Genomic DNA, 288,358 nt, shown 5'->3' on the forward strand with positions numbered 1-288,358 from the left:
ATCCTGGAAAGCAAAGCCAAATGGGCCTTAGGAAGCATCACTATGAACAAAGCTAGTGCAGGTGATGGAATTCTGGTTGAGCTATTTCAAATCCTGAAAGATGATGCTGTGAAAGTGCTGCACTCAATATGCCAGCAAATTTGGAAAACTCAGCAGTGGCTACATGACTGGAAAAGGTCAGTTTTCATTCCAATCCTAAAGGAAGGCAATGCCAAAGAATGCTCAAACTACTGCACAATTGCACTCATCTCACACGCTAGCAAAGTAATGCTCAAAATTTTCCAAGCCAGGCTTCAGCAACAAGTGAACCGTGAACTTCCAGATGTTCAAGCTGGGTTTAGAAAAGGCAGAGGTACCAGAGATCAAATTGCCAGCATCCACTGGATCATTCAAAAAGCAAGAGAGTTCCAGAAAAACATCTTTTTCTGCTTTATTGGCTATGCCAAAGCCTTTGACCGTGTGGATCACAACACACTGTGGAAAATTCTGAAAGAGATAGGAATACCAGACCATCTGACCTGCCTCCGGAGAAATCTGTATGCAGGTCAGGAAGCAACAGTTAGAACTGGACATGGACCAACAGACTGGTTCCAAATTGGGAAAGGAGTATGTCAAGGCTGTATATTGTCACCCTGCTTATTTAACTTAAATGCAGAGTACGTCATGAGAAATGCTGGACTGGATGAAGCCCAAGCTGGAAGGAAGATTGCCAGGAGAAATATCAATGACCTCAGATATGCAGATGACACCACCCTTATGGCAGAAATCGAAGAACTAAAGAACCTCTTGATGAAAGTGAAAGAGGAGAGTGAAAAAGTTGGCTTAAAGCTCTACATTCAGAAAACTAAGATCAGGGCATCCGGTCCCACCACTTCATGGCAAATAGATGGGGAAACAATGGAAACAGTGACAGACTTTATTTTTTTGGCTCCAAAATCACTGCAGATGGTGACTGTAGCCATGAAATTAAAAGAGCTTTCTCCTTGGAAGAAAAGTTATGACCAACCTAGACAGCATATTAAAAAGCAGAGTCATTACTTTGCCAACAAAGGTCCGTCTAGTCAAAGCTATGGTTTTTCCAGTATGGATGTGAGAGCTGGACTATAAAGAAAGCAGAGCCCTGAAGAATTGATGCTTTTGAACTGTGGTATTGGGGAAGACTCTTGAGAGTCCCTTGGACTGCAAGTGAGATCCAACCAGTCCATCCTAAAGGAAATCAGTCCTGAATATTCATTGGAAGGTCTGATGCTGAGGCTGAAACTCCAATACTTTGGCCACCTGATGGGAAGGACTGACTCATTGGAAAAGACCCTGAGGCTGTGAAAGATTGAGGGTGGGAGGAGAAGCGGTCGACAGAGGATGAGATGGTTGGATAGCTTTACCAATTCTATGGACATGAGTTTGAGCAAGCTTCAGGAGTTGGTGATGAACAGGGAAGCCTGGTGTGCTGCGGTCCATGTCACAAAGAGTCGGACATGATTGAGTGAGTGAACTGACTGAACTTAAAGTGAATAACATCTATTGTGCACTTTATTTCTGTTATTGTTACATCAGCTCCACCTCAGATCATCAGGCATTATTCGGTCTTGGAGGTTGGGGACCCCTGATTTAAATGAAACCTGACAAAATAGGGAAGGCAAGAAGGTGGAGGGGACCGCACTTTTTAAATACAGGGAGGTAGGGAAGCATGGGGTTAATGTGACTACATCTGTGTATATACAGTGCTGGCATTGGGCTCAGGGCTGAAGGGAGAGAAGCTTGAAATGCACATGGAGTCTGAATTTGTTTGAGCATTTGACTGACAAAGCAAAGGCTCAGGAAGTCTGTTTATATCTGTCCCTTCTACTTTTCTCCCCACTTCCCACCGTTAGTCTATATATATTTTAAATATTTTATTTGTGTTTACCCCTGTAATTTTCTTTTCAAAACAGCCTCCCGTGATTTTGTGGCATTGGCACTCTTGGAGGAAATAAAAATACAGAAGAGTGGTTCTAAATGTGCATACTTCCCAATATTTGCAGCTAGCGTCCTTCAAATGATGGTGACGCCTCTGCCTATCACAGATAGGCTTAGAGAAAAGTCTCACCCGCAAAGCAACTATAGGCTGGGTGGGCCTTCCAGTGCATACGCCACCTCGTGGAGGTTAGGAGCTTCTGTAGGTTAACTTCGACCCATGTCTAGACTTTGGGCCATTCTTAATGCACCTCTATTCCTCCTTCTCCACGACCTGTGCCGTCTATTCTTCTCCCTCCTCTCCTTCTTCCCCTGCTTCTCCCTCTGTGTGTCTCTTTCTCCCCTTCACCCCTTCAAATCCACCCTCTAGAGGTGAAGATGATGCTCCAGGTGGGAAGGGACCGTGAGTGTCCGTCCCACGGGAACTGGACAGCCCCGTGTGGCCCCCAGGCCCTGGGTCTGCGCACACAGGCAGCTCCCGGGGCCTCGCGCTGCCCCCACCCTGTCCACGCTCCGCCTCCTGGACTCGGGGTTGGCCTCTTGGCCTTTGTTCCAAGAGGGCTGTGCGTTCGTCCCCGTGTTTTCAGACTCTCCGCTGTCCACCTACGTGGTGGACATTCAGGAGTAAACTCAGGCGTGGCTGGATGTCTGGGGAGAAACTGATCATCAAGAGGATTCAAAGGAGAGCCCCAGAGCCCATCGGGAGACTGCAGCCACGGCCGGGGGAAGATGGCAGGTGCTGGGGGGGCCCGCCAAGGAGGTTCTTCCACTGAGGCGGGGTGCCTTCTTTCTGCACAACAAGAAGACACAGCCAGCGTCCAGGGAGCTGTTCCAGAGAGGGACGTGCCACAGGAAAGTGGGCGGGCAGCGGGGGCGGGGGAGAGGCTCTGTCACCATCTCAGAAAGACCCAGAAACAGGACTGGGAAGGAGATACACATGTACAACTGTTTTCACTCACTTATTCAAGAAATAATGATGATGAATTAGCGTTGTGGGGCTAAGAGATATCAACGACTATGTATAAAATAAATAAGCAACTAGGATACACTGTATAGCATGGGACCTATAGTCATTAAATTGTTATAACCTATAATGGAGTATAATCTGCACAAATACTGAATCCCTGCGCTGTACCGGCAACATATAATGTTACAAATCAGCTGTACTTTAGTGAAAAAAAAATATGAGAAATGAGTTACACACAATGGATTATCATGTGTCCATAAGGTACAGATCGAATACCTAAGTGAACTGGATTTAATGACACATTAAAGAACTCTTTCTGGAGCAATTATGAATCTGTCTCTCTGGAAGGCTTGGAAAAATGGATCCATTAAACTTGGTTGACATGGGGGCTTATTAAAGGCCAGAGGAGGAAAGAATCAGGGAGGTAATTCTCACTGTGAGGCCCCTGCTCGGGGAAGCTATACCTGCAGAGGTAAATATTTGCTCACTAGTTGTTTCAGCAAATCACCATGCTGACACACCCATCTGCTACCAAGGTCCAGAAGCTGGTACGGTGAGAAGGAGAGAATCAGGCTGGCCTTTGTGTTCTAAAGGAAGGACATGAACGAAGTACAGTGGACCCTGACCTTCCGTTAACACTGCAGAGCAGTGTTCTCCACGATCCACTGAAATCCCATCATCCCTCCGCATCCGCAAATCCATCAGGTGGTGTTTTTCCGTGGACCTTATTCCAGCACAATGCTGTGGAGAAAAGCTTGGGAAGTCGACACTAGTACAATACAGTTCAGGATGGGGGGATGGGGGTGGAGAGAAAAGAAAAGGACTTATATGTTTTTGAAAAATCATTGCCAAAAGATAAGCTTGTTTATGCAACCTCCAGCATGGATGGGAGCAGGGAGGACTCTGTGCCACCAGCTAAAGAAAGAACTTTAGTCAGCAAATAAATACACAGTTCATCCAAGCCAGCGGGTAGGGAAAGGACTGAGTCTGTAAATAGTCCGAGAGCAATAATTTTTGAAGGCAGATTTAGGGCGAGGTGTCTGACTTAATTTCGTTGGTATGGAGTGATGATTTGGAGTCTACATTCACAAAAAAAAAACAGTTCATCTCATGAAGCACCAGACTGCAAACCGAGGTCTCTTCATAGACCGTGATCAATGGATTCAAATGATGATGTCCTATGTCCCGGGGGCCAGATGGCCCTGCTGCTGGCTTCACACCAGCCTCTGGGAAACAGATCCTTGCCATCAGAGAAGCTGGGTAGGCACTGAGGCCAACTGGGGGGAATATGAAATGAGTCAGTCATTCTGTGAGTCCTGGCTGTTACCAGGAAGTGATCTTAAATAAAAGAGAGAGAGAATAAATATGCATATCGAAAGCTGGAACAGAGATCTTGTACTGAAAGGCTGTTTGGAGTAGTTCATTCACTTCAAGGTATGAAAACCCACCTTCTTTCTGGGTGGAGACACTGAAAGCTGGCTGGCTTGGGGCTCTGCATGTGACCAGATGGTGCCCGGGGACCACTTCCAGATGGGGCAAGCTCCAGGGGAGGAAGCCTTTACTTGAATGAAAAGCAGAGACTTTACTGAAAGTTTCTCAGTGACAAGCTTTCCATCATTAGTGGCCAGGAGGCAAGTTCCAAAACCCTCCTTAAGGGAAACTTGAAGAGATCCAAAGACACGGACCTAAAGCCTGGGGAATTCATCACGAGGCAGATGGACACAGCGGCAACCTAGGTGGTTTGGGTGTGGGACTCACATCCAGCCATGGGCAGAGTTTTCTCAGCAGAGGGCGGCACACTGGCTTGGGAGTGGGGTGGGCACCTCTCCTAGGAAGATCCCAGCCAGAGGGGATGGTCTAGGGTGTCTGAATACCCACATGACTATTGATGACATTGGGTGAAGCTCGGGGTAGGACACCATGAGACCTCTGATTAAGACTAAAATGTTGGCTGAATGCTTATGTGTGAATTTTATTTTTAAGTTGTGACTTCCTTCCTGTCTTTTGTGGCCAGTGCCTGAGCCGGAGGAGGGAGAGTTGTTATCACTCTGCAAGAGAAGTTTCCCCAACTTTCTGGGTAGATTCTTGAGGCAATAGACATCTGACCCCTGTCGAGAAGTACTGCAGGTCACCCCAGCCCCCCACCGCCCTGCCCCAGGCACAGGCTCATGGGCCCAGAGATAGAATATTATATGCACATCTCTCTGTCCATTTCTCTTCAGAGACCCCAGAGGAGTGGGAGAAGCTAATTTCTGCAGCAGCATTTGCTCTTCCACAGCTGAAAGAGGAACTAAAATTGAAGGCAGGATAGCGACATTTTGAAAATGCATATGGAATTCACTGAGCGATCATCTCAGCTTAGAAGTCTTTCAAAGCTTCTAAGAAATCACTACTAGGGATATATTGTTTTCAGACCCTTAGGATGATCTGTCTGGTAGCTGGTGTAAAGTTGAAAAATTGTCTGGGTAGCATTATTGACTTTTTGATTAGCTGCTGAAAATATGGTAGATATGAAATTCCAAAAGTTGCACCAAATTCCTCACCAGGAGGAAACCTCTTCTGAGCTGCTTCCCAGTGATGGGTTTTCATAAAATGGTGTTTAAAACCATTTTTCTGTAAATGATATCTATGTAGAAGGGAAGACTAGGCTAAAATAGCATATTTTATCACCTCAGATCATCTCATTTTCTCTCTCATTCCTGGATTCTGAGTTCTGTTTGGCTTAAATGTGTAAAGCTTTCAACCATGAAGATATTTCACAGAACTGGGTCAGGAGGACAATGTGTTGAGATAGAAAGAATTTTTAGCCAGCAGTTTCCCAATAGCACAAGATTTCCTTTTTTTTTTTTTTTTTCCTTCTCATTCTTCTTCAGAGGAGAGCAATGTGTGGGGGGTGAGGACCTGACTACAGGGCTGCCCAGGCAGGAAACACTGTCTCGGATCATGAAATTTTAAAAGGAAGAGATTTTAGAAAATGATATATATTTATGGTTTACTTCTTTCATTTTGTTCGATGCCACAGGCTTCATGCTTTGTAGCTGCTCGAAACATTGCAAATCTCAAAGTGAACCCATGAAATCAACTTTAGCGGTCACTCTTTTCCTAAAATGATGAGGATTTTTTTTTTTTTAAAGGTTAGTGTGTTTTTTCAGTTGGTCAGAAAATATTTATAGACCCGCCCCTGGGTGCAGAGTGATGTAATGGGTCCTGAGGGAAAGCAATTAAAGAGCAGGCTTGGGATCTGACCAGCTGTATTTACAATCTTTTGAAAGAGGAGGTCTCATGTGTCATGTAAGACACTTGCCCCTTGGAGCCCGGCAGATCGTGGTGCAGACAGAAGGAGGGGCAGCCCCGGGGCCCACTGTGGGGGAGATCAGCAGAAACCCCAAATTCAAACTTATACTGAGTTCTGGGAAAAATAATAAAAGCAAGTGACCCAGGCCTCTCTCAACCTCTGAGAGATACTGGCGGGAAGAGGGGACACAAGCGGAAAGACGCCTGTGATGAGTGGGGACAGTCGCAGCCCCTGCCCTGTTTCCAGTCCTGTCTAAACCAGTCATTCAGCTCTTGTCTTCTTCTGCCAAGCCCTCTTCCTGCTCTTTAGATGCTTAGGAGTTATCCCAAGGTATATCTAGAGGCTGCCGGTGTTATGGAAATAATTGGGCTTTGGAGTAAGTCAGACCTGGGTTCAAATTCTCTGACTGTACCATTAATAATGTTAGACTTCATGTTCCTACTCTGAAAAGTGGGTGCACCAATACCTAGTAGTCAGAGTAGTTAGGAAGACTGCGGTGGATGCTGTGTGCAAACACATAGCAAGGCGACTGGCCCAGGACAGAGGCTTGGTGAAGATTACTCGTCCCTCAGCCCCCGGAGGGGTAGCCACTCACTGGGATTCACCCATACTGACATGTGGGTGGAATAGACTGGGCGTGCAACCTGGTTGTGTTGCTGACTAGATGCGAGGTCCCCCGTGTCCCTGTGTCTAAAGAAGTCAGAATGATTCCACTGGTGTTTTGCGGAGAGGAGTGTGACATGCAAGTTATTACCAGCATTGACATATTCCCCGCCAGTCCCAAGGAAGAAAGGAATAAATGGCCGAGAGGAAGAGCGGTTTGGTCATCAGATGGTTAAATGTGGTGAGGTAGTGTTCTATTAGAGGTTTTGAAACATTCAACATATGTTCTGTTTGCTTCAGATAGACCCGAGTAGAAAACATCTGGAGATACATGCACATCTGTGGGGAAACACCTGTGAGTGTGGAGCAGGGTGCTGGCTATTCTTCTATAGTCTCTGAGTTCCATTCCCACCTCCTTGTCCTTCTCTATAGAGGAGCTGGAAGCCTGCAAACCACATTTCCCAGACCCCCAGCCAGCTGGCTTCCCAGTGAGCTCTACCAAGGGGAGACACTGGTGGGAGACTGGAAGGTAAGTGAAAGGAAGAAGCCAATTTAAAAAATTTTTTTTTTTTTTTGCTGAAGTCTTTGGCCATGGCAGCAGTAACAGCAGTGGGTGACGTGGGTTTGTGCTTAGGTAGTTGAATTTCAGCAGTGGAGTCAGGGGTGCTCCTAGACCCCGGCTCTGGCAGCAGCAGGATCAGTGATGGGCAACTGTGGATGAGAATTCAGCTTCCTGGCTTCTTGAGAGATGCTCCAAGAATAATAGCAGTGGAGCAGTGACTATAAGAGCAGGCTCAGCCACATAGCAAGGGCGTGTTCTGGATAAGAACTTTTTTTTTTTCTCAACACTGTTTTTTTTCCCCCCTTGGTCGGCCCTAGGATGGAGCTAGCTTCCTGCTAGCTCCTTACTAATCTCTGAGTGATCTCAGCTTCTCTCTTTTTTTTCTCCAGCCCTTCAAAACATTTATAGCTGATTTCCTATGCTAACATTCTTCTAGAGTAGTTTCTGTTTTGCTAACTGGACACTTCAGTTCAATTCAGTCGTTCAGTCGTGTCCTACTCTTTGCGACCCCATGAATCACAGCACGCCAGGCCTCCCTGTCCATCACCAACTCCCTGGAGTCTACCCAAACCCATGTCCATAGAGTCGGTGATGCCATCCAGCCATCTCGTCCTCTGTCGTCCCCTTCTCCTCCTGCCCCCAATCCTTCCCAGTATTAGGGTCTTTTCCAGTGAGTCAACTCTTCACATTAGGTGGCCAAAGTATTGGAATTTCAGCTTCAGCATCAGTCCTTCCAATGAACACCCAGGACTGATCTCCTTTAGGATGGACTGGTTTGATCTCCTTGCAGTCCAAGGGACTCTCAAGAGTCTTCTCCAACACCACAGTTCAAAAGCATCAATTCTTCGGTGCTCAGCTTTCTTTATAGTCCAACTCTCACATCCATACATGACTACTGGAAAAACCATAGCCTTGACTACAGGAACCTTTGTTGACAAAGTAATGTCTCTGCTTTTTAATATGCTGTCTAGGTTAGTCATAACTTCCCTTCCAAGGAGTAAGCGTCTTTTAATTTCATGGCTGCAGTCACCATCTGCAGTGATTTTGGAGTCCCCAAAAATAGTCTGACACTGTTTCCACTGTTTCCTCATCTATTTCCCATGAAGTGATGGGACCGCGGATGCCATGATCTTAGTTTTCTGAATGTTGAGCTTTAAGCCAACTTTTTCACTCTCCTCCTTCACTTTCATCAAGAGGCTTTTTAGTTCCTCTTCACTTTCTGTCATAAGGGTGGTGTCATCTGCATATCTGAGGTTATTGATATTTCTCCCGGCAATCTTCCTTCCAGCTTGGGCTTCATCCAGTCCAGTGTTTCTCATGATGTACTCTGCATAGAAGTTAAATAAGCAGGGTGACAATATACAGCCTTGACCTACTCCTTTCCCAATTTGGAACCAGTCTGTTGTCCAGTTCTAACTGTTGCTTCCTGACCTGCATACAGGTTTCTCAAGAGACAGGTCAGATGGTCTGGTATTCCCATCTCTTTCAGAATTTTCCACAGTTTATTGTGATCCACACAGTCAAAGACTTTGGCATAGTCAATAAAGCAGAAATAGACATTCTTCTGGAACTCTCTTGCTTTTTCAATGATCCAGCAGATGTTGGCAATTTGATCTCTGATTCCTCTGCTTTTTCTAAACCCAGCTTGAACATCTGGAAGTTCACGGTTCACTTATTGCCGAAGCCTGGCTTGGAGAATTTTGAGCATTACTTTACTAGCGTGTGAGATGAGTGCAATTGTGCGGTAGTTCAAGCATTCTTTAGCATTGCCTTTCTTTGGGATTGGAATGAAAACTGACCTTTTCCAGTCCTGCAGCCACTGCTGAGTTTTCCAAATTTGCTGACATATTGAATGCAGCACTTTCACAGCATCATCTTTCAGGATTTGAAATAGCTCAATTGGAATTTCATCACCTCCTGGACACTGGACACTGACCCACACAAATAAAAAAAAAGTAACTGAAGGCAAATCAAATTAAAATTTCAACATGCTTAATCTCCTACTGCTACATTTTGGAGCTTACAGTGAGGAAGGGATAAGCAAGATTTTATCCCTAAAATTTGGCAATAAAACTCAGTTCCTTGTCATATATCCTGCAGGTTCTACCGAAAAAGAAAGATTAACAAGACAAGTGTTCTAGAACAAGACTTGCCTATGAAAGATGCCTGTCTATAATCTTAGTCTGTCAGGGATCTTCATAATAGTACCCCCTCTCCAGGTATTTTTTACACCTGGCCTTTCAAAGATGCTATTTCACTTAATTACCATAATAACCCTAGAATTAGGTACTGTTCTCATTTCATATATGAGAAAGATAGAATACCTTTAATGGAAGTGGTTTATTGTTTAATGGCTGCTTATGCCTCCCTTTCTAGAACACATACTTTTTGCAACATGACCTAGCCACTCCTCCCATTCAGCGGCACAGTCTGTTTCTTCACTCCTTAGAATTTGAGACGACCTTGTGACTTATTCTGGCCTGTAGTATGTGCCAGAAGAGACCTGCGAGTTCCAGAGCCCAGGCCCAAGAGAGCTGGCAGCTTCTGCTTGCTGTCCCTTGGAACATTGTCCTGTAATGGCCCTGAAGGCAGCAGGCTTTGATCGAACAATGAGAAACCATGCGGAGAAGAAACATCAGAGCATTTAGAGTTATATAAGGAAAATGTTAGAGTTCAAACTGATTGCTTGAGGCCAAAACATCCCTTCCTCAGTCTAATTCTGCTGGTGACCCTGGGAAAGAATTGAGCTCTAACCTGGTTAGCATCATCTGGTAAATAGAGCTGGCCCAGGGCTCAGGCAAGAGGAAACGGGTACCACTGTTGGATACGGGCAGATTCTGACCATGACTCCAGGCCATGGGGACAGCGACAGGGGAGGGCTCTCTCTTTCTCTTTTTTCTAAGAATTAAAGCTTCTTTTTTAAAAAAGTATGTATTTATGGCTGTGCTGGGTCTTTGCTGCTGTGCGGGCTTTTCTCTAGTTTTGGTGAGCGGGAGCTGCTCTCTCGTTCCAGTGCACAAGCTTCTCGTTGTGATGGCTTCTTTTGTTGCAGGGCACGAGCTCTAGCACACACCAGCTTCAGGAGTTGCGGCACTTGGGCTCTAGAGCATAGGCTTAGTAGTTGTGGGTGCTCGGGCTAAGTTACACCGAGGCGTATGGGATCTTAGGGATTGAACTTGGGTCGCCTGCATTGGCAGGCGGATTCTTTACCGCTGAGCTACCTGGCAAGCCCAAGAGAGGGCTCTTTTAAACTCAGAGCCTGTTTGAAGGCCTGGATCTCCTGTCTGAATTCAGACTGGAAACAATAAAACATCACAATAAAAAATGCTGTAATGTCTGCAACTGACATAGGCAGTGTGACCTCTGCCTCTTTTTAACTGAACCCCAGGAGCAGGTGCAATCATGAAGGACGCTCCTCAGGATTGAATACACACTCCAGGGGAGGTATGCAGGGGAATTACTAGGAAGACCCTGCTCTAGGGGCCGCTATGAGCACTTCCCTTGTCCTCATTCTCCATAAACACCAGCGGCTTGTATACTTAACTCAACAGATCTTAGAAGTAATTTTCATTGGTAAAATAAAAGGTGTTTCAAACACATGAGTTGGCTGAACGGACTGTATCAGACATTCTGGCTCTCGCTTACAAAGGTCGTGGTCATTATGATCTAGAGAGCCTAATTAGTAGTGTATGTCCTTCCCAGTGCTGACTCTGGCTTCAGATTTGAAGCTGGACCTGTAGGAACATTCTCGCACAGGACTCCGTCTAGAAGTGTAGCTAAATCTAGTGCTCGAATATTGTCACATCTGCCTTAAGTGAATCTGTTACACAAGGAATTTGTCAGAGCGCCAGGAGGACAGAGAACGGATACCTCACTGAGTTTACAGAACTGGTTATGCAACTCTCTCATGCCTGCTGCCTTTAAATGTTTATTTTATGGAATTCAGTCTGAGACTCGCTTTCCTTGTCAGATATGTGCATGCGTGTGTGTGCGTGTGTGTGTGTGCGTGCGTGTGTGTGTGTGTGTGTGTGTGTGGTGAGCTCAGTTGTGTTTGACTCTTTGAGACCCTATGGACTGTACCACTGAGAAATGAGGATGAAGATGAGACCGTAGCCCTCCCCAACCCCTACTGCAGACACACAGGCCCACATGATGCCCGTGAGTGAAGGTTTACGTCCCTTGGTTTAAGGAGGTTCTCAGACGCTGGAATAAAACCTGAATCCACTGTTAAGCCTCCTGGTTACAGCAGCTGAAGTGGTCTTCATTTCTCTGCCCCCCTTACATTTCTACATATTTCCACCATTAAACCCGTTAGGGTAAGCTGCCTCCGTTCTTTTATTGGAAGGACTTGTAAGATGTATGAGATAGTATTGAGATAGGAGAAAATTAAAGAAGGCAACTCACAGATCCAGGAACCATCTTTTTTTTTTTTTTTAATGTGTGTGTCTGTATCTATGGGGTCATATGTGTCAAGAATCCTTTCCAGCTTTTGAAAAAGATACTTCAGGCAGGCCTAACATCCCTGTAGCCGACAGCTCCCGCTAAAGCTACAATTTCTCCCCCCTGGCCTGAACCAAGTGCTCTTCTTAATTTCAAAGCTTCAGAAAACCTGCCCAACTTCAACTTATTTTGTCACTGAGCCCATTATTTTGTTTGCTTTTAATTATCTTTCAGGACCACCACACTGGGTGATGTACTTCTTTTTTCTGCCCCCGATCTCACATCTTTGTACCACAAATATACCACTGAGCGACACTCTATTTCTGTGTAAGCCAACTTTGGTTTTGGTAAATGAGAAAATGCTTACTTCTTGCTATCTGTGGTGTGAAATTCCTTTGGGGAGCCCCACCAATAAAATAAATAAGACCATCAGGAGTCCTTAGACTTGCTAAAATTCCAGACTCTCTAAAAATAATATTTTCTGTCTAATCTTAACATTAACGAAATGATCAGTTGGGAGCCAAAGTGTGGCTGTGGGATGAGCTATTTTGGACATTAACTGCATGACATTTAGAATAACCAAGTCACCGTGGACATTAATGTGTCAACGAGAAGTGTGTTTCTCTGATGTGCACTTATAAAATGCCTCATAGTGGTGTGTGTGATGTGTAAGCGTGCACCCCAAACAGCAGAGAAAGCCAACAGTATCATGTCACTACCATGAACATTCATCTTGAAAAGCTATCGTCAATTTAACTTGTTATCACTCTTGGCCTTGAACTAAGTTTTGTGGCCACTCTGTGAAAAACCATCGTAAACACAAAATCGGCATGTGTTAAATGATTCCAACAGAGGTGTGACTGTACAGCAAATAACGTTTTCCGAAAAGGCCTTTGCTTTTTGTTAGTGGCAAAAAATGTTTCCTTGGGAGGACAATTGCCTTTTCTTAAAAGGCCAGAGGATGGGGACAGGGGAGCTGACTGAGATTTATGCCAGTGGAATGCAGGAGAGTTGCATTTATAAGGTGTTATGCTCACCTAGCTGGGCATGGCCTTATTCAGGAAAGCCAAGGAGATTATTTTTGGATGCATTAAACTATAAGGGATCAACCATTCATAAAAACTTGGACCAATTATCACTAGGTTTCGTGCAGTAGAATGGTTCCTGGATGTTTAACCAGAATGCTTAAGGAACCAGGCAAGGGGCTTCTCAGCTCGTTCCTCCATGGACCCTGCTAGCCCTTGAAAACAATTCTCTGTCAGCTCCACAGTCTTTGAGTTGGAACCATTAAGCCTGAATTTAACAATTTAACGATTTTTTGATTCAATGACTGTCCACCCCTCATCTATCCACATAGTCAATGATTTCAACCTTTGCTATATTCCTACTGAGTGCCACCAACTGAATTTTATAGATGAGCAAATTGAAGCTTGGGCTTCCCAGGTGGCGCTAGTGGTTAAGAATCTGCCTGCCAACGCGGGTTCAATCTCTTGGGTTGGGGAGGTCTCCTGGAGGAGGAAATGGCAGCCCACTCCAGTATTTTTGCCTGGAAAATTGCATAGACAGAGGAGCCTGATGGGCTCTGGCCTATGGGGTCGCAGAGTCAGATACAACTGAGAGACTGAGCACAGATTGAAGCTCGGATAATCCATAATTTCCCCAAAGCCAAAAGCTGCTAAGAAGCAGAGGTGGGATCTGGGAGCATTTTTAAAGTTCCTTAGTGGGGAACACATGTAAATCCATGGCTGATTCATGTCAATGTATGGCAAAAACCACTACAATATTGTAAAGTAATTAGCCTACAACTAATAAAAATAAATGAAAAAATAAATAAATAAAGTTCCTTAGACTTTAAGCCCCATGCTTTTTATTCATTTAATTTCAACATCTAGCAAAAATTTAAAAACTTGTGATAATTCACCTTTAGTTATGGATCACTTTACTCTTAAATGGACTTTTCCAGCTATTCTACCCAACTGGATAAGGGTATCTTTAGTGTTACCTTCATAAGTGTCTTTGGTTTTTATCTTCTCTAGGTCAGTATATAATCAGCTCAGGAGGAGAAAAATAGGTTTGAGATTGTAGATTGGGAGCATCGGTTCAGAGTGGGCCAAGCCTTAACTGCAGCATCTTTAAGTTTCTAATGATATCGCAGGGTAGGAAAAACTTTTTCTCTACCCTCCTACATTTGGTATCTGGTGGCCCTGCAAATTATATTAGCAAAAGACAGATTAACGAGAGAAAAAAACAGATTCAATTGATTAATTTTTCTCATATTGATTCGTGATTCTCTAAACAGCCTCTCACTGCTTGATCGTCTTGGCATTCTAAGAAATCAGCCTTTTAACCCTGGATACATTGATCAGACTCGATGGCCATGCTACAGAGGTAGGAATGAGCCTCTCAGGAGGATGTATAGGCCCAATTCACACGTAAGAAACCTCCATGATCCACTGCTGAAATGCAACCTCTACCAGAGTGTAACAGGACACTGGGTACATCAGTAATAACACTCTTTCAAGAGCGAATAGAGGAAGTAAGAAAAAAGCCCATGGAACACCGCCCAGACCAGCAGGGAAATTCCATGTCATCGGGGTGTGCCCACACAGGTGGCAGCCCTGCTCTGCGGTGACCCCCATCGTTCCGCAGCGTCCCCGCTCTTCTGTGTCCCTCGGTGCCTCTGAGGCACTGTCAGAAGGATGACCCATCGAGGCAGGCTCCGGGCTGGCCGAAGGTGCCGATGCAAAAGTCAACAGCAGCCCTGTCATTATGTCATAACCTAAAGGTCAGCAGCTGGGTCCCCTGGCATTTGGGGTCTGCAGGGGCAAATAGGCTCTGTCACTACCCCCGCCCACAGGGCCCAGACCACATCCATCCCACTGGCTTCCATGGGGCCTGGGACCAGGCTCGGTCCTGGTGGCCACTGGGGGCAGTGTTTGAGGATGCAGAAGCCCCTTGGACGGGTGCGGCAGCGGCCAGGCCTTCCGTATGCTCCGCTAAATGCTTTCTTCCGTCCTCTAGAACGAGCTCACTTAGCCTGCCTGCCTTCCAGACTTGAGCAGTGTGCAGAGCAACCACCGTCCCCTGAGAGGTGATGGAGAAGACAGGACCGCAGTAGGTGCTTTGACTTTGAGCAGACCCCCTGGGTGTGTGCTGCAGTGGGAGTCGGGGGGCCGGCCTCAGATCCGGGAGCCCCACCTCTGCTCCTGTCTCTTTTGGGGAAGCTGTGTCTTGGGCAGCCTCCTTCCTTTGGGACCAGGTCTGTCCTCTGATCCTCCCCGTCGTCTTCCCAGCTTTGCACCGTTTTGCTTTCTTCTACCGGAGAAGCCTGAGTGGGAGCAGAGACACCACACAGATGTCCATGGCCTCCTCCCTAGTGTCACAAAGCTACGTGCTCCAAGCTGGTGGTTTTGAGGAATGATGAAAAACATGTGGTTTTACCCCAACTTCCAAGAATTAGAGGCAGATTCTAGGAGAGTGGGGACTGTCTGGTCTTAAAAATAGTAAGGAGTACAACACATCTGGTGATGAGACACTGCTGCCCATTAAAAGGACAAAATAGGAGCTGGTCTGTGGGGCAGGATGTGTACCTTACAGGCAGGTCCTAACCAGGCCCAGCCCTGGGGAGGCTGCCTGCCCAAGAGGTGGGGGAGCAGGGGTTGTTAAAAATTCCCCCTTCCACTTCTAAAGTCCATAAAGAGCAGTGAGCATCCCGGCTGTGACTCACTCCGCCTGTCATCGACCCCCGCTTTTGCCAGAGAGAAACTTCTAGAACTCAAGCCTGCCCAGGCATTTCACTCGCCATGTTTAAATCCAGCTCGTTGGTTCCCAGACTACACAGGTTCCCCTCAAGATCAGGCTCCAGCTTATCTTTACACCAAATTACTCACAGGTCCTCAGACAGTCCGTGTTCTCACTTGCTGTTGGGTTCTGTTCTCTCTGTTGTTTCCAGTTCTCTTCCTCTGCTTGACTAACTCCTACCTCAACATTCAGGCACTGGGATATTTCCCGGGTGGCGATCCAGTGCTGCCCACCCATCTGAGTTAGGGCTTGGCTTGACCAAACACGTCTGTGACCTGGCCTTGAGCCTACACTTTGAATTGTCTTTTTCCTTCTCTGTGTTTTCCATCACGTTATCAGATGTTCAAGGGCAGGAACCACAACTCTTTGTTCTCCAGGGTACAAATGTTTCAGCAAATATGCTTTAAGCTCCTATTATGCTAAGCTCTTTAGATACAATGGCAAAAAAAAAAAAAAAAAAACAAATATAAAGCCATGACTGCGGCCTGTAGTAGTTTGCTAAGGTTGCAGAGAAAAGCACCCCAGATTGGGTGGCTTAAATGATGGAAGTTTATTGTCTCACAGCTATTGGCAACAGGGCTTTGGGGAAGAATCCATTCCGTGGCTTTTCCCCTGGCTTCTGGTGGTTTGCTGGCCATCTTCAGTGTTCCTTGGTTTGTGGAAACATCTCCTCAATCTCTTCCTTCATCTTCACATGGCCTTCTCCCTGATCTTGTGTGTCTGTCTTCAAATTCCCCCTTTTTTTAAACTTCCTTTTAAGTTTTTTTATTGAAGTATAGTTGATTTACAATGTTGTGTCAGTTTCTGTAATACAGCAAAGTGAATCAGTTATAGATATATAAATATATATCTGCACTGTTTTTAGATTCTATTCCCATATAGGTCATTACGGAGTATTGGGTAGAGGTCCGGATGCTATACAGTAGGTCTTTGTTAGTTATCACATTTTATATACAGTAGTGTGTATATGTCAGTCCCAATCTTCCAGTTTATCCCTTTCCCCTTTCCCCCCAGTAAACACAGCTGTGTTTTCTACATCTGTAACTCTATTTTGTAGATAAGTTCATTTGTACCCTGTTTTTTTAGATTCCATATATAAGCAATATCATAGATACTTGTCTTTCTCTATAAGATTTACATCACTCTCAATATGACAATCTCTAGGGCCATCCATGTTGCTGCAAATGGCATTATTCCATTCTTTGTGGCTGAGTAATAGTCCATTGTGTGTGTGTGTGTGTGTGTGTGTGTGTGTGTGTGTGTGTGTGTACCACATCCTCTTTATCCCTTCCTCTGTTGATGGACATTTAGGGTACTTCTATGTGCTGGCCTTTGGAAACAGTGCTGCAATGAATATTGGATTGCATGTATCTTTTCTAATTATGGTTTTCTCCATATATATATGCCCAGGTGTGGGATTGCTGGATCATATGGTAGTGTGATATTCAATATAAGTGTTACATTCAGTTTGCAGATGAGAAGTTTGAGGCTCAGAGATATTAAATAACTAACAAGTGTCACATAATCTCTAAAGGGTAGAGACAGAATTTGAAGCCAGATCTGCTCAAGTTAGGCTCATTCTCCCACCATAACTGTCGGTATCCCCACGTCACAGGTCATGATCAACTATCACTGCAAACAGATATAAACAGGTCAGGGAGGCATCAGAGATTTCATAACCACCCCCCACCACCACCACCATTTCGTAGTTCTTGAAAGGAATCCAGAAATCTGGCCTAGTATGAATCACTCACGTTCACTTTGTGAGAACAGTGTCCCTAAAATGCTAAGAACATAAACATGACAATAGAATATGGTGAAGCTTATGACAGAGAATCGGCTACCATGTTGAATAAAGGAGGCCTTTGGGCATATTTCTCTGTGTGGGGAGACACTGATGGAGTTCTGTGGAGACGGCTCCTCTCAGCGTGTGGAGTTACACAGTGTGATTTCCTTGGAGAGGGCCAGGCTGTGTTTTTCTGCAGGTTTTGCAGTCATTCCTGTCTTTTCATCTCAAGGACAAAGCACCGTCATTAGTTAACTACCGGAGCTATTGACTCCCTTTTCTTCAGTAAACAGTGCCGGCAGGTTCTTTCTGCTGCCTCCTCGCAGCCATAGTAACCGTTGTTGGGTAATCCATGGTTGCCAGACTCCTCAACTGAAGTGAGAGTTAAAAAAAAAAACACCTAATGTCATATCCAGGACAAACAAGAAAAGTCCTTTCAACCCACACCAGACTCTTTTATAGCTACGGTATTTACCGTGTAGAATGTGTATGCTCTCATCTGCCCCTTTCTACTGCTTGGGAAAGTATAATTCACATGCAGGGATCTATCTGTCTCTGTTTAGAGAATAGATAAACAGGGATCAGAGATATGGCCCTAAAGATGCTTGTTGGGCCAGAATCCGTAGGCAAAAGAATCCAATTAAGCCTCACAGCTGCCTTAAAGGTAGGTACTCATGTTCCCATTTTACAGGTGAGAAAGCTGAGCCCCGGGTCAGTCAGGGTGGTGCTGGGATTTGAACCCGCCGTGAGTGACCCTTATTGGCCTGCCTTCAGTTTAGCTTACACGTTGTCCGTGATGTGTGTTCATCTCATTGCCAGCTAGCTTTCTAGCTCTGGAACCTCTTCTCCTTCACATAGAACATCCAGATTTTGAGGAAAAGGGTAAAACCAAGGCAGACTTTCTCCTGCTGGGAGAAAGGGGGGTTTCCCTGCAGATGAGGGAAGTAAGCAGCCACGTTGCTGCATCAGCTGCAGGTCCCTGCCAGGGCGACAGCCGCTCTGGCCCCTTCCTGGATCCCGTGGAGAGCGGCCAGCGCTGGGGACCCGCCGTGACCCGACATACGTCACTGACCGACCCTGTAACAGTGAACAGCTGGAATCCAGTCACACGCAAACATTCAAAATCCGCTGCTGTAGCGTGACACTCTGTCAGGACGCTTTATAAATGAAGAGACAGTGTGGAAACCAAAGGAAGTCAGTCTTCTTATCAAGTTATATTTATTTACTTGATGGGCTCTGGTCCCCAAAGTGGGTTCTCCCAGGGGCCCTTCCTGTGGCAGTGTGTTATTCCCCTGCAATGAATTCATATTATTATTAGGAATATTATTGTATTTTATATAATAATATACCTGTGTATTATATTGTATATATTAACATACTAGGAATGATATTTTAATTGAACTATTTGGACCTTATTGAACCCTCAGAGGTAGATTAACATTCTTAAGCATGTAAAGAGGTCTTATAAATCCACACAGAAATAAAGAAGAACAACCCCACACAAAAAAGAAATAAGCCATTCACAAAAAAGGAAATATAAACTGCTCCAGACTATAAGAAGATAGACAGTCTTGTTCATAATAAAAACAATTTAAAATAAATGAGATGCTATAGTTACCTACCAAATTGTCAAACCAACAACAGATTTAAAACTCAGTGCTGTCCACAGGGAACTCTGCTCAATGTCATGTGGCAGCCTGGATGGGAGGGGTTTGGGGGAGAATGGATACATGTATATGTATGGCTGAGTCCCTTCATTATTCACCTGAAACTATCACAACATTGTTAATTGACTATACCCCAACACAAAATAAAAAGTTAAAAAAAAGAAAGGGCTGTTCAGAGTATGAAAAAAAATAGAGTTTATATACTCTGTAGTGAGAGTATACATTTGGTTCAGTTATTACAAAAGAGCATTTTAGAAAAAAAATGTAATCTTTAAAGAGGCAGATACTATACAGCTATACATGTACATACAGACACACATGCAGAAACACAAATGTACACACACACACACACACACATTGCATATCTTTTGACTCAGTAACAAAACTTTCAGGAATGTGACCTAAGAAGGCCAATAAACTCGAAAAATGCGAGAGGTAGCTGTGCGGCACTGGAATGGCGAGTGGCCAAGGAGATACCCCACATCCAAGGTCAGTTGCTGTGGCCGTAAGGAGATACCTTACACCCAACATAAGGGGCAGTGGCTGCGCTTTGCTGGAGCAGCCGTGATGAGATACCCCACGTCCAAGTTAAGAGAAACCCCAATAAGATGGTAGGTGCTGAGAGAGGACATCAGAGGGCAGACAGACTGAAGCCACAATCACAGAAAACTAACCAATCTAATCACATGGACCACAGACTTGTCTAACTCAATGAAACTATGAGCCGTGCCGTGTAGGGCCACCCAAGATGGACAGGTCATGGTGGAGAGTTCTGACAAGATGTGGTCCACTGGAGAAGGGAATGGCAAACCACTTCAGAATTCTTGCCTCGAGAACTCCATGAACAGTATGAAAAGGCAAAAAAAAAAATAGGACACTAAAGATGAACTCTCCAGGTGGGGAGGTGCCCAATATGCTACTGGAGAAGAGAGGAAAAATAACTCCAGGGAGAAGTGACGGAGCCAAAGCAAAAACAACACCCAGTTGTGGGTGATGGAAGTAAGGTCCGATGCTGTAAAGAGCAATAATGCACAGGAACCTGGAATGTTAGGTCCATGAATCAAGGCAAATTGGAAGTGGTCAAACAGGAGATGGCAAGAGTGAACATCAACATTTTAGGAATCAGTGAACTAAAATTAAAATGGATGGGAATGGGTGAGTTTAACTCAGATGACCATTATATCTACTACTGTGGGCAAGAATCCCTTAGAAGAAATGGAATAGCCATCATAGTCAGCAAAAGAGTCTGAAATACAATACTTGGATGCAATCTCAAAAATGACAGAATGATCTCTGTTCGTTTCCAAGGCAAACCATTCAGTATCACAGTAATCCAAGTCTATGCCCCGACCAGTAATGCTGAAGAAGCTGAAGTTGAATGGTTCTATGAAGACCTACAAGACCTTTTAGAACTAACACCCAAGAAAGATGTCTTTTTCATTATAGGGGACTGGAATGCAAAAGTAGGAAGTAGAAACCTGGAGGAACAGGCAAATTTGGGCTTGAGTACAGAATGAAGCAGGGCAAAGGCTAACAGAGTTTTGCCAAGAGAACACATTGGTCATAGCAAACACCCTCTTCCAGCAACACAAGAGGAGACTCTACACATGGACATCACCAGATGGTCTTAATTGATTATATTCTTTGCAGCCAAAGATGGAGAAGCTCTATACAGTCAGCAAAAACAAGACTGGGATCTGACTGGGACTCAGATCATGAACTCCTTATTGCAAAATTCAGACTTGAAGAAAGTAGGGAAAACCACGAGACCGTTCAGGTATGACCTAAATCAAATCCCTTACGATTACACAGTGGAAGTGAGAAATAGACTTAAGGGACTAGATCTGATAGACAGAGTGCCTGATGAACTATGGACAGAGGTTTGTGACACTGTACAGGAGACAAGGATCAAGACCATCCCCAAGCAAAAGAAATGCAAAAAAACAAAATGGCTGTCTGAGGAGGCCTTGCAAATAGCTGTGAAAAAAAAGAAGCAAAAAGCGAAACAGAAAAGGAAAGATATACCCATTTGAATGCAGAATTCCAAAGAATAGCAAGGAGAGATAAGAAAGCCTTCCTCAGCGATCAATGCAAAGAAATAGAAGAAAACAATAGAATGGGAAAGACTAGAGATCTCTTCAAGAAAATTAGAGATACCAAGGGAAATTCATGCAAAGATGGGCTCAATAAAGGATAGAAATGGTATGGACCTAACAGAAGCAGAAGATATTAATAAGAGGTGGCAAGAATACACAGAAGAACTGTACAAAAAAGATCTTCATGACCCAGATAATCACGACAGTGTGATCACTCAACCTAGAGCCAGACATCCTGGAATGTGAAGTCAAGTGGGCCTTAGGAAGCATCACTATGAACAAAGCTAGTAGAAGTGATGGAATTCCAGCTGAGCTATTTCAAATCCTAAGATGATACTGTGAAAGTGCACTCAATATGCCAGCAAATTTGGAAAACTCAGCAGTGGCCACAGGACTGGAAAAGGTCAGTTTTCATTCCAATCCCAAAGGAAGGCAGTGCCAAAGAATGCTCAAACTACTGCACAATTGCACTCATCTCACACGCTAGTAAAGTAATGCTCAAAATTCTCCAAGCCAGGCTTCAGCAATATGTGAACCATGAATTTCCAGATGTTCAAGCTGGTTTTAGAAAAGGCAGAGGAACCAGAGATAAAATTGCCAGCATCCGTTGGATCATTCAAAAAGCAAGAGAGTTCCAGAAAAACATCTATTTCTGCTTTATTGACTATGCCAAAGCCTTTGACTGTGTGGATCACAATACACTGTGGAAAATTCTGAAAGAGATGGAAATACCAGATCACCTGACCTGCCTCTTGAGAAATCTGCATGCAGGTCAGGAAGCAACAGTTGGAACTGGACATGGAACAACAGACTGGTTCCAAATAGGAAAAGGAGTATGTCAAGGCTGTATATTGTCACCCTGCTTATTTAACTTATATGCAGAGTACATCATGAGAAATGCTGGACTGGATGAAGCACAAGCTGGAATCAAGATGACTGGGAGAAATATCAATGACCTCAGATATGCAGATGACAGCACCCTTATGGCAGAAAGTGAAGAAGAACTAAAGAGCCTCTTGATGAAGGTGAAAGAGGAGAGAGAAAAAAAATGGCTTAAAACTCAACATTCAGAAAACTAAGACCATGGCATCCGGTCCCATCACTTCCTGGCAAATAGATGTGGAAACAGTGGAAACAGTGACAGACTATTTTTTTGGGCTCCAAAATCACTGCAGATGGTGATTGCAGCCATGAAATTAAAAGACACTCCTTGGAAGGAAAGTTATGACCAGCCTAGATAGCATATTAAAAAGCAGAGACATTACTTTGCCAACAAAGGTCAGTCTAGTCAAAGCTATGGTTTTTCCAGTGGTCATGTATGGATGTGAGAGTTGGACTATAAAGAAAGCAGAACACCGAAGGATTGATGCTTTTGAACTGTGGAGTTGGAGAAGACTCTTGAGAGTCCCTGGGACTGCAAGGAGATCCAACCAGTCCATCCTAAAGGGGATCAGTCCCGGGTGCTCATTGGAAGGACTGATGTTGAAGCTGAAACTCCAATACTCTGGCCACCTGATGCGAAGAGCTGACTCATTTGAAAAGACCCTGATGCTGGTAAAGATTGAAGGCAGGAGGAGAAGGGGATGACAGAGGATGAGATGGTTGGATGGCATCACCGTTCAATGGACATGAGCCTGAGTAAATTCCAGGAGTTGGTGATGGACAGGGAGGCCTGGCGTGCTGCAGTCCATGGGGTTGCAAAGGGTCAGATATGACTGAGCAACTGAACTGAAACTCTAAAAGATCATGTTTTAGAAATCAGGAAAATGCAAATAAAATACGATGGGATCCATTTTTATCAGAGGCACCAATCCAAAGTCTGGCCATACAAAGCATGGATGAGGTGATGGCGACACAGCACACACCCTCATTTGTTCACTGGTGGAGCCGGATTGTGCAGCCGCATTGGTCCATTTTAACAGTAGATCTTAAAATTTAAAAATGTGCTTTCTCTGTGATTGCCAAGTCTACTTCCTTGAGTCTCACCAGAGAAACATTTGCACATGTATGCAAGGAAGAGATCAAATTCAGCATTGTTTGTCTTAGCAAGAAACTAAAAAGAGCCCAAATACGCAGCAGTAGGAAACTAACTCAATAAACAGTCATTTGTCCTTATTATGGAATCGACCCAGCAGTTACAGAGAGAGTTCCAGAGCTTCATGTGGGAACATGGAAATATCTCCAGGATTTGCTGTCGAGTGAATATATACAGCATGTGAGCATCTGTGTGCCACTCCTAGCCTTGCAAATAGAAACCATACACCACTATATACTTTATTTAGATACACGAAAATATATGTAAACACACTGAAAAAAAGGAGGCTAGGCATTAACCAGTTACAGTAGTTAGTGACTAGAACATCACTGTCTAGTGACTAGTTGGTCACTAGAATGACTAGTTGGTCATTCACGGGGACTTGAGTCATAGCTGTACTGTTTAAAGTTTTTACCAAGCACATGTGTTGGCTGATTGCATATGTAGTTTAAAAATATTTGAAAGAATGATCGCAAAGCCTTGGCTACACTAATATTTATGGAGGCATTACTTGAAGTAGCGAAAATTTGGAAATAACCTAAATGTCCAACAGCAAGAAATATTTCATGGGATATCTCATGACGGATTACAACACAACCATCCAAATAATATTTACAAATCTAGTAAATAACAGAGGGGGAATGTTCACAGTGATTGTCAAGGGGAAAAGGCAGATTAGCCAACAGTGTGTACATTATTAAATACCTGTTAACTGATGAGTCCAAAGCAGGCATGTCAGATCACAAAATGTGAGAGTGCTAGCCAAAAAGCTTTTTAAAGCTTCACTAAGACCAAAGTCAACAATACCAGTGGTTGAAATGATGATCCCCAGTAAGATGATGGAGTAACGGAGGTCTAGAGAAATAGAAGAGGAAGAAAGTGTGACCAGGCTTCCAAGTGGAGGGTGTGAGTGAAGTGCTAATGGTGTCACTGAGGATGGGTTCATCACAAGCGCTTTGTTCCGGACCCTTCTGGAGTCCAGGATCATGCTGGGGTCAGCCCAGCTGTACCCAGATCTGCCGCTTTGCCGGCTGTGATCAGTCTAGGGGTGGTCTGGTCGCCTTCCTCTTCCTCCTGGAAGATCTTTTCAGAGTAGAGTGTGACCCTCCCCTTCCCACTTTGCTGGATGCATGCAGGCTCAGTCACTCAATCGTGTCCAACTCTTTGTAACCCCATAAACTGTAGCCCGCCAGGCTCCCCTGTTCATGGGATTTCCCAGGCAAGAATACTGGAGTGGGTTGCCATCTCCTCCTCCAGGAGTTCTTTCTGACCCAGGGATGGAGCCCAGGTCTCCTGCATTGGCAGGAGGATTCTTTATTACTAGCGCCACCTGGGAAGCCCTCCCATGCCTCCTAGGTGTGACTCCAGGGCACATAGAGCCCCAGGCCAACTTCGGAGGGCAAAGCTAGGTGGTTGACACCTACAAGTCCCTTTCCAGTGGCTCCTCGAGAAACGGCTCATCTTCATTCAATCATGAAAACTGTCACACAATATGGCGAGGGCCCCCTTTGAAAGTCAAAAATGAATGTTAGAAAATCACATAGCAGAATTAGTCAGAGAGAAATGGTTCAGTGGAAAAGATTTTACATTATGGAAAAGGAACAGAAAGAAGAGAAAACAGAGAAAAGAGGTGGATGGGAAAGAAGAAAGAGAGAGAGAGACTATAAATCCAGAGGAGAAAAAGGCCAGAGAGGTCTCCAAATTCACAAATGACGATGCTCTTCAGGTTTGACTGTGCCCCTCCCCCGCTGCCCCGCCCGAGCAGCACTGGAACGTGAGTGAGCTGGTGTCTTCCGAGCTGGTGAAGGGTGGGAAGAGCTCATCTTAGCAAGATGAGCTAAGGGGACAGAGAAAGAGTCAATTTGAAAACTCAGGTGGAAAGTAATCTGGGTCCTAAGTGCCAGCAGGTGTGGTTAAAACAATTAAGCAACCAAACCAACAAACAAATCGGCATCTCAGCATGAGTCTGGGGCTAGAGTAGTGGAAGAATAATAATAAACGGGGGAAGAGGGAGGCAGAACAAGGAAGAAGCATTTATGATGCAGGAGGTGAACTTCAGGTGCTGGGAATGATTCTAGAAACCGTGAGCTTGTGAGTTCGTTTCTTTTTAAAATTTATTTATTTTCTGAGTTTGGAGGATAATTGCTTGACAATGCTGTGTGGGTTTCTGTTGTACAATGGGCCTCAGCTCTAAGTATACATGTTTCCACTCCCTCCTGAACCTCCTTCAACTCGTTTTCTTTCAACGCTCATTTTTCCTCTGCTGTTTTAAAATCTCTTTCCCCCTTCCTGCTTTTATACCTGCATGAAGTAGTTATCCTCCGTGAAGGGGACAAAGGGTTTCGAGTCCCTTCTTGGTTTCATAGCAGATGGCGCCTTGCATGGGAAGGAAGCTCCCAAAAGAGGCAGGTGGGCTGGGAGAGAAGCTGTTTGCCCATAGTCTGCAGACTTGGAGAACTGCAGCCCAGACAGGTGGGAGTGGTGAGACCTGCATGTCAGCTTCAGAGATCAGAATAAAAATTTGCTTTGTTTCTGTGGTCAAGCTTGCAAACATTTAAAACTTATCTGGGTGATTTGTCAATGGATTTAAACAGTTTACGTCCTAACTCTAAGTAAGAAATAGGTCTGTGCCTTTGAGCAATACTGACACCCAGTGTTGAAATTTTTAGAACTGAAAGGGAGGAGGAAGAAGAAATGCTAAATATAACTGCTCTCATTCACTGAAGTTCACTGCACCAACTGAGGTTCAGCAAGGCGAAGTGTTGATGGACTGGTCCTGTCTTCTTGTTCTGCACTACTCAAAAGCCAATGTGTGTGTCAAGGGTAAATTTTGGGAATTGAGTGTCCTTTTTTTTTTTTTTTTTTTGTAGAAAAGAGTCAGAGGCCAACAAGTATTCAATAAGTAGGATACTAATTTTTTTGGTTTTCAAAATTAGTATTTAACTTATTGAAGACTATAAAAATGTAAACATAAGCTATTTCTTCCTTAAGTGTTTATTTTTTTTTCCTTAAGTGTTTAATGTCAACTTCCAAACCCCATTATTTTATTTATTAGTAAAAGTACATTCTCAACAATCATATAGTCAACTGAAAGAACAATGCACCACGTAAGACCTGTGAGTTTCAGGTTTTTTCAGGGACCTTACTGAGGGTTAAGCCCAGGAAACAGCCTCTCAGTAGCTCAGAGGAACTGATCTAAAGGCGTAGGGGAAAAAAATAAATAAATAAATTGAAAGTGACTTTGTTCAGCTCACAGGGAGATAATCTGAACTTGCCCACCTGTGAATGGCGGCAGAAAAGAAGAAATTAACATATCCCCTCCACAAGGCTGGTCAGTCCAGGAGATATTTGCAAGATTAATGACCTTTGTTACTTTACCTCCTCTCCTCCTGTCCCCTCTGTTCTAAAAAAGAATGTGTCATCCAGTTATTTTATATTGAAAGATGGTTATTCTGAAACATTAGTCTGCCATCTTCTCAGTCAGCTAGCTTTCTGAATAAAGTCATATTTCTTGCCTCAAAAAAAAAAAAAAAAAAGGCATAGGGGAGGAGCCAATGTATATATGAATTTTTTTGGCTAGGAAAATACATGTAGTCAAATGTATATCTTTTTAAAAAAGAATCTATTTATTTGGCTGCGCTGGGTCCTAGTTGCAGCCACACAGGACTTTCCATCTTCTGCGGCATGCCAATTCTTAGTTGCAGCATGTGGGATCTAGTTTCCTGACCAGGGATCGAAACCAGGCCCCCTGAGTTGAGAGCACAGTCTTAGCCACTGGACCATCAGGGAAATCCCCAGACATACATCTTGGTAAAAGGTGACTACTTATCTCAAAGAGCAGACATCTCAGATTAATGATCTTTGTGCTTTTCTGTGTTTGGGAAGATACAAGAACCTGGAATCATTGGAATTCTTCTGGAGAGATGCATCTTAATTATCTGTGGACTCCTTTATCCAAAGCACAGAATGCCTCATTCTGTTTTTCTCCATTCTGAATTCCCACGAGGGTGCACAGTCAGTGGGCCACTGCATGGGTCATGACTTAACCTTTTATACACCTGGATGATGAGTGACACTGTCCTTTTGTTGTTGTTCACAATATCTACTATTTGGGAAAATCTGTCAATAAGCATATACATATATATGAAATGAAATGAAGTAATTTAAATACTTAAAAAGAAATGTGAATATTAAAGAAGTGGGACAATGTACTTATATTTAAGGAAGCTAATTATATTTTTCACACCTGTGAGTGTGCGCACTCAGTTGCTCAATTGCGTCTGACTCTTTGCAACCCCCTGTGAGGCTCCTTATCCATCGGATCCCCTCAAACACTGTCATTTCATGTACAATTTATTATATTCGGATACCTTTTTGAGCACATCTAATGGAAAACGCTTTCCAGATATTTTATAATAACTTTTAAACATCAGATAAAACAAAAATATGCATAGAACAGTTTCTTAAAAGTTACCTAAATGACTCAAGATTGGTTTCAAACTGAAAATAATTATCTTGTTCCTTTCTAGTTAAAAGCGTTAAGTGTTGAACAGTTGGTAAGTCATCTTTTATTGTGGTGTCCTTAGATTTGTCAATAATGCTTCTGCTGACGTTGTCACCCTTCACAAGATCCCATTTGTTGTGAATTAGTGCTCAGAGGTGCTTCCCAATTAATTTTCATGTTGTCACAAGTTGGCACTTGCCATGGGCATTTGCCATCTATCTCTACAAAGATTAAATCTTGTGCTGCTGCGGTGCTGACCTTCAACGCCACCTAAAGCAGTTCAGGGAGGAGGGCAGAAATGTGCCACTCTGTGCTCAGGGAGAAACCAGCAGGACAGGTCTCCAGACGGTCAGATAGTCTCAGGAGCTGGTTTTATGAACCCAATTCTTGTATCCCCTCCTATCCAGAAAAGCACTAAAATCCTTCTATTAGTCCCTGTTTCTCACAACTAGCAGAAGCTTCACAAGACTAATAAGAAACCTTTTGGAAAATATGTGCCTGATTGCACGTATTCCCCCTTTACCAAAAATCACATATATGCTGTCCTCCCGCTAACCCCCTGCATCTTTGGAACAGTTTCTCAGAGGTATCTGAGTAGCTGTTTCCCTGCTTGCAGTCTTCATTTTGCCCCAAATAAAACAACTCACAACTCTCAACTTTGTGTATTTTTTTTCTTAAGCCGACAATATCATGGCCCACGTGGCAAATGCTGACATTTACTCATCTACTGGGGTCCATGGAGAGGCTTCTCCAGGCTGGAAGTGACTGCCCAGCCCTGCCTGACCTTCCGAAGTTGAGGGCGATGTGACCATCCCCAGGAGCCCCCCGGCAGCCCTGTAATAGGCTGCGGTGCTCTCACTGGCTGGAATCTGGCCCTGGTTACGGGCCTGAGTGTGGACTGAAAGCAAAACCTTAAAATGAAAAATATCACAGGTCACGCTCTCAAGAAAAGGAGATCATAATTTCTGTCATTTGGAAGAGAGCTACCAGCCTTTCAAAAGTAGTAGTCAGATTCCACTCTAGCGCAGTCACAAAACCACTCACCCTATACTCAGATGGGCACAGAAAAGGTGCTTGTCTCTGGCCCGTCTGATTTTCTTTAGGAGCCCACCCCTACAGGGCAATAGGAAAAACCAATGACAGTCTGCTTAAAATGAACTTACTCTGGTGACCTTAGTCTGTCTGCAATAATACAAATGCATGGACTTCTCCAGGCGAGAGTACTGGAGTGGGTGTGCTGTGCTGTGCTGAGCCACTCAGTCATGTCTGACTCTCTGCGACCCCATGGACTGTAGCCCACCAGGCTCCTCTGTCCATGGGGACTCTCCAGGCAAGAATACTGGAGTGGGTAGCCCTTCCCTTCTCCAGGGCATCTTCCCCACCCAGGGACTGAAGCCAGTTCTCCCATTTCTCCTGCATTGCGAGTGGATTCTTTACTATCTGAGGCACCAGGGAAGCCCATAAACTGTCCCAGTTTCAGATAAATGCTTTTAACAGAAACGCTCAGGCTCTCAGTTTCCACTGTCTTCCCTGGTTCTTCTTCAAGATGATTCCTGTATCCTGGATGGAGTGGCCATGATAACTCATCCTCCATAGGGGACACTTTAAAAACACACACACACATAACTGGTACAACAAGCTGAACATATAAAATAGCGCAACACTTTCCATAGCACTACCCACTACTCAGGGAACCATTGTTAGCAGCCTCTTTCCAAACATGTTCACTGCAGATGTGCAAACAGAAAGAAACCTGAGACTTGCAGGTGATACTTTTGCAATTAATAAATAGAATCACAATGTGCACCTTATTCTATATTATTTATTCGGGACATGTTTGAGATAGAAAAGAAGCATTAGAAGCCTGTGTGCTCAGTCATGTCCGTCTCGTTGCCATCACATGGACTATAGCATGCCAGACTCCTCTGTCCATGGGATGTCCCTAGCTAGAATACTGGAGTGGGTTGCCGTTTCCTTCTATAGGGGATCTTCCTGACCCAGGGATGGAAACTGTGTCTCCTGCATCTCCTGCATTGCAAGTGTATGCTTTACCACTGAGGAACGCCATTAACAGGTATTCTGGGATGACAAGCATGAAGGGGTGAAGATATATCCCTGGTAATGGAGGAGAGGCATGGCTCTTGTGACCTCATGGCAGAAAGGATGATTGCATCCATTTCGTGTCCTTTATTTGCATGCCAGTTTATGCAACAGAGTGACTGGGTGAGGCTCCCTCCTGCCCTGGCCCCTGTGGTGGGCTCCTGGCCTCATTTGCTCCTTTGGGGTGTTATGCTGCAGCCCACACTGGAGTCTGAAAACCTGGTCATTTTCTCTGATGTTGATGTCTGGAACCCCCAAGGCTTTTCTGAAGTGACCTGAGATCTCTGTTGATGAGTGGCATTCTTAGCATGGGCGTGTTCCCTTCTGGTGGCACCTAGGACAGTTGGGCTACATCAAGCCACAGGCAGGCCCAGGGTATCCAGAAGCCCTGCCTTGGGTTCTTCTGTCACCCACTTGCCATTACCTTGCACCGTTTTGGATGTGGCGTTGAGCCGAAGGCTGGTGTTCCCCAACGACCTAGAGCTTCCCCTTCCTCTGCCCATGTTGCCGCCAAAATCTTGGCTTTCTCTGCCCACACACCAAAGCTGAGTTGAAAAGTACGGAGACAGAGGTTGGAGAAAACAGACAGGTGGCTTTAATCCTCAGCCGGTAGAGGGTAGAACACAGTAGGCTCCTGCCTCAAAACTGTGCGCCCCTTCCACGAGGAACTGGGGGGATTAGATAGATGAGGGCTTGCAGTCAGGGGTAGGTGATGAGCAACGAAGTTGTAAGTATCTTGTATTCTTCTTCCTCTCCCGTTGTTTCAAAAACAGCATTGGTTGGCATCAGGTAGCCTGGTAGTTGGGGCCACTGTCTTTTGTGTATTGTACCCTGACCTTCTTTCTGTAATGCAAACAGAAAAACTACAAGGAGTGGTCTGCAAAGAGGGTGCTATAAAGCTGAGCACCAGGTACAGGATGTAATTAACATAGAGGTAAAGGAGAGTAGGGCTTCCCTGATTACTCAGCAGGTAAAGAACCTGTCTGCTGGAGACACAGGTTTGATCCCTAGGTCAGGAGGATTCCCTGGAGGAAGAAAGGCAACCCACTCCAGTATTCCTGCCTGGGAAACCCCATGGACAGAGAAGCCCGGGGGGGCCATAGTCCCTGGGGTTGAAAAGAGTCAGGCATGACTGAGCACCGGCACAGAATGTAGCTCGTGGAGTTAGGGGCAGAAATGCAAACTTAGTTACAGACAACAGATTAGGAACCGTTGAAGTAAAAACTAGGAGTGATCAGGCCTGCTCACTCTTCTTTATCCTCTTTGTTTTCAGGAAAGAAAAGAAAAACTCATTCCTCCTTTTTCCTTTTCACAGCAACACCCAGAGATGTGCATTTCCAACCCTGAGGTTCCAGCTTCCCTTCAGTGATCTCGGCGTTTCTACAGCTCCCCTCTTCCTAAGAGCTGGTCCTGAGAGAAAAGGTAAACCAAAGCCCCAGAGTTTGTCCTCCTTTACCGCCTTCCCTTCCTCCTGCAGCCCCTCAGTTCTAGAAAGGACAGGCATTGGGCTTCCAATTTCCTCCATGTCACAGCATCCTTCTGCCCACGGATTACAGCCCAACCAGCTTAGCTGTCACTGAAGGACGGGGGTGGGATGCGGGTTCTCTATCTGTGTGGAGAATGATCTGGGTCATCTAATTTGGTTTTTGACCTACTAAATATAATTAAGAAAAGTCTCTCTCTCCCAGTAGAAATCGGTTTTCAAGCTGACTACGTTACTGCCGACACAAAGATGGTCAGTGTGGAGCAAAGCTGTCTTATAGCAGACGTCTGCCTTTCTCCCCAGGCACTCAGCTCAGACTGTCAAAGGGCGCAAGCCTTGAGCAGTCACTGTGCAGGAATGGTAGCACCAGGGGATACCCCGACCCAGCACATTCTTGGGCTGTTTTATGGGCGACTTACCGCCTCTGGGGTCAGGACCGGAAAGAAGGAAAGAAAAGTGAGAAAGAGGGCTCCCGCCACCCACATCACTGCTGCTGTTTTGATGAAACAAGAGCCTCAAACAGTTGCTGGAAAGTACCTTGAATGATTCCTTCATAGAAATAAGAGCAGACAGGAGAAACTGCACAGTCAGTTCTGAGCACCATGCAGACCTCCTCCACTAACTTTTCTGCTTCTCCTCCCTTCAGCTTGCTCCTCCCAGCAGCTGAGTTTCAGATCCTATTTCTCTTGGATTTGACTCCTTCTCCCAGTGTTTGTGAAAATCAAGTCCTGTTCCCAGAGGCTCTGGAAAATGCTCCTGGCAACTCAAGGAGGACTCCGCAGGAGGAGGGCCCAGACAGAGCATGGGATAAGCACAGGATTTGGGAGAAGGTAGACCCACAGCTGGGTCTCAGGTCAGTGGATGTCTGACCTACAACCACTTACTAAATCTGAGACTCAGTTTCCCTATCTGTAAAGTGTGGTTCATACTATCTACTTAATGGGCTGCTGTGGGAATTAAAATATGCTCCTGGGTGTGAAATCAACTCTCTGTTGGAGAGACATATTGCTTGGACAGTCTCAGCCTTCCTCAAACCATACAGTTGCCTGCAGGTGTCACAGTTCTTGGGCTGATTTTTTTTTTTCCTGGCCACTTCCTGTAGAGTTTCAGAAATAGACTTTAAATTTATTCTTGGGAAGAATTGCTTTTACACCTAATTTCATGTGTAAGAGTTGATTAACATGTTCAAGTGCAAAGAGCTCAGGACCATGAGTTCAAAAGCCAGCTAAAAGCCCCAACCGATATTCTGACTTTGAGAAAAAGCACCGAACTTTCTGGAGGTGGGTTTCTTTATGGGTAAGTGGAGGCTTAGGACCAGGTGGCTGCTGAGGTCTCTTCATCTGTGACATGCTCCGATTTCGTCTAATGTTCAAGAATGCAGCTGGCAGTTGTTTTTCCCTCCAGAATGTTCTCTGGCCAGCAGTTTGGTCACTGACTCCTCAGTCTTGCTCTTTACTCACTCAGATTCCCAGTCTCCAGCCCTCAGCTCCCAGGTCCCAGAGTCCCCTCCATAGGCTGTATCCTCCAAGTTTGCTTTTCAGTTCAGGCTTGTAAGGGAGGCTATACTCATGAAAGCAGGCAGATTCAGCTGAAAGAGGAGCCTTGGGGCTCCCCATTATTCTGAGGCTCTTCCTCTCCTTTTCTTTTGTATAGAAAACACTTTCACACTTTTCCTGCCTGATGCTCCAATGACATTTGACAGCTGTCCTAAACAGAAGCCCCTTGGATCTTCCAAGACACCCATACAAGACATTCTTTCAGGGCTTCCCTGGTTGCTCAGTGGTAAAGAATCTGCCTGCCAATGCAGGAGACATGGGTTCAATCCCTGCTCTGGGAGGATCCCACGTGTTGCAGAGCAACTAAGCCCATGCGCCAGAACTATTGAGCCTGTGCTCTAGAGCCCGGGAGATGCAACTACTGCAGCCTGTGAGCCCTAGAGCCCATGCTCCACAAGATAAACCGCCTCAGTGAGAAGCCCATGCATCACAACTAGAGAGAGGTCCTCACTTGCCAAAACTAGAGAAAAGCCAGTGCAGCAAAGAAGACCCACCACAGCCAAAGATAAATAAATAAATAAAATTATTTTTATAAAAGACATTATTTTAAACAGTAGCCAGATCCACAGTGCATTAAAGATTCATACTTTTTTTTTGGAACTTTTTATTTTGTATTGGGCTATTAGTTCAGTTCATTTCAGTTGCTCAGTCATGTCCGATTCTTTGCAGCCCCATGGACTGTAGCACACCAGGCTTCCCTGTCCATCACCAACTCCTGGATTTTACCCAAACTCATGTCCATTGAGTCGGTGATGCCATCCAACCATATCATCCTCCGTCATCCCCTTCTCCTGCCTTCAATCTTTCCCAGCATCAGGGTCTTTTCAAATGAGTCAGCTCTTCACATCAGGTAGCCAAAGTATTGGAGTTTCAGCTTCAACATCAGTCCTTCCAATGAACACTCAGGACTGATCTCCTTTAGGATGGACTGGTTGGATCTCCTTGCTGTCCAAGGGATTCTCAAGAGTCTTCCAACACCATAGTTAAAAACCATCAATTCTTTGGTGCTCAGCTTTCTTCACAGTCCAACTCTCACATCCATACATGACTATAGGAAAAAACATAGCCTTGACTAGATGAACCTTTGTTGGCAAAGTAATGTCTTTGCTTTTTAATATGCTGTCTAGGTTGGTCATAACTTTCCTTCCAAAGAGTAAGTGTCTTTTAACTTCATGGCTGCAATCACCATCTGCAGTGACTTTTGAGCCCCAAAATATAAAGTCTGCCACTGTTTCCACTGTTTCCCCATCTATTTGACATGAAGTGATGGGACCAGATGCCATGATCTTAGTTTTCTGAATGTTGAGTTTTAAGCCAACTTTTTCACTCTCCTCTTCACCTTCATCAAGAGGCTCTTTAGGTCTTTACTTTCTGCCATAAGGGTGGTGTCATCTGCATATCTCAGGTTATTGATATTTCTCCCAGCCATCTTGATTCCACCTTGTGCTTCTTCCAGCCCAGTGTTTCTCATGATGTACTCTGCATATAAGTTAAATAAGCAGGGTGACAATATACAGCCTTGACGTACTCCTTTTCCTATTTGGAACCAGTCTGTTGTTCCATGTCCAGTTCTAACTGTTGCTTCCTGACCTGCATGCGGATTTCTCAAGAGGTAGGTCAGGTAGTCTGATATTCCCATCTCTTTCAGAATTTTCCACAGTTTATTGTGATCCACACAGTCAAAGGCTTTGGCGTAGTCAATAAAGCAGAAGTAGATGTTTTTCTGGAACTCTCTTGCTTTTTTGATGATTCAGTGGATGCTGGCAATTTGATGTCTGGTACCTCTGCCTTTTCTAAATCCAGCTTGAACATCTGGAAATTCATGGTTCACATATTGCTGAAGCCTGGCTTGGAAAATTTTGAGCATTACTTTGCTAGCATGTGAGATGAGTGCAATTGTGTGGTAGTTTGATCATTCTTTGGCACTGACTTCCTTTGGGATTGGAATGAAAACTGACCTTTTCCAGTCCTGTGGCCATTGCTGAGTTTTCCAAATTTGCTGGCATATTGAGTGCAGCACTTTCACAGCATCATCTTTCAGAATTTGAAATAGCTCAACTGGAATTCCATCACCTCCACTAGTTTTGTTCATAGTGATGCTTCGGAAGGCCCATTTGACTTCACATTCCAGTATGTCTGGCTCTAGGTGAGTGATCACACCATTGTGATTATCTGGGTCATATTCAATAATGGGGTATAGTCGAGTAAAAATGTTGTGATAGTTTCAGGTCAACAGCAAAGAGACTCAGCCATACATATACAGGAATCCATTCTCCCCCACACTCCCCTCCCATCCAGGCTGCCACATAACTCGGAGTGGAGTTCCATATGCTATGCAAAGTGATGATGATAATAGCCAGATCCAGAATTGGGGGGGGGGGGGGGAAAGATTCATATCATGATGTCCCAACTAGTATCTCTTTGTCAACATGTCTCTGTCTTAGAAAAGCCTCCACATGGCACTGTCTCCAACAGACTACCGAGTGGCTTGAGAACTCCAGCTCTGGCTTCAAAGCTAAGAGGAATGAGAACCTACTCTATGGCACCGGGAACACCACTCAGCACTCTGTGGTGACCTAGATGGGAAGGAAATCCAAAAAAGAGGGGATGTATGTGAACAGCAGACTCACTTTGCTGTAAAGTAGAACTAACACACCATTGTAAAGCAATTAAACAACAACAACACCACAAACTAAGAGGAGATGAAATCACAGGCCAACCAAGATTCTTTAGGTTGCCTGCTTGTAAAATGACAAATGCAGTCATGAGAATAACTGTGATATCTCCAGTATTTCCAGTCATTATAGAAAAAATGAGGTAATCTAAGCCATGCTATTCACAGTGAGTTCTAAGGTGCAGCAGCATTGCCAGCTGTCATCTGGGAGGTTATTGGAAATACAGAATCCCAGGCCCCACCCCAGAAATATTGAATCCAAGTCTGCATTTTAAGAGGATCTACAGATTTCCAAAACGTGTAAGTGTTTGAAAAGCCCTGATGGAAACTACCTTCAGGGCTTCCCAGGTGGCTCAGTGATAAAGAATCCACCTGCCAATGCAGGAGATGAGGGTTCGGTCCCTGGGTCAGGAAGATTCCCTGGAGGAGGAAATAGCAACCCACTCTAGTATTCTTGCCTGGAGAATCCCATAGACAGAGGAGCCTGGCAGGCTACCGCCCAAGGGGTCTCAAAAGAGTCCGATACAACTGAGCAACTTGAGCACACGCTAACTACTTTGAGGGACTTCCCTGGTGGTCCACTGGTTAAGAATCCACGTTCCAATGCAGAGGATGCAGATTCAATCCCTCATCAGGGAACTAAGATCTTACATGCCATGGGGCAACTAAGCCTGAACACCAAAATGAAGATCCTGTGTGCCACAACTAAGACCCAGTGTAGCCAAAAATAAATGAACAAATAACTTTTTAAAAATATAAATAAACTGCCTTGAAAATTTAGAGGAACTCTGTGTGGAAAGGTCAAGGATTCACATTGCTAGCTCTTCAAGTAAGCAATATCTTCTTCTAGGAAAATATTGTTACTTGTGCTTTAGACTCAAATATGACAGAGACAAATATAGGAAGACCTTCCCCTCTTTCTCCTTCCTTTCATTGGTAACATGTAAAGCTGCAGAAATTGAAAAACTTAGTACAGGTGAGGAGAGAAACAGGAGGTTCCCTTGGGTGGAAGAAAGAGCTCCCAGGCTTGGGAAGGGATAAGGGAGGGGGAAAGATGAAAACTTCTGGCTGAGAAGTTTCTGAGATTAGTGACATTTAATGAAATTTTTCAAGTGGTTGATGACTTTGCTCTCACTGCTTTTGGAGTTAGATTTATATTTCTTTTGGATGTAGTACAGCAGGAAGATGGGTCATAAAGTGATAGAAAGAGTCCCAGAATTTTCCAGGATTCACATGTAATCTCTCCATAATTCTACTTCTTAGGCCACCAATTTGCAAGGAATAGTGCTGGGAAAATATGAAAATGCAACGTTCAAATGTTAAAGTTCACACATATGTTGGATGTCATAACTTCAATGATCTCACACTATAGATAAACATCCTTTTGTCCAGGGACTCCAAGGTCATGCTCAAATTCACAAAGAAGAGACAGGCTCCGATGCTGGGTTATACCCTTGACATTCATCACAAATAAAGTAACACTGCCACAACAAAACCTGAGGTCCCCAGTTCTTCTAAAAACTTGAAAGCATAGATATATCTGGTCTTGTGCACAGCTTGGGCGGAAACATGAAGCTCTCTGGAAATTACCATCTCCCATGAAACTCCCAGTTGACACCCCATCTTTGCAGATACGCGAAGTGGTTGTGAAGAGTGAAGTGAAGATGCCAGCGAAGTGAAGATCCCCCTCCCCGCAAGGGGGCTGAGCGCCCAGGAGCTCCATCTCCACCAGAATCATCATTGTTCTCTGCGCTGGGCTCTGAGCCCTCCAGGGGCTGCTCCAAAAGCACCGAGGGCGTGGTGGCCAATGCTCCCAGCAACACCTCCTTTCTCTACAGCGCTCCGTTTTCCTGGGCTCCCGGAAGCAAGCTACTTCCTCCCAATCTCCTTAGCAACTGTTCTGGAAGGTTTGAAAGGGTCACACTCAGATGCGCTGCTTCAGTGACTAGAGAACAGCCACCTGGCCCAAATGATTTTCTACTTCATTCCAGAGCCAACTCAGGCAAAACCTACTTTTCCTCCCAGAAACGATAAGTGGAACACCTGGAGGAGTTGGAGGAGGGGCCGGAGGCTGGGGGATGTGGAGGCCAGGGAGCGTGGTTGCTAGGACTAGTGTTGGGGTGGGGGCCGACGGAGCACCGGCCAGGGTCAGGGAGTGGGGAGTGGGGTCTTCAGAGTGACAGTCACTGAGCGGTAGCCCTGCCTGAGACTAAAGTGATAAGTATGGATTTTATTTACTTATTCTTTTGATGGCCATAGTGTATGGTATCTTCCCAGACAGGGCTTATCAAGGAGGAAAAGAAAATGGGCTTCCTGGAGTGACACTCCATGGAGATGTCATTTCTCTCTCTCTTTTTCTTTCTTTTTTTATTTTTTAAATTATGAAAGTATGATAACACATTTACAGGAGACTTGGAAAATACAGAACAAAGTTACATCTAGTTCTACTGCATATTGCAATTATTTTTTTAAGTAGATAAATATAATTTTTAGTTGGGGTTCAACTATCAAACTCTCAAAAATTAATAGAATGAATATACAGAAAAGTAGAAAGATATAGTAGACCTGAAAAACACCATGAACCAATTCAAAATAATCAAGATTTATATAATTTTCACACAACAGTAGGATACAGATTCTATTCAAGCTCCCATAGTATAAAGCAGGAGATACTGGCACATATCATGGACATACAAGGTGCAAAAATTTCATGGTCTAAAGGTATTAAAATCATATAGAGTCTGTTCTCTTATCACTGTGGAATTATGTTAGAAGTCAGTATCAAAAGATACTGAAAGGAACTCGTGTATTTTCAAGTTCAATGTGACATCTCCCAAGCGAGATCTTTGACTTTTAGACATTCAAAGCCTCAATGAAGTTAGAAGACCGAAAAGACACAGGTTGATTGCAGTGAAGAAAGCATTTAAGTGAGGAATTAATATCAAAAATACTTTAAAAATGAAGTGGTAAGGATGGATTTTAATTGGTAACCTACCTCTATCCTAGGGAAAAGAGACCAGTATGAACTGAACTCAACTTTGATTTTACAGAAGTAACTGAGTGTTTTCAAGGGAGAATGAAGGACTATGCAGGGCAGTGGACAGGGCTCAGTAGAGTCAGAGAAGTGAAAAATCACAAAAAATGAGAAGACGGGATTTGCCCCATATGGTACTAAATGCCGGGTTCTAGCCTCGGCAGGATCCAGGGGGTACCCTCAGGATGAACGGCGTCAGTGAGAGAAGACACATGAGACCAGCCTTGATAGGGCCAAGTCTGCGAGGGGGAGAGAGAGAGAGAGAAAGAGAGAGAGAGAAAGAAAGAAAGAGAGAGAGAGAGAGAGTGTGTGACCAGACGGGGGGTGCAGCAGGGTCTGGCAGGGTCTGGCAATGTTTTATTTTTTACCATAGATTTTATACCCTAAGTTAGTACATTTCTAAGGGGAAGATAGTTTAACATTACATCAGCTTGTCCTTCACGAAACCAGGGTGTTTTCTGCATACTTCGTTGTTTATGAGGATCTTGTACATTATTTTCTGGTCTTGGGGCCTATTAACATTTTATGCAGGTCAGGTGAATGTAAACCTATTTTCCGTTTCTATGGTGACCTTAACTGAAAGGTAGCAGTCTCATAGGGCAACAGTACAGAGTAGAAGTATAACCTTGTTAACACAAAAATTAATCCTTCTGCAGAAGCTGTCAGTTGCATTTATCTAAGAAGTTTACCCCACACAGACTCTGCGGCTTCAGTGAGGCAGCTTCTGCCTAGCACTCCTGGCTGACAATTAACAACCATCTCATTATTACTACACTAGGGCTAAGCTTTTATTTTTCTAGATCTTTAACTATATTAACAATGGTTTCCATAACACAACCTTAGCACATTAAGAGTAAAAACACAGCAAGCAAATGTTAACCCAATAACCACTTTTAGAATAATTTTTCTTGTGTTTTCTAATAGGACTTCCTCACCCCCCAAAAAGGCTCTATGTCTATTTAGGCCTTTATATGATCAGGTTCTTTACGCTATTTTATGATTAGGGTATTATGAACAGTCAAGCATATTAATACCAAGGGCATAAATGCATTTGCCAAACAAACTAAAATACCAGCAAAGTAGTTTAAATTAAAACACTCCTTTCATTTTGGATAATCTCATAAGATACCACCAGCCGGGAAACTTACTGATTAAAGTTCTAAATTGATTCTTATTTGGAAAGAGATCGGGGAAGGCCTTCTGCCTGTGTCACAGAAATTAGGGAGTAGTCTATTGAGGCAGGCATCAGAAAGACAGATATCTTTACGGTGAGCGCTGGGGCAGCTTTTCAGAATCCCTGAAAACCTGACCCGCCTTGCCTGTCAGGTTTTCTCCCTCGTGACCTTGTCATGGGTGGGATCTCGTGTGCCAGCTCCAGCAACTAAGGAAAGGAATATTTCCTGTCACATCAGTAAACAAGGACATCACAGTCATCAGTGATGGCAGCCCTTCAACGTGAGTGTGTGAACCCTGAGGACACTCAGGAAGGAAAAGAATGCCTGCCATTTTAGCAGCCATCAGACTGCAGCCACTCCCTATCGTGAGCCCTGAGGACAGTCAGGAAGTGAAAACACAGGATACTGGCCCAAGATAGCTGAGGTGCATATCAGCTATCTGATATGAGCCCAGACTCTTGCATCTTCCCATACATAGAAAAATACTAAATTCCTTAACTTGGGATATCTGGTTTTCTTTAATTAGTAATAATCTTTTGACATTCAGACTGCCTGCCCTTCGTTTCAAAACTTCTATAAAACCTGGCTCCCCAACTCGCCTCCTCCAAGCAGTTCTTTCAGGGCTGCTTGAGATGCTGTCTCCTGGGCCTGAAGTCCTAAAGATTTCTGCTGAATAAACAGAACTCTCGACTTCCAGGCTGCATGGTTTTGTTTGTTTGTTTGTTTGTTTGTTTCAGTTAACAAAACTCATCTGGGTTTGTCAACTGGCGTTTAACGAAGTTAGCCTCCAGGGTCCTGCAGAGGCGGGGAGCCAGGGACCCCGTTTTGGGTTGTTGGCTCGAACAGCCAATTCTTTTGCTAGCCTTGAGTTTTCTCAAGCTGGCATTTTAAGGGCGGGAGGGTTTAGGGTCACCTAGGGATGCAGCCCTGAGCTGTGAAAAACTAGGTTAGTATTTTGTTCAAGTCTTTATAAGACAAAGTTGAGGCTTCATTGAGAAGAGGCCTCAGAGGAGCCTGATTAGAGATTGGAGCAGGAGTGACTTTTATGTTAATTTAATTTTTATTGGACTATAGTTACTTTACAATGTTGTGTTACAGGAGACATTCTTCATCACTGACCTTGGGGGGGTCCCCATCACATTGACAATCTTCAACAGGGGCTTTTCAAGCTGTGGTTCCCTCTGATTCTGAATAGAGCAGCCCCGCTGAGCACAGACAGCTGATATTCTGTGCTGGGCACCCTGACCACGTGACTCCTCCTTCCTGGGGGAGCGTCTGGGAGAGCTGTGGCTGCTTTCCAGCCCACCCCAGAAGCTCAGAGCAGGGAGATGCCAGCCAACTCAGAGGAGCCATGGAAACAGACTGCTTTGGCACTGGAGCCTGATCTGGATTTTGATTCTGCCACTCGTGTGCCTAAGCTTCCATGTCCTCACCTATAAACCGAGGGAAGAGCCTGTCTCCTTGGGCTACTGGACTAGATGGACTCATTCTGTAAAGTGTGTAATGTATAATACTGCTGCTGCTGCTAAGTCGCTTCAGTTGTGTCCGACTCTGTGTGACCCCGTAGACGGCAGCCCACCAGGCTCCTCTGTCCCTGGGATTCTCCAGGCAAGAACACTGGAGTGGGTTGCCATTTCCTTCTCCAATGCATGAAAGTGAGAAGTGAAAGTGAAGTCGCTCAGTCATGTCTGACTCTTAGCGACCCCATGGGCTGCAGCCTACCAGGCTCCTCCGTCCATGGGATTTTCCAGGCAAGAGTACTGGAGTGGGGTGCCATTGCCTTCTCCAAATGTATAATCAGCATTTATTGAATTCAATAAATACTCATTCCTTTCCTCCTCTTACAGAAGTTCAGAAAGTGCCTGATTTAATAAACAGGCTAAAGACCAAAATTCCCCTTGTAAGTTAGTTGTTTGTAATTTAGAAACAAAATACATTATATTTAGATTCGTGGGACACAAACATTCATCGATGCTAAATATAGATGGTATGCTGCATGCTTACAACAAAACATGCAGAAGCCAAATACATTTTTTTTTTTTTTTTTGCCAGCCAGTCAGATGTGCAAGATGTTCACAAGGACATGAAGATTCTTCCAGAGAGCTCACAACCCAGGCACCTATAATTCTTGTCACTTCACCTGGAACTTTCTCTAAAAGTTAAGAGAACAAATTTTAGTGTCTGCAGACTTGTGTTCATGTCCGGACTCCTTCATTAGTACTTGTGATGTTCCTAAGCCTTAGTTTCCTCATCTGGGAAATGGGCTAATAACAAGGGTTGCTTATGAGGACCAAATGAGAAGATTTCAGGGAAAGCGCTTGGTGGAGCGTCTGGTGGAGTTACAAGCCTAAGCAACCCCTCAGGATGTTCATTTCTGCGCTGGAAGACCTCGTGCACATTCAGTGTTCAGGGAAGGTCTGTCTGGGGAATTGAACTAAAGCACCAGGGACAGGAGGAGACTCACCCTGCCCTTACTACCGCCATGCTTTACGACAGCCGTGCTTTACGGCAGCCACTAAGCCGTGGAGCTGGAGGAACAGCGTGCTCTGAAAGGTAATCGTCTAGCAGGCATGCGTGCAGATTCTTATGGAAACCTGCATGGGAAGCCATGTAAGCAACAAGGGCTCCTTCCCGCTCTGACACATCCCAGAAGTCAAAGCTTTGGTCTGGGCTTGATTGAGAACTGGATGGCACCCAGAAGTAGAGATTCACAACGAAATATTTATTTCATTCACTGAAAGACTTGTTGGACGAGGGGTGAGATTCTAGATTTGCCCGTTGTTGATGCCCCTGTGAGGCATCCAGAAAGCAATATGCATTGTCCTGCAACCCCGGTGGGTGTTAGAAATGTGATGATGGTGGCAACATCCCCAGAGCCCTTAGCTGCCTCCTTCGTTCATTCATCAAACAGTGCTCCCACTGTGTGCTTAGCACAGTTCTTGGTACTGCGGGGACAACAGCTCTATGATGTTACACCTCTCTCTTGGGAGATGCCACATTGAACTTGGGAGTTTGGTACCCAACGGGGTCATGGAAACAGTCCCCTATGAACACTAAGGGACAATTATATCAGACTGAAGACTGGTATTTAATCTGCCAGAGCGAGGGCAGGTGGCCATCAGCAGAAATATTGATCAGGCAAATGAATGGACATTTAGAGACCCAGGTGTGGAAAATGGGGATTCCCTGATGTGCACTTTAGTTCACAAAGATGGTTCTGAGCTTCTTAGCAGCCAACTCAAAGAGGAAAGTGCAATGAATATACAGTATATATTACTGTAACTCAAGGTGTATATAGCATAAAGACATAAATGTTTCTTTAGAAAATCACGGCGGCTCTATGATGACAAGATACAGAGTAAGTATCAATTTAACTTGAATGCTACACTAACCGTTTTGTAAATATTCACCAAATGTTGTGCTCAGTCGCTAGGTCGTGTCTGACTCTGAGACCCCCATTTCCTCCTCCAGGGAATCTTCAAGACCCAGGGATCGAACCCACATCTCCTGCACTGGCAGGCAAATTCTTTACTGCTGAACTATCTGGGAAACCCCACTAAATGTTACCCTGTTTTAATTATAAGATGAAGGATAAGATGCCTAATCTATCTTCTTAAAATATCTATATACCAGATAAGGCTGTGTTAAGAAATAAATTGCCTTTAATTTCCATTTCTTTATTGGTTATGGGTTTCAGTTGTGTCTTGTTATTTATTCCATTTGGGTCAGTTCTGCACCTAGTTAAATACAATTGGATCCACATATTAATATCCTGTCCTTCTTTTGGAACCTCAGCTCCACTTACAGAAGAATCAAGGAACTGTAGCTCTTTAGAGATGCCCTGGCTATTTCATCTAAGTAGTTCTGCCTGCTAATCTTTAAACCATCACCCTATTCATTTTCTTCATAGCAATTATATAAAACAAATCACATAGAGTATCTTCACTCCCTGTCAAAATTTTCACTCACCTTTCCCAATTTTTGTAGACATTCAGGATTTAGGTAGAATTTACTAGTAATATACATTTTTCATTGTGTAACTTTTCTTTTAAATGTAATGGAGCATTTCACATCCCCCCTTATTGCTTCATCTTAAATAAAGTGACATCTCTATAGAACTAGTATTTGTAAAGAGATAGGGTCAGGTGATTGCCTGCGGTCATGTTCACTTGTGTGGAATCTCATTCTCAGACCAATAGCCAGAGGATAGGTGGACAATACGAGTTCCTGTTTTCAGTTTCTGGCAGAATTTCACCCATAGAAGCTCTGTTTTACCAGACTGCCAACTTCTCCTACCTTAACTACTTGGTTCTCTGATGTGTTATTCTGTGTCCAAGAAATGCATGGAAAACTTAGGTTTCTGATATATTGTTATACAGTGTATTTCCTACTCTTCTGTTACTTGGAGCACTTTACTTGTGGGGCCTGTTCTTCCTGAAATGTGATGAGCTACTTCCAGTCCCTTCTAATTTCTGCACAGGATTTTTAAAATTAATATTAATTTTTATTGTAGTATAGTTAGTTGCTTTACAATGTTGTGTTAGCTTCTGCTGTCCAGTAGAGTGAATCAGCTATACATTTACATACATCCCCTCGTTTTTGGATTTCCTTCCTATTTAGGTCACCACAGAGCTGAGTAGAGTTCCCTGTGCTATGTAGTAGGTTCATATTGGTTATATTTCATACATAGTAGTGTGTATATGTCAATCCCAGCCTCCCAGTTTATCCCACCCCTATTTCCCCCTTGGTATCCATGCGTTCGTTCTCTATGTTTGTGTCTCTGTTTCTGCTTTGCAAATAATATCATCTATACCATTTATCAAGATTACATATATATGCATTAATGTATGATATTTTATTTTCTCTGACAAGCTTTTTGTTTTTTAAAGTTCTTCCTATCTCTCAATGAATATAGATTAAAAGGGGACTGGGATGGGAGTGGAATCACAAAGAACTCCTGTGTAATTCTCTGGTCGTTGCAGTGTTCAGATCCTGGGTCCCAGAAGGAGAGAGCAGACTGCAGGGATATATTAATACAACATATCTTCCAACGTCTTTTATGTGCTGTCAGTTTCCTGAACTGAATCCTGGACGTGCTTGAGGTGAAGACTGTTGTAGGTAGGTGTTCCCTCCACCCAGTTCTGCCTGCCATGCCATTCATGGAGTTTGTCTACACTTTTCATTAAATGATCTGTCAATCCTAGTTTTGGTGGTGGTATGAATTTTGTTTTTCCCTGGGAAATTGAGAAAAGCTACATTTAAGGGTTGCCAAACAGGTCTCATTTAAAAGCAACATTATATTAATATTATAACATTATTTTATGTGAGACACTGACATGATTTTCCTCAAAGCAGCAGAAATAATTATTAAATATATACTTTTTCTCAATCAGCTATATGTTAGGAACTGGCATGAAAGGAAATTAGAAGAAATATATGAATATATTCATATTTTGTTGAGACTATTTAAAACCTCTCTTCTTGGGCTTCCCTGGTGGTCCAATGGCTAAGGCTCCGAGCTCCCAATACAGGGGGCCTGGGTTCAACCCCTGGTCAGGGAGCTAGAGCCCATATGCCATAACTGAAGATCCTGCATGCCTCACCTAAGACTTGACACAGCCAAATAAATAAATAAATATTAAAAAAAAAAAAAACCTCTCTTCTCATAGCTACAGTAGACTGTCTCATTTTCCTCTATGCTTTCTTTTTCCTGATTAAGGGAGAACCAACAGCAAATGCCTATTTCTCTTTAAATGAATCTCCCCCCTTTTCTTTTCTATTTTCAACTATTTCTGAACATATATGGGCTGGAGAAACATAATTTTAAAAGCCTTGAATGAGTTAATGAAAAGGCTACTCTGCTTTCCTAGGGGTTTTGGTGATTATTATGGAGAAAACAGAACCACAGGAGTTATAAAATCTGTATTTATCACTGAGCCATAGAGAACTTTAAATATACATTTGAAAATGTTTTATCATATAAAATACATGTTTAACATATTACATATAATATAGAATACATTTAACAGGTGTTTTATATATGACTGAAGTTACAAATTATGTATTTATCACTCAACAGCAGAAAGAGACTTTAATATATACAATATATGGGTTTCCCAGGTGGCTCTGTGGTAAAGAACCTGCCTGCCAATGCAGGAGACACGGGTTAGGTCCCTGGGAAGATCCCCTGGAGTAGGAAATGGCAGCCCACTCCAGTATTCCTGCCTGGAGAATCTCACGGACAGAGGAACCTGACAGGCTACAGTCCAAGGGGTCTCAAAAGAGACATGACTTAGGGAGTAAACTGTGATTATATATAAAACACAATAAATATACATTATACACAAAATAAATATATAAGTGCATTTTACATTATACTTACATAATACATATTAAATATATATATTTAGAATATATTTTAAATATATGTTTTAAATTATCTTTGTTGAGATAAACACATGTTTTATAACTCCCCTGTCTCTTTTAAATGTATATGTGTATCTCCATTGTATTTAATTTTAAGACAATAATCTAGGGACCAAAATGGAAAAAGTTCAGCTCGTGGTCGCCTTACAGACTGTAGACTGGCACAAAATCTGTATGGGATCCAATGCGCTTGTTGAGCAAATCCTTGCAATAAGCCATTGACATTGTCAGGCTAAGGCCGTTTGAATGGAAAGCCAGCTCAGAGCCAAGGGCTTAAGGCTTTATTTTGAAAATAGAGCTCCACCTAGTGGCCATTCGAAGGCTGACCGCTAGGATCCTAGGAACCTGCCAGTTCAGGAAGCCTCTCTGAATTTGTTTTCTTTCTGCTGTTACGTTCTACGCCTGTACTTGCGCTGGATTTTAGCTTCCCTTCGCCCTCTGGTGGGAAACCCTTCCGTGTTGTTCTTACGTCTGTAGGACAAAGACAGACCCTTCCCAGAGTGTCAGCAGATAGAAGAGCAGTTGGAGGCTGGTGGTGGGAAGAATACGGGGCAGAGACCCCCAGGTCTCTTGCTGGCTGTTCCATTGACTGTACACTTGTTTTCCCCACCGGGGCTCAGAGCCCTTATCTATGTAACCAGAGGCCTGAAGGCCGAGTCTGTCGAGGGCAACATCTGCTTCTGAGATTCTGTGGGTCCAGAAGGGGTTTGGGAAGAAGAGGGACTTCAGGCCTTGGCATCTGCCGTTTCTCGGGGGGAGGAGTCTTATTCCACAAACTGAGCTTGCTGTGAGGTGGAGTCGTGGGGCTGGCCTGGGACCATGAGAAAACGTCCAAACACAAGCCTCCTTGGATAGTTCCAGTCACTCTAGGGAGGGGCGCCCATGTCCTCTTCACAGGGCATGGGCAGCAGATTTTGCTGCTGGAAGACTTTTTGGAAGAGGTATCCAAGGGGGAAGAAACCCAGGATTTTAAATGGGCAAATATTTAAAATCTGTCAAATTAACAGTTAAAAAAATATGCTCAGCTAAGGGCGTAGCAGGTTGGGCAGATGGATCGGAATATAAACAGGTTGACCTTGTTCGGGGCAACCTGGTAACATCAAGAGCTCTGAAAATGATCATTACTCTTTTCTTGGAAATTTCAATTATAGAGGCAGAAATATAGGCAAAGATTACAATACAAAGTTGTTCATGCAACCTTCCATCACATTAGAGAAAACTGGATGCAATCTAAACATTTAGCTTCAGGGAAGAGGTTTAATATGGAGGCATTCAAATGTTATTTCTGTAATTTTCCATGGAGCCTTTCTTCAAGGGGAATGTACAGTCTAAGGTACAAATGGATGGACCCAAGTGGGGGAGGGGGTTCTGTTTCAGCACCCCACTGGACTGAGGACCTGGTTGGTCCCCACCCTCCTCTGTGACACCTCCTGAGGCATTTGCCCAGCACACACAGGACTCCAGGGCACAGATCAGAGCCACAGCTTGGTCAAGCTCAGGATACTGATGATGACCCTTCTCTCTGACTGGTAGAATTCTCCATGATTCTTTCCTTGATACTTTTACATTTCTGTACTTGCCAAATCTCTCATCTCTCATCGTGACTTTTTTTTTTTTTTTTTACTGCCACTAAATATTTATCTTAAGAAACTGAAAGTAATATTAGTTTATAATTTTAGAATTGGATGTATAATTGTCACACGTGTCTACACCCAACTTGTGTCAGCCTGGCCAGCATATTCTTTTATTCCTGGCAAATCTTCAGGCTTATATGAGAAACCTGAATCCACAAAAAAAGCAATATTAAGAAAATAAAAACCACTCATAGTCCCACCACCTGGAGAAAACTATTTTTAGCATTTTAGTGTATTTTTCTTTACAGCTTTTTTTCTATGTGATATATATGTATGTATGCATAATGTAGGGCTTCCCAGGAGGCTCAGTGATAAAGAATCTGCCTGCTAATGCAGAAGATGTGGGTTTGATCCCTGGGTCAGGAAGATCCTCTGGAGAAGGAAATGGCAATGCACTCCAGTATTCTTGCCTGGGAAATCCCATGGACAGAGGAGCCTGGTGGGCTACAGGACAAAACTTAGTGACTAAACAACAATAAGACACAAATATGTATTATTAAATATAGTATATAAAATAAACTTATTCTGTATCTTACACATGACATTTTATTATAAAGTTTTACATCCTATTCATTTATATAAACTGCCGGGGTCCAGCCTCGGCAGGATCCAGGGGGTACCCTCGGGATGAACGGTGTTGGTGAGAGAAGACACATGAGACCAGCCTTGATAGGGCCAAGTCTGGGAGGGGGAGAGAGAGAAAGAGAGAGAGAGAGAGAGAAAGAGAAAGAAAGAGAGACAGAGAGAGAGAGAGAGTGTGACCAGACAGGGGGTGCAGCAGGGTCTGGCAGGGTCTGGCAATGCTTTATTTTTTACCGTAGCTTTTATACCCTAAGTTAGTACATTTCTAAGGGGAAGATAGTTTAACATTACATCAGCTTGTCCTTCACGAAACCAGGGTGTTTTCTACATATTTCTTTGTTTATAAGGATCTTGTACATTATCTTCTGGCCTTGGGGCCTATTAACATTTTATGCAGGTCAGATAAATGTAAACCTATTTTCCGTTTCTATGGTGACCTTAACTGAAAGGTAGCAGTCTCATAGGGCAACAGTACAGAGTAGAAGTATAACCTTGTTAACACAAAAATTAATCCTTCTGCAGAAGTTGTCAGTTGCATTTATCTAAGAAGTTTACCCCACACAGACTCTGCAACTTTGGTGAGGCAGCTTCTGCCTAGCACTCCTGGCTAATAATTAACAACCGTTTCATTGTTACCACACTAGGGCTAAGCTCTTATTTTTCTAGATCTATAACTATATTAACAATGGCTTCTATAACACAACTTTAGCACATTAAGAGCAAAAACACAGCAAGCAGATGTTAACCCAATGACCACCTTTAGAATAATTTTCCTTATATTTTCTAATAGGGCTTCCTCACTCCCCGAAGGGCTCTATTAGGGCCTTTATATGATCAGGTTCTTTATGTTATTTTATGATTAGGATATTATAAGCAATCATGCATATTAGTACCAAGGGCATAAATGCATTTGCCAAACAAACTAAAATACCAGCAAAGGAGTTTAAATTAAAACACTCCTTTCACCCTGGATAATCTCACAAAACATCACCACCCGGGAAACTTACTGATTAAAGTTCTAAACTGATTCTTATTTGGAAAGAGATCGAGGAAGGCCTTCTGCCTATGTCACAGAAATTAGGGAGTAGTCTATTGAAGCAAGCATGAGAAAGACAGATACCATCTCTAAGGTGAGCGCCAGGGCCAGCTTTTCAGAATCCCTGAAAACCTGATCCACCTTGCCCGTCAGCCTTTCTCCTCGTGACCTTGTCATGGGTGGGATCTCGTGTGCCGGCTCCTAGCAATAAACATTATATTGTATATTCCCAAAACATTAAGTTTTGAAAAATAATAGTTAATGGTTTCTCATATTCAATTCTATTGATAAAATGTAATTTTCTAACCAATATTTTTGCTGTAATAGACCACACTGATGTGAACATATCTAAACATAAATCTTTTCTGTTTCTAATTATTTCCTTAGATTGAATTCCTAGAGAGAAGACAGTTGGGCCAAAGATTATGAATGTTTTTCAGGTTCAAGAGGTCTATGGTTAAATGTCCCTCCTATCAGTGACCATAATACAACACTTTAAAAAGTCCTCCCAAAAGTAGTGACCAAGCGACCTTTACTTTGGCATTCATTGATTCGATATTAGACATATATGTAAAATGTGCCCTCTTCATTAGGAAATGTCTGTTTATTTAGACAATAATTATAAACCTACTAAATGAATTTAATTTAAATGCTTTTTTGTTTCAAATGGAGTTATAATCTGTCAAATGTTAAGGAGTCTCTGCTTTTATCCTTGTCTAGTCCTCCACGACCCTATAGACTGGGGCCCACCAGGGTCCCCTGTCCAGGAGTTCTCCAGGCAAGAATACTGGAGTAAGTTGCTATTCCATTCTCCAGAGTCCATTAATATTGAATAGTGAGTTAAAGAAAGTAACTGGTTTTCTGTTACTAGCTGCAGTCAAGCCAAGACTGACAGCATTCAATTTGGGGCAGAGAATTAAGATGAAAGTGAGCAAACAGCCAGCCCCACCAAACTTACTGAGTGTAAGCAAGAAGGCAGTCTTGCTCATGGGGATTTACAGGCTCGGTGCTGAGGCAGCAGGTTGGTTTTCCGGCGGAGCCCGTGGGAGAATCTGGAAACAGTGACAGAGTGATGAGACTCTCAGAGAGCGGGTGGGAGAGGCCTGCGTGGATGGTCCACGCTGGACCCGGTGGCATCTTGCCCCTCCCGGGGTGCACTGAGGTGATCACTGCCACACACCCCCACCCCGCAGCCCCTCCCAAGGATAGTCCGGGGCTTCGCCTAAGCCGGCTTCAGGCCAGCTTTCCTCCTGCACCAACAACGATAGCCTCCTCGATTGAGTCCTGGAATCTCCAATTCCGGGAAGGGCAAATCAGATACTCCCTGCCCCTGCTCTATGCAGGACAGGGCCAGTGCTTAAGGTTTATATCAAAGTGCTTGATCCAGATGAAAGGAATGGGGTGTTAGTGCCCCAACCCCAAGGAACTGGACTCAAGAAGGCTGTTTGTGCCCTGGGTGGATGAGAAGTGACTCCAGCAACCTTCCTGCTTGACCCCTGAACCTCTGGATCTGAGCTTCTAGGAGCCTCGGTGACTGGCAGCCTGAAAATGCTGCTTTGCTCTGAAGTAGACGGTGTTTAATTCAGGGGGAGCGTGCGCCCCCACGGCCTCTCCCATGCCTGTGACAGACATTACCAATCAATCCCGGCACGCTGCGATCGACCGGCCATCTTGGTCACAGCTGCGCTCCGTCTTCTCGGAGAATCCGCCATGTTTGTCTTCACGACTGAGCGGGCCTCGGTTTCTGAAGACCGCACAGTGTAAAATGGCTCCTTTGGACTCCGCTCTCTCTGAGTATTCAGCACTTGGATCGTATGCATTCCACAGAGCTACTTCAGCTTCTGAAAGTCAAAGGTTAATACACGGGGAAGGTGAAAGTCAAATTTAAAATCGCAGGTGAAATGCGGGGCTGGGCAATAGGAAGTTAGAATTGGGCTTCTGGAGCAGCCTGGGTTTCCATAGAAACAAGATACTGCTGAATCAAACTCAGGAAGAAAATTACCCACACTGTTTTTTAAGCCTGGAATGAAGCCCGAAAAGGGTATTTACTGATGGTTCAGGCAGAGTGAGAATTTTGACGGTAAAGCCCTCCACAAAAGACCCAGCCAACGTGAATGGCAGCGGCTCCCCATAAAAATCATGAGGGAGACCCTGCAGCAGCCTCATGTGCACTAGGGGTGGGGGCAGGTGCAGGACCAGCTCTGAGAATGAAAGGTGTTGTAAATCACTAAGGAAACGTATCACTCTTAAGATGGGCCTCACTGGTGCCTCAGGCGGTAAAGAATGTGCCTGCGATGCGGGACACCTGGGTTCCATCCCTGGGTTGGGAAGATCCCCTGGAGGAGGGCGTGGCAACCCACTCCAGTATTCTTGCCTGGAGAATCCCATGGACAGAGGACCTGGCGGACTACAGTCCATAGGGTCGCAAAAGAGTTGGACATGACTGAGCAACTAAGCATAGAACAGCATCACCCGTAAGAAACCATTAGTCAGCACAGGCTAGTGATTTGGGGGTCTTTGGGGTTTTGTGAAAATCAATATCACACTTTGCAGGCCCAGGGCCCCCAGTTTTTGCAGACACAGCTAAGAAAGTGGAAACGGTGATGTGGCTTGGCGGCGGCACCGCCTGGCGCCCCGTGGGAGCCATGACCATGGCGCGGCAGCCTCGGCAGCTTGAGCCTGGTTTCCCAAAGCCTGGCAGTGGTGGGGGCGCGTGTACTCACACCTTCCCTCCGGGAGCGCGTGTCAACCTGTGGGCCTGTGGTGGCTGCCGTCCAGCTGGAGTAGCAGAAGCTGAAAGGAAGTGCAGCCTTGAGCCGGGTGGGAGTTGTCTGGAACACCCACCTTTTTTCTCCTGGGCAGGAAGGACTGGGCTCCCGGCTGTGTGCTGGTGAGTGCTAAGTCGTGTCTGACTCTTTGCAACCCCGTGGACTGTAGCCCACCGGGCTCCTCTGTCCATGGGATTTCCCGGGCCAAGGATACTGGAGTGGGTTGCCATTTCCTCCTCCGGGGGATCTTCCCAACCCAGGGATCGAATCTGAGTCTCCCGCGTCTTTTGCGTTGGCAGGAGGATTTTTTACCACTAGCGCTACCGACCTGTTCTGCCTATCACAGGGCATCCCGGCCTGTCAGGAGCAGTCCCCACAGCTGACCTTGACGTTCATAGTCTTGCCTCATCATTTGAAGGTTCTTGGTTTCAACTATTTGGAAGTGCTCATGAAGGTTCATGACATATGGCTGTTTGCTCTTGGGCTTCTGAGCTCCTGAGCCAAAGCCAGCGCCTGGCTAGTGAGAGAGCCTCACCAGCCTCCAGTTGCCAAACCAAAGCAGGGCTCCTTTGTTGATCTCATTTGATGATCCTCAGATACTTTGACAGAGGGTGACATGGTTGGATGCCATCACAGACTCAGTGGGCATGAGTTTAAGCAAACTCCAGGACATGGTGAAGGACAGGGAAACATGGTGTGCTGCAGTCCATGGGGTCACAAAGAGTTGGACACAACTCAACAGCTGAATAGCAACAAGATATTTCCTCACAATAACCCTTTGAAATTGGCATTATTATTCCAGGGTTTCTAGTAAGAGAACTTATTATATACCATAGTGATGTTTCCAAATTCAAGGATTATTTACATACTCCCCACAAAAAATGTAGATGTTTTATATTCTTAGCAGATCCAGGCTCCTTTGGAGGCTTGAGGCTTTAAAAAAACAAAACACTTTGGCCACTAGAGGGAGACAGCTCTTTGAAGAACTGAGGCCATTTTCCCCATTTGTGGGTATAAACAGATGAAATCCTGTTTGTGTTTTAAAGTGGTATCCAGGGCAGACCTCACAGGTGGACAGAGAAGGGGACAAGTCCGGCGCTCAGCCTCGGTGCAGACCTCACCCAACAGCCCTCCCCATCACCCACAGCTCCCTTTTCCACAGTCTTCGTTGCCTCTCAAAGCAAAGGTCCATTTTACTTAGCCCTTGGCAGCTTATCCTTAAACAAACAAACAAAACTTCTCGGTCTTTCTGCCTTAGGGTAAACTTTGTGGAGATAAAGCTCGATAAGTTGTTAGAACTGATTCTGTGTAAAAACATAGAATCCCAGAGATTTCAAGTGCTGTCACGTAGGGCCTAAAACAAGCCCCTGCTCATTCAGACAAGCCCCACTGCGACCATGTGTTCAACAATATTATTCTGAAATGGGAACCGGGCATGTTTTCTCTGTTAGAGAGTGCTGGGTTTCCTGACATAAGATTTGCTCCCGACATCTCCTAGTTTATTTATTTATTTTTCATCTCCTAGTTTAAAAAGTGCAACTTCTGTAGTAAAGAGGTTGCTTTCTATGAGGTAAAATGTCTTGTATGGAGATCATGCGAGACCAGATCTGCAGGCAGGGCCCAGGAGGAAAGAAGCCGGGTGACTTTAGCTCAGCACCCTCTGTAGTGAATCTCAGAGACGCGAGGGTTTATTGGATAATAACTCATGCCCGCCTCACCTTCTGTTATACTCATGCAGAGATTTTGACTCAAATCTGGAAGAACTGGCCCTCAAACCACAGTTACTAATAGGGATTTGTCATATTGCTTATGTGTTTTCTGGGCTTCCCTGGTGGCTCAGCTGAGAAAGAATCTGCCTGCAATGCAGGAGACCTGGGTTCAATCCCTGGGTTGGGAACATCCCCTGGAGAGGGTAATGGCTACCCACTCCAGCATTCTAGCCTGGAGAATTCCATGGACTGTATAGTCCATGAGGTTGCAAAGAGTTGGACATGACTGAGCGACTTTCACTTTGTGTGTTTTGAAGAGGTGAAAGGGTCTCCACTATGAGATCACTTGGCATTTTAGTTGTTTTCACCAGGCAAATCAGTCTTGGTTCATCATCTTCCTAGAAATGACATCCCTATCAGGCTCTTTAAAGGTTTTGTTGACTGTGCTTCTTCCTTCTTTTAAGTAAAATACATTTACTTTATTGGTAAATGGTGTGTTCTTGATCAAGAGGCTACTTCAATTAACTGATAAGGTTGAATGAACTCTGTAGATTGTGTTGGCTATACTTCTATAACCAGATTTAAAATTAAACTTCAGTTACAGGCTGCATATATTGACTTGAAATACACATTCTCTGTGATATGTACATTTAGTTCTTTTATAGCATGAGGTCAGAGTGCTGCACATATTTTGCATAATAACAGCATTTGGTGTTCAAAATTAGTCACTGTTTTCAAGAAGATAAATTGTCTCTGTAATGAATTCTTATTTGCAGATTGCTTCAATCCTTGCATCTCTTCATTGAACAGACTCCCAATAACTGGACGTTTGAGGTCAGCCTCTTGCAGTCAGGGAAGAGCTTGGGTCAAACCAAGACCAAACTTCCCTGCCTGGATAAGCAAAGGTCTAGTAAATATCTTCCGTGGTGAATCGGGCCACTTCTGGTTCCACCTGACCCAGTTAAGGCAGATGCATCATTAACATTAGTTAAAATTTTTCAAGAAGGGAGACTGGAGATTTCTTTCTGGAATCCAGTAGCGAGGTTCTGGTTTGAAAACAGATACTAGGACTTTCCTGGTGGTCCTGTGCCTTCCAATGCAGGGGGTGTGGGTTCAACCCCAGGGAGCTAGGATCCTACCTGCCTTGTGGCTGGAAAAACCCAAAACATAAAAAACAGAAACTGTATTGTAACAAAATCAATAAAAGACTTAAAAAATGCTCCACATTAAAAAAAAAAAAAGTCTTAAAAAAGAAAGAGGTACTTTTTGTGACTTGGCAACTAGTAGTCTTACTGATGGCTGTTGGTGTAAAGATCCACCTCACTCCCACCCCTTTATGAAGCTGGGGGTTCATTGAAAGGATTCTGTGGACTAGAAATGGAGCTGGCAAGGACCCAAAGCTGAAGTGGGACTGGCTCCACCCCTTCTGTTCTGTCTTTCTAACAATACTGCACATAGACTCGGCCACACCATGCTGTATAGACAAAGGGCAGAGTATATATCTTCACCTGATACAGTTAGAGTTTTCTCCCAAAGCTTATGTCATTATCCACAATTCTGGAATTCAAAAAGCTCTGAAAGCATGAAGATTTTGATAACTTGAGGAAAATCCTAATCTTATCTGAACTCACTGGATGGCATACACTCATCTTGATCTCACTTCAGTTCAGTTCAGTTGCTCAGTCGTGTCTGACTCTTTGTGACCCCATGAACCACAGCACGCCAGGCCTCCCTGTCCATCACCAACTCCCAGAGTCCACCCAAACCCATGTCCATCGAATCAGTGATGCCATCCAATCTTCTCATCCTCTGTCATCCCCTTTTCCTCTTGCCCTCAATCTTTCCCAGCATCAGAGTCTTTTCCAATGAGTCAGCTCTTCGCATCAGGTGGCCAAAGTATTGGAGTCTCAGCTTCAAAATCAGTCCTTCCGATGAACACCCAGGACTGATCTCCTTAGGATGGACTGGTTGGATCTCCTTGCAGTCCAAGGGACTCTCAAGAGTCTTCTCCAACACCACAGTTCAAAAGCATCAATTCTTCGGTGCTCAGCTTTCTTTATAGTCCAACTCTCACATCCATACATGACTACTGGAAAAACCATAGCCCTGACTAGATGGACCTTTGTTGGCAAAGTAATGACTCTGCTTTTTAATGTGCTGTCTAGGTTGGTCATAACTTTTCTTCCAAGGAGTAAGCGTCTTTTAATTCCATTGCTGCAGTCACCATCTGTAGTGATTTTGGAGCCCAGAAAAATAAAGTCAGCCACTGTTTCCACTGTTTCCCCATCTATTTGCCATAAAGTGATGGGACCGGATGCCATGATCTTAGTTTTCTAAATGTTGAACTTTAAGCCAACTTTTTCACTCTCCTCTTTCACTTCCATCAAGAGGCTCTTTAGTGCTTCTTCACTTTCTGCCATAAGGGTGGTGTCATCTGCATATCTGAGGTTATTGATATTTCTCCCGGCAATCTTGATTCCAGCTTGTGCTTCCTCCAGCCCAGCGTTTCTCATGATGTACTCTGCATATAGGTTAAATAGTCAGGGTGACAATATACAGCCTTGACATATTCCTTTTCCTATTTGGAACCAGTCTGTTGTTCCAGTGGGAGGCTTTTGTGGTCTTTCCTTTAATCCCACTTAGTGTGAACGCACATTCATTTTTCTGTAGATACATTGACAGATTTGATGATGGGGTGACGCCTCGGATGCTGCTGGAGTCTATATGACATATCCTACATGCACCATGTTACCTTTTCAAACCAGAAAAATGCTCAACTCCCAAATATAGCTGGCCTCAAGGGTTTCAAAGCACCTGTGGACCATTACAAGCAGGCAAGAAATCTATTACAGGCAAATAAACCATGAAAGGGGGTGGGTTGTGTAGAGAGGTGGAATAAATGAAGTTGAAATTTTGAAAAGCATTATTATGGGAGATGATACCTACTCTGGACTCATTATTTTATGAGTGATCTTTGTGATCTTTCACTCCTTTCCCTATTTGACATGCAGCTTTCTCTTCTCCAAAATGAACAGATTACCACTAGATTATTGCCGGGAGCCGCACACGAGATTCCACCCATGTCAAGGTCATGAGGAGAAGACCGGACAGGCAAGGCAGATCAGGACTTCAGGGATTTCGAAAAGCTGCCCCAGCACTCAATTAAAGATGATCTCTGTCTTTCTGATGCTTGCTGTATTAGACTACTCCCTAATTTCTGTGACACAGGCAGAAGGCCTTCCCTGATCTCTCTCCAAACAGAATCAACTTAGAACTTTAATCAATATGTCCCCCTATGTGGTATATGTGGTATCCTATAAGGTATGTGGTATCCTATAAGATTATCCAGGATGAAAGGAGTGTTTCAATTTAGACCCCTTTGCTGGCATTCTAGCCTGCTTGGCAAATGTGTACTGATGCACATGACTGCTCACAACACCTTAATCATAAACAGCATAAAGAACCTGATCACACAAAAGGCCCTAATAGGCACAGAGCCCTTCGGGGGTGAGGAAGCCCTATTAGAGAACACAAAAATTTATTCTAAAAGTGGTTGTAGTTAAAGATTTAGAAAAATAAGAGTTTAGAATTGTGAATTTTAACCAGGAATGCTAAACAGGGGCTGCCTCACCAGAGCTGCAGAGTCTTTGTGTGGTAAACCTTTTGGATAAATTTAACTGATAACTTCTGCAAAAGGACTGACCTTGTGTTCATTAAAGAATAGATTACAGAAAACAGCTTTGCATTCACCTAGGTCATAAAATGTCAATAGGCCCCAAGGCCAGAAGATAATGTACAACGCTCTCACAAAGAAGTATGCAGAAAACACCCTGGTTTCGTGTAGGACAAGCTGATGTAATATTAAACTATCTTCCCCTTAAAAATATACTAACTTAGAATATAAAAGCTATGGTAAAAAATAAAACATTGCCAGACTCTGCTGCACCCCCCGTCTGGTCACTCTCTCTCTCTCTCTCTCTCTTTCTCTCTCTCTCCCTCGCAGACTTGGCCCTATCAAGGCTGGTCTCACGTGTCTTCTCTCACCGACGCCATTCATCCTGAGGGTACCCCCTGGATCCTGCCGAGGCTGGACCCCGGAAGATTATGTCTGCAGTCTCTTTCATATTCACAACTCTATAATTCTGTGATTGTAGTTGCTTTTTTCAAAGTAGTTCTTCCCATCTGGCAGCAAACAAGATGTGACAATTCTCTCTCTCTCTCTTTTTTTTTGTAGCAATTCCTTATCAAGGTTTACATGCTACTGCATTTTCCCTTCATATTTCACGTATTTAATGTAAACTCCTTCAACTAACCATTTTTTCAGTTTTCTTGAAAAGAAAAACATTGAGGAGTTTCTATTGGTTTAACGTGAGTTTTTACATTCAGCTTTTATGTAATTATTAAATAATCCATTTTACTTTCCTCAGCCTACATGATGATTTCTGTTTATCCAGCAAAGACAGAAAGAGAGAACCTTAGGTCATTTGTACAAGAGTGTTTGGGCCAGGGCTCAGAATTGCGTACTCTTGACAGCCATGCTGAGATCACTTCCCTAGTTCTATTCTGAAGATAAAGTTCCTTTGTTACCTTGGATCGTGGTTTGAATTAGGTTAACTTCCCTCTTTTTTTCTGATTTATATGATGAGGTGATTGCTTAAAGATGGCAATTCTCCTATGGTGCTGATCTTGACAAATGGTGCTACTCCGTCATCAGAGGCAGAACCTTGGGAACTATCCAAGAACCCTCTCTCTTACCACCCACATGTTCAATTCATCACCAGGGCTGCTGATGATTTTTAAGTTATAATATGTTTCTGGCCTGCACAAAATCCAAGGGCATAATATAAATAGCAGCCTTGTCCCAACCCTAGTGGTTGTGAAATTGTAGCATTTTGTCCTACAAGGACCCTTGGCATTTGTATTTTGTTTCTTAAATGAATAGAACCTTCCAAACTTGAGACCCCAAGGCAGCTCTCCCTGGTTTCATTCTCTTCTGTCCTTTCCAGAGGAAACCTCAGCCCTGATTTTGATGTTTATAATTTTCATGGTGTTGGTACTATTATACAGATGTTTTTATGTTAATATTTTAGATCGTGTGTATCCATCTCCAACTGATTTTTCTAACTCACTGTTATTCATGAGATCTTCAAGAACTGGACATCTACATCTCATTCTACATCTACATCTTTTGGGGCTTCTGTGGTAGCTCAGGCAGCAAAGAATCTGCCTGACAATGCAGGAGACCAGGGTTTGATCACTGAGTCAGGAAGATCCCCTAGAGAAGGGAATGGCAACCCACCCCAGTATTCTTGCCTGGAAAATTCCATGGACAGAGGAGCCTGGTGGGCTATAGTCCTTGAGTCAGACATGACTGAGCAACTAACACTTTCAGTTCTTTTGGACAGCTATAGAGTGTTCTGTTCTTTGAATACTGATATTCATACTTATTTTGAATACTTATTCATACTCTTGTTAATGGATTTTTAGATTATTTCTACTTTTTTTTTTGCCATTACAGACACTGTAACAATAAATACCCATGTATCTATCTCATTGTACAAGCTTATCCATGACACCTTCTCTTGTGCACAGTGGAGTTAGCTCAGCATTCATGATTTCCTTTGACAAACTTTTTTTTAATGGTCACAGTGTTATAGGCTTTCTGTCATCATTGGAACCACTAAAGCATATTTTGATACACAAAAAAAATCTTCTGCCTATTTCAGTAAGAAGATTTAGAAACTTTACCATGAGAAGATGCAGAATAACTCTAGATGGTTCATCATCAGAGTCACAGTAGGTATGGTCCTCCCATGGTGTCCTCAGGGATTGTTTCTAGGACTCTCCTGCATCCCCGGGCCAAAATCCATGGATGCTCAAGTCCTTTATATAAAATGCATAGTGAATACATGCTTTCGCTTCAGTTGTGTCCAACTCTCTGTGACCCCGTGGCCTGTGGCCCAGCAGGCTCCTCTGCCCATTGGGCTCTTTAGGCAAGAGTCCTGGAATGGGTTGCCATGCCCTCCTCCAGGGGATCTTCCCAATCCAGGAATCAAACCTGTGTCTCTCTTATGTCTCCTGCCTTGGGCCCCATCCTTTTGTTTTATGAACACTTCCTCACTTTCTGGTTCTTCTACTAATTTTCACATCCATCAGTGGATATTGCCTGTGACAGTGACTTCTGCAGTGTTCTAACAGCGATTTTCTGTTTCCCCCTCTCAGTTTAATCAAGACAAGCTGAAGATATTTAGGGACTTTGATTTTTCTTCCTAATTTCACAAACTGAATGTGTTCCCCTAAAATACAAAGCTATAAAAGAGACCTGGGCTGGAATTGCAGTTCTGACTCTTTGGGTAATTTGACCTTAGGCATCTCTGAACCTCGATTTCCTTTGCATTGTAGGGATATAAATACCTGCCTTACAAATGATCAGATCTAAGTGAAATAGTGCATGTAAAGTTTTTTTATTTTCCTTTGGCTGCACTGGGTCTTCATTGTGGGGGAGGCGGGGGTGGGTGGGCTTTCTCTAGTTGAGGCGCCTGGGGGCTTCTCTCTAGTTGCAGTTCTCAGGCTTCTCTTGTTGTAAAGCACAGGTTTGCCCCGAGGCATTTGGGATTTTAGCTCCCCAACCAGGCATCGAACCCACGTCCCCTGCATTGGCATCTTGGCATGTGGATTCTCAATCCCTGTGCCACCAGGGAAGTCCCGCATGTAAAGTTCTTAATATCAAGAAAGGTGGATGTTATTACTCTTGCTTCCATCAGCACTGATGTCACCTCCTCATGGCTTCTGGATCCTGCTTTCTAACACGAAGATCTGAAGGTGACGTGACCTTCTTCATGCCTGTCTGTTGCTGCCTGTCATTGTCAGCAGTGGTTCCCAAGCCTGGCTTTTGATCAAAATGACATGAGGGGCCACTCCTTTGAGGTCAGCCCACCCTCGTATTCCACGGGTGTACTATCTGCTGCCAATTTAATGAAATTCTGCTTGCTTGAGCTGTAACTGAAAGAAAAAAAAATACAGGAGGCATCTTTAAAGATATATAATAAGCCAGTCTTAATCTTACCGACTAGAACTGTGGTGGGATGGGTTCAGTCCTCGTCTATGCTCTGGAACAGTGAGGCCAGGATCCACCACAGGAAACAGGATTCTGCAGCCCCCTCTGAGGCTGATCATATCAAGAGAGAACCCCTGCTCCCCGCCATGAAATGGCCAAGCAGGACCAAAGCATGAGATTAGCAGTCAGGCCAGCAGTTCTTAGACATTCCACCTAGCATCTGGGTGATCTTGCTCAGTTAGCTCCCTTTTATATACAGGTTCTTGTGCACCTGTGTGCTCACTCAGTCGTGTCCAACTCTTGTGATTCCATGGACTGTAGCCTGCCAGGCTCCTCTGTCCATGGGATTCTCCCGGCAGGAATACTGGAGTGGATTGCCATTTCCTCCTCCAGGTGATCTTCCTAACACAGGGGATCTTCCCAGATGCAGGCATCTGCTGCATGGGCAGGTGGATTCTTTACCCTGAGCCACCTGGGGAGCCCGAGTACATTCTTGAAGACCATTTAACTTAAAGCGTGCACAGATAAAACTGCTTTCCTAGTAGGAAGGCATTGAATGATTGTTGTATGAACTTTTTTCAATGCTCTTTTACTCCTTTTTAAAAAATCTTTAATTCTAATACATTGCAGAGTGTTCTTTCTTTTGTTCTGATTCAGTACAGATGTATATTGTGAAAAGATGATCACGATAAGGTTAGTTGACACCTCCGTTGCATCACAGGCAGAGAACCGAGGTTGGCTGACAGCCATTCTAGAATTGATTAAGGTCAAACTGCCTTCAGTCCCTGGGAAGGTTTGACCAGAACCTTACAAGCTTCACCAGGACCTGAGCAACGTTATAATGATAATAATAGCATTCATCAAGGGCATGCTATGGGCCACGCACATTTTGTAAGCCTTTGTATTGAATTTCCTGCCAAATGAAAGACCCACAGATGCCTGGTATCTGGACTTAGTGCTTTGTCTCCTGACCCACCTGCGCTTGCTGCCCTGTATTGACCTCCTGGGCAGCCTCCCAGCCCTCCTCGGCCTGGTCCTTCTTGGCACGAAGCCTCATGGTTATCCCTAGCTGTGCTTGTCCATCTCGAAATCTCACCCACCAAGGCTGTCTCATTGCTGCCCTCCTAGGGCAGTGCTGTCTCAGACCAATGTTCCAGTAATGACCCCTGATGATCTTGTCCAACTCTGGAACTTTCTGGTTCTGTGACTCTGCTGAGAGGTGCCTCCTCCTACAGTTGTGTCTGGACACAAACAACTTGAAATATAAAGTAAGTTCTGTGTATAGATGGATACTAAAACAATCAATGGTTGACACATAGACAAATACAAATTTGTTTTTAGATGTTCTGGAGATGGGAGTGCTGCTGAAAAGTTCACAGGTATGTCCACCCAAGTTTACTGTCTCCTGTTGACACCCTGAATTAAGAGGTTCATGTTACTAAATTCTGAGGAAGTCAGGGCAGAGATGAGGGATAACAGCAAATTAAGAGATCACCCTTTCCCTTGACTCCTCGCTTTGGTTAGCTCAACTGCAAAGTTAGAGTTGACTTCTGTCATCTAAAATTCTACCTCTCCGTGGGTGCTTGTATTTCTGGAATATTCGCCCCAAAATAATGTGGTTTGCCGACTAAAACAGATGGACAGTGTGAGAGTTGTGAGTTAAGTTTTATTTGGGGCAAATTGAGGACAGCAGCTCAGGAGACAGCAGCTCAGATACCTCCAAGAGGCTGCTCCAAAGAGGTACTGGGGAAGGACAGTGTGTGTGTGATTTTGGTAAAGGCGTAATGTTGGGAGCCGCCGGGACGAGAAAGGAACCTGCAAGGCAGCTCTTCCCCTCGAGGTTGTCCCGGGGGCCTGGTATGTCCCTTTCTTCCTTCTGTCTTACTGTTGTTGGGCTTTCTATTAATTTTTGGAAATGATAATTTATAGTAATAAGGCCTCGCTGGAAAAGTCCAAGCCTTTTTTGGAAATGCTTAAGATTGCTCTGGCTCAGGACATGACCATAAACATCAAGTCATAAAAGAAAAGGCCACAGGTATAGTTTGGCTGCTTGCTTAAAAGATTATAATGTTCTAGAATAGAAAAGAGTAGAGGTGTTTAGATTTAGAAGTAGATATACTGCTTTAGTTTACTTTCTCCTTGGTTGAAAGGGTTTTCACTATTGCTATTTTCTTGCTGCTACGTGTTCATTGTTTCCCTTTCTTTAAACAACATGGGATATTACGGGTATTTTTGTAAAGTTAGAAAATAGGGTATATAAGATTTTAATAGAAGATTTATATTAACCAGCTTTACTCCCATTATTTTATTATTAATAGAGTTGTTTTGCTGCTTTAGAGGTGTTTTTGCTGTTTAATAGTTAATCGTTGTAAATTGGGATTTTGTGATTTCAGGTAAAGAAAAATATCAGGTTTTTCTCATGGTACTATTTTCAGAAATGTCAAACATGTTACTGTAACCCTTCCCATGTATTGTTTTATTGTCCAAAGAATTTACACTATGCCTGAGATTTATGAAACATTGTTTTTGTTAGAGTGAGAATGTTAGGCCATCGAGGCAAGAAGATTACGTACGGGATATTTAAGTATAAACCCTGTAATCAGAAACGTTCTAGATGAATGCTTAGGGAAAAAACATGGGGAAAAAAATATTGATGGAAGCATAAACCAATATCTGATGTAATATGTGGTGACTTAAGAAGGAGGTAACATTCATTCTATAAAAACTGAGCTATCCTAAAAATAAAAAAGGAAGCTACCTCTTCTACTCAACGTCTGTGTGTGTGTGTCTGTCTGTCTTCTCTCGCCGATGCCATTCATCCTGAGGGTTCCCCTGGATCCTGCTGGGGCTGGACCCCGGCAGCGTAACATGTGCAATCAAGCATATATATATATATACTTTTTTTTTTTTTTTTGGTAGAAAGTTTCTGCTGGTCTCCTGAAGCTTCTGCTAGTCACAAGAGTCAGTCACCATGCAAATCCCAGGGTACACTTTCCTGTCCATCCAGGTGGAAGCCAAGGTCATAAATTAGTACCACAAACCCACAGAGTCCCATTTGGTGCAACCCAGTGACTCTCTGGTCATCTGCCGAGTCAGTTCCATACTGATCACTGTCTCTAAGGGTAATAATATGTAGGCACTGCTCATAAGGCACCCAGCCTAGTTTCCCAATGTTACTAGGCTGATTATCCTTCAGTTTGGGTCAGTTGCTCAGTCATGTTCGACTCTTTGCGACCCCATGAATCACAGCACGCCAGGCCTCCCTGTCTATCACAAACTCCCGGAGTGTACTCAAACTCATGCCCATCGAGTCGGTGATGCCATCCAGCCATCTCATCCTCTGTCGTCCCTTCTCCTCCTGCCCCCAATCCCTCCCAGCATCAGGGTCTTTTCAGTTGAGTCAGTTCTTCACATCAGGTGACCAAAGTATTGGAGTTTCAGCTTCAGCATCAGTCCTTCCAATGAATATTCAGGACTGATTTCCTTTAGGATGGATTGGTTGGATCTCCTTGCAGTCCAAGGGACTCTTAAGAGTCTTCTCCAACACCATAGTTCAAAAGCATCAATTTTTCGTCGCTCAGCTTTCTTCACTGTCCAACTCTCACATCCATACATGACCACTGGAAAAACCATAGCCTTGACTAGATGGACCTTTGCTGACAAAGTAGCATCTCTACTTTTTTTTTTTTTAATGTCTGCTTTTTAATATGCTATCTAGGTTGGTCATAACTTTCCTTCCAAAGAGTAAGCGTCTTTTAATTTCATGGCTGTAGTCACCATTTGTAGTGATTTTGGAGCCCCCCAAAATAAAGTCTGACACTGTTTCCACTGTCTCCCCATCTATTTCCCATGAGGTGATGGGACCAGATGCCTTGATCTTAGTTTTATGAATGTTAAGCTTTAAGCCAACTTTTTCACTCTCCTCTTTCACTTTCATCAAGAGGCTTTTTAGTTCCTCTTCACTCTCTGCCATAAAGGTGGTAACATCTGCATATCTGAGGTTATTGATATTTCTCCCGGCAATCTTGATTCCAGTTGTGCTTCCTCCAGCCCAGTGTTTCTCATGATGTACTCTGCATAGAAGTTAAATAAGCAGGGTGACATAAATAAGCCATGATGTACTCCTTTTCCTATTTGGAATCAGTTTATTGTTCCATGTCCAGTTCTAACTGTTGCTTTCTGACCTGCTTACAGGTTTCTCAAGAGGCAGGTCAGGTGGTCTGGTATTCCCATCTCCTTCAGAATTTTCCACAGTGTGATTTAATTGTTCCCAAAATTGAGGAGCTTTTAAACTTAAATGACCAAAGCCTGTTGTTAACTGTCTAAGCCCATCTCATAATGTGGGGCCGGTGAAGGGGGGGTTTCCTTTTAATAGACGAGAGGTCATAGGTTTTGATTGAGACTTGGCTCATTGTTTTGATTGAGCCTTATGAGCTGAAAAGAAACTTAATGACAAGGGTCAGAGAAGGTATTATCAGTTGGCCAGGTGAGAGGATCCCATCTATTAGGTTCATGCAAAAGTAACTGCAGTTTTGCATTGTTGAACTTTGCCATTTGATCTTGGAATCATACATTCTTAAATAAATAGAGGGTGTGAGCTACTGCAAGGGGCCTCAGGGAAGTGTGTGATACCCCTATGCCCTCCCAGGCAGTAGAGAGTCCTGGGTGGGCAGCAGGTGTCATCTGGCCCTAAGGGGCAGGTAAGCCCTGGACCAGGAGTGCCTCTGGAGTTCTTCAGTTCAGTTTAGTCACTCAGTCATGTCCGACTCTTTGCGAACCCATGAATCGCAGCATGCCAGGCCTCCCTGTCCACCAACTCCTGGAGTCCACCCAAACTCATGTCCATTGAGTCGGTAATGCCATCCAACCATCTCATCCTCTGTCATCCCCTTCTCCTCCTGCCCTCAATATTTCCCAGCATCAATGAGTCAGCTCTACGCATGAGGTGGCCAAAGTATACTGGAGTTTCAGCTTCAACATCTGTCCTTCCAATCAAACCCAGGACTGATCTCCGTTAGGATGGACTGGTTGGATCTCCTTGCAGTACAAGGGACTCGCAAGAGTCTTCTACAACATCACAGTTCAAAAGCATCAATTCTTTGGTGTTCAGCTTTCTTTATAGTCCAATTCTCGAATCCATACATGACTACTGGAAAAACCATAGCCTTGACTAAACTGACCTTTGTTGACAAAGTAATATCTCTGCTTTTTAATATGCTATCTAGGTTGGTCATAACTTTCCTTCCAAGTAGTAAGCATCTTTTAATTTCATGGCTGCAGTCACCATTTGCAGTGATTTTGGAGCCCAAAAAAATAAAGTCTAACACTGTTCCGCTGTTTCCCCATCTATTTGCCATGAAGTGATGGGACCGGATGCCATGATCTTAGTTTTCTGAATGTTGAGCTTTAAGCCAACTTCTTCACTCTCCTCTTTCACTTTCCTCAAGACGCTCCTTAGTTCTTCACTTTCTGCCATAAAGGTGGTGTCATCTGCATATCTGAGGTTATTGATATTTCTCCCAGCAATCTTAATTCCAGATTGTGCTTCTTCCAGCCCAGCATTTCACATGATGTACTCTGCATATAGGTTAAATAAGCAGGGTGACAATATACAGCCTTGACGTACTCCTTTTCCAATTTGGAAGCAGTCTGTTGTTCCATGTCCAGTTCTAACTGTTGCTTCCTGACCTGCATGCAGATTTCTCAAGAGGTAGGTCATGTGATCTGGTATTTCCATCTCTTTCAGAATTTTCCACAGTTTATTGTTAACCACACAGTCAAAGGCTTTGGCATAGTCAATAAAGCAGAAGTAGATGTTTTTCTGGAACTCTCTTGCTTTTTGGATGATCTAGCAGATGTTGGCAATTTGATCTCTCGTTTCTCTGCCTTTTCTAAAACTAGCTTGAACATCTGGAAGTTCACGGTTCATGTATTGCGGAAGCCTGGCTTGGAGAATTTTGAGCATTACTTTACTAGCGTATGAGATGAGTGCAATTATGCGGTAGTTTGAGCATTCTTTGACATTGCCTTTCTTTGGGATTGGAATGAAAACTGACCTTTTCTAGTCCTGTGGCCACTGCTGAGTATTCCAAATTTGCTGGCATATTGAGTGCAGCACTTTCACAGCATCATCTTTCAGGATTTGAAATAGCTCAACTGGAATTCCATCAACTCCACTAGCTTTGTTTGTAGTGATGCTTCCTAAGGCCCACTTGACTTCACATTCCATGATGTCTAGCTCTAGGTGAGTGATCACACCATGGTGATTATCTGGGTCATGCACATCTTTTTTGTACAGTTCTTCTGTGTATCTTTTTCTTCTGGAGTTCTCCTGTCTCTATTCCCACCTCACTGCTCCAGGGTTCACTTGCAGCAGGAATGAGAGGTCTCTGTGGTTGGGAAGATCACGTGATGAAAAGACAGGGCAGGGCCCCAGGCTTAGCTGCCTTGAGGATTCAGGTGCCCAGGAGCCTGAGGGTTGCACCTCCAGTGTAGGGATGGAGCCGGCCGGGGCCAGGGCGGTGGGGTTCCAGGCCGGCTCTGCCTCCAGTGCTCTTGGCCCCAGATCACCGGGAATGGAGGGACCTGGTCCTAGTGAGTGCCCTCCATGCTCTGTCCCCAGAGACCTGGGGCCTGTGGCCAATAGCAAAGTCAGTGGGCAGGGCTCTGGTCCCTCTCCCCATATTAGAAAAACAAAACAAGAACTCAGGATCCTCAGCCCCTGCGGGAGATCCTAGAGCCAAAGGAGACTTCCCCAAATTTGTCTGCACTCCCGAGGAGGTGGATGGGCTCGAGGGGCTGCTGGTGGTACCAAGCCTCGGGGTCCTCGTAGAGTTCAGGTAAAGGAGGGAAGTCCACTCTGGGTCTCTTCACTGGTCGCCATAACTGTCGACTAAAAATGATGCACACTGTGAGCGTTGCGAGTTGAGTTTTATTTGGGGTAAAATGAGGACTGCAGCTTGGACACAGCACCTCTGATAGCTCTTGGAAACTGCTCCAAAGAGGTCGGGGGGACGGGCAGTGTATATGTGATTCTGGCGAAGGGGGAGTACATGCCATCAAGCACTTTTTTTTTTTTTTGGTAGAGTTTCTTCTGTTCTCGTGGAGCTTCTGCTAGTCACGAGATACAGTAACTAGCAGAAGTATTTTAGTGCTTTTCTGAATATGAGGAAACAACTGGATATGAGGGGAAACCAGCTCCTGAAAATATCTGACCACCATCCGAAGACCTTCCCTGCCAGTTTCCTGGAGTACAGAGTACCTCATTCCTGAGGCACTCATTCCTCATCTCCACCCTAGACTCCTTGGGAGGGGGGAGGTCAGAGGTCAGCGCCACAGCATCGCGTGATTTCGCCATTGTAGAGGTACAATAGATGGCAAGCACCCACGGCAAGTGCCCCTTTGTGCCGGGGTCCAGCCTCGGCAGGATCTAGGGGGTACCGTCAGGATGAACGGCGTCGGCGAGAGAGAGAGACGGGAGACCAGCCTTGATGGGGCCAAGTCTGTGAGGGAAAGAGAGAGAGAGAGAGAGAGTGACCAGACGGCGGTGTGCAGCAGGGTCTGGCAGGGTCTGGCAATGCTTTATTTTTTACCGTAGCTTTTATACCCTGTTAGTACATTTCTAAGGGGAAGATAGTTTAACATTACATCAGCTTGTCCTTCACGAAACCAGGGTGTTTTCTGCATACTTCGTTGTTTATGAGGGTCTTGTACAGTATCTTCTGGCCTTGGGGCCTATTAACATTTTATGCAAGTCAGGTGAATGTAAACCTATTTTCCATTTCTATGGTGACCTTAACTGAAAGGTGGCAGTCTCATAGGGCAACAGTACAGAGTAGAAGTATAACCTTGTTAACACAAAAATTAATCCTTCTGCAGAAGTTGTCAGTTGCGTTTATCTAAGAAGTTTACCCCACACAGACTCTGCCGCTTCAGTGAGGCAGCCTCTGCCTAGCACTCCTGGTTGACAGTTAACAACCATTTCATTATTACTACACTAGGGCTAAGCTCTTAGTTTTCTAGATCTTTAACTGTATTACCAATGGTTTCCATAACACAACCTTAACACATTAAGAGTGAAAACACAGCAAGCAAACGTTAACCCAATAACCACTTTTAGAATAATTTTTCTTGTGTTTTCTAATAGGACTCCTTCACCCCCCAAAAAGGCTCTATGTCTATTAGGGTCTTTATATGATCAGGTTCTTTATGCTATTTTATGATTAGGGTATTATGAGCAATCATGCATATTAGTACCAAGGGCATAAATGCATTTGCCAAACAAACTAAAACTAAAATACCAGCGAAGGAGTTTAAATTAAAACACTCCTTTCATCTTGGATAATCTCATAAGATACCACAAGCCGGGAAACTTAGTGATTAAAGTTCTAAATTGATTCTGATTTGGAAAGAGATCGGGGAAGGCCTTCTGCCTGTGTCACAGAAATTAGGGAGTAGTCTATTGAAGCAAGCATCAGAAATACAGATATCATCTTTGAGGTTAGCGCCAGGGCAGCTTTTCAGAATCCCTGAAAACCGGATCCGCCTTGCCTGTCAGGTTTTCTCCTGGTGACCTTGTCTTGGGTGGGATCTTACTTGTTGGCTCCGGGCACCTTTGTGGTTTAAGAGTTGCACTCTCTCTCTCCCCTGGTGTTCATCCCAGGTGGTTTGGGAACCTGACTTCTCTGAAGGAGTCCATCTCCAGACTTGCTAGTAAAGGGTGAGCCTAGACGTTTTTAAAAGGGGGTGCTGTACCTTTAAATTCTGAAAGTGAACTTGGCTCAGGAAGGCCAGTAGTCAAGGTCCAGCCCCTAGAAGAGAGAATAGCTGCAGTCTCTGCATATCCTTGGCTGGGGCAGGCTCCTGGTGGCATGGCAGGGAAGCTGGGGATCCTCCTGCTGGCCCTCGTGCTCAGCCTGGCGCAGCCAGCCTCGGCCCGCCGGAAACTCCTGTTGTTTCTGCTGGACGGCTTCCGAGCAGACTACATCAGCAATGAGGCCCTGGAGTCCTTGCCTGGGTTCACAGAGATTGTGAGCAGAGGGGTCAAAGTGGATTACTTGACCCCGGACTTTCCCAGTCTCTCCTATCCCAATTACTACAGCCTCATGACCGGTGAGTACCCTGTCCTCCTCTGGGTGGGGAGGCTGGGCTGGAGTCTGTCAGGAACAGTGAGCTCCTGGCATTCGAATCATGTTTAAGGTTTCAGTCTGCCTTCGTCTTTGGGGAGCCCAGGGGTAGGCAAGAAGAGCGTGTTCTCGGCTGAGATTCCTTTTTTTTTTTTTTTTTGGTGCATGAGTGTGTTATTTTCCTAAAGTTATTCCCTAGGACCTGTTTTGGCTTTGCAGTGTGGAGAACAGAGGACTCTATGATTAGATGATGGTTAAAGTGGTTATTTGTTTTGCAAATTAAAAATTCTAGCCAACTCCATATTTTCTAAGTTGAAATTTAAAAAGCCAACAGGTCTTCGTTTGTATCAAATTCCTTCTGTCCCTTTTGCTCCGCAGTCATCTGTCATCCTGGAACTGTTTTGGCTTGTTGGGCTATGAAAGTTACACGTGGGATTCCTGGATGGCTCGGAGGGAGTATTCAGGTCATATCCTAAACTATTACTTAGCAACACTACTTGCTCCTTCTTTTGCCTTTTCGGGCCAGGTAAAATGACATGGAGAAGAAAAAACTAATGCATAGTTCAGATTCCTGTTTTTAACTTCTAGCATCTGTTAAGAAAACAAAGCCCAAAACCCCAGCTCACTCAGACTGTGCCGATGTTTGGGAAAGCTGACTTTTGCCTCAAGATAAACTTTGCCTAGGATTGCAGGCACACCAAATGTGATTCCATGAACTCGGTCCTCTATCTGTGTCACAGAATGTACATCCCGATGGCACAATGGGATTCCTAGCTTCCAGTGTGTTTACCAGTTAACCACTGTAAGGGCCAGCAAGAGGCACTCAGAAGGAATTTAGCAAACTGTCCAGGGACGCTGGTAAGAATGCACTGTTATTGATGATGCTTATGTAGGACTTAGCTCTGTGCTCTGTGCTCTGAGCGCAGGGGAAAACTCCATGAATTATGTTAACAGGAAGGGAATGAGAATTCTTGTGTTTCATTATGGATCTTCACAGAACAGCAAAGCCCCAGGATTCTGGAAAGATAAATTGCTATGTCTGTCTTCATACATGGAGACTGAACGCATGTGTATATCAAAATGCTATAAAATGAAGGAGGGGAGAGAGTTTGGGAATTAGAAGTAAGGGCATGGAGAGGAAAGAAAATCCAGACTGCACACAGCAAGGAAATTATTTGTCCATTTTGAAACATCTCCCTCCGACAGACAAATGATCAGCATCTCTAAGATCTTCTTGTCCTCACTTGGCACGGCTCTCCCCTTGCAGGGAAGGAAGCTGTTTGCTGGCTGCTGGGCCACACATAGATGCTATTGTGTGTTGCAGGCCAGCTTCCACTGTGTCCGTCCGGGGGTTTTCACACACGCAGACCACCCCCCACAGCAGCTGTCTTTCAGAGCCTTGCCGGGAGACTCAATCCACGTGCGCTTTTCTCAGTGTCAGTAAAAGATGAAGAAAATCCAGTCTGAGCAAGCCAGACTCCAGTGAGCAAAAAGGGACCATTACAGTCTCCAAGAGAAGCCAAGCCAGTGACACGACCCTTTGTTCATCAGACGCCCCTGTTCCTGATGTCCCTGCGAGGACGAATTGGCACAAAGCCTCCATCACGCAGACACTTTCTTGTCAGGCTGTGGGTATCGTCTCGTCTCTGGTCTAGCCATGACAGAAAAGAGCCATGGCTCTTTTCTTGGGGGGACAGTGCAGATCCCAGGAATGTGTGACAGAGATCTTCACTTTCAAACGTGCAGGCTTCAGTAGCGGCAGCACTAGGGCTCGGTTGTTGCCGCTCCCAGGCTCCAGAGCACAGGCTCAGCGGTTGTGACGCACACGCATGGGTTCAGATGCCCCGCGGCATGTGGGATCTTCCCGGACCGGGGCTTAAACCCGTGTCTCCTGCATTGGCAGGCAGGTTCTTTACCACTGAGCCACCAGGGAAGCCCCTCCCCTTTTTTTACTTCTCTGGAAGCAATATTATGTATAGGATGTGTCCCGCAAGACATGTTCATGTGCAGATGTCTTTGGGTGTGGCTTGCCTTATACACAGTGAGCAGACATAAGGCTTGGAGCAGGACTGTGGGCTGGGTGATGCCCGGCCGTGAGGCTGCTGTCATGTCCGCTGCCCTGGACCTGACTCAGGGTGAAATCTAGACTATTTCCCCCAATGTCCATGCTTATTTTTCCACCTGATACTGAAAAATTCCTCTTTATATATATATATATATATATATATATATATACACACACACACATACATATACATATATATATAAGGAAGGATATATCTGTTGGGCATTGCACTTAGGGTTTGAGCATTTGAGCATTTTATGAACCAACAAAAGAATCATGCTAGATCTCTTTGGTATCAAAATACACACTGCCTTAAGGTTCCTCGGAATCCCTAAGATGGACTATAATCTCACTTCCTTACGTGAATTATTGCCCGTACCACATAAAGCCCTTGGCGTTCTCTTTGTGTAATGAGGAATGATGGATTACCGGAAAGAACTTGGTCTTGAAGCTGGGAGAAGGTGGTGGGAGTCCTCGCAGGGTCGGGAAGACTTCAGGCGCAAGTCATCACTGTGCCCTGAACCTCAGTTTCCCTAGTTTCTGGGTCCTCATCAGGCCAGAATCTCAGCTGCTGCCAGAAGCAGGCATGAAATGAGAACAAGTCAGGATGGCACTTCTTGGGCGGTCTGTGTGTGTTGCGCGTGCTGTGTGCTCAGTCGTGTCTGCCTATTTGCTACAGAGGACCGTAGCCCTCCAGGCTCCTCTGTCCATGGGATTCTCCAGGCGAGAATATTGGAGTGGGTTGCCATTTTCTCCCCCAGGAGATTGTCCCAATCCAGGGATCGAACCTGAGTCTCTTGCATCTCCTGCATTTGCAGGAGGACTCTTTACCACTAGTGCCACTGGGGAAGCCCAAAATGTATTTGCAGCAGGACAAATATGGCTTCCCCGGTGGCTCAGCAGTGGAATTTGCCGGCCGGTGCAGGAGATGGAAGAGACTCAGGTTCGATCCCTGGGTTGGGAAGATACCCTGGGGGAGGAAATGGCAACCCACTCTAGTATTATTGCTTGGAGAATCCCATGGACACAGGAGCCTGGTGGACTACAGTGGGGTCACATAGGGTCACAAGGAGTTGGACACGACTGAGTGACTGAACTACCAAATAAAGTGCTGGGAGACTGGGTGCTTCCCTCCAGACACCGGGCATTAGTGTCAGGGCTGAGATCCGAGGGCAGGCTCCAGCGGTCCACATGTCACACAGGGACCAGCATGGCGCTGACTCCAGTCCTGGCATGTCCAGAAGGTGGTGCGTATGACCTGGAATCCACAGACAGAGGTCTCCTTATGCCCAGTCCAGAAGGCAGCCGGAGCCTGGACAAAGGCACTTGATTAATCATCTACTGGAATCAAGGCAAAACCAAGAAAGTTAACTACTTAAAATTAATATCTGTGCTGCTACACTTCTGACCACCCTCCTAGAAATGCCACCTGAAGCGAATTCTTCCTAGATAGCAAGGCCCCACATTCTGGAGTGAGGGATTATGGGATAAGGTAAGATTTCCCTTGCTTTCAAGAAAATAGCTGATTTAAATTAAAACCAGCTGTCACTTGGGCCAAAGGAAATCAATGTAGATAGTACTTGAGAAATCACATTTTGAAAAAAGCCCACATCCTCAACCTTCTGCAGAATTCAAGGTTTCACCTGGGGGCCTCTCTGTGAGCCTCTAGCACAAGCAGCGTGGACTTGGCCTCCTGGCTCCCTGACCTCCCCTCCCCTGGATCTATTTTACAGACGCTAGTGTATATATAGGGCTTTCCAGGAGGCACATTGGTAAAGAATCCATCTGTCAATGCAGGAGACGCAGGAGATGCACAATCAATCTCTGTGTTGGGAAGATCCCCTAGAGAAGGAAGTGGCAACCCACTCCAGTATTCTTGCCTGGAGAATCCCATGGACAGTGGAGCCCGGTTAGGTACAGTCCATGGGGTCACAAGGAGTCGGACTTGACTGAGGTCTCATGCAAGCGTGTATATGTCAATGCTAGTCTCCCAATTTGTCCCATCCTCCTCTTCCCCGTCTGTGTCAACATGTCCCTTCTCTGTATCTGTGCTTCTATTCCTGCCCTGCAAATAGGTAAATCTGTACCATTTTTCTGGCTTCCATACATATTTGTGTGTGTGTTAATATAGGATATTTGTTTTTCTCTTTCTGACTTACTTCACTTTGCGTGACAGACTCTAGGTCCATTCCCATCACTACAATCTCGTTCATTTTTGTGACTGAGTAATATTGCATTGTATATATGTACTTTATCTTCTCTATCCATTCCTCTATTGATGGATGTTGATGCTTTCATGTCCCGGTTACAACACTAGTTACAATAGTAACTAGGGCTGCAATGATGTACCTTGAGCATCTATTCTTTACGATGGACTGTAAGTGAAAAGTCGAATTTGAGGCATGCCCTTGAGGCAGAACTTGCTGACTGAGTATGAGTGACTATGGAAGAGCTAAGAGGAAGGGAACCTGAGTCAATTCCAAGGCAACAAGAAATTCAGAAGTCTGGGGCTCCTATGAGCAGAGATGGGAAAGCTTGGATAGCTGTTTGTTTGATGAAGTCAATTTTCATCAGACTAGTTTTCAGGTTGGATTAGGATATTCACCTGGACCTGGCCCTTGAGGGGATCAAAGACAGTACAGTGAAGGAGAGTTCCAGAAACATGTAGAAAAATGATGGGGGTCCAAGACAGAAATTGCTCCTGTGGGTCCCAGTGGACCCCAGTACGTGGACTTGTCTTTCCACTTGCCCCACCGCTGGTAGAGGATATTTCTCGCTGACACACAGTTAAATCTGTCTTCTCAACTGCATGAACTTTTGTCTGAATTTTGTCCCTTACTTCCCAGAGACACCTAATGACATCCTTTCACGTTTCCACTTAAAACTACAGCGTGCGTAGTGGATGCTGAGGAGTGGGTGTGGGAGGTGTCCGGGTGGCTGAATGGGTTAGGAACCCTCAGAGGCTCAAGGCTGCAGGAAAAAAGCATCTTCCAAGAATTTACGAAAGTAACCTCTCTCAGCGCGTCATTATTTCAGCTCCCACCACCAGACCTGTCTACACTGAAGTGCCACTTTTCAAAAAGCCTGTTTCTCTTGGCGTCCACGGTGACTCCAGGGCGCTCTTGTTACAGGGGTTCGTCTAGCTTCAAGAAACACATTCCCGGCAGGAGGGGCTGGCGAGGGTGGCGGGCAGAGCTTAAAGGCGCGCTGAAAGTCTTTGATTCTGATCACAGCAAGCCCTCCTTCAGGAGGTTCCCCACACACAGCCAGGCAGTCCCCACCCCAGGCGGGTCTCCCGTCTCACTCCCGTCTCCCCGCTGCTGACCGAGGGGATGCAGGCCTGCTGCCTCGGCTGCCCCATCACAACTGCTTTGCCACAGATGGGTTAGAGAGTACCTCAAATGGATTCGGAGGGAGCCTGAGTCAGCAGGTCAACGTTTATTTCAGAGACACTTTCAACAACACCTACTCAGGTTTCAGAGTCCCCATCCATGAGTAAGGCCATTGTGTCCATGGTCTCCCAGGAGGGGACCCTGGGGCAGGTCTGGGGCTCCTTGGGGTCCCGTGTTGGATCTGGTTGCTTGATCGTGACCTCCTCCTGTCTTTGACCCTTTCCTACGAGGAGAAGGGGCTTGAGAGCCGGGTCACATGCACCTGGACGAGGGCCGCCCAGGCTGAAATCGCAGACAGGCTTGTGTGAAGGGTATTGCCCATCCTTCGTGCCCTGAGGAAGTGACTTCCCCTGGGCACCTGCCTGGAAAAGTGGGTGCTCCTGCGGTGCCAGGACCGTGGCAGCAGGACAAGTGGGACCTGCAGCAGAGCTTCCCAGCTGAAAGGACGGCCTCCCTCAGATGCACGGGGCTGGAAGCTGAGCCGTCCTTTCTGGTCCTTCCTGCCTGTTTATCCATGCTTGCCACTTGACCAGCGCCCTTCAGCACTCCACTCTGTCCTGGTGGGGCTTCCCTGCTGGACAGCTTTGGCTTTCCCTCGGCCTCAGGAACATCTGCCAAGATGTGTAAGGTGAAGTAGAGATGGGATTCGAAGAAGCCTTCTGTGTAGATTTCATCAAGATCTGGTCAAGGGGGAGGTGGAAGCCTCTAGAAGGTTGTGTGTGGTGGGGGTGGGGGTGGGGATGGGGATGTTTGGGGCTCAGCTCAGCCACCCTCCCCACTTCCCCGGGTCTGGATGATCCTCAGAGAATGGCTGCTCTTCTTCATGAGCCTGGAATAACCTCCCGAGTTCTGATGGAACAGATAAGAAGCAAAATCGTGTTCCAGAGAGTTCACTCTCAGACTGTGTCAACAGCTGCTGGAAGCTAAAACAATCCAATGAAAACAAAAATGCCTTTTTTAATTTATCCGATTCTCAACCACCTGTTGGACTTTTGAACCCAGCAGCCAGCTATGTGGTGAATCATGCCTGAGGAGATTCCATCAGTGGACACAGACTGGCTCCTACCCTTCAAATGCGGGGATCATTGGGGTTTGGTCAGCCAATTGTGACACCCCTGTGGGAATGGAAACTCTGGAGAGTGACCTCTTTACTTCCCCATTTGGGTTGGAGGCCTCTCCCAGAACGTCCTGTCCTTCCCTTGGCTGATACCACTTCTTACTTCTGGAAGGCTCTCCTCCCATCCTCCCTGCAGCCCCAGCCTCAATCCCAGCCCAGCTGCAGCTGCCTTCCAACCCATCTTTCTCTTTCAGGCCAAAGTAAGAGGCCCCCCACCCCCCATACGGCCTTGACCCAAAGATGGTCACTTTTCAGAGCTGGGTAGTGCTTTGAGATCCCATTTTCATTCATTTGCTGACTCCTATATTGCTTACTGTCTGAACCACTGAATCTGGCAATTATTACAGCAACATGTAACTTTGACATAAATTCATAATGTACATTTGTGTATGATCACTCCTTATGCAGGGCTATGCAAACGTTTTCTAGGTGAGACTGCTCTTCTGAAGGGACATGTCCTCTGTCTTGGATGAGCTTGTAATGAAGCTGAACAGCTCAGAGTGTGTGAAGTCACAGGCCAGGACAGAACAGGGACAGAGGGTGCAGGGACCACTTCTGAGGAGGTTTGCTGAGGTGATGGTATTTGAGTAAAGCCTGAAGGGTGTGGGAAAGTGAAAGTGTTAGTCGTTCAGTCACGTCCAACTCTTTGCGACTCCATGGACTGTAGCCCACCAGGCTCTTCTGTTCATGGGTAATCTCCAGGCAAGAATACTGGAATGGGTTGCCATTTCCTTTTCCAGGGGACCTTCCCAACCCAGGGATCAAACCCAGGTCTCCCACGTTGCAGGCAGACTCTTTATCACCTGAGCCACCAGGATTTGAGGGAGGAATTGAAACCTGGAGAAAAGGCTGGGTGGGGAGGCGGGAATGATGGAGCGTTTGGAGAGCAGAGCTGGGCTTTGAGACAATTACTCTGACATTTCTGAGCTGTGTGGATTTGGGCAAGGCCATCCAAGTCCAAGGGGAGAGTTAAGGAGCCTCAGAGTCAAGTCTCCAGAGTGAACCTGGGGTCGGGGGTCTGATAGGGAACTGGCAAGACTAGTTGGGTGTGGAGGATCAGAGAAACAATTTCAGGATCAGATAAGAATTTGACCAGAATTAGGGGAAGATGAATAAGTCCATCTGTATGTAAAGTGGATCCAAGTTCACAGACTTGAGTGTATTGGTTCAGTCAGTTCAGTTGTTCAGTCATGTCCGACTCTGCGACCCCATGGACTGCAGCTCGGCAGGCCTCCCTGCCCATCCATCACCAACTCCTGGAGTTTACTCAAACTCATGTCCATTGAGTATATTAGAAATTGTTCATTTCTTGATCTTCTTTTAAAAAAAAAACATCTAAATGGGTAAACTTGAAAACATTCTAAGTCAACTAAGCCATACACAAAAATAGATAGATTGTTTAATTCCACTTAACCTGCGGTACCCAGAATCGTCAAATTCACAGAGATAGTGAGTGGAAGGTGGTTATCAGGGGCTGGGGGAATAAGGAGTTAATGCTGAATGAGACAGAGTTTCAGTTTGGGATAATAAAAAGTTCTAGAGATGGGTGGTGCTGATGGTTGCACACACAAAGTGAATGTTCTTCCTACCATTTAACTGTATACTTAAAAGTGGTTCAAGTGGTAAGTTTTATATTACAGATATTTTACTGCAATAAAAAATAAGTAAATCTCAATCTGACTCTGACCTCCATCACACTGGGCTCAGTGGAGATTCAGTTTCAGTCTTTACTGGGTGGGTGGTGATGTGACCTCTTTTCCTCCTCTATGATTTTGCAAAGGTCCTGGACCACATACCCAGTCCTAAGGCATTGGGACTTCAGCCCTGAGTCATTAGTCTTCTGAGAGTTTTATACTTTTAGTTCTTACATCTAGGTTCACGATACATGTGGAGCTAATTTTTGTGTATGGTGTGAGATAACTGTTCTGGCACCATTTGTTGATATAATAATTTCTTTCCTGCTGAATTTTCTTGACATTTTTGTAGAAAATCAACTGACCATGAATGTTAGAGTTTATTCCTGGGCTCTCAGTTTAACTCTCTCTGTTTGTCCTAATACTAGGACCATGCGGTCATGATCACTGTAGCTTTGTAGTAAGTTGTGAAATTGGGATGTGTATGTTTTTCCACTTTGTACTTCTTGAAGATTGTTTTGGCTATCTTGAGTCACTTATATTTCCAAATGAGTTTTAGTATGAACTTTTCAATTTCTGGGGGAAAAAAAACTCGAGCTAGGATTTTCTTAGGTGTTGTATTGAATCTATACAACAATTTAGGACGTATTACCAATGTAACAATATTAAATTTTTTGATCCACAAACATGGGACATCCTTTCAGGTTCCAAAGTGTTCCCACAATGCTTTATAATTTTCAGCACACAAGTCTTTCCCTTCTTTTAAAAAAAACTTCTAGGCATTTTATTTTTTATTTTATTATGAATGGAATTATTTTCTTAATTTCACTTTTGTAGTATATGAAAACTCAGTGGCTTTCTGGGTGTTGATCTTGCATCTCGCTACCTTGCTGAATTTGTTTATTAGCTCTAATTGAATTTTGTGGATTCCTCGGGATTTTCTGCATCGCAAGGATCTTCAAGATCCTATTTGCTGCAAATAAAAACAGTTACTTCTTCCTTTCTAATCTTGATATCTTCAAATGATCTTTATAATCCCCTTGGAAGCTATGTAAAGGGCAAATTCGCAGATGAGAGAGCTCAAATCTCGGGAGGGTAAGCAGTTAGTCCGAGGTTACCTAGCCAGGAAATGGGTAAATCAGGACCAGAGCAGAGGACTTCTGCACCCCCCATCCATTCCTCAGCATCTTGGCCACGCTGCCTCTGGTCGCTGGACTCAGAATCTGTGATACAATGGAGGCCTATGTCTCAGCAGCACGCCTGTTGTCCTCCTTTGTTACAAGCAGCCAGATTCAGTCAAGAGGGAACAGAATGTACATTTCCCGAGTGCCTACCAGATTTCTACATCTGTGTATCTACAGTACATAGTGCGAGGTGCTTTCAAATCGGATTTCAGTCCATCCTCAGAAAACCCTGTAAGGCAGGCCTGGTTACCCTGGTTTTATATCTGAGGAAACTGAGGCTGGGAGATATGAAATCGCTCATTCAAGCTCACAGAGCCCCAGGCTGGCAGAACCTGTGAGAACAGCATCCTGTGTTCCTGTTGGGACCTCCTGCTTTCAAGGAAGTGGCTCTGAGCGCAACGCTGTCCTGTGGCCGTCCAAGTGTCTGCCCCTCAGCTGGAGACCTCGTAGTTGCATTCATTATGCACACGACACACGCCTGCACACACACATGCCACAGTGCGTGTGTCCCTGCCCATCCAGGCTTCTTCCAGACCAAGAACCTCAGGGACAACTCTGCTTTTAAACCCTCCTTTATGTGTCTCAATGGACAATATGAACAATAAGCGCTTCTGGGGTTGAGTATAAAAGAGAGGATTCAACCTCAGACACTTAGCTACTTATCTCAGTCGGCCACGGCTGAACAGTTGTATGGCATGGTTTAAACAGGCCTCTTTTGACAAGCCACATCTGGGACACTGACACAGGCCATCGCAGTGACCCCGGACCAGGTGTTCGTTCGTTCACTTGGTTCTGGGGCCTGGGAGGGCCTGGCGGTCCCAGTGAGGGCAGGACCTTAGCTCAAGTGTCTCATGTACCCTGACACTTGGTAGGAACTCAGTAAGCATCCCTTTGTGTGTGTTAGAGTTACTTAGGACTTCCCCAGTGGCTCAAATGGTAAAGAATCTGCCTGCAATGCAGGAGACCTGGGTTCAATCCCTGGGTTGGGAAGGTCCCCTGGAGAAGGAAATGGCAACCCACTCCAGTATTCTGGCCTGGAGAATCCCGTGGACAGAGGAGCCTGGCGGGCTACAGTCCACAGAGTCGCAAAGAGTCAGATACAATTGAGCAACGAGCACTTTCACTAAAGTTACTTGGAAACTGCTTTATCCTAAATACTCAGCCCATTTCCTTTTAAATTCTCTTTCCCATCACACCCCCTACTTCTTACAGAAAGGCAGACCTTGAGGCTAGGCCACCATGGGGGAGCTTTGTAGTTCCACAGTGGATGAAAAATCCGAATGGATGCTGCAAACACTGCCTAAAAGCAGCCCGACAGCCCCCTTCTCCCCAGCCCCAGTCCACACCAGTTCAGGATAGGTTTCCGAAATGCAAAGTAGAAGTGTGTATAATTAAGTATTTTGCACACTCTGTCAAATGTTTTAAGAAGTGAGTAGATAGCCAATTGGAAACTCCTTATGGCTTACCTTTCCACTAAATTCCAAACCGGGGAGGACTTCAGCGTTGTGGTGGCTTAAAACAACTTCAGTCTTCTTCCCAAGAGATTTTAGGTTTGGGAGTTTAAGTCATTTATAACCAGGAGTATGGAAAAGTTTTCAGAAATAGCAGTTCCCTCGGGAGAATGGTGTGAGGTAGAAGGTATCCTTTTTACCCAGCTTCCACCTCAGGTGGTTTCGTGGTCAGCAGAATATGAATTTCTTAGTAACGTGAAATAAAAAGGCAGTGCTTCTATCAAAACAAGATTACCTTGTGTTTGACTTTACCCTGTTTTCTAGTCTTTCTGGTGAACCGCCTGTCCCCTCGCACGAGCCCCCTTTCTCTCCGCGTTTGGGTGCCCACCCTGGTGCTGACCAGCTCCTCACCCTGGGCGTGGCCCGCTCGCTTTTTCTCTGTCTTTTGATGATGTCTTGGCAAGAAGGGTGATTAGAAGCAAGAGGTATTAGTTCTAGTCTGGCTACGGTGGCTTCTAAATCCTGTGGCTTCAAAGTCTTTCTGGGTTCAAGTTTCTTTCCTGAAAAAAAAAATGAGGGGGTCAAGGGCTCCAAATAGCAGTGTTGGTCACTCAGTCGTGTCTGACTCTCTGCGACCCCGTGGACTGTAGCCCGCCAGACTCCTCTGTCCATGGGATTCTCCCAGCAAGAATACTGGCATGGGTTGCCATGCCCTTCTCCAGGGGATCTTCCTGACCCAGGGATTGAACCCAGGTCTCCTCCACTACAGGTGGATTCTTTACCATCTGAGCTATGGGGAAGCCCCCTCTTAGCTTGAGGGACCCAAGGAGTGGGTTTAAATGCTGTGACGAGGTCCTCTGTCATATGTATTGTCATGATTGCTTCTCTTTTTTTTTAACCCAAGTTCTTCTTTACAACATTTTTATTTATTGTTTGTTTGGCTCAGTGTTGTATTGAGCAGCACGTGGGATCACAGTTCCCTGACTAGAGATCAAACCCGTGCCCCCTGCACTGGGAGGGCGGAGAGTTAACCACTGGGCTGCCAGGGGCGTCTCCTGTTGTGACCAGTTCTGTTGCCCCTGGAACTTTCCGACCTTGATGCACGTCAAAGGGAAGAGAGTGTTGTTATTGCCCCGGGCGCCCTCTGGACAGCTGTGGCTACTGAACCCAAAGGGCACTGTAGCTGTAGTTAGCATTTGAAGCCGGACAGCCATACACTCACTTTTCAAAGGATGAATGTTGTTCTTACACTCATGCCTTGCCCTGTTAAGATGCATAGTTGTGATTTTTTTTTAAGGACTACCAGAGACCCTGTAAAAATGGTATCATCTTCTTTTTATAATAATTTTATTTATTTATTTATATTTGGCTGTGCTGGGTCTTCGTTGCTTTTCTCTAGTTGCAGCGAGCAGGGGCTAATCTCTAGTTGCATTGTGGGGCTGAGTGCAGCGGCTTCCTTGCTGTGACGCTCGGGCTCTAGGGTGTGTGAGCTTCACCAGTTGCAGCACGCGGGCTCAGGAGTGGCGGCTCCAGGCTGCAGGGCACAGGGTCAGTAGTTGTGGCCCAACGGGCTTAGTTGCTCCAACTGGTGAGATCAACCCCGGTCAGGGATCAAACCCGAGTCTCCTGCATTGGCAGGCAGATTCTTTACCACTGAGCTGCCACCAGGGAAGCCCCCAGAGTATGATTTTAAAAAGAGGAAAGTCACCTGGTTTGAGGTAGGATTGGGGAGCGGGGTGCGCGGGGAGGGGTTAGAATCCTAGGCCAGAAAGTTTTACTTAAAATCACATCCTTCACTATCAATTTCCCAGAGGAAAAAAGTTTAATAATTCTTTGGGGGGAAAAAAACTAATGGACTCCATGCCCCCCTGTTTCACTGGAGAAATCCCCGCATAGAACTGTGGCAAGGAAAGAAGGGCAGCCAGGGAGGAATTTCCCTGCAATTCCTCTGGAATTCCAGGGAGCAATTCAAGGTGTAGCCTTGAGGAACTATTTATGATTAATATATCGACTTCAGTCCACTCTTCCAGCGTGGGGCCTGCTGGCTAGCCAGGCACGCGGAGCTGCTGGGTGCTCAGCCTCTGAAACAGCCTAACAGGCCAGACCTTCTAATAGCAACATCCAGTGCCATCTTTCAGCTTCTCTCTGCGGAATTTATCTTTTGACCATCCCTGCTTTTGACAGACTCTTCATTGGTTCCCAAATTTCCTCCCTCCTCTCAATCCACCTTTATACTAACTTCTGCTGACTTCTCTTCTGCTAACCCCTTCACACGGAGGCTCCGTGTGGCCCTTGTTCTCCGGTCTTTGCTTATTCTCTCTCCCCATTTCGGTGGTCTCATCCCTCATGAGGTCTCACCCCTCATGCACACTTACTGTTGATTCCCATTTGTCACTACCTCTGCCCCAGATCACCACTACTTTGTCTACTTCATGTCTTTTTAGTTTTGCCTTTTATGGATATTTCACATAAATGGAGTCATTCAATACATGATCCCTTGAGTCTTGCTTCTTTTACTGAGCATACTATTTTTGAACAACAGACTGGTTCCAAATCAGGAAAGGAGTACATCAAGGCTGTACATTGTTACCCTGCTTATTTAACTTATATGCAGAGTACATCATGTGAAATGCCAGGCTGGATGAAGCACAAGCTAGAATCAAGATTGCTGGGAGAAATATCAATAACTTCAGATATGCAGATGACACCCTTATGGCAGAAAGTGAAGAGGAACTAAAGAGCCTCTTGATGAAAGTGAAAGAGGAGAGTGAAAAAGTTGACTTAAAATTCAACATTCAAAACACTAAGATCATGACATCTCATCCCATCACTTCATGGCAAATAGATGGGAAAACAATGGAAACAGTGAAAGACTTTATTTTCTTGGGCTCCAAAATCACTGCAGATGGTGATTGCTGCCATGAAATTAAAAGACACTTACTCCTTGGAAGAAAAGCTATGACCAACCTAGACAGCATATTAAAAAGCAGAGAGATTACTTTGCCAACAAAGGTCCATCTAGTCAAAGTTATGGTTTTTCATCCAGTAGTCATGTACGGATGTGAGAGTTGGACTATAAAGAAAGCTGAGTGCCGAAGAATTGATGCTTTTCAACTGTGCAGTTGGAGAAGACTCTTGAGAGTCCCTTGGACTGCAAGGAGATCAAACCAGTCCATCCTAAAGGAAATCAGTCCTGAATATTCATTGGAAGGTCTGATGCTGAAGCTGAAACTGCAATACTTTGGCCACCTGATGGGAAGAGTTGACAAGAGTTGACTCATTGGAAAAGACCCTGATGCTGGGAAAGCTTGAAGACGGGAGGAGGAGGGGACGATAGAGGGTGAGATGGTTGGATGGCATCACCAATGCAATGGACATGAGTTTGAGTAAGTTCCAGGAGTTGGTGATGGACAGGGAAGCCTGGTGCGCTACAGTCCATGGGGTTGCAAAGAATCGGACACAACTGAGCGACTGAATTGGACTGAACTGTTTGTGAAGTTCAGTCACCGGGTGGCAGGTGTCCATAGTTTGCTCCTTTTAATTGCCAAGAAATGTTCCATCATGTGGCTATCCCCCAGGTTTCTATAAGCTACAGAAATGTGGAAATAGTATTATGAGTATCTGTGTGCTGTGCCTCTCTCACTGTTAACATTTGGCACGTCTGCTTTTATGCTCACTTGAGAAATACAGAGTTCTGTCTTATTTTGGTTTTTGTGCCTGCTGAACCAGCTGCAAGTCAACTTCTGGGACTTCCCTGGTGGCGCAGTGTTTAAGACTCTGTGCTTCCCCTGCAGGGGGCGCAGATTTAATACTTGGTCGGGGAACTAAGATGTCACGTGCTGCATCAGTTCAGTCGCTCAGTCGTGTCTGAGTCTTTGCGACCCCGTGAATTGCAGCAGGCCAGGCCTCTCTGTCCATCACAAACTCCCGGAGTTTACTCAAACTCATGCCCATTGAGTCAGTGATGACATCCAGCCATCTGATCCTCTGCCATCCCCTTCTCCTCCTGCCCCCAATCCCTCCAAGCATCAGGGTCTTTTCCAATGAGTCAGCTCTTCGCATGAGGTGGCCAAAGTATTGGAGTTTCAGCTTCAGCATCAGTCCTTCCAATGAACACCCAGGACTTATGTCCTTCAGGATGGACTGGTTGGATCTCCTTGCAGTCCAAGGAACTCTCAAGAGTCTTCTCCAACACCACAGTTCAAAAGCATCAATTTTTCGGTGCTCAGCTTTCTTCACAGTCCAACTCTCACATCCATACAGGACCACTGGAAAAACCATAGCCTTGACCAGATGGACCTTTGTTGGCAAAGTAATGTCTCTGCTTTTTAATATGCTATCTAGGTTAGTCATAACTTTCCTTCCAAGGAATAAGCGTCTTTTAATTTCATGGCAGCAATCACCATCAGCAGTGATTTTGGAGCCCAAAAAAATAAAGTCTGACACTGTTTCCACTGTCCCCCCATCTACTTCCCATGAAGTGATGGGACCAGAGGCCATGATCTTAGTTTTCTGAGTGTTGAGCTTTAACCCAACTTTTTCACTCTCCTCTTTCACTTTCCTCAAGAGGCTTTTTAGTTCCTCTTCACTTTCTGCCATAAGGGTGGTGTAATCTGCATATCTGAGGTTATTGATATTTCTCCCAGCAATCTTAATTCCAGATTGTGCTTCTTCCAGCCCAGCATTTCTCATGATGTACTCTGCATATAGGTTAAATAAGCAGGGTGACAATATACAGCCTTGACGTACCCCTTTTTCTATTTGGAACCAGTCTGTTGTTCCATGTTGAGTTCTAACTGTTGATTCCTGACCTGCATATAGGTTTCTCAAGAGGCAGGTCAGGTGGTCTTGTATTCCCATCTCTTTCAGATTTTCCACAGTTTATTGTGATCCACACAAAGGCTTTGGCATAGTCAATAAGGCAGAAATAGATGTTTTTCTGTAACTCTCTTGCTTTTTCGATGATCCAGCGGATATTGGCAATTTGATGTCTGGTTCCTCTGCCTTTTCTAAAGCCAGCTTGAACATCTGGAAGTTCACAGTTCACATATTGCTGAAGCCTGGCTTGGAGAATTTTGAGCATTACTTTACTAGCGTGTGAGATGAGTGCAATTGTGCGGTAGTTTGAGCATTCTTTGGGATTGCCTTTCTTAGGGATTGGAATGAAAACGGACCTTTTCCAGTCCTGTGGCCATTGCTGAGTTTTCCAAATTTGCTGGCATATTGAGTGCAGCACTTTCACAGCATCATCTTTCAGGATTTGAAATAGCTCAACTGGAATTCCATCATATCCACTAGCTTTGTTCGTAGTGATGCTTTCTAAGGCCCACTTGACTTCACATCCAGGATGTCTGGCTCTAGGTGAGTGATCACACCATTGTGATTATCTGGGTCATAAAGATCTTTTTTGTACAGTTTTTCTGTGTATTCTTGCCACCTCTTATTAATATCTTCTGCTTCTGTTAGGTCCATACCATTTCTGTCCTTTATTGAGCCCATTTTTGCATGAAATATTCCCTTGGAATCTCTAATTTTCTTGAAGATATCTATAGTCTTTCCCATTCTGTTGTTTTCCTCTATTTCTTTGCATTTATCGCTGACGAAGGCTTTCTTATCTCTCCTGGCTATTCTTTGGAGCTCTGCATTCAAATGGGTACATCTTTCCTTTTCTCCTTTGCTTTTTGCTTCTCTTCTTTTCACAGCTATTTGTAAGCCCTCCTCAGACAACTATTTTGCCTTTTTGCATTTCTTTTCCATGGGGATGGTCTTGATCCCTGTCCCCTGTACAATGTCAGGAACCTCCGTCCATAGTTCATCAGGCTCTCTGTCTATCAGATCTAGTCCCTTAAATCTATTTCTCACTTCCACTGTATAGCCATAAGGGATTTGATCATGGTGCAGTCAAAAAAAGAATGTCAATTGTTAACATCATGACACTTTATCTGCCCCCACCTGCCGCCCCCCAAATAATGCAGCGTGTCCAGGATATACTTCCATATGACCACAATTATTTTCAGATTTTTCTCCATTGCCAAAAAAATATCCCTTATAACCTTTTCTGAAAGGAAAAATCATGTAAAGTAATTAGCCTCCAACTAATAAAAATAAATGGGGGAAAAAAAAAAAGAAAGGAAAATCTAACCACGGTTCAAGCGGTCCACTCAGCTGCCATGCTTGTTTGCTCTCCGTCAAGAGTGACGTCCTTGCCTTTCTGTTTCCTTTGGACTCCCACCATGTTGACATTCTTGAGAAGCCCGGGGCTGTATTTTAGATTTGTCTGACTTTTCTTCATGGTTAGATGCATTAAAAAAACTTTTTTTTTTGGCAAGAATTCTACATTTTTAAGAATCCAAACTAGGACAAGGGGTCATGGAAGTTAGGACAGCGTGACGCGTGTACAAAGGTCTAAGATGTTGGGACTTTTCTAGAAGAGGGTCCTTGCAGCTCTCCCTCCACTCACCCCACAGATGCTGACACACCACATGGTTCTCTGTGGCCCTGGTTGGGTGGTTCTCACAGGCTTTTTTTACCTTGAAGTTCACAGGGAGTTTTGTCTGTAGATGTTGTCCATGGGATGTTGGTACTGCTATTTTTGTCTTTGCGGGGAAGGGGATTTGGTGACATTCAAAATCTGTACAAATCAAGAAGATACTTTTGAAAATGAAAAAAGTTGCTGAGAATCAGAAACAACAGCTGTGAATCAGAACTGTTCTGCAAAAATGCTGCCCGTGACCCAGAAATCCTAGTCCTAGGTAGAGATGAGACTCTGAAGATGTGGATTTTCATCATTCTTACTATGGTTTATCTGAGTATAAATTTGGGGATTACAATTGAACCTTCTTTGGGACTTCCCTGGTGGTCCAGGAGTTAAGACTTTGCCTTCCAATGCAGGGGGTAGGAGTTTGATCCCTAGTCGGGAAGCTAAGATTCCCACATGCCTCGAGGCCAAAAAAACCATAAAACATAAAACAACAGGAACAATATTGTAACAAATTCAATAATGATTTTAAAAACAGTCCACATCAAAAAAAGTCTTAACAAATTTTAATGTACTTTTTAGTATGTTGGGTCCCTTGTTTAAGGATTCCTGTATTTCATCAGTTTGGGAAAGTGTCAGCCGTTATCCCTTGTGATGTTGCCAGTCCTCTGGTCCCCCTGTTCCTCCTTCTGGAAATCTGATCCGATGTAACGCAGAACTTCCCATTCTATCCTCATCTCTTACCTTTGTCTTAGTTTCCCACGGCTGCTGTAACAAATTGCCGCAAACCAGGTAGTCTAAAACAACAGAAGTATTTTCTTTTACAGTTCGAGGATCCAAAACTCTGAGATCAAGTTGTTGGCAGGCTTGGTTCCTTCTAGAGGCTCAGAGGGAGAGCGTTCCATGCCTCTCTCCCAGCTTCCGGCGCTTCCGAAACTCCTCGGTGTCCTTGGCTTGTGGATTCATCACTCTGATCTCTGCCTCCATCGTCATATCATCTTCTTTTGTGCAACTGTGTGTCCTCTTCTTATAAGGACACTTGGATAATCTAGGATGATCTCATCTCAAGATCCTTAATTTCACCTGTGGAGAACCTTTGATCTCTGCCTCCAGTGTCACATCATCTTCTCCTTTTGTGCAACTGTGTGTCCTCTTCTTATAAGGACACTTGGATAATCTAGGATGATCTCATCTCAAGATCCCTAATTTCACCTGTGGAGAACCTTTTTCTAAGTACAATCACATCCACAAGCTTTGGGGGGATGTACCTTTTAAGGAGCCACCATTCAGCCCACCACAGTCTTTCTTTCATATTTTGACCTCTTTCTCTTTAATCTCTTTCCTCTGGGTCATTCAGTGATATCTTCAGTTTCCCTATCTTTTCAGCTGTGTTTATTCTGCGATTTATCTTGCCACCAAATTTTTATTTAAATGATTTTATTTTTAACGTCCAAAGTTCTGTTTGATTCTTTCTTAATCCTGCCAGGTTATTTTTGATAGTCTTTTGTTCCTTGATAATGTTGATTCTCTTTTATTTCTTCAAACATGTCATAAAGCTTATTTCATATTCTAAATATGATAATCCCAAAACTCTAAAGCCCTTGATGCTAAATTTGTGGTTTATTGTCTCTGCTGATGTTCACAATGACTGATTAGTTAAGGTAAAACCAACTGCTGCACACTTAACCTCCAAAATCTCAGTGGTTTAACACTCTGGGTCTTTCTCTATTACTTCTGTCATGTCAAGTTGGCGGATTGACCTGGGGCTATGTCCTGTGTGGTCATTCAAGGACACTGACTGACAAAGGGGCTCTGCCATGTTCAGCACGTGGCTTCCAGGATCGCCCTGAGCGCCAGCATCCTGCTTGTGGACAGGAGAGTCCCTAGAGGACCCCAAGCGTGGTCTTTATGGGCCAGGCCTGGAAATGCCATCTACCTCTTCTGCTTTCCTTCCTTTATCCAAACCACGGGTCATGGCTCCACCTGGATGCAAGGGTGGCTGGAAAATAGAATTGCTGGCTGGTCTGTTGCAACAATTATTCACTATGGAAGGAAAGCAAAGGCCATTGCTAAGAACTACCTGCCTGAGACATACGATGTTTCTCTGTGTCTCATGTCTTTCTTTCTTTCTTTTAGCTCATATTTGATTGAACTTAGTCTGTGGCAAATCTGAGAGCTTAAATTGGAACTTAAGAGAAGATATTCATTTGCTTTGCTAAGAAAGAAGGGACACTACTGACCTGGAGCACTTGTGAGCTTGGCAATATTTTACACTCACGTGCATATGTGTGTGTGTTAACCCAAGATCTAGTTACATTGTATACTGTAGTTTTATTGTAGAGGGAGAGTCTTTCAGAGCATACACATCAGTGTTCCTCGCTTACCTGTCAATGGCAAGTATCTGAGCTCTAATATTCAAGTTTATTTTGTTGGCTGTGCAATCTAAAATGAGAAGCTATTCACTTATTCCTATATACGATATATGCCTGATAGAATCTCATATTCTCGTTAGGTCCGTTGGTCTGACACTGGTTTACAACTCAAGTCCGGACCAGGGATCCCTCCTACAGGTTTTCGTTTGCTGCAGCGACTAAGGGATCTGCCCTGGGTGTGTGGTCGCCTGGCCCCCCTGGCCTCTCTCTGTACCTCGCCCTGAATCCTCAGCATGTTTAGTATCTTCACAAGCAGCTCTGGGGGTGCTGGGATGCCTTTACATATGAAAAATATCAGAACAAAATACCAGGCTGGCAAAGGTGCGCGGTGCCCAGCGAGACCCTGGGTGAGGCTGCGAGTGGTGATGATTGTGACGGCCAGTAGAGGGCAGTGTCGGGCCAGGCATTTCCCAGGCGCAGGGGGAATGTCATAAACGCCTGAGGTTAGTTTCCGAATTGGGAATTCACTGGTTACAAACCTTCCTGAGTAACGGTAATGGGTGGTAGTGCCTTTTTCTACGCCTCACCCCGCCCCCCCCCCACCCCAAGGAGATTTGAGAGTCTCCTTCAAGGGCTTGTGTGTGACTGTGAGACAATAAATAGGCCACCCAGCCTTACCCCTCCTGGAGCCATTGACCACTGCATGCTATTTGATAAGGTTGCCCTTTATTTATTTATTATTATTATTTTGGCCACATAGCATGTGGTATATCAGTCTCCCGATGAGGGATCCGACAAGGATCAAGCCTGCTCCCCCTGCATTGAAAGCTCAGAGTCTTAAGCACTGGACCACCAGGGAAGCCCAGTAGGGTTGCCCTTTAAAAGAGGATTTAGGTGGTGGTTTGCATTTTCCCCAATGCCTACTGTGTGCCAGACGTCATGCTAAAGTGTTGCCTACCCCAAATTATTTAACTCTGGACAAACATATGGGGCTTCCCAGGTGGCGTTAGTGGTAAAGAATCTATCAATGCAGGAGACCCAAGAGACTAGGGTTTGATCCTTGGGTTGGCAGTATCCCCTGGAGCAGGAAATGGCAGCCGACTCCAGTATTCTTGCCTGGGAAAATACCATGCGCAAAGGAGCATAATGGGCCACAGTCCATGGGTTCGCAAAGAATCGGACACGACTGAGCGACTAAGCACCGTGTACACACAAAGGTATGACTGTTTTTCAGAGGAGAAAGCTGAGGCTCTCTACAGTTAAACGACTTGTGTGAGATCCCAGTGTGGGGGCCAACTTTGATCTGTTGGGCTCCAAAGTGCTCTCCGCTCGGCCACATGCTTCTCATCGGTCCTCAGTTCCTGCCAGTTTTCATCCTTCCGGATGCTTCTATTTTTAACTCAAAAAGCTCCTCTATTCCAATGACGTCTTCTGTTTGGACTGGGAAGCTCTCAGTACATCAGAAAGATACTTCTTACACCTAGCCACGTGATGATGGTCCTCATTTGAGTTACTCTTTCATCCCCAGGGCCAGTTATCTTTCAACACATTTTATATATGCTAAGAGCACCTAAGGAGAATTATGTACACAGATCATTAGGCCAGGTGCAGTGTCAGCTCCAAACACTGTCTGTTTATATGCGGATCGCTCATTGATCTGGGCAGATAAGCTGTGGCTACAGCCATGACCTAAAGTGATTTTTTAATCCTATGATTTGGGAGACTGGTCTCACTATTCTATGGCCACACCTGACCCAAGGCAGTGAACTTGGATGGGCTAGCATCATACTTCACACATGGGTTCTTGTTTATTGTAGATTGGTTGGTTCACACTGGTGGTGGTTTAGTCACAGTTCTGACTCTTGTGACCCCATGGAGGGTAACCCGCCAGACTCCTCTGGTCTATGGGATTTCCCAGGCAAGAATACTGGAGCAGGTTGCTGTTTCCTTCTCCAGGGTATCTTCCCAACTCAGGGATGGAACCCGTGTCTCCTACATCGCAGGCAGTCTCCTGCACTGCAGGAGGATTCTTTACTGACTAAGCCACCAGGGGCTGGATTGAACCATTAACATTGTGATCACCTCACATGCCCGAATAGCTGAATCTGATCATCTTTAATCAATTGCTGTCATTAATGGTTGATCCAATAATGTTTTGGTACCTGTTGTTGGAGATCACCCATCAGCCATTCTAGGTTGTGCACCAGTTGAAAAAATGGATTGTCGAACATGGCTTGGATCCAGGACCAAGTGTGCCCTCCCCCTTTTTAAACAGAATTGAACTCCCCTCCTTACCCCCAGCCCTGCCCCAGTCACAGGTGGGGGCAGCTGGAGAACTAGAGCAACCCCCTGCCCTGGTGGGAGGAAGACTCCTGTCCTGGGTGAATTTATGGGGAGGGAACACAGAAGGGGCCTCCCACCACCAGCAGGCAGACAGGATGGGAGGTGGCTGCAGCCTGCTACTATGCCAGTAGCAGGAGGACTGTGGCTGACCTGACGTCACTGCGGGAGGGGAGGGTGGCTGAGTGGGGAGGAGTTGGATGCTTTATCTTTAGGGAGAGGGAGAAGAAGCTTCTAGACTGAGGTGTTGGTGGGTTCTCTCTTGTGTATGATGTATTCCCTGGCAGCTCAGACTGTAAAGAATTTGCTTGCAGTGTGGGAGACCTGGGTTCGATCCCTGGGTTGGGAAGATCCCCTGGAGAAGGGAATGATAACCCCTCCAGCTGCCTGGAGAATTTCATGGACAGAGGAGCTGGGCGAGCTTCAGTCCATGGGTTTGCAGACACGACTGAGTGACTAAAACACACTCTTGTGTATGGAAGATTAAGGGCCAGGAATAAGGACATTCCCCCTCCAAACATCTACCATCTTTAAAATATTTTTTTCTTTGAGACTCAATTTTATGTATTATTTTTATTTTTCAACTTTTTGGCTGCATGGCCTGTGGGATCTTAGTTCCCCAACCAGGGATTGAACCCGTGTCCCTTGCATAGGGAATGCAGAGTCTTAACCACTGGACCATCAGGGAAGTCCCACACCTACCATCTTTGGAAGTCCCTAGAAATGCTCATGCAGGAGACCTGAGTTTGATCCCTGGGTTGGGAAGATTCCCTGGAGGAGGGTGTGGCAACTCACTCCAGTATTCTTGCCTGGAGAATGCCGTGGATAGAGGAGCCAGGTGGGCTAGAGTCCATGGGGTCGCAAATAGTCGGACATGACTGAGCGACTAAGCACAGCATAGCACAGAAATGCTCAATAAAATGGGAGTGTGTTTCAGAAGGGATTCCATCTTAAATGCAGTAATTAATTCAAGCTCTTTTCCAGCTTTGTGCTGAGATGAGGATAGATTAAATTGCCTGGAAATATCCTTGAGCTTTGGTAAAAATTAGATTTCCTCAAATAAAGAGTGTTTAAAAGTCCCAAGCTTACGTTTTTGTCCTTATTCTGGAAAATAACTTTTGTTTCTGTACCTGTCTTCTAGTTGCTAAATAATTACACCAAGCTAGCATGTTCCAGAAAAATAATACATTCTTTTGAGTCCAGTGACCTCAAAACTCTGAGCATGAATACCTCCAATCAAAAAATCTCTCCCCTCTTAACATTCTGGGGTTATTTTTGTTGCAGTCCCTACACTTCACACTATAATCAAAGCCTGTTATCTCGGACTTGCAATATTTGTGACTCAGACTTAATCAGGACTGTGTCTAGCACATACATCAGTCGTTGCATTTAAAGATGTGCAAATTGTGAACTTTTCTTTCAGCTTGATCTTGCATATTTCTCTTGAAACCGCTTCTTTAACACACCAAATTCTGTCTTTGATCAAGTTAAGAAAATAAGATGTATTTCCTAGCAAAGGTGACCCAAAAGCCAATTGCAGTTTGTAAGTTAGGTCAGTTCTTCGAGCAGTGCACTCTTCATTCTTTCATATCTCTTGGGTATCGAGTAGTTCCTTGAACATTCACTAGTCTAAACAGGGTCTCAACTCATCTGTAGACCCTCCAAATGGAAAAGTGCAGAGAGGAGTCTAGCGGTGGAAAAGTCTGGCTTATATAATGTTCTCAGGCTGCCGGGCTCTGAATCCAGCATGCAGTTACTTCTTGGCATCGTGTCAATTTGAGGTGATGTCTGTGCATACGTTCAGTCTCTAAAATGCACCCATTAACTGGAGACCCCTACACTGCAGACCTTTGGGAGCCTCTCGTTCCGCAGCTGGACGCCTTCCAGAGGGAGAGGGAGGGTAGGAGTCCCTATCCGCTTTGTTAGCACCCTTTGTCTGGCAGACTCCCCTCCTTCAGAGATATTTCTGGTACAGTTTGTGCATGATAATCAATTGCCAGCGGCAGGCGGGTCTGGCTTTTCTGAAGATCCGAGCTCCTCCCTGTGATCACCTCGGGGTGAGCCTTAGAGGCAGTCCCTGATCTGGGGCAGTTTCTACCCAAATGACCAAACCCTGGTGGGCTGGGGAGCCACCCGGTGGCCGGAGGGGAGAGGCTGCTGGGGAGGGTGTGGGCATTGAGTCCCCAAGACCTGGCTTTGAACTGGGGCTCTGCCCTCGTACCAGCTCCCTGGCACTAGCCTTGCCCCTCAGCCGTGCTGAGCGTTACTCTCCCACCTGCAGCACGGGCACAGTATTCTCTGCCTCTCAGAGTTGTGTTGGAGACTTAACGAGACGGAAGCACCTAGTTCCAGGTACAGGGAAGGTGGGGGAGACCTGGGAACTAACTAGTCCTCTTACTAAGCTAATCAGCAGACACCCGTCAAGTTGACTCAGACCTTTGGCCTTCAGGTCATGACTCCTCCTGAGTCTAACTCCAGCCCAGGTAAAGTGCTTCCTGAGTGGGCTGCTCCCCAGAGCCTGACCCCTGACCCCTTACGGTCCCCGGAAGTCAAGCGGTCCTTGAGGGCAGATGCTCTATGATGGCATGAAAGCTGGTCCAGCAGCGGCAGCAGCTCCATCTCTGTGGGTGCATTAGGGCTGTGGAGGGTACCCAGTGCCAGGTGAACTAGTGACCCCTGGTGAGCTGGTGTTAGAGGGTCATCGTGGTCAAGAGTGAGGACTCTGGGTCCAGGCTCCCTCGGTTGAATCCTGGCTCCACTTCACCTGCCGGTGTGAGAATTCAATCCAGGTACCTCTCCGGGCCTCACTTACTTCACCTGTAAAGTGGGCCTACCACGAGTACTTGCCCGTGAGGGTGATCGTGAAGATTAAACACGCTGGTTTCCTAAAGCTGCTTTAAGTTCCACAAGTTGGGTGACTTGGGACACCACAAATGCACTGTCTTGCTGTTCTGGGGGTCAGAGGTCAGAAACCAAGGAGTTGGTAGGGCCCCGGTCCCTCTGAAGGCACCAGGGGAGGGTCCTTCCTTGCCACTCCCCGCTTCTGGGGTCCCTGGTGCTCCTTGGCTTGTCGATGACCATCTTCTCCCTGTGGCTTTACAGCATCTTTCCTCTGTGCATGTGGGTCCCAGTGCCTAAATGCCCCCTTTATAAGGACATCGGATTAGGGGCCCCCTGTGACCTTATTTGAATTTGATTTCCTCCGTAAAGATCCACTTTCCAAATAAGGTCACCTTTTGAGGTACTGGGTGTTGAGGACTTCAGTATATTTTTTGGGGGAGGGTACCATTCAACCTGAGGAGGGCATGGCAACCCACTCCAGTATTCTGGAGAATCCTCATGAACAGGGGAGCCGGGTTGGCTACAGTCCATAGGGTCGCAAAGAGTTGGTCATGACTGAGCGACCAAGCACTGCACAGTGCCACTCAACCTGTAACAGACGGACTCAGAACAAACCTTGGAACACAGTAAGCATTGCATATGTTTTTAAACTATTTTTGTCTTTAATACTCACCACAGTCCAGCCAGGGAAGTATTATTATCCCCATTTTATAGATGGAAAAGTGAGGCTCTGAGAATTTACAGATTAGCCTCAATTTCCACAGCTAGAAACACCCCAACTCTGACCTGTCTGACCACGGGCTCATGCTCTCTGCACTGTCCCCGTCAACCTCTCAGGGATGGACAGCTTGCCCGCAGCTGGTGCCGGGTGTCCATTATGCATGGTTGTGACCCAGACTCCCAGCAGGTGTGGCCACAGAGGCCTGCCTGCCTGCAGCTCTGGGCCCAGAAGTCACCTGAGTACTGCCTCTGGGTGAAAATGTGTACGCTCTAAAAGAGTCATTTCCTAAGTCCACATTAATATTTTATAACCTGTATTTATATCTCCATGTTTTGACTAAACTGATGTGCCTAAAGTATGACTTCACTTTTCAACCAGCTGTTTTGATATCTAGGAGACGTGGCCATATTCAGCTAACGGAAACACATGGATGTCAGAAAAACAATGAATGGCTTTAGAAATTAAAGATTAGTATAACTTTGTAAAGGTGATTGTACACCCCAAGAATTCAGAAAGCTTTTGTATAATAGAGAAATTCCTCATTGGTTGTGGAACCTGAGTGTTTAGTGATTGAATTCACTATGTCGCTGTTTCTCGGCATGTGTGTTTAGAGACATAAATAAATGGTCTAAAAAAGGCCAAGAGGTCTCATCTTGAAATCAGCATAGTTTTATGCTCCAGATTGCAAATATAACCACTAAAACTATTGCAACCATGAAAAGTGAAGTGCCCAGAAATGATCATGAAAGAGAGATGACCCAGTTCAAGTCGCTCGTATCTCTTTGCCCGCCGCCCCCCTGTCCCCCACCGCCATCCACATATGATTTATTAGCACTGGGCCAGTGAGCAAAAATTCAACCCCTTTGCAGCTAATACATATAAAATGTGGAGAGTCATTCCTTACTTCTGAATCCATAGGTGGTGAGTTAGGCCAGGGGTTTCCCTGGTGGCTCAGATGGTAAAGAACCTGAGATGCAGGTTCAGCCCTTAGGTGGGGAAGATTACCTGGAGGAGGGCATGGCAGCTCACTCTGGTGCTCTTACCTGGAGAGTCCCATGGACAGAGGAGCCTGGCAGGCTACAGTCCATGGGGTTGCAGAGTCAGGCACGACTGAAGCGACTGAGCAACACGCACGCACAAGTTCGAACAGGAGACCAGCTGGGGTGTCTTCCGTTCCTGAGATGTGTGTAGGGTCAGATGCACTCACAAGGCGTGTGCCGGGACCTTAGGCTCCGGTGGTCCCCATATCCAGTTAAGGACTCACTCCTCCACCTAAGAAGTCAACACGATTGATTTTCTTGAGAAGCCCACGCCTTAGCATTCTCTTTGGCGGTTGTGCTGGGAATTCTCCATCGGTCTCTGCCCTCCTCCCCCTTCTCTGGCCTGCCTGGAGCCCCGGAGGATCTCACGGAGAGCCTCGGCTGGACAGCACTGGGGGGACAGTGGAGGCCTGCATTGATCTCCCCCAGGCTCCCTGCTGGCCACACCAGCTCCCCCTGCCCTTCAAGCCTGGGGGCAGGTGCACGATGGTGAAAATGGAAAAAGCCCGGGTTGCTTCACCATCTCTTATTGGCCCCCCAGGGCCCTGGCCACCCCTTTACAAACAACCCCTTTGATAAGCAACCATGTGTCATGCCAGGACATTGGCTGAGTGAAGCTCTGACCGTTTTGAATTGTACTAGCCCAGCATGTCAGTAAGGAGATCTTGCCTTCCCAGGAAAGGGAGCCCTGAGTGAGGGTGGAAAGTTCTACATTTCACCTGAACAAAACGTTCTCCCCCTCATCTCATCATTGTATATACATGCTATCACCTCAGTTGAATACCTCCTGATTTTACTTCTTCTCCTTCACTGTGACTGTGAAATAGGGGCAAATAAAGGATGCTTTCTCTAGACCTGCCAGATAGAATACAGGATACTTGGTTAAATTAGAAGTTTAGGTAAACAACAAATAATTTTTTAGCAGAAGTATGTTCCATGGAATATTGGGGACATATTTATAGTAAAAAATTATTTATCTGAAACTCAAATTTAACTGGGAATCTTAGAACTTTTCTTTTTTTTAACTAAAATAAATATAACAACTCCAACTAGAGTGGCCTTCTGAAGTGGGTAGTTCCTGTTCAAAGAAACATTTTTTTTGTTTTTTGTTTTTCCTTTTTGTCCTTCCTTATTTTCTTCCTTCTTTCCCCTTACTCCCATTTTTTAAAGCATTCTATAAGCTAATAAATTAAAAGATGCTTGCTTTTTGGAAGAAAAGCTACGACAACATATGCAACATATGCAACCTAGGTAGCATATTAAGAAGCAGAGGCATTACTTTACCAACAAAGGTCCATCTAGTCCAAGCTTTGGTTTTTCCAGTAGTCACGTATGGATGTGAGAGTTGGACTATAAAGAAAGCTGAGCACTAAAGAATTGATGCCTTTGAACTGTGGTGTTGGAGAATACTCTTGAGAGTCCCTTGGACTGCAAGGACATCTAACCAGTCCATCCTAAAGGAAATCAGTCCTTTTCCAATGAGTATTTGAAGGTCTGATGCTGAAGCTGAAACTTCAATACTTTAGCCACCTGATGCGAAGAACCGACTCATTGGAAAAGACCCTGATTCTGGGAAGGATTGAAGGCAGGAGAAGGGGATGACAGAAGATAAGATGGTTGGATGGCATCACCAATGTGATGGACATGAGTTTGAGCAAGCTCTAGGAGTTTGTGATGGACAGGGAAGCCTGGCGTGCTGTAGTCCATGGGGTCGCAAAGAGTCGGACATGACTGAGCAACTGAGCTGAACTGAACTGAACTGATGAGCTAATGAGGGCTTCCCAAGATGCACTAGTGGTAAAGAATCCAACTGCCAATGCAGGAGGCATAAGAGACTTGGGTTCAACCCCTGGGTTGGGAAGATCCCCTGGAGCAGGTAATGGCAACCCACTCCAGTATTCTTGCCTGGAGAATCCCATGGACAGGGTGCCTGGCGGGCCACAGTCCATGGGGTCGAAAAGAGTCGGACAGGACTGAGCAACTTAGTGCGCATGCATGAGCTAATGATCTCTGCAAACTTAGGAGTGAAGCAGGAGCTTTGGAGGGCTGAACTGTTTTTGAGAGAACTTTGAAGTTCAGGGAGAAATTTGGGAGGTAGGTGATATGTAGCAGAGATGAATCAGTAAGGTGTGCACGGTCAGAGTTTTTTGAGTGAGGGGCCAAGGAGGAAACCTTGGTGGGGGAAGCTGGAAGGACTTTTAAGAACCTGGATGTCTAACCCTCAATCTGCAGTTCTTTGCACTGCTCTGTCTCCCTGTTCGTACCCCACTGAGTCCCCAGTTAAGTTTACCAGACTCGTGTATGTTTCATGTGAGCAGGTTTTTTGTGCCAGGCAGGAAAGCAGTGAGCGTCACTTCTGGGGTGCCATATGTTATGACAGCAGGAGTCTAGAAGGACAGATAGCTGCGATGTAGTGAGTGTCACGGGGAAGTGCAAGAATTTAGTGGAAACGGGGTTGGGACAAATCAGGTGGAGAGCTCAGAAGAAAGGAGGCTCCAACTGATCTCCAGATTTCATTTGTCAGCATGACTCTCTACCCTCTTATTAATAATGTAACTTAATGTTCAGAGGTTTTACTATGTGCTCTGTGTTCATCTATGTGGTGGTGGTTTAGTTGCTAAGACATGTCCGACTCTTTGCAACCCCATGGACTATAGCCCGCCAGGCTTCTCTGTCCATGACATTTTCCAGGCAACAATACTGGAGTGGGTTGCCATTACCTTCTCCAATTTATGTATGTATTCATAGGCATATGTATGTACAGAGCTTCATTTGGAGGAGGCGGGGGAGGAGGGGAGGAGGTTGATCTTCCTTAATACTGTACCTGAAATCCACCTGAGATTTGTGGTCTGTGATGGTGTCAGGAAAGTTTCTACTGATGTTTTGAGCAAAGGGTCTGAGTAATCAAACTACAGTGAGGCTCTGTTTAGAAAGCCCAGAGCAGGGAAAAATCAAGAAGAGTTGCAGATGCATAAAAATAGAGACAGGTCAGGCAGAAATATGGAAAGGAGAGCTTGTGGGCTGCAGAAGCCGGTACACTGTGCTCTGTTCTGTTCTTTTCTGCTTTTGCCCAAGCAATAAAAACAAAAGCGCGAGAGAAGGCCAGGGTGGGTAAGGAAACCAGCTTGAGGAAGGGCAGACTCAGAGTCACAGACACAGACTGCCAGCCTTCATATATTCATGCAAAGGAAAATCAGCTCAGCTGGGAGAGAAGATTTGAGCAGACGAGGAGATGGAGAGCAAACGTCTCCTGCTGGCTTCCGTGAAAGGCAGTGCTTCCCAGAACAAAGGGATGCCCCTGGGGACCAGCCCGGCATCTGTGATTAAGCCTTTGAAGAATACACCCTCTCACTTCAACTCAAGGCCCAGTACATTAAAAGAATAAAACCCACTTTCTGAACAGGGTTCCGAGATGACCTTCTTGTTGAAAGGTCTCCCTCTTCACTTTGAAACCCTTTAATCATAGAAGGGAAACCACTGGTTCCAGGATCTTCTTGGGCACCATCCTCTCCCAGGAAGTGGTCAGGACCCTCCCTGCTGGTGCTCATGTCGTTCATCCCCTGGAGAGGGGTTGGGTCTCGGGACAGTGGGGATGGATGATTTACCTGCTTAGGCCTGAGCTCCCCTTAGAAGGGATGTGCCACTTTGGGCCAGCCTGGACCAGCCTCGGTACCGGTGGGGACCAAAGCTGTCTCTGGAGGTCTTGTCTCAAAGACGCTTCCCTGGAGAGAGCCATAATTAAGGTCTCTGAGGCTCACCGGAGTCTAGAGGCTCCATGACCAATTGGTATGGAAAGAAGATACAAAAACTAATGCTAGGTCCTCCTATCATTGAGAACAGAAGACCCTTTAGAGAAAAAGTGAAGAGACCCAGATGACCACAGGAAAAAAGACTTCATCATCTGAAATGTAAAAATATGGTAGAGCTATGCATTAGCTGCACACAAAGATCCTAGCTCTGCTCAGTGAGGCCTTATGAGTATTTAAAAAACACAAGTGGGAGAAGTAGAGAATTTAGTTTAGCAGAAATTCTCGGGGAGAATATTCTCTGCCTCCCTCTCTCACACATACATGCACACACCCCCTCCCTCATAATCCAGTCATGTTACAGCTCTATAATCTAGGGGGCGCCATCACTTTTCACCCATGAGGGAAAGAGCAAAAGATAGTGAGAAAGCCTGTAAATTTTGGGTCTAGAGTGTTGAAAGCGAGTGTTGAAAAGAAGAGGGAAATTTCATCAAATGATATTGTAGAGTTTCTCAGACATACAAGGATGGAAGTTTTAAATACTTTAAAAAAGTTTTTTTTTGTTTGTTTGCTTCATGCTTCTCTGAATACAGCACATTTTCAAAACTGAATCATATGAGGCCCCTTGCTTAGATCTGGGTTTCATGCATTTCTTCTAGAGTAATCGAAACAGTTCCAATTAAAAGTAGAAATTGCTGAACGCACACACACACACACACACACACCTTCTCCCTACTATTCGAACTTTTTGGCCAGCGCTATAATAACAAGGGCTTCCCTGGTGGCTCAGTGGTAAAGAATCTGATAGCCAGTGCAGGAGACGTGGGTTCAAGCCCTGGGTCGGGAAGATCCCCTGGAGGGGGAAATGGCAACCCACTCCAGAATTCTTGCCTCGAGATTCCCATGGGAAGAGGAGCCTGGAGGGCTATAGTCCATGGAGTAGCAAAGAGTCTTAACACGACTTAGTGACTAACAACAACATGCATAACAAGGTACTTGAGTATGGGGACCACATTTATTCAAATGTGAATCTTTACATCCAGGGGAGCATTTAATAAATGTTAGTTGGAGGAATAAATGAAACTAGGAAGTTCTGTAGTCATTGGATAATTTGCTCAAAGTTTTTATTTGTTTATTAATTCTGTCGATTCACACATGAAAGCTTTGGTCAGGGTCAAAAAACTAACTCCACAGCTTTGAGCAAAAATAATTTTGTTTGGCTCTCTGGGCTTTAAATTGAAAGCATCAGTTGTGGAATGCCTGAGTTTCTATGATGAAATAAAAGGTTTTTACTTTGGGATATTTGGAGTCTGCAAATTTTCAAAATTATATTTTACGGTTTCTCCTTTTTTGATTAAAAGTAAAGTGTGGGTGTTGAGGGGTAGGCGCTGGCAGGAAGAAAGAACAACAGCAGACAAACAAGGAAACAAAAAAGCCACTTTGACGAAGCATCGTCAGTGAACTCGATGAAGCATGTGTCATCCCGGAGCCAAATGATGCTCACTAAAATCACAGCGATTTCTGATGCACTTGCCAATGTTTGTGTTATTTTTACTTTAAAGATGTAACAGATTGCTCCAAAATAAATAATTTAAGCCTCATGTTTCAAATGAGTCCAAGTGCTGCGTCTTTCACTTCTGCACCCAACAGAAGCTCCCCTCGTGTCTACACCACACTCCACTGGGAGGGCTGTTTTCTTGCTTTGTTTTTCAAAGCGGAGTCTGTTTTTCACCATTCTGTTCCAAACATCAGGGGTTCTATCATCATTTGGCACTTGAAGCGATAACTCCTCTTTATCTGGGAAAAATGGGAACAAACTCCGTGGCGTCTAGATTCGTGATCTGGTGGGAGGAGGACTTGGAAAGGCTGCAGAGAGAGCTCTGGGCTGAGAACATAACCCAAGCCCATGGGAATCTGCAGTGTTCACACCTTTTCTTTTCTGGACGTCCAGCCACGAACAATGGGTCAGGTTTTACACATGATGGTCTCAGTTTAACTTAAAATAGCTTCAGACTTGGCCAGTTACTTTCACTTGAAATGGCCTCATCATCAATCAATATTGAACTTCTTACTGGGTTGTTTGTCTTTATGGTACAATCTAAGAGAAAAGAAACATCTATGACTTTTTTAAAAAAATCAAAAAATAAGAATGTATGCTGTTCTCTGCTCCCTAAATAAGCACAAACAGCTTATAAATTCAGAAAATAAAGATGACATGTAAAAATACCAGAACAATAAACTGACAGCCATGTGTCTTCGTTAATGCAGGTCGCCACTGTGAGGTCCATCACATGACCGAGAACTACATGTGGGACTCCAACACCAACAAGTCATTTAACATAGGTATCAACAGAGACAGCCGGTTGCCTCTCTGGTGGAATGGATCAGAACCTCTGTGGGTCACTCTGACCAAGGCCAAAAGGAAGGTCTACATGTACTATTGGCCAGGTGAGTAAACTGGCCTCCAGTCCACTCCAACCTTCCAAATCTCAAAGTACAGTGGCATCTCTGGGGACAAGCATGCATGTGGAGGTGTTTGAAGACCAAGCCAGGGTTTGAAAAACTGGGGTCTTTGTTCAAAAAATATCTTATGGATGTATTTTTTTATATTTTGCTATACATAGATATATTTGAAGACCAAGCCAGGGTTTGGAAAAGTGGGGTCTTTGTTCAAAAAATGGCTTATGGAAATTTTCCTCTATATTTTGTTGCCCTGTGGCATGTGGGATCTTAGTTCCCAGACCAGGGATCAAACCTATGTCACCAGCATTGGCAGGCAGATTCTTAACCACTAGGGAAATCTCCTTTATATTTTGGTTTGAACGCTAGCATCAGACCAGACACTATGCCATCTCTTACCATCCTTGGTTCAGCAATATTTATGCATTTTCATGGGCAGAATTTTGGATACCCAGGAGAGATAAGTAATAGGGTGCTTATTTGCTTTACAAAAGAATTTGGAGTACAATTTCTATAGATTTTGAGATCCCCTACAATACTGGAAAGAGGGTTCAAAGCTCTTACAACTTTTTGGTTGTGCATTAAATGAAGCCTCTGTATTAATAGTCTGCCTGCACATCATAGGTCAGTGAGAAACTGAAGGACTTAACTTACTCCAGTGAGGGAGGTAAGCAGTCATGTAGACTGTCCTGGAGGCTGCAAGCAGCCTTAGCATCTCTCATCTTTTTGTTTTATTCTATATTTTGGCTGCACCGTACAGCTTGTGGGATCTTAGTTTCCTCAACCAGGGATTAAACCTGTGCCCCCTGCAGTGGAAGCACAGAGTCTGAACCACTGGACCACCAGGCAAGTCCGGGAGGCTCTCATTTTATCAGCCAAAACTCTGTCATTAAGGCTGACAGGATTCCATGACAGCAAAATAATCAACTCACCTCTGTCTTCCCATTAATGGGAGGTGTTGCTAAGCAAGTGCACAATGTGACTTTTCCACACACATGGCTGCAGACACTTTTTTCTTGTGGTGTAATCCTAGATGATTGTCCTTGTGGAAGGAGAGATGGGGGAGGCCTAGAAGAAGTGAAGGGATACAGGCAGAGAAGCTGCTGGAGGGATTTCGCAGGGCTGGGCTGGTGGCAGAGCAGCCTGATGAAATGGTGAGAGCGTGGTGGGTTCTGGGGGCTGGGGGAGCCTGGAGAGAAGGGTGAGTAAGCCCGGGCTGAGTCACAGGTGGCCCACGTGGAGGACGTGGGCCTTGAGCAGGAGTTTGGAGGATGCTGGTTGGAGGCGGTCACGTGCAGAGTGGTTCAGGGCATTCAAGGCCATGCCAGCTCCCAGGGGAGGAGTGTGGAACACAGACAGATGGAGAACGGGCAACCTGCTATGCTGTGGCGAATGCCCTAAAGCCTCCAGTGAGCAGTGACTAGCACCCACAGGTGAGCCGGGGATGACCGGGGTGGCTTTCACATCACATCAGCTACTTCACCTCCGAGCAGCGAAACAGACAGACTGGTCCTGCTGCCAGTTGCCGAGCTGGGGGAGCATTAGAGTTGCTTCAGGAGACACCTGGGGTTTGGTCCCTAACGGCTACCTTGGCTGACGTGAGAAGAAGCTTTCAAGCAAGGGTAGGATTTAGAAGATGCCATCACCTTAAATGGGGGCTCCATTTTTCAAGGAGGTGGACGTAAGATTAAGAAAACAAGTGGGTGCCTCAGCCAAGCTAATCAGACTCCGAGAGGAGGCAAGCTTAGGTTCAGCACAACGTGATGAGGTCCGGAGCCAAACGTTGCCGCATTTTGAGGTCATTCTCAGTAGTCGGCATTGAAAAGCCCAAGGATTGTGGTGTGTAGGCCCAGCAGAGGCACAGATGGATCGCACTGTCTTAGGGGCCACCTCAGAACAGACCATCAAGACAAATATTGCCCTTCCACGGTATCCGGTTAATTTAACCTTCTGTGTCTGGAACTTGGGTTCTTCCTGCCTTGAAGAGGACCTTCCCCGGAATCTCCTCCCCTCACCCCACATGCTTCATCTGCCTATGTTCCCCCTCTCCCATGACTTTTTGGGTGGCTTTGGGTGCTGATGTTCGCGGAAAGGCAGAGGAAGACCCTAAAGGAGACAGTTGCTGTATTTCAGACTCCTCTCTGCCCTATTCCAGAGCATCACTCTTGATCTCACCTTGGGGCATCTGGCTCCGTAACCATGATCAACGATTTGAATTTATATATCGCCGAGTAGCTACAGAGTCTCAACGCTAGTTTGCATGTAAAGTATCTTGCTGCACCTCCAAAACGGTTCCTGAAGGGCAAGAAAAAGCCCGTCACTTTCTCTGAGTCCCAACTAATGTGACATGACAAATAAACCTTGAGGTCAGTGTGAGGTGTTACCTGTCAGGAGGGCAGAAGCTAAGACAGATAACCTCCTAGAATTTCCTCGGTGACCCAAACGAAGATTAGCTGTCTGGCTGTGTGGAAGTCTTGAGAGAAATTGGATGAAAAGTCTCTGGCTTCTTAGACACTGTCCAGTCCTTGTAAACTGGATCCACAAACTTAGATTCCTTGAGAGCCCGCTGGCTCTGAAGGCCCTGCCGCCCAGCCCATGGCCGGCGCACTCCGGCCCCTCCGCTCCTACTGGCTGACCGCCGAGGCATCAACAGCCACAGCTGTCCTTTTCCTTCCCTCCCCTGTCCCCTCCAGACACAGCGCCTGGCCCGGGGCGTTCCTTGGCCTCTGCAAGATTAAGCAGAGTGCAGTGGCTTTTCTTCCGAACGTGACTTGGTTTTCTTTTCCTTCTCAAATCCTCCTCTCCCCTCTCCACTCCCCACTGGACATTGTACAGACCTCTTGACGAGGCCTGGGAAATCTTCGTTGCTCCAGTGAGCTGTGTTATGACACTCCAAGTCTCGCCATGAAGTCAATATTTAGAAGTGCAATTTAGAAATGGCAGGAGTTCAAGTCTTCCTGTCAGGTAGATAAAGCGGCAGACTGAAAAATTGATCACTGCTGAAGAGTCCAAAGGACCCCACCTCAAGTCTTGAGAAATTTAATATTGTAAACAGACCCTTTATTTCCCCACCCAGTGGTGCCATGGTGTTGCGCAGTGGGGAGATGGTCCCCTCAGGAAATGATCCCAGGCCCTAAATCAAATACTTGGAGGGAAGACTCCCCCAATCAGCCAGGGTCTAGGAGTGCTCTGTGAAGGATGAGTTGAGGGTGTGTCGTCCCTTAATTTTATTCCCCTATTCCATCCATTGCTTTGAAGTCCAGGGGGTTTTACTGAGGAGGAAAAAGAAGAGGCTCCAATATTACTTCAGATGGAGACCAAACCAAGGAGAAGGATGCCTGGGGGGGAGGAGGTGACATGGGGGAATATAGGAGGGCAAGTAAAACATTGCATGGAAATAGAATTTGGGCTCTGTGAACAATTGATGTTACTTTACACAGTGGCAGAAGTTTTTAGGTTTATTCTCATGGCTCTGATGAAACCCCCCCAAAGGAACAAAAACAGTAGCCTTTTAGGAGTCTGTGGTTAAAACTCTTGGAGCAAGCGTCTGAAGACTCTAAGGTTACATCTTCAGTCATGATTTTGCAGCACTAACTCCATAAGTCCAAGCAGTTAGGAAGACTTGGGGGCAACCGATCATGTGGCTGGGGATGGTGTTGGGTGGGGATATGGCCTCTGTCCTGTCCTATGCAGGTGTTGAGACAAACAAGACACCTTATGTGGGGAAAGACACATTTCCAACTGGCTTCTCCTCCCCTGCCTCGCAGAGGTGGGCTGGGTGGGGAGTTAACAGGAGGGTATGTGACCCAGGTCCAGTCCAGTTTGTGTGTGCTCAGCTGCCCAGGTGTGTCTGACTGTGACCCCATGGACTGTAGCCCACCAGGCTCCTCTGTCCATGAGGATTCTCCAGGCAAGAATACTGGGGTGGGTTGCCATGCCATCCTCCAGGGGATCTTCCCAACCCAAGGATCAAACCCAGGGATCAAACCCAGGCCTTCCTCATTGCAGACAGATTCTTTACTGTCTGAGACACCAAGGAAGCTTCCCAGTCCAGTTTGGGTTGTTAAAATCAAGTTGATTTAGTCTGGATAAGTGAGGAGACACTTCCTGGCTACTGATCAGGACTTTTGGATTGTTCACAGCATCTTGCCCTGACCCACCATGCTAGGTCCCTGACAGCTTTCCCTTGGCCAAACTTAGATGAATGAACTTAGGCTTGGGGCAGTCTGGGAGCCCAGCATCAATCATCCAAATGTGTAAGTTCTTGGATTCTATCTATATGTGACTCCAAACATCCGGACCAGAGACTGGAATTTTTTGTCAAACATTTAACATTCAAACACAGGGACGCAGATTTTCACTAAATTTTCCAGTAACACTGTCAGTTTGGCATTGACCTTTGAGATGGATGCAATTTTAGGACCCAAAGAGGCTTTAGTCAATATGTAATTTTCGGGTTCCTACACTTGTAAATCAAGATCTCTTTAGGAAACTGATCAAAACTATGTTTTGTCTTGTTTCATTTTTTTGGTAGAAAAACAAACACATACATACTACACTCACAATTCAGTGCTCATATAATGCAAGAGACTACAGTGATGAGAAATACCAGATGGTCTTTGACATGACAACATATATACATCTATACTATCTAGTAGATTTTTTTTTTTTTCAATGTGAGAGAAACATGTCTTAAAAACTCATCAAAGTATCAATAAAACCCCCCAAATCCTCTGGTTCATGTTGTCTGCCAAGAGTAGGCTTGGGCCAGAATTCCCTAAGAGTCTCTGGATGGCATCACTGACTCAACGGACACGAGTTGGAGCAAACTCAGAGAGACAGTGAAGGACAGGGAAGCCTCGCGTACTGCAGTCCATGGGGTCACAAAGAGTCGGACACGGCTTGGTGACTGAACAACAACTCTGGTTAAATGCACCTTGGGTTCTTTCCTTTGTTGGTACCTGGGGGTAAGGTCTGCATTGCTGCTGCTGTGGTCTGTCTGCATCAGCAAGGAAAAGATGACACATTCGCATTTCAAGTCAGAGGTTGTCTCAGAGAAGTGATCTATCTTTGAAAGCCTCCTTTCGAAGGCTCAGCCAGTTCCGCGCAGAGAGACGGGAGGGTGGTGTCGCTCTGGAGCGCTGCCTGCCACGGACTGCTCCCCCAGCTCTCCCGAGTCTCCAGAGCTGTTCAGCCACAGCCAGGCTCCTCTCATAGGACGGTGCCTCGGCCAAGAGAGCCCATAGTTTCTCAGCAACGTCCATTATAGTCACTGGAAAGCCTTGAAGAGAAACCCAGGCACACACTCCCCTTCTTCACAAATCATGGCAAATCTGCTTCTTCATAAAACGTCTTACAAGGGTGTGACTCAGGGCCCGTAATAAGCTCTCAGGAGACGGCCGTGAGCAAAACCAGATACAGGCTCTCCCCGCCTCTGCCCCCTCCCCCAGGGAACTTACCATCCATCCAGTCCAGGAGACAGATGATAATCTAATACTTGCCCAGATAAATGAAAAGTCCACTTGTTTAAAGTATAATGATGAAAAGTCGATTGCCTTATGACCTCATCTAATAGGGGATCTGGTTTCACCCTAGAGGGCGATGTACGTTAACACCTGAGGGCATGGTGGGAGGGCAGTGGTGGAAGGAGCATCCGGACTAAGCGGACAACACGTGTTAAGGGATGAGAGGAGCTTGGAAGTTGGCTCCACTTGCTGCAGAGACGAGAGGAAAGAAAAGGTTCCAGGAGAGAGTGGCCATCCCCAGGCTCCCTGTTGAGGGGTATTGTGGGGGTGGCCAATACTGCACCTGGATTTATTATCCACAGCATCACTGGCCAGCTCCAAACTCTCTAGCTGTTTAATTTCTTTAACATTTTTCAATGTAGTGTCAAGAAGGGTCCATGATAATAACCCCAGAGTATCCTTTAATTTCCCTCTATTGCGGGAGAGTCTGGGCTTGTATAGTGACAATGATCATTGTACCTAATCTCATACTGGTTTTTGAAGGAAACAAAATGTACAAAGAATAAAATTTGTCATGATTTTTTCCCACACTTTTCAATTAAACTGGAAAAAAAAAGAAAAAACACCTTTTTTATTCTGATTAGTGAATCCACTGACTCCCTCTAGGAGTTGGTATACTCTGATGACAAACAGGCACATCTCAGGTCTCCAGGCAGACTAGGAGTCCGCAGTCAGCCCCCACCGTGGACGATGCTGTGATTACAGCAGACGCGGTACTGGATGCGAATGTGGGATAGGTTTCTAGGAGCATCTGAGGCATAAGAAAGGAACATGTGCTAAGGTTCAAAGAGGAGCAGGCCTGGGCATATTGTGTTCATGGAACTACAGAGAGTAGGACAAGGTTGCAGCTGAGAGACTAAGGCAGGAGCCAAGAGCTCAGAAACTGGCCAGATCTTAAGATGCAGGGACTTAGGTTTTAGTAGGCAAAGGAACTTGAGTTCAAGGAACAAGGAGTATTAGTCAGGTTAGTATCCATTGTAGAAACAGATAAGCCCCAGAGTCTCAGAGGTTTAGCCCAATGGAAGTTTATTTGTTTATTTATTTTTGCCAATGCAGGAGATGCAAGAGATGCAGGTTTGATCCCTAGGTCAGGAGGAGCCCCTGGAGAAAGAAATAGCAACCCACTCCAGAACTCTTGCCTGGGAAAATCCCATGGACAGAGGAGCCTGGCAGGCTACAGTCCATGGGGTCACAAAGCGTTGGACACAGTTGAAAGACTGATCACACAAAGTCTGAAATGGGCAATTGTGACCAGCAGCTGACACCCTAGATAAGGATATAGACGCTGCTGGAGGATGAAACGTGTCCCTGCAGGTTCCTTCCTTTACCATCTGCGCCACCAGAGAAGCCTTCTCGGATCCAAATACCAAAAAACCACTATTCAGGGAAGGGGCTCTGGTAGGGACAGCAGTCAAGACGCCTTCCCCCTCTGCCCCCGGGGGAGCATGACGTCATTGTGATCATGCAGTCATTTGCAAGATTTCGATGACCTTGAATCATGTGCCTGAGACCCAAAGATGCTGCTCGTGGCTGCTAGGAGGGGCCACCGGGGAGTCCCTCACGCCTCACCTGGGTCTGCTGGGGGAAACCTGGTCTCTGGGAGATCACACCTGGGGAGGAGTGTGATCCCTGACCCGAGACAGAGACTTTCCCATCGGACTCCCAGAGGCAGAGACCGCAACCCACTGTGGGCCTCACAATGCCTTGCTGAAGTTTCCCCACCGCCTTCCAAAAGCAGCTGCCCAGCCAGGGTTAGGCACATGCCGCCCCCGCCCTTGGGTTCCTATCAGTCACCTCTTATGCCCAGTGAGTCATTCTCAGGGGAGTTTCCACAATCCTCTCTATTGGATGGGTGCCTCTCGTTTCAGCTCTCTGCCCCTGATGGCGGGCCAGCCCTTGTGGCCCCCTGTGCTCGAGCCAGCCCCCCACCCCTCAAGACCCCCAGATCAGAAGAGTCCTCCCAGCCCCGTGGGCCAGGCCGACCCGGGAAAGAGTCTCTGAGATCAAAGGCCGAGCTTCCCCCAAGGACTTGTCCCCACAAGCTCCCATGCCTCCCATGTGTCTCCCTGGAAAAGGTTACATGTGTCTAAGAGAGCTAATTGGCTTAGCTGTTTTAATAAGCTCTCCTGAGACACATATTCAGCAGCCGTACACCTGCCTCCTATCACATAAAATGCAGCTCGCAGGGGTTATTGTTACAAAATGCATCAAAGTTGGCAAGCCGAGCAGCACTTGGAAGGCGAGACCTGTGTTCTAGGAAGTTTGGAGAGGCGTGATTTTCATGGGCTCAGCTTGGTGGTCCTTGGAGGGAGCCGCCAGGAAGCAAAGATTATTCAGGAAAACAGCAGAAAAGTATCAGAGCCAGGAAGCTGATTAGTAGATGGCAAGGAGACCTTGGGGCGGTCACCTCTTCCACCTGAGGCTGTTGCTTTCTCAGCTGTAAAATCAAAAAGGTTGATGTGAGGCTGCTGTGAAGGGATGTTCCTTGTGTTCGAATGCCGTGTCCTTGGGGGCATGGCTGACACTGTTGCCATCTCAGATTCCCATGTTTATTTTGACAGTATTTTGGTCCATGATAGTCAAGTGTTGCTAGGATATATTAAAATAATTTTCTAGTGGATGGAAGTTAAGTGTTTTGAAGAAGAAAGCCTTAAATTTCTTTTTCTTGTTTGCATAAAGGTGCATGGGATTAGTGGTTCTCTTGGGTTGTCTTTTAAGTTCCGTCTAACTCTTTGTTCTCAGCTCAGGATATTTTTATTGGGTTGCTGAGGTGGGAAAACAGACATTTGACAGAGATAAGATGTAAGATGAGGACCTAAACAATGAGCCCTAATTAAGGGCAGTTCCCTTCCAAGTTCCCTGGGAACCACGAGGAAACAAGATGCAGCAAAGTCAAGGCCTGCCCTTGACGGGCTGGTGAAGCCAGACGCTTCCTGCCAAGTTGCCGGCTGGTCTTTGAAACTTCTAGAGCCAGGCCACTGCCCTTATTTCCCCACAGACTCCTGTGCAGAGATTCAGGAATCCCTGCTTTCCTCAGGCATGGCTAGGGTGACCTGAAGGCCCTCAGTTGGCCAGACTCACGCTCCTGGGGAGGCCATGAAAATGTTCTGGAAGCAGCCACAGGGCACCCAGGCCCACAGACTGAGCCCATGGTGGATCCAGAGAGGGGCCCACAGACTCCTGACCAGAGAAACAGCTCATGGGATCCATGCAACACAGCCCCTCTGATGCGCTGATTTCCATCAGAGAAAGACTAAGGAAATAAAACCAAGCCCCCACTCAAATTCTCCCAGGAATAATGAGCCTTGCTCTCTCTAAAACTACCACTCACTTTTCCATGTTTCATTGCACCGTGACTGTCTTTGCTGGTTGGCTGTTGCCTTTGCCAGTCATTCATTCATTCTGGGTTTTCAATATTAGAGGTCTGGTGGCTGGTGTTGCCTTTTAGTTTCCACCTGGGAGAGACTGTTCAGGGCAGAATATGCAGAAGGATGGCACTGGCCCCCGTTTCTGTGTACTCAGGGACTGGGCTCTCCCTTCCCGGATCCAGATGGAGGTGTATAGGTTCTATCCAAATTAACCGTTCCTGTAGGACTTGCATTCAGGGCATCTCTGCTGAGTTGAGACACAATCCTCTCACTCCATCATCTGGCTTTCTGCTTATCTGCAGGGACAGTGAGCAATAATGCTCGGTCTTCTCTGCGGTGAAGGTTTTCCCTCTCTCTGCTCAGCGTCTAGAGCTTCAGCGGGGGGACAAGCCTGAGAATAAATGACAGCCATCCATCACATCTTACCTCCAGCTCCCCAAGGCACTGTATACCCTGCTGCTTTCTGAAGTTCCCTTAGAGTAGCAATACTACTGCCTGGTTTCCTGGTTCAAGGGTCTTCAAACTGTAAGGATTTCCAAGAGCACTATTAAAGGAATCTCCCTGAAGATCACCACCTTTCATATATAGTGCAAAGTTTGTTCTGATTAAAAATATGTCCTTTTCCCACTTTATACAAGAAAGGAGTACCCCTTGGTGATCAAGAACCTTACTAAGGTGCTTTGCCCTAGTATTTAAAAGCCTCCAGGGCCAAACAAAGGAACTGTTCAAAATATTGGAGTAGGTGTATAGAAAAGAATGCTTACAGTGACAAAATAACAAAACTTAAAAAAAAAAAAACCAAGCAATTTCCAATGCTCTCTTTTAAATTATTTAAGAAAAACTTAATTGAATTGTCAGCTGAAGCAGTATTTAAAAATTTATGATGATAGATCACTATGTGAATGTTAGCATTCAAAGAAGCAGTTCAAAGAATTAAATGACAAACTACTTCTATTTCCATCTACTTATTTATGTAAACTACTTTCTTAGCACTTAGATTTAACAAATAGGAATAGAGTCAATTCTAAACTTGGTCTCATTCTACAGATCAATCATATTCATCCATGGATATATACAAACTTATTTTTAAAAGATCCTATTCCTTTCCAATAAAATTGTTAACTTTTTTTTTAAAAGAAAACATGATTTTAAACATTCATATCTTATTCATTTTTAAATGTCAAGAGTTATCGGTAGACTTGAAAACACCTTAAAAACAAGTCCTTGGCCACCTTCAAATTATTCTTGGTGACCTTAACATCGCTCTAACTTTTTATTTTTAAAAATCATTTATTGAAATTTGGGATTCCACTTGGTACAATGACAAGCAAAGATACTTTGAAACAATTCTTCTCTCCAGCAACAATTGAAAATGCTGCTGGACTGTGTGTGTTGCGGGGGAGGTGATGCATCAGACACAGACCAAGATCTAGAGAACCAGGTGTATCTGACAATTGGCACCATATTTCCCCTCCCTTCAAACACTGACCTTAAAAGCAGCCCCTGAGAAACTAAGACACTAAACTGAGGTTTTGACAGGATCTTGGGATGGGGGAAATGACAAAGATTGGCATTCACAGGTCACCATGGAGAAGATATAGAAAACATCCTAGACTTTCAGTTGTGACAATAACAGACAATATCCCTGGAGTAAGAATGAGCTTTTGAAAATCGATGCTTTTGAACTATGGTGTTGGAGAAGACTCTTGAGAGTCCCTTGGACTGCAAGGAGATCCAACCAGTCCATCCTGAAGGACATAAGTCCTGGGTGTTCATTGGAAGGACTGATGCTAAAGCTGAAAGTCCAATACTTTGGCCACCTCATGTGTTGACTCATTGGAAAAGACCCTGATGCTGGGAGGGATTGGGGGCAGGAGGAGAAGGGGACGACAGAGGATGAGATGGCTGGATGGCATCACCGACTCGATGGGCATGAGTTTGAGTAAACTCCGGGAGCTGGTGATGGACAGGGAGGCCTGGCATGCTGTGATTCATGAGGTTGCAAAGAGTCAGATATGACTGAGTGACTGAACTGAACTAAACTGAATGAGCTAGAAGCAGACAAGGGGTGATGACCTCTGGATGGCTGAAGCCTTCATAAATCCCAAGCCAAGCTTCAAATCATCCTCGGTTCAGTTCAGTCACTCAGTCGTGTCCAACTGTTTGTGACCCTATGGACTGCACAATGCCAGACCACCAGCTCCCGGAGTTTACTCAAACTCATGTCCATTTAGTCAGTGATGCCATCCAAACATCTCATCCCTTCTCCTCCTGCCTTCAATCTTTCCCAGCATCAGGGTCTTTTCAAATGAGTCAGTTCTTCACATCACGTGGCCAAAGTATTGTAGTTTCAGCTTCAGCATCAGTCCCTCCAATGAACACCAGGACTGATTTCCTTTAGGATTGACTGGTTGGATCTCCTTGCAGTCCAAGGGACTCTCAAGAGTCTTCTCCAACACCACAGTTCAAAAGCATAAATTCTTCAGTGCTCAGCTTTCTTTATAGTCCAACTCATATCCATACATGACTACTGGAAAATCAAATCATCTTAATCTCTGACTAAATTGACTCTGGGTTGGGACCTCCCCTGTGGTCCAGTAGTATAGACTCAGTGCTCCCAATGCAAGCATCCTGGATTCAGTCCCTGGTCAGGGAACTATACATCCCACATGCCACAGATGAAAGATCCCATGTGCTGCAAGTAAGACCCGGTGCAGACAAGTAAATAAATAGTTTAAAATGTAAATTCACTCTGGGTTAAGATGGTCTGCCTGTAGCCTATATACCCATGATAAGCAAAAGCATATGCTCTCCAGAATAAGTTAATAACATACAGAGTGTCAAATGATAGCTACACTTTTCCATATACAATAGAGAGCATTCAGCTATTTAGAAAAACAGAATACGGGAAAACAAGGCCTGACTGAAAACTCGGGGGAAATAAACAGACCAGTTTTGACTGAAAAATCAAGAGAAACACAGTGGACAAAAGACTCAAACTCACTGATCCAGATACCAGATGACTTAAATTGAGGTATGATAAAAGAACTAAGTGACAAAATGGAGACTTGTACTAGTAAACCTGAACCTTTAAAAAAAAAATGAATTCTAGAGCTGAAGACAGCTCTCCAGCTTAAATAGGCAAAAGAATGAAAAAAGGCAAGAAAGAATGTTCAAGATATATGGGACATCATGAAAAAGCCACATGAGGAAGGTTTGGAGAGAGAGGATGAGACACAAGTGATATTTGAGAGATGATGTTTGAGAACTTTCCAAAACGGACAAGAAATATCGAGTCACAGACTCAGGAAGTGCTGTGAAACCCGGGAGTGAACACCATGGCTATGAGAACTGCTGACTCCTCAGACAATGAGGAAATCTTCTAAGCAGCAGCAGAAAATTGTGCAGAGGGGCAGTGATAGGACTGACAGCTGACTTTCCAACAGAAACGTTGGAATTCAGAAAGACTACAATGATATTCCCAAAGTGACGGAAGGAAAATATTTCTCTGTATTCAGTGAAAAATATCCCTCAGAAATGGAGCCAAAATAATGATTTTTTTTCTAGAGGCAGAAAACTGAGAGAATTTATTGCCAGCAGGTTTAGAGTAGAAGAAATGCGAAACTCTTTAGGCAGAAGGAAAATGGTCACAAATGGAAGCACAGAGATGGAGGAAGGAATGAAGAGCCACAGAGAGAGTAAATGTGTAGAAAAGGTAAATTAATAAATAATAATATTTAGTAATAATAATTTTTAGATAAAAAAATCCATAAGGAATTAAAATACATAACAAGAGAAGCATAGAAGGTGGGAGAAATGTAAAATTCAGAGTTGAAGTGTTCAAATGTCTTTGCATTGCCTGGAACGTTATGGGAGTACAAATTTATATTTCAATAAACCAATTTCAATTTTAACAAATCATCTTTAGGGCACTATGCCAGAAAGAGGTTAATTAAAATACACAAATACAAGGTAATAGAGGACAGAAAATTGAACAATAATAATCATACATACATAATCTGAAAGGAATTAAGAAAGGAGACAAAAGCTATCAAATGCATCATGAATTCAAGACATGTATTTGGGTGGCTGACTTAAACACAAAAATTTTCTTAAGTCCATTACATGTAAAAGGTTTTTTTAAAATTTTTTTTACTAATATTTCATTAAATACTCCAGTTAATCTGAAGGAGTCTATTTATATAAAGTTCAAAAGCAGGTAAAGCTAATCTAGTGTTAGAATAGTGTTTACACTTGGAAGGGCAGTGACTGAAAGGGGGCGTGAGAAGGTACTCGTATGTGAAGGTCATGTTCTGTTTCCTGGGCTGGGTGCTGGCCGCGCAGCTGCATTTACTTTGCCAGAATTTGTTCAACAGTACATTTATCATTTGTTCACTTTGTATGTGTTTTTTGTTAAGCTTTAATAGAAATTTACATGAAAAACAACTATTATCAGACTGGATTAAAAATAAAAGCTAATATATGCTGCTTATAAAAGATGTACATTGGGACTTCCCTGGTGGTTCAGCAGTTAAGACTCCGAGCTTCCACTGCAGGGGGCAGAGGTTCCATTGCTGGTCAGAGAACTAAGATCCCACATGCTGTGCAGTATGGTCAAAAGGTAAAACAAAAAAAAACAACTTAACATTAAATGTAAGTATGCAGAAATGTTGAAAGTGATCGCATTTTTAAAAGACATAGCACACAAACACTCACCAAAGGAGAGCTGGTGCAGCTATATCATTAACTAGTGCAGACCCTAAGCTTAGACTATTTTTAAAGAACAGTTCACGGTGATATAAAAGTTCAATCTACCAAGAAGTTGTAATAATTCTAAATTTTAATGCTCCTAGTTACACAATCTCAAAATAAATAAAGCAAACATTGATGAAACTAAAAGGAGAAATGAGTATTCACAATGATGATAGATTTTTAAGACATCTTTCTCAGTCATCGATAAAAACAGAAAACAAAAAGGTTAGAAGGATACAGAAAATTTATGCAACATAATTAACATATTTACTAATTGATATTACTAGAACTCTGTACCCAGCTACTGCTAAATACCCATCATTCCCAAGTGCACATGGAACATTTGTCAAAAATGACCATATGTTAGCCATAGGGCATTTCTCAACAAATTGGAACTGTATGAAATTATACAGAATGTGTTCTCTGACTACAGTACAATTATGGTCAATAATAGAAAAATTTAAATCCACATATTTGTAAAATAACCATAGACTTCTAAATAACTCATAGTTCAAAGAAGAAATAAGTATGGAAATTTGGAAAATATCTTAGACTGAGGAATAATGAAAATATTACATATAATACAGTAGAATGAAACTAATGTCATTTTTAAATGGAAATTAATATTTACACATCCAAGTGATGACAAGGGTGGAGACACACAGGCTTATATAGTGCTGGGAGGAACAGATTAATGTAATTGCTTTGAAAAACTCTTTGGAATTATCTAATAATAAAGGTGAACATATGCACACCCCAAATTTAGCAAATCTATTCCTATGCAGATTACAACAGAAATGCACACCTACGTGCATCCAAGAATGTGTATGAGAATGTTTATATCATCATTATTCATAATTTTTAAAAAGTGGATATTCATACCAGAACTTTTGTGTCCTAATGGGTCTATTAGAAAGAAGTTGGAACTTACAACTAAAAAATATGTCTTTTGTTTCTTATAACAAAAATAACAGGTATTTATTTTAGGAAAGTTTGTTCAATTCAATAAACAATAATAGGAATTTAAAAGTCAACTATGATCCTTCTGTATCAGTTAGAAACTACTTACCACAAATTTTAGAAAACCTAGCCAACAGTGTACAATGGCTAAACACATAAGAATTTCTTTGTATCACGTAAGAAGTATGTACTTTATGTAGTTCAGCAGCTTAACATGTCATTTGAAAAGCCTAGGCTCTTTTATCCTTCTGCTCCATATTGGTATATTAACATTTTATCTCCGTGTTTGTTGACTCATGGTTTCAAAATGGCTGCCGCCAGTCCAGGGAGCATATCCTTACAAGCTACATTCCCAATTGCAAAAGAGGAAAAGATAATGCTGGCACCTCGTGTTTATTTTTCATGTGGAAGCAGAGCTTCCAGCAGATATCAATGCCCTGGTGGGTCACGTGACTATTCCTAGTCATAAGGTAGCCTGGGCACTTGAGAAAGTTTTCCTCTCTTTATACTAAGGGATGCAAACGAAGTTCAGAATTACTTCAGTTTAGCCAAGAATAAGTCTACCAAATCAGCCACTGAAATTTTACCCTTTCTTATATTTTGTTATATTTGCTTCCACTCTTTCTTAGACATAATCATCTTTTAAATATTTACAAAAATGATCTCATTCCTTTACCAACTAGTCACTAGCCTTTTTTTTCACATAAAATAGTATGCCAGTGAATACAAATGACATAATTTTAATTCCTGTATGGCATTTCGTTATTTGGATGTGCCATAATTTAAACATACCTCTATTACCAAATGTTTAAATTGCTTCTTAATTTTATATTCTAAATAATATTGTATTAAAGATGCCTGTATATGCAACTTTATTTTCTTAGAATATGTTTTCTGAAGTGGCTTGCAAGGCAAAGCATGTATACAATCAAAAATGGCATAAGCATTACCTAACATTGCCACTATGAAAGAGAGCGACCCAGAAATTCACTCCTAGGTGTATGCCTCATGTTGATGTTTTTCAAACACCGATCTTGATTCACAAGGACAGTGATATCACATATGGATCACAAACCAGTGTTTTAAAAAACCTACATAAAACAGAATAGAACAAAAATATTAGCAGGCACTGTGTATAGTTTGATGCAACATCTGTTTCTTCTGTGAGTGTGTGTGTTCTGTGTCAAGAAGCAAAATGAGTATTTTGCCACGGGTGACAAAAAGTTTTTTTAAAATGTTCCGTAGAGGAATGTTCGTGCTTGCCTTCTGATTCCAGCGCTCATATTTTATTTCTGCTTCTTGTTAATTGCCTTGATAAGAAGTTCTGTAACAGTAACAAATTACAGCAGTGACGGCAATGTTCCTATTTGCTTCTGCCCTAAATGAAAATGTGTCCCATGAAGTTTTGAAATGTAGAATTTTCACCATTGTTCATAACTAGCCTGTCAGTGAAGTTTTCATTTCCTCTTTACATCAAGTTTCATAGAGGTTTTCTTTTTTATTCGTAATGAGTTGGATTTATTTTTAGTTAACTGTTATGATTAATTTCTAGTTTTATTACCTGTGGTCAGAGATAATATGCATTGTGCTATAAAGTTTCTACTTTTGGGAAGTTATTGAGATTTTCTCTGTGGATGAGAATATGGTCAGTTTTTCCAAGTGTTGTATTTTTATAAAAATTCCATTCTTATAAGAATTCTATAATAATAAGATTCTATAGTAACATTCTACAATAATAAGATACATTTTCAATGTCTATTGACTACAACTTGGGCTTCCCAAGTAGCTCAGGTGGTAAAGAATTCACCTGCAATGCAGGAGACACTGGTTCGATCCTTGGGTTGGGAAGATCCCCTGGAGGAGGGCACGGAAACCCACTCCAGTATTCTTGCTTGGAGAATCCCATGGACAGAGGAGCCTAGCAGGCTACAGTCCATGGGGTCACAAAGAGTCGGACGTGACTGAAGTGACTGAGCTTGCACACACATTGAATACAACTTATTGATACTAACATTCAAAGCCTCTGTATCTTTATGTAGCTATCTTATATATTTTTTTATTCTTTATATCTTGAGCTGTCATTAAAGTCTCCCACCAAGACTGTAATTTTGCACTTTATATTTCCAAGCCTTCTGTGTGTTGTGTTGTGTATATTTATGGTACATAAATGCTAATTCACATTCTAAATGCTTAATGTGGATTTGTAGCTGTTTCAGGCTTATGAGATCATAATAAACTTTAATACTATTGATAGACCTGATTTTCTGGTTTACTTTTGGTGGGTTTCTTTGGTCTATTCTTTTATATCTAACATTTCTGTGTCCTTTTACTTAAACTATAAATTTAAAAAATAGTTTATGGTTACTTCATGTTGATATTCTTGCAAGAATAGAGTGTAACCCATTCACATTTATTTTGAAACAAGTATATTTGATTTTCTCTTTGATTATGCTTTCAGTATTAGTGCTTCTTGGATATTTCCTTTTTAAAAAAACTTTCTACGTACTTTGATTTTTATGCCTCTTTTTTTTCCTTTAGTGATTTGGAAGTTATGCATACAGCTTTTTTCTGTATATTCCAATCTTTTAAAATCAGTGTCTAGAATAAACGCTATATATTAATGATTCCTTCCTGCTAACAAAAATAAAAATGCTTTTCCTTTCATTTTTGTTGAAATAACTTGGAACTTTGGATCCAAGTTATTATATTAAACATTTTTTAAATATGCATCTTATTTTTTCAAAAAAATATTTTCACATGACTACGTTAATAACTTATTATTAACACTTAACTATTTTTTAAGATTTCATCTTTTGCTGCTGCTTTGTTTCAAAACCCTATCTTGTTCATTCTTAGATTCTTTTATTTTGACTTATTTCTCAATAAGCTTGAGTAAATCTAAATAGTATGGGAATATCTCTGTCCTTAGTTTCCATAATTTCTGTCCATGCATGTCTGAATTCATCAGGTACTATTGGAGTCAAGTAACCCTAGATTCTAATGCTAGCTCCTCCTCACATTTGCCCTGTGGCAGTGGGAAAATCTCACCACTTTTCTGACTCACTTCCTCCTGATAAAATGGAGGCATGATCAAGTATTATATAGGATTCATAAGGATTGTACCAAGTTTACATGGGACTCATTTTCTCTGGGCTACAAGAAAGCTCACCGTCTGGCCTCCAGACTCCTCCCGGCCTGGGAATGTTACGTACCTGCTGGTCTCCACACACCTTATTGCTTCTCCCTTTGAACTCTTGCTTCCACTGCTCTCATCGCTTCGGGCATCTTTTTCTTTCCACCTCCAGCCCCCAACACATTGGCCAGACACAGTCTATACGCCTGAGTCCATTTGGGGATTCAAGGAAAGCTTCCAGGAGGAAACAATATCTGAATTGAATGTGCCTGTGTCTGACTCCCTTACCACCCAGTAAACAGGCGCCTCACTTTAGACTTCAAGTCTGACACTGTTTTCACGAGGTCCCCTCCCACTAGGCTAGATTCTAGAACAAAACAGCATGCAGATGCTATGTCTGAACATAGTGACCTAGTTGGTGCCCAAGAAATAGACTCAACTATTTTAAACTGAGGCTGGTTCATTCCTCTCCTGCTCTATTTTCTGATAATAAGGTTTGGTGTCTCTTTCTCAGGGCAACCATTTCAACTTGTTCAAGGTTTGGGATGAAAAAACTGAGGCCACAGCAGCTCCTAACATCTAAATGCTTTTCATTCTTTTGCTTCATTTTGGAAGAGGCAAGAGTTTGGCTTAGAATCCTTGCTTGAACTCAGTGATTTTTGTGCATTTACATCAGTGCAGTACTTCTGAGTCCAGTCAGATTATTATTCCCAGGCTGGTCAGATACTAGTTTATACCTGATTCTGGGCTTCCCTTGTGGCTCAGCTGGTAAAGAATCTGCCTACAGTGCGGGAGACCTGGGTTCAATCCCTTAGTTGGGAAGATCCCCTGGAGAAGGGAAAGGCTGCCCACTCCAGTATTCTGGCTTGGAGAATTCTGGACTGGATAGTCCATGGGGTTGCAAAGAGTCAGACACGACTGAGCAACTTTCACTTTCACTTTCTCTACTTGATTCTAGAACAGGCAAAGATATACTAGAAGAATTAGTAGTTGTAAAAATTCTATAGAAAAAAAGTTTTAATTGAGACATTTTGTGTTCTAATTAATTTTTGTCATTGTTTCAAACTGAGAAAGATAACCATTAGCCAATTTTGCTAGTTCTTGTCATAAGACACCATGTTGTATTGTTATTCATCATTCAATCACTCAGTTGTATTCAACTCTTTATGATCCCATGGACTGCAACACGCCAGGCTTCCCTGTCCTTCTATCTCCGAGTTTGCTCAAAGTCCATTGACTCAATGTCCATTGAGTCTGTGATGCCATCTGACCATCTCACCCTCAGTCACCCCCTTCTCCTCCTACCCAAGTGTTCTATAGAAGTGACATTTAAAGCCCACTTAAACAAAATTAGAGCTAAATTCAATACCTATCACTAATACATTTTTATTTAATAAAAAGGAACAAAAATTTTCATTTCAACTAATGTTATTTGCTTCCTAAAATTGCCCCACGACCCTATCTTGATTACTGAAGAAAGTAACCATTAACCATCTTTCTCCTCCTTAGGCTGTGAGGTTGAGATTCTTGGTGTCAGACCAACTTACTGCCTCGAGTATAAATCTGTCCCAACGGATGCCAATTTTGTCAATGCAGTCAACGGTGCTCTTGACGTCTTCAAGTGAGTGTCCCAAATTCTTAGCCGTGCCAGTGTTCTTCCTTGTTTCCAGGACCAATAAAGAATGCTCAAGTGGATTAAGAACCCTTTGGGATAGGTGGCCCAATGTTTCAGAGAGGTGGTGAGCCTTTCCCGTGGTGATTGCTACCAGCTAGTGTGAGAAATTTTAGGTAGGGGTGGTCTTTGGAAACACTGAATTGACAGCAAGGAAGTCTCCAGGTATTTGGGACGTTCTTTGTGTTGATGGATAGTAGAGAAGCAATGTGAATGTCAGTGTTTCTCTAATCATGATATAGTGAATGCTTGGCTCTCAGAAGACATCGACAAGTTTTTGGCAAAAAAAAAAAAGGGAAAATCTGTGGTGGAAAAACGTTTGGAGAAACTGCCTACTCTGCCATCTTCTTTGGAAACATACAAAGCCTATTGGCATATTAGTACATAAAAGCTTTTTTCTTCTTCCCCATGCAACTTATCATCACACCCAGTTTGAAAAACAGAAGTCAGTAGAGCTCTCCTGAATAGCAGATTAGAGTCGGGGAAACTGACTTAACTTCTAAGTCTTGAATTTTTTTAATAGTCAACAACTTCAACTATCCCTTTAAACTGCCTCCATTTCTCTCTGCCTAATTCCTTCTTTACAATCCACTTCAGTAAGGAAAATGGATGTGACATCCTGCACTTTTTTACATTGCAAAGAGATCTGGACAGAATCCTAAGGTGATAGGAGATCTGGGTGTCCCTGAAAGCCCAGGGCCGGGGGCCCCTCATAGCTCTCAGGTAACTGGGCTCATGGCCACATGTCCTTCTGGCATGGTTCCTGGGCTGGAGGCTATAAAGGGCCAGAAACAGATCTGTAGGCGTTCCTATCTGCCGCTCCTCGCCCGGCCCCTCTGTTACAAATGAGCTGACCTGTGATGGAGACCAGACCCATGTGGAAAACAGCTGGCCACCAAGAATTTGTCAGCTAAGCTCCAAACAGGCAAGCGCGCTCAGCCCTTGAAGACTCCGGTCCCTCATGAATCAACGTGCTCCCACATAGACGTCTTTCACAAAAGGCATGCGTATAAATCCCCAAATCGCAAGCATCGTAGCTCCAGTGTTCCTGGCATCTGGGGTTGACAACTTCCTGACAGAAAGCCATCAGGTAAACCTGTGAGACTTGTTAGCTTTCCGACCACACGGAGATTTATGAATATGCCAAACAGCCTTAAAGAAGCCAGGCCAGTGGCTGCTGAATTAAGGTGCAGTGTCTAAAACCTAGTGACCTGAAAGCATTTCATTGAACTTCAGTGCAACCAGTCAACATTGTGAAATTCTCCCCACGTCCAAGCCCCACCCTGGAGGTGTGCATGGTAGACATAGGAGGCACTGTGAGGACCAGCATGTCTGGGATGCTCCAGGCTCAAGTACATAAGGCAGCTAAACGCGGAGGCACGTCTGAGGGCATGATTTTGTGGAAAGTTCCTTTATGTTCAAACATGGTGGAGGAAATGCCATCAGCCCATCAGTGTAATGAACATGGGCCTCAAAAACGTTTACGGAGAGATATGAAAATGCCATTCCCGAGTAAGAATTTTTCCCACTGCCTACATTACGGGGACCCTCCGTGATGTTTTGTTCTCTGCTGTCTGTAAAGGCAGGGGGATTTGTTATTAGTCATCCACATGTTAGCGAGTATGAATGATGATAATTTTATTTGTGAGAAACAATCAAATAATAACTTAACACAGTTCCCACCATGGAGGAAGGACCGATGCTGAAGCTGAAACTCCAATATTTTGGCCACGGGATGTGAAGAGCCAACTCATTGGAAAAGACCCTGATGCTAAGAAAATTGAGGGCAGGAGGGGAAGGGGGCGAGAGAGGATGGGAAGGTTAGAGGGCATCACCAACTCAATGGACAGGAGTTTGAGCAAACTTTAGGAAATAGTGTAGGACAGGGAAGCCTGGTGTGCTGCTGTCCGTGGGGTCACAGAGTTGGACCTGACTTAGCAACTGAACAACAACATCGTGGAGGAGAGAGGACATGGTATTTGTTAAAGAGGGACCAGTCTGTTTTGTTCTAAAAAGAGAAAATCATGCTTGACTGGCAATTTCCCTTACCTTGAAACCCGTGTATCCTCCGAACCATGAATGAAGCACACCTCTGGGTATGAGAACATCACAGTTTCGTTAAAGGGTGTGCCCTCTTGGTGATTATGACCGTGGAGAAGGAAGACGCTGGGCTGAACCTGCTCTGGACTCCATCCCTGTGCAGTGAACGGCGTCAGTGTGGACATTCGAAAGCCTGGGCTGTGGAGCAACGTGTCCTGACCTTGCACGTGGAAGGTTCACAGTCTCCAGTCCTAACCACGACTCCCCCTGGAGAAGAGATAGGCTCCCCTCTTCAGTATTCTTGGGATTCCCTCGTGGCTCAGACTCAGAGTCCACCTGCAGTGCGGGAGACCTAGGTTCAATCCCTGGGTTGGGAAGGTCCCCTGGAGGAGGGTGTGGCATCCCATTCAGTACTCTTGCCTAGGGAATCCCCATGGACAGAGGAGCCTGGTGGGCTACAGTCCATGCAGTCACAGAAAATCAGACACGACTGAGCGACTGAGCAGCCATGACTCAGGTCTGTGCGGCCCTGAGTAACTCCTCGCATCCTTTCTGGCCTGTTTCCTCACCTGCAAAGTCTGCCAAAGCCATTCTCTGGGGACACTCTTCACCACAGACCCAGAGTCTGGTGGCACATCCAACAGAGCTCATGCCGGGAAATGAGAGCGACTGCTGTCTTCGCCACACCTCACACCCGGCTTTCTTGGGAGTGGTGGGACCCGATAGCCGAATGAGAACCATTTCCACAGGTCAGTTGGGCTAAGCAGAATGTTCCCCTATTGGTGCGGGCTGCTGAGTCCTTTCAGGGTGTTGGGTCAAGCTGTCGAGTCAGCCCCACCGGGGTCTCGGTGCTGGCTCCACTTCTCATGAGCTGAGTGATGTGGACAACCATCTTGAACTCTCTATTTTCGGTATTCGTACCTGATAGGGTTGCTGTAAGGATGAATTCCGATAATGCATAAAAAGCCCTCAACTTAGTGCCTGACTTAAGCACTTGGAGCTTTCCCCCATGCCTCAGCCATAAAAAAAAATCCACCTGCAATGCGGGAGATGCAGGAGGCACAGGTTCGATCCCTGGGTTGGGAAGATCCACTGGAGGAGGACATGGCAACCCACTCCAGTTTTCTTGCCTGGAGAATCCCACGGACAGAGGAGCCTGGCGGCCTACAGTCCGTGAGGTCACAAAGAGTCAGACACAACTGAATTGATCTAGCATGCACGCACACACTGAGCACTTACTATTATTATACTGCCTACCAACAGTTACAGAGCTCCTACCAGATCCTAGACTGAGCTGAGATATGATGGCGCGTGAATGCACCCCAGGGCGAAACAACCCTGTGATTTAGAGGGGAGAAGGATACATAAATGGGCGATTAGAGTACAGTGAAGAATCACAATCTGGAGATGAACCAGGAATGCAGCAGGAGCACCTGGGGGGGCCGCCCAGCTGAGCCTGGGCGTGCGGACGTGCTCCTGGAGGGGGCAGCATCTCCCTGAGACCTGAAGGACAGGCGGGGGTGTTCGTTTCTGCAACCACGCTCTTGAACTACTCTGGGGTTCTTTTTCCTCTGCTGTAGATCGCAAGGCCCAAGGCGCTGCCGGCGTTAAGGACACACGTTCTCTCATTCTAAGGGTCGGGGAGACCAGACCCAGAGAGACCTTGCCGCCTCCCTTGTGTGTTTAAATAAGAGTTTTTCGAGATAAATGAGGCAGTCTGCCAAGAGTATTTGTTATTAATCCTTGTAAAGTCCAAGCAAAGGCGTTAGCCTTCATTCCTTTTCCATTGCTTCCTCTTTCATCAGTTGCTCTTACCACTACACTCATCATCACCAGCATCCTCACCAGTGTAGTTCTGTTGCCCTGCTTTGGGGGAGTTTGGGTGGGGCGCAGTCACGGTGGGAAGCCCCCAACTGTGCAGGGCAGGGAGGGCACATGGCCCCGTGTTTTCTCTCCTCCCAGACTCCCTCAGCCTCCTGCTCCAGTTCATCTCTCCAGTTCCCACTCGGTCTCAACCCTGTGTGGAGGCTTAAATAGCTGGGTTTGTACCACCAGTACTCTGGCCCCGAGCGGGCATTTAGCCAGAACCGAGTCTTCCTGGGAGGCAGCAAGTGTGGTCAGTGCTAGAATTCACTCTGTGTCCACCCTGGAGCTGAGTCGTCCTGGGTGCCCGGGGAACAAGCGTGCTGGGGGGTGTCTGCAGATGTCAAGCCTTGAACACAAATCTGTCTGCCTCCCACAAGGTGGCCTGGTAAAGTTTGCTCTTACTCTTGCTGGTCAGCTACACCTACAGCTCAGGGTTTCCTTTAGAGGCTTCCCCGAAGGCCAGCAGTAATGGGACAGCCATTACTTGGGTGATCATCGCTCCGCTTTTCTCTGATCTTCCGATGGCACCCAGCAGGGAGGAGGCCTTTCAGAACTGTCCCCTGCCTGTGGCCACCTCATCCGACTCCTGGGTCCTGATGAGCTGAGAGGGGAGGTGACACAGAAGCACATCCTGTGGCTTTCGTCACCATGGCGCTCGGGACTGGCAGGCCTAGATGCACTCGTCCTGTCTCTCCCTCGGAGAACCCGCTTGCTTGTTTTAGGGTGTCAGCTGTGCTCGGCCTACAGGCCCGCCCCCACCGGGGCTGCAGGTCGGGAGGAGAGAAGGCTGGGGGGGCTTCTCTCAGCCGCACCTCTCTCGCTGCCCCCCAGGAGTGGCCAGGCAGACCTGGCGGCCATCTACTACGAGCGCATCGACGTGGAAGGCCACCATCATGGGCCCTGGTCACCACAGAGGAAAGACGCCGTGAAGGCCGTGGACACCGTGATGGCGGACATGACCAAGTGGATCCAGGTGACCGGAAACCCGGCCCCCTGGGCTAGCCTCCCCTCTGTCCGTCTCCTCTGTCCCCTGGGCTGGCCCAGCCCTCCACATCGCCTTTCTTGCTCTGAGAGCTGACTGGGCCAGCTTGAGGGTCTGCAGGTACGGGGGTGGGGGTAGGGGTAGCTTCTCTTTTCTTCATACAGTGAATCACTCAGTCGTGTCCGACTCTTTGCGACCCCATGGACTATTCCGTCCCTGGAACTCTCCAGGCCAGAATACTGGAATGGGTTGCCGTTCCCTTCTCCAGGGGATCTTCCCAACCCAGGGATGGAACCCAGGTCTCCTGCATTGTAGGCAGATTCTTCACCAGCTGAGCCCCTAGGGAAGCCCTTTCTTCATACAGCATCTCCCCAAACACCGCAAGATCCCCTGTGAGCAGCCGGGCCAGTGGTGCTGAAGTGACCTGATCTGCACGGCCTCCGGGCTCAGCGGGCCGATGCTTTACCCCAAGGCTAAAGTATGGTCACCAGGTCGCCGGGAACATCAAAACCAGGCCTGGGTTCTGTCCCCGATCCTGCCACACCCTTCGTGAATGACTTTAATCACAGGATTATTTCTTAATTTTATTTTTTTATGGCAGTATAGTTGATTTGCAATGTGCTAATTTCAGGCGTATGGCAAAGCGATTCAGTTACACACACACACATATATGTATATGGTTCTTTTTCATTATAGGCTATTACAGGTATTGAATAGAGTCCCTTGTACTTTTACAGTATTCCCAGGTGGCCCAGTGGTAAAGAATACATCTGCCAAACAGGAGCCTCAGGAGACGTGGGTTAGACCCCTGAGTCAGAAAGACCTCCTGGAGGAGGGCATGGCAACCCACTCCAGTATTCTTGCCTGGAGAATCCCATGGACAGAGGAGCCTGGTGGGCTACAGTCCATGGGTTTGCAAAGAGCTGGACATGACTTAGTGACTAAACCACCACCACCACCTTATTGTTTATTTTTTATACAGTAGTGTATATGTTAATCCCTATCTCCTAATTTATCCTTCTCCTTCCACTTTCTCCTTTGGTAGCCGTAAGTTTGATTTCTATGCCCATGAGTCTAATTCTGTTTTGTAAATAATTTCATTTGCAGCATTTTTTTTTTTTTAGATTCCACATAAAAATGGTATCATATGATATTTGACTTTCTCTGTCTGACTTAAAGTATTAATTTTTTAAACTTTCCTGGGCTTGATTTTTCAAACGTGTGTAAAACAGGCAAGTGAGAGTCATCATATTTCCCACACGAGTTTTTTGCAAGCCCCAAAGAGGATGAAAACCGAATGGCTACCTTAAAAACCTGGAGCCTGTATGAATCACGTTCAGCATGGGCTCCCAGGCTCCCCTCCCCAAAGTGCTTCTGCTACGATTTTGAGCCGTGTCAAGGCAGACAAGTAGATGATTAAATTCAGAACTGAGGACGAACTCTTGCTCCTATATATAGCAGTCAGGTACACACCGCTATGTTTAAAACGGATAACCAACAAAAACCTACTGTGTGGCGCAGGAAGTCTGCTCTGTTATGTGGCAGCCTGGATGGGAGGGGAGTTTGGGGAAGAATGGATACATGTATAAATGTACGGCTGAGTCCCTTCATTGTTCACCCGAAACTATCACAACATTGTTAATTGGCTCTACCCCAATACAAAATGTTTTTGGTGTGAAAAAAAAAATTAAAAATTAAAAAAAAGAGAAAGTATCTCTTTGCAAAACAGCTGGTGTTAAGAGGGTCCTTCTGTGGACACCGTCCTGACCACCTCTCCTGCCCCCCACCCCAAGGAACGGGAGCTGCAGGACGACCTTAACGTCATCATCTTCTCAGATCACGGGATGACTGATATTTCATGGATAGACAAAGTGATTGAGCTGGATAACTACATCAACCTCCGTGATCTGCAGCAGGCGAAGGGGCGAGGGCCAATTATGAGCCTGTGGCCAGCCCCTGGGAAGCATTCGGAGGTACGAAGGGTGGGTCAGGTACGAAGGCCAGGTCGCGGGGGCGGGGGTGTCTGTGCTGGGTCTTTGTCGTTTCAAGGCGGAAACGCAGGGCGACCTCGGGGGGGGGGGGGGGGGTCAGGACTCTGGAGACAGATGACCCACCCGGCCCCTCCCTTGCTGGGTGACCTCTGTCCGGCGGTTCATCCTCCCGTGTCTTCTCTTGTCTGAGATGAGCTCGGAACGTTAGTGGCTCTGAAGCGAGACTAAGGATGTGCAGTGCTCAGCTTGCCAAGGGCTCAGCCCCAAACAGGGCTGCTTTCTTCTTGGCCGACATGCAGCACATGACAGGCACGGCTGGGCACAGTGGATGCCCGCCCAGGGTGCTCTTCTCTGGAAGAAAGCGGCCAGTCCGGCCTGTTCTCATCAGGGCCCCAGGAGGAGAAGGTGACCAGTGATCCCGGGGCGAGGCTGCAGGTGCTATAGGTCAGCCAGGGATGGGGATCCAACCCTCAGCCACTGAGCGGCTCCCTGACCAGCCCTGCTGCTGCGTTTCCTGCCTGGGAGCTGGCGGCATCGTCGCCGCCCTCCTGGGTGGCTCTGAAGCACGGAGAAGCTTGCTGGGCCCATGGCAGGGGCCGTGGACAGTCACCAAGGACAGTGATCACCCCTGGAGAGCGCCGTTCCCAAGAGGATGTGGCAGTCCTTGCCCCCCGGGAACTGGGCACTTGGGATGGTGAGACCCCCACTCACCCCTCCCTCCAAACAATACTTCCGTCTGAGTGGCTGGCATACCACGCTGAGAAGCTAAAGGAGCAAGTGGCACCTCTGGCTGACCGCTTGGCCCCATGTGGCTTGATCGTCTCCCAGTGCAGGCCCTGGGGTTTCCGCCCGCTCCCAGAGAGAACTGCCATCTTTCTCCAGGGGTCCCACCCACAGGGAGCCAGGAATGGGCCTCAGCTGGGCCTGGTGCCTCCACCCGTCCTCACCCCAGTGACGTGGTTGGTGTTGATGGAGCGCTGGTGCAGGCTGCGGAGGAGGGGTGTCCTCCTTTTTGGCCCAGAGAGACACCCTCCTCTCAACCCTGCCTGCTCCCTCCCACTTAAGAGTCTGAGATCTGTCTGTGTGGGGTTGAGGAACACGGTGCCCACATAGCCATTCCCCCTAGCCTCATCCCTTCCCCACACAGACGCCCCCTTTTTCTCAAGCTCCGTGGTCAGCAAGTTCAGGTGCTCAACATGTGTACTCAGCGTTCCCATGAACTCCGTAAGTGTGAAACTGGGAAGAATACTTTCCACGCTGGCAGCTCCCGCAGTCAATGGCTTCCTGCAAAGGAGTTCTGTTTCGCAGGCATGGCACCCCATCCATGTCTTCAACTTGGCACCTGGGCCCCAGGATGCCAGAGCATCAGCGGCTCACTAGCTGGGGAGTTTCTTGCTTCCAATGTGGTGTGTAATGTGGTCAGGCAGGTGCAAGCTGCCTAAAGCAGTTGGTGGATTATTCAGGAGCAGGGACTGTGTTTGGTTGACAGCTCGTCACATGATGGACGCAAGAGTTTGTGAGACCCACTGCGTGCCATCAGAGTTTCCACTTAACTAAAATCTTTCTGGGGATGCACCCTCCTTTCCTTAAGAATTGCAGGTTTTCTAATATAGGAAATTATAACTCCCAGGGCCATTAGAAACTCTCTACCAAGCAGCCTAAAGACTCATTATTTTCCAGAGTTGAGTGGATAAACTCAATTTTCTATTCAGGTCTACCCAGGAATGAATGTCTGATTTGGCTAAGTATCAGCCAGTTGATTTTAATTTTAGCCATACAGATTTAAGCTGCTGTTAAATACTGAAAATACATACAGGGTTTATGCCTTCATCAGATCAGCAGTGTAATTAATGGCAAACAGTTACTAGTATTTTTCTTTTTTGGCCATGTGGCATGTGGGATCCTAGTTCCCCGATCAGGGTTCGAACTCTAGCGCCCCCAACTTTGGAAGCATGGAGCCCTAACTACTGGACTGCCAGGGACGTCCCTACTAGTTCTTTTAGAATCAGGTGTAGGTAGGACATGCTCTAGGTCTAGTCAAAGAATAAATGCATTTCTTTGGTCTTGGGGGTATTTAACGCCAGGCAGACCAATTTCTCATTCGTATTTTCATTTTTCTATAGTATTTTTGACATAAGTTTTTATAAGAGGATCCTCTCCACCAGGTCCAATATATGGTCACGTGTACGTAAGAAAGAGAATGCAAACCTGGTCCTTCTTGGTTCTCTTTACAGATATATAACAAACTGAGGCGAGTGGAGCACATGACTGTCTACGAGAAGGAAGACATTCCGAGCAGGTTCCATTACAAGAAAGGGAAGTTTGTCTCCCCTCTGACCCTAGTGGCTGACGAAGGATGGTTCATAACTGAGGTAAACAAAAAACACACGGCAAGACATCCATGATACAAATTCTATCAAACAGCCAAATGTAAATAATTACTCACCTTTTCCACTTGAAAAATGTTTGTTCTTACCCCGAGTCTCTCATTGGCTGCGTTATTTCCTTCTTGAGACAATTGAAAGGCTTGGTCAGATGACTGCAGATGCAAACGGGAGGCTCCAACCCAGAGCCAAGGTTTAGACTTCGTGGCTCCAGACTTGTATTTTAACAAATGGGCCTTAACTCAATTACCAAGGCTTACAATGTAACCTATTCAGTGGAAAGTGGAACAATTACTGTGAACCAAAGCAATTGCTTTAGGGCATCGAACAGCCAGGGGAGGCTCCGCTTTGCTTTCACCTTAAACAGCAGTGATTGGCAAACAAAAGTCCGCCTGCAGACCCAGGTCTCAGGTTTGCCAATTTGATTTTACAGAGCTTCTCTTGCCTTTTGAGGCCAAACCCTGATTGCCTAATGCCCTAAAGACCTCAGCAGCTTTCTCCTTGTTTGCCCGGACACCGTGCTCACCCGGCTCTTGCATCAGCTTTGATACCTGGCCAGCTGGGAAAGCCCACCTCCCCACCCCCTTCCAGGGGAATCTGCGGTCCTGTGGATAGTCAGTTTCCAGACAGAGCCTGAGTCCTTGTTGGTATGAACTTGAAGCTGGGCTGCAAACTGATCAGACTGGAGAGTAAAAGAGAGTGGCAGATGTTGGCACATGAGGGTCGTTGTGGAGTTGAATTTGAGGTTGCGCATCCGTAGATGCAAACAATCGCAAATCAGAAATATTCAGGGGGGAAAAAAGAGTCCCAAAAGTTCCAAAAAGCAAAGCTTGAATTTGCTGAGTGTCGGCAACTATTTACATCACATTTCCATTATATTTATAGCTATTTATATCACATTGCATTGACTGCGGTATCATAAGTAATCTAGAGAGGATTTAAGAGACACAGGAGAATGTGTGTCCTTATATGCAAATGCTATGCCATTTTGTATAAGAGACTTCAGTGTCCATGGATTTTGGTACCCAATGGGGTCATGGAAACAGTCCCCTATGAACACTAAGGGACAATTATATCAGACCGAAGACTGGTATTTAATCTGCCAGAGCGAGGGCAGGTGGCCACCAGCAGAAATATTGATCAGGTAAATGAATGGACATTTAGGGACCCAGGTGTGGAAAATGGGGATTCCCTGATGTGAACTTTAGTTCGCAAAGATGGTTCTGAGCTTCCTAGCAGCCAACTCAAAGAGGAAAGTGCAATGAATATACAGTATATATTACTGTAACTCAAGGTGTATATAGCATAAAAACATAAATGTTTCTTTAGAAAATCACGGCGGTCCCTGGTCCCCTTAAGAGAAATTTAGATATCTTTTAGTCAGTCTTTTGTTGTACCTTAGTCTCCTAGACTGACTATCTTAATCATTTTACTATCTTCGAATTTACAGATTTTTATTTTCAAGATTCACATATGAAAATTATAATCTCTGATCCTTAGATTTAATAATCTAAGGATTTTAATTTCTAGTTAAAATGTATAATTTTATAATTCATAAATTATAATTTTAAAAGTTATAATTTCTAATTTTAATGGATAATTTCTGATACTTAGATTTAATATTGGGGTTTTACTCTATCTTCTGAAAAATCCTAAAAGGAGCACCCATTCTTTCCCTGCTTAGATTTTTTTTTTCTTTTACGTCTCCCTGCTGTTTATTAAACTTACTTGACTACAGAGAATTGAAAACGTCGCTCTAGGCCCCTGTTGCTGCTCTGTGCCAAGACTATTAGTCTCCCCCATTCTTACTTGCAAAATTTCTCCCCACGTGGTGACAGAACCTGTGTTTGTTCTGTAACCTCCATACCAGTGCCCAGTGAGGGATCTCAGTTTGCATCTGCAGCGGGACAGTTTCTCAGCTTTAAAAGCAGCTGCTCTGAGTCTAGGTTTGGCTAGCAGAGGAGCCTTTTTTTTTCTTTCTGGCTTAAATATGAAAACAGCTGAGTCAGGACAAATTGCTGCTGGTTGGGGCCAATAAAACAGAATCCCATCTTTCCTTCCTTTTTCCCTACAACCGCTGTCTCATAAACATGCAAGATTTGGTTTCCTTGGCAAAAATGCCCTTCCCATATAAACACCAACTTAAGTTCTGCAGGCTCTTAGGCAGCTGCTCCAACAGGAAGATGCCATGGAGCACTTTCTGTTTTTTATTTTTTTAAATGGTTGCTTGGAGAGCTGTCACTGAAAAAGATAAAGGCAGGGAAACAGATTGACTTTGTCACCTGGAATGGCACCATTATCCAGCATGACTGCTGACGTCATAAAAGCAAGGCCCACTGCCCAGTGGCTCCCACAGATTGTTTTTCGTCGTGAGAATTAATATACAGACTGGATTTCCAACTAGTGTCAGTACCTTCTCTGGCCTCCTCTCCTACAGGGGCAGGAAGCTGAGTGTGTTCATTTTCCCAGAAGACTAACCATGAAGCAGCAGGAAAAAAACAAAAACAAAAAACCCAGGTCACCTGCCTAGGTTAAGCCCCAGCCTGTCACACCTGCCAAGCTCCTTTCTTCAAGCATGGAAACAGGGCTTCCGAATTGGTGCCTCCACCCCTCTGTCCCCCTAAGACCTGGTCACCATCCTCTGTAAACCTCTTTGCATGTCCTTGTCAGGGGATAAAGGTCACTGAGGGCATGGTCCCTCAGTCGTGTCCGACCCTTTTAGACCCTTTGGACTGTACCCCACCAAGGTCCTCTGTCTATGGGGTTTTCCAGGCAGAAATACCGGAGTGAGCTGCCAGTTCCCTCCTCCAGGGGATCTTCCCAACCCTGGGATCGAACCCACATCTCCTGCGTCTCCTGCATTGCAGGCAGATTCTTCACCCTCTGAGCCACCGGGGTTGTCACAATGTCTAGGGTGGTCCAAAGATCCTCAGGAGGCAGGCCCAGTGATGCTTCCTCAGGTGGAAGCTCCTTGAGGGCAGGTCTGTGGCATCTTGACCAGAGTGTTCCTCTGTGGAACCTGGTACATGGCAGAGACTCAGTACATGTTTGTGGAATATGAAATTAAGAAATGAATTCATAAATAGAGACAGCTGGTTCTTGATTACTTGTTGTTATTGTTCAGTTGCTCGGTCCTGTCCGACTATTTGCAACCCCATGGACTGCAGCACGCCGGGTTTCTCTGTCCCTCATTACCTCCCAGAGTTTGCTCAGACTCACGTCCATTGAGTCAATCATGCCATCCAACCATCTCATCCTGTGTCACCCCCTTATCCTCCTGCCCTCAATCTTTCCCAGCATCAAGATCTTTTTGACAGACTGTTTACTTTATAGGCTAATAAATCAGTGACTAAGTACCCAGAAAGGAAAGCTAATTCAGGCCTCTCACCTGGACTAATTGTTAGTAGCCCTAGAAGAGATTTCAACAGAGAAAAGGTGTTGAGACCACCAGTGGCCATTGTCCTGGCCCAGCTAGCCCCCAGCTGGAGTCCAGGGGCGGGCGGACACCTCAGCTGTCCCCGGTCCCCACTCAGCTTCAGGGGCTGATTCCCACGGCCTCTCCTGGACAGTGTCCCCTCCTGACACCGCGCTCAGAAAGGCCGCCAAATGTGGCCAGAAGCTGGTGAAAGATCATGAGACTTTCACACAATGGAGCTTCATTGTGGATCCTCCGGACTCCCATCTGTGTGGAGAGAAATGCAGCAAATGCAGGCTTCAGATTCCAAAAAATGGCCCGTATTGGTCTCCTGAGGAAAGATTCATTTCAAAAACCAGCAAAGGATATGAAATGCCAGGCTCAATTCTCAGGCCTGGGATTGAGTGGCAGTTAGGCCCGGGCCCAAAATACTTGGGGAAATCAAGACAAGCTGGAGAGCATGGCTCCTGAGTTTTAGTGGCAGCCGGAGCGGTTTCCTGCGGGCCCAGGGTGCCGGAGGTCCAGGATGCCTGTGTCGGGGGCTGGAAGCCTCTTGCCTTCTGGCGGAGACCAGGGTCATCACTGTAAGCCATCGGAGGGCACGCGATGCCCTCCTCACCCTCGGCGCACTTCAGCAAACACGATCTTGAGAGAAAAAAGAAGAAAAAGCAAGCTCATCCCCTGGGCACCCTGCTCCAGCTCTTCTCTCTTCTCTGAGGAATTCTGCTGCCTCTGGACCCTGCTGCTCCTGCTGTCTGGCATTTCACAATTTCCAGAATGAAGTCGCATGTGGCAGTAGGCTTGGCAGGGTAAGACCAGGGTCTGGGGCCTAAGACATTAAATTCTGTTCTAGAAAGAGGTGGCCTTCTAAGACAGAGAAACAGTTGGGGGGACTTGTCTTCGCAGCAGTGTGTGGCAAACACACATCTGAGGATCTACGACCACCGCTGCCGGGGGCCCCACAGGAAGCCTCTCGGGAGGAGGGTTTAAAATGGTGATGAGACACGGCGCTTTGTCACCTAGCTCGACCTTAACCCTGGCAGCAAAACCCCGGAGCCAGCCAAACCATGCTCCCTTCCACAAAAGTCCTGACTGAGGCCTCTTCCGAGACATCACCGGGTGCCTTTTCCAGCCTGAGATGCTGTGAGCTTATTGCATTGAGGAGGGCAGGGGAAGCTCCTGTTACAACCCTGACCTGGGGGAATAAGTTCAATTTCATTTGTGTTAGGCCCGTCACACACCTCAGACAGGGGTTCACATTTTACTTACTGATTTTAATTGGACCTGATTTCACCTTTGTTCCCCAGCACCCTAGACAAGGGGTGAGAGGCCTCATCCAGAGAGAAGGAGGGGACACCCAGGTCCCTGACCCCACTTCTCAGCAGGAATTACCCTGTCAGGTGCTGATGTGAGGGATGGCGGTCAAGATGTGTAACCGTCAGTGAACCTGGTGCTGGCCAACGATCCTGGGAAAAGCCAGTCGGCTGCTTTGGAAAGCAGCCCGTGTGAGCGACTCCGAGACTGACTCTGCACCCACGGCAGCTGAAACACAGACTCAGCGTGGCAACCAGCGTAAGATGAAGCATTCCCAGGAAAGGACAGATAATCGTTGAACACAGCCCAGGACAAACGCCAGGTGAAAGACTCCCAGTGGTTATCAACCGGATGATGCATCCCAGCCACCCAGGGGATGACTATTAAATAGCCAGAGTCGCCGCTTTAACCCACCTGCAAATCCAAACACCCAAAGTGAGACTCGAGATAAGCTCAGGGTGCTGTGTGCACAGCCAGGCTTGGGATCCAGCAGTGTAGACAGTGTGTTTCCAGGGAAAGACAGGAGAGAAGGTCACTCGGGCAGAGCAGGGCCACGCAGACAAGGCCCCCACCAGCGTCTGTGGTCAGGGGACAGAACCCCCGGAGGATGGATTTCCACCTCCTCGGCCGTCAGAGGAGAAGTCGTTTTGGGGTGTGAGGCGAGAGCTGGTGTCCAGATGTTTTCCCAGACCTGGTGACCCTCCCGCCTCCTCAGGAATAATTTTCTCTGTGGCTTAGCTACTATTTTCTGATCTGCACCCAGGGGAAATTGAAAGGAGCCGATGAGAACAGCACGTGCTAATATAGTCTCCAAATGCAACAATGCGAAGTGAGTAAATGCCGGACAGTTCACCAAAGCAAGTGACTGCAAGTCAGACAGACAGCAGTGACTGCAGACTGTCCAGGCCGCCCTCTGCTTCTCCCCGGCCTTCCATCACTCCTGTCACCCCGACCCTCCTTCCCAGCACCACCCCCATTTCTGACTGTGCCCCCACCCTACCCCCGACAGCTCAGCTCAGCTCTAGAAAGGAATCCAAAAATGCTGAGTCAAAGAGATGGGTCCCGGCAAGTGCTGAACAAACTTCATTAACTGGTTTGCTGATCTGGGGGGTAAAGAGTGAAGGCTACTTTTTGCTGTTGTTAATGCCAAGGATGAATGAGATAAAGGTCTAGTCTAGAAACCAAAACATGCATCTCACAGGTAATCGCCTGGCTTCCCCAGTTTAGCAAGCTTCTGGCAGGCGTTTGGTGGGGCTAGTAACGGAGTGAGGCTTCAAAAATACAAGGCAGGCACCAAATACTAGAACATACATCTATAAACACAGTAACAGCCGTTCCTCACAGTGTTCCTCCTGGGGAACTCTTTCTGGGTCCTTCCTGTTAGAAACGATGAGCTGTTTAGGGGCTCATAAGTGGGGGGCGGGTCCTGGCACTGCTATCCACCCCTGTACAGAGGAGGGGTCCCGGAAGGTGCTGGACAAATGACACTCAGCACAGATTTTATTTGAATTGCCAAGAAAGTGTTCATGACAGAGGCACCAACTTGTCCCGGCTTGCCCAGGTCAGTCCTATTTTTGGGGGTTTTTTTTGTCTTTTTTTTTTTTTTTTTTCATCCCTGGAACTCCTCAGTCCTAGGCAAACCAGGGCGGTTGGTCAGCCCCTCTGACTGGCACAACCTCGTAGAGAAACCGCCTCACTCCTTCCAGCGTCCTCACGGTGCTTCCTTCTCAAGCGCTTCCCACATCCAGTCACTATGCAAGGTCCCCTGGCCTTGCAGGGACTCCTCTGTGTCCGCACTGCCCCAACTCACATATACACACGCACACACGCACGCACGCACGCACGCACGCACGCTTTCATCTGGAGGGCCTGGGCACCTCCCCAGGATGTCGCTAGGTGGCGCTGTGTGGAGGTCCCTGGACCCGGAAGGTTCAGGAAGGATGGAGGCTCCTCAACCAGTAACCTGAGGACCCCCCAGCTTGCGGACGTGGTAGGTGTGGAGCGCCTCACCAGCAGGGCTGCACGTGTGAGGTATGCATTACACGGCTGCACGGGCCCGCACTGGTGTGATAATGTGGGGGGGGGGGGGGGGGGGGGAACGGGACACACAGGACCAAGGGAATCAGTGAAAGCCACCAGGAAGGATAAGGGGAAAATTCATTAACTCGCCTTCTTGAGGTTCATTAAGTCATGTAATTAGATTATATCATGTAATCCACTCAGTCTGATTATGTCACGTAATCCGTTCAGTCACTTAGCCTCTCACATAACTAGCCAGGTTATTACTTTTTAAAATGAGTAAACATAGTTGTTTCAAAAAAAAAAATGCAAGAATAGTTGTTTCACCAGAGCAAATTGTCATGTTAGTAAAAATACCAGTGGCTTTACCTGCAATCATACAGATCTCCCGTCATCTTCAGGGCTGAGATGCCTCATTGCTGTATGTTTGCATGTGGAAGTTAGACTGGAATTTTCAAATTAGGCAGTCTTTGTCTCCCTTCCACCTGTCCCTCCCCCATGGGACATGTGTGTCCCATGGGGTTCATGATTAGTGACACCGCTAGTGACATGTCCTACCTAGTTCTTCGGGAATCACTGCCTTGTAGACTGGGGTGGGGAGGGGAGCAGTACGTGAAATTAGCAAACGAAGCTAAGCTGGCATGTGTTGTGAGCATGACCACAAAGAACAAAAGAGGGTATAAGCCAGAAATGCAATAAGTTAATAAATATATTCCCATGGAAAAATACAAGCTACAGCTGGAGAAGGAGGGATGAAAATTGAGGAAACAGAGAGTCAATGAAACAGTGCGATTTGGAAAGCAGTAATGCCAGGGAGCGATTTATGGGGTGAGACAGGATGAGCATGCAATGTGATATGACAGCTAAATAAGCAAAGGAGGGTTCAACCCTTCTGCACAAGCCCCGAGCACCTCACCCTGCAGCCGGTGGCATCTGGCGACCGCCCCTGGCTGTTTATCAAGCACCTACTGTGTGTCGGGCTTAGCACACAATCAGGTTATCCCTCAGAGTCTCTGAGGCAGGTGTTGCAACATCCAGCAAGGAAGCTGAAGCTTGGACAAGTTATGCAGCTTGCCCAGGATCACAGAGTTGGAAATCAACAAACTGGAATTGAACCCACATCCTATTCAAAATCTCATCTCCATACTGGCTGCCACTCTGAATGAAGAGGCACGGGACAGGCTACAGGAGCCCTGCAGTGACCTCTGGCTGTGGGGTCCTGGAAAGTATACCAAGACCAGGAGACTGATGCCCTGGCTTCCAAGCCCAGCCCTGCCTCCCAAGAGTTGTGTGACTTTAAGAGTGTCACTTAACCTCTCTGTGCCAAAATGGGGAAAAAAAAAAAAACCATCCGCAGCAGGTATTGACGCCAGTGGATGTCGGGGGAGGCTCTTGGTAAACCGTACGGCACACAAAACGGCATACATGTGCTGTTACAGGTCTTGCAAAAGTGTTAGTCCCTCTGTCGTGTCCGTCTCTGCGACCCCACGGACTGTAGCCTGCCAGGCTCCTCTGTCCATGGGATTCTCCAGGCAAGAATACTGGAGTGGGTTGCCATTCCCTTCTCCAGGGGATCTTCCCGACCCAGGAATCAAACCCTGGTCTCCTGCATTGAAGGCAGATTCTTTATCGTCTGAGCTACCAGGGAAGCTGACCTGTAAATCCCTGGTCCTTGAACTGTGCTGCTTCCACGCATTCATCATGACCAGTCAGTTCTACCTCCTGCATTTGGAAAACTTGTCATATTAAACCCTGCTGAGCCAGAAGATGACGGACTATCAGGAATGAAGTCTCAGTCCGCCTCGAAGAGCCCGGTTTGTGTCCAGCTGGCTAGTCTCCTCGGGATTTGCAAAACCTCCTGTGAGCTTTGATGTCTCTCAAGTAAGCTACTATAGTCTAGGAAAATTTAGTTCTGAAGGAAAGAAGGGCAGCAACAGGTCTGGAAGCCATCCCGAATGAAGAATGGTCAAAGGACATGAAGATCCACAAGGCGTGGAGGAGAGGAACATGGGGCCATCTTCAAAGGCTAACTCAATGGAGAGGAGGAGGACTTCTGTGCTTGGAGTCACTCCTCGGGTGGAGCTGGACAAAGAGGACAGGGGTGGTCCTCCAGGGAGGGGCCCCTGGGGTAGTGCAGGCCTGCTGCCTCTGGGCTTCAGAGGCTGCGCTAGAAAAACGAAGCGATTCCATTAGCCGCTGTGTTTGCCAGCGACATTTCTCCCACAGCAATCGGGTGTCCTACCATTTCAATTCAATTCTGACACCATCCCAGGTTAGAGCAGACCCATACTTTAAAGGCTCCGTGCCACAAGATGGCCCACACATCTGAATGCTTGTCCCAAGTCCCAGGTCCCCCGGCTGCCCACACTTGTGTCTGACTTGGCCATAAATCTGAGGGTTCTCACCACCCGCCTTCGGCTTTGATAATTCACTGAGATGAATCGCAGAACTCAGAAAGGCGCCACACTTACGATTGCAATCTTCTTATAAAGGATGCTACGCAGGGGCAGACAAATGGAAGAGATGCACAGGGCACAGTGTGGTGGCGAGGGGTGCAGAGAACCCAGGTCGGGTGCACCAGCCTCCCATCACTGTTCATTAATCCAGATGCCCCCCGGACCCTGCTGTTCCTGGGGGTTTACGTGGGGTCTCACTGGGTTGACCCAGGTAACAAAATCATTACCCACATGGTTGAACTCAGTCTTAGAGATCAGAGGATGAGGGCTGGAAGTTCTAATTCTCTCCTTGTGCGTTTGCTTCTTCTGGTGACCAGTCCCCCATCCTGAAGCTATCTAGCCCCTCAGCCCAAAGATCATCCCATCCCATTAGCATAAACTCAGGTATGGGAACTAAGGACTCATCACGAATAACAAAACACCCCCAATACTCAGGAAATCCCAAGGATTTAGGTGCTCTGGGCCAGGGAACCTGGGACAAAGGCCAACTCTATTTTTTATTATACCACAGGTACACTTTCACATCCCTTCTGTCTCTGACACGCTATGTTTAGTGGCTCTGAAACTGATTATGAGGCACAGTTCAGCCCAGTGTAAGGAGAGACCTTCAGAACTAAGGCTCTTTGGCAATTTAACGGGCCACCTCCAAAGGTCCGAGCTACCTGGAGTGGGAAGTGATCCGGCTAAGGTCGGACGACGCTGGCTGAGACCCCTGAGCAGGAAAGCCCTGTGCTGGGTGGGTGGTAGTTTGAACCTGATGCTTGCTCACCCCCTGGCCTGGTCACAGGGTGATGTCAATGCTTTGTTGATTTCAGAATCGACAGTCGCTTCCATTCTGGATGAACAGCACCGTCACCCGCAAGGCAGAAGGCTGGCAATGGGGCTGGCATGGATATGACAACGAGCTCAGAACCATGAGGGGCATCTTCCTGGCCTTCGGACCCGGTAGGCAAGATCTTAGTCATTCCTTCCCCTAGGCATCAGGGGCTGACGGTGCTCGGAAAGGCTGGATCGATTTCTTTACGGATCCTCTTTATGAGCAAAGCTGAGCAAAGCCAGCCGGTCTCCACGAAATGTCTTTGGCTGGCTTGCTTTCAAATGCTTCTTGGGTTTGGCAAACGTGGCCAAATACTTCTCCCTGTAAGTTTTAAATCTCAAGCACAGTGAGGAAAATGTATTCCACATGTTTGTGATTCATTTTTTACTTAATTCATCAAAACATCCCTTCACAGTCATCTGATGTCCAGGGAAGCTTATCAGGCACCAGGTTGCTGACAGCCACAAGTCCCAAAGTCGACGTGCTCGCTTCACAGGGTCTGACATTTCCACACTTCCTCCCTGCCTAGAGCGGCCACCCCCATGCGGGTCATCCAGTCCAGGGCCCACCAGAAGCTAGGATGTGCTCATGGCAGGCTAGGAAACGGTTTTGTGACTGACTCTGAGGATGAGCCAGAATGACTTCTGCAGTGTCTAGGATGAGAGCGAATTGACTTTGCCCTTTTGGACCTGATGTCTTCCTGGGTTTGAAAGAGAGGTGGGGCGGAGGGGGGCCCATTTGGTCATCTGCTTTAATTAATACAGCACTTAAAATTCACATTTTGGAAAAGTTTATCAAACGCTCTAACAATCATGCTACTACCTGTACACTCCCTTTAAAACAAGAGTGAAAAGCAGTCAGCCACCATCAAGAGTCAGCTGACCAGATCACGAGCTCTTCGTCTTCCTTCCTGCTGTCCACACTCCTTATTAAACATAATAAGCTTACCCTGATATCCACAGTCCAAGTTCCTTTTTCTGGATGTTTTGATCAAAATGTTTCAGCCCACAAAAGCCCATGCTTTCCTATCAGGTGATAGGTTAGAGGTCACACCTGGGAGCCCTGCCCTTCTCAACATACTGGACAGAGATGCTTGTGAGCCCTCCTTCATTCCATCCACCTCGGGTCACTCTCTCAACCACAAGAAAAACCTGCTGAGAGCTACAAGGCGTCAACTTCTGCCCCCGCCATAGGTGCCTCTGGGAGCCTGAGCCCAGGGAACACACGCGGGCCCACGTCATTGTCCACACATCATCCAAGTCCCCATGTCCTTAAGTAAGCAACAGAACCAGTAGCCACAAGCATTTCTAGGGCACAGCTGGGTTCACGACATTGGCCTCAGAGGATACTCCCGCATGATACTGTCAACCAGTAACAGCTACCTGTTAGCCAAGCCCCAGCTTAGATCTGCGGAGCTCAGAAGCCAACTCAGTTCAGGATTGGAGCCTTGAGGATGCTGTGAGGTCAACCGCTAGATCAGGGTGGAGACTTCCCAGGCCATGGCCTTTACACAGAGGAACATGAGACAGGGGTGCTTTCATTCAAAGGCATCACCTCCTCACTCCCCAAAAGAGAGGAATCAGATCATGAATGCAAAACAGTTGTCAGCTGGAGTGTTTATGAGTAAGCATCTTGGGCAGATTTTAAAACAGAAACGAATCTAGCCTCAAACCAAAATTTTAAACCAAGCACCCAGAGCTGCAACAGCTGAAATTCAGTGGGGAGCTTTTTGTCCATTAACAAAGGCCTCCATCATACGCTCCTTTAAAACTAAAAGCCCAAGTCTTTTATAGACAGAAAGATGACCCCAGATGAAAATGGACTGGGCTAATTGCAAAACTGTTTCCAGGCAGATACAGCCTCCCACAAACCATCATGTTTCTGGCTTCGCTTCTCATGCAAGATTGAACAGCTCTACACACTGACTGTTTATGCAGAAGAAAATTTAAGAGCGAGGTCTTTAATAACAATCTAGCTGCACTTTGAGATAAACGTACTGCCCTCCTGATTAATTGGAGGTGATTCTCACTTATACAGGATGCTGAGCATTGCTACGGCTGCCCAGATACAGCTTTAGAAGTCAGGAAGTCTGGTCCAGCTAAGTGAAAGGGAAATCATTCTGGAAGACAGGCTCTCTCTGGTTAATCCCAGTTCCTATTTGGAACAATCTAACCTTGCCCTAAGTCTGTAAGTCTTCCTTCTGTTTTGTAAGGAAGTTCATTTATAGAGTTTCCTTTTAGATTCCACCTATAAGGGATATCATACATTATTTCTAGGTGGCCTAGGGGCTCAGATGGTAAAGAATCTGCCTGCAATGCAGAAGATGCGAGTTTGATTCCTGGGTCGGGAAGATTCCTTGGAGGAGGGCATGACCCACGCCAGTATTCTTGCTTGGAGAATCCCATGGACAGAGGAGCGTGGAGGGCTACAGTCCATGAGGTCGCAAAGAACTGGACACAGTGGAGTGACTAAGCACATATGATATTTCTCCTTTTCTGCCTGACTTACTTCACTCAGTATGACAATCCCTAAGTCCATCCACTAACTTTTTTTTTTTGGTCAGAAGAGCTTGACCTCAATTTTTCTTGCCAAATGTTAAAGAAAGAGATGTCTGAAAGGCTGGGGATGGCTGGCATGGATTTGCTATTGACCTCCTCCTGCACTCGTGACAAGACCCGGCCACCGCGTCATGTGTGTGGCAGGATGACCTCACATCCACAGCAAGTCAGGGAGATAGGTCTTCCATGTCACGGGACCACCTCGCCACTGACTCCTCAGCTGCGGTTGATTCTTCTCTGGGGAGGCGTAACCACCATCCGCAGCTAATTGTAGTGTTTTCCTTCATATGAGAAGGGCTGGCACTCCAGGCGCTACATTCTCCTTCCCGGGGTGACTCTGGATTTGTTTGAAATTAGTGTTTACCCTGAGGCAGTGCAGATCCTTACCCTCCCTACCCTAAAAGTAAGTGGACATTTCACATAAGCTATGGGGTAAGTATTTTCAATGCGAAATTTCCCCTGCTGGGCACTTATTCTATTAATGTCAACAGCTCCCATCTATTGAGCACAGACATGAGCCTGCAACTAGGATTTAGGCAGTATCTCTGTGCCCATCCCCTGAGGTTATCCAGCTGGTAAGTAGCTGCAGGCTGCTCTGTAAAGCCTGTGAACCTCTTTATATGGAATTCTACTTTTATACCTCAAAATGAGCAAAACCTATTACTTGAGATGTTGCTCTGGATCTAAGCAGAGTTCTCTCTGTTGCTCCTGTATTTGTAATTACAGGGTTAACGTAAGAGCGGCATTTGGTGTGGACACTTCTGGGTCACATCGCTGTCGCTATTAATGTTTGCTTTTTATATCAAGGATATGTGATCGTTTCAGCAAAGCAATTATAAAGGTTATTTTCTAAGTCAGAAAGTTGTCCTCACAGCCCCCAAACTACCTTTTAAAAAAGTTATGGAGGGACTGAAAGAGCACATGCCTGGGCCTTTATTGATGGATAAAGTAAAAGTTAGTCACTCAGTCAAGTCCAACTCTTTGTGACCCCATGGACTGTAGCCCACCAGGTTCCTCTGTCCATGGAATTCTCCAGGCAAGAATACTGGAGTGGGTTGCCATTTCCTTCTCCACGGGATCTTCTGGACCCAGGGATCGAACCCAGTTCTCGCACATTGCAGGCAGACTCTTTACCAACTGAGCCACCAGGGAAGCCACTATTGATGGATAAAAGTCCCTCCTAAACTCAACTTCAATAGTTTTGGGTATTTTGTTGGAAGCACTGGCTTGGAACCTAAATGTGAAGTGGCTTATGAATATCACTAAAGTCTCTTATTCACTCTTTGTTGTTGTTCGGTCACTTAGTCTTGTCCGACTCTGCAACCCCATGGACTGTAGCTCACCCGGCTTCCCTGTCCTTCACTGTCTCCCAAAGTTTGCTCAAACTCATGTCCACTGAGTCAATGATGTTCATTCAGCACCTTTTCTGCCTCCTGTGGAGAAAGAGACGGTCCCTTCAGCGCCCTTACTTGCTATGCTGTGAGCAGCCAGCCCTGCCCCTGGTGGCCTGTGTCCACGTAGAGTCTAGAGCAGTGTCTGGGTGGAAGCACTCTCCTTCATGAGATGGCTTCCAGCCTTCACTCGGGTCCCCAACTCCAATACCAGCTTCTTTATCTTCCCCACAGCTAAGTTACTTTATCTGCTAGGGAAAAGCTCCCAAGGAATGTTCAACTGATCTTCCAGACATACTTAGAAGACCATCTCTGTGGCTTGTGCACTAGCCACACTGCCAGTTCCATCCAGTCCTGGGACCTCCACGTGGCAGAAAAATGGGAAATATTCTTGAGCTGGGGGCACCCAGACTAACCACTCCCTGCTAGATAGGTGCCTGGTAGAGACCTCTGCAACCAAATTGGGTTTGAGGAGCTGAGCAAGATGAGGCTTGCAGAAATGAGCAGCTTCAAGTGGCCTTTGGGTCCTCAGGGAAAGCTCTATTGTTACAATGGAAGCACACTTATGCACAAATCAGTTTGCTGTCTGATTTGTCTTTCAAAGAAACATGGCGCTAAGTGGTAAAGATCCCACCTGCAGATGCAGGAGGCATAAGAGATGCAGGTTCAATCCCTGAGTTAGGAAGATTCCCCTGGAGAAGAAAATGGCAACTCACTCCAGTATTCTTGCCTGGAGAATCCCATGGACAGAGGAGTCTGGCTACAGTCCATGCAGTCTCAAAGAGCGGGACACACTAAAGCGACTTAGTGCACATTCACATCTCTGTAAACCATAAAAAGCGACTTCCTTTCACAACCTAGAACTTCCAGATCTCCTTCCAGGTTTATAGTCCCTTGGCCAGGCTCCATGGACAAGGGGGATCTACCAGTCCTAGAGCTGCTGAAATGCCAAATGTAACCCCTCCACTGCGTGACCCACCCCTCTCTGCCCTGCCCAGCCCAGGAGTGGCCTTGACCACTTGCTTCCTTGCCTTTTTCTTGCAGATTTCAAGTCTGACTTCAGAGCCGCTCCCATCAGAGTCGTGGATATCTACAACCTCATGTGCAGAGTGACAGGCATCACCCCTCTGCCCAACAACGGGTCCTGGTCCCGGGTGATGTGCATGCTGAAGGACCCGGCCAGCTCGGCCCTGGGTGCCCAGCCCAGCGCCTCTGCACTGGTCACCGTCCTGGTGGTACTGCTGGTGATGCTGGCCTAGCTGCGTGTGCCATGTCCCCAACACTCAGCACAGTGGGTGAATTAACCACCTCCTTGATTCATGCAAGGCCATACAACTATTAATCTATTCTTGAATGATTCCATACACAAAAGTCCCTACTTCTTTAGAATTGTTTTTGTTTTTCCTAGAGGTAAGAAAAGTTCTAGCTTTTCATTTGTTCAACTATAGGTTATTTTCTTTCTTTTTTCTTTTTTTTTTTGTACTCAGATGAATTGTCTGAACAGGGCCTCCCGCTGTAGTGACCCCAGGTGGGTGTTCTATGGAGTCCTGGCCCCTCTGTTTTGCACAAAGTAGGCCCTGGTCTGAGGTCCGTCTACACCTGGGAGCCATCCTGCACAGCTCCTTCCATCGGGCAAAAAGGAGGCTCATGTGAAAGCAGTAGCTGCTGTCTATTTCTGACCCAGCTCGTGGGGTTTCTTCACCTTATACAAAGTCTCAGAAATGGGCTTGGCTCGCCCATCAGTCAAACTCACTAAGAACTGCAGAATTCAGAGAACAAAATGAAAGATATGGGTTCCTTCCCAAAGTCTGGGTGCACAATATTTTCTCCCTGTGTTGAGGAGCAGAAGAATTTACCATAGATACGGGCTCCTACGAGCCTTCTCCTAGCGTATTCACGGTGTGAACACACACACGGCAGGAGCTGCATTGCCTGTCTGCCCATCTGCCTGTGGGAAGGCTGACTTAGAGGATCCTATATAGAATGTGAGTGCATGCTCAGTCACTTCAATCATGTCTGACTGTGCAACCCCATGGACTGGGGCCCCCAGGCTCCTCTGTCCATGGGATTCTCCAGGCAAGAATACTAGAATGGGTTGCCATTTCCTACTCTAGGGAATCTTCCCAACCCAGGGATGAAACCCAGGTCTCCTACACCTTCTGCACTGGCACGTGGGTTTGTTACCACTAGTGCCACGGTAAACTCCAGCAACGCTTGACATATCATCTATCATCACGGTTGGGGAAAGGGATGTCTGGCTGATGACAGTGTAGACATACTTGCAGAAATCTCACTCCATTGCTTGAAATGGTGATGTACTGAGCGTAAGTCTGATGCACCCTTGTCCCTGAGAGCAAGGTTTCTTTAACAGCCACAGCAAAGTGGACCCTTGAGTGACCCAGAATCCAAGAAAAATGGTGGAGCACAGGGAACAGAGTTAGCGTGATGCAGCTGAATCCCAGTCACTAACCACTCAGCCATTTGATGAGGTAACAGTTTGGGCAAAGTGACACCTCAGAGACCTTGGTTTTTAAGAAACCCCAAAGAAGAGGCTCTGAGCCTTGGCTGAAATGTTTTTAGTCTTGTAAGTCTGCTATAGGAGACCTTGTTGCAAAACAAGGGATACCTGCACTTCTGTATGATCAGAGTCATAGACATGTATCACTGCCTTAAAAACGAGTTTGTGCTAAATGAATCCCACCTGCAGATGAGACGTTTCATCAAGAAAAGACAACAGATCAGGTCTCGGCAGGACAATAAAGCCCCTTGTGTGCTGTTTACCTTGAAAAATGAAAATCTACGCTCACCCTGATTCAAGAAGTCTGGGAGCCATCTCTAGACCTTGAATCATGAGAGCAAAGGATCACTGCTTAAAAATAGCACATTTATCTTCACAAAAGATTTCTAAGGTTTTATGTAATGTGTTTTTAAAGCGCTAGCAAACCATCAAGTCAATAGGAAAGGCAAATCAGCCTTTGTTATCTGTCTGAAAGCCCATTAGTGCTTTGGGAACATTGTGGTGGTTATTGAAACAACATCTATTGTTTGAAGTTATCTTTCTCTGTAAAGGACTGTGTTCTAATGAATTTGGTGGAGCTCACTGTGCTCCCATGTGAAGAAAGGAGACCTAAAAGAAACCCACTGATTCAATTAAAAGTGGATTATCCAAGTCTAGAGGGGTACGAACAGATACACGGTCTTGAGTTTGTCCTTCCCACTCTGGTCTACCAATTTGTCCCGTCACTCATTCTTAAAATCTTCAAGTTACATAATCAAATTTCAGACATCTGCCTGGCAAGGTGTAGTTACTCTGTAAGTCGTTTTGAAGCTCCAGTACTTTGCACACCTGATACGAAGAGCCGACTCTTTAGAAAAGACCCTGATGCTGGGAAAGATTGAAGGAAGGAGAAGAAGGGGATGACAGACAATGAGATGGCTTGATGGCATCACTGACTCAATGGACATTAAGTTTGAGCAAACTCTGGGAGATGGTGAAGGACTGGGAAGCCTAGCATGCTGCAGTCCATGGGGTTGAGAAGAGTCGGACACAACTGAGCAACTGAACAGCAACAAAAATGAGAATAAAACACGTTTGGAATCATAAATATTGGTGAATAATAAGAAAATTCAGACACTGAGTGGAAGCAAAACCGTAAACCTAAAGCAACACATATGTTTTAGTGGCTCAACTGTTTAGCTAGAATTTTTTTCTTCTGATTTTTGTTCTAAGCTATGTTCTTTTCCCAAGGAAAATTCTACTTTCTCTAAATGCATTTTGTTCCATCAGAGTAACATTTGCTAGGACCATACACACAACTTTCCTCCTATTTTACCACTTCATTGCTAATTCCGGGAGGAAGGTCATTGGAGTGACCTGCAAATACCAAAGACAGATGAAAGAAGTGATCTTTAAGTTGAAGATAAGATAAGAGGCTACTGTCCCTTCCTGTATGCAGAATCACCAGAACCCAACTCAACTACGTTCTGAAGCCTTCAGCATCAATTAGAGCAGACCCAGGGAGTTCTTTCTCACCTCCAAGAGGCCTGACTTACAAAGTCCCAACTCTTTTTACTTTTAAAGGGCTCTTCAAAATCCACAGCAGATCTGAACTGTCATAGACAGCAGTTTGCAAACCTTCTGGGATTGCCAGCATCATTGGCCCTCTTCCGGAGATGCAGGTTCTGAGGACCTGGCATGGGGCCTTCGACAACACTTTTAAGTCACATGGATCTAAGGTCCAGGTTTGCCCTAACGAGTGGTGGGTTCTGATTTGACCTTGGTACACCTGAGTCTCCCACAGCAATTTCATGATCTGCCGGTCTTCAGCCGCCATCAGCCTGGCATTGGCTACTAATCCCAGCTGGGTCAGCTTCCCGCCCTTCTAAAACCAAAACAGACCTATAAGTCCCGGTGATGAAATGGCTTTTCAATATCCAATCCCCATGAGTTTAAGATCCTCAACGGTGCTATCAGACAAACTTGCTGTTCAAGACACACAGCTCTTTTATGAATTTTCTATGAAAGTGTTTTACATGTCTGTAAATTTCAAGAGATTTCCAAATATGATTATGTGTTTAATCTTTGTAAGCAATTGGTGATAGACCAAAGTCAGCTCTTGTAAGCTACTTGTGAGGAGGAAGAAAGATGGTAGGCTTGACAGCCTAGTTATAAACCACAGGAAACTTGGTCTCAGGTCTGTGTGATGGAAGATATGCTTATGTGTTGCTTTGAAATCATAAAATTGCACCTAGTATTGTGTCTCACGTGTTTTGTAAATGTCCCATAAATGTGTTGAATCAAAAAAAGAATAAATAAAACTGAGGAGACTTGCTTACACAGCATATAGTCTTTCTCTTTGTCTGTACTTATTCGAACAAATCTTTCCTTTTTGGATTGCAATCTTTTCTTATCACCCAAGTGACAATATAATTATACTTCATTTCATGGACTAAGCATATTCCATCCCAAGCTTATAAACTTGACAGATTAGTAGAAGGAAGGAAGGAGATTAGATTTTGAATATACTAAGCATATTTACTTTTTAAAAAATGTGACAGTTTTATCAAGATTCAGTTCACATGCCTTATAACCCTTCCTTTTAAAGTATCAATTTAATGACATTAGTATGGTCACAGAGCTGTGCAACTATTCCACAATCAACTCTAGAACATTTTATCACCCCCAAAAGAAACTCCATATCCATGAGCGTGTTAGCACTCACCGCCCCCCTTCCCCCCAACCCACCCCCAGGCAACCTCTAAACTATATCTCTACAGATTTGCCTCTTGGGGATATTTCAAGAAAATGGAATAGCCACGAACTCTGTGGCTGTCTGAGTCCAGGCTCTAGCCAATGTTACCGCTCAAATACACTCAGTCTCTCTCAGAGCATCTCTTTTTTTTTTAATGTCAATCATTTTTAAAGTCATTATTGGTTTGTTACAATATTGCTTCTGCTTTATGTTTTGGTATTTTTGGCCATGAGGCACTGAGATCTTAACTCCCTGACCAGGGATTGAACCCACACTCCCTGCACTGGAAGATGAAGTCTTAACAGTGAACCACCAGGGAAGTCCCTCCCAGAGCATCCTTACGGCATCACCCCAGAAACCAGTAACAGCCCACGTGCCCCTTCTCACCAGCAGCCCAGCCAGGACGTCTGCGTATCGCTGTGCGTCAGCTTCCTGACAGGTGTTCTTGAGATGCCGGAGGCTGGCTCTGGCTCGTTCTCCTCTCTTCCACTTGAGGGTCCTGCTCAAATGCTGACCATGCCGCTCCCCTGCCCGAACCCATCACTGACTGCCCCACCACCCCACTACCGTCTTAATCTTAACTCCTGCAGCAGGCTTCCTGGGGCTTGCACCTGTGTGTCCTTTAACCTGATCTCGGGTCACTCTCCCCTTCACTCCATAAGCTCTTTTTGCCTTAGGGTATTTCCATCCTGTCACTTTCTCCTCCTTGATTAGTACCCCATCCTCACCTACTTAGCGCCCCTTCCCTGAGAACTCAGGCCAATGTTTCCTTACACTCCTCTGAACCAGATCAGGCCCCGCTGGCTGACACTCTTTACACCAGCCACATGCAACCCCACGCATCACAATACCAGTAGCTGGAAGAAGCAAGTAACAGTCCTCTCCTGGAGCCTTTAGAGGAAGCATGGCTTCTCAATTTCAGACTTCTCACTTCCAGATCCGTGAGAGGATACATTTCTGTGCTTTTAAGCCACACAGTTTCTAGTCATCTGTTTCAGCAACCACAGGATATTAATACACCTTTCAAACTGCTTTCGAAGTAGTCCATCTAGCTCATCAAAGATTTCTTGAGCTCCTCCTTCACACCAGGTACTGGACTACATTTTGGGGATGCATAGAGGAAAAACTATCTTTCCTGTTCTCACAGAATTTACAAGGTAGTCATTTCATTTCTTCCAATTTTTAAAAAATAATTTTATTTTTTATTGAAGTACAGCTGATTTACAATGTTCTGTTAGTTTCTGGTTAGATTTATATTCTTTTCCATTATGGTTTATTATAAGATATTGAATATAGTTCCCTGTGTCATTTCTTCCATTTTTGAGAGGAGTCAAATTCTCGTTTCTATAGAATGAAATGTTCTGGTTGCTATGGGCGATGCAAGGAGAGAATTTCACAGCAAACAGGAGTAACACAATGAAGAAGGAATCAGCTAACCACCCTTGTCTCTCACTCCTATGGAATTAAACTCCAAATTCTGCCTCCCATCCATTTCTATGGTTTAACATCCCTCTACATCTTGGATATTTCATGTCAAATTTCTCAGCTGAGGCCCCGGAAGAACCATTGTCAACTCTCTTACCTTGGTCCCATGTCCAGGACGCTCCTTCCCACTCTCTGTCTAGCAAACTTTCATTTATCCTTCAGAGCCTTCTCTGTAAGGCTTTGGGGCTCTCACATTTTTTTCTTTTTTCATTTACTGCAGAGCAAATCACATTGCCTTGTAATAATCTGTTGTCAAGTGTTCTCCAACGAGGCTGTTAGCTAAGCAGAATGCTAGGATTGTATCTTCTCATTTTTTAAGTCACCAGACCACATCTGTAGCATCAGCAAAGTCTGCCCATACAACAGTTGATAACTGCCTGGTGAAATGAATGAATTATTGAAGGAAGGAGGGAAAGAAGGAAGGAAGGAATGGAAAAGCTTAGGACACTCTGGTCATAAAATGACCTAAATTTGGACAGAGCTTCTCACAGTAGTGATAAGTTGTAAAAGCCAGAGGCAGGAAATCTTTTGTAGAAAGTAGCATGATTTGACAAATGACTAATGTGTGACATGGAATCCAGGGGGCAGGGGTTTCTTTTTCAACATTTCAGCAGGCCCCCTCTTTAGCCATGAACACTAGGAAGTGCAGCAGATGGGAATAAGGAAGAAAAGATAAATGAGTCCTGTCTTCACCATGCTTAATTCGACTTTTCAACAAGATGCTAACACAAGCCTGCATTGTCATTTCCCTATGGCTGGAAAGAGACAGCGGAAGGTGGTTCAGAGCCCTGGATGCTCAAGTCCTAACATGTGGAGGAAGAGGAGGCGTTCCAGACACCTGCTCCCTTCCTCCCACACCTTCTGAGTCCCACCTACCTCTGCAGCTGGGAAATGAGGAGTGGGTGGTGGGAGGAGGTGAAGACCCCTGTTTTCTTCACACATCAACTACCAGATGCCTCGGTTTTCCTCCTGCCAGATGAAGACCATTTCATTTGTCATTTACTTTACAGAAGTGCCCTGAAGATTAACGAGATGTTTCTAAATACCCTGAAAGCCCCCGGGACTGTGGTTGTGTAAGCATCAGGTGGTGTACATGGCTCGCTCTGTTGGCACACACGAAAATGGAGGGAAGAAAGTTCAAAACGAGAGTTGGAGCCTTAAGAACACACCCCAGGGGTGTTTCTCGGTTGGCGTGGGTGTTATACAGGTCTCTGGATGCAGCTGGCTGGGAGCAAGGCGATGATGACGTGTAGGGCGGAAACTGACCAGCAGCCTTCCCAGAAGGCTCCGCGCGCCCGGGACGACTTGTGCGATGTGAGTTGTCGCGGGAAGTTGAACGAATCCCTGAACGAGTAGCGACCTGGAAGTTCGTAGAGAAACGCCATCCTAAGTTGTTTTAAGGTCTTTGGTTTTCAAACTTCAGGGCGAATTAAAATCACTTGGTGATTTTAATAAGAGACGGATTTCCAGGCTTTACCTCTAGAAACCATCATGGTTTCCAGTTTGGTTTGGAGTTCATATTGGTTTGGAGTTCTGCCCAGGAATCTGAATTTAAGTAAGCTGATTCTTCTGCATCCCAACTTTTGAGAATCAAGGATCTAAATTTTACAGCCAGCTGGTGAACTAAGGCATGATTCTCTGAAGGCAGGAATAGACTGGGCCTCACTGAATTCTAACCCTTGTTCTAAATTATTTCAAAAAAATATTTATTTATTTGGCAGGCAGGATTTTCATTGTGGGGGCTAGTTCCTTGACCAGGGATTGAACTGGGTCTTAGCTACTAGATTACCAGGGAAGTCCCTAAATTCTGCTTCAGAATGGATCATGGAGGGGACAGGGGAGGCAGAATTTTCTGGGGGAGGGAGACTCCACACCATTACTAAGTACAGTCATTCATGTACCCAGAGCAGTAAATAAATGACTGAGGTTATATAGTTATTTGGAGCAGATAAATACTGTGTATTCAGGCTGTGTGATTGGATAGCCATTGGCCACATGTGGCTACTGAAAACTTAAAATGTGAAATTGAATTTAAGTCCAAATCAAGATTTAATATAAGTATGAAAAAAAAAACAGATTTCACAGATTTAATGCAAAAAAAGAGAAAAAATTTAATTAGCATTTTTTCATTGATATATGTGGAAATAGTAATGTTTTAGAAATGCATTGTGAACTAAAATATGTTAAAATGAATTTCATTTGTTTCCTTTTTCTTTTGTTAATGAGGTACCAGAAATTTTAAATTTCTTCTGTGACTCACATTATATTTTTCTTGGATAGTATTATTCTAGATCCGTATACTGTCTGGGTCTTAATTTATAGAAGTCCATGCTCTTGCCATATGCTTCTTCTGGATAATACTGGTGTGTCAAGAGCCTATTCTTCATTGTGATCTTAGCAAGGTGATTAAATTGTAAATGGCTCCTCAAGAGAGAAGAGAGAAGAAAAAAGCCTGACCCAGCTCATTGCTTAGTCCAAAAATGGCTGCCAGGCATGAATACCCCTGCAATATATAGTCAAGGGCATAAATGAATCACTGAAAAGACAATAAAAATGGCAGTGATGTCAAACCTGTTGACCACTCGTGTGCTATAGAGTAACTCTATCATCTAGGGTCCTGTTCCTACCTACCCTCGTGGGGAAGGGAAGAACAGGAGGGATGCAGTGATGGGTTGAAGGAGGTGGTACCCAGTTCTAGTGAGGGCAAGAGCAAATGAAGGCCATCTCACTTTCTCCCAGAGTGCACTTTGTTGTACCTGAAACAAGGCTATCCGGTCCTATCTGCAGTGACTTGAAAATACCGTTTTGAAGATTATTTCTTTAATTTATGTCATTACATTCTTATTCCGGTCCTCTTATCACTGGCCCAGATGCCAGTGAAAATATGATGAAAGCACGAACATAATTCTTTTTAAATGACAGAACAGGCAGGGAGAAATTCGTAGGTTATTTGGGAGCATGACAAATTTTACACCTAGAGGAAAGTGCAAGAAAAAGAGATTCTCACCTTGTTAACAAAACTGGAACTGAAAATAAAGATTTGATGTGTTCTGACTTCCTGGCTGCTCTGGGTGCTATGGCGCCTTAAAATTCTAAAAAGATTCTGACACTCTCACTGGCCTCCTCCTTTCTGGTGCGCTTGTTTGAGCTCCTCTTCCATCCTAGAGGTCTGGATGCTTGACAAGCTCTCTGCCTCAATCCCAAGATGCTGGGAAGAATCCATCCTGGTGGCTTGAATCATGGCGATTTCACCAGGTGACCGACATCGTAGCTTCTTTATGCACAGGCAAGAGCTGTGACTGGTGACCAGAGAAACCCCCCCAAACAACAACAACAAAAAACCCAAACTCAACTTTTCCAAAGGCAAAATTCATAGCATCTTGTCAGGCCTTTGCTTCAGGTGTGAACTCATTTACTCAGTGGAAGGAACTGAACCAGACTAGAAATTAGGTTAAATCATAAAGAGGGAAATGGGGCTTCCCTGGTAGCTCAGCTGATAAAGAATCTGCCTGCAATGCAGGAGAACCCAGTTTGATTCCTGGGTCGGGAAGTTCCCCTGAAGAAGGGATAGGCTACCCACTCCAGTATTCTTGGGTTTCCCTGCTGGCTCAGACAATAAAAGAATCCACCTGCAATGCAGGAAACCTGGCCTTGATGGCTGGGCTGGGAAGATCCCCTGGTGGAGGGCCTGACAGTCCACTCCAGTATTCTTGCCTGGAGAAGCCCATGGACAGAGGAGCCTGGTGGGCTACACTCTGTGAGCTTGCAGAGTCAGACACGACCTAGCGACTAAGCACTGAAGAGGGGATTGGCACTTCCCTTTGTTCTAATCAGCTGTGTCTTGAGACAGCATTCAACAGGACCGGGGCATCTTCGTCTGCTTGCACGAGTTACACTAAACTGATTTGTGTATCAGTCCAGTTGCGGCAGCAATCAATGTGCAAGGGATGTCACACACGTGCTTCGCCGTCACATTCTCTGCGTGGCAGAGTGATTCCTCAGACATACAGCTCGCAGAGGTCAAAGAGTCTCTCGATTCCACCTTTTTTGTTTTTACTTATGGTGGATTTTCTGACAGGAAATGGGAATTTGGTTGATAATTACCAGGCGTAGAGATAAGGTTTCCTCATTAAAGTCTCATAAAACCATGAAAATAAATCATTGCCAGTGGAGAGAGAAAGAAAATCTTCTGTTTAGACTTTTCCAGGACCGTTTAGGCCAATTCTTTTTCCCCTTCCAGCCCGGTGACTTTATATCCAGCTAGCGTAGGGCCTGATAATCAGAGGAAAGAATGTAGAGGCCTCTCAGACCTTTTCTGATTTCAAGTTAATGGCTTGGTATGTCAAGGACAGGCCGAGCCTGGCAGAATAAATTATGAAAGTGCAGCTGAAGAAACACAGTGGAGGAAACCCACATCATACACATCTGCAGATACGATACAGACATAAATAAATCCTACCATTTCAGGGAAATCGAAGGGGTCCGTTTGGCCTGCCCTGGAGATCAAAGCTGGTAGGAGTCATGGAGTGGCTGACAGTCCCAAAGGCGACTCCCCTAGAAATGGGATCAGCCCGCCCTTTCCTGGTTCCCCCTCTATCAAAGCCAGGTCTTAGGGACCCTGATGCAACTCAGTTTCCCAGCAACTCCTCCTCTTCAGGAATTCCCCAACTCAGCCACAAACCCAGGAGCGTTCCAACTTTTCTGCCATAATTTTCTCTGGCCCCAAGTTCCAGCTTTGGGGGCATTTTGCTTTCAGCAGAGTCGATGTGATCAGCTGATCAGAACAAAGGTGTTACCGGGGCACTAGATGGTAATAATGGCTTTCAGGTTTCCTGACCAATACCTGACCTTGGTTCCCAGTGCAGCTGTGCCTGCAGCCTGCTCCCTCACTGGATCACCTTACGGGAGTCGGGAGAGACCCACCCTAAAGTCTGCTGGTAATTTCAGACTAAAGAAATCCAGGTTATTCATAAACCAGGTCATTCAAATGAAGATATCAGGGGCAGGTGACCGATGTGACATTGGGGTGATGAAACTGCCAAACTCAGACAAGCCAGCCCCCTGCCGGGTGGACCAGAGACAATACCTCAAACCAAACTCAGAGCTCCTTTCACTCTTTCCTGAGAGACTGAAACACGTCTTGGGCAGTGACTGCAAAGTACCCCAATATAAGAAGGTTTTAGCCCTATAAGCCTATTTCCTCCCCTTCAGTGGCAAGTACAGCATAGTCCTGAAGCTCCGGCTGAAAGCCTCCATCTGCCTCCAAATGTCTTCGTCTGCTTGAGTTGACATAACAAAATACCAAGCCGGGTGGCTTAAACTACAGACATTTGTTTGCTCACAGTGCTAGAGGCCAGAAGTCCCATTCCCCCAGTTCCATTTCTGGTGGGGTCTCTCTTCCTGACTTGCAGATGACCACCTTCCTACTGTGACCTCAAGTGGCCTTTCCTCGGCGTGTCTGTACGGGGACAGAGAGAAAGCAAGCTCTCTGATGTCTCTTATTACAAGAACACTAATCCTATTTGATCAAAGCCTCACTCTTATGACCTCCTTTGACCTTAATTCCTTCCTGCACCTCCAATCCAGCCACACTAGGGGGTTGGGGCTTTAACATATAAACCGGGGGAGGCACAAACATTCAGTCTGCAACAGCTATGTCACTTGGTCAAAGTCACTGAACAATCTGAAATCTCCATCCTTAAATATCTCTTGAGAAAATGGATAGAACAGCCCTTGGAGGGCAGAATGCCCTGTGCAAGTTGACCATACTATGATGATCAGGGTGATGGTGATGATGGCCCATCAACTGGGCTTCTGCTTGTCCACCTGAGTGTGTTTACTGGGCAAAGGCTTTTGTCTGCTGCTCATCATCTGAGCCCCAGAACGACCTCCCCCCGAGACTCAAACTACCCAGCCCAGCTGAGCCCACCATTTTCCTCCACACGCTCTCCCTTCCTTCCCGGCTCCCTTCCTCCCATGCTCTGGGGCTGTAGCCAGAGGGTGGGTCAGTGGAGCCACCTGCTGTCCCGAATTTGAAGCCAGAAAGTTACTTTCCACATAATTATGTAAAGTCTCCAGTTACTCAGATAACTTTATTCAGTTCCCTCCCAGTCTTATTTGATAAAGAGAGGTGCTTATTTTCCTGTCTTTTCCAAGGGTTTTATTAATGGCAAGCAGGACATTCAAGTTTTTCACTGAAGAACTCTGAAAATATCAGCAAAGTGTAATGAAAAGGGCCTTGGGAGTTCTGTCTCCACCATCTGAATATGTCCTGTTACACTTTATCTCTAACTGAAAACATCCAGGCAAAAGTTTATTCCTAGGGACTTCCCTGGTGGTCCAGTGGTTAAGAATCCGTCTTGCAATGCAGGGGAGGAAGGTTTGACCCCTGGGGAACGCAGATCCCACAGGCCATGGAGCAACTAAGCCTGAGCGCCACAACTAGAGCGTCTGGGCGCTGCAAGAGAAGATCCCACATGCCACAAGACCCGAGGCAACCAGAAAAAAAAAGTTTATTCCTAAATCCAGGTGTCAAGGACCCAGAGTTCTCTCATTTACTTGAATGTTCATGAAAGCAACAGCATGACTATTTGATAGGTTTTGCGACTATACCTTTGGGGTTTCTATTATATGCCAGGTATTAAATAGATTCCCTTGCTTTGTGAAGGGTCATTTGTGACACTGCAGAGGGACAATCCCTGTTTGTCACAGGGGCTTAGTGACCCTAATGACACACCCTTGCTGAATGCTGGGCCCATTTTAGGAACGTTTGTTGAATGACTACATGAAATGTGATTCTCCTCCTGCATTCCTGCACCTGCTCACACTAGCTGTGATGTCATGACTGGTAAAACTGGGAAGAGCTTTAAAGAAGAATTCAAGCAGAAAAGAACCGCTGACTGTTCTCAGGAAGTGTCCGGCGTCCCAGCCCTCTCTTGTCACTTCTCTTGACACACTTCTCTTGTCAGTGTGGATTGTGTCCCGTGTTCATCAGTGGGGCTGCAGTTTTGGGGCACACACAGCCCCTGAATAGGTTTGCCTCTGTTTAGACAGCCGCAATGCTGAACAGACAGCGAGGCCAGTCAGACCTTCAAGGCTGCATCTACACAAAGCATCCACTTGGTTACATAAACAGTGCAATCTAGTCCTGAGAACAAGATTTTTTTTTTTTTAATTTAAAAGTCAGGAAGGCATGGACCATGAGAGTACCTCTGCAGTGGAGAGAGCTGACAAACACTGCCTTAGTGAGGTGACCGAGGTCAAGAGCAACAGTCATACATTATGTTGGTCTGTACCCCTAATATGCATATGATGAAAACTGTACTTTACATCTGTGACCTTCCTTTCAAAAACCCATGACAATGCCAGTCTAGTCTTGAGAAAAACATCAGACAAATCCTGGTAACGGGAGATCCCATAATAAACCTGACCAGTGCTCCTTCAAACTGTCAAGGTCCTCAAAATCACGCAGCCGGTGACTGTCCCAGCCATGAGGAGTCTAAGAGGACATGACGTTACTCTGTCATGGGGTGTCCTGGATGGGATCCTAGAACAGAAGAAGGACATTAGGTAAAAACTAAGGAAATCTGAATAAACTATGGACTTTGATAATGATGTATTGACACTGGCTCATTAATTGTGACAATGGTTCATTACTGTACTCATGTAGGATGTTAATGATAAGGGAAATTGTATGAAGGGCAGAGGGTAGTGCATTCCTATATACTCTCTATTTTAACTCTCTGTACTGTCTGCTTAATTTTCCTGTAAATCTAAGACGGTTCTAGAAATAAAGTGTATTAATAGTAATGCTGTGCTGTGCTTAGTTGCTCAGTCGTGTCCCACTCTTTGCAGCCCCATGGACTGCCTCCCGCCAGGCTCCTCTGTCCATGGGATTCTCCAGACAAGAATACTGGAGTGGGTTGCCATGTCCTCCTCCAGGGGATCGTCCCAATCCAGGAATCAAACCGGGGCCTCCTGCATTGCAGGCGGATTCTTTACCAGCTGAGCTACCAGGGAAGCCCCTAGTACCACTGGGGGTTTTGGTGCTTTATTAATTAATGTGCCTTATTAATTAATAAAGCCTTTTGTGCTTTATTAATAGTAATAACAATAGTGGTGGTTTAGTTGCTAAGTTGTGTCCGACTACTGTGACCCCCTGGACTATAACCTGCCATGCTCCTCTGTCCACGGGATTTTCCAGGCAAGAAGACTGTAATGGGTTGCCATCTTTCTTTCTCCGGGGATCTTCCTGACCCAGGGGTTGAACTTGGGTCTCATGCACTGCAGGCAGATTCTTCACTGACTGAGCTACCAGGGAAGCCCAATAACAGTAGTAATAAAGTACAGAAGACAGTGATACTAGCTTGCCCAGGCAGAGAGGTGCACCAAGGATAAATGAAACATTTGTTTATTTATTGGACCTTGGTGGGCCTTGAGGGGATTGTGTTAATGGAAATAAGTCAGACAAAGATAAATACTGAATGATCTCAAATTCATAGATGCAGAGAAGAGATTGGTGGTTGCTAGAGGCAGGGAGTGGGGGATGGGTGAAGGTGATCAAAAGGTTCGAACTTCAAGTTATAAGACAAATTAGTCCTGAGCATGTAAAGTAAAGCATGGTTAAAAAAATAAAAAGATTAAATAAAACACCACCGCACCCTTGAACATGAAAGTCTATTCAGGAGTGAACACTTAATAATCCTACTAAGCTTAATGTTTTCCATGTAGCTACTTCTTACTGTAGAAAACAGTGCTTTAAAATAATCATTGAAAAAAAAGTCAGGCACAGAGATTACATATGGTGTGATTCCATTCATATGAAATATTGAAAATAGGTAAATCCATAGAGACAGAAAGCAGATTAATAGTTACCAGAGGCTGAACAGAAAAAGGAACAGGGAGGGGCTGCCAGTAGGTCTGGGGGCTCCTTTGGGGCTGAGGAAAATGGTTTGGAATTCGATAGAGGTGATGGTCTCTCAATATTGTGAATTAACCAAATGCCACTGAGTAACTCCTTGAAAATGGTTAAGCCAATTTTACACCAATCAAAAACAATTATGATAATAAAATAATATAATTTGAAAATAAATAATTTTAAAGAAAATCTAATAATGATAATCAAACTATTAGTAATAAAAATAGTAAGAACATAAATGCTGTGCTTTTGGCTTATCTGCTATTTTTTTTGCCTTCATCAGAATTCCTAATGTTAATTTTGCATTACTATAAAACTCTAAATGACCAAATAAAATAAAATTCCTTTCCATTTGGAAAAAGAAAATCAGGAAGCAATTATGCACCAGAAAGGGAGGATGGCGAGGGTGCCACATTTTGGCTGGTAGACGCGGCCTGTTGATGTGGTGGATGGAGGCCCACCCAGGCTCTGCCTTTCAGGGAATAACTTGAATTTTGTGGCTCTTGCTGTCTCTCTAAATTGAGAGAGACAGGGTGAACATGACAAGATCCTCTCAGGAAGAAAAACCCAGGAAAGCTTTAGAACATCAGTTTGTGTGGGAGTTAGTAACAGTGATGGGGAGAAGGAAAGGGGCCTTGCACCAGCCATCAGGTGACTCAGGCACAGGCGACAGCCTGAACTGACCGGGTGTCCTGGCCTCGTGCAAACCCAGCCAGGTCGCAGGTCATACACTGTGCGTGGTGTCACCCACGACAGGGCCTCTGTCTCACCTCTTCTTGCAAGCCTTCGGCCTTGCATCAGGGTCCTGGGATCTGGCAGTCTTCAGAAGGATGAGCTGGGAGTGGCTGAATCTTGTGCCTGGTTTGGGGGCTATCCTTCCCTTTCCAGGGGCCTCCTAGGTGGCTCGGGGGTAGAGAATCTTCCTGCAGTGTGGGATACCCGGGTTCAACCGCTGGGTCGGGAGGATTCCCTGGAGAAGGAAATGGCAACCCACTCCAGCGTGGGAAATCCCATGGACAGGGAAGCCTGGCGTGCTGCATTCCATGGGGTTGCAAAGAGTCATACACAACTGAGCGACTCAACAACAACAGCAACTTTCCAGCAGCCTCTCCAGCAGCCAGAGGTTGGGGCGTGCGCTCTGCTGCCGGGGTGTAACCAGGGCGCCTGGCCCGTCCCCGTGTTGAGCACAACCAAGGAAGCCCTCTATGAGTAAAAGGCTTAGGGCGGGACGAGGGTGCTCAAGTAACTGCTATTTCCCCTCTCTCTGCCCCGAAATGCCTTTTTCTGGCAATGCCGAGTAAGGATGGATTCACGCCACTGGGAAGGTGACCTACCGCCGCCTGGGAGGCCCAAGGCAGGAACACGGGTGAACATTCCGAGGTGTCTTTCCTGACTCTGGCACCCAGGACCACGCATAGGTGAGGTGCTCACCACCAGCAGATCCTTGCTCCCTCCTAGATTCATTTCCATCCACAAGAGTTACTAAGCCGGCCATCGTTCCAGTCTCAAGCAAGACAAAACCTCCCCATGAATGGGCTGTAATTACCTAACTCAGAGCTCCACTCCGTCTAAGTGCTGGAATTGGAACCGGGAGGAAAAAGCCATTATTTTCAGATTCAGGTCAAGAAGGTGAAGTTTAAAATCTTTATTGTCTTCAACAACCGTGAAAGTTAAAAAAAAAAAAAAAAAAAAAAAAGTGGGACATCTATTTGAGACACAGAGCAAGAGGAGTTTCTAATTCACCCAAAATGTGCCCTCAGGAGGTTCCCCAAACAGGCACAGTGAAAAGCTGCTAGATATTGTTTTAGGCTGAAGACGTCAATAAGTTATAGTCAGAGGTAACTGAAGAAAATTTCAATCCTTTAGAGTAACCATGATAAAAAAAAAGTCTCAAACACTTAGCACATCTTTCTTCTAATGCAAGACAGCATAATAACTGCGAGGCATTTTTAGATGTGGTCATTCAGACACGTGTTCATCCATTTATTGAACAGACATGTGTCAAAGGTTTAGGATGGGCAAATTAAGGAGGCAGTGGGACACAGGGATAGGGTGTCCACACTGCCTAGAGCAACTCCATCACGGAAAACAGGAAGTGGATAATTAGCAGACAGGAAATACTCTACTATGATATATATCCAGGATGCTGTGAGAGGGAGAAGGCTCAAGTCCTTAGTTTCAGATCTGGAAATGTTCCCAGGAGAAGAGACCTCCAGAAGAGCCTAGAAAGACCTAACCAGGCACAAGGAAGTAAGCTGAGGTAGCATCCAGGATCTGGGAGTCAACAACAGAGGGGCCAAATGATGGCCCCAGAGTCATTCTGGGAAACCCAGGGAGTTCTGTGGGCTTGCCCTGCAGAGTCGAGTCTTCAACGTCCCAAGAGCAGTGTGGTTCTCAGATAGTAGAGTAAGACCTGGGTTCAAATCCCACCCCTGCTACTTATTAGTAGTTCTGAGAAGCCTTCCCCTACCCTTGATCCCTGACCCTTCATTACCCACATCTTGGTGTGACCACCCAAGAGTGTTCCCACCTTTTAACTCAGAATCAAGAGGTCTAGTAACGAACTGAGCCTAAAAATCTCAAAGTAAAAGTGAAAGTGTTAGTCATGTGGGAATCTTTGCGATCCCATAGACTGTAGCCCACCAGTCTCCTCTGTCCATGGGATTCTTCAGGCAAGAATACTGGAGTGGAGTGCCGTTCCCTTCTTCCAGGGATCTTCCCTACCCAGAGACTGAACCCAGGTCTCCCACACTGCAGGCAGATTCTTTACCAGCCACCAGGGGCAAACTTACTTCTTACTGATATTACATGCCCAGCAAGAGTCAACAAGGTGTTCTCCTCCACATGGACACTTGGGGTCCCAGGCTGATGGAGGTGCCACCGTATCGTAGCAGCACCTTCTCAACACGTGGCCTCTGGAGACACCGTGAAACCTGAAGAGAGACTAGACAGCCAGGTAGGGGCTGTCGTGGCCAAGCCTAGAAGTGACAAACCTTATTTCTACCCATATCTCTTTAGGCAGGTCCCAGCCACCTGGGCCCAGTCTAATAGCAAGAGAGGCAGAGAAACGCAGGGGAGCACATAGGTTTTCAGTGAAAGTGAAACGTTTCTGCCATAGCTGGACTGTCATGGGAAAGATGAGTCAATCAAGTAAATAAGGGCAAGACTTGCTGCAAAGCATTTTGATTTCCTGGGTCAAGTGTTAGCACATTACCCTAGAGGCACCAGAGAGGCAGAGGGGAAGGGCAATGTTCAAAGCATTGCTTTAGAAAATTAAAATTAATCCCAGGATGAAGGATGGGTTAGAAGAAGGCCCTGGAGTGGGGGAGAGCAGTTTAGAGGATGTTGTCATCGTCTTGGTATCTGGTAAGAGAGATGTCTTAGGGCGATAGAAGGAGAGAGGAAAGTGGAGTGAACAGTGCATTTTCTGTAGAAGATTGATTACACGGACTGTCGAGATTGGAAATCCAGATTTTGGAGTCAAGAGGTGATATTTGAAACCAGGAGGGCCTGCAAGGGAGGGAGGAGATGGGTCCACCCAGAGCTCGGTTGTCCATTGGCGAGCAGAGGCTGATGGAGAGCGAAGAGACAGTCCTCTCAAGGACAGCAAGTGTTGAGAAGGTGAGATCTGGACTTGAGCTTTCTACCTTTTTGGAAATTTCTCATTCGATCTTCGGATGAACAATTAAGGGACCAGGAACGAAAGCCAAGATTTTTATTTCTGGGGAAGTGTGGGGGCTTTGTGTATTTTCCAGTTTATCTAAAATGAAGGTATTGTTACCTTTTGTACTAAGATTATAAAGTAAGGTTTTTAGTTTATAAAGAAGAAAAGAAAATTGTCCAATTAAAAGTAGATTTCCAGGGGACTACCCTAGCAGCCCACTGGATAAGACTCCAGGCTTCTACTGCAGGGGGTGAAGGTTCAATCCCTGCTCGGGAACTAAGATCCTGTATGCCACACGGGGCGGCCATGAATAAATAAACTGCAGCTGAGTCCAGTTTTTTTTTTTTTAAGTAAATTTGCATTTCCATTACCTGTAAAACTAATAATTCTTCCCTAAGAATCATTTGCATTTTAGTCCTGGGACCACCACTACCCCATCCTGACACACGTTTCCTGAGACCTCAACATCCACAGGAATTGGCCGGGAAGGTTTTGTCTGGGTGAACATATCACAACATACACATGCAGACACACACACACACACACACACACACACAGCTCTATTATGCGCAACTAAGTGGTTCTCTCTTTCCCTCTTTATCAAGTCATCCTCTAATCCATTAGTTGGTGAATTCGACTTCTTGTTTGGAATACAAATATCACCTTTACTGGATGGGAAAAGAAAATTCCCTCCTGGTCTTTCCATCCCCTCCCCTTAGGCCACCATCTCCATGGTTTAATCTCAGAAAGTGCCTCTTTAAATGCCAAGTATGGCAAAATGTGAGCTGTTGGGCACAAGACAAGTGAAACCCATCCAGAATATTAGATGAATAAGCAAAATTCTCCTACCGTTACTAAGGAAAAACAGAAAGCTCAACGTGTGTGCTGCATGGGTGGAGTTAAGAGCCTTATCTTCACATATGAAGGCTGAAAGTGAAAGTGGCTCAATCATGTTGACTCTTTGCAACCCCATGGACTATACAGTCCATGGAATTCTCCAGGTCAGAATACTGGAGTGGGTAGCCAATCCCTTCTCCAGGGGATCTTCCCAACCCAGGGATCAAACCCAGGTCTCCTGCATTGCAGGTGGATTCTTTACTGTCTGAGCGACCAGGGAAGCCTATGATGGGAAAGCGAAGCCCAAAGTTTCGGTGACAGGTCAGGGCTCAGCACAAGCAAACCTGACCTCGTGAGACTTGGATCTACCAAAGCTCCTGACACTTGCTGGTAAACATGCTCTTTTATGCAGTGAGGACTGAGACCCACTCAGGTGACCTCAGCCTCAGACATCTGGGCTGGGCATGCATGGGAGCCCAGAGAAACCAGGGGACCTGCCCTGAACAGCCAGGCTCCATCCAGCCCTGGCAGGGAAGCCAGAAAGCAGGCCGAGTTCTAGAGGTGCTGTCATCAGTCCCCTTGGTGTGACCTTCCTGTTGCTTCTCACACTATGACTCCATCATTCCAGGAACCCAGCCTTTCCAAGGCCAGGGCTGGAGAGCCAACTCTTCCTCCTGCCTCTCTGCCCATCCAAGGCTTCTGGCATCTAAGACTCTGCTCACTGACTTTCTCTTTCCTCTAAGCTCCCCAGAAGGGTCTACAGGCATGGCAGGCACCAAAGGCATCATATATATAAATATATAATATATAAATACATATAATATACAAATATATAAAATATACAATAGATAATATATAAAGCACATTGGATAAATTAAAAATAGACCTACCATATGATTCAGCAATTTCAATTCTGGGTATATAGCCAAAGGAAAGGAAATCATTATCTCAAAGAAGTATTTGTTCTTCTGTGTTCCCAGTGGCATTATTCATCCTGGGCAAAACACCGAAACAACCTATGTGTATGTCCACAGGTGAATGAATAAAGAAAATGTGAGATACATGGGTAATAGATATATATATAATTGAATACTATTCTGCCTTAAAAAATGAAGGAAATCCTATCATTTGCAATAATATGGATGAACCTCGAGGGTATTATGATAAGTGAAATAAGTCAGACAGAGAAAGACAAATACCACATGGTATCACTTAAATGTGGAATCTTAAAAAAAAGTTAAACTCATAGAAACAGAAAATAGAAAAGTGGTTTCCAGTGGCTGGCGGGGGGATGAGGGAAATAGGGAACAGACTTTCAGTCATAAGATGAATAAGTTCTGAGAGCATAATGTATAATACAGTGACTCTAGTGGATAATACTGTGTTTTATAATTGAAATTTGCTATGAGAATAGAACTTAAACACACAGATAAATTTAAATATGGGGATGATCGGCGCATTAATTGACTCATTGGAGAGAATCCTTTCACAACTGTATAAACATGACAAATCATCATGTTGTCCATCTTATCTTACAATTTTATTTGCCAATTATACCTCAAAAAAACTAAAAAAAAAAAAATCAGATCCTTACATATCCCTCTGTTTGAGGACATTATTTGGGATCTTTGGAAGTTGGCCACTGATTTCTCTTATCCCACAGTCATCAACTCTACATGCAGGTGATCAGAAGAGGAACAACTCATCTATTTCAAATTCTTTCCAAGATGTACCAGCCACTGACACCATTCACAGATTTCCCTCCCCACCACCAGGGGGAAATATGACAGACTGGAAAATTTTACTGTAATATAAAATAACAGTAATGATATGAATCCATGAAGTAAGCAATGCCACTGAGGAATTTAGAAATAGTTTTCTGTTCTACTCATCTTTACTGGGCTTTGGTTTCCTTTGAATTCCTCCAAAAGAGACACTGGATGTTTTCAGTTTCAATGGTATATATCCAGTAAACTTTCATTCAGTAAAATAAACTCACTTTGAAACCATCTCTAATCCTATTAAAATCAACATGGGGCAATATCAGAAGGCAGGGACAAGGGGTGTGATCTAATGAGGGGACACAAAATCAATTGTATGATGCCTTGATTGGAGAAAAATTGGGAACCAAAGCCCGGCAGGCAGGTGCTCTTTAAGTATATTCATGTGCATGACTTGGGCAATGAGTGGATACATATCCAGAACTTGGAAAAAGAGGTAAAGCCCAAACCAGAGACTGACAAGATTCCTGGGGTACAACCCATGCAGAGAAGCAGGGAACGGATGGACACAGACGGAGTCAGAAGGGGTGGCCAGGCTGCTGTCTGCAGGCACTAGTAATGGGTTCCTCCCTCGCCCAGAGGCATCCTCCCCTGAAACAATTCACTCCCCTTGTCTCTGAATCCCTTGCTCACCAAGCAACCTACTGATTGCTCATTTAAATTCTCCAGCAAAATTCCAACTAAAGAGGAGGTAAGGACTTGAGCATTCTGATGCCTGGAAAGGGATGAATATTTGGGAAGAACTGAAAAAACACTGATTGTGAAGCAACATCACAATCGGTACCAGAAATCACCATCTCCCCACGCTTGATTCTTTTCCTACTTCGTCCAGAAGTCTGCCTGATTTCAAAACCAGCCGTGAGCTCTGCTCAGCAATTGGTAAGAAGCTGAAGAACAACAAATCTGACTCTAAGCTCCAAAGTGTCCTTCTTTGAATACTTTGCGCATCTGATTTCCCCCATCACCACAATCTCTCTTAAGACAACTTAAAAGCATGGTTTCCGTTCACTTTTCAAGAATTATGTAAAATAAACATTTCAGCAGACAGGACCGTGCATTAGCTCTGGCTACCCCGCTTCTTGATAGAATTACCTCATTACTTTTCACGGTCTGGCTTTCTGACCATGGCATCCTCTGTGGTGCCTCCTAAGAAAAACCGCTGGTACAGGGTGGATCCCAGTCCATACATGGGAATGTCACATGGACTGCAGCCCTGCAGTGAGGGGACAATATTAATTACCTTGCTCCCAGTGTGGAAAATGACTAAAATGACCCATGCAATGAGGATGTCAAACTGTCTTTTTTAATCTGACACCTGCGTTGGAAACGCTAGGAATCTATGCCACTTACAATTAAATACCTGAGACTACCAAGCACAGGTTCAGACAAGGCTAATTTAGTAATTATTGTCAAGACTCACTGAGGAACCATCAGCATTTGGGAGAGAACTAAAGTTTAAAATACGAAGAGAGCCCTGCAGAGGGACTTCACACATGGTTTCCTCATTTAGAAACCCAACTGAAAGTCAAGAACATTTACTTTATTTAGACTGAAAATCACAAAGATTCAAAGACAGGTGGGATTAGGAAGAATCTGTGGTCTTGAGTGATTTCCAAAGAAGAGCTCTTTCTAGGAAAGACAAGGGTGGGGGGTGGAATCTAAATTCTGAACCTCCCTTTTCTCCAAGGTTTTGGCAAAGAACAAAGCGTTCACCTCTGACTAATGCTTTTGCGGTGAAGTTTTGTGACATTTTTTTGTTTTTGCCCCATGCTGAATAAAACTGAGATGGGAAGTAGTAAAAGATAAAAGTGCCAGACGGATTCAAACTCTCAAGAAGTCTCAAGTGTAGCTCAGGTCATCCTTTAAAAAAACCTAAACAACACAGAAACACAGAGAAGCCCTTTTTATATCTTACAAATGATACAAGATATTTCTCCTCAACCCCTTTCTCAGTCAGATGAAGCCTCTCTGAGGCTTCCAGAGAGATTGTCCATGTCTATCTGAAATATCAGTATTCAGAACTGAAAGGTCACGCTGACTGCCCCCGCCAAAAGGTCCCAGATAAGTACCAGGGACAGACATCCACCAATCAGTAGCCCGTTGCCAGGCAGACTGATGGACGCGAAGGTGCCAAGACTCCGGCCAATCAAGAAAAACCGACACGGGACAAAAGGCCAATCAGCACCCTAGAGCCTGACTCCAAGCATACTCGAAAAGGTCCCGCCGCTTCCGTATCCGCCAGGGTATATAGGTGCCGCCCCCCTTCCTGCAGGTTGCAGACTCCCTTTGTCTCTTCACTCACCCACCCCGGGAGTTCTGCCCGAGAGCGACCGCCCAATAAAGGCCTTCATCAACGGTCCTTAGAGGTGGCTCTTTCTTCCCGCGGCGTTTTCTAACAAGAACATGAAGAAATAAAGCATTTCTGATCCCAGTATGACTAATATAAAGCCAAGCCGAGGGAGTGAGAAGGAAGATTAATCTAAGAACATTACATGCGGCACAATGACAAACTAAAACCTGGCCAAGATCAATGTTTGGAAAACAGCAAGTTCAGGCCCATTACGAGGGTGGGTGTGGTGTTGGAAAAGTTAGCGGAGGGGGGATTAGAACATGAAACCATTTGGCATCTGTTAGTTAATGGCGGCGCCAGTGGTAAAGAACCCGCCTGCCAATGCAGGAGACTAAGAGACGCAGGTTCGATCCCTGAGTTGGGAAGATCCCCTGGAGGAGGGCATGGCTACCCACTCCAGTATTCTTGCCTGGAGAATCCCATGGACAGAGGAGCCTGGTGGACTACAGTCCATGTGGTCACAAAGAGTCAGACATGACTGAAGCGACTAAGCGCTCACGTACACAGCCAATGACAGAGAAAGGCCCAGAAAACCCCACAAATAGGCTGAGGGAGTGACAGATGTGAGACACCAGCCTTGCTCTGAGAGTTTTACACCCTGAATCCCAGCCAAGGGGAAAGGAAGTGGCCCCACATGCTCTCTGGAGCATCCTTCTCCTTCCCAGGAGACCCTGACTCAGGACACAAGGACGCACGGAGGAGGCAGTGCTGGCGGCCAGGCTACCTACTCCCCAAGGAAAACCATTAAAATGGAGCTGCTGCTTGTTTTTGGCATTCTCGTGACCACTTTAAAGACACAGTCGCTCTACTTCAATCCTCCAATTCCCCAGCTCAAATATCATAAATGCAGAGCAGGTCGGGGCGGAACTGGAAAGCAGGCAGAGCTGGTTCTCAGGGGGGCCACGGCCGTCTGTCACTGAGCTGTTCTCACGAGGTTTCTTTCCTCTCTCCCTCCAAATGTGCTGGGGTCTGCATGTGATGGGCAACGGTGGCAGCTGGTCCTACCGTGGCTGCGTGTGGAAGACGCCCCCTGAGCCTGCTCTGGCTTGCGGTGTTCAGGTGGCTCTTGGGCAGCCCAGGGTCCCTCTCTGCTAGTAAGGATGGAGGACTCACTGGAGGAAGAGTGATGTCGGGGGCAGGGGGGGAGGTCAGTCATCAGGGAAGGGAGCCCACGTCTCCAACTTGAACCTGGAATTTGGAGGGAGAGCCTCGGACAGGACAGAGAAAGGGACCCTGGTTTTCGGAGGCCACAATCTTGATGGGCAAGTACGTTTTCTGAAGCAAAACTAAGAGCTGGGACTCAAGAACCCAGAAGGGGTGACCTGGTTTGTGCCAGGTCTTTGGAGGTTGAAAAGGAATTAGCTCAGTCTTTCAAAGTGGGGCTGTTCCAGTGCTCACGTGTACTGTGTCCTCTTTTCCATCTGCTCCGCCTTCTGGAACCCTGTCTGCAGGGCCCCAGCCCACTGTATCTGTACTGAAGGGAACATGGAGAAGGCCATGGCATTCAGGCTCAAGCAAGCACTTTCCAAGTAGGGACACCCCTGAGGTCAGCAGAGCCCAGCGAACCCCAGCAGAAGTGAAACCTTAGTGAAGAAGGGAGCCCAGGAAGCCCTCTCGAGCTACAGAGTCTCCTTCTGGGTCCAAGCCTTGATTCTGGATGTTTGATTGAGCTCTGGATTTACTGAATTTTCTCGCTTGTTATACTAAAAAATTATTGATCTTGCATTCTAGGCTCTTCCCCCGCTACCTCCTAGCAAAACTCACTCCTAAGGGGGAAAAAAAAATCAGATCTATTTGTTTAGCCAACGTACTTAAGGCTTTCTGTGTGCTGGGCCCCAGGGAATGTTCCGGAAGCTACTACAGGGTACTTCACACCAGGCCCTCAGGGAGCCTAGACTCCCACCGGTGAGGGCGACCTCCGCCGGCCGGCTCCCTTCTAAGCCTTATCTCTGAGTGAGTGGGAATGTTTAATTTTCCCCTCCCTTCCAGGAATATTCAGTGTTGCCAGCAATTCAGAGACGGGTTTCTGGATCTTTGCAAGGTCAGTTTCGGGTACAGATCCTAGCTGACCATCTTCTTTTTCGAGGCTCTACACCACTGAGCAAATGATACTCAGCACACGACCAAGTGACTTGATCTGCTCAGCTGTGAGTAATGAACAGGCAGAGACTTGCTGCACCCAACTGCTGGCTATTAATTGCATTAAGTTAAACCTCCTAACAACTGTTTTCACAATATCTTATTCATGAACACATTTAAAATGACACACACACACAGCGCACACCAGATTCTGGATAATAAATGATATTAAATTTCAGTGACTGGCCTTACCTTCGGTAAGATAAGGATGCTAATAAAGCCTTCTTCTGAAAGGAGTGGAGTTAAAAAGTCATTATTTCTCCCTGTGAAAGGCAACACCCAGACAGGAAAAAATAAGTGAAAAGACAGAACTTGAAAACAGAGAAAACACAAAGTTATTGTCCCTCTAGATACACATCAAATAAAACAGGTGAACTCATCCTCTCTGGAGGAAATTCTGCACTTCCAAGCCTTCAGTTAAAGCCTTCTCTGTCTTGACCAAAGTGCCTCCCCTGCCCCCTAATCCCTCCCCAGCACCATTTCAGCCTCGGGTTCAATGCCCAGACTGCACATACTTCAGTGCTTACAAAACTCTGCAAAATCAAAAAAAAAGAAAAAACTATATATATATATATATATATATATATATAACCACTGTAAAAATACAAAACCTATATAATTAATTCAAGTTCAATAGCTATCTGTTGTGTCCTTGTACTAATATACAACAAAGTAGCACAGACTGGGCATTTATCACGGAAATTTGTTTTCTCATATTTCTGGAAGCTAGAAGTCCCAGGTCGGGGCATCCACAGGGTTGGTTTCTCCTGAGGCCTCTCTCCTGGGCTTGCAGTTGGCCACCTCCTCCTTGTGTTTTCACATGCGCTTCCCTGCCCATGTGTCTGTGTCGTAACCTCCTCTTACAAGGACACCAGTCATACTGGATTAAGGCCTACCCCATGGCCTCATGTTATCTTAATTACCTCTTTAAAGGTCCCATCTCCAAACACAGTCACAGTCTGAGATACTGGGGGTTAGAACTTCAACAGAGGAATTTTGGGGAGACACGGTTCAGCCCATAATATTTATAAAACATATTATGTCCATCTGATTATTAGACTCAGAATTCACAAATATTTTCTTTACTTGAGACAGTTTGTAGATTTTAAAGGTTCTCACTTTATACAAATTCCTAAGTGCTCCTGATGATTGCTTTTAAAAGTATACCCCACTGTAAACTAGATGAATCGCTTGGAGTCAAGTATTCATGGGAGTGATTCATATTTCTGGCCCACACTTCCCTTCCAAACGCCTCACTTGTATCATCTAACTGACTGCTTGACACTCAGATGTCTAACTGAAATGTCAACTTCGATAGGTACAGACCCTCAAAACTATTCCACCCACAACTTTCTCCATGGTCCTCATGGAAGCGACATCAAATGCTCAAGTTAAAAACCAGAGTTCAATCCTGCCTCCTGAGTTTTCTCTCAACCCAAGTCCCATATAAAAAAATTCTACTGGCTCCAACTTCAAAATACATTCGTATCTGAACACTCCTCACCTCCTCCCCTGCAGTGGTTCAAGTCCCCTTTTCCTCCCGCCTGGTTACTATGCTGGTCTCCTAGCAATCTTTTTGATGCATTTCCTGTTCCCCTGTAATCTCTTCTCAACACAGCAGCCAGAGCAGTCTTTGTAAACCTAAGCTGGACCGTGTCCAACCCTGTCATGCTTTTCCATTTCACTCAGAGGAAAAGTCATGGCCCCCCAAACAACCTACGAAGCCCATAACATTCTGGATCCCCAATCCCTCTCGGAATTCATCTCTTCCCTTTGCTGGGGGGCCTCCTTGCTGTTTTTCCAACATGCTGGGGTGCTCCTCCTTACCGATTCCCTCTGCTGGAAACAGTCTTCCCCTGGATAGAGCAAGGCTAACGCGTTGACTTCCTTCAAGCCTTAGCTCCGTTCTAACCTTCTCTAAAGGCTTATCCCAGCCACCATGTTGGAAACTGTAACCTGTGCCCATCTCCTTAGGATTCCAAATCTCCCTTACCCCGGGCTGTTCTTCCTTCCTTCCATGGCATCCTCTACCACATCATCCATTTCTGATGTTTATTGCCGGTGCTGCCCCCACCTGCTGACAACCTGCTCGAGATTAGCTCAGTTTTAGTTCACAAACGCATCCTCTCCACCTAGACTGATGGTAGCTTCTCAGCTGGTGCTCAAAAAATATTCTTCGAATGACTGACTTCACTTATAATCTCTAGTTGCATCCATGTTGCTGCAAATGGCATTATTTTGTTCTTTTTTTAATAGCTGATTAGTAATCCACGGTACATAAGTGCCACCTCTATCCATTCCTCTGCCAATGGACATTTAGGTTGTTTCTGTATCTTAACTATTGTGAAGAGTGCAGCTATGATAAGCCATAATGGAAATGAACATTAAAAAAAGAATGTATATATGTATGTATATATATAGATAATATCAGTAAATTAAAAAATTTGTTGAATGAGTGAGTAGATAAGTCAATTTGGGTACAAAATTCTTTCCAATATTTTTCCATCATATATCAACAAGTGATATTGAATGTAGGATATGGAATAATTTTAAAACATTTGTACGAGAGTGTTGCTTCTAAAACCAAGAAGGCTTATTAGTCTCTTTGGATACTCTGCTCTGTGGTTCCTCTGTTTTTTTCTTAATGAAACTTTTATAATTCCTAATGAACAAGGGTATCATCTTCTGATTTCTGAGATATTTACTTTCTTCCTCTTATTTCTCCACCAAAATAACTCCAGGGTTCATGTCTCTTCCTCAGGACAAGGAATTATCTGGACAATTTCTAAAAGAAAAGAAACAACTTTCCACAAAAATGTCCTTCTGGAGCCCAACAGCCTGAATTTATACCCTGGCTTCCCTTTTTCTCATCTGTACAATGTAAAATTACATGATCATTTGAGGATTAAAGGCATTAATGAATACAAATTCTCCAAAACAGTCCCTGGTATATAAGAAGAAGTAAGTATAATATTGAGTTTCCTCTCAATAGTATTGTATGATGAAGAAATTTGTTTGTCAGATACACACTTTATTAGTTTAACTAAGTTTTAAATTGTATTGATCAACAGAAACAAAAATGGAGCAAAACAAAAATAAAACTTCTATCTGCATCACACAACACATCCAGACAGGTTTTCACCAAATGTAGAGTCATCTGACTTCAAAATAGATGGTACGGTCTAAATTCACTTTGGGAAAGTGCCAAAGCAAACTTCAAAATGATAGACAGTCTTTGTCCAGAACAGCAGAAACTTGAGTACAACAAAAGTCTCATAGGACTGAAAATTAGAAGAGACATCTATGAATATTAAGATGCCATTGACAAAAATCAGGGACATTTTGAATGTAAGCCCTAACCTGAAAATCACAAGGGCAAATACTTGCCTTCAAGATACTTTTCACGTGAATAAAACTGTGCAGGCTGACCCAGGTGAGAGAGAGGAGTTGTTTACTACATGTAACAGTTAATGCTTCTCCAAAGAACTCTAGGGAGATTGTGGGGCAGGTCAAAATAAATCAGTCCCTTTAGGAAAAAAGTTAAATTATTCACTCACTCAGCATTAAGTCTGAGGAAGACTTGAAGCAACTTGGTGAAGCAGAGGCTTTGAGGATATAAGGTCAACTCACAAGTAGGGAAGAGATTTATAACAGAATTTTAAAATTATAAGTAACTTTTGAAAAGACCATTTTGTAGTTGGGTGAAATTAATAAATTGAGAGGTTAAGTCCATAGCAAAAAGAGGAAGAAAAAAAAAGATCTTCTCCCTGGAGACACCCTATAATGTAAGGATAATAAAAGATTAAAAATATATTAACCTCCATGTCAAAGAGATTGGAGAGGGCCCATCCGCAGATGAGGGATTTCCACAAAACTCTGAAGGGAAGAAGGCCTGGGGAGCGTGATGGATGGACTACGCAAGGAGGAGGAAGAAAGCAGTGAGTACTCACCGGGGGAATCGGAATCAAAGGGAGGGAGAGAGGGCGCGCCCCTGGGATTCCTCCAGGGCGTAGGAATTGCAGACTTCGGAATGGCAAAAGGGAGGTGAAACTTGAGGCTGCAAGCATGTGGCTTCTTTAAAAGTCGGTAAATTAAGCAATCAATGTCCCGGACTATTCCGCAGATTGCTATGACCTAAGCATTCCAAAGCTGAAGAATCAGAGTTTCTTTTTTGGAAAATGAAATAACTACCTTCCCCTTGAAAGACCTCCACATTCTGGCTTTTGATGGACTCCTATGGTAACAACTGCCTTACTGCCTGAGACCTAAAAAAAATAACAACAAAACAAGAAGCTTATTCCAATACATAATGTTCTCAACCTTCTTTTCGACTCTTACTCTTAAATATGAATGGATAACTTGAGATCAATATAAAGTATAAAAAAGAGACTTCATGATAAACAGATTGAAAGTGTGATCCCAGAAGGAAGGAACGATGTGGAAATAGGGAAAGAACTAAATGAACACACAATTTTGGCATTCCCCCGAAGACTGAAGAATTATATTTAATCTATAAAATTAAACCAGTATGTTTTGATAAAGGAATGGATATGAAACAAGTTGAAAATTCTTACAAATTAAAAATATGAGGACTTCCTTGGTGGTCCAGCAGTTAAGACTTCGCTTTCCAATGCAGGGGTGCAGGTTTCATCCCTGGCCAGGGAGCAAAGAACCCACATGCCTCATGGCCAAAACCCCCAAACATCACAGAAGCAATATTGTAACAAATTCAAGAAAGACTTTAAAAATGGCCCATATAAAAAATCTTTTTTAAAAAATGAGAGAGATGAAATAAATCAACAGGGTAATTGGAGGAAGGAGTCAAGGAAATCTCTTTAAAAAAAAAAAAAAAACAACTGGGAGAGACATACCTAAAAGAAACTATTAAAAAACTAAGAGAACTATATATGACATCTTCCATCTTTTAGAAATATATATGACGTCCTTCCAAATGAGGGTTTGGGGAAGTGAGACTAGAGAAAATAGAGGAGTGAAAATTAGTGAAGATACAACACAGAAGAATTTCTGAGTTGAAAAATAAAAGTCTTTACATTTTAAGAGACCACTTGAATATGTGAACAAATGAATGCATGAAAAAAGGCTTCTATCCAAGCATATCATAATGAAATTTCATAATACTATAGATAATAAGAAGAATCTCATAACGTCTTGGGAGAGAAAACAAGTAACATACAAAATATGAGAAAATAGAAGCAACACTAAAGCCTAGAAAAAAGCAGAGGGCAAAGTATATTTAACCATGACAATTATTGATCAGTTTTAAGGGTGGATTATAGACATTTCCAGATGGGACAATCTGCAATTACTTGAAGATATGCTTAAATTAAGCAAAGAACAGAAACATAAAAGGTGCGAGGAAACAGGGGTACAGGCAAAGTACAGGTAAATCAAGGGAATTTCCATGGAGCAAATCTGCAGAGAAATTAACCAAGCTGTTAAAGAATCCACCTGCAATGAAGGAGACCTGGGTTCAATCCCTGGGTTGGGAAGATCCCCTGGAGAAGAGAACGGCTATCTCCAGTATTCAGGCCTGGAGAATTCCATAGACTGTACAGTCTAAGGGGTCGCAAAGAGTCGGACACGACTGAGCAACTTTCACTTTCAGATGAGGAGAACCAGGGCTGTGAATGGCGGGTTTCCTGGAAAACATTGGGCACAAGAGAAATACCTACTGTTACAGACCATTTGAAAAGTCTGAGGACATAATAAAAGCCATGCAAAAAAAGTAATAACAACTTAAAACTCCCAGATAGACAAAAGCTGCTACTGCTGCTGCTTAAGTCGCATCAGTTGTGTCCGACTCTGTGCAACCCCATAGACGGCAACCTACCAGGCTCCTCCATCCATGGGATTTTCCAGGCAAGAATACTGGGGTGGGGTGCCATCGCCTTCTCCGATAGACAAAAGGGTGTTTACAAAAAGAAATCCCATGTAATTCTGTGACTTTTTAAAAATTGTGGTAAAATGCACATAATTCACCTTTTTAACCATCACACAGTGGTGTTCGGTACACTGACAGTGTTTTGCAACCATCATGTCTATCTAGTTCTAGGACTTTGATATCACTCCGGAAGGAGACTCCATGCCCACTAACTAAGCAGTCATGCCCCCATCCACCTCATTCCCACCTTTTCCCAGCTGCAGTAACTGCTTTTCTGCTTTCTGTCTCTACGGCCCTGCCTATTCTGGATATTTCACATAAATGGAATCATATAATATGTGGGTTTTTGTGTCTGGCTTCTTTCACTTGGCATAATGCTTTCAAGATCCATCCAGTTTGCAGCATATATTGGTACTTCATTCTTTTTGTGGCTGAATAACTTTCCTTGTATGAACACATTGTATCCACTCACCAGTTGATGGACAGGACACATTTGGAGCCTATCTCAAGCTTCAGTGGAGCATCAAAAATGCAGGACCTTAAGATTTATAATTTAAGCTAGTTTCCAACAAATACCTCTTCTCCTTCTGGGGGTAACAGCTCCTAGCTTGCCATTAGACCCTGGGTGGGGGACTGGGCAGAGGGTCAGAGGGACAGATTGGCAAATCACCACAGTCCACCAAGTGACCAGACACCTCATACTTGCCATTCATGAACTGGTGCTATCTAGACCACTTGACCATAAAATTGGACATTTCAAGAAGTGCTCAACCATTACAGAAAGATGATATACACAGGTTGATGCCTAACTGTTCCTGAAGGCACAGATTAAGCCCAGGAGCCAGTCAGTTGTACCCCAGCATGCTGGGACCGGCCACACTGGTGACCTCAGCCAATGCTCGTGGCCTTGTGGCAAATTCCCAATGACCAACTGATGAAAAGAGATGGCAAGTCAAGCCAGATTTAGATGGTCTTCTACCAGATGCTTGCACCAGCCCAAAGTGGGCTGACAGTCATTGTAGCCCCACTGGGGGCAGTCAAGGACAGGAAATCCTCCCAGGGCAGCACTGTGGCTGTAAGATGAGATGGCCTGGAGGAAGACCCTGGATCGATCCACGGCATGGCTAATGGCTGGCCATATGGTGAGAGAAAGCGGCGTGCTTAAAAGAAACCCCAGCCATATAGATATATAGCATCGTATGTAAATTATATATATAATTATATAAAATTAGATTAATGCTATGTAGCATTAATCTAACTTTATTAAAAGATTTTATATAGAAAATATATACTGTTATAAATATGTTAAATATGCAAGCCATATTAATATATTATGCATTTATTAAAAGATGTATACATATACACACGTGCATCAGTGCTCAGCCACTTCAGTCATGTCCAACTCTTTGCAATCTCATGGACTCTGTAGCCTGCCAGGCTCCTCTGTCCATGGGTTTCTCCAGGCAAGAATACTGGAGCGGGTTGTTGTGCCCTCTTCCAGGGGATCTTCCCAACCCAGGCATCGAACCCTTGTCTTGTATGTCTCCTGCATTGGCAGGCGGAACCTTTTACCACTAGCACCAGCTGGGAAGTCCTGTATATGCATGTATCCATATATATGTACAAATAGTAATATTAAAACTGTATATACCATAATGTTAACATTATAGGTGGCTTTTATTTTTTCCATTTATTTGCTTAGACTTTTTTTTTCTTTTTTTACTGATTATTCATTATTTTTATAAACAGAAAAAAAGTTAAATACTATTTTAAAAAGAAACTTCCTGATGGCTTGGCTTCATAGAAACACCACGCTCTGTGGAATTTCTCTTGCTCTGAAGTATGTCTTCTGCAAACAGCACTGTGGTTAGACTGTGGACACATTCTGCTGTGACCCTTTGCGAGCCTGGTTTGGCATGCTACACTCCAAAAACACTGGAATCACGAATTGTATAAGTAACTCAGTCTTATAAATGAAAGGCAAAATGATACTTTCCGTTGATCTAAAAGTACAGAAGGCAGCTTGACATCCCTGAGATGAAGCTTTAGGGTGAGGCTGGCTGGGGTTTGAGTCCTGACTCTGTTGTTTGTTACTATGGACAACAGACTGGACCTCTGAGTCCAAATCTCCCCTTCTTGAAAAGGAGAGGATGACAGCTACTTAAGCTACCCTGGTAGTGTGATCAAAATAATTGAGTTACGTAAGCCATCTAACTTCCAAGGCTAAGCTCTGCATACATCTGATGCAGGCACAGGAGGTAAGGGAGAGTGGATGATGGCTGTGGGTGGCTGAACATTTCCAAGCTCTTAAACGCTGCTTGCTTTCATCAGCAAGAAACGGAGTCAAAGTCTCAGTTTCCCTCCTGCCCAACAGACTCTTCCCTGGTGGTTCAGATGGTAAACAATCTGCCTCCAATGCAGGAGACCTGGGTTCAGTTCCTGGATCAGGAAGATCCCCTGGAGAAAGGAATGGCTACCTAATCCAGTATTCTTGCCTGGAGGATCCAGGGACAGAGGAGCCTGGTGGGCTACAGTCCATGGGGTCACAAAAAGTTGGACAGGACTGAGTGACTAACACTTTTAACAGACTCTGATGGACTAAATCATAGAGCACAGAGTGGAGAGCTGAAGAAGACTTTTCACTTCTCCCTCGGAAACCAATTCCCAAACACAGGAGCACATGAGTCTCCATGAACACTCCTCAGTTAGATGGGAAACCATTGTCTAGGAAAACAGTGTTTACAGATTTTTAAGCTTATGAAGCAAGTCTGCTCTGGTGAAAGCATCACAGGGCACTGTCTGTTCTCTAGTTTGGGAAACTCCTTAATTTGAGAAAGATAAACTCCATTCATCCCAGGTGGATAAAGCTTGAGAGCAATAAAAGAGACAGAGCTGCAGTTAGAAAAGCTTTTGATCAACTTCCATGGCCACAAGAGGGCTTCCCTTGTAGCTCAGCTGGTAAAGAATCTGCCTGCAATGCAGGAGACCCTGGTTTGATTCCTGGGTCGGGAAGATCCCCTGGAGAAGGGACAGGCTACCCACTCCAGTATCCTTGGGCTTCCCTGCTGGCTCAGATGGTAAAGAATCCGTCTGCAATGCAGGAGACCTGGGTTCGACCCCTGGGTTGGGAAGGTCCCCTGGAGAAGGGAACGGCTACCCACTCCAGTGTTCTGGCCTGGAGAATCCCAAGGACAGAGGAGTACGGTGGGCTACAGTTCATGGGGTCACAAAGAACGAGACGCGGCTGAGAGACTAAGCACCGCACAGCACATGGCCACAGCAAAGCCCTAGAGTTTGTCTCTGTTCTGTTCAGGATCTTCACCCATGTCAGGAGGAGGAATCCGGAGCTGCAGGGGCACCGGCAGTGAGCGCTGAGCCCCGACTGTGGGCCCCCTAAAGGCAGAAAGAGCACTTCTGCCAAGTCTGCGGGTTCAGTGACATCACGCCGTCGTGCTGAGAGCCTGCAATCAGCGGAGCTGGGAGCACTGAGCGCCCGCGGGCCCCTGCACACGTGCTTTAGAGTCACACGGGTCTGGGTGTGCAGGCTGGGTTCATCCCGCGGGCCCCTGCACACGTCCTGCACACGTGATTTAGAGTCACACAGGTCTGGGTGTGCAGGCTGGGTTCATCCCGCGGGCCCCTGCACACGTCCTGCACACCTGCTTTAGAGTCACACAGGTCTGGATGTGCAGGCTGGGTTCACATGTTTGGACCATGGGTCAGGACCACGTGGTCCCCTGAATCCTAGACCCCTCATCTATGAAATCAGAGTGCTGAATGCATTCTTGAAAGTCATTGTCTCTAATCTAACAGAAGGGCTGGCATAATACTAGAGAAATGGGGGAGGTTCAATTATTACCAAGTTCACTTTCCTTAAGGCAGCTGGAGACTTCCTGGAATTTCCTAGGGAGCTGACAGTTCTCCCTATAATTCTAAGGCAACAAGGGAGAAAGCAAAGAGGATGGACTCAACCGCAGCTCTGAGCAAGGAGAACTGCAGGAGGGACAACCCAGTGACCCACAGTCCTGCGATGCTGTTCACAGCCCTCTGCATCGCCATGTCCAAGTCCCACGGCAGAGGCTGCCACCTCTGAGGTGTCTCCCGACAATCCCAAGTCCTTTTGCCCTCAGCGCCAGCTGTGGTTACTGAAATGTGGGGCAAGTTATTCCATCAAATGAAGCTGCTGCTGGTGGTTTGGTTGCTAAATCATATCTGACTCTTGTGACCCCGTGGACTGCAGCCCACCAGACTCTTCTCTGTCCATGGGATTTCCCGGGGAAGAACAGTAGAGTGGGTTGCCTTTTCCTCCACCAGGGGATCTTCCTGACACAAGGATCGATCCTGTGTCTCCTGCACGCAGGTAGATTCTTTACTGACTGAGCCATTACGTGAGGTTACTTAGTCAACTTTCAAACCCTCTGAATCCTTTAGAAAAGAATGAAAAAGATGTGTGTGTTTGCGTACGTGTGTGTGTGTGTAAGCAAGGGTGAGGGGGAGGGAAGAAGTAGGGGGAGGAGGAGGTGAAGGAGGGGGAAAAAAGATGAAGAAAGAAAAAGAGAAGGCACAGTTCTTTCCCTGATGTCATCTATTATGTCTGGGAATGACGGTCGTGCAGAAACATCTGGGACTCATCACCTGCCTTCTGCTCCACCAGAGAAGAGATGATTTCTGGATATTAATCTAACATGGGGGCACTCCATAAGCCTACCAAAGGGAACAGCAGGCTTTTCTAATTTATTGTGCCAGATGAGAGAATTTAGAGATTTGAGGGAAAGTTTTCATTGCAATGTCAAGGTGGGAGTCCTCAGGACTCCCCCCACCCCCCACAACCATCCAGATAAGTACAAGCCCCATCTGTTCCACGGAAGACTCAGACTGAGGAAAACCAGCTCACATTCTTGGTTTAGTGCACATACTCGAAAGAAAAAAATAAAAAGTTCAAGGACTTTGAGACTTTAGTCCTCTAGGGGAAGAACAGAGTTGCATTTTAGACACAGTCAAGCTGTTTACAACTGCAGTTCTCTTCAGTAGATACTGATGATTACTGTACTAATAGCTTGAAAAAAGAGTTACCTATAGGCAAGACTGACATTCAATTCACCCCTGGCAGAACCAAGTTGGTCAAGTAGGAAAATCACAGTCCAGAACTGACAGTGAATTTGTTATCACAGCTGACCATTTAGAGCTCACTTCAATGTCAGCAGATCTCGGGACGATTCTGAAATGATTTCTGGGTTGCTCAAATTTCTTTTATAAGGAAGGAAGCTCCAAGTTAAGAGTGTGTGTAGGAGTGTGGTCCCTACAATGTATAAACAGATGATTAATAACCAGGAAAGAAAGCGGCATACTTTCCAGAAACAATAGTATTTGTTCCTTAGATAAATGGAAAAGATGGTTTTAAGTCAAAGGACAGCTGAAAGAAGTGGTCTTTTATTTTTGATGGCTTTAAAAAAATGAAATATTTATAGAATTTTTAAAAAGGGATCATTTGCTTATTGTTAATTGGACTGTTATTTTAAATTAGGGGGGGAAAAGGTCTCCAGCTTTTACATGTTAAAAATTGTAATTGTTTATTAGGGGCTCAGGACTAAAACCTCTCATTTTATTGATGCTGATGACATATACTCAGCTATTAACCTCTGTCAGTGAAAGCAGAGCATGTCTTCTAAGTTCTAGCATTCAATGAGAATCTAAACATTTCCCCCTCAATATTCTTTTATTACAGACAATTTCTGGTTCAGTGAAAGTGCAGTGCATTATAAGACAACATTCGAAACACTAGGGAGAAATATTTTTTCAACTATTTATCACCCTACAGGGTTTTCATTTTCTGCTGACTGTTATAACTGGAGAATAGAGGGCCTCGTTGAGGATGGGGGTGGGAAGCTATTTATGAATAGTTTGTGATTTGGAGCAGCTGCTCTTCACTATATATCATCCTTTTTTGATAAGCATGTTTTCACCAAAAGCTACCACTAATAAGCGGGTGCATACGAAACAAACCGCTGCAGAGCTGTTACCTTGAAAGAAAGATGTCAAATAAAAAGCTCCTCCAGGTTGAAGTATCCTTGGGTTTCTTCATTATAGGAGAACAATAAATCTGAAAACAAGTTGCATCTTGGGAATCTAATGTTCCCGATAGAGAATACTGTCAAGGAGTTTCCATGCAGCTTTCACTCTGGACTCAAATGAAAAACATAAGAGGTTGCATCCTCAAGGGAATTAGAGATGCTTTCACTCAAGCTGTACACACAGGGTGAGCCTATCTGGGTTACACTGTAAATGTTTTGCTGCCAAGCTGGAGACTTAATCATACTTATACTGTGCTTCCAACTTGAGACAACAAAGTGGGAACAACTCTGAACTGGAATACCGTTGCTGGCCATCCATGTGAAAAAGATACATAAGCAAAAAAGTTCCTTTCTCTCAACATATTTATGACAAGACATGACTGATTCATTTTCCCACGGTGTACTTCTAAAGGTGAAAAAGTCAAAAAATCTGTTATCCTAATACTATTTTGTTAAAGCTTCATTAGGAGATGTGTGATATTAATATCTTTCCTGCTAAAGTTTCAGTCAACAGACTGAATGATTCTGCAGATTAGACACCATAATCTAACCCTTGAATACAACTGACAAAGGAATGGATACAGTTATAAACATACCAAAGTAAAACTGACCTTTAAATACTTAAAAAATAAATCTTATCATAACTTCTGGAAGGAGGGTAAATGGACACAACAAATTGGGAAAGGTAATGTGACAATATATTTTAAAAGTCTTAAACATGCATGCAGATTTTGACCCAGGAATTCTAATTTCAGAAAACATTCAGATTTCTTTAAGGATGTTCACCGCAGCCTAAAAATTCCAGCATCAGGAAAACGTTCAAAGAAAAGTTCAACAATGAGAAACAGAAGGAAAATGATTCAAGGAAAGACCTGTTGTGCAACCATTTAGAGGAACATGGCAGAAGAATATTTAAGAATGTTTCAAGTCATGAGAAGTGTTCATGAAAACTATGGGGGGAAAGCAGTTTGCAAAACAGTTTGGACTAGGTAGCCCCAATTTTGTTTAAAAATATGTAAAAACATTAACAAGAAATACATACTGTATAATACTTGTGATCATCTTGGGAGATATGACAATGTGTAATTATTGTTTGCTTCTTTTCTGCTTTCTTGTAATTTTCAGATTTCCTGTAACAAACATATATTTGTTTTTAACAAACAAAAAAATTAATATCAGCAAGGCATAACACATGGACCAGACATTCTAAATGTTTATCTGGTCCCCACCTATGAATGGCTTTCCCAGTCCTCACACTCCTTGTATGATACTGCACTGCTATTGTTTGTATGCGTGAATACATATGTGTGTGTTGGAATCTCTCCAGCCATGTGCAGTGCAGTGGTCACGTGGTGCAAGGGTTCAGGGGAGATTCGTATTGTAAGCCTAATTCTAATTTTACTCAAGTTGTTGTTCAACCACATAAATATGTGCTATCTCAAATATATTGCAAGTATCAGTTTCTGTTTTAAAAGTTCCTGATAATCATGCCTCACTAGGAACGTTGATAAGAATGCCACCCCCCGCCCCCGCATAGATATCAGAATCAGAGCCACATGGTTTTTCTTAGAGGCTTCTTGGAAGAACGGACCTTTATTTCACAGTCTCTTCATCTAGTTAGCCGCACTTTAAAAGCAGAATGAAATGAGTTCCAGGTGGCTATCACGGATCTGAGTCTTTGTCGCAGGTCATCTTACGCTCGGTGCCCACATTCCGTCGGCCACTCTCACGCATGCCTTCCTTGGTTCTCGCGTGTGTTCATTCATTCCTTCATAAACATTGAGGTCTGTGTCTGCACAGGAAAAACATCGATGCCTTAAGGCACAGCCCTTCCCCTCCAGAAGTTCCTTACAGACTGACAGGACAGAAAGACACATAAACAGACTCTCGTGAGATGAAGTGGAAGGTTGTGCCCCCTAGGATCCTCCTCTTGTAGGTTCTTTTATAACATGAACCCCTTTGTAAAAGAGAACTTTTCTAGATAGTTGTTGGCTTTCCTCTGGTATCTGAGAGACAAGGCTGTAGGAAAGAACTGATGAGCAGAGACCAGGATGAGGCCCAAGAGAGATTCACCTGCTCCTCAGGTCCACCCAGGGGCAGCCTTGGGTACGGCACTCTCTTCTAAAGAGCATCCTTAAAAGGGTGAATGTGACATTGAATCCGGAAGCAATGGCTCCAGGGGTCTGTGGTGGTGAGAGGATGTGCCAACAGCTGGCACATTATTCACTTCTAGTAGAAACCTTAACATCTCCAGATTGTCTTAAGGATGAGGCTTTCCGTTTAAACAGGATTCTTGTAATGGTAGGAAGGAATGTTTTAAAGGATTTCCTGTCCTTGGAAAATGTTAGTGGCTGTAAAAAACATCTCCATAGAATGTGCTTCAGCTTGGCAAGTGACATACCCTTGTGTTTGGCTTTTTAGAACTATGTCGGATTCTGTTTTGCTTATACATTCATTTGTATTATTTTGTGGTTATGAACAGGGAGCGGGAACGGCAGAGGGCAGAGTGGGGGTAAGGGAATGACAGATCCAGACAACTCTATGAAGAGAGATAGGCAGCAAGGATATATAGTACAGCACGGGGAACTATAGCCATTATCGGCTAATAACCTACGATGGAGTATAATCTGCAAAACTGTGTGCTGTGTCTGTGTGCGCTCAGTTATGTCCGACTCCGTGCGTCCCCATGGACTGGAGCCCGCCAGGCTCCTCTGTCCATGGGATTCTCCAGGCAAGAGTTATTGGAGTGGGTTGCCATTTCCTACTCCAGGGGATCTTCCCGACTCAGGGATTGAAACTGCATCTCTTGAATCTCCTGCATTGGCAGGCAGATTCTTCACCACTAGTGCCTCCTGGGGGAAGTCCATTATGTAATATACATAAACCTTAAACTTACATAGTGCCATATGTCAATTATAACTCAATAAAACTGGAACAATTTAGACCTCATTTACTTTTCTAGTTTTGCAAAAATCTAGTCTACGCCTACAGGGCCCTAAATTTTTAAACTGCATCTGCTTAATGGACTACCTTTTGGGGGTGATACCTTTTAATGTCTATGATTGAGATATATTTATTAGAAATTATGATAAGAATTGATTAAGTACAACATGAATTGATAAATACTAGATTCCAGATGCGGTAGGAAGTATCTGAAGATCCTTACTTAGATTCTTAAAAAAAAAAAATCATTCTCTTTTTTTATATTTATTCTTTTGGCCAAGCCACATAGCATGTGGGATCTTAGTTCCCTGACCAGGGATTGAACCCACGCCCCCTGCATCAGAAGCTCAGAGTGTTAACCACTGGACTGATAGGGAAGTCCTCTCAACTGGATTCTGAGGGCAAACGAGTTAGCTGTGATAAATCATTTGGGAAGAATGTTCAATTACTAAAGTAACGACTAAGGAAAACGAATCAAGCACCAGCTTATCCGGGCTCTGAATGATTCATCGTCCCCCTGACGTGATGGCTTTTACTCTGCCCCTAAAAGAAGAGTAATCCTTACCTTTAATCCTGGTTTTTTCCCCCCTCTTAATCCTACCTCATCCGAGGAAATTCTGGATTGCCTTTTATTGAGACCAGGAGGCTGTTTATACTCTGGAAAGCAGGAAACACATAGATCTGCAACTTGAAAAATTAAGAAGGCTTCTTATACTCAAGAGAAATCTCCAAGGTCCAGCGTGTAGTCCCCATCAGAGGTGAAGTGGCCAGAAGTGCTGTGAGGAAAGGAAGGACTTGGCCGCCCAGGGAGGATTAAAACACAAGATGCACCTCACTCACAATTTATCACCCTTCTTCGGCTTATTGTATTCTTAAATGTTTTATATTTTCATAAACAGTATTCTGACTTTAAAATGATTTTGGAAATAGGTAGAGAAATTGGAATAGGTGAAAAACTAAAATTAAGATGTGGATTTCATAGAGGCATGACTTTTAAGAAGAGTGGAATTAGAAGACTATTCGAGTTACCTAAAACATCGCCCAGAGGGAACTAGACTGTGTCATCATTGCTTCATTCGGACCTGAAACCACACCTCAGGGGAGGAACCGCATCACCATTTCCGAACCCTGGGGCCACAGAGAATAACACTGTTCCAGCTTACCTACCGAACAGGCCAACTGCCAACACCACAGCTGATCTAGAGCTTGAAGGGAGGGGATCTGGTACACAGTCAACCCAGAGCAAAGTTTAAAACTTTTTTTTTAAGCTAATTTGAATATTTGGGAGTAATAGCTTCAATTGCTTCAATTTTGCTACTACCTGGTTAGGCTTTTAAAATAGTCACTGCTGCAAAATGAGCAGTCACAGCTGGGGACAACGTCATGGGCAGATGTGACAGCAATGATCAAGAAGCAAAAATCAAGGACTTGTTTTAAAAGTGTGAGATGGGGGAGGGGAGAGGGATGAGCATGTTAAAAGTGAGTTTTCGTCAAAATCTCACAGATGTTAAAAAAAAAAAAAGAGGTTGGAGGTTGGGAAAAGAAATGACAAGAAATAGAAAAACATGTGGTTAAAATAGAAAAAAAAAAAAAACCTGAAATCGAGAAAGTAAACTTTTCATTATACTTTTATGGAACATTTGCATAATCAGCTGTCTTTACATTTAAGATACGGTTAAAAAGAAACATACTGTGTCCATGGTCATCAACACCCCCACCACTTTGGGGAGACCCTCTCCACACCCACAGTCTCTTATCCCCCCCACAAAAGGACTCCCCATATTCAGTGGGTGAGGTCTGTTCCTGTCACATGTTAGACAGCGGCTCATACAGTGGCTCCCGAGTAACAGCCCAGGAGTGAAGGATGGGGATGACCTTGCAAGAAGGGACTAAAGCCTCCCATTCTGCCTTTAATAAGCCCCTAAGGTTGTTGAAATCCTGCTAGAAGCCACCTCACTGAGCCCATTTCTTGTACAGCCCAGCTTACCTGAACTTTCCAAGCTCATAAGGACCACTGAGAAATAGTCAAGAGAGGAGGTTCACCCCCCACCCCACTGGTGACCCCTCGCCCCACCCTAGGAAATCCAGTACAGTATAAAAGTGGAATACATTGTTTAGCCAATGTCATGGTTTCAGGTGGGAGTCCGAAGTCCTGGCTTTAAAATGAAAATCGGGAACACAGAGTTGGAAACAGCACATTTATTGCAGGAGTGGGCAAGAGGCCATTCTTTTGTCAGGACACAGAAGTGGGAAGGGATATTCAGGGAGGCCTTGTGATGGAGAAGGCATTTGATCTGGACCTTGAAATATGGTTACAATTCAGATTTGCAGAGACTGGAGTGGGGAGAGAAAAGTAAGGTCTTATCAAACATATGGATATTGCTCTTAAGTCAACATACCACTTTCTTTCCAAGTACTAACAGTGTAACATAAGGGAAGGAGCACATTAAATAATATTAAATCGTGCCCTTTTACCCTGTGAACCTTAAAATTCTTTAGAGCAATCCCATTAGGAACTAACAAGCCCAAGGTTTACAATCTTCACAGTTCTTCCATATTAAGGAAGAATAAGTTGAAGATGTTCCACTTTTTTCACTTCCATGTTTATCCATATTTATCTAATCAGTTTTATAAAATGCAAAGGATGAGCTACTACACGTGTACACTGTAATTGATTAAGTAAATGGATGATGGATGGCGGATGGTGGGAGCTGGGATTCTTCTCACGGCTGGGGTGGGAGGTTACAGATAAGCAGAGGGAGGAGGCAGAAGGATCTGTATAGCAATGGATCAGAGTTGGATACATCAGTATGAATTCACATTTAGCTTATGAGAGATACCGATGTTCCACACAGAGATATTTATTGACATGTATGTACACAGGTTAGTACACACACAGGTATCTCCTTGCTCTATCAGCTGAAGAAACTCAAGAATTATGGCTCTCCAGTACTGGTGAGTGGGCATAACTATCTCCTAGATCTTGGTTTCTACTGTCATCTTTCAATATAAGAAACTAGGTGCTCCGTAGAGAAGTGACCGATTCAGAGATTGGAGTGGGATATACAAAATGAGCCTAGAACATCCTATAATGCCAGGAAATTAGGACATGCTCACAAAGAAACAAACAAATCACCACGATGATGGGGGTAGGTCAAAGGGATATGGGAGCCCACCAGAGGAGCAAACGAGAGCAGAAGCTGGAAAAACTGAGGCATAACATACATAAAGTAGTAAAGGATACAACCCAACACATAAAACAAGTGCGTATACCCTGTGAGCAGATACTGATGTGACTCAACTATGTAAAAATAAATGGGGAGGAAGAGAGAAATCTCCCTTGCAGAATTTCAAATAATCTATTTAAATTCTCCACCCTTCAAGAGATGAAGGGTAAATCCTGACTCCAGTGTGAGCTGAGTTTAGTGACTTTCTTCCAAAAAGGACAGCTGGAACTGAGGAAAAAAGCGTGAGCTGGCAGTGAAGAGACCTCACGTTACCTTAAGCCAGGCGATTGCGTTTCCATCAACAGTGATGAGTCATATTGTTCATATGCATTCTTGATATATAATGCCAATGATACTTGACCTCTGTGACCCCCTCATAACCTATATGCCCAGCCTAATTATCAGAAAAGCATGAAACACCCAGATTGAGGGCTATTATACAAAATTCCTGAGCAATACTCCTCAAAACCACCAAGTCATCAAAAACAAAGTCTAAGAAACTCAGACCACAGGAGACTAAGGCCACATAATAATGTGGTGTCCCAGACTGCCTCCTGGAACAGAAAAATGACAGCTGAGACAAACTAAGGAAAGCTGAATAAAGTATTGCTTTAGTTCATAATGTGTCAATATTGGTTCATTAATTATGACCAATGTACCATACTAAAGCAAGGTGTTAATAATAGGGGAAACTATTCCCACCTATTATGTTAATAATAGGTGATGGGGTGGCTACACAGGCATTCTCCGTACAGCAGTCACAGTAATTCTGTAATTCTAAAACTGTAGTAAAATGTTTGTCTAAAAATGCAGTGGGGGGACCACCCTGGTGGCCCAGCGGTTAGGACTCCGTGCTTCCTCTGCAGGGGGCACGGGCTCAATCCCTGGTGGAAGGTAAGATCCCACAAGTCATGCAGGGCAGCCAAAAAAAGTCTAAAAATGCAGTGGAAGTGCTTTTTCTCAATAAGCCATCTACACAATATTCTGACTGCTGAAATCTTAAGGGCAGTCTCTCAAAGCACTGGTAGTTCTATCAATTGGCTAGAGCAAAAGTGAGCTGTAAAAGATGAGCTCTATTGTGCCCGTTTGCCTGACTTCTTATAGGGCCAGATGGAGCCCCTGGTCCATCTCATTGGATCCCTTTTACAGACAGGAAACACGGAAGGGATACAGCTGTGGAAATGGCATCGCCTATTTCCAAGGGTATCTCTCCCTGAGAATCCTGAAACGTTCCCAGCCTGAATATTGATCTCTTGACAATTGACACAGATGTCCCATAACTGCCATCAAACACATATGAAGGGAAGGAATGGAAAGAACAAACTTTGTCTTTTCCAATCCATTTAAGATTTGCTAGTCTGTCACATGTCCTGTCAACAATGGCAAGCAGCAAGAAGCTGCAACATGTGGGGAGACCCATTGCTACATTTGCAATCAGATGGGATGGATGGCAATAGGGGAAATCTCATAATTGCAGGAGAAACTCAAGAAAGAGATTTTAAATGCTAGAACCATTGAGCTGTTGTTGACATTGAACGAGGTGCATTTCCGGGGGATTTTTTCTCTACAATATAGGATACAGTAAGGAACAGAAGATGCTGGCTTGAAGCATGGACACAAGAGGGTTCCAAACCAATTTCCCAAGATAACAAATTTTCAATACATCATTAAAACAGAGATACACTCTTGTTTTGCTGTCATTTACAGACTATTAAAAAATACAGAGATCTTTGGTCTAATGCAATATCTATGTAATCATCTATCTATCATCATCCATCTATATATATGAAAGTTTCTAGTGATTTCTCAGGCCTTTGATAGTTGGTGATAAATTCATATCCCAGTGCTGGAGAACAAGACTGTCAGTGCAAAGGTGAGTAGAAATGAGATTAAGCAAAGATAATGGGCTTTGTTTGTTTTTTTTTTTTGATAGTGGGCTTTGGATACAAGGAGTGTAAGACTATAAATGTGAAATTTAAAGTGCTAGGAATAAAAAAAAAAAAGTGCTAGTAATCAATTGTAGTTATATACAAAATTACTATGTATATAACTTATGTATCACTACACATAATACAATATAAATATATACAATGTATATGTATCTCAATTATATACAAGTATAAAGTAATATACATTATATTAATTTTATATTTTATATTGTATTATAATGTCATTAACATAATTCTGTTGTTGTTCAGTCACTACGTCGTGTTTGATTCTGTGACCCCATGAACTGCAGCATACCAGGCTTCCCTGTATTATTACTAATATAGTGTTATATCCTATTCTGTATTATTATATACATTATTACAGATATACACTTGAGATTAGGAAAGAGTCCAAGCATTAATAGACTAGAAAGCGTAACAAAAATATTCTTATTCTCTTATATAGAGAAAAGAGTAATAAAACGAAATAAACCCCAGGTTAACAGAAAAGAAAAATGATGCCTGGAACTTCACAGCAAGGAAGAGAAACAAGGGGCCGTGAGGGAAGCTGGCCTGGAGGCAAGTGTTGGATGGACTTTGGGGGCTGCCTAAGTAACCCACGGACACCATCAGTCAGACACACCCAGGCTGACACGTTCATTCCGTGTGAGCCACAGACAGAAGTCCTAGATCTGACTCAGGAAGACAGAATCCGGTCTTCACTGAACATCAGTCATTCAATCTTGCCCTTTGAATTCCAAGCTAACGTCTCTGGTCTTATTTCTCTTTTAACACATTGCATCTTTCTTCCTCCTTTTACCATCATACTTCTTACGCACTGCTTTTGAGAAGATTCACCCCAACCCTCACCCAGGCGATCATGCATGCAAGTGATTTGTTTTTTCTTGCAATTCCTGCACAGTGTGTTACGCTGTGTGAACATTCATCACACACACTTACCCCATGGGTTAGATGACTAGCTATTTGCTTTACAGGAAGAGTCTGGAGCCGTGGAGCTCCAAGAGGGGGAATGTCACTAAATCCAGGTATTCCCACAGTAGGGGTAAGGTTTCACAGTTAAATAAATTATGAAAGTCAGGTGAATAACTTCTTTTTATTATTCAGCAGCTCTTGATTTCACAGCTGCAAGAGCGGAGATGACAAATATCGAGGACTCTGGATTTTCCTTTCGGAGGGAAAAACACACCACTCTAAACACTTAAAAATAAGTTAAAACCATACCATTTCCTTTCGAAAGAAAAGATTTTTATGAACTGCGACCGTTCTCTCAGAGGAGTCAGAATCCTGCCTTCCACCTTTTTGGTGAGTCACTACATTTCCTCCTGTGTCCAGTTCACTGGAAGGTTCTGAAAGCAACAAATTACCTTTCCTCCAGCACAGAGGTTTTTGCTCCTAGCATAAAATTCACAATGTACTTCTGGTATTCTTGTTTCCCCTATTACATGCTTGAAAAATGAAGCGTCTGTATAGACAAACTTATACAACTAAAAATAAGGCTTGTCCTTCAAAGGAGTCCCCTTAGGTTTTCCACACTTACCCAAATGGTTCTGTCATCGTTCAGAACACTTTTGGGAAGTCTGCTTTGGGTATCGCCTTCACAAGAAAATTAGGCTAGACTTTACAGCTCCACATTGTTTTTGACTAATAATGTTGTTTCCCAGCTCCATCATTTGCTTGACATCAGGTCACTTTTGGTTTGAAAAAAGGAGTTCCGTCCTCCCAGGACAAAGTTTTGTCACCACTGAGGAGTCAGAGGAATGGATAATAGATTCTGAAGGCAGTTAAATACGGAGGCATTCAAAACCGGTACAAAAAGGCCTCCCTGGAGTATGTGGATAGCTTCCGAGTGTGTGCTGGATAGGGGAACCACACTCATTCGGGGGTAGAAGCTATGATACGAGTGATAACAAAACAAACTGACCACATTACTTTATAATTTCATTTAGAAAACTTAATTATATGCCTCTGTAAGCCTCACTCGGTTTTAAATTTGAATAGGGATCTTTTAAAACATTCCTGGAAAAAATGTTGATCAGGAATTTCCATTTTCAGTTGTTTTAGTTCAAAAGCTCTAATAACCAAGATTGTGCAATAAAATTTTGTTATGATGTAATATTAATCAAGGAGAGAAATAAACTGGTCTCACGTAAGGTATTTTTCTCTCAAGTACCAAAAAAAAAAAAAAAATCCACTTAGACATATAACCAAATGTTATTTAATATCTTAAAAAGTAACACAATCCAAAATGGATATTTCACACAACACTACATAAACAACATGAACACAATATTACCATATGGAGGGACTTTCAAATATAGACTTACAAAAATCCCTGTGCTTTTTTTTCTTTTAAGTTATTATACTAAGCATGACAAGTAATCATCATTTACAATATGGTACACTGACACGATAAAAACCATGTTACAAATGTGCTGTTATAAATCAGTAACATTAGGGAAGACATTTCATGAACTGTAATTATTTCATATGAAATACTATACAATATAAACAGAACATCCATCTTGGATGACCTTTACAGCAACCAGAGACCAAGTAATTTAAAATTTTTTTTTCAGTGCAAACACATTTTATTCAAGGCAGTCTTGGCTGCAAAATTTCCTTTCTAACATACAGTAAATCCCACTTGCACTTCTTAATTCATTTATCCTAATGCAATAGTCACATTCAGTCACTCGGAGAAAGATACCTGCAGAATTGTGATCCCTTTAAACTGAACGTTGAAATTTAATTCTTCTCTAGACAGTTGTATCTATGTCAACTACTCTGAGGACCTTAATTTGTAGCTGTCAATACTTACATGAAGCTGACCCTAGGTCAGCTCTATGCCTAACCCGTCACACACTGCTTTGCCCTTCCGATGTGGAAACATTGGAGGTTATCGGGATCTAAGTGGGGACGAGGCAGGGAGGGCAGACCGGGAGGAAAGGCAGGTGAGGAGCTGTGTGTGTATACGCCAGGATGGATTCTGTATAACTGCAGAGGATTCGTGCTGGAGACCTCAGATCTCGGGTTTGGTACCTCTTTTGGGAGGCAGGGCGCAAGTGAACAGGTATGTCAAAACCAGGCTCTGGGCAAGGAGGGAGGCAGCTCTACGTGGACCAAACAAGCTTCTAGCCTTACCCTGGCTTCCAGGGTCCTGGCCACCTCACTTGGGAAACCATCCCTTTCCTCACTGGCAGGGCGTGTGTGTGCGTATGTTCACGTTTGAGGACAGCAAGGAGCAAAGAAAGCCCTGTAACTGGTAACATACAATCATCAGAAGAAGGTTTAGTCCCCCTCGAGCCTTGTAGAATTCTGAACCTTGCAAACCAGCCACTGTAAGTCCTAGAACAATTGTAAAAACATAGTCTAGTGTGAGAGGAGCTATGGCTGGGATGGTACTGTAAAAGACGCAGAGATGAACTCCATCGGGGAGACACCAGTGTCTATTTCCAACACCCCAGGAAACAGTAATGAGTTTTCTCATAGATCTAATTTATGAAACCTCTCCCGAATAAAAGAAATCTATGGGGAAAGATTGGATGTATCCGGAATACTGTAAAACCTTCTGGGAGAGTTGACAGAGTGATGGCTGATTCCTTTATCTTACTTGGCAAAGATCAGACTGATGATAATCTCTTTCCTGTCCGTATTTTACTAACCCAGAGCAAAGCAATGCATGGCTTTTGCCTCCATTTTTCCTCAAGCCCTCAGTGTGTGCAGAAATCTGAGGATGGTGGGGTGATAAGAGACCTGGGGTAGGTGGAGAGTTGGAGGTGGGGAAGGAAAGGATCACTTCCGCGGGGACCACTGTCGCCCAACAGCGCACTGCGAGCTGGTTCTGTGACTGGCCTGTGATAAACGGAGAAGGTCCTCGACCAGGATCTTTTATCTCCTAATTTGAGATTTAAAAAAAAAAAAACCCCACTTGGAACTAGATCAGCTTCCCTGGCAACTCCGGATTCTTCGGATTAGGGCTCAGTATACTGAATTTCAGTTGTGCTGAGAAGCACTGTGGAGAGGACTTGATAAAAATTTTTTTTTTTTAGTGAAAGTTTCTGTATCAGCACCTTCCACTGCCAGGGGCAGTCATGTTCCTGAAAGATGGTATTTGAGCATAGGATTTAGAGAAGCCCAATAGGAAACTGTAAACAATCGTGTATAATCCAGATCTACTTCAGACCCCAAGGGCATCTGGGCGGCTTTTTTTGTTTTTTGTCAAATTCCCAACACCCTGAACTTTTTGAATGAAAATGGACAAAGGTGTCAAGTTGTATTTGTTTTCTTTGACTTTATTAGCACACATCAGAAAAATAGCATTGTATTTTGTGATTTCTCATGATGGTCTATCAAACAGATAGAAAATAGATCACTGATAGCTGCCACTGTGTTTCTGGGTAATCTTATGTCACTCCTGTTTGTTCAAGTACGGGTTTTACAGATAGGACCTGCTTTGTGAACTGTGAATCCGAATGCTTTGGAAGCACTTTGAGATCCCAAAATGAATGTGCGAAGTGCTCACGGGTTGTTGGTTTTTAATCAAGCTCCAAACACTGCCCATGTTATAAATTGTGAGGCTTTTCAAATCAAGATCACTACTGTATGGTGAGCAATACGCCTATCATTTAAGTTAAAAACTTTATTTTCAAGTACACTTTGTGGTGATAAGTGGTTTGTCCTGGGTAGAATTTTACAAAGCTGTGCCAACCTAAAAAACAAACATGCTTTCATTGCTGCTGAACAGGTTTCTTTTCTTTTTTTCCTCCCCATAGTGACTGCAATATAATTTAAACTTACATTTTAGAAATGCTGGTTGGATTGTGAAAAAGGGAGACTGAGGAACAGCTGGTGTTCAGATTGCTGTGATTCCAGATTAACTTTCACTGGATGCTTCCTGAACTTGAACTTCACAACATCAGAGAAGCAGTCATTTATTACTTTCACCAGCGAGTCCTCTTTCAGCTTTTCCCGTTTTCTCTATTTGATGGCACCCCCCCCTTTCATATGCTTATGAAGGTCCCCTGAGATGTGCAAAATATATAAAATGAAATACAAATTATGGAACGGAAGTTGTGGATACAAAGCACAGCTCTTTTAATTCCAATGAAGTCTGGGCTCGATACGGTAGCATGCAAGTGAAGGCAGAGAGGCCCAAAGTGCTTCAAAGTCGACAGTCCAAATTTCTGGTGTGTCTTATGACGGAAAACCTAGAATTCAAATCAGATTTTCATAGGAGTAAATAGCTTGCTAAATTATGTTTACCAACTGGCTCTTGGCCAGAGAGAGCTCTTAGCAGGAATGAGGTGGGGGCAGGGGCGGGGGAGACAAGAAATTTAAGCTTTTCATTCATAACAAAATCAAGTGCTTTCTGTGGGAAAGAAGAGAGACGGGTTTACAGCTGAGAGTGAGATAATGCCATCAAAGAAAAACCATGGCAATGAGACAGTCACGAGTCCACACAGGCAACCACTGACACACACAGAGAATGCCATGGCCTAATGGTTAAGAACGTTGTCAACTTTGCTTTTCCAAACAATACACTTGAACGCACTGCGGCCGCTTCATCAAATTTATGGAGGTAGTTATATGTAAAAATAAAAATTACCATAAAGTAATATGCTGTATCATAATAATACATAAGTGTGCAAAATGCCGACAGATGGGTTGACCCTTTAAAGTTGAACACTCACTACACAGAGATTCAACCAGATTCAGTTTTGTAAACCTTTCAGTTGATAAACTCTAAGTGAAGTCTAGGTAAGCAGCCGTGGCCACAAAGCGATGGTTTCACCGGAGGAAAAGGATGCTGGCAAAGCTTGGAGCGGGTTACTGAGAACATCACCACAGACCATTTGGGGTCATACTCGTAAGGTGCTTCCAGCCCCCTCTTCTCCCCCATTCATTCAGGCATCCCAATTCGATTCAGATGGGCATGTATCTGCATGGAACGTCTGCTCACACCATATCCTCCTTGAAGTCCATCATTTCTATGCTAATGGCTGCTGGTCTAAGGGAGTTTTTTTTTTTTTCTTCCCTAAATCATGTACCCCATAGCATCGGGCAAAGAGTGTACACATTTTATTCAAATGTCTTCTGTAAACCTATTTCTTGTGAAATATTGATAAATTCATATTTTAAAGCTTCTCTTTAAAGGTAATGCTTTCTTTCCTGTTCACACAGTATTTGATTATTCTAATGGCTACTTTAGGAGGATCAACTAGAGGCTGATGTATTGTTTCAATGGTTCTATTATTTATGAACTGATTGTATGATTCACGCTGGAGGGTAGGTTTAGGGGTGAGAAAAAGAGAATTTAGACAGAAGAATTTAGTAACTGTGTGGTATACAACTCCCCAAGGACACAGACTCTGTATAGTCTATTGGATACGTCATCATTCCTCTGGACAAATTTAAGCAGTGAGACAAGAGTGCATTTCTGAGCAATCAAGGCATGCCTTGGAGGAAATAAAGCAGGAGATTGAAAGCCAACAACAGAAGCATTTTAAAGGTGTGGGAGTCTGCCAAGAAACGTGCTCACGTTTCACTATAAGCACAAAGAAAGGAAACTATACTAAACTTGACGAGTCCAGTTTGACCCAACGAAACTTCCAGCTATCTGAAAAAGCATGAGAGAGTCTCTAAATGTTTCAAGAAACAGCCCAACTGTGTCTATTTAAAGACTCTACTCTTTAAACAGATGGCTAGTGACTCAACCTAATACTGAAGCAGGAGTGTTTCGCCAATTTATGCCAATTCCTGAAATCCGAGGTGAAAATATTTTAGATTTATTTTGCGGTATTTATTTTATGGTATATGGCTCCAAACATCACATGCCACTCAGCTAAATAAAACTTTTGGTCAGACCATTTACTGGTATCAAATGAAATCCTTTTGTGAATAAATTTCCATTATCTACAGATTTATTCCATGGTTCTCCTAAAATGAGACATGGGAACTTTTGAGACATCCTTCCCTAGAGAACTGAATTTTGATTATTTGTAATCCCTTTGTTGCTGAGAACCTTCTCTGTAGTCATCATGACATTGTAAACCAAAGCAAAATGTAATTAACAAACCATCCTGAAATAAGTTGGGCTAAAAACTATACTATACATCCACCTAAAAATGCCTCCTGAAATTGGTTACAAAGTATCTGTAAACATTACTCTGGCATAGTTCATGTATGCATAATTGTTATTCTGATAAATTTAGGGGGCGTACAGTTAGGGTTCCACCACACTTGCAGAATGATCACATTCTGTTGTTAATTACATGGGCACATGTATATTTCTAATGAAAAAGTATTTTAAAGTTTTCTCTATAGATATCCTCCCAGGAATAAAAGGCCTGAAGTTCAACTCTCCCTAAATTTGCTCTTTCCTATAACCACTAAAAATTATCTCCCACAGCCTAATTTAGGCATTCTATTTAAAACTACATAAAATAGATTTATGTCCTTCCATTAGAAAGAATAACGTCCCCAGGCCATAGTCTTCATTTGTATCACAAAGAACATTTTGCTTTTAAACAAACTAATTACCATTTATCTCTGATAGTAAGATAGCATCACCCTTAAGTCTCACAAGGAAGAAATGCTCTTCCTTCACTATCTGATGAACACCTTTTTAGAAGTCCGCATTACCTCTCCCATTGCTCAGCGCTGTGCCCCAGCCAGGCTGGGGAACCCTTCCTTTGTCCATTTCAGATTCAAAGGCCTATATTCCTGTTTGTGATGATGGAAGGTTAAACATATCAGACAAGCATCTGTGACACTTAAAAAACAAAATCCCGAAAACAAACACTCCCAGTATTTGGATCACGACCCCTTCTGACACACTTCCGTGGGCTCCTATACAAAATCGTGTCAAAAAAACTCACAGTGCAAAATGACCGGGGCCTCAATGATTCACACACAAAGGGCTGGGGTCCCTTTTAGTCATTTTGGCATCAATTTCCCTCAAGGTAGACCCTTGCATTTGACATTTTGTGGTGGCTTAGTTATCTTTTTTTTTTTTCTTTTGGAAGTGTCAAGGATCAGTTCTGTGGCACCATCTGGTCACAGACTGGGAGCAACACGCATCTGTGGCATTTTAGAATGGACTTGGCAACTGCAAGACATCGAAAATGCATATTACATTTACAGTGTCTAGACTTCCATATGTGTGCTCAGTTACAATTAGTGAAGCAAAAGTGTACATATCACCCTACTGCTATTCTTGTTGCTACAGAGCCATAAATGTGAAAAGCAATACTCTGAAATAAAGATTTTTCGGTTGTTGTTTTTTGCCCTAGCCTACTTAGCAGCACAGTTTAAGTCAACACAAAAACTGCCGTTGAGATGCTTGTCTTTCCAAAGATGTAAACACCAGCCACAGTGTCGTAAACTTGGCTGTATCGAATGAGACGGGAGATCGGAGGCAGGATGACTATCACACGCTAGTAACAGAAGCTTGCAAGCAGTTGGAAGGTTTCTGTAATTTCTCAGCTTCGTTGGTGGGGGGGTCCGTACTTGCTCGGAAACTGAAGGCCGGGCCAGCTCCACCGTGGGCCGGGCTCCAGGTAGGGTTCTGACGACGGTTACTTTCAACAATGCTTGATGTGTTGGAAGCCAGGCTCTCCCGAGTGCTACAAGAGTAAAAAGGTTTTGTTTGGTTTGGTTTTTAACATAAATAATTATATATTGAGCCCTAGAGGAAGAGCAAATGATGGAGTTAATGGATTTCCTCTGGCGGTTTATCATGTCATGTATATAGCATCTCATACTGATTATTCACATATGCTCCAGCAACTTGGACTCCAGAAGCTTTTCACAAGACATGTTATCATCAGCAGCACGCTGAGTAAAAGGTTTTCATACAGCTAAATATATGTCTTCCCTAGACTTTCATATTCAAGGAAACGCCTTCAAAATCTGATGTGATAGATGGCTCTCATGTTCCTTTTTTAAAAAGGCTAGTCTTCGTAAATTATACATAGGTAATGATTTCATTTCAGGCCCAAAATTCATGGAGAGAATTGCTCCTGAATCAACTGCACACTTTTATCCTAATGATTCTGTTTTCATTCCGCTTAGTAGATTTTTGACTCTGGAGGTGAACTTCAAGCAGGACACTAGCCAATTTGCAGCAGTGATGGGAATAACATTCTTTTTAAAGACGTCATACCTCTGTTTCAAATACATAATGACGTCATACTCTGTTTCAAATACATAACACTTTATGTATATTCTATTTCCAGATAAGGAATCTAAGGTTTTCTCTATTTACATTTATTTCCTCCCTTCTTCCACTTTGGTAGAAATATTTAATTTTTTAAAGGAATCTTTAGAGGTGATTTAAAAGCTCCTAGTATTTCGACTTCTCTTTTTTCTAATTTAGAAATACTTAAATCTATTTTATTGTCTCAAGAGGTGTATAACATTTAACATGTCAAATGTGTAGGACGATGACAGAAATAAGATGACTTGGCCTGACTGATGGGAAATGAGTGAGTTTTTGTGTTCTAGGTCCTCAAAACAGTGATAAAAAACTTACCAGCTCACAAAGAGGTAGAAGAAACCATAATGATGCTCAAAACATCCACCCTATTGGATAGATTCAAGGTTTATAAAATATTCTTACATGTTGGTCCCCATCACTGATTTAAAGTCAAACTACCCAGTGGACATCCTCACCACCTGGCTTTCATCCTCATCCAAAACTCATAGCGAGTCTGTCTGAGCATTATACCTTGGTAGCCATGTCTGACAGGGCATTTCACCCTGACCCTTTGTGGCCTTAAGCTTGCTTCTCAACAAAAAGCCAAGAGTTAGTTGTTTAAAAGGGAGCCTGTTCACCGACTACCAAAAAAGACAACGGATGCTTCCTGACTGCAGAGGGTACCTCCAGAGGGTTCATATCTTCATAGAAGTAAATCAAGTTCTTTCATGATGCTTATGGTCAATCTGGGCATATCTAAGGAATACTCCAAAATATCATCACTAAAGTGATGGAAAACTCTAGACTTACCTACTTACCTGCCTTACACCTCCTCTAAGAAAAATCCATCAGTGTTTTTCCAGGACTACAACTGAGAGTCAGGTGGAGGAAGGAAAAAGGACAATAAACATGCAGAACCCCAGAGAGGTCGTGACACGTTCCTTTGGTTTCATTCATAATCACAGTAGTAACTTTTTAGGGCATTTGATTTCCTCATCTTTAAAGCAGGGCGAGTTATGTGCTGTACATACTCAGTGAGTGACTCAGAAGAAGAAATAAGCAACCAGGAAAGATCTGTACACGCAAAAGCTAGACAAATGCGGGGAGTTATCTCTGTTGTACGTCTGGCATCTCGTGAAAAAAATCAGTCTCCGTGGGGAGGCTTGGGAATCTATGTATTACTAGTGACTTTTTGTTCCCCCATGGGAAACTGCATTTTGAGGTCCAAGGAATCCACTTTTAAACCAGTTTTTGAGGTGGGAAGTTAACTTATCAAGTCCCTACTGCATGTCAGGTACCATCAACACACATCATTGCAACAGATGGCCTAAGGTAGGAGCTACACATGCTCTAAGATTCCTCGGGCTACCTTTGACCATGGCCAACATGTTAATAGTGATAAACACAACGGGGCATTCCAGTGTCTCCAAAGGATATATCTCATTACTACTGTGACACTGCATACACTGTTTGACAGTCAAATGGAAGGCTGTGGATATGATGATGAAACAACTCACGGAGATGGAGGGTGAGCAGTAACAATAGTCCTCACATTTAAAATGTCACATTTTTTTTAAAGAGAGCTAATGGAGTGCAACCTTAAAAATAAAATCTCAGAATTTTATAGGCAGAAGAACTGAACCAAGAGGCCCTGCTGTTCCATGTCCTGCATGCGCCCCCCCTGGGCCCGCACTTGGAAAGCACAGGACACATCAGACACGTGCTGGGCGGCCTGGAGCCCTCTGATTCTCACATTGTGTTTATCAACAGGTTTTCAGCCTCAACTCTGGAACAGCAGGCTTTGCACGACAGGATTCTTCATTTGCAGTATTCAATCTCACGGCATAGTTTAAATGTCTACCTTGTATCCTTTGCTCAACGCACTTTGAAGTGAAAGTGTTAGTCGCTCAGTCTTGTCCGACTCTTCGCGACCCCATGGACTGTAGCCCGGCAGGATCCCCTGTCCGTGAGATTTTCCAGGCGAGAATACTGGAGTGGGTTGCCATTCCCTTCTCCAGGGGATCTTCCTGACTAAAGGGGACTAGAGCACTTTGGAAATGTGGCTGAACACGACTTCTGAGTCAGCACTGAAGACGCGACAGTGTGGAGACCACCTTTTTTTTGCAGGGGGGCGTGGGCTGGTGGCGCAGGTTGAACCTCTGTAGCTCACTGAGCTCGTTCACTGAAAGATCGGAATAAATGGCCCCCTGGGGATTCCTGTATCTGTAACAGTGGAGCCTTGTCAGCATGACAGTGCCATTTGGCTAAAAGACTCCTTACACTGGAGTGTAAAACTCCCTGTAACTCAAATATTCTCCTTCACAGACAATCCTCACGCATCGGAAAGGTACCTGAGTAAATTTATCGAAGTAGAGGGGAAATATAATTTAAAAGTAAATATCGAAAATAAGTTTGTCACTCAGGTTCTAACCAAAGGATATGAAAAACAAAAGGGGTGTGATCAGGAATTGTTCTGTAGATTCTCTAACTGCATGACATTTATGGGTGATCTCCATATTCCCATAAAGAAAATCCTACCTAGTAACAGAAGGCAGAGAGCTCCTGACTGAAGACTGTCTCCTTAGGACAACCTATCAGGACAGCACATTTGACCCTGAGTACACTATTAAAGCAATGCAAATAAGCTTTGTTCAAGACATGATCCCGTTCATCAACTCCATAATCTGTACTCCTAATTTAGAGATAATAAAATATATTCTGTGGAGAGACTGGTTTAACAATTACATGAACATTTCTGTTAACCTGCCTCCATACAAAAAAAAACTCAATATTATGCAGTGGTCAGGTTTTGAGTCAGAACCCACTAAACTCTCAATGTCCCCCTTGCAACTATCTCTGGAGCACTGTGGTTTTCCCTCCGTGGAGGTCTAGCGGCCAAGAGTGCCCCGTGAAGAGCTGGAAACTGGTGTGGAGATGCATCGAGCAGGGAGAGCCCATAGAATAAGAAAGAGCAGGGCAGGAGGTCCAGGCCAATAACCCACACCTTCCATAAGCAATGGTAGTGAATGTCTACCACCAACGGCAGACTTTTAGTTATGCTTATCCACTATCCCCTACTAGGAAATCAAGAGGAAAAATGAAAGTAGAAGAGGGAAGCAGAGAGAAAGAATATATAAAACAATTGGTATATAAATTTTTCATTTGGGATAACAAAACATTTAGCAAAAATTATTTCTTAGCAAAGTTATTTAACAGGCCAGTAGTCTGCAGACTGAGTGTCATGGCTCCCTCAGGTTTTAAGGTCCCCGAGGGTGGGCAGAGGAGACATGGAGCTCCTGGCTTCCACGTTAACCAGGGTACCATCTCTGTGGTTTGTTTAGATATAAGACTTCCACACGTGTTAACTTGGAAAAGAAATGTTACTTGACAATAATAATAATGGTAATAAAGAACTAGCCCTTTAAGAAATAACCAAGGTCTAATACGGGGACAAACAGGTGAATGATTCCCAGTTCTGGTTTTGGGATGCTCTGTCTCCAAATTATCCAGAGACAGAGTCAAAGGATTACAATGCAACTAATTTTAATTCTTAATAGTTAAAATAAATATAAATATAAGAAATACATATTTGTATCTTGGACTTGTTCAAATACAAAATACTATGAAAAGTTGGGAATCACAACTAATGGGAGAGGTCAATCTCTCAACAGTATTTCTGCATCTCAGAGTCACCAATCTGGAGTAGAATTCAGGAGAGTCAGGTCCCAAGTCGCTCGTGGGAGAGAAGGAAGAATTAAGGAGAAAAAAAGGAAAGTGGCATAGACTCCCTTTTGCTTCCTAACCCCCTGAACCACTTCAGTGCCCTGGCTGTGGCCACTGGGCACTGCATACTCGGCTGTTAACCCTCTGCTGAATTACCAGCACCCACCAAAAAGAAGGCAGGACGATCGGCGTGCCTGAACAGTGCCCATTCTGCAGGAGGAGAAGAGAAAGTGCTGGCATGCACTTCAATCTAACAGAGCACAGGCCCCCAGTCTTCCTGGGACAGGACCAGTTCGACGTGCCTGCAGACTTTTGAGTGGTGAGAGGAAGGCGTATGAGAGCAAGAGGTGCAGGCTGCACAGAAAGTCAGGGTTGAGATGATGACAAGCTTCTAGATCCGCTGCAGAGGTTGCGAGATGAGCTATTATATTCTCACTAGGTGGATTCCCTATCTCTGAGTCAATCAAGTTATTCCCAACCCCTACTTCCCACCCTCACACTGACTACTTATTTTACTCAAAAAGCGACTATTTTTTGAAGGACTTAAAGGAAAAAAAAAAAAAAAACCCAACAACCCTTCCTTTTTCAGCGTGGTGGCAATATCAACATCGAAATACTTGGGAAATGTTGGTCTTAGATTGGACGGGAAGGAACCAACCCACCAGTCCAGATTGGTGATCTCTACAGCTGCAGAAACATTTGTTTCAATTCCTGAAAAAGAAGTCAGAAACAGGCTGTTAACAATACAACTCACACAACTCTTGACCCTCTTTCACAGAACTGAGACTGAAATTAGAAACTCTTCGAGTTAATCTGCATAAAGCCCCAGGCCCCGGTGGATGGATGTGTGTGCACACAGCCGCCTCTCCCTACCGTGGGGAGTTGAATCCACTATCCACCGTGATGCTGCTGCTGTCCATGCTGTCCAGACGTGCCGAGTGGGTGGCCCTCTGGTTGCTGCTGCTGTCGGCTTCCTTTGGGGCGAGCAGGGTGAGGTTCTTCTCAAATTTCCTCTGCAAGTCTCTCTCCTTCTCCCTCTCCAGGAGCCACTGCATGGTCCCTACATCGTCTCTGTTTTTCTCCTCCTCCGCGTTCTTGTTGGCCCCTTCCTCAGACTCGTCGTCATCAGACACGTTGTAATAGTCGAAAGAGGCCTCCTGGTTCCCCACTGACTCCGGCTGACGCTGGGAAGCCGGCAGGGCGGGGGCGGCCGAGGTCCCCAGGGACGGCTCCGGTTTCTCGCATCGGCCTGGCAGTGTGTCGGCAGGGGTCTTCGGGTGCGATTTGAGGAGGGACAGGGTTGATTTGTGATAGCTGTTTACAGACAAGGTGCTGTGAAGAGGTTTGAACAGTGTGTCTTTGCTGAATATCTCTTTCCTCTTGTCCAGGGTGCTGGGCTCGGCGCCATGATGCTGGATGAGGCGTCCGTTGGCAAGGCCTTCGACTACGGCGCCTGGAGCGACTGGGCCCCCGCCCGGCCCCTTCGGCGACTCCTCCTTGTGCCCCGCAGGCTCCCTGGAGGAATGAGGGGCCTGCCTGTCCGACAGCGGCAGCTTTTTCACCCCTTCCGCCAGGGTCAGAGTGTCATGGTCCTCTTTGTTCTTTCCCAGAGGTGACGGTGCCGTGAGCACCGTCTCGCTGGAGGTGTTGCACTGGAAATAGTCATCTGCAGCCGTCTTTGTTGGACAAGAGTTGAGTTCACCGAAGGATGGCAAACTCTCGGGCGCTTTGCCTGGCTCCAAGAGGCTACAAGCGCTGGGCGGTTCCTTGCTGCCACTGACTATTTCTGGAATACACACCTCTTTATAGCTTGCGGAGGAAACGTGAGCCCTTTGATGACCGACAGTCTGTGCAGGCCTTAAAGTACTGTCGTCAATGTAGGATTGGCTGGGGGTCTGGTCATCTTGGCTACAGCCTTCGGCCAGGTCTTCAGGCGTCCCCAGAGAAGAAGCACCCAGAGGGCCTTTGGAGTTATCCATCGATCTGGACCTCTCCTTGGCCTTGTTGGATCTCTCGTTCCTGGACCTTCGGTCCTGGGTATGGCTGTGGCTTCGGTGCACTTTTGAGTGGGAGCTTCCCCTGGAAGGTTCAGGAAAAGGCATCTCAGTCCTCCTTTTGGCCAATTCCCCAGACACGTCCCATTCTGGGGTCATGGGGAAATGAGACTCGATCACGTTCGGGTTGCTATGCATGATGAAGTTATCCCCTTTGTGTTCAATGATGAAGCAGCCCTCCCGGGGGGCCCTGGTAAGAGGGTCACAAAAATCATACTCCCTGTCGCCCGGGATATCCAGATGGGAACCATCGGATGGGTCTCCCTTGGACACTCGCGTCTTGCTGTGCGACCGAGACTTTCCGTGGGACTTGCGGTGAGTCCGGCTCTTTTTACTTCTTCCGCTGTGATGGGCGGAGGACCCGGCTTTACTCCGGTGCGCCTTCTCTTCTTCAAGTTTCTTCATCAGCGCAGTGTGCCGCATGACGTTTTCCACGGTCAAGTCCGGGTTAATACGCCTGATGATCTCCATCTCCACCTCCCGAGGGATGGTGGTCGGCGTGTCCTCGTCTCGCAGGGGCCACTCTTCGGGAGGGAACTGGGCGGAGAAGTTGGCTAGCTGCTTGGTCTTGTCCTTCTTAAAGCTGAGCCGGAATAACTTGAGCCCGAATTTCTTGGACTGCTTTTCGCCGTCCTTCGGTTTGGACAGGGTTTCCGTTTTGTAGGAGAAGTTGACAGTACTTTTGCTCTTTTCAGTGGCTGGCACCTGGCAGAAGGAAGGAGGGCAGTAAGGGTCTTTGCAGTCCTTGGCAGGCTTCCTCTGCAGGGTGGCCGCGTGCATGCCATGCACGTCTTCCCTGCAGCAGTGGCAGGAGTCGCAGTGGTTCCTGGGCAACGTTCTTTCCCTGACGCAGCCTGAGGCAGAGGGCGTGAGGGTCCCCGGCTGGGGAGAGGTACACTGAGACCGATCAGGTATCCTCTCGTCCAGATGGTACCATTTACTGTTAGTTCTTATGAGGGAAGGAGTTATGAAATAAGTCTGTGGGGTGACGATGAAGTAGCCGTCAGGAGTCGGGTAGATCTTCCTCTCCCGGACCAGCGTGTTCAGCGTGTGCCGGAGAATTTCTTGGCTTGGGGTGGGAACACCTGAAACCAAAGCACACACTCATGAGAACGGAAGGAGCGGGGTGCAGTTGATTCTGGACTGTTTTGACTCTGCTTATGGACTGAATGGTGCCCCCCTCCCAAACCGATCCCCATGTTCAAGCCCTAATCCCCAGGGCGATGCTACTAAGAGGTGGGAGTTTGGGGTAGGTGATTAGGTTCAGATGAGGTCATGAACTTGCAGCCTCCATGATGTGCCTTTATGAGGACAGGAAGAAACTAGAGCTCTCTCCCCGTGATGTGAGGGTATGGCTGTCTGCAAATCAGGAAGGAGGCTCTCACCAGACACCAAATCTGCAGGTGCCTTTATCTTGGATTTTCCAGTCCCAGAATTGTGAGACATAAATATCTGTTGTTTCAGCTGCCCAGTCCATGGTATTTTGTTACATCAGTCCACATGGACAAAGACAGAATCCTGTTAATTTTGCCCAGCTTCTACGTATCATCATACAGCAACTAAACAGGATTCAAAGGTATTCATCAAGTTTAACATGAACCCTGGTTTTCTCTGATAATTCTTATGGAATTGTACTACCAACAGAACAAGAAAAGACAAAAGCTGGGAAGAGAGAGAAATGGATGCTAGATGGAGTTAGGTGGCTACTGTTGTTATAAACCTTTACTGAACTGAATTGTTCAAGACAGAATTTTTTTTTTTGGCTGCCCTGCATGGCATGAGGGATTTTAGTTCGCCTACCGGGGATCAAACCCAAGACCCCCTGCAATGGACATGCAGAGTCCTAACCACTGGACTGCCAGGGATGCCCTAAAGACAGAATATCCTTAAGTGAAGAAAAAAACATTTTCAGTATATTGTAAGTTTACAGAAAAGACTTTGAATAAAAGCAGCTAGGAAATCAGGGTTAAGAGCGCTATCTTGGTATTGAAAAGAAATCTAAAATATGTAGAGGCTACCACATACACTTGAAGCTGCCCCATACTCTCATTCCAAGATTAAGCTTATTTAATAAACTTAATTTTATAAATAATATAAAAGGGCAACTAGACTTGACCATTGTTTAGGATGTACTCTCCAATTTTGAAATCATCATCTTCAAATTTGAATGTGATTACAGCACTGGTGATATTTAGGTAAGACCTTCTTCCTTCTTGTCATAAGCCAGCAAAAGGAAGGTGGCAACAAAATGAATTTTTCAAATTCATAGCCAGAGAGCTCTCATAAACACACCAGTGAAAGCTTAGAGGCTCTTACATCCATCTGACCACTGAGTCTCAACTGCTGTATTCGTTAGAATAGATTTTCCAGAAGAAAATCACAGATACTCTTTTGAACAGTGATTGTTTTCAGAGTTTTGTGTGCACATTTAAGTGCCGACTACCTTAAGAGACAATTAAGAACATACGTTTTTAAGAGAGTATAAATTCTCCAGGCTATAGCATGTTTACTTAATTTCTTTAATGTTCTCCCTTCCTCAGTGCCAGACAAATCAAGGGTGATCATATTTCTAAGACTGACCTGAATGATATCATTTGGAAATAGGTCAGGTGGAATCATCCTGACAATATTCAACTGTGTCTGACCCACAAAAATGGCAATTTCAGGGGAGACTGAAAGCTCGCGCTCTTGGGTCAGACTGCAAGGATCCAAACTCCAGCTTCGCCACTGGTAGCTGATGTTACTGGCTGAATTAAGTGTGAGTCCTCCTGCCCCCCATATTCATATGTAAGTCCTAATCCCCAGTAGCCTAGAATGTTACCTTATTTGGACATGGGGTCTTTAGAGATAACCAAGTTAAAATGAGGTCGTTAGAGTGAGCCCCGACACACTATGTCTGGTGTCCTTCTACAAAGGGGAAATGTGGACACAGAGATATCACAGTGAGAAGAGGAACTGGTAGAAGGCAGATAACTACTAGCCCCAGTTTGAGGCTGGGACAGATTCTTCTCTCACAGCCCTCAGAAGACACCAACCAACCCTGCCGATATGTTGATCTTGGAATTGTAGCATCCAGAATTGTAAGACAACAGATGTCTGTACTTTGTTAAGACTGCTTTAGAGAACTACTACAGCTGAGGCAGCTTGCTTAACCACTCTGAGCCTTGACTTACTGTCATCAAAATGTGGACAATAATAGTCTGTGCGTGCCTAGTTGCTCAGTCACGTCCAACTCTTTGCAACCTCATGCACGACAGCCCACCAGGCTCCTCTGTCCATGGGATTCTCCAGGCAAGAATACTGGAGTGGGTAGCCTTTCCCTTCTCCAGGGATCTTCCTGACCCAGGAATAGAACCCAGGTCTCCCGCACTGCAGGCAGATTCTTCACTGTCTGAGGCACCAGGCAAGCAGGACAGCAATAGTACCTATCTTCAGAGGGATGCAGAGTTTAAATGAGTTTAATGTGTGTAGAATAGTGCCTGACACAGGGAGTGCTCACAAATATTAGCTATCAGTAGTCTCAACTTTGGGTCAGGACCCATGGAAACTCGGATTACCACCAAAGAACACTGTGTAACCGCCAAGAATAACTGGGTAAGCTGAGAAGTTTAGGCTCCCCCAGTCCTTCCAAAACTATGAAAGTAAAATACAAAAACACTAGAAATGGCCTGCAGTTCTCAAGAGGAGACAGTCCATGTACGATGGAACCTACATACTCAGAGACGTAACAGTTCCAAGTTCCATCTCTGGGTCAGGAAGGCCCCCTGGAGAAGGGAATGGCTACCCATTCCAGTATTCTTGCCTGGAGAATCTCATGGACAGAGGAGCCTGGCGGGCTACAGTTCATGGGGTGGCAGAGAGTTGGAGATGACTGAAGCGACTTAGTACACACACATGCTTCAGAAGGCATCCTTCATGACCAAGGCAGAAGAGGTTAACACTACTTCTGAATGATGTATTGTTTAACATAATCATTTAATTTTTGAGCAACATGGTTTCCTTTTTGTTTAAGGCTCTCCTCTTGAGAAATGTATGCTGATTTTTATGCAAATGTATGTTGGTTATTAAGGCTGATATAATATCAAAAAATTTTTAAAACACTGTATGATAGTTTCTGTTCAAAATAAGAATGAGTTTCAACTGAATTGGGTTGTAACCCAAGCCATATATTTGCAATTCGTGAGAGCCAACACACAACAGAAAATGCTTGCACAGAAGAGGAACAACTTGGCTTATATGCCCTGTGAGTAGCCCTACAAACTATTCTAGTTCTGCTGAATAACTTCAGGGGGTATCAGCCACATAGAATACAACTTTCAGGATAAGACATTATTCACATTAGAGTCTCACAAATGACGACCACTAAAGCTGTGAACCACAGCACCCAGATGACAAACTCATATTTGAAACTGACTCTGTCCTACATGGTAGCGTACTTTTGACCAACATTGTTAACAGAAGTTTTTAAAAAAACGGTAAGCCTCATTTAGAAGAATTCATGATTGACAAGTTTATTATGCTATTACAATAAAGGAAAGCTGAAGGGTCATTCATAAAAACAGCTATTATAACAAAAATAGCTATAGCTATTATAGCTATAAGACAAAAATTTCATTGTATTATAGAATCTGCTGATTGGAGGCCTTCCAAGTGCTGATCTTAGAAAACTCAGGAAACTACACGGAATCATGACTACAATGTAATCATGTCTACTCACCAGGAAGAACACGCTTTCTGATTGTTCACAAATGAAGTAATAAGAAAGAGTTTCCAGAGATAATTTACAGCTAAAGTTTTGATGTGGATTTTCAAGTACATCAATCAAATAATGTTCAACTGGAAAAACCCAAGTAGAAACATTCCCTGTCCAATCTGTTTTTTACACCTTTGACTGGGAGTTTTGAAAGCTTTAGCTGAAAGTCACTGATATCTATGATTTTTATGTTACTCTTAAGCCCAAGTATAATGACAGATATTTCCAATTATCTATGAAGTTCAGGGTTCCACTAGAAATCTGTAGGCTCACTTGTAAAGGGATGGCTGTGATGGAGACTGTCAAGGTTTGCATATTCCATCACGTCCAGATTCCAGTCCCAAAGTTCATCATGAGTTCAGATTCTGTTGGTGTAAAGGGCAAAGGTAAGCTCTATATTAAAATAGGGCTGGAATCTGACCTTTCTCCTTGTCCATATCTTTCCATCTCCCAAAGCAAAAATAGCTACTTAAATATACTGCATGCCAATGGGAGGTTATTTAGACATATATTGCTTTAATCTTGCAAATCTGACAACTGTTGGAACAGAGCACACATGTTCATGTTCTGTACAGTTAGAATTTTAGACTGAAAACTTAATGGGTTTCTTGGGATGATTTCTTTGTGTTCGTGAAGGGCACTGGCTGAGGGAGAATTCAGTAGGAAGCGATTTAAGGGGATGAATTGGAGACAGAATACAGTATAGATAACGTCAACAGTCTCCAGCAAACTCCAAAGTCAACTTCAAGTCCATAAGCTGTCTTAATACGTCTAATTTTACTCCCCTGAAGGTCACTTTCCTCCCAGGAAGATCCATGTGTAACAGCTTAACATGTGCTGGTCCAATTTAACTGATCATTCTGGAGGGATGAAGACCTATTTACTTATTCTTAATTCAAGTTTGGCTGATTTACAATGTTGCATTAATTCCTGCTCTATGGCAAAGTGATTTAGTTAAATATATATATATGTATATATAGTTTATATATACATATATATATATATATATATATATAGTTGTTTATATTCTCTTTTATATTCACTCCCATTATGATTTATCATAGGAGACCAAATAGTTTCTGGTGCTATATAGTATGACTTTGTTGTTTACCCATTCTACATATAATAGTATGCAGACCTATTTAGAAAGCTGAAAAGCAATAATTATTCTTTTCAGATCTTTTTAAAACTATCCATATTTCTGTAATGCGAATTGGTATATAAAAGTTGTTTTCAAGAATTCAAGCAATACAGAAGCATGATAAAACGGCTTAAGTATCAGCCTATAGATATTTTCACTAGAAGACTTCTTACTAAAAACTATTTAGAATGTGAATGTCCAAAACAGGAATAGAAGTCAAAATCTAGACTACTTTTTCTACTTATAACATATGCATTAAAAAGAAAAGTTTGAATATTTTAATAATATTCAGTTAGACTTCAAAACTTTACATTCTCAAATAGTAAACTATGAAAAAGTAAATAGTCTTAGCTTTAAAAAACAAAAATATAAATATGATAGTTAAATCCCTCCAAAGTTGTAGAACTGTCATTGAAATGCATTTTTCAAATAGAATTTGAAGAGTATTAAGCTTTCTAAATTGTTCGTTCTGAAGTAGCTTAAATGACACCAAAAGAAAAGCAGAAAATCAAAGGAAGAAAAAAAGAAGGGAGATAAGAAAGGAAGAAAAGAAGGAAAGCAGACAGGAAACAAAACTTGCCCTGAATCAAGATGCTCACATACTTTAGGAAGGTCGAGCTGTAAAGGTTAAATGGAACTATGGTAGTTTTCACAGAATTCTTTGCAGATTCTGATTTTGTTTCTTGCCCTCGGTGCCAATGAAAAATTATTACAGTCGAAGGTGGCAAATTATCTTTGAAGTAACGCTGAAGACTTGATTTTTAATTGCAGAGCTAAGAAAAGTTACTGGTCGGTTTTGGCAAAGACTTTTTTTTCTACTGAATTTAATCATGGGATGAAGCGTCCATATAAACCCCAGGGTGGCCAGAGTGTGCATCCATTTGGAAAGTACATCACCCTTTTCCCGTTACCTGGGAAACAGGTGGTCAGGTGCTCCATCAGTGCTTCTTGGGTGACAGGTTTTCTGGCCGAGTTCATTGCGGAAATGGCCAAGCAAAGGATTTCCCCGAGTGGGATAAACTGAGATTGACTGATGGGAGACATACTGATTGGTGATACATCACCTGTAGAAAGACAATTTCCAAGTAAGCAGTTCGTTAAGACCCAGCCACTTGTCACACACATACACACACACACCTTCACACCCGCACCCACACACACCCCCCTCCCGTGATTCTCACCTATTCCGTGGCAAGAATACAATCAACCCTCAACCCTGAAATGCGTTACTGCCACAGCCACGGGCACTCAGGTGGAAAGACTTGCACAGAACAGCGGAAGCTTCAGCTGCCTCCACAAAGAAAACTTGCCTTTAAAACCTGAGCTCTCGTTGGAATAGAGTTACTACTGAAAGGCGTGCAACTGTGAAGCTTTTATCCAATGATCTGTTTTTTTTTTTTTTAAACTTGGAGCTGATTTGTTTAATAACTGCCATTCACATCTCAATAAGTGCACTTGTGGTACCTTGAAGATTCATTCATTCAAACTCTGGGTGCCCTCTGCACATTAGCATCTTCTGGGGGCTTGAGATGCACCTCCCACCAACATCTCTGCCCTCAAGGAGTTTCTATTTAAGTGGAGGAGACAGACAGACAGAAAGTTCCCTACACAGAAGGCTGAACAATAATCTGGGGCAGAGGGGGAGGGTGACGTATACCCCTGGAGGTGAGGATGGGACCGAGGAGCAGGAAGTGAGAGAAGGTTTTTCCGAGGTCGTGCAGCCTGAATCTGGGGCTGAAGTGGGAGGGTGCCAGCAGCCTGCGAGGTGCAGGGCTATTTTCTGGGGAGCTGCAGAGAAGGGGGACAGGTATGGAGGGACAACCATGAGCAAAGAACTGAGTGCCCTAGGGCTTCGTCCTACGAGGGAATTCAAGGAGTGAGAGAGTCAGATGTGAATTTCAGGAAGACACGCCGGTGGCCACGTGGAGGATGGGCCTGCCATCCATCAGGGCCTGTGGCCTCCCGCACACATTTGGATCTGGAAGAGCAGGTGGGGCGGGGTGCAGAGCCAGCAGCGAGGGGCCCCACGTGGCTCTTGGGGAGGTGGGAACATTTGGGGCATGTAACTGTCTCCCTTGCTGTAATCTCGCATCACAGTGTGATTTTCAAGTCGTGCTCCAAGAAAGGATCCCCAGCGTTCCCCAGAGAGGCTTCTGGGGGCAGGCAGGGGAGCCCCCCACAGAGGGAGAGGTGGGGGGAAGGGAAACCCCTCCTGACATCTGGGGGCCACATGTTCCTACCTGGGGTACTCTAAGGTCTCGCTTGAGAAAGGCCGTTCAGAAAGGGGGTGAGGCTCTCAGCAGCGTATCTGTGAGCTTTGAAGCTCCTTTCTCACATGGATTTACATAATCTCTCTGCTTCCAAGTAGGATTTCACCCTTGTTATAAATCACCCTGATGCGCCAAAACTGGACTCAGGCCACCCTGTGCCAAGGAGCAACCCCGCTCCACTGCCCGGCGGTGTCTGGGGCCTCTGGGGTGAACCCCTCCTGTGTCCAGACATGACCTCCAGCTTGACTGGGGCGGGGAGGAGTCTCTAGGGCCTTTGGGAAAGAATGTGAACCCTGCTTTGATGGACCGGATGGTTTGATGGATGAAACCAGGCAACAGCGCCTGGGGATGAAAACGAGCAGGTGGGAGGGTAAGTCTAACAGGTGCACCAGATGGAGCGGTGGGACCCCAGGGTCAAAGGCTGAAGCCTGACCCCCCCACCTCGTCCCCAAGCCCAGCTTGGCCCAGTGCTCCCCTCTCCCCAGCATCCCTTGGGGGCTCCGATCAGCTCTGCTGTGGCTCCACTCTTTGAGAGACAAGTCTGAGAAGAGGGAGACATTTCCCCTACAACCAGAGGGGGAGTGCCCAGGTCCGGAATCGCAGGTGGCCAGTGGAGATAAAAACCAGCAGAAATCAGGAACTGAACCCATGAACTGCCAGGGCCTGTGGCATGTAAGGCTCACAGACAAGACAGACAGACCTCGGAGAGATTCTTGCTAACATCTGGCCGGGTAGTGGTGGGCAGAAGCTGGAAGATGGAATTTCGGGCTGTTATTCAGGATGTGAGTTTCACTCACCGGTTAGTGAAGCTGAGTTCATATCAATGACTCAAAAATGACAGAATCATGTGGGCCGGGACCATCTCCGTGGGCAAGCTTGCCACTGCCTAGAAGACTGTATTTAAGTCTTCAAAAGACTGTTGTACCCTTCATTCAAACACAACCTTATTCTGAAGGCTTCTGGTGGTGGTGAGATGCAGTGGAGTGGGGCGGGGGGCGGCGTTTCGAGCGACTGATGTTCAAACCCCTGGCCCCATACCTCAGTCGTAGATACTCTAATGATCTCTCCTGTGCATTCTTCTCTCTCCTTCCACCTTCCACAGAGGAGGATGAGGGCAGTGAGGCGGGTTTCTTGATGATTTGCTAGGCTGGCCACATGGGGTGATTTGATAAGTCAGATGAAAACGACAATGGGGTCAGCTGACAAAGGGTGGGGAGATCAAAGCGCCTGCCAAGTGTATTGGTGTATCGCTTGGGAGGTTAACCCCTCCCAGAATTTGCCTATCATAATTAAGGACTTCACAGAAGAAGATCCAAAAATACTACATATTTTCTTTTAAATGCGGGTCTATTTTCTGATTTTGCATAGGTAAAAAGGAACTTGAGCTTTCTGTAAAAAAAGGAGTAACCACTAGCAAAACCAACTAGTTTAGGCCATGCCAGTCCTTATGCTTTTAGCAGAAATTACTTGGTTTAACTAGCAAAGGTCAAATGTTTAGCAGTCTTCTCAGTTAATTTCTTTGCAGCCAAACTGTAAGAGGCAAGGGAGCCTTAAGTGTCTCTGAAACGCATTTATGTTGAAAAAGCTCAGTTTCACAGTAAGGCTGAATATGTGGAATGACTTTAAACTCAGGATAGAGAACCAAATGAAATGTGGATGCCCTGAATGACTCTTCCACATCATCTTTGTTTTTATACTGCACTAAGATAAAGCATATCCCACTCCGGTCCCACCCCCAGCCCCATCAGCCATCCTATATCCACTGTGCCCACGAGTTTCTCTTCTCTCCCTTCCATCTCTAGAGCGACCCCTACCCCAGGCCTCTCTGCCCCCTCACCTGGTCCATCACAATAGTTTGATGCTTCCTAGCCCTCCCTCCTACCACACACTCCCTTCTCTGCAGAGCTGCCAGGTCTTCTTAGAAAAACCTAAAACACACTGCTTCCCTGCCTGAAATTCTCCACTGCCTGCCTGCTGTGCCTAAGAGGCGGGGATTCCTGCCAGGTCTACACTGGCCCGAGACTGTCCACCCACCTCCGCAAGCATCCCCCAGCCCCTCCCTGCCTCTGCCCTGCAACGGGCTCACCCCATCTGTTGTTCTTTGAACTCACCAACCTTCCCCCTACTCACAGCCTCTGTCTTTGTTGAGCCCCCATCTGGGGGCTCCTGGCACTTCTCTCCAGACGGGCTGCTTCTCCTTCTCTGGGTCTCCTTTTAAACGGGGCCTCCTTGGGAAGCCCTGCCCAGGGCACCAGATCTAATGCTATCCTAAAACCACAGCATACTCCCTCTCATGTTACTTGACACTGTGGTTTATATTAAGAAATACATGTTTGGTCTTTGTCCCTAAGTCTGGCACAGAGCTCCTAAAACCCATGGAATTTCCTAAGTGATGAGAGAGACCAAGGTATCTTTGTTGGAGAACCAACCACGTGGTTGTACGTGTGTGCCAAGTTGCTTCAGTCATGTCCGATTCTTTGCAACCCTATGGAGTATAGCCCACCAGTCTCCTCGGTCCATGGAATTCTCCAGGCAAGAATACTGGAGTGGGTTGCCATTCCCTTCTCCAGGGGCTCTTCCCAACCCAGGGATCGGACTCGCATCTCTTTATGTCTCTTGCATTGGCAGGCGGGTTCTTTACCACTAGTGCCACCTAGAAGCCCAACCACGTGGTTAGAGGGCTGGAACTTTCAGTCCCGCCCCCAACCTGCAGGGAGGAGATAGGCGCTAAAGGTTGAATCAATCCCCAGTGGCCAATGACTTAATCAAGCATGCTTATGTTACCAAGCCTCCATGAAAACCCAAAGGATGGGGTTCAGAGAGCTTCTGAGATTGCTGAACACGTGGCGACTGGGGCGGGGGTGAACCCAGGGAGGCACGGAGCTCCGTGTCCTGTCTTTACACCCTGCACTGTGTGTCTCTCCCATCTGGCTCTTCCCGAAGTGCATTCTTTTACAATCTTCTTATTTTAAACTACTGCTTACTCTAGTAACTGAAAGGCTTCTCCCTGTAGGCTGCTCCAGCAAAGTAACTGAACCCAAGGAGGGGGTCGTGGACGCCTCCAATCTACTGCCTGGTCTTTCAGAAGCACAGGCCACAATCTGGACTTGCCACTGGCATGAAGTCAGGGTTGGGGTGAGCTGGGGTGAGGGCAGTCTGTGGACCGAGGCCTGAGCCCATGGGATCTGATTATTTCAGACAGATGGTGTTGGAATTGCGGTGAATTGTAGGATACTCAGCTGGTGTCGCAGACTTGCTGGTAGAGTGGAAGCACCTCCCCTGCCCCCCACAACACACACACACACACAGGAATTGGTATGAGGGTCTTACAAGTCCCTGTCTTCACCCTCTGAATGTGTGCATGTGTGCTTTTGTGTACTGATTTACTGTCTGTCTCACCCACTAGAACACAAGCTCCGTGGCAGAAGGCAAGGCGAACCCCTCACTTGCACTATGCTCACAGTGCCTAGAATAAAGCAGAGCCCACACCAGACACCCAGGACATGTCTGCTGAATGAATGAATTTCCATTGACAACAAAATCTGAGGAAATGCTCAGGGTACTTTAAAGGGTTAGCATTTTAGTCATATATTTTGCTGAATAATTTGCAAAACAAACACAAAACTTAGTGAGAGCCCAAATGTACTTGACCATGCAATTTCTTAGATTCTCCGTGTCAATTTCTTAGATTCTCCGTGTCAATTTCTCCCCCAAAACACAGCAGCTACCACAGAAAAATAACTATATATTATGTGAGGATTAAGACGTGCATTTAAGGAATAGAAGGAATTATAGGTATCGATCAACACAACATAACACATTATTCAAGGTTACCATGATTTCCTTTGGCTCTTAGGTCAAACCTACTTAAGAAGCCAACTAGTCATTCTTAAACATGCCACTAGAAGATTCTTCCAATAGTTGGACCACATTTATGGTCAAAGAAGAAAACAAGGGAATATAAATACTGCTATAATGTTACTGGTCACCATAATCTACAGAAACAACCACATTTTGCATAAACGATGAATTGTTACTTGTCTAATAGGATGGATTTTTCTACTGCCAGAATTAGTTCTGAACATATTCATAAAGACAACTCCTGTAAAAGCTCATAGCTACTTTGTGGGCTAGCCAATTCTTTCTAAACTGCTATAATGCTGTCCCACTATTGTTCTAGAAAGTGGGGATAAATAGGTTTTATTTCAGCTTTATTTTCTTACAAACATCCATTTAAGTACAGTCCTCAGGGGACATTTGTCAAATCCAGGATCTTTCAGATCAAGCCAAGCACAGTGCCTTGGACTGAGTGAGCGCTGAGCAAACTTCTGTGAAATGAATTTAAAATGTGAGAAGGCGTGGCAACATTACAATTCTAAGTACACGTCTTCGATTTTAAAAGCATTTCACATTCAATTTCAAATATCTCCATGAATATATGGTCACTGCTTTCATGTAAGGTCAGCTGAGAAGCGTGAGGGCGGAGATAAACGCATCCGTGGTGATGGGAGGGGGGAAGGATGAAGCCAAGAGACCAGAGGCGGGAGTGAGCATGCGCAAGGCTGAGCTGGGGAATTGGGGGTGTCCCCAGGCACGGCTGGAGCAGGCTGGGGGTTGAGATGGAGAGAAACGCAGAAGCCAGACCCTGGGTGATCAGAAGCCTGAGACTCTACCCCTGATGCTGATGGGATATTTATACAGAGGAATTATCTACCCATGACATGTCAACTCTGGTGCAACTGTGGGTTGCATTACCATCACTGAGAAATTGACAAGAAGGGTCTGGGGCAACAGGCAGAAATCACCCATATGCCAACTTCCTCTTTCTTCTTCAACTGGTGACTTATACCTTAGAAATATAAGGGGAAATGCACATGCATTCTTACTATTTAACTCTTATCTATTCTCCCTTCCAACTTCAGGCCAGTTACTTTAGCTGGAATTATTTCAAAAAACCCTCTCTCACATAATTTATCCTTTCAAGAAATCTATTTCAGGGTGCCTCTTAGATACCCCAAACTTCTGGGGTTCGAAAATTGTTCCTATCTTGGTACTTTTTGTAGGGAAAAAAAAGAACTATAATAAAGCTACGTTCTCTGTGAATGCCATTTTCCCCCCAGTTGCTAACTGAGGTTCTCTGAGCTCCACAACCTTTGCCTATGGTGGGGACACAGCTAAGAAGACATGACTTCCATGGCAACTTAGATTTGTCCCTTCCCACGACACCCACAGCTTTCCAAAAGATACCTACCAGAAAAGCAAACATAAATCTATTTCCTTTCATCTTAAAGTACCCATATTCACCCAACTGTACATGAAAAGGAAAGCGGTAATTTTTCCAGGTGGATCACATCACAATGAACTACAACCTTTCAAGTACCCTGAAGCTCATCTTCTATCTTAGCCTTCTTTAAATAATCTCTGCCCACCCCACCCCCAATACTAGCATTCCCTTGGAATTTTCCTGTTTTCCTGTTTATTTTTAAATGCTGTTTTCCCTTGTAAATGTCAATTCATTCTGTACTTAGGATTGAAAAGTTACCTTTGACCCTAATGAAGTTCATGAAACAAAGCAACCTCCTTGTAAATGTAGTTCTGAAACTGTACTAATTTATCATTGGGAAATTGCCAACAAAAAAGGCATTCAGGAGGTACTGTTAAGTGCCCAGGCTCTTATAACAAAATGCAATTATCCACTCTGTGTCTGTTTCCTCATCTGTAAGATGAGGGTTTGGATGACACAGTTTAAAACTTCAGACTCAAATTCTTTGCTTCTCCATCAAAGCAGCAGAATTCTGGTATAAAAGCATAATATAATACTGCTGGCTACCTCTATTTCCATCTTGCTGGAAAAAATTATTTTAATGCCCATCCAACCTGAAAAAGTAGGATTTAATTTTAAAAAAGGACAGAAAAATAGATTGGCTCTGAATTTTTCCCTTGTAGTAAAGACTTCAGAATTTACTCTTTCCTAATTCAAAGTCTTGCTCCTTAGAACCAAAGTGTGCCTGTTTTTGTTCTCTGGACTGCCAAAATTAACACTAAAGTTAAAATTATAGATGCCAATAAAATTACCACATGCAGTAGATACCATGACTCATAAAAACAGTCAAACATGCCTGTAAAATGTATGGTGGGTACAGCGATAATATAAGTCTATTCCTTTAACAAGCTGTTCAGAGGACGACAAATGTGCCAAGGTTTATCTTCCATACCCTTGGGCCTGAGGAAATCATAAGCTCTCTGAGGTTAAGTGAACAGCTTTTCAGAAGCAAAACATCACACAAATCTTAGTGTTTTACAATTTAGTTTAATTTATTAACCCTGATTTTATGTATACATGTTGTTTTTGGGTCTTTTAACAAATGGTTCTTTTTTTTTTTTTTTAAGCCATTCTAAAAAAAACACACACAGCCCCTTCCTATACACCCTCCTACAGACAGAAATACCCTTTCAGGAGGGCAGAACACATAAGCATCATCAACTTACGTGATGCTTCATTTTAAACAGCTTTCCCTAGAAATCAAATTACGGTACTTGACTTTCAAATGTCTGTATCAGAAACTTAAAAGGAAACTGGCACTCAAAAAGGCTCTTTTACCAGTTTACTGCATGTCTGGCTTAATGCCACTGATCTCAGAAATTTCAGGTTGAATCTCAGTTGCAATCATCAATGGCATTGACAATAAAATTATTTTTTAATATTTAGAAATTCTCTAAATTGCTTTTGAAAGCTCCATGGTACTTTTATTTCAAGTCTTGTAAAAAAGGTCTAATTCCTAAGCTATTACTTGAATAACTTGTTTTAATTCAAAAGAAAATGTAAATAAGATACTCTCATTAATAATACTACAGTTAATGGTGTCAATCTTACTAAGAAACTTCTAATGAGAGTTAAACAAGAGTGCAGACGCCACATGTGCAAAAATACAAATGGGTTAGTGTCCACCATTATCACCTACTTAGCAGTCTGTCTAATGCCGAGATGCACTAGGTAGGTCTAATGACAAATCAATTGCTTCACTGGTTTACAGAAGAAACCTGTTATCTTTCCCAAGCTACAAGCTTTCAGTAGTCATATTAGCTATCACTCTCATTACTGAGATCGGACTATTGATAAACAAAAACTGTCTGAGGATAAGCAGAGATGGACAAACCACAAAAGGGTGGAGAATCAGATAGAGAAAGATGGATCAGGGAGAAGTGAGAGCTCCCTGGCTCAGGAGCTGTCTTCACCATCAGCAAGGATGATGACTGACATCTCTGATCACAAAGAACACGTCTGGACCATGCCACTACTGCAGCAGATTGCGAGCTGAAAAGTCAGGATGGAAATAAGAGCCACTGGGCCAATTTATCTGTTTCTGTAATTCACAAACCTTTGCTAAGAAGTCTCCACATCATAACCCACATGGTGTGTATATTTAGGCACTACAGAATAAACCTATTGACACGTCAGGCACTCAAATGCTGTCAAGCAAATAGGTACTACACATATAAATGAGGCAAGGTAAGACCCCACTAGCCACCGAGATTGGGCAAGGAAATGGCAACCCACTCCAGTATTTTTGCCTGCAATCCCATGGACAGAGAAACCTGGAGGGTTACAGTTCACAGGATCGCAAAGAGTTAGACATGACTTAGCAACTAAACAACGACAACAAACCACTGAGTTGTTTTCCATCAGCATCTCCTCGCTCTCTAGTCCCTCGTCCAGAGCTAAGTTAAGGCCGTTTACCACCAGCAATAAAAATCACAACGAAATGCCAGTCCTGGATGACCACAGGTGATAAGAGCTCTCAGACGTCATGCAATTCCGTAAGCAAAAGTTGCTCAGTTGTGTCCGACTCTTTGCAACCTCATGGACTATACCACCCATGGAATTCTCCAGGCCAGAATACTGGAGTGGGTAACCTTTCCCTTCTCCAGGGGATCTTCCCAACCCAGGAATTGAACCGGGGTTTCCTGCATTGCAGGCGGATTCTTTACCAACTGAGCTATCAGGGAAGCTGCAATTCTGTAAGGCACTTGGCTAACCAGAGTCCTGTGTAATATGTGTGTTTTCCTTTTCTTCGTTATAAGCACATCACATAGGAGAGCATCTAAATTCCTATTTTAAGCTACTCTTTTCCATCTCCATTCTGTTTGGGAACCCAGCCTGACAACAGAGACACAGGAGATGCTCCGAAATCCATGAATGATACTCTTCAACTATAATTCAATATAAATCAATCTAAAATTTCCAGAGTCACTCTCTTTCATTCTTCATAAGTTAGAATCACCACAGCTAATTCTCAACCTTTGCAGTCTTTGCTTCATCTGTTTAGGTCCTAACTACACTGTGACCAACTTCTACAAAACAGAGCAAATTCTACAAAATCATAATAGGACAATTAAAATACAGTTCCAAAACATATGTTGATAATCCCCAAATTAAAATCAAACCATGCAGAATGGCTGCTACCAACTCCCCAACGACTGCACATCTATCACCCCTTCCAACTGTTATTGAAAGAACTATAGATAGGTACACAGGGACAAGAGCACAAAAACCCAGACACACATGCACACACCCAGAGGAAACCCCCAACTCACTGCACCAGAAAGTAACTTTTCTTTCAAAAGTATGGCATTACAAGACAGTGGTAGAGGCCATGGACTTTGTTAGCCAAAACTTTAAGTTCAGAGCCCACTTCTGTTCCTCATTAGCTGTGTCATTTGGGGCAAATTAATTCATTTTTCTGAGTCTCACTGTCTTCTTGCCTAAGGTATACACTGTGATGCTCACCTCACATAGTTATGGAGGGGATTAAATGAGATGATGGATGCTGAGTGCGGACATGGTCCTTGACACCTAACAGATATTTAATAAGTAGCAGTTAGTATTAAAATGATCATCCCCAAGCCCACCTAAATTTATTCAATTTACTCTTTTTATGATGTTTGAGTTTCTACTAATGAAAAATAATTTTATCCTTTAAAGAAAGCTTTTAAGAAATAATCTAAGGCATCAGTTGGAAAGAGAGAGGGCAGTAGTCTTTCTCACTCTGGCATGAATTAGACTGATAAGATTGCTCACCTCTTGATTCTCACCTGTGAGCATGGGCACAGAGTGACGGAGGCAGAAAAGTTAAGATACAACATATTATAATATATAGCATTTAGGATGTATTATTGGTCTGGAAAGGATTGGGAAATATGCATTACACAGGGATTGTGGAAACAGAAAAACATTAAAAGACGTGAAATTGTTTGGACAGAGTCACAGGGATATAGAGAAAATTGGCCTATTTTAAGATTTTTGGCTGGGCCAATCTTTTACCTAAGAAAGGGAAAGGAAACTCAGCACTTCAGTACCCTTATGTGCTGAAGATCAGTGATGCTAGGAGTTAAATAATTTCTAATGGAACCTGGGATGCAAAGAGTCACCATGATCATTTCCTCTAAGGAAAACATCCTATAGAATTCAAAAAAGTGACTTCCATACAAAACATCAGAATTTAACATGATGAGTGATAGTCACTCAGTTGTATCTGACTCTTTGTGACCCCATGGACCTTAGCCTGCCAGGCTCCTCTGCCCATGGAATTCTCCAGGCAAGAACACTGTAGTGGTGTGCCATTTCCTTCTCCAGGGGATCTTCCCAAACCAGGGATCCAACACGGGTCTCCTGGATTGCAGCCAGATTCTTTACCATCTGAGCCACCATGGAAACTTACTCCCTACCTAAGAACAGTCTGTCCAATAATATTACTATTCTTATTCAAGTAAATTATAACCAGTGTCCATATTTAAGGGACTCACCTTCACATTTGGTCTTAACAACAACAATTCTTTACCAGCAGTGTAAGGTGCTGTCTGTAAACATACCTTAAGGTAAGAACAATCATCATCTCTAGAGTTACATACTTAACTCCTGAGGTCTACCTCAGCATTAAACTATCCCAGGGAAGACTGTTAAAATGAACAAATAGCATTCTCACCCTCTATGATAAATTAATGCTTAATTATCTCTGTTCTTAATCAACTACTTACTGCCCACTTTCCATGTGTAGGCAACTGCTAGGAGAAATGAACCGTAGAGGAAGGCACAAATCTTGATCTTTGTCTTCAGCGGGCTTACAATTTATATGGGGAAACATGATATAAATGTGTAAAAATACAAGCAATTATAATATGTTCAAATTACTGTTTCACACATGCTTGGAAGAGATATAAGAAGAAAATACTTGAATGGCTAGCAGTTAATTCCTATAATAGGAATCTGGCCTAATTATATCTATCCATCTATCTATCTAGAGAAGTTAATTCTTAAACAGGACTAAGAAATGACCTCCTACAATCAGAGAAACTCTTCTGTGGGAGGCAGATTTTGAATAAGGTCTTTAAGAATGAGCAGAATTGATGGGTGTGGGGACATTATATTCTCAATATGGTATGACGTGACCAAACATCCTTTGAAACTGACTCAACATCCTCAACTTTGCTTTGAAGATGCCAAGTATTAGTCACAAGGAAGACACAACTTCACAATGAAGAAAGAAAACAAGCATTCTTTCCTTCAGTGAAAGGGTGAACTATGGGGGTGGATATGAGAGCAAAGAGATGTTCAAGGGGCCTGCCCAATGTATGGTTTGTACTATTTTAAAATGTTCTAGTTATTATCACAAATTGCATTTAAGACCCTCAGAAATATTTTTCACTAGAAAGTGCTAAAACCATCAATTTGATGAGATGGTAAAACCATGCTTACAGATTTGCTAAGTTTCACTTTGGAGCATGTAATGTACCTTTGAGAACCAAATTTTACAGTCTCGCTGTTTTTTGTTTTTTAAAAAGAGCTTTTGTGTGAAAAGTCCATGGATGTTGTAAGAAAACAGCCCTCTAATCACCTGGATCCTAAAACAGACGATGATGAGATATGCTTACTTCCTGAGCAGTTAATAGCAACCTGTGTCTGATGTTAGTGCTGGAAACAGCCCCTGAGCATATAAATAAGGCTTTCTGGGACTTCAGTGCATCGCATATAGGTTAACAGGCCAAATAATACACGAACGCTATTTAGGGACGACATTGAGAAGAAGAAGTTTACAAATAATGTTTACTGAATACCTCCATCAGAGGGGGTGAAAGAGATCTATTATAGCTGATGGAAATGTGGAGCTGTTTAATTATTTCCAACTCACATATCCTACAGTTGACTCTGGTTTCTGATGTGAGGCTGGGATGAATCAGGCTGCGGAGGTGGCATCTCGGGGTCACCTCCACAGGGCACCTCTCCTGCCTAAGACTGAGACTGCAGAGGGATTATTGCAGCAAGCTCACATTTCAGGGGACAGGACACCCTTATCCAAGGGGCTGCAGACATTTGACCGTATTTCTTTGCACACAACAACTCTTGAAAGAAAACGAGGGGAGACCTACCTGACCCTTTCTGGACTGGCTCCATCCCCCAGGTAGCTTTGGCGCTAAAGCCTGGTGCATGCTAGGGGGTAGCATTCAGGCACAAAAAGGAGCCAGTAACAGAAACGGACGTCCTAGAATCTGGAATAAGAAGAGAGAGTAAACTTTCCAGTCATAATATTCTAAATGAGCATTTCAGAAGGGCTACCGAGGGCCCATGGACCCCACAGGGATCTGGTACTTTACCTGAGTACATCTACTTGAAAAAATAAATAAGTTCCAGAACTCTCAGCTCTTCTGACAATTCAGGTCTTGAGATCCTGGCACAAATTCAGTGCAAAAGCTTGGCACAAAAAGCACCTTGAAAAGGCTTTGTGAATGGACTTTACTGGTCATGATTTTAGGGGGAAAAAATCATCTTCTTTTTCCTTCCCAGTTCCTGTTTGCCGGAATAGCTGGCATCCCAGCCCATGCCCACGCCCTGGCCATCACTGGCCCCTGGGGGCCCTGAGCCGACAGCCCACTGCAGTGCCTTGGGAATCTGCAGTGTCACTCCTTTTCTGCCTGTTCTCTGCAAAGTGAAGTCATAGGCACGGATCAGCCAACCTGATTCTTCATTACCCTGCCCAGAATCCTTTGTGAGCTGAAATGAGTCATCACTCCAAGAAAAGCTACAGCCTCCGACTGTCAGTATGGGCTCCTTTGTCTGTGCCGAGCAGAGGTTTTGGGGCTGGGATCGCACCCCCCCGCCCCACCCCCGGGGGGCTGGGGGCCGCCAGGGGCACATGGTCCTCTCCAAGGGTGGCCCAGGCCCCCTCCCACGCACTGAACCCCAATGCAGATCTTCATCATAAAAACAGAAAAAAGTCCGGACTTGGAGAAAAAACACGCACACACGAACATTGATCTGGCAACGTATACTCACCAGTTCGTAATTATAAACCTGACACATGCGCTTTTTTTTTTTTTTTTTGGTTCCTTTTTTTTTTAAGACTGGCTTTTCATGGCAGAGAAGGACGTGTCTCCCTCCTGTGTGTAACAGGCGGTGAGCCCCCGTACCCTGGATCAGAGTTTAGCTGCAGCGAGCTCTTTTTTGTCATAAATTCCAGTTGCCGGGCAAGTCCTCGCAAGCCCGGGTCGCATCATTCCGGACGCGGCGCCGGCGGCCTTGCGGCAGAGGCGGCCGGGGAGCCGGCGCGGCTTCACCCGCCAGGAGGGCGGCGTGGGGAATGAGGTCACTGTGTCAAGAGCTCGTTCTCGGCGTGCGGAGCCCCCGGCTCCCACTGCCACCGGAATTGCACGGGGTGGGATGAGTGCATACGATTTCTCTTACAGCGCTGCTCCCTCTGCTTTTCTCTTTTCCTTTTAAGAATCGCTGTGCCTCAGATCAGGAAGGCTCGAGTGCACGCACACACACACACACACACACACACACACACACACACACACGATCCCTTCCAGATCTGTGCCAAAATATATAGTTTTCACTGCACTGTCTGTACCACACCACACGCGCGGATGAGCCCCAAGCCGAGCCCCTCGGGCACTGGCACGTGTGCACATTGTATTTACACACCCACAGACACACATACACGCGGAGGAACTCATTTAGACAGGACCATGGAGAAGAATGATTCATCTCTATTTACAAGAAACGACACAGAGATGGCTGGACATGCAAAGAGGGTGGGGGGCGGGGGGAGGACAGGAAGAGACGGGAGGAGAGGAACGCTGACCATCACGTTAAAACCAGAGAAAAATGGAGTCCAAGAGGGACAGAATAATTGAGAGACGTGAATGATGGTGTGTTCATTCCTCCAAACAAAATAATACCCAGGCAGGCACCTCTCACTAGCTCTGCTCAGAAACCAAAGAGATGATAAAGGTAAATTATCCCCTACTCAGAATGGAAGTAGATTTGGGTAGCCAAGGATGCCTGCACCACAAATTCTCCCCCATCCTCTCCAGTAGCTAACCGACCATAAGGATGAAGCGCAGGACGAGACTGGGGTTGGGAAGCACAAAAATGTCATGCATCTCTCAGTAAGACTATCCCGCAGCTCCGAGTTAGCAAGATCACCAGGCTAAAGCCTCAACAGTATCATGTCATCTCTTCACTCCTGTGATTTAGCCTGTCTCTAAAATTTCTATTTATTTGTTTATTTTTTGGCTCGGCTCCATGGCACGCGGGATCGTAGTTCTCCAACAGGGATGGAACCCACACTCCTGCAGTGGGAGCGCAGAGTCCTAACCACTGGACCACCAGGGAATCACCCAGCCCATCTTCAAGGACCCCATTCCACAGAGCTCGGGCCTCGTCCAAGTCATTCACATCCTCTGGTGAAGGCTTTCCCCACGGAGTTCTGTAACCCCACACAGCAGTTCCCATCCTGCTCTCAGAAAACTAAACAGTGTAGAAATCTGTCTGACAACTCATCCAGCGGCTCCAATAATAATCCTGTCCCTACGTTCCAAGCCATCTCCTTGCTCACTGCCCAGCGTCTGGGACACCACAGGTAAGTACACACAGTCTATGTGCATTTATGGATCCACTGGTACTTGTGATCTCAACATGGTTAAACAAAGCTTCTTCAGCTCCCTCTTCCAGCGGATCCTTCGCGAACTTTCTGCCCTCATGGCTTCTGCCTTTGCTCCCACTCGGGCATATCAATCTCCCTGTAAAACTATATGAAGACTCAGGTAGACTTTAGATGTCTCCCCATGGCACCCTCAACTTCCCCACTCTGAACTCTATATACACTTGGTCTGAGACAGTGGTAGGCTTTTGGCTATAGTCACATTGTCAACCCCCAGAGAACTTTTCTACATTATCTGTGATTAAATGAGGTCTCATTGATCCAACTTAAAAAAAAAAGAAAACCTCATCAATGATGCCTTAGACATCAGAAATGGTCTGATGGCAATTTTCCCTTCCAGGAGGTATTAATTCCCCTCATTGGACATGTGCCCTGGGCTCCATCCATAACAATGACAGCCTGCAGCCCACCACCACCAAGTCAGGTCACCTTTACTCAACTGTCTCTGAGCTTGGTTCTGCTGGTGGTCATTATAAATCCACCAAAATCCATCTAACTCAGCCCATTCCTCTTAGGCACAGTCTGATCACTATAAGGTCCAAAAGTGTTGTGTTAGTCACTTAGTCATGTCCAACTCTGTGACCCCAAGGACTGTAGCCCAACAGGCTCCTCGGTCCATGAGATTCTCCAGGCAAGAATACTGCAGTGGGTTACCATTCCCTTCTCTAGGGGATCTTCCTGACCCAGAGATCAAATGTAGGTCTCCCAAATTTCAGGCAGATTCTCTACTGTCTAAGTCACCAGGGAAGCCCATAAAGCCCAAAGCCATGCCTAATAAATAAACCCTGCACTTAAGACAGCGATGATGTACTAAGTAAAAGTTAAGATCTAAATTGAGATATCGTGACCTCTGACCATTTAAGAGCATCTTGGGAAGAAGTTCGAGACACTGGACCACCTCTTGACAGCTAAAAACTCAAGTTTCCTCTATGACACAGACAAGGTTGAATAAATGCATAAAGAAAAAACAACAACAACAAATGTTCAAAGAAAAGGGACAGAAAATTACAACTAAAAATATATTCAGATTTTCTAATACCAAACATGTATATTTCCATCTCTATGTGGGCCTACTCTGCCCATATACAGATATTTATCCAAACTTTACAAGGACCCAATAAGGTAAGTACTGTTATTTTTTTTAATTTAGATTGTGAATCTTTATTAATCTTTTAAATAATACTTTCCACCTTTTTTATTGGCATATAATGCTTTACAATGTCATGTTAGTTTTTGCTATGTAGCAGAGTGAATCAGCCATACATATACATTTATCCCTTTTTTGGCAAGATAAGTATTGATGTTATCGCCATTCTTTAAACTTTATTTTCTAGTGCATTCTTAAACAAAAAAAATTTTTTTTGGCCTCATCTTGAGGCATGTGGAATCTCACTTCCCAAATCAGAGATCAAACCCGTGACCCTTGCATTGGAAGCTTGGAGTCTTAACCACTGGACCCACCAGGGAAGTCTCTATGATCACCATTAAAAAAAAAAAAAGATTCTTCAAGCTTCCACAACTGATTAAGTGGCAGAGGCCAGATCTGAACCTGGGGCAGTAGGCCTTAGAGTCTGCCTCTCAACTATTATAATAAAATAACCAGTGGAAACAATTTTTTTTTTCAATCCTTAAATTTTTCCCTTTAAAGGGAAGCCAGCTCACCTCATTAGCACATGAGACCAGCAACGTGAGGCCCCCAGGCTGGGTCCCTTTAGCAGCGGTTGCCTTTGCTCAGTTTTCCAGCCCCTGATGGAGTGTGTTCCAGCCTCAGCTGCAGACTATTACCGAATGGCCGTGCAAAGGAGCGTAACTCACCTACCAAAACCACAAGCACAAGCTCACTCTGTGGTCCTACTAGTAAGAAGACGAGCTTCTGATGCACACGCGTTAGCCTGAACTCAGAAACAGAGTTGAGGCTGATGCGAAGGCAAGGCACTCTGCTGTCTCCTGTGCCAGTCTCTGATGGAGAGACGAATGCCAGCATCTCCTGCAGACATAATTCGCACTCCTTCTCCTCTGCCTCGTGCTCCTTTGAACAACAGCTTCGGTGTCACAGTAATGATCTACAAACATCATATAGAATATCGCAGAGGTGATTTCCTTGGTGGATGAGGTGTGGGCAGAGGCTTCGCTGGACATGTGACTGGTTCCTCGGCAGAGGCTTAAGTAGCATCACCAGTCCTGACTCAGACACTCAGGATCCTTCAAAAACAAGGATGACTAATGGTAGATCGTGCTCTTACGGTGATTGTACTTGATAAAGCAGAGATAAAGCAGAGAGCGCCGAACATTCTCAAATCAATTAAAGATACTTATTGGAGAAGGAAATGGCAACCCACTCCAGTATTCTTGCCTGGAGAATCCCATGGACAGAGGAGCCTGGCGGGCTACAGTCCATGGGGTTGCAGAGAGTCAGACACAACTTAGCAACTAAACCACCACACTGGGGGTCTAACTGCAAATATTTAAAATACTGCATTTAAGGTAGGGGCTTCCCAGGTGGCGCTAGTGGTAAAGAACCCGCCTGCAAATGCAGGAGACATAACAGACACAGGTTTGATCCCTGGGTCGGGAAGATCCCTGGAGGAGGGCATGGCGACCCACTCCAGTATTCTTGCCAAGAGAATCCCATGGACAGAGGAGCCTGGTGGGCTACAGTCCATGGGGTCGCACAGAGTCAGACACAACTGAAGCAACTTAGCATGCACACATACACTGAATATTTACATGGGTACACAAACTTTTTCATGAACAGATGACATGGTCTCCACTCTCCAGAGGCTTCTAGTGCACTCAAGGAGCTAAGATAGTCACATATAAAAAACACCAAGAATACAACAGTGTCTTCCAAAGGGAGGAACAGGTAGCAAACAGGTGCCTCTAAAAATCTGGGAGATCTGTATCTCTTTTGCTGTCTCACATACAGGGTCATCGCTACCATCTTTCTAGATTCCATACATATGCATTAATATACTGTATTGGTGTTTTTCTTTCTGACTTACTTCATTCTGTATAATAGGCTCCAGTTTCATCCACCTCATTAGAACTGATTCAAATGCATTCTTTTTAATAGCTGTGTAATATTCCATTGTGTATATGTACCACAGCTTTCTTATCCATTCCATCTGGACTGTGTGGGAGAAGGCGAGGGTGGGATGATTTGAGAGAATAGCATTGAAACATGTATATTACCATATGTGAAATAGATCACCAGTCCAGGTTCGATGCATGAGACAGGGTGCTCAGGGCTGGTGCACTGGGACGACCCTGAGGGATGGGATGGGGAGGGAGGTGGCAGGGGGGTTCAGGATGGGGAACACATGTACATGTACACCCATGGCTGATTCATGTCAATGTATGGCAAAAACCACCATAATATTGTAAAGTAATTAGCCTCCACTTTAAATAAATAAATTAATTTTTTAAAAAAAATCTGGGAGAAAGAACCTGGGCTGACACAGTCGGGAATGGCTTCAAGGGAGGGGCCAGCTCGTCCTAGAATCTGGACAAGGGGGAAAGGGCTACCATCAGGGAGAACCGGAGCTCCGTGAAAAGGACTTTTGCATGCTCTGTTATTTCACAGACACATTCTTTTCCTAAAATTGAAGTTTAGCTGACTTACAGTGTTATGCCAATGTCTGCTGTACGGCAAAGTGACTCAATTATACACATAGAGGCATTCTTTTTAAATATTCTTTTCTATTATGACTTACCATAGGATATCGACCATAGTGCCTTGTGCTAGACAGTCGGAGCTTGTTGTTTATCTGTCCTGTGTGTAAAAGTTTACATCTGCTAGTCCCACACTCCCAGTCCAAATCCTAGTCCAGCAATACTATATTAAACCCACCCTAACTCAATGTAATTAACTCAACAAACATTTATGAAATACAATGTGTCAAACATTTATGAAACACAATGTGTCAAACATTTATGAAATACAATGTGTAAGCCTCTCTTGCTTGTCCCTGAGGTCAGTACAAAGTTGAAGTTACAGCTCCCCTCCTCACAGCTTTGCACCAATGTCTGAGCCATTCAAGGCAAAGAGGGACAGCGTGCCACGAGAACAAAGAAAGATGGTTATTTCTGATACAGGAGAAAGATGGCAAGGAAGCATGGTGGCAACTGAGCAGCGCTTCAGGAAGGAGGCAGCAGTTAAAGGACTTGGAAGACGGGTAAGGACGAGGGGAGGAAGAGAAAAGTCAAGGACGCCTCTCCAAGGAGTGAAGCAGTGTGCAGGGTGATGATGTGAAGTAGAGCATCCAGGAGGTTTTGGAGCATGGCCGCTGGTCTATCTAGCATGGCTGGCACAGGTAGATTCATGGAGGAGACGGGTGGAGATGAAGCTGAACGGTGGGTCGGGCTAGGTACAATTTTGAAGAACATGAAATTCTAAGAGAAAGTCATTAAAGGTTTACGAAGGCGAGTGATGCTACTGATGCTGAAAAGTTTAGGTTACTCCGGCAACAGGGTATGGGATGCGTCCATAGAGAGAAGATAATTAATTCCTGCAACAAGGGAAGAGCCTGTGATGAGAGGCCAATAAGATGCAAAGAGGGCTGAGAGGCACAGACAAGTGACATGCTTCCCTGTTCCACAAAAGGACCTGTCCAAAACATCCAGCGTGAATTGTTAGAATACCATCAGAAGCGCATTTCTAGAAGTACTGTGTACACCTAACACCACTTGCCCAGAGACTACCCAACTGTATGTGCTATGGTCTGCTCTACGGTTTGGAGCAGAGTCCAGGGTAAAACAATAGCTCAAATTGAGAAATAAAGGGAAAAGACAGAACCCTCTAGACAAAATTCTCTGGGCACCGATAAGAGCTCAGACTTTGCTGGTTGGATGAAAGCTGGGGAACAGGCACAAATTAAAACTTCAGTGAAAGTGGTTTCAGAAACAGAATGCTCCAAAGTTTCCAAAGCCTTTATAGCCCTGGGTTTACTAAGTTATGTGCCTTTTTATTAAGGTAGAAGAAACAATTTCAATTAAAGTTGGATTCAATGCAGCACGGTCCAGGCAAGGAAACTAAATATTTAAAGAACGAATACACGTGGTATCCCTACAAGTGTTAGCGAGCACCAATGTCCACACACAGTGAAGAGCATGGCTAATCTACATAACTTAAAATCCTCAAACCTCTCTGGATCAGTCACTTCTCATAGGATTCTGTTGTCTGTTCAGTCACTAAGTCATATCCGATTCTTTGTGACCCCATGGACAGCAGCATGCCAGGCTTCCCTGTCCTTCACCATCTCCTGGAGTTTGCTCAAACTCATGGTCATTGACTTGATATTGCCATCCAACCATCTCACTCTCTGCCGCCCTCTTCTTCTTTTGCCTTCAATCTTTCCCAGCATCAGGAACACAGAATAATGGCATTTTAGAGCTGGAGAAGACAGAAAGTCATCTAGTACATAATCATTTGACTGAAGATAACCCTAGGGTTCAAGTGGGGAGATGACTTACCCAAGGTTACACAGAGTTAGTAGTAACATTAGGATAAGCATCTGGACCTCCTGGGCCTCAGTGCAGACATCGCTCTCTTATTCCACAACATCCTGTACAATTTATTCAAAGAAAAGCAAATTCTAAGGCTTCTCCAGATCACTCTGGATATGATACTATAAATTAAGGAGGCAGATGTGCAATTTTCCATACTGCACTGTGGGATGGATTGTTTTTCTGCTCACAGTTCTTCTAATCAATGTCCAAAGGAGGCAAGGAAGGAAAAAGATAAGAGTAAAGTAAGGAAAACTGAGAGCCTGTGAGTCTCCCGTTTAGAAGACAAGAGTTGAAATATGATGTCTTGATATTAACTGGTAAGAAAACTATGGAGAAGCATGGGGAAATGAGAGGTTACCCTTCTCAAAATTATGCTTTTATTACAACAGCATTTGGATTTGTAGACTTCATTTCTAACACACCTGAATGCATCTCAGATATTTCTACATCGTATTTTCCATTGCACAGGAGAGTGACAGGATGCCCAGAAAAGTTTTCAAAACACAGGAAAAAAATCATTCTGTCTTGAAGTCTCCCTGAAATTCACACAAGCTGTGGATTATACTCTCTAATAGATTGCTTCTGTCTTAACAATAAAAATTATAAAAGCCATTATCCATTGAACGCCATTCAAGATTATTTCTCCAAATTTATAGGTGAACTGACCCTCTAAGGAAGACTGTCCATGATGATGTTGAAGTTGTTGAAACCTTCAGTGGGGGCCCTGGTCCCTGGAGGCAAATATGCCTCCAATTTGAGAAGCAGCAACTACATTTGAAAATACACCTGAAAGGGTATCTCCCAATTAGCTTTCAAAGTTATCATCCTCATTTCTCTGTTGCTTTAAAGATACACCATTACTGAGTCCTAGATCTCTTTTTCACTGGAATTAGTTAGAAGGTCAAACAGCTGAAAAGTGAATTCCTTTATCACTGGCTTATTTAATTACGACTAAGTTATCCTTCCTCCTCTATGTGGAGTTATCCTTTCCTAAGATGGAATCAGGGGAAAAAATATGAAAGTCGCAAAAGCTGCCATATTTTTTCAAAGGAGACATATCTGCAGAACTAACCTCTGACCTCAAGGTGCTTCCAATTAACTAAGGAATGAAAAGTAAACACACATGAAAAGAAGGTATCACAATTCTTCCCCACGAAAACCATGAATAAGAGGGGGAAAATGACTGAAACTAGGTCCAGATGACGAGAAAGTAAAGGAATACTGGCCAAACCTTCCCCTCACGAAGCTGAACTCGGCATGCTGGGTTATATGGGTATTTCCTATTGGGACCCAAAAACCAGCCCAGGCTTCAGAGACCTTGAGTCTTTCCATGGACAGCTTTCCTGCCATTTCAGTATGCCCTGGGCTGACTGCTAATGGCTCCTCAATCCCTATTCCTAGAATGAGAACAGGGTTCAGATTGTATATGCAGGAACCCGAACAGTGGCTGAAAATAGTAGTTTCAGCCCTTAAAATGATCAATAGTTTTTGCCTGAAAAAAACAAAAAACAAAAAACCACCACTATTTGGGTTCATTATCACAAACTTCTTGCTTCTCTAACCTCTTTTGCTGAACTCAACTCTTAGGGTTATCTCCATACAGTCTCACAGAAGTTAGACCACACAGCTTTGTTAATAAAGTGTTTATGTGTGCTCAGTCGTGTCCAATTCTCTTATGACCCCATAGACTGTATCCCGCCAAGCTGCTCTGTCCATGGGATTATCCAGGCAAGAATACTGGAGTGGGTTGCCATGCCCTCCTCCCGGGGATCTTACTGACCCAGGGATCGAACCAGTGTCTCTTACATCTCCTGCATTGACAGGCAGGTTCATTACCACTAACCCACCTTCTTTTTTTTCAGGAATTTTTTTAGGAATTCCAGCAAAATGCTGAATAGGATATTGCTTTTGTTTCCAGACTCCAGGGGAAAGTATTCTCTTTCTCTATTAAGAATGATTTTAGTGCACTTTTGTTCTTTATCAGTTTAATGTAGTTGCCTGCTATTCTTAGATTAGGTGTTTTTTCATCAGGAATGGATACTGAATTTCAACTGCTTTTTCTGAATCAATTGATATTATCCAATAATTTTTCTTCTTTAGTCTAATAGGGTAGATTACATTGATTGATTTTCAAATGTCTTGCATTCCAGGGTTATTCCCAACCTGGTCATGGTTTATCATTTTTATAAACTACTGGATTCAATTTGCTAATATTTTGTGGAGGATTTTCCCATCTATGTTTACGAGGCACACTGGTCTGCAGTTTTCTTTTATTATACTATCTTTGTCTAGTTTTCGCATAAAAATAACGCTGGTTTCATAAAATGAGCAATGAAGTTTTGCCTCCTCCTCTATTTTTAGGGAAAGACCATGTAGAATTGGTGGTATTTTCCCATAAATGTCAGGTAGAACTCTTCAGAATTCTATCCGAACCTGTTTCGGGGTTTTGGTTTCAGGGGGCGGGTAAAAACTTTAACTGTAAATTAAATGTATTTCAAGGATACAGGACGGAACTTCCCAGGTGGTCCAGTGATTGGGAATGCACCTGCCAATACAGGGGACGCGGGTTCAGTCCCTGGTCTAGGAGGATTCCACACGCCACGAGGCAACCAAGCCTGTGTACTCCAACTACGAGCCTGCATGCTGGAACTTCTGACGCCTGTGCACCTAAAGCCTTCTCTGCAACAGAGAAGGCCTGCACCCAGCAATGAAGACCAGGCTCAGCCAAAAATAAACACACAATTAAAATAAAAGGCTACAGGACCATTGGGGTAATTTATTTCTTCCTGAGTTTTGAAAGGATTGCTTTCCATTTCATCCAACTGCTAAATTTAAGTGCATAGAGCTGTCTCTGGCAGTTGCTTCTCATACTTTCAATGTCGGGGCGGGGGGTTTCCGCAGTGATATATCCACTTTTACTCCTCCTATTGACAATGTGTGGCTTATTTGTTTGTTCATCTGGCTAGAAGTTTATCAATTTTATCGCTATTTTTAAAGAACCAGCTTTTGACATCATTGGTTTTCTCCATTAGTTTTATTTTCCAGTTCATTGATATCTAATCTTTATTATGTCTTTCCTTCTGCTTGCTTTAGATTCACTTTGCCATGGCCACCCACTCCAGTACTCTTACCTGGAAAATCCCATGGACAGAGGAGCCTGGTAGGCTACAGTCCATGGGGTCGCAAAGAATCGGACATAACTGAGCGACTAAACTTTAGGGAAAGCTTATTGTTCATTACAGATCTTCTTTTCTTTCTGAATACGAGCATTTAGTCTTTTTAGTTCCTGCTGAGCCCTGCTTTGCGTGCTTCATAGGAATTGTGATATATTTTTATTTTTGTTCACCTCAAAACACCTTCTATTTCCCCTGAGACTTCCTCTCTGGCCTACAGATTACTTCAAAGTACATGGTTTAATTTCCTAGTATTGGGAGACCTACCAGTTATCTTTCTATTATAGATTTCTTGTTGAATTCCATTATGATAAAATAACATACTTCAAATTATTTAAATTCTTTTAACTGCTTTTAGGTTTCCTTTTATGTCTCAGGATATCAGCTATCTTTATGAATGCTCTCTGAGGATTTGAAAGGAATGTATATTTTGCTATTTTGAGGAAGAACACCTTATAAATGTCAGGTAGATCTAGTTGCTTGATGGTATTGTTCAATTTTTCTATATCCTTCCTGCTTTTCTATTTACTTGTTCAATCAATCACTGAGAGAATGGCTGAATTCCCAACTATAACCATCCACTTCTCCTTTCAGTTTTATTTTGTCCCATTTACCCCAAATCTCTGTTGTTAGGTCTGTACACATGTAATGTACTCTTTTTAAAAAAAAATTTTTTTTATGAGAACACGTAACATGAGATCATTCTCTTAACAGATTTTAAAGTGAACGATAGTGTACGATACAGTATTGTTTTCTCTAGGCACAAAGCCGTACATGAAGTCTCTAGCATTTACTCACCCTGCATTACTGAAATTTCACACACCCAATTCCCCATTCCTCCAGCCCCTGGCAACCACCGCTCTATTGCTTGCCTTCATGACTTTGACTATTGTACTTCATCTACATTTATTCATTTATTTTTGACTGAAATGGGTCTTCACTGCTGCACAAAGGCTTCCTCCAGCTGCGGTGAGCCGGGGCTCCTCGCCAGTTGCGGTGTGCAGGCTGCTCATTGCAGGGGCTTCTCTTGTGGAGCGTGGGCATTCAGGCTGCAGCAGTTGCCGCACACGGGCTCAGCTGCCCCAGAGCATAAGGGATCTTCCCAGACCAGGAATCAAACCCGTGTCCCCTGCATTACCAGGCAGATTCTTAACCACTGGCCTACCAGGGAAGCCCCAGACTTTGACGGTTTTAAATAATTCATGTAAGTGAAATCCTGCAGTATTCATCCTTCTGTGACTGGCTTATTTCACTCAGCATAATGTCCTCCTGGTTCATCTGTGTTGTTGCATACTGCACAATCTCTTTCTTATTTAAATAAGGCTGAATAATATTCCATTGTATGTAAGTACCACATTTTCTTTATCCACTCATCTAATGACGGACACTTCAATTGTTCCACATATCTTGCCTGCTGTGAATAATGTTGCAAGGAACATGGGAATGCCAATATCTTTTCAAGACTCTGCTTTCAGTTCCTTTGGATAAAAACTCAGAAGTGGGATTTCTGGCTCATATGGTAGTTCTGTTTTTAATTTTTTGAGGAAAATTCATACTGTTTTCCATAGCAGCTGCATCATCTTACATTCCCACCAACATCGTATAAGATTTGAAACTTCTCCCATCCTTGCCAATGTTTTTGCTTTTCTGAAAATAGCTATCTCAACAGGTATGAGGTGATATCTTACCATGGTTTTTATTTGCATTTTCTGATGACTAGTGATGTGGAGCATCTGTCCATATACCTGTGGGCTATTTGTATATTTTCTTTGGAGAAATGCCTATTCAAGTCTTCAGTTGTTCAGTTACTAGCTTGTAGCTTTGTCTGCTATTAAATTAGAGGAGTTCCTCACATATTTTGGAAATTATGCCCTTATCAGACATGTATGTAGTTTACAAATATTTCCTCCTGTTCTGTGGGTTGCCTGCCTTTTAATTCGGTTGATTGTTTCTTTCGCTGTGCAGAGCTTTTTAATTTCAGTACAGTCCTCCTTGTCTAACTCCACTCTTGTTGTCTGAGCATTGGGTATAACCTCTAACTATAATCACTGAAATCATTCAATGACAATCATTGCCTATGACCAACATCATAAAGCTTTGTCTCTGTTTTTCCTTGAAGAGTTTTGTAGCTTCAGGTCTTACATTTAAACCTTTATTCCAATTTGAGTTGATGTTTGTATATGGTGTATGAGGTACATATACCTTTTAATGACATATTGATGAATTTACCCATTTATTTCTATGCAATGTTCTTCACGTTTGGTAATTTTCCTTGCTCTAAAGTCTACTTTTCCTGACACTGATAGGTCCACTCCAGCTTTCTTTTTTTTCTTAACTAGCCTGGATTAATCTGATTAATCCATTCCATGAAATATTAACTTCCATTTATTTTTTTTATTAATATTTTCATGGTATATCTTTTAACCTTTTAACCTACTCATATCATTATATTTAAAATATATTCTGTTCAGTTCAGTTCACTCAGTCATGTCCAACTCTTTGCAACCACAGGGACTGCAGCATGCCAGGCTTCCCTGTCCATCACCAACTCCTGGAGCCTACTCAAACTCATATGTCCATCGAGTCAGTGATGCCATCCAGCCATCTCATCCTCTGTCATCCCCTTCTCCTCCCACCTTCAATCTTTCCCAGCATCAGGGTCTTTTCCAATGAGTCAGTTACTTGTAGGCAATGTAGCCTTTGGTCGTTTAAAAAAAAAAAACCCATTCTAACAATTTCTGCTGTTTATTTGGTAATTTATACTATTTATATTTGATGCGGTGAATGCTTTTAATAATGTTTATTAATAGTTAAATAATCATGTAATTATTCTATTTTATCTATTGAGTTTTTACTATATTTCTTTGCATAGTATTTTTAAGTTATTGTTTTAAGCTTTTCAGTTGTTGTTATCCAGTCAATAAGTCATGTCTGACTCTTTGTGACCTCATGGACTATAGCCTGCCCAGCTCCTCTGTCCGTGGAATTCTCCAGGCAAGAATACTGGAGTGGGTTGCCATTCCCTTCTCCAGGAGAATCTTCCCAACCCAGGGATTGAACCCGGGTCTCCTGCATTGTGGGCATATTCTTTACAATCTGAGCCACCAGGAAAGCCCCAGAGAATCCCATGGACAGTATGAAAAGGCAAAAAGCTTTTCATACACACACTTAACTTCACAGTCTACTTAGATTTAATATTTTACCACTTCAGGTGTTCAACCTTACCACCACATTGGTTTCTTTACCCTTCTCTCTTTATATGTCATAGTTGCCATGTGTATTACATCTACATCCACGGAAAACTCCCAAGTGCCTGTATCTGTTTTCCATCATCATATATATTTTAAAGAACTTAAGAATGGTTATAACTACATTTATCCAAATATTTACCATTATTGCTTTTCTGCCGTTCCTGATCTTTCAAGTTTTCCTCTGGTAAACTTTTTTTTTTTTTTGGCCATGAGGCATGTGGGATCTTAAGCTCCCCAACCAGGGATCAAACCCACACCCTCTTCATTGGAAGGCTAAGTCTTAAAACACTGGACCACCAGGGAAGTCCCTTCATCTGGTATTATTTCCTGTCCTTCAGCATTTCGTTTAGAGCAGGTCTTCTGGAAGTGAATGCTTTGGTTTTCTTTGAACTGAAAATGTCATTACCTTCATATCTGAAGGATATGTTCGCTGGATATTTTCAAAATACTATTCCACTTCATTCTGGGCTTTGTGGTTTCAAATGAAAAATCTCCAGTCTTTTCTACTTGTTCTAGTATGTGTTGTTTTTCTCTAAATGCTTTCATTTTTCTCCTTTTAGTTTTCAGCAGTTTACCATCTATCTGAACATAGGTATCTTTCTATTTATCCTGTTTAGGATGTTAGGCTTCTAGAATCTGAAAGTTTATGTCTTTCACCAAATTTAAAAACGTTTTGGTCACTATTTCTTCAAACTGTTTTTTTTTTTCCAAATCACACCAGAACTTTGATGACACAAAAATTTCAACCTCAAAAAGGTACCATTTCAGTTCATCTATCTGCAAACATACCAAATAGCGCCCCTACCCACCTCCGTGAGAACAGCAGGCAGACATGTCAACTAGAACTGACTTCCTTTTTGGTGGTCCTGTCCTCTTAGGCACAGTATTTGCTTTAGACTCACTAATGAGCTGCTGGAGTGATGGACGTGGGTGTTGTGCTCTCGTTTGCCAAGTCCACGCTCTGGCACGAGGACTAATGAGCTTGGTCTTCCGTGTCAGAGGGACCGGGAGAAACAAGGCGTGGATGCTGTCCACAAAGCAGATCATTAGCATCAGATGCAATTACTGCCCCGCCTCCCCGCCCCCCACCCCTCTCTCTTTCATCTCTACCACACAGAGAGGCACAGGGGGTTCTTCAAAGACCCCCCCACTCAGCCTTGGCAGAGGCCAGGCAGCTGAGACGGGAGTTAGGTGTGGCTTGAGGTTTTCACTCAAGTATGTCCAGTCCTCCTACTGCTACTTCAAACTCTTGGCGTTTGGGGGCTTCCCAGGTGGCGCTAGTGATAAAGAACCCGCCTGCCAATACAGGAGACACAAGAGATGCAGGTTCGATGCCTGGGTAGGAAAGATTCCCCTGCAGGAGGGCGTGGCAGTCCACTCCAGTATTCCTGCCTCGAGAATCTTATGGGCAGAGGAGCCTGAGAGGCTATATAGTCCATGGGGGCGCAAAGAGTCGAACACGACTGAAGTGATTTAGCACGCTTGGCGTCTGGGGTCCCCAGACGCGTGCCACTCCAACTAGTTCCTATCTGAGCCTGAGAAGGTTCTGCCCTCTATCAACTCAAAAAATTGCATCAAAAGTAAAACTCTCAGACATTACCTCTCAACAATTACACCCCCAGCCACAAATAACTTGACCCTCAAATTCTAATGGTCTCCTCCCAGGGGGATACCATGCAACGGCTCCATTAAAAAGAGCTCTGTGACCGAGAGGAGTGGGCTGGGGGTGGGTGGGCGGGACAGAGGCTCCAGAGGGACAGGATATATGTGTGCTGGTGGTGGTTTAGTCGTGTCCAGCTCTTGCGACCCCATCGTCTGTAGCCCACAAGGCTCCTGTGTCCATGGGATTTCCCAGGCAAGAAAACTGGAGTGGGCTGCCATTTTCTTCTCCAGAGGATCTTCCCAACCCAGGAATTGAACCGGGGTCTCCTGCACTGCAGGCAGATTCTTTACCAACTGAGCTATCAAGGAAGCCCATTAATCTATGCTTTATTGAGAGTCTATATGTACCAAGCATTTATCAAGGAGGCTTTACATATCCTTTTTCATTTATCTGTCACAAGCATCTTTTGAAATAAATCCTATTATGTCCAAGTTATGCATGAAGTCTAGAAAAGCTGGGTAACCCCTACGGACCCAGTCAATAAACAGCTTTAATGACAGATAGTCATAATAACTATGATATTGATATAGTTATATCAACAGAAAGGGAAAGGTTTTAAGCAAAGTTCGACAAAGGAACAATCTGCTTCTTTTTATAGCTCTCAAAAGTACTTAGCAGACTAAGTCACAATTTCCACATATCCTAGGTCATCCCCTCTAATGATAAACTTATGTGCTCACGTTGAAGATGGCCAACGACTATTTTTAATTCTGTGTTTCAATGTTAGTGTTTAGCATCTTCCATCCTCTACAACCATCTGTAATCCTTTTATTTCATGAACCGAACTGTGTGGTTTGGCCTGAGCACATAACCTCTGCTGAGCCTAGCTTCTAGAGAGACTGGGTTCCTGCAAGGGGTGCAGTGTGATGAAACAGTGAGGTCGCCGATGGACTCATGAGACCCATCAATCTGTCAGTCAAATGCAGAAGAGCTGACTTAGATGACGGTGGTTTGTTCTAGCGTTGGCTTTTCAGTTCCAAACAGTGGACTTATCCATTTCTTTGGGGGAAACCAGTCATGTGTAAATCATGAAAGGGAAATCTGGACTCTAAATTCACATCTAGAGTCTGAATTTCCTTTGACTGCTTCTAGAAAGGAAGGCTCTCCAGGGCTCCAACCTTCACCCTCCTCTCTGCCCTTGCTACCCCACTACGATCTCTCGCTGGCTGTAAGCCTCAGCTCCACAGAGGTGAAGGGGGCCACCCCTCTCTTCTTGGTCCTAAAACCCTCCCTAGCCTCCTGACTCACCTCTCTCTCCTCCTTCTTCACCGGACAACTCCATGGCCCCAGTGCCTCAAACCCAACATGTCTAAAGCTGAATCTGTGATCTTTCCCATAAACCCTGGGGTCTCCTAGTCCAGATTATAGCACTGCCATCAATGCAGACACATGACCATGAATGGAAGACTCCTGTTTTCTCCTCACTGACCATCCCTCACCAGCTCCATAACCTAAAGAGCGTCAGTCTACTCACTGTCTGGATGTGTCTAAACCTGCCACTTCTCTCCTGCTTTGCTGTTAGCCAGATCGCTGCCTCACTGGACCACCAGAAAACCACCCTTGCTGGTTTCTTCCACCCACCCTAAATACACTTAGCTGCCAAAATACACTTCCTGTCTGATGTTCCTGCATTTATCGAGCATGCCTGGTGTCATACGAACATAGGGATGATATCAATATCAAAGACTCTAAATACACTGATATCAATGACATCCCTGATTTCAAGTGGATAAAACCAAGGATATTAACATCAACACAACTGATAAAATTTTCTTATCATATCAGAAAGATATCCCTTCAGAATAATGGATCAGAGTTGAACAACAAGTCATTTTTTCTCCTATCCCAGCAGGGAAGATATCCCAGGAAGGCCAAAAGATTTTGGTTACTGGAGCAATGAAATGCCAGAAGGATATAAAGTGTACTGGCACTTATTGAGCAGCTACTACATGGCAGGTACAATGTATCTGGCACTTTATGTTGGCAAACACAACCAATACAACCCTGTGATGCAGGGATAATCTTCACTTAAAGAGCTAAGACTAAGTAATCTGTTCTTTGCCTCCAGTAAGTAAGTGGCACAACCATGATTCAAACAGCGTTCTGTCTAGTACCCCAAACCTCTACACCTGTCCCCACTCCATAACCCCCTTACCAAGAAAATGCCAAAGCTTACAAGAGCAATGTGTAGATGAGAGATTCCTATACATGGTGTAACTGCTTACATTTAATTCAACTAGAATACTTCCTTTCTCACTGAAACCTCACATTTTGGGAAAAGAAGGCTGGTGTGTTGACTGAAGGAGGAACTAGGTCGAGATGAGAACTATTGCTGATAAGGAAATTCAACAGACAACAGAGCTAAGATTTCAGAGACCTCTTCCATTTCCTGTGACTGAAGTCAAGAGTCACTTTTCCAACAACCTAAATGTCCATCAACAGAGGAACAGATAAGGAAGATGTGGTACATATATACAATTAAATACTACTCAGCTATAAAAAGGGATGAAATAATGTCATTTGCAGCAACATGAATGGACCCAGAGTGTCATACTGAGTAAAGTAAGTCAGAAAGAGACAGACAAATACTATATGATACCACTTGTATGTGGAGTTTAAAATATAACACAAATTCGAACATAGTTATGAAACACAAACAGACTCACAGACATAGAAAACAGACATGCGATTACCGGGGGGCAGAGTGGGCATCTGGGGTTAGCAGAAACGAACTCGTAACATAGAATGGGTAAGTAACAAGGTCCTACTGTATAGCACAGGGAACTATATTCAATATCCTGTGATAAACCATAATGGAAAAGGATATAAAAAAGAATGCATATTTATGCATAACTCAATCACTGCTATACAGCAGAAATTAATACAATATTGTAAATCAACTATACCTTCATTAAAAAAGAGCAACTTTTGACATAAAAACTCATCAGTTTTTTTAACAACCTAATAAGATATATGTAACAGCACCTACTTTGTACTCAGCACTAGACCAGGCATAATGAGAACAAAAGGAAAATAAAGACATGGTGCTGTCCATCAAGTAAATGATCAACTCAGGGATGCCAAGATAAGCATACAGTAAGTGATAAAGGCAGCCTTTTCCAGGTGGCTCAGTGGTAAAAAGAATCCGCCTGCAATGCAGGAGACTTGGGTTCAATCCCTGGGTCAGGAATATTCCCTGGAGAAGAAAATGGCAACCTACTCCCTCCAGTATTCTTGCTTGGGAGAGCCCATGGACAGAGAAGCTTGGAGGGCTACAGTCCACAGGGTCAGAAGAGTCTGACATGACTTACCAACTAAACAACAACTGTCCACCTCCATGTAAATGACCTGCTCAAAGATGCCAAGATAAACATACAGTAATTCATAAAGGCAGCATTTGCTATTCCACCATGATGGCATGAGATACTACATACAACTTTACCATGTGGTCAATCTAAACAATAAGAGCTTCAAATACAAAAGGATCTGACATATTAAAATCATAAAAATGGGTAAATTAACCATCATAAAGGAGATTCTATATCCTAAAGACCTGAAAGGTTGTCCTTTCTAAACATGACATTTGAATATTAATTAATAATCCATCTGAAGAACTGAAGTGACTTGCAAAGTTTACTCTCTAAAGCAGACCCCTCTCCCTTGAGTATTTTCCAGTGCTGTTAACTCAACTAGAAAACCCTCTCTTCATGAATGGAGGAGAAGTATTTTTCATACTAGCCCATGTTTCAATTATTAACACACCAAATTAGCATGCTGTGAATTGCTAAGGTTTTACTTTTATCATATTAGAAAGAACATAACATTTCTAAATGGATGAAATCAACATGTAACACTGAGTTCCCTATTACAAGAAATTGTGTCAGTTACAACCATTACTTTAATGGCACTTGATTAATGAAGTTAAGTGTTGTACAAATGCAACTTTCTGATGTCATAATAAAGTCCATAAGAACAGAGACCACATTTCTCAATTGAGAATAAGAGTCACTACCTCCTCATGTTTCCATTTGAAAGAACTTCCCTTAGAATAAAGATGTGGGTGTGTACATGGGTCCCCTCCTTCTGACCTCTGGGAGGCAGTGACTTTTGTGACCAGAGGACAAGGGAGAAGGATCAACTTAGAGAGGGTAAGTAACCAAAAGTCACACTGAAGGAAAGGAGAACAATTAGGATTTTGTCTAAGTCCAAAGCCCTAAGACTGTTGATATTCTACCCAGCAGAGGCCCTAATTTATTTTCCTTCCTGGTTTTTCCTGCCAAAACTTCCACTTCCACTGCTCAATAAACCCCATTTTCTAAATATGGTGGGCATGTGAAGCGTTTGTAAAGGGTGGATTTTTAAAGAAAAGTATTTTTAAACCTCTTGAGTCCCTCAAATTATCTAAAAGCACATTTTTTCCCACTGGATTTGCCCAAAGGATCATATTTTTGAAAACTTTACAAACCATCAGTATTATCAATCACATGTTCCTTTTGAGCAAAGCCCTTGGCTAAACCACTAGCTTCATTTGATAATATTAGCGATGCAAGAGAGGCCCTGCAATGCTGTATCTGCCGTTAATCTCTAAGCACTGGGCTTCACACCCATCAAAAGTCATTTACTGTGGGGCCTGTCACAGGATGTAATGACTCATGCTAGTTGCAACTTGCCATTCCTCCTCTTCAAGAGGGCTTTCCGAACTAGCAAAAAGCTTGTGAGACAGTAAATTAAACGGCAGGTTTCTTGACTTTTCATTTCACTGTTAACATGGTAATTTTGCACGTGAAATGCTCTAACATGACTTAATAATGAAGGTTTCACAATATCATAATCTGATCCACAGAGACACACGAAATCCCCTAAATAAAAGAGATTCGAATTTTACTACTTGATGAAGGGAACCAAATTAGCATACAAGCCACAAAAGATGCCTTCTCCTAAAGGATGAATAAATATGATTTCTGAATTTTAAAGTAAGGATCTCTCACAGCCTGCAAGATAACACAGGGTAATAAATCCTGCCAGTCACAACTGGACGGTATTCCAGAGTACCCAATTTTCTGAAAACTGAATCATTAATGAATTTAAGAAACAGTTTCAATTAGCAAGGCATGCCTGAGATTTGAAGCTGAGTAAGTAACGTAACCCCAAAGAAATGAAGGAAAGGGAACATCAAATTTTTCATAAAAGAAAAAGTGCCTCTTTATCAACAGGTGGATTTTTCTTGCATGCTTCACAGGGTCACTGCATTCTGCTTTGTTTTAGACAAAGACTCCAGCATCCATCCAGGGCCTCCCCATCTAAGGTGTAAAGGCAGGCTGCTCAGCTGTGGCATTTGAGCCACGAGACAGAATCAACATGTTGGCGAAAAGTCACAACCCAAGATTCTATTGGTGCCACAAGTATTTTGAACCCAATTATTTAAAACCTAGATACACTCTTCACATTTATTTATCCTTGGCTCTGTGTATAATCCTTTGTTTACTTTACTTCTAAACAGAAACCATCCAGAGGAGAAAAATGAAAGCAGACTTTAAAAGCTTGGAAAGAAGAAAGCAAGCGTGGTTTGCAGCAAGACCAGATCCTGACTCGGATTCCGTGAATGGTGATGGTGGGGCTGGAGAATCATCGGGTTTCAACCACATGCCCGTGGCCTGACCTCAAATAAAGCGAGGGAGCTGGCAGAGTTCACTGCATTATGCAGGAGCAGCAGAAACCATTTGTTGCCGTTAAGGTTTTTACTCTTTTTTTTTTTTATCCATTTAAAGGCTTATAAATTTTTATGAACTCTTTGTGAGGTAAATACAACAGGATGGCAATACGACAGCCCAGTCCAGCAGCCAGCTCACCACCTTTCCATCTGTGACGCGGTGGATCAGGTCATCCACTCAGCTTCCCCAGGTTACACCCACAGCCTTGGGAGATGCTGCCCTAACCTCTGCAGGGCACTAGGTTACTGTTTATGAGTGTGATTTTAAAAAACACAGTCTTTCTAACCACCCAAAAAAACCCTGGCGAGAATCCAAGTCACATATCACTGAGGACCAGAATCAGGGCTTAGGATTTTAGCTCATGTGTCTGTCAGACCAGCACCTTGATCTATTTGTTTCACAAGCTGGCCATAAACATTTCTAAATCTTTGCATCTGTAAATAGAGCTCCCCTTTAGAGCTTTAAGTTTCAACTGTCAAACCATTATTCAGCATATAACTGTGGAGCAGTCAGATGTTACTTTCAATTAGTAAAGAAAAAAAAACTGTATCAGATATATTAGGGTACAAACCGACTAATTTCAAGGAATCTACAATGAACTACACACCTCCGGACCAAGCAAAGCCAACACTGTACAATCCCCTTTACATCTATTAAAAGACTTAAAATAAATAAAAGACTTTAGAAAGTAATCAACGACAAAATAGTCTCTAGAAATGAACGAGTTTGCTTACCCAACATAAATGCACTTTAATACATCATTTATCCATCAATAGGTATTGCCACTGATGCCAGCAATCAAAAGAAATGTTGACTCTAAGCAGAATGACTAACATGGAGGGATATCTCTTTTTTTTAGAATACGCTTGAGAGTCTATATGCAACATACACACGTGTTATCTATAATATACACATGCACGTATAAAAGAATGAATAAAAGCAGCTGTAAAACTTCTTAACATGGTATAGTCGGTCATTAAGGCAAATAGGAATGAAAACACTGGAGACTGCAGTCTTTTGGAGGCAGGAGCTCATAATCCCCAAAGATTCAGAAGCATTACCTCATTGCAGCCTTGAGACAAGCTGAGCATTCACTGTAGGTCTTACCCAGCATCCCCTGGTTCACACAAAGACAACAGAGGCGTGACCAATCACATTGTGGCTAGCAGGCACTGTTTCAAAGCCCCCTCCCAATATTACCCATTGACATGCTCGCTGGCAGCCTGCTGAACTTGTCGTCATGGCAACACATCCCAGCTGCTCACCGAGGCTTGTTATATTACTTTCCCTTTTCACCACTCACTTAGCTAATTAAAAATTTAGGACTATGTTTTGCATGTTGGACGCAAACTGAAACAATGCAGGGTCCTTTCTCCTTTTCTCTCTCGCTCTCTCTTTTCCCCCTCCCCCCAATGGAGCTTTTAAAAATGCTGGGAAAAGCGATTTGAAGGACACTCCCATGAAGTCCCAATATAACCAATCAATAGAGAGACTGCATGGAGCTTCAGCCAGATGGAATTTGTCGCTAAACCTAGTCTGCAGCAAAGCAAAACCAAACCGTGAACGTCGCGAAGGATGGTCTTCCTGTTTGGAAAGAGACAAGCCAATTCGGCAAAGATGATTTACGTGGAAATGTTCGCAAGCTTCTCGGCCAAAAACGTTCTTTAAATGTATTTTTTTAATTTATTTTTTGATTCTGATTTAAAGCAGCCTTTTACCCAGAATTCCACAATGCAAGCAGAGTAAATAAATAAAGCACAGAGGAAAAGACCCTATAAAAACTGCCAATATGGCAAGTGCCAGAGAGGTTCTCAGCAAAAAAGCATGCCAGTGAATGTGCCATATATTTCATATCTGCCCACCAAAATGTGCCACCGTGGGGGCAGGATGAAAACAGCAGCTCCACAGTTGAAAACCCATGGAAAGAGAAATGCCAGCTTTTGTTTACCAAAACTCAGAGAGATAAACTAAACCTCCCAAACTCTTTCAGAGAGGATGGGTGCGTCACAGAGATGGGCTGTTAGAAACTCCCATTCTATTTCCAGTTACACCTCATAACTGGAGTTGATACCATAGGCATTCTTGGAATTCTAAGGTCAAAACTTCTCTTGCTGTTTCAGTATTCCACTTAACATATTTAATAAAGGAGCAATTACTGGCGTGGGTTGCCATTCCCTTCTCCAGGGGGATCTTCCTGACCCAGGGATGGAACCCAGGTCTCCTGCACTGCAGGCAGATTCTCTATGGTCTGAGCCAGGAGGACCCTTAACAAGGGAGAAAGAACACTAAAATGTGAGCCTATGTTCACTGTGAAGAAGCAGAGATAACACACATGAAAGTGGTTTGGAAAGCCCCAGTGTTGCAATTTATAGGAAAAGTCTGCACTCATTTCAATTAAATGGGGAAAATCAAGATATGACAATCAGACCTGGGTAAGTGGCTTGGTCTCCTCCCAGGAAGGTCAACTCCTTTCTCTGTCTGAGGTCACCTAGGGCTGCCTGACTGGTGGCACTGAACCCTCAGGGCATAATGCAAACACAGAATCAGACAGGCAGGCCATATCTTTTCCAGTATCACCCACATCTCCTTTCAGGTCTCCCAGCATTTACCACGGGAAAGAAGTCCCACCCACTGAGATGGTTAGAAATAGAAACCTTGAGAAAGCCGTGCAGAATTCTAATTTGTCTGGAAGGGCTATGGGAAGAACGTCAGCTGTGAAAGTGAAGGAGAGATGACTGGTGGGGCCACTTCGGGTATCATCAAAGGTAAATATTGTTTCCTTTCTCCCTCCAAGCAACCAACAGATGGAACATCTCTGATGAGGCTCTTGGTTAAACATGGTAGACTGTCAACAGTAGCTCCGACTCCCACTGCAATGACAGTAAGAGGAATAAAAGAGAAGGGGAGAGAAGACGAAAGCAGATGTCACCCTCAAATAATTCTGGAAGCTGGACAAGCAGATGGATGAGAGGTAGCGGAATTAAGAGAGTGAAGAAAGTTTAAATATAATACAAGAGGGGAAAAAACAAACCTCGGATGGTGGTGTGGGTGTCATCATTATGCAACAACTTTGTGTGTGTGGTGAGACTGAGAAAATTCGTAAATACATTGTGGGAGAATGAATACACAAATATGCACTGGGGAAAGGAGAGAAAGAGCTCTGTGATGTACAAGTATGTGATCTATGTATCTGTGTGTGTATTTTTCCCCCTAGCTCTGTCCACTGAAATCCCTAGAACCAATGTTACACAAGTAGCAATGAGCCAACCTACTCTTCATGATCTTGGGTTCTAAATATTATTCCCCACTACAAAGAAAAAGGGTTCCTTAGAGAAACGATTAACCTCCCCCGCGCCCCCAGGTCTGAAGCAGGAAACTTCAGTGCACCAGGGACATCTTTTTGTGTCAGAAAGCAGGAAAAAGGCTCAAAAACTGATGGTGACACCTCAAGTGATTCAGGGACCAAGTTGAAAGGGTTTTCATGGCTAAATCAGTTAAGCATCAAACAGCATGTATGCAAAAGACAATAACACAGTGAATAAAAAAGATTCCAAGAGTTCACTGTGATTAAAAAAACAAACAAAAAATTACAGAGTGTGCAGAAAAGGAGAGAGCTTTTTTTTTTTAAACAAGTGAATGCCAATTCATAGCTTCAGAAGGAATTATAGAACCAGAGTTGGCAATCGTCACCACCATTGCAATAAAAATAATATCCCAGCAAGAATTACTGATGCCTGGTAAAACCATAGGTTAAAAGGTTGTTAGAGATTCACAGTCTTGGAACTGTGAACAGAACAACAGAACAATATACAGATTACTTTTTAACAAATGACAGAGAAACCAAGCAGACACCACTGTAACCAAATGATCAAACATGGTATCAGCAAAGAGATAAAAAGCCGCCATGCCTGCTAATGCCACAAACTGAAAAACACAGCACCACACAAGGATTCTTGTTCCCTCTTCTTCTCGCTCATGTGCTCAGTCTTGTCTGACTCTTTGTGACCCTTTGGAGTGGAGTCTGCCAGGCTTCTCTGTCCATGGGATTTTTCAGGCAAGAGTACTGGAGTGGGTTGCTATTTTCTGACCTGGGGATCGAACTCACATCTCCTGTGTGTCTCTTACATTGCAGATGGGTTCTTTACCTGCTGAACCACTGGGGAAGCCCCTTTCTTATCCCCCACCCCATAGGTATTTAAATCTAATCATAAAGAAATAATCAGACAACTTCATATTGAGAAACCTTTCTGCACCACCACCAGCCTGTAACATTCAAAAAGGTTAACGTCACGTCTGATAGCTCAGTTGGTAAAGAATCCACCTGCAAGGCAGGAGACCCCGGTTCAATTCCTGGGTCAGGAAGATCCCCTGGAGAAGGGATAGGCTACCCACCCCAGTATTCTTGGGCTTCCCTTGTGGCTCAGTTGGTAAAGAATCTCCCTGCAATGTGGGAGACCTGGGTTCGATCCTTGGGTTGGGAAGATCCCCTGGAGAAGAGAGAAGCTACCCACTCCAGTGTTCTGGCCTGGAGAATTCCATGGACTGTATAGTCCATGCGGTTGGAAAGTCAGACACGACTGAGCGACTTTCACTTTCACAGTCATGTAAGCCAAGAAGAACCAGAAAACTCCTCTAGATTAAAATACTGGAGACATACAATCAATGCTGCATGTGATGACTGATGAGAGCTTGTAATCTAAAAATAACATTAAAAACAGCTATAGAGAACATTATTGGGATCATAGGAAACATTTAAATAAGATCTGTAGACTAGCTAATAGTATTCCAGCAATGATCCACTTTCTGAATTTGGTAATTCTAGCTTCATTATGAAAAAGAACATCCTTGCTCTTGAGAAACAAGCAAGGATGAAGTGTCATGTTATTGATGAGTGCCATGATATTTGCAACTACTCTCTAATGGTATATAAGGTAGATAAATAATAGCTGGATAGATGGATAGAGAGGTTGTATAAAAAAGTAAATGTACTCCTACAACTCTTGGCGCTTCAGAGAATAAAAGTTACATAGTCATCATACCATGAACATTGATTATTGATTTTATCTTTGAATTCCTATGTAACTGTACTGGGAGGATAAGGGGATGGGAAGTCAATATGTAAGGACACTAAATTTTCATTTACCCTGTTTTTTAGATAAAAATTTTAACTTAAAAAGCAAAACAGCATCACAAGCACATTGTTTAGAAACTTGAATAAATACCAAAGAAACAACTAGGAGAGTCAAAAGGGAGTGCCCCTGGAAAGTGGGAATTAGAAATGGTGGGGGATGGAGGGTGACAGGTGACTGGTATTTTTCATCACACAGTCATCGCTTGGAACCTATAAGGAGTTGGGGGGGATTCCAGGACGACAGAAGATACCAAAATCCAAGGATGTGCAAGTTCCTTATGTATCAGTTCAGTTTAGTCACTCAGTCATGTCTGACTCTTTGTGATCCCATGACTGCAGCATGTCAGGCTTCCCTGCCCATCGCCAACTCCCAAAACTTACTCAAACTCATGTCTGTTGAGTGGATGATGCCATCCAACCATCTCATCCTCTGTCGTCCCCTTCTTCTCCTGCCTTCAATCTTTCCCAGCATCAGGGTCTTTTCCAGGGAGTCGGCTCTTCACATCAGGTGGCCAAAGTACTGGAGTTTCAGTTTCAGCATCAGTCCTTCCAATGAACATTCAGGACTGATTTGCTTTACGATTGACTGGTTGGATCTCCTTGCAGTCCAAGGGACTCTCAATAGTCTTCTCCAACACTACAGTTCAAAAGCATCAATTCTTCGGTGCTCAGCTTTCTTTATAGTTCAGCTCTCACATTCATACATGACTACTGGAAAAACCACAGCTTCGACTAGATGGACCTTTGTTGGCACGTATACAAAATGGCATGATATTTGCATATAACCTTTACACATCTTCCTATATATTTAAATCATGTCTACATTACTTCCAATACCAATATAATGCAAACACTATGTAAACAGTTGCCAGTGCAAGGCAAATTCAAGTTGCTTTTTGGAACTTTCTGGAAATTTTTAAAAAATATTTTCTAAAAAAAGAAAATAATAATAAAAAATCAACTTGATAAATAAAAAAAATATTTTCTATCAGCAGTTGTTTGAACCTGCATTTGCAAAACCTGCAGACACACAGAGGACCGACTGTACTAGACAGGGGAGACAGTGTGTATGTGCTTACTACTTGGAAGCACTCCATGGACTGCAAGGAGATCCAACCAGTCCATCCTAAAGGAAATCAGTCCTGAATATTCATTGGGAGGACTGATGCTGAAGCTGAAACTCCAATATTTGGCCACCTGATGCGAAGAACTGACTCACTGGAAAAGACCCTGAGGCTGGGAAAGATTGAAGGCAGGAGGAGAAGGGGACGAAAGAGGATGAGATGGTTGGATGGCATCACTGACTCAATGGACAAAAGTCTGAGTAAACTCCGGGAGTTGGTGACGGACAGGGAGGCCTGGCGTGCTACAGTCCATGGGGCCACAAAGAGTCAGACACAACTGAGCAACTGAACTGACTGCTGACTGACTGTAACAGCTGTATTATCTGACTGTATACATAATTACCCATGTGAAAGTAAAAATTAAATTATTATAAAAACAAAACTGATGACCAGTGCAGGCTCAGGTCCAGCAGATATCCACCTACCAGTCACCTCTACTGAGTACTTTCTATGCACCCAGCCAGGGCTCAGGTTCAATCCTTGGTCAAGGAATTAAGATTCTAAAAGCCATGTGGCGCAGCGCCCCCCCCCCCCCGCCACAAATGAGTATAATAAAAATATGTATCTTATTAACAGCACCTGGCATAGGAAAAAACGCTGAGTCAAGTCACCTATGACTCAGACTGTGGTAAGTGGGGTCCTGGGCTTGCCCGGGGAACGAACAAGAGACAGTCCCCACCCTCCAGGACCAGCGGGCAGAGTAAACAGGCACCCACAGTGCAAGACTGAAGAGGGAACAGGTGTGGGGTTCGGAACGACACCCCTGTACCCCACTTTAACTTGGCACCCCCACAAGACAGATGAGCATTTCCAAAGGAAATTCCAGAAAACACTACCCCCAGAAAGCACTTCTTTTAAAAAATTTTTGTGGTCAAATCCATCTGGGAAGCACATTATGCCCAGCTAGGGAGAGTCACCACTCATATGAGCATATTTAGCACTCCAAGCATAATGAAAAGAGTTGAACTTTGTTTAATCCAGTGCTTCTCAGACCAACTTGACCATGGAACTCTTATTTTTAATCAAAAGATCTAACTGATCTTTCATTGGCATGTTCTGGGAGCCACTGCTATAGACTTTAAGGTTGTCGAGATGGAGGAATACTCCTAACATGCCCCTCCTATTTCACAGCCCTTTAAATTCCCTTCCCGGTTTACCTCCAATTATTTTGAAAATTTTACAAACTTCCCAATTTTTAAAGTGGTGAGCATGTTACTTAATAGAAACCCCCTAACGATGTGACTTTTGTAAAAAGGAATCTAATACATATTGAAGAAAACTGTATATACTTTTGACCATATTCAAATAATTTAGCCAGTTTCAAATAACTTAGAGCCAAGGAAAAGCTCCAATGAAGCTTTTAGAGCAAAGGTAAAATCAGTGATAGATTCTTTCCTCTTATGTTTAGAGGAGTACTATGAATCGTGGATAATTTGTGAAATGGGACATGTTATGGTTTCTAAGGTATATAGAACAAACCTCCCTTCTAAGTCGTCTGCTAAAATACCTTTTATATAAAGGCACATGTGGGTTCTGCAGCAGTTTTCCTGTTTTGAAATATGCATGACTTGGATTATTTTACATTCACTCTCTTTCTTGTCTTTTGAGAAAACTCATACATACTTTCTTTCTGTGCTGAAGGTTTTTGAGAAAGGGAGACTAGAAATCCAGTGCTGTTCACTGCATAGAAAACAAAACCACTTTAATGGATAAGAACTAAAGAGAGTTAGAAGGAAAGCATGGGATAGTGAGAATGGTCCATCACCTACCTTTAAAAAACTGGATGAGAGACGATCTTTTGCTAAGTCACTGACGGGAATCTCAGGGACGAGGAAGCTATGGGATTTCCCTTTCTGGGTCTTGCTTCTGTTCCCTGACCTGTCACCCCAGGCCCTTTCTCCACACTGCAGGAAAGGGGGCTTTGCAACGCGTCTCAGTGTGGTCACATCACTGTCCTGACACGCCTTCAACCACTCCGGTTCGCTCATGTTGTTCAGTCATTCAGTCGTGTCCAGCTCTTCAACCTCAGGGACTGCAGCACGCCAGGCTTCCCTGTCCTTCTCTATCTCCCTGGGTTCACTCAAATGAGTCAGTGATGCCATCCAACCATCTCATCCTCTGTCATCCCCTTCTCCTCCTGCCCCCAATCCCTCCCAGCATCAGGGTCTTTTCCAATGAGTCAACCCTTCGCATGAGGTGGCCAAAGTATTGGAGTTTCAGCTTCAGCATCAGTCCTTCCAGTGAACACCCAGGACTGATTTCCTTCAGGATGGACTGGTTGGATCTCCTTGCAGTCCAAGGGACTCTCAAGAGTCTTCTCCAGCACCACAGTTCAAAAGCATCAATTCAGCTTTTTGAGGCCACCTGCTTGATGGAGGTGGCCAAGGGTGCCCCATGGTCCTCAGGGTCTTCTCCGCCACCCCCGCAGGAGCCCCCACTGCTTTCTGCGGTGCAGCACTCTCCCTCCCAGGCCCCTGCCTGGGTCAGAGTCCCTGCATGTCAATTTCCCATCCACTGGCTTCATCACCTTCCTGGTCTCTTCTCTCTGTCGGTCCCACTGAACTGAAGGTCCATGAGGCCTCTGCTCGCCAGCACAGAGCCTCAGATAAATGCCCAGCAGCATCTAGACCTCTGCCAGGCCCACGATCAACGTGCACTGAGTATAGGGGTGAATTAACTTTTAAGTGATTTAGTCTACCCGGAGAAATAAAAGCTAAAAGAATTTCGGCTACCCTTTCTAGGAAATAACAATGTAATTTAATACATGTCGGGCAGTGAGCACATTAATCAAATAGAATAAAAATCCTGTACAATGGAGAGACTAGCAGGCCTAAAATGAAAATTTTACGATTTTTAATTCAAGTTATTAACTATCTCTGGGAGACCTTAAACCCCCTCGGAGATACATACACGATGGGAGAAAAGTTCAAAAAGGTAACGTGATCAGAGGCGGAGGGTAAATGCTCAATAAAATTGAAAAAATTTATTTTTCAATAAAAATAAGTGAAAGCACACAATATAGAATAAAATTTAGATAAATTTCTAGAATTATAAGACCCTCTCAGCCTGAAAAAGCAACTCATAAATAAATATGACTAATAATTATAAAAATATTTGATGAAAATTTGAAATAGTAAAATGAAGAAAGTACAGCAAATCATAAGTCCAAAGTATTAGGACTATAAAGGCAGCTTCTGGAAATTAAAGATGCAGGAGAAAAGAAGGACAGTGATAACTTTGAATTCCCATGCTTAAAGAATTAATACTGTGATTCTTTCAAAGTCTGCCTATTTGTTTGTTTGGGTTTCCCAAATGGCTCAGTGGTAAAGAATCCACCGGCCGATGCAGAAGATGTGGGAGACACAGGTTCGATTGTTGAGTCAGGAAGATTCCCCTGGAAGAGGAAATGACAACCCACTCCAGCATTCTTGCCTGGAGAATGCCACAGACAGAGAAACCTGGTGGGCTACAGTCCATGGAGTCACAAAGAGTCGGACACAACTTAGTGACTAAGCACGCACACATTTATTTGTTTGGTTTGGCTTCTGAGTTTTTACGACTCGAGGTCATTTCTGAACCCGCCTTCTCTCCCGTAGGCTATATTTATGCTTTTTCCTTTGTTGCCTTATCTTTATGTCTGGTGAGTGGCTGTGAACACTGTGAACACTCTCCCCAACTTTGATGGCAATAACTTCAATTTCCCCATTAGGACATTTAAAACATCAAAATGAGAACACCACTACTGTGTGGAAATTGAGTAAACAGATAACACATATTATTTTTCTCCTGATCTATAAAGATGAGTATGGGTAAACTGGGAGCAGGGAGAAGGAAGGGTCTAAGATTTCCTGAGCACCACCAAAGAATCGGGAATAGGATTTTACATCATCTCTCAAGTAATCCCAACAGCAATGCAGTTAAGCCAGGACTCATCACCTCAATTTTAAAAATAAAGCATTAATAAGTTAATAGCTTGTCCAAAGGCAACACAGTCTCTAGAGCCACAGCCCGGGTGCACCCGAGTCTCTGCCTGGTGATAATTCCCCAAACTCAGCGTTAAACCACCAGTGCTGAGGCTCTGAATTGGAAAACATTCCAGCTGCCCATTTTGAAATGCTACACATCAGCTCAAGAACAAACTATAAACGTGCAACATAAAAACAGTCTACTTGCTGGCCTTTACTTTTGAAAGTAAAGAAAGCTCCATGTCCTTGTCAAGCATCACTCTCTTATTTTATCCTTGCATAGAAACTCGTTACAACAGAGTCTTGTTTTAACTTAGGAGAGCACAGAATCAAGTAAAAAGCCAACTAATTGTAATTCCATGCACCAGACGCAATATTATTGTGTACAAAATGCTGCTGGGATGCACAAGCAGGAACATTAAGCTCTGCTTGGGAGTACCCCAAAACATGCAACAGAGAAGGGGACCACCCAGGAGTCTTCACAAAGGAATAAGGGGGAGAGAGGCACTTCAAGAAAGGAATATAATGCCCAAAAAGAGAGCCAACATGTACTGCGCGCTGAAGAGTAAGCAACTATTACTTTATTTCATCCGCACAACTCAGTGAGGTCATACTCTGGTTGTCCCCTTTTACACACAGGGAAACAGGCGCAGGAAGAGACTTATTTTAGATTTTTTAGAACCCTGGACCACTTTTAAAGTGTTGTATCTGTTACCATCTCGTTTCTGTTTTATGTTTTGGTTTTTTGGCCGTTAGGCACATGGGATCTTAGCTCACCGACCAGGGACTGAACTGTATCCCCCTGCACTGGACACCGCTGGACCTCTAAGGAAGGCCCACGGAGAGATTAAATAAGGTACACAGCTGGAGGAAGAGCTGAATTCTCTGTATACTCAAAGGATGGAAACAACAGGGCACATCTGGGGAGGTACACTGTTTGAGAAGCGAAAGACAGATCAGCCCCACAAACGACACCACTAATACACCAGTAAATGCAGGAGATGGGAGCAGCAACAGGTTTCCTCTTCTTGGGCTCTAAAGTCCCTGCGGATGGTGACTGCAGCCAGGAAATCAGAAGACGACTGCTTCTTGGCAGGAAAGCTATGGCAAACCTAGACAGTGTTTTCAAAAGCAGAGACATTACTCTGCTGACAAAGGTCCATGGTTTTCCCAGTGGTCATGTATAGTTGTGAGAGCTGGACCATAAAGCAGGCAGAGCACCAAAGAATTGATGCTTTTGAACTGTGGTGTTGGAGAAGACTCCTGAAAGTCCCCTGGACAGCAAGGAGATCAAACCAATCAATCCTAAGGGAAATCAACCCTGAATACTCCTTGGAAGGACTGATGCTAAAGCTGAAGCTCCAGTATTGTGGTCACCTGATCTGAAGAACCAACTCGTTGGAAAAGTCTCTCAAGCTGGGAAAGATTGAGGGCATGAGGAGAAGGGGACGACAGAGGACGACATGGCTAGATGGCATCACTGATGCAATGGATATGAACTTGGACAAACTTCAGAAGATGATGAGGGACAGGGAGACCTGGCGTGTTGCAGTCCATGGGGTCATGAAGAATAGGACATGACTGGATGACTGAACAACAATAAATGCAGGAGATGCAAGAGATTGTGGGTTTGATCTGGGTGGGGAAGATCCCCTGGAGGAGGGCATGGCAACCCACTCCAATATTCTTGCCTGGAAAATCCCACGGACAGGGGAGCCTAGAAGGCTACAGTCCATGGGGTCACAAAGAGTTGGACATGACTGAGCATGCACATACATAAATGCTGAGGCCAACAGTTAAATATTAGTTACTATTACCTCCGTGCTATGTGCTTGGCACTTTTCACAGACATAATCCCACTTAATCCTCACATCAATCATCTCTGAAGTAGTCAGTCTTATGACAGCAAATTAAGGCTAAGAAAAGGTATGTAATTTGCCTGATGTCACACAGCAAATAAATGCTGGACTCAGAACGGGAAATCAAGTCAGTCTGACAACAAAAATCCGTCATGATTTTAATCACTAGGCACCCTGCTCTTTTATTAAACACAAGAGGCCATTTGAGACAATCAAAAATCGTTTGTGACCTTGAATCCAGCAAATACCTCATATTTGTTTTAGAATGAGGCCAGTTATACCTAGAAAAGATGACTGCATGCTTATCAAAATACTTACATTCCGAGTGCCCATTTGCATAGAAAATATTTTAAATTGTTCCATTTAAAAAACTGGCATCCTAAAGGAGCTATGTAGCTACATTCAAAATGTATTATTCAGATTTAGAACATTAAGCATTTCATGAGTGAAGCTTTATAAAGAGCTTAAAGAAATACATTCTGAAAGGAGGATAAGATGACTACAGTTCTTAGCAAGGACAAAGGAGATGACGCATCCTAAGAAAACAAACCAAAGATGAAAGAACATGTTGAACAAGGACAAGGGATCATTTCCAGAAGTCTTAGTCAAACCCTAAACTACAGAGTCCCTGTTGTTCAGTCGCTAAGTCGTGTCCGACTCCTCTCGACCCCACGAAATGTAGCCCACCAGGCTCCTCTGTCCATGGGATTTCCCAGGCAAGAATACTGGAGTGGGTTGCCATGCCCTCCTCCAGGGGATCTTCCTGACCCAGGGATTGAACCTGTGTCTCCTGCATCTCCTGCAATGCATGTGGATTCTTTATCACTGAGCAAACAGGGAAGCCCTGAGTTGCCACTAAAATGGTGTGCCTTGGCTTCAGGAATGTAAAACAACTTCACTACACATGGTTTTCCTCAACCCTCTGCATCATTTATCATGTTCCAAGAAAACTGAACCTTTTTGTTTTCACAAACCTTTTTCTCCAGAGAAAGGCCAGGGCTCCCATTTCTAAGTGCACTTCTACAGGCACTCAGAGAAACTTGCTCCCATCAGAACCAATGCGAGTGCTACTAACGTTTGTTTAAAATGCATATGCAACCTGGAAATGATCTGTACAATCCAAAGGACAAAATAATTTATTGGAGGGTGGGTTCCCTTGTAGCTCAGTTGGTAAAGAATCTGCCTGCAATGCAGCAGACCTGGGTTTAATCCCTGGGTCAGGAAGATCCCCTGGAGAAGGAAATGGCAACCCACTCCAATATTCCTGCCTGAAGAATTCCATGGACAGAGGAGCCTGGAAGGCTACAGTCCATGGGGGTCTCAAGAGTCAGACACGACTTAGTGACTAAACCACCAAATCAAGAAACATGCTATAATCAATAAATAACTGTTTGCTTTCTCACCAATGAATGGCTGTCCTATGACAGTTCTGTCCTCTGCTAAAAGGAGATCTGTCTCCCCCAACTCCCACCTCCAAATTCTGCAACTATGAAATAAATAATAGTTGCCTTACTCTTTAGCACTCAGTACATATCATAAGGGCTTCCCTTGTGGCTCAGAGGGTAAAGAATCTGCCTGCAATGTGGGAGACCTGGTTTGATTCCTGGGTTGGGAAGATCCCCTGGGAAAGGAAATAGCAAACCCACTCCAATCTTCCTGCCTAGGAAATCCCATGGACAGAGTAGCCTGGCTATAGTCCATGGGGTCACAGAGTCAGACATGACTTAGCAACCGAGCACACATATTATTATAAAATTTAAGAATGATTTCTATGCTTCCATTTCTTCTCTTATATTTTAAATGCTCGATAGCTTTCTTTCTTCATATTTTTATTTTAAAAACATTTTTAACACGGAAAATTCCAGCCACTAAAAAGTTGACAGATGAGTATACTGAATACTCTTATCAACCCATTTTCATCGTAACCCAAACTGGAAATCCTAGATACGTGTTTTATGTGTATGATTTTTGTAAGAGAAACTGTGCGTACTCATATGCAAATAAGAGTCCTTGGCCCTACATCAAAAAGGTATTTTCAGTTGAAATAAAATATTTCCAATTAAAAAGAAAAAAATGACACCATGCTTCAGCTAAGTTTATCAACGGAAAGACTGACTACTCCTACTCGTGGACAGAGGGTTCCTGGATCGTCAGCTTTGCAAGCACAAGGCCATTGCCCCAAAACATCCTATACCAACAATTAACGTGCTTAAAAGATTAATTGTGTTTAAAAATGAAGGGCTGGTGTTGTCTGCATCCTCAACTTCCATCTGGAGTAATGAAATTAAATTTAAGGATCTCTCAGCTTCTTTTGTGTGCCACTCCGAGAGCTGAGCGCATCCCAGAGTCATATGTTTTTCCAGAAAAGCTTTAAGTCCTCACTGTCAGAATTGGAACTCAATGTTCCAGCAGTTAGTTGAACTGACCTGTGATACTAAATAGCAACACAAAGACCAATGCCTATTTCATTATGACTAGGATAATGTTAAAAAAATAACTTCATGTCAATAAGAAGTGCTTTCAAAAGGAAACCAACCTTTTAAAAAAATGAGTGTTTAAAAAAAAATACACACATGATAGAGAAAATCTTTATAAACATCACCTATCTCTCCATCTGTACCTGCACTAGACCTGCAGTTCTATAAAGGTCCGTCATCTGTTTTCTCAAGTTGAAACAATGGTTAGCCCACGTTTTACAAATAAAGAGCTTTGTTCTTCTCTTTCTGGAGTTCCTGAGAAATCGATTTACCAATTCAATTATGCAATATGAAATTCTTTTTAAGAAAGGGAAGAATACAATTGAAAGGGAGCTGGAGAACTATGAAAAATAAAAATTAAAGAAGGAGATGGAAGGATCACATAGGTATGAGCTCAGAAGAATCAGAAGCCTCTTAGTGACCCTTCAGCGAATGCCTGAGACCAGATCTAAGACTTGAGGTCTGGTACGATGGAGTGAGTCATGAATGTTCTGTAATTATCTAAGGGTTTTTTGTTTGTTTTGCTGTTTTTTGCAAGCAAGAAGCTTTGCACATATGTGCATCACAAATGCATGAGAAAAGCGCCTACAAATGTCTAAACTAAAACAAAATTAGCTGGTTGATCGATCAACAGCAAATTGGATTCTGCTCATCTACTCTCAGTGTCAAAGTTTATTTAACTGTTGGCTGCTGATCTGTTAACATCAAAATTAAACTGATTGAGCCAAAATCAAAGATTCCTCTGCTGTTTACACATTAGGCATGAAGGCTAACTACTTACTAATCCTTGAGGGTTTTAGACACTTTTGATGTACGACATACCCCTGAGGACCATACATATTTTCTAATGGGTTGAGGACAGATCCGTCAACACATGTGCAATCTAATAAGTGACGAGCAGGAGACGGCTGCCAGGCACAATGAAGGGATGAACCTCACCAGGGGGTTCGTCAGGCCTGTTAGCACAGAGAAGTCACCCATTCTTTCTCTAGCCAGCGTGTACAACAAACATATTCACAATCTACTGATTTATAGGACATCCCTGTGCTGCTTCTGGTGGAGCTTTCTAATGCAAAATACACGAACTTGATAATATTAACATGAATTTTATCTACTGGTTGCTAATAACTTATTATGTGCCGGCACTGTGCTAAGTGCTTTGCATATATCATGTGATGTCCACCTTGCTTATCATCATATGCTCAGTAGGCTGATGCAGTACAGATCCCAGTACACACATACTGGGGTGCTTAAGAAATTTTATTTTTAGAATTTATTTATTTGACTGCACTGGGTCTTAGTTGAAGCATGTGAGATCTAGTTGCAACTAGGAATCAAACCTGGCCCTTTGCATTGGGAGTGCAGAGTCTTAACTGCTGGACCACCAGGGAAGTCCCAAGAAATATTTTTTGAATAAATGAAAGAACCGAGGAGTAGGAAGAGAACCAGAAGAATGGGTAAGAATGATTATTATGAACCAATGCATATTACTCAAAAGACTCCATCTGTACACTGACCCCAGAGATCAGGATGGTTATTTCCAAGAGTAATTAATTTGGTTCATGAAAAGATAAACTGAAGATGACTAATGCTTTTTCAAATACTAACTCATCATCCTCATCTCTGGCCTACGCAAAAGAAACTAGACCAGAGCTTGCTTCCTTAAAAATGGCTGGTTAGCTGTAACAGATCAAAACCAGAACAATCCGACACCAAGCCCTGTGTCTTCTGAACGTCTCCTCTTGGTGTTAGCCTAAACGAAACCTGGGCTTCCCCGGTGGCTCAGGCAGTAAAGAATCCGCCTGCAATGCTAGAGACAGGTTTGATCCCTGAGTCAGGAAGATTCCCCTGGAGAAGGGAATGGCTACCCACTCCAGTATTCTTGCCTGGAGAATCCCATGGACAGAGGAGTCTGGCGGGCTATGGTCCATGGGGTAGCAAAGAATCAGACATGACTGAGCGACTAACACTTTCACACTATACTTTAAATGAGAACTAGTTTATTCAACACAAGTTTCATCAACATGCATTTGCTGAACAACTACTTTATGCAAATAGAACACAAAATTTTGAAGCATTAAAATAAATGGGGTTGGAAATGTACAAAGGCAATTTACGTTTAGAATAAAATATAGGGTGCCAATTATTTAGGATAATGAAGAAGAAGACATTCTTACATCCAGGCTTTTACATTGCTGATTAGAAAGTAAATTTAGTATCACCACATTAGGAAACATGATGACCTCTCTCAGACATCACGCCAACAACCAGCTGGTGTTATCTCATGGTTTCAAATTGGATTGTGCTACATTCTCACTGACAGCAATGTCTCTGAAGAGCTGGCTCTAGGGTGGTTACTTTGATCGAAAGCAGCATTATGCAGAAATCAGCATGGAGTACGAATAAGGGTGACAGTGACCAACCTCATTCCCCGGTCTGAGAAGTTGTGCAGTGCTGAGTGTGTGCACGCATCTCCTTAGTAGGTTACTGGAGTTATTTAAGAACCAAAGACAAAATAGTTTTCAAATTGCCACTAAACTGTTGGGACGTCATTTACACACTTCTTTAGTCCTTTGGACCTAACTAACTGAGAGTCCCTTGGACTGCAAGGAGACCCAACCGGTCCATCCTCAAGGAGATCAGTCCTGGGTGTTCATTGGAAGGACTGACGCTGAGGCTGAAACTCCAGTACTTTGGCCACCTCATGCAAAGAGTTGACTCACTGGAAAAAATCCTGATGCTGGGAGGGATTGGGGGCAGGAGGAGAAGGGGATGACAGAGGATGAGATGGCTGGGTGGCATCACCGACTCGATGGGCACGAGTTTGAGTAAACTCCGGGAGCTGGTGATGGACAGGGAGGCCTGGCGTGCTGCGATTCATGGGGTCGCAAAGAGTCGGACATGACTGAGCGACTGAACTGAACTGACCTGAACTGAATCGGTAAACACAGCAATGAGGTGTTTCCTTGGCCTTAGGAGTGCCAAGAAAACATTAGTCATGGACAGAACTGTGACTTCACAAAGGCAGGGAAACAGTGGTTAATGTCAAGAGGTACCTTAATTTCAGAAATGATAAAAAAAAGTGCATCTTCAAGTGAGGGACCACCTTATTTAAAATTATGATCACCCCTGACATATCTATCACAAGTGGAGAATGTTCAGGCATACTGTATCTACTCACCAGATTACACAGAGGAGGAAAAGTGAGGTGCAAAGAAACTAAAAAACAGGCCTCCAGGTCACAGAGCTAGAAGACTACCAGAACCTGAACCCAAACCCAGGGCTACCTCCCCCCAAAATCAGCCCTTTTCACTGTACCACAGCTCACAAGCCTCCGGCAGCCCCTGCGGCACATCAGGAGGTGCTCGGTAATTATAAGAAGATCTGTTACCGACTGTAATGGATTGAGTGGTGACCCCCCCAAACAAGTGACTGAGACCCTATTAAAGAAGAAAGTCTTTGTAGGAAATTCCTGGGCTGTCTCGGGGCTAGGACTCCTCGTTTTCCCTGCCAAAGGTTCAGGTTCGATCCCTGGTCGGAGGGAGCTAAGGCCCTGCAACACAGCAAGGCACGGTCAGCAGTGGGGAGGTCTCTGTAGATGTGATAAGCTGAGGATCTCGAGGTAAGATCATCCTGGATTAGCTGCTCAGCGCTCAGCGTGAGTCGCTCAGTTGTGTCCAATTCTTTGCAATCCCATGGACTGTAGCCCACCAGGCTCCTCTGTCCATGGGATTTCCCAGGCAGGAATACTGGAGTGGGTTGCCATTTCCCTCTCCAGGGGATCTTCCCGACCCAGGGATCGAACCCGGGTCTCCTGCACTGCAGGCGGATTCTTTACCATCGGAGTCACCAGGGGAGCTCTGGATTAGCTGGGTCTGGCCCTATATCCAGGGACAGAAGAGAATATAATATCCTATATTACAAGGGACAGACGAGAAGACACAGCAGAGAGGCGGAGTGTAGACAGAGGCTGGGACTGCAGTGAGGAAGCCACGACACAAGGACAGCCTGAAGCCTCCAGAAACTGCAAGAGGGTGACAGACTCACTCCTGAGAATCTGAGGAGGGAGTGAGGCCCTGACAACACCTTGGTTTCAGACTTCTGGCCTCCAGAACCATAAGAGAATATATTTCTGTGGTTGTGAGTCACCTAATTTATGGTACGTTGCTATAGCAACCCAGGGAAACTAATACACCATCCTTAGGCCCAAGGTACCACAAATGACTGTTATAAATCACTTAAAAATCCAAATTACCTGGTTAACTCTGAAAACCTTTATAAGTCCAAAATCTGAAAACCGTCTTCTACCCAATATATACCAAGGAGTAGACCCTACTTTATCACAACAGCTGTCGTTTTAAAAACAATTCATTCAAATAAAAAATATCTATAATGAGTAACCTATTAAAAGAATATTTTAAATCAAAGCTGACTGATGTTACCGTTCAGGGCTAGGAAAAAAAAAATCTGAAGTGCATTTCAAAACATCCTAAAATTAGGTAGAGTGTGATCTCCAAAGTCACGAAGAGTTATGGAGACCAAAGGAATCACACAGAAGCCATAGCAGTTCAAAGAGCAAACTTTGGTAATAAAAATCTTACTGTACACAAAATGATGGGAAATTAACTTGAAAGAAAACACTATCAGTCTTTTAAAAGAATAAAAAAAATGATAAGAACCCTGCATGTCACAAGAAAATCACAATGTGTACTCATTCACGAAAAAGTTCCCAGATAAAGGAGTTTTCCTAAGATGTACTTACAAACCAAATGTCCACTTTGTTTCCTCAACTTCAGACGGATTCATTATAACAGCACTTCTCAAACTATCTGTGGCAAAGAATACTTTTGCAAATACAATAAAAATGAATTCTTGGGGGAAAATGATATGAAAGACAAATTTCTTTTTTTTTTTTTTTTAATATTTTTTGATGTGGACCATTTTTAAAGTCTTTATTTGAATTTGTTACAATATTGCTCCTATTTTATGTTTTGGTTTTTTGGCCCCAAGGCACGTGGATCTTAGCTCCCCAACCAAGGATCAAACCTGCACCCTCTGCAATGGAAGGCGAAGTCTTAACTCCTGGATCTTTAGAGAAGTCAAAAGCAAGCCCAATTTTTTTTCCTCTTTTTCCTAAATTTTCATCATGATATGCAGACATAAAATTAAATCTCAATAAATATCATCAGAACAAATAAATCATAGGAAAAAAGACAAATATTAAGTATTGTTTGCTGAAGGTGTATTCACAGACAATTCACTTGTAGAAATGCTACTGCACTTGTGATTCTCTTTTTGTAACTGTGATGAAACAAAATTTATGGAAGAAACAGTTTTCCCCATATTAAATGTCTATACGCACATCCTGAACAAAACTAAGCGTATCAATAAACCTTTTAATGTGACAAATGAGCTTGCTTCTTGCTTGTTAATTTTCTAATCTAAACTGGATGTATCTAAATAAAGGAGATAATACATCTCTAAAACGCTTCTGAGTTTTGTTTTAATAACAGTCATAGTAGAGAAACCATAGTAGAGAAACCAGTCTCACAAAAGGTATGTTAGAGGGAATGGAGATTTAAAAAAAAAAAATTCAACAAGGTTGGGATTTTTTTTTAAACTTTACTCAAAGCCAGAGATGCCGCACTTTCAAAGTTAATCTTTAATGCTCCATCGATAGTCAATGCCAACAATTTATCCAGTAAAGTTAGAGCTAAGTTTAAATCATCTACCAACGAAACAAATGGTTTCCAGACTTTACAGCCCTTTGCGTTATAGAAACTAGTCCTTCCAAAGAGGTGTCCATCGAGGACACACCATCTGCAGCTCAGACCACGCCTGAAATCACGAGACAGGCCTTGGATCCTACTGAAACATCAAACTGCCATCAGCTTTTAGATGCTGCTCTTGGTTTTAAAAATATATTTTAGACCACTTCATTGAGGTGTGACTGACATACAAAAGGCTCTACACATTTGATGTACACAACTTGATAACTTTGGAGATAAGTGTATACCTGTGGTGCTGAATAACACCCACAGTTAACTATATTGAGTATATTTAAAATTTGCCAACAGAGTAGATGATGGAGGATGATGGATATTTAAAAATTTTATCACATAGCCTTTCACGCACGTATCTCGATATTATGTGGTAGCCTGGATGGGAGGGGAGAATTCTGGATTAATAATTTTTTTAAAAAAGAAAGGTTTTTATCTCAGCTGAACCATCAGACACATTAAATACTTTCAATGTGTTTGGGATTTTCTTTGCACATTACTAAGCTTTCTTTTGGGCTTCCCAGGGGGCGCTAGTGGTAAAGAGCCTGCCTGCCAGTGCAGGAGACATGAGACACGGGTTTCATCCCTGGGTGGGGAAGATCCCCTGGAGGAGGGCATGGCAACCCACTTCAGTATTCTTGCCTGGAGAATCCCATGGACAGAGGAGCCTGGCGGGCTACAGTCCATGGGGTTGCTTGGACACAAATGAAGCAACTCAGCAGGCACAGCAAGTTTTCTCTTAGGCAGGGCGTGATCAAGAGAAAGAAAAACGCATCAAATGGAATGGATAAATGAAATGGAAATCACCACAGTCCCCATCAGCGGATGCTTTACCTGCGCATCTGATACCCATGCAGTGTTTTGGAGTTCATTAAAATATACACAAGTGCAAATTCAAGATACCGTCATGATTACTTCCCTCCTTACTCATGATGCCTAGTTCAGAAACTGTTAAAATTAATAAGGTAATGCCTGTGTATTAATAAAAAGAAGTCATCATACCTAAAGCATCAATCCTTTGGCCACAAAATTACATCTCTAGATGTTTTAGAGGATTGTCCATTCTTATAAAACCCTTATTTCAATTATCAGTTACAATGGAAATAAAGTGATACAGCAGCATTTACAGGACATACAAGTGGTTATAACAGATAGTAACTGCATGAAGTTCGAAATAAAGACAAAAAAAGTCACGTGTCACCAATCTTTTATAACATCTCCAGGAGTACACAGGCTGGTAATTCTAAATATCAATTCCATGCACCTGCATTTCACCTTTATATACATTTATTTATGATTAAATGTACTCCAAAAGTTCTTGGTTTTTCACAATCTGGCTTTTTTTTTTTTTACTTTTGATCTTCCGACACAGTTCTGTCTGCAAAACATTCCCGTATAATCACAATATCAATGCTATGGTCTGTATTTTTCATTTTTGAGCAACTTTCTTATACAAAAACAGCATCACTACCACAGGGGCTTAAAAGGTGAAGTAACCTGTTACACTAAAATACAACGTGTATTCAACAAACTCATGACCCACTGTGAAACAAAAAAACCACGTAAAACCCTTATAGGAGAAATGTAAAAAGATACACATCAATCACAGCAGACACAGAGGCTGAAGCAATGAGTAGAATCAGGTGGGCATTTTATACAAGGATGACTCCAGCAGGTCAGGTAAGAAAGTTTCGACAAAAGAGCACAGAAGGACTCCAGAAGTAAGAACAGCCTTTGCTAAAACCAGGAGGAAGGCTGAAGGAGTAACTTAAGTTTAAATTCCACTACAGGCACTTTCTTGGCAGTCCAAGGGTGTGGGTTCAAACCCTGGTTGGGGAACTAAGATCCTGCATGCTGCCTGATACGGCCTAAAAATAAAATACATAAAACAACAGTGTGAAAACTGTACAAATCTTAATTATGTTGAACTGGTTCATAGTGCTTTTCAGGTCTACTATATCCTTCTGCTTCCCTGTATTTTCATTCTATTAATTTTTGAGAGTTTGACATTGAAACTGCTACTAAAAATCTTACTTTATCTACTTAAAAAATAATTGCAATATATAATGAAACTACATGTAACCTTGTTCTGTATTTTCCAAGTCTCCTCTAAATGTGTTATCATATTTCATAATTTAGAAAATAAAAAGAGAAAAAAAACAACAATAATAAAACATTATGAAAAAATTAAAATAAAAAATAATTTTAAAAATTCTATTATAGTAGTCAGAAGTCAGATTGGGGTGATAAGACTTCAGGTTTAAGCTTATTTACAAGGGTAACATTTGAAGTTCCTACAACAAAATATTTCTTTTGTGATTTAAGAAAAAATATTCTTTTTTCTCCAAGAAATGTTTTGAAATGTAAACTCCACATCTAAAATACAGACTCTGTTTCAACCAAACTTCAAGATGCTTCAGTGTACATAATGTACCATCTACAGTATCAGGTTTTCTACCTCAAAAATTAAGAACCTAAAAATTAAGCACCTAGAAAAACTGCAGGGAACAATTATTCATACATTCCCCCTCCTGGAAATGCGAACAGAATTATCATAAACCTCTGCAGCAGATGGTGACTGCAGCCATGAGATTAAAAGACGCCTACTCCTTGGAAGAAAAGCTATGATCAACCTAGACAGCTTAGTAAAAAGCAGAAACATTACTTTGCCAACAAAGGTCTGTCTAGTCAAAGCTATGGTTTCTCCAATAGTCATGGATGGATGTGAGAGTTGGACCATAAAGAAAGCTGAGTGCCGAAGAATTGATGCTTTTGAACTGTGGAGTTAGAGAAGACTCTTGAGAGTCCCTTAGACATCAAGGAGATCCAACCAGTCCATCCTAAAGGAGATCAGTCCTGAATATCCATTGGAAGAACCGATGCTGAAGCTGAAACTCCAATCCTTTGGCCACCTGATATGAAGAACTGACTCACTGGAAAGGACTCTGATGATGGGAAAGATTGAAGGTGGGAGGAGAAGGGGACGACAGAGGATGAGGTGGTTGGATGGCATCACTGACTCAATGGACATGAGTCTGAGTAAACTCTGGGAGTTTCTGATGGACAGGGAAGCCTGGAGTGCTGCAGTCCACGGGGTCGCAAAGTGCCGGACACGACTAAGCGACTGAACCGAACTGAGCTGAACTGCAGAAGAAGGGGGCAGAGGAAGCCTGCAGATCTTAAGTACAACCTGGGTCCCAGGCACTATGTCAATGACTGTACTATATTATCATCCTATGAATTCCCATATTAACCCTATAAATGAGGCATAAGTGCTCATGTCACAGGTGAAGAAAGAGACTAAAAGAGTTGGAAATGGTTTTTCCACACAGGGAGCTAATGAGTACACCAAGGCTTCAGTCTGGGTTGACCTCTCGGGAGCTACCAAACTCCTCTGCCCTTTCCATGCCCCACCTGTGACTGCTCATCTCGCCTTTCACGCCTCGCCCCTCAATTTCCCTTCTATTTTTCTGGAACAGGTAGACAGATTTATCCACTCCAGATCTAGTCACTCCTGCAGTTCCCTAGGGAGTTGATCCTCAAATGCCACATTCCAGGTGTAAGGCAAAGGCAGCCGTGAACGTGAACTCATTAATACCTTTCTCCATCTTCTTTTGCTTCTGCTCCCGCAGGCTGGGACCCACGAGAGAAGTCGGGACATTCGTGTGGCTGTTTGCTGTGCCACCGAACCTGAGAGGGTGTCACTGCGGTTCCGAGGTGGAGGTTCCCATTCGCTCCAGCGCTGCAGGGCCCAGAGCAGCCGCCCAGAGCACGTGTTCCCTGCGGGCACCTCCCAGTGTTTGCACCGGGGAGGGCAGGGAGGATGCGGGCTGGGGCGGGGAGCGGGGGGCGGCCAAGCTGCTAACCGTCTATTTGTAATTATCTGCACGGAGAACAGAACTCCCGTTCTGTGTGTTAACACAAAACTGCTTCCCGAAGTTTTAATAAACGTCGACTTTTCCAGGATTACAACTGGACGTGGAACAAACTTTGCTTTGTTTGGAATGTTGCCTTGAGTTAGTCCTCGTTTCAGGAAACTGGCCACAACTGGCCCTGGGGATTACGGTTTGAGCCCCGTGTGCAGGACACCTGACTCAGCTGCCTTTGCACCTGTGACTGCTCTGAACGGAGCAGGCATCTGACGCCGCCATCAGGGCTCCGGAGGGCCCTTTCCAAGCATATGACAATTTGTGTGATTAACAGAATGCTATTTTATTATAAATTACCTTCTAATTCCCACTTAATTTTTACAGTGAGGTAACAAATCGATTCTTTTGAAATTATGTGTGTAGGTAAGTTTATATTTCTGGGTAGGAAGAGAAGTATCGCCAAAGTATTTGCAGTTTAAAAAATTTAAGAAAAGGTGGTCTGTGAAGGCTAAGTTAACTACTACGGAGGCTGACAACTACTTCTCTAAATTAAGGAACTGTTGAAAAAAAGAATCTGGACAGCTGTTTTTATTAACGCTGGCACTGCATGCTAAGTCGCATCAGTCGTGTCCGACTCTTGAGACACCATGGATTGCAGCCCATCAGGCTCCTCTGTCCATAGGATTCTCCAGGCAAGAATACTTAACGGGGCCCATAGACAGGCTATATGAAAATAAAAGATGACTATACACTTAGATCAAAGTGTCAAATAAGCCTGGTCCTGATTTAAGAGAATGGGGATAGGTAGGACAGGGCATTAAGGAAGGAGGGGCAGTGACTGTTCAATGAAGTGTCATCTTTATGTTTAACCTTTAAATACAATGGAATTTCTTGTCGCTTCCAGCAACTACATTATCTTTGAGTTAAGACATCCTACCTTCAGTTTACTTCTCCACTTTTATTTTTTATCCCTTTGTCCATTTATTTAATTTTTAAAATCATATTATATTAAAAATCTGCTAAGACATTTCAAATCCTTTAGGGGGAGGGAGAATGAGATGGAATATAAACAAATAATAAATACTTTTCCAAATGGAAGATACTACCATTTTAACTACTGTGTTCGAAATTGAAATTGTTAGGAATACCCAAGATGGGCACAATGTATTATGACATAAAACTCCCCTGTTTTTTAAAGATTTTTAGGTAATCACTTTGATTTTAATACAATTAAACATACTTAAGAAAAATTGCTGCAGATGGTGACTGCAGCCATGAAATTAAAAGATGCTTACTCCTTGGAAGGAAAGTCATGACCAACCTAGACAGCATATTAAAAAGCAGAGACATTATTTTGTCAACAAAGGTCCGTCTGGTCAAGTCTATGGTTTTTCCAGTGGTCATGTATGGATATGAGAGTTGGACTATAAAGAAAGCTGAGCACAGAAGAATTGATGCTTTTGAACTATGGTGTTGGAGAAGACTCTTGAGAGCCCCTTGGACTGCAAGGAGATCCAACCAGTCCATCCTAAAGGAGATGGGTCCGGGGTATTCATTGGAAGGACTGATGTTGAAGCTGAAACTCCCAATACTTTGGCCACCTGATGCAAAGAGCTGACTCATTGGAAAAGACCCTGATGCTGGGAAAGATTGAGGGCAGGAGGAGAAGGGGAAAACAAATGATGAGATGGTTGGGTGGCATCACCGACTCAATGGACAAGGCTTTAAGTGGACTCCAGGAGTTGGTGATGGACAGGGAGGCCTGGCGTGCTGTGGTTCATGGGATCACAAACAGTCGGACACGACTGAGCAACTGAACTGAACTGAACTGAAATGAAATGAAGAAAAGCCATCCTCAATTATGTCTTTTGCTAAATCTATGACATCAAATTTAAAATTAATCACTATCATCTAAAATGCACTGGGGAAAGCTATGATATTTCTGTCAACAAATTCAAATACATGCTGGATGGAAAATTCTGCTTCTGAAATCTTCTGGGAGCTTAAGGAGAAACCTTTATATTGATGCCCATTAAAAATATACATATTTGGAGATATAAACATTAACCAAGTCATATTTATCATTGTCATTTATAATGTGAATTCCGCCTCTCGCCAACTTCCCATGTATGTTCTAAGGACATATGGAAAAATAAAGGCAAGCTCTTTAGAGTAAGTGCTTTGTAAATACTAGGTATTTTTGAAGACATCTTCTGCAAAACGCTGCAAATACTGTTCAAAGGAGGAGCTCTCAGGTGGGACACTTCTTTAGCTCTAAAGGTGCAAGTCTTCCACATTTCTGACAGGCAGCTGGGAAACATTGCTGCTATAGGAAGCTGAGCTCCCCCCTTTTCTTCAAGAGGACCAGGGACTGACTTCCCTGGCAGCCCAGTGGTTGAGAATCCACCCTTCAATGCAGGGGACACAGGTGCAATGCGGGGTCAGGGAACTGAGATCCCACTTGCCCCGGGGCAGCTAAGTCCCTGTGCTACAAATGGAGAGAGAAGCCGACATCACAGCCAAGACCCAACACAGCCAAACTGAAAGAAGAAAGACCAGCTATACCCCTTCTCACAAGGCTCGAAATGGGAACTAGACTATTCCAGATTGACATGGTCCCTTGAGTCAAACAAGGCAAATCTACGGGCTCAAGATCTTGATGGGGAATCAAAACCATACGTAACAATATTAGTATGTTATGCAGATTGATTTTCAGGTTACTACACGAGAGAAAAAAATGTCTATCAAACATGCCTATTGTCACTCTGCCTAAGTGCCTCAAACACAACCCATCCAAAAGGGACCTCGTCAACGCCTCTCTCCCAAACTTGCTCCTCCTCGTCACTTCCATCTCAGCAAAGGATGCCACTCACTCTCTTCCCCAGAAACCTGGGGACCACCGTTGACTCCCCCATTCCTGCTCAGCTGCTGCATCCAGTAGTAACCAAGGTCTGCTGGTTGGGTCTCCAAAGTATGTCTCAGGACTGGCCACCCCTCTGCCGCTCCGCTGTCATCATGAGCTCCCAGTGGCCACCTTCTCAGGCCTGGGCCCCAGGAACAGCTCTTATTTAGGTCTCCATGCATCCATTTTGGCCTTTCACAGAACCAACTTTTACCACATCACTTTCTAGATTAAAAACCTTCCTTGGCTCTCTGTTGACTGCCTCGTGAATAACCTGCAAATCTCTTAACCCGGTAAGTAAGGTAACTGTGTATCTCACAGGAGAACTTCAGCTTCTGCCTGCTATTCCAGTGTCTTTATTAATAGTGTCTCTTTCCTGGTCCACACACTCCAGTTTGAAAGATAAATTGTAGGGTCACCCTCCCTACAAAGCCCTCCTGATTTGTCTGAGTCTTTAGGCTCAGTTCTGGCTTCTCCTTACCTTGGACACTACCTTCCAGGAAGAGTGAGTCTTTGGCTTCCTTTCTCTCCCAACAGTCTGTAGCATCTACAAGAGGAGGAGCCTGAGTTTTTTTTTTACCATCCTTAGACTCCTGGGATCTAAAATATTGCTTGTATATAGACGCTAGAGATCACTGAATAAACCAAGAGAAGAGTACCACGAATAGGTCGCTCTATACAGAATATGTTGTAGTAGATGATAAATGAAGATCTTTTAGGAAATTACAAGGAAAAGTTACTCAGCGAGCCAGGGTTTGGGTTTAATACAGTCATTTCAACAACAAACTAACAAACCCTAGTTTCAAGATTAAATATTTTAAAGGCCATTTTGATCCTAAAAGACACTTTCATCATCCCCCAGTAGAAATTTCTATTATGGCTCATGCTCCGTCTCTCTGATACAAGGACATCTACAGAAGTCACATCTGTTTCTTGGATCATCACTGGAAAGAAAGAAAGAAAACATTGTAGTTTTGTATCAGTATTCAGACCAAGTTTTCAGAAATACTGATGGATGGCATTAAAAAATAGCTTCTTCCTCCCACAAGAAAAAGGAAAGAAATATACCTTCTATTATTCTATTAAGCTTTAAAAATGAATACTGAAAACCAATTCCCTCCTTATGTTATGTAGCTAGGATAATTAGTTGTACTAGATGCACAAAAATAATCGGTGACCATAATGCAAACAAGACAGCTTCAGGACCTCAGAAACGCATTTCACTACAAGCTCATCAAAGTCTTGGCCCTCCACCATCCAGTGCTGCTAAATGGTCTTTTTGGGGGGTATGTGTGGGGATGAAATGAGATGTATAAATCTTTAGCAAGAGTCTCTTTGTTCATTTGGTTTTAATGCTTCCAAAAGGCTCAGAAGAACCAGAGGCGACTATCTCCAGAGACTCTATCACATTCTCAGTCTCACTTAGTATACTCGAAATATACCTAACACAATCCACCAGGTATTGATAGAAATCCTATCTCAAAGATACACTCAGATAGAGAATGACCCAATATATCTGCACTTAATTAGTATAAGGAGAGGGAACATACTTCTTCTAAACCCGCCAGACCAAGGGCCATTCTTTTCCCTGAATTCCTAAAACACTTGTACCTAAATATGTACTGGGTTTTTTGAAGGAAGGCAAATGTCACCAAAGGAACAAAAAATAGCACAAAGCGTTGAATTTAATTATAGCCAGTTACTTGATATACAGGGTACAGTTCTATAGTCTTTTGGTCTCACCCTATATGCGGCACCAAAGAAACTAATCATTACTGATGGCTGAGAGGCCAGCCTGCAAAGCTGGCTACATGCAGACCCTGTATCCAAACACAGGCTCTCTTCTCCAAACCAGGCCCAAAGTCACTATTTGATGTTGTCTCTAGGTTCAGGAAAACAACAAGAAAGTCCGTGTGTGCAAAGAATTGATAACTGGCAAGAAAAAAAGATCAAGGTCAGTGATTAATACTCCTTATCATGTCCTGTTCTGATCCTCACACCACGCTGCCATTTTTGCACTGAACACAACTCTTTCCCCTTCTGTTCCTAGGGTGCTGATATTTTACTCACTGCCCAGTTTCCATCCCCTAATTCTTTTACAGATCTGGTGGAAAACACCATTCGCTTTACTCTCACTGTAAGCTGGAAGATAACATACTAAAGGTTTTTACTAAGAAAACTTAGATCTGGATTTGAATCCTAGCTCGGCCGCTTATCAGAGGTGAAATGTCCAACCCAGATTCCTCATCAGTATACTGATATAATAACAGTACCAATTTCACAGGATGGGTTGTTGTATTAAATGGAAGAATGTAACTGGTATCTAGGAGGCTCCCAAATAAATGAAGGACATCATCATCACCAATTCTCAAACAGTCTTTGAGGAAAACAATGTATTTATTATTTATTTATTCTGGGATATAGTAAATACTACCATTTTGAATATTTTACTTATTTTTGACTTTTATTATTTATTTTTGTCTTAGATTTCATTGTTTTAATTTTACTTTTTAAATTTATCTTGAGCAATTCATTATTCTTGAATATCTATGTCATGTGCATATATTATGCATTTTAAGGTATTACTTATGAATTTTTAAAACACCTGTTCCCATATAGAAGGTAGAAAGAAGCATTTCTTTTGAAATATAAAGCAAAAGGCCCAAGATGTCTTTGTTGTTTTTGTTCAGCTTCTTAGTTCTGTCTGACCCTTTGCAACCCCAAGGACTGCAGCACGCCAGGCTTCCCTGTCCTTCATTATCTCCTGAAGTTTGCTCAAACTCATGTACATCCCATCCTCTGTCGCCCCCTTCTCCTCCTGCCCTCAATCTTTCCCAGAATCAGGGTCTTTTCCAGTGAGTCGGCTCTTCTCATCAGGTGGCCAAAGTATTGGAGCTTCAGCATCAGTCCTTCCAATGAATATTCAGAGTTTATTTCCTTTAGGATTGACTGGTTTGATCTCCTTGCAGTCTTTAAGGATTCAGAATTACCTTATTCTCCCATAAAACAAACTTTAATTTGAAATCTACCAATTTGGAATTTGGGGATTACAGAATAGGGTTGGGCTAAAGGTCATCTTTAGCTAGTATAAATAAGTAGCATTAATGAGGTTTCAAGGGACCATATCAATTTCTGAACAAGGGAAAATAACTTGCTTTCAAATAATAAAGGAGGGATGTCTTATATGGCAACAATTGATATGCTAATTATAAATAATTTATCCATTCATTAGATAGCCTAAGGACATGAAAGTAACGACTCCGTTTCATTAAACATTCTATAAAATTTAAGTCTTTCACTTATTTAGACAAGTTTTCTTCCTAATTATTCCAAATTAGTGCAGTTCTAGTCCTAGTTATATTTATTACATTGTCTAGTGTGGGACATTATATACATGGCAAGTTCCTTCTGACAAAGACCTAATTAGATGATCAATTCTTCTTGACTAGAGCTAGAAAATAACACAGATGTTTCTTAGGAAAAAATTTTTAGTGGCACCATATTTGGATTTCAATTATTATTAAAACTTGAAAAGTGAGTTTTGAACAACTTAGCTTGAGAATAAGATTCAAATTTTTTGCCTGTTGTATTTCTGCCAATCCAAATTTAATTTGGATTCACCTTTTGAGTATTTAGAACACTATCATCAGACCATCAATGCTTTCCAGATTAAGCTGAATCCACAGACCACCTTCCCATCCACCCTCAAGGCCACACCTCCAAATCAGACATCAGCTTTGGCCTCCCTCACAGGTCATGATACAGGGAGAGAAAAGATCAGCCTCCTGATTACTTTTTTTTTTTTTTCCCACTCCTGATCACTCTTGATCCTTCTGCATGGCCAAGGGCCAACCTCAGAAAAGTCCGCATGTCTGGTTTTTCCACTTCTGCACCCAGATTAAAGACTACCAGTCATGAAAATACACCCAATCAAATTAAATTAGCTTTAAAGCTGTACTCAAGCCCTCAGTCGTGTCCGACTCTTTGCAACGCCATGGACGGCAGCCTGCTAGGCTCCTCAGTCCATGAAACTTTTCAGGCAAGAATACTGGGACGTGTTACCACTTCCTCCTCCAGGAGATCTTTCCAACTCAAGGATCGAACCTGTGTCTCCTACACTGGCAGGCAGATTCTTTACCACTGTGCCACTTGCGAAGCTCCCAAACTAGATCTTAGCCAAAAGGCCAAGAAGCCAGAACTTTAAAACTAAATGCCATCTAAAAGTCAACAGCCAATATTCAACAGAAAACAAAACAAAAATCATGAACGATTACTGAGCCAGCTAAATAGAATTCTTAACACTTGCCGTTGGCTGTCAGCATCATGGAAACCAAGTTTCTCACTCCTGTTTGCCGACGATGAGGAAAGACCTGCCTGCACAGTCCTGGCTTCCTAGCCTCTCCATGGGAATCAATAACATGCTTGTGGGATAGGGTTTGCACAGGCAAAAACGTTCTCAGCTGAACGTTTGTTTCAGCCAAATAAAGAAGTTGCTTATATCCTGTGGCTAAGACTCCATGCTCCCAATGCCAGGGGCCCGGAGTTTGATCCCTGGTCAAGGAACTAGATCCCATGCGCTGCAACTAACAATTCGCATGCCGTGATGATCAAAGATCCTGAGTGCCATGACTAAGACCCGGAACAGCCAAATAAATAAATACGAATTTTAAAAAAGAAGCTTCTTATCAATAATAACAACAGAAATTAAATGCCATCACAAAATCATGGTCTTCAGCCCTAGCTGGGCTCTTTACCTGGCTCCCCAATCCATATTGTACATCCTTCTTCTGGTACCAACATGGCAATCAGTAATAGAACTCTTCACCATCTCGCCCAGCACCTCTTCCACCTCTCATAGCCAATGGCCGACTTCCTGCTTCCAGGAAGAGCAAGACACCATCAGCTCGAGGTTCCTCAATATTCTGACCCCATTACCCCTATGAGCACACCTGTATCCACTCCCCTCCTATCAGCTTCTTTTTGGGTCCCTCGGCCTATCCTCCCTCCTGAGCTGGGATGATCCCTCTCAACTGCAAATCCCAGTGTCCCAGAAAAAGTTCTGTGACGTATTACCTTCAGGATGAAACTGCAGATCCTCAGGTTGAAATTTAAGACCCCTGCAGCTTGTGGTCTCAGCTCCCTTTGTTCGTCACCTCCCACCACCCCCAGTTAGCCTCCAAAAGGAGAGGTCTGTCTCGGGGAACACTCCCTTTTCCAGCCTCTCTCCTCCCCACAGCCTTCGCCACGTGGCTGACTGCCATCAGACCTTTGAGGGCCAACTCAGGGATCCCTGCGCCTCTTCTGAGGTCCTTTCCTGGCTCCAAGGTTTCCATTAGGCCCTCCTGCTTTGCTCTGGTACCCCTCACTCAGCTCCTCCACCTCGTGTTACAGCATCCTGCAGCCGCCTCCACATGTCTCCAGGGGACTGTGGGCTTCTTGAAGGCAAGAACGAAAGTCATTCTCTAAAGCCAAGTCCATGTACTCAAGTCTTCACACAAGCTCTGGGTACCAGTTTGTTAAATGTGAGAGGAAGTGACTGAATAAATGAATGAATCAGCAGAGAGGCTCATTGTCCTGAGGGACGAACGCAAAATCAGTGGCCCCAAAACCAACTGTCCATCAGAATCATCTAGAGAGTTTCTAAAAACACAGAACCCTGGCCTTCATCCCAAAACGACAAATCTGAATACTGGAGGAATGAGGCCAAGATGCATATCTGTTTAACAAGCTCCCTGGATGATTCTGCAGAAGGAACCAGCTCGATGCTGGTGCACAGATGGTGTCCCGGAGCCTCAGTCTGCACGGAATGCTCCTGTCTGGGCTATGTTCAGGTGAGGATATCCAGAATGCAAGGACAGCAACAACTCAGAGCCAGGATCCACAAGCGCACCAAACCTAGTGCTGCCCGCGCATCAGCTCGTGGCGGGAGCTTGGGCCTTCTCACAAGTCCCGCATTTTGCTCTCTGCAGCTCACCTCCAAGGAGATGCCGGGCTCTCAGCTGGGTTTTAAGCAACCCAAGGGGAAGGGCTCCTGTCTTTATATCCCACAGCACTGCCTCCTGGCCCAGGCCACAAACAGGAATAGCATTCGAATAATCAGAAGTTGACATTACCCATCTTGATGTATGTCTCTCATCTGGGGGAAAAAATAAGAACACAGTATTCAAAAGAAAAGCACAAGCAACAGGAACCCTTGTGTTTTCTTTTGTGTCCATGTTTGTGTGTGTGTTTAGTCACTCAGTTGTGTCCAACTCCGTGTGACCTCCATGGACTGTATCCCACCAGGATCCTCTGTCCGTGGGATTCTCCAGGCAACAGCACTGGAGTGGGTTGCCATTTCCTCCTCCAGGGGATCTTCCCAACCCAGGGATCAAACCCGCATCTTCTGAGTCTCCTGCACTGCAGGCAGATTCTTTACCTTCTGAGCCACCAGAGACGCCCCAAGAACGAGCCTACAGAGTCCAATACACTTGTAGCTGAAGCAGCATCTTCCTGACCTGAGCCACAGGGCACAGTGAATCTGTGAAAGTTCTAGCTCAGATGAACGGAATTTCTGGACGTTTAACTTACTGTAGAGTGTTAAAACCCTTTTCTTTAAAGAAGCGGGTTTACTAGTCAAATCTCTCCCACCCTGCGTTCCTGACAACAAGAAATTAAAACCATAGATATGCAAATATTAAGAAATTCATCTTAGGAAACCGAATACAAGGAAACAATCTTTTTCCTCCTATGAGTTTATCTATTTCAGTGCCTTGATCCTAATGTTAAAAATACAGAAAAACTATAAATTATATTTTTTAATTTAAGAGCTAACAACTTTGTGTTATACATAATTGCTATTTTAAAGTCTAGTGTATAGAGAATTAAAGAGATGGCAATGGCACCCCACTCCAGTACTCTTGCCTGGAAAATCTCATGGACGGAGGAGCCTGGTGGGCTGCAGTTCATGGGGTGGCAAAGAGTCAGACACGACTGAGCGAATTCACTTTCACTTTTCACTTTCATGCACTGGAGAAGGAAATGGCAACCCACTCCAGTGTTCTTACCTGGAGAATCCCAGGGACGGTGGGGCCCGGTGCGCTGCTGTCTATGGGGTCACATAGAGTCGAACACGACTGAAGTGACTTAGCAGCATATAGAGAATTAAGCGTTCACTAGTTAACCAGCCATAAAACGAGGAGTGGGGAGGGGTTGGTTAAAAATACATATAAAGTACTACATAGTGTGTAAAACCAATGTTTACTTTTAAAAAAAATAACTGTATATCATAAAACTTTGAGGCTGTTCTTTAAATGTTCTAAAGAACAGGAGTTTGCTCTTGTATTTGTATTGCTTTAAATATTACATACTCCAAGGATTATGCAGGGGCTAAATTTTGCAAGTCCTCCTACCAGCAGAAGTACTAAATGGAGATTACCCATGCATATTGTTCACATTCATTCCATTGCCATGGGTGACTGGACTCCTCCTTGACCACAGAAAAACTAGGAGAAACTGTACAGGATTTTCTCAGTGACTCCTATGGGGAAATCACAAGGACAGTTTTCCCCCCCAAAAAACATATCTGATGTGTTCTAAAGTGGTTAACTGATTCTTGCTGTGCTTAAGTCGCCCAGTCGTGTCTTGACTCTTTTCGACCCCATGGACTATAGTCCGCCAGGTTTCTCTGCCCATGGAGATTCCCCAGGCAAGCATACTGGAGTGGGCTGGCATGCCCTCCTCCTCATTAAAGATATGGTTCATCTACTCAATTTTAACAATCCATGCTTTTTTTTTTTTTAATTTTTTTTTTGATGTGGACCATTTTTAGTCTTTGTTACAATGAAGTCCCCATTTTTTACGTTTTTTTGGGCCATGAAGTATGTGGGATCTTAGCTCCCTGACCAGGGACTGAACCTGACCAGTTCCCTGACCAGGACCTGCACCTCCTGTATTGGAAGGCAAAGTCTTAACCACTGGACTGCCAGGGAAGTCCCCTAACTATCGATACTTTTTAAAAATCATATTCACCAAAATTTCTAGTTTATTAATGTCTTTGATTACCTTGGACTTCATGCTATCTTGTATCATTCAGACCCATGGAACTCCCCCTTTTTTGTCTCCTGATAGCATAATTTTAAATTACTGGGTGGGGTACTGTCAAATTATTCCATGATTTGTATCCTGGCCTTACTGGGATGCTCAGAATAATCGCTCAGCGTAAACTCTTACAACAACAGATGGCCAAAAGTTAGACTGCATGAAACCTCACCTTTCTCCAGTTCTTCCGAACAGAAAAAGGAAAGGAGTACAGAGAAAATGAGTCCACAAAAGAGAATGGCTCACAAATGAATGAAATTATGTTTCCGTGGGGGAACTTCTTCCCATCTGAAGTTTCAAACGTGGTTGTCATGTGTCTTTCGTACCAAGTAAGACCTAAGCACTGTGTAATCCCAAGGATTTCATCTCCTCCAAAAAAATCAGGGGTGTTCACTGCACTGATGGACAGCTCCTGATAACACTGGGCCAGTTAGGACAGCGAGGAGCTCACAGCAGAAGAACGAGAAACCCCCTCTAGAGTGATAAGAGGAGGAAGCATAAGAAACAGCAGCGCAGGAATATTCCAGCAACAGCCTCCCATGCACCCCCGGACACCCTGCCAGGTTTTAGGAGACTCTTACTATTCTTTGGTCAAAGTGTGGTAACACTCAGAACATCAGCTGGCAGAGTTGGGATTCTTTTTTCCAATGACATACACAAATACTTGAGGTTAGACTTGATAGAGTAAGCAGGAAACTCTAAAATCTCTCATTTCAGTACCAGCCAGGCCTTTCCAGCAGGCTCCTTACAGCAAGTACAAGATGAACCACTGGAGTGGTGAAAGAAAATACTTCACATTTACTTAAAAATAAGAAGTTAATTTTACCAACAGGTAGCATGTAGACTGGGCTTCCCAGATGGCATGGTGGTAAAGAATCCACCTGCCAAAGCAGGAGACATGGGTTCGATCCCTGGGGCAGGAAGACCCACTGGAATAGGAAATGGCAACCCACTCTACTATTCTTGCCTGGAGAATCCCATGGACAGAGGAGGCCGGTGGGCTACATCCCATGGACAGAGGAGGCTAGAGTCCATGGGGTCGCAAAGAGTTGGACACAACTGAGCAGCAGAACAAGAAGAAGAAGCATGTAGACAAATAGTCTAGTATATACAAGATTTTAAGTGTGTGTGTGTGTGTGTGTGTGTGTGTGTATAAAATCTCAGTATCATGGCCTGTGATGCTTCAAATACTCATTGGTGACTGCCTCCCAGGACCGTTCTGAGACAAAATGAGATCATTCTTAAGCACTGGCTGGTACCAAGTACATGTTCAATAAACAATGGTTCCCTTCCTTGGGAGGAGGAGGAATGGAGGGTTAAAAGGCCCCCTCTTCATGTCTATATTTTAAGAGGCCCCGGGAACTCTTACCTTGATAGGAAGCCTGTTCTCAGACCAACAGAGGAAACCCTGGGCTCATGGCCTGGGACCTTTGACCTCTGGCTTCCCACGGCCAGGCTGAACAGGAACCTTCCCGGACCTGTCTACACAACACGGCATGAGGCTCTCAGCATCAAGCCCAGCCCAGTGATGCTCTGCACGGCTCCACTGGCGAGAACGCCCTGTCCCACCTCCGGCTGCACTTAACAATGGAAACCTTCCTTTCTGGCCCTTCAGCTCAGGATGGTACACCATCACTCATTATGCCTTTGGCATCCTGAACAAATGTTCTTTGAAATTCTCCACATGTTGAAACCACCCACAACCAAGCAGGGTACAGCATATGGGAAAACAAGATCTGCCGTCTCCAAAAACCATGCTTTCGCCCACAAAGCCAAGGCTTTTGTCATACTGTGGAGTTATAATTAGAGGAGACTTTTGAAGTTCAATGAGTCGGCCGCAGCCATATAAGGCAAGCTACTTCATATACACTTGAGGTTCTCTTGCAGCTTTTTCCCCCTGGACTTTGAAGGAAGGGAGACCTGGGGAGGGACGATGTGTTCAAAAATGGGAAGCTCTGAGTTCCCAAATCCTGGCCGGGCATGCTCCGCATGTCTGCCTCGACAGTGAGGTGAGGCGGAGGTGGCGGCAGCTTCGAAAGCTGCGGAGGAGGGAAAACCCTCATCTCCTCCCCCAGCTCCGTCTGTCATCCCAGAGCCCCGAGTCCTGCTGCCAAGCCATCTGCTTGAAGGAAAGCTGCTGAAATATTAACACAAGTGAAAAGCGGATCCCAAAGGGTAGCACCCCCTTTCTGCAACCCAAGGGGACATGCTGACCTGAGATTCCGGGGCACCATCCTGACTATTTAAAAGTCACCAAGGGAGGAACATGGGCTTCCCAGCCGGCGCAGTGGTAAGGAATCTGCCTGCCAAGGCAGGAGACATAAGGGATGCGGGTTTGATCCCTGGGTGGGAAAGAGCCCCTGGAGGCGGGCACGGCAACCCACCCCAGTATTCCCACCTGGAGAACTTCACCAGAGGAGCCTGGTGGGCAACTCCATAGGGTCACAAAGAGTCGGACACGAATGAAGCAACTTAGCGCACACACACGTTAGACAGGGCAGCATTTCCCTGATTTCAGATGCAGCCAAGTTCTCTTAGATTTCTATCTCATGGGAATGTTGAAAACACAATGATTCTCTACCATGTCTCCTAAGATGGAAACTCAGGGACAAGTGAGCCCACTTAGGTGAATGAATAATTTTGTGAACCTTTTAGAAGATCAAATACCCAAGTCAGGAGGTAACGGAATATTTGATTTGTGATTAAGTGAGGACCAAAGTACAAGAATCAGATTGAAAGATGTTTTTAACTCCAATCGACCCTGGACAAATTATCTGTCATCTCCCCTCTTCTACGTGCTCAGGTATAAAATATTTAGGAACAAGTCACTTTTGTAGAGTTATGTACCCAAAGAAATAATACAGCAGCAAAAAAACGTACTAAGTTCTTACCATGTGTCAGGCACGATGCTCATTATTAAAATTTTGCATGCATTTGCTCATTTACTCCACATGGCAACTACACATTAGATACTAGTTTATCCTCATTTTATAAATGAGAAGCAGAAGATACATTGCCAAGATTATACAGGGAGCAAGCAGGTGCCAGGACACCAACATACTGTCTCACTTCCGAGCCCTAAATCAAGGGACTTCCCTGGTGGGCCAGTGATTCAGACTCCTCACTTCCAATGCAACGGGGGTGCAAGTTCAATCCCTGGTCCAGAAGCTAAGATACCACCTGCCGCACAGCAGGGCCGAAGAGTAAAATTAAAGCCCCAAGTCTAAAAGCCTGCCACTACATAAAGGCACTTTATGAACATAAGAAGCCACTATTTCAATTGTGGAAAAATCCACCTGACACTATCTTCACTGCTCAGCTCTTCTGCACATGTTCAGATCCTTAGCTAAGGAGACTTTAAAAAAAAAAAAAGTTTATCAACAGCAGTCCACTGTCTTCATTATAAATAACCAGTCAGCAAGTGTAGGAGGGAAAAAAAAAAAGGGTTCAAATACTCCCTTCAATTACTTTAAAACCAGTCCAAATGAAAATTCAAGTGAGTTCATTACGTTCACACGAAGCCCCATTATAATTATAAGCTCCAACATCTAAAGGGATGTTTTATCCTAGAAATTTGGTGGATTCCAAAAAGCTACATTGCTTTATAATCTCACCAAAGATCCACGCTGGAATGTCTGAAATCCCAGTATGGAAGCTTATACATGTACCAGCCGGTGGATATCTAGAGTGCCGCAGTTTACTCCTTCAGCCTGGTGTGTGTGTGAATGCGTCAGGATTTCTCAAAGGGCACAAGGACCCTGGGGGCCTCTCACCATCAATCCTCAGGAGACTATGCTGTCACAGAAGGGAAATACAGAGGTCGTGGATTTCACTGAAGCCATCAGGAGTGTAAGCAAGACAGTGAGTCCCCACAGATGCGCCTTTCAACTCCTCCTGAATGCCTCCTACCTGCCCAGCAACTGCTGGAGCAAAACCAGGTGAGACGAGAGCAAAACCAGGTGTGCAGTCTAGAGGGAGGATCAGACAAGAAGATGATGACAGGTGTGTGAATGGTGTCAGAGGCGCACAAGGATGCCGCGGGAGCACGGAGAAGAAACGGCTCCATCAGGCCAAAGAGGAGAGGAGTGTGGGACACCTAGCAGCTGAATGCAAGGCAGAGGGGAACCTGGGTGTTCCTGCAGAGGGGATAACAAGGGCCCCGACGGCTTTACAAAACGAAGGCGACGTGGCTGCAAGGCAAAACTTAACTGTACTTTTTTTAATGTAGCTTATACACAATTTACACTTGACAGCATACTTTGAAGTGACAATTGTGAGGCCTTGTTGATATTCTATTTGCTTCCTTTGGGGTTCTTCCATTTCTTTTTTTTTTTTAATCCCTCTTCATTATTTTTTTTTATTAGTTGGAGGCTAATTACTTTACAATATTGTAGTGGTTTCTGCCATACATTGACATGAATCAGCCATGGATTTACATGTGTTCCCCATCCTGAGCCCCCCTCCCACCTCCCTCCCCTGGGGTTCTTCCATTTCTATTCAACAGGAACCAAAGAAATACTTTATGCGTATTATTCACATAATTCACCCCAAACCACATGGATACATACATACATATCATTATTATTCCCATTTTACAGGTAAGGAAACTGAGGCCCTGCAAAAAGAGGTAATTTGTCCAAGTTTAGCCACTCAGTACTGG

The 288,358-nt window shown here is 44.2% G+C and overlaps 2 protein-coding genes and 5 long non-coding RNA genes across 14 annotated transcripts in view; 3 read left to right on the forward strand and 4 right to left on the reverse strand.

Moving 5' to 3' along the window:
• The first annotated feature begins 2,514 nt into the window (after positions 1–2,514).
• Positions 2,515–33,372, forward strand: LOC139032607 (uncharacterized). 2 transcript variants are annotated; one of them, XR_011485169.1, is made up of 5 exons: positions 2,515–4,354; positions 7,251–7,347; positions 31,125–31,231; positions 31,939–32,145; positions 32,946–33,372. It is a non-coding gene; the product is annotated as an uncharacterized lncRNA (long non-coding RNA). The 2 variants fall into 2 exon arrangements; XR_011485168.1 differs by having other exon boundaries at positions 31,939–33,372.
• On the reverse strand, positions 30,382–31,916 carry LOC139032608 (uncharacterized). The gene is made up of 2 exons (XR_011485170.1): positions 31,830–31,916; positions 30,382–30,652 (listed from the first exon to the last, which is right to left on the reverse strand). It is a non-coding gene; the product is annotated as an uncharacterized lncRNA (long non-coding RNA).
• Positions 33,373–44,701: 11,329 nt separating the features above from the next.
• Positions 44,702–150,394, forward strand: ENPP6 (ectonucleotide pyrophosphatase/phosphodiesterase 6). Of its 4 annotated transcripts, none has more exons than XM_070460087.1 (8): positions 44,702–44,849; positions 102,718–102,897; positions 122,157–122,268; positions 127,057–127,198; positions 129,001–129,180; positions 131,433–131,570; positions 141,602–141,731; positions 146,597–150,394. In XM_070460087.1, exons 2-8 carry the CDS (start codon positions 102,741–102,743, stop codon positions 146,809–146,811), a joined length of 1,074 nt encoding a protein of 357 aa, XP_070316188.1. In that variant the 5' UTR covers positions 44,702–44,849; positions 102,718–102,740; the 3' UTR covers positions 146,812–150,394. The 4 variants fall into 4 exon arrangements, with proteins under 4 accessions (XP_070316188.1, XP_020732196.2, XP_020732195.2 ...); XM_020876537.2 differs by lacking the exon at positions 44,702–44,849 and adding an exon at positions 47,515–47,686; XM_020876536.2 differs by lacking the exon at positions 44,702–44,849 and adding an exon at positions 51,113–51,263.
• Positions 48,569–52,782, reverse strand: LOC110126710 (uncharacterized). The gene is made up of 3 exons (XR_002310516.2): positions 52,506–52,782; positions 51,045–51,250; positions 48,569–50,461 (listed from the first exon to the last, which is right to left on the reverse strand). It is a non-coding gene; the product is annotated as an uncharacterized lncRNA (long non-coding RNA).
• Positions 150,395–151,674: 1,280 nt separating the features above from the next.
• LOC110126711 (uncharacterized) lies at positions 151,675–152,291 on the forward strand. The gene is made up of 2 exons (XR_002310519.2): positions 151,675–151,961; positions 152,155–152,291. It is a non-coding gene; the product is annotated as an uncharacterized lncRNA (long non-coding RNA).
• Positions 152,292–175,932: 23,641 nt separating this feature from the next.
• On the reverse strand, positions 175,933–186,701 carry LOC139032543 (uncharacterized). Its single transcript, XR_011485071.1, has 3 exons — positions 185,542–186,701; positions 184,993–185,080; positions 175,933–176,242 (listed from the first exon to the last, which is right to left on the reverse strand). It is a non-coding gene; the product is annotated as an uncharacterized lncRNA (long non-coding RNA).
• Positions 186,702–194,261: 7,560 nt separating this feature from the next.
• STOX2 (storkhead box 2) overlaps positions 194,262–288,358 on the reverse strand; it is a 110,904-nt gene continuing 16,807 nt past the window's right edge. Inside the window, exons 2-5 of one of the 4 annotated variants that reach the window (XM_070460089.1) lie at positions 213,848–214,000; positions 212,069–212,160; positions 205,862–208,127; positions 194,262–200,693 (exon numbers count right to left, since the gene is read on the reverse strand). In XM_070460089.1, coding sequence (XP_070316190.1) covers positions 200,498–200,693; positions 205,862–208,127; positions 212,069–212,117 — 2,511 coding nt within the window. In that variant the 5' untranslated portion in view covers positions 212,118–212,160; positions 213,848–214,000 and the 3' untranslated portion in view covers positions 194,262–200,497. Of the gene's footprint in view, positions 200,694–205,861; positions 208,128–212,068; positions 212,161–213,847; positions 214,001–216,244; positions 216,354–226,630; positions 226,751–288,358 lie in introns of all 4 variants that reach the window. The other 3 variants (XM_020876559.2, XM_070460088.1, XM_020876550.2) reach the window with 3 other exon arrangements.

This window comes from Odocoileus virginianus, chromosome 32 (genome assembly GCF_023699985.2).
Source record: "Odocoileus virginianus isolate 20LAN1187 ecotype Illinois chromosome 32, Ovbor_1.2, whole genome shotgun sequence".
Lineage (NCBI taxonomy): Eukaryota > Metazoa > Chordata > Mammalia > Artiodactyla > Cervidae > Odocoileus > Odocoileus virginianus.

Bases quoted from the DNA above. Each gene is read 5' to 3' on its own strand.
- ENPP6 (XM_020876535.2), top strand. From the start codon at position 69,814: ATGGCAGGGAAGCTGGGGATCCTCCTGCTGGCCCTCGTGCTCAGCCTG. The intron at 129,181-131,432 runs GTACGAAGGGTG...TTCTCTTTACAG, and splicing joins CCCCTGGGAAGCATTCGGAG to ATATATAACAAACTGAGGCG. The intron at 131,571-141,601 runs GTAAACAAAAAA...TGTTGATTTCAG, and splicing joins AAGGATGGTTCATAACTGAG to AATCGACAGTCGCTTCCATT.